At 41.1% G+C, this 233,959-nt stretch overlaps 1 protein-coding gene across 3 annotated transcripts; it reads left to right on the forward strand.

Moving 5' to 3' along the window:
• Positions 1-25,835: 25,835 nt before the first annotated feature.
• LOC129178816 (carbohydrate sulfotransferase 8-like) lies at positions 25,836-219,227 on the forward strand. Of its 3 annotated transcripts, XM_054771404.1 has the most exons (4): positions 25,836-26,499; positions 62,886-63,070; positions 205,105-205,142; positions 210,642-219,226. In XM_054771404.1, exons 2-4 carry the CDS (start codon positions 62,905-62,907, stop codon positions 211,695-211,697), a joined length of 1,260 nt encoding a protein of 419 aa, XP_054627379.1. In that variant the 5' UTR covers positions 25,836-26,499; positions 62,886-62,904; the 3' UTR covers positions 211,698-219,226. The 3 variants fall into 3 exon arrangements, with proteins under 3 accessions (XP_054627379.1, XP_054627380.1, XP_054627381.1); XM_054771405.1 differs by lacking the exons at positions 25,836-26,499; positions 62,886-63,070 and adding an exon at positions 127,377-127,963 and having other exon boundaries at positions 210,642-219,227; XM_054771406.1 differs by lacking the exons at positions 25,836-26,499; positions 62,886-63,070 and adding an exon at positions 195,235-195,523.
• The last annotated feature ends 14,732 nt before the right edge of the window (positions 219,228-233,959 follow it).

Here is a 233,959-nt window from a genome sequence, read left to right on the forward strand (position 1 = left end):
TAACACCGCTAACGCACTAGGCCTCCTGCATGACATCATTGATAAACACGAGACCAAACACCCAGACGCTGTATTTATTATATCTGGCGATTTCAACCACTGTAACCTCAGGACTGTCCTCCCCAAATATTACCAGCATGTGAGCTTTCCCACAAGGGAAAATAACATCCTGGACCAAGTCTACAGCAACATGAAAGGTGCTTTGAAGGCTGTTCCAAGACCCCACTTTGGAAAGGCCGACCACATCTCCATATTCCTTTATCCAACATACAGACAACTTCTTAAACAAGCTCCCCCTGTAAGTACAGCAGTTAAAGTGTGGAATGAAGAAACTGATCAAGTACTTCAGGACTGCTTTGGCTGCACAAACTGGGATGTGTTTAAAACTGCAGCGGGGAGGGAAGATTGTACTGTTGATTTGGATGAATATGCATTTGCTGTTACTGGCTACATTAGCACATGTATAGAGACTGTTACCACCACCAAGTATTACAGAAAATACCCTAACCAAAAACAGTGGATGAACTGTGATGTAAGGGCTAAGCTATGTGCTCGTTCGACTGCATTTGTCATGGGCACCGCTGATGACTACAAAAAGGCCAGATATGACCTGAGGAGGTCCATACGGGAGGCCAAAAGACAGTACAGACAGAAGCTGGAGGGCTACTATTCCACCTCAGACCCTCGGCGCATGTGGGCGGGGCTCCAGCACATCACAGACTATCGACAGCGGAGTAGCGTAGCCACGTCCAGCCAAACCACACTTCCTGATGAGCTGAATGAGTTCTATGCCCGCTTTGACACCCAAACTCCTGATGAGCAGAGAGGGTGGCTGGACTTGGGGAGCACACAGGACGCACCTCTCATGGTGACATCAGCTGATGTGCGCAGGGTTCTAAACAAAACAAACCCACGAAAAGCAGCAGGCCCAGACAACATCTCAGGACGTGCACTTCGGGTTTGCTCATCAGAGCTAGCTGATGTGCTTGCTGACATATTTAACCTGTCGCTTGCACAAGCATCTGTACCGACCTGCTTTAAGTCCACCACCATAGTGCCCGTACCCAAGAAGAGCAACGTGACCTGCTTGAATGACTATCGCCCTATAGCACTCACTCCTATTGTTATGAAGTGCTTTGAAAGAATAGTCATGACCCACATTAAAAAGAGCATCCTGGCCACTGTGGACCCTCTACAGTTTGCATATCGCCAGAACCGGTCCACGGATGATGCAGTCAACACTGCCATCCACACAGCCCTTTCTCACCTACAGGGCCAGAACACAAATGTCAGAATGCTATTTATAGACTATAGCTCTGCTTTTAATACAGTCAGCCCCCACAAACTCACAAATAAGCTCCTCACACTTGGCCTGTCTCCCTCCCTCTGTAACTGGGTGTTTAACTTTCTAACAGGCAGGCCCCAGTCAGTCAGAGTCCACAATCGCACATCCAGCTCAAGAATTGTGAGCACTGGGACCCCACAGGGGTGTGTGCTGAGCCCGCTCCTCTACACGCTCTTCACCTACGATTGCGTGGCCTCCCAGAACAACACCAGCATCATTAAATTTGCGGATGACACTACAGTCATCGGCCTGATCACTGGTGGTGTTGAAACATCATACAGAAGAGAGGTGGCGGACCTCATAGCTTGGTGTCGTGATAACAATCTCCTTCTCAATACAGATAAGACTAAAGAGATGATCATTGACCCAAGAACAAGGGAAAAGGAGCCGCATAGACCCCTGTTTATTGATGAGACTGAGGTGGAGAGGGTGAAAACCTTCAAGTTCCTTGGCACACACATCAGCGAGGTCCTCACCTGGTCTCACAACACCCAACAAATTCTGAAGAAGTCCCAAAGGAGACTGTACTTCCTGAGAAGACTGAGGAAATCTGGCATGTCCACCACAATCCTGAGTTGCTTCTACAGATGCACTATGGAAAGTGTCCTTACCGCCTCCATCACTGTTTGGTACGGTAACTGTACAACACGTGATAGGAAGGCACTCCAGCGGGTGATCAAGACCTCACAGAACATTGTTGGGGCAGCCCTCCCCTCACTGCAAGACATTTATAAAACTAGAGTCCTACGAAGAACACACAACCTCATCAAGGACAGCACACATCCACAACACTCATTATTCACACTCCTACCGTCAGGCAGACGCTACAGGAGTTTGAAGTCCAGGACCACAAGGCTGGCAAACAGCTTTTACCCACAGGCCATCAGGCTTCTCAATGAAGCACTCACACACGCCGCACTTAACACATGCATACACTCATAGCACTTTATTTATTTACTTATTTATTTATTTATTTATTTATTTATTTATTTATTTATTTATTTGTATTTATGTGTCTTCTGTTGTTGTTGCTTAATTTATTGGTATATATGTTTATGTGTTTATGTTTCTTATGTTCTTATTTCTTGTGTTTTCTTTCTTTTCTTGGGAGAATGAACAGAATAAGATTTTCATTGCATGGTATAACTGCTGTTTTACCATCACATGACAATAAAACTCTCTTGAATCTCTTGAATCTTGAATCTTGAACTATGGCGTCTGCGCTGTACGAGTGCTTTTCTAGCTTTCGATGGGAACGTCACCAAACAAAATGCGTGATTATGGGGATTGTGGACATTTTTGGACAGCCATGGTGGTTTGACTTGGTTGAGAAATGTGGAAGTAGACAGGGTGGAGTAGAAAAAAAGTGGAGTATTGAGTACAACTGGACAAGGACAGACAGAAAGGCAGCTTTGACAGCTGAATGCTTGCTGTTGTCAATCATGCGCTACGGTGTATTTCGCTCTGTCACGCAATAATCAGTGAGATTTGTTGCCTCGCGGCGGCACAGACTGAAGGTCCTCCGCGGCACAGGGAGTCTTTGTTGGGCCATGTTTGGGTCACCGGTGGCGTCTTGATGAGCCGAAGGCAGCCGACACGAGAGAGCCTCCTCGCGTCAACAAGTCAACTTTCGTGCAAAGTTTGAAGGTCATCTTCTTTTTCTGCTTGGAGTGAGGAGACTGTGACACTTGTGGAGGATTTTTATAAAAAAGGTTTTTACTTGTGATGCTGCCAAGAACAGCCTCTCTAAAGCTCCAAGGTGTTTTCGTTGCAGCTGAGATGAGCCCTCGCAGCATTTTAAATTTGTGGACGATATCTTGTATTGTTCTGCGCCCGCTAGCTTCTGGAGCTCACAATGAATGTGCATCAGGGGAGCGTTGTTGTCTTGTTTTGCACATCATGTTAGCTTTTATTGCCTTCTCTTATTTTCCTTTTGGAATTGTTAGCATCGGGTTATTTGTTATTAGCACGATGAACGGCTGAATAATAAAGTGTAATTTGATTTTCAACATAAACGTTGACCTAGACCTTTATGGTGGGCTTTTCGTCTTCCAGTAATTTCCATGTAAGTTTTTACTTACAAAACAAATCAAATCAATGCACATTTCCATTTCATTTGGGGTGGGTTGCTTTAACATAAACACTTTTACATACATCTGTTCATGGTGGTTCTGTGTTCCTACATTGTTCAAGTTCCATTTTTTATGTAACATTTGAATTGAATTTAAGTTAGTTTAATGTAATTCAAATTGAAATTGTTGATAGGTTTAACGTAAGACATTTTTACATGAAGCCGTTTAGCGCGGTCTTGTCTTCTTACAATAATTTATATTACTTTTTTTTTTACTTACAATTTCAATTGAAGTGAATTGAATTTAAATAAAACAATTTAAATTCAAATGGAAATTGTTGATTGGTTTAAGGTAATACAAATTTTGCAAATATCTGAGTAGGGCAGTCTTGTCTTACAGTCATTTTAAATTGAAATTTTGACCTAAAATTTGAATTACATTGAATTTAATTGAGATTCATTTAAATAAAACAATGAAAATAAAAATGTAAATTGTTGAGTGGTTTAACGGAATAAAAAGTTTACATAAATCTGTTTAGTGCAGTCTTTTAATACTACATTACAGAAATATCTGATTATTTTAATACTTCGTTGTCACAGGCATTGCCTGAGACAGCTATGAAAGGGGGAACTTATGTGACCTTTGGCCTTAGGCAAAGGTAATATGTTGACTTTTTCTCTTGTAAATTTACGACTTAATTCTCGTAATATTGCAAGTTTTTTTTCTCGTGCATTTACGACTTTATTCTTGAAATCGCAGATCATTTTAATACTCTGTCGTAACAGGCACTGCCTGAGACAGCTATGAAAAGGGGGGAATTATATGACCTTTGGCCTTGTCAATTTTTGACTCTTTTTCGTTAATTTAGATTTTTTTTCTCTTAAATGTACAACTTTATTCTGGTAAATTTACGACTTTATTCTCCAAAATGTAAGATTTTATTCTCAAAATGTCAGATTTTGTGTTTATTTTCCAATGCAGCCCTGATACTCCGTGGTAGGCTTGAGAGGTCCCACTCTGTGGTAAAAGCTGAAGCTGCTTAAGCGCCGGGTTACTGTAGTGCAGAGCCGTATTGTACAAATCATCTATTTATCAACATACTCAAAGCTCACAGGGGGGTTAAGTGCATTTAAAAAGGGAAAGAAAAACTCCTCGTCGCCAATTAAGCTGATTTACGAGGTCGGTGATGGTGATTTAATTCCTCTTAAATGACCCGGAGGGATCCGAGTACAGGCCGTGATCTCGTTAGCACGGCTCTCATCGTGGAAGAAAGAAGCTCTCTCTGTATTATGACTTTTTTTTTTTTTTTTTTTGAAACTCCAGGTGCTGTTTTTACTTTTCTCCTTCTACGCTGCAATCAGCAGAGAGATCCACTCTGGACGTAAAGCAGCCAGAAGAGGGGATTGCTAGTTAATAGTGGTTAAGTGGAAAATGATGATCATTGCCAGTAATCAGGCGGCTCGTGTTTGCATATAGCAGGTTAAGTTAAAGTGAGCTGTAATTACAGCGCTGGGCAAAAAGGGGGGTTGGGGGTGTGTGTGTGTGTGTGTGTGTGGGTTGTCACTGCAGAGATGACGACGCCACACGTGCTTTTTACTGCTGCTGCTGTAACACTACGCTGTGTTGCTTATATTATTCATGCTGTTGCTCATCCAGTGACTATTGAATGAAGTGCTTTATGCTATCTTGTGTGCAGACAGGTGACAATAAATGAAATGTATTATTGTTTGTATACAATAATGTACTGGAAGTGCGTTGTCCAAAATCTAGCCTTGATGCTGAAACAGTGAAACAGTGTAAAAGTGCTTTTAGAGTGACTACTGGAGAAAGCCATTGATTACTGATTGGTTATTTGAGGCACAATCCTGTTGCTACTCAAGGCAAGGCTGTAAGTACGTTGGAGTTTATCCGCAGTGTGTGTGTGTGTGTGTGTGTGTGTGTGAGTGTGTGTGTGTGTGTGACCTACTTTTTCCCAAACAATACGTTTTATTTTGAATTGCACAGAGCTGCTTAACCTCCTTCGCACTCTTATTGTCCGACACACGCTTTTATTTGAATTTGAATGATCAACCTTAACGATCAACACAAGAACTTATGAAGCCACTCATGTGTATTTCACTCATGTGACCGTGCCTTTTCGTCCTGGTGCTGTTCCGCTGTTTTGTGGTCAGCATCCAGCTGCTTTATCTACCTCTGCGTATGCTTTAAAACATGGGTGGCCGCGCGTCGGTGTGATGTGAGGAGTGTTCACCCTGAGGGGGGGGGGGAAGGTGTCCAACGCCTCCTATTCCCACTGCTAGCACACGATGTCACACAATATTTATCACACGCAATAACGCACCAACGTGACCTCCTCTCATTTGAACCCAAAACTCTTCCCAACATGGAGGCAACGGCAGGCTGCTTTGAATTCTTTCCAGCCACCTCCTGCGGTGAGTCATAAAAGCACATGGCAATGCTGTTGAATTTTTGATGAAGCATCACTGAAGGCCAAAGCAGAGGGGCTGGACGGGGGCTGAAACCAACCTGGGAAAATCTTGATGCTGTTTTAAGATGTATCACGATCACTTTCCCCATCATAAATAATGGAAATACATAAAGTCCTGAACATTGGCCATGATAAAAGTTTAAACTACTGTACAGGCAGTGTAGTAAATGGGTCATATTTTATAGTTAAGTGATACAAGAAGTTCACCCACTCTGAATGGTAACGTTGCACTATAAAATCACACATAAGTAACCTTTTTTGGCCACGTTTTAGGTTTGCGTACAAGCTGTCATTTGTGCCTTTAAGGTCTTAATTTGCCTTCAGGATGCTGATCAATTGGAAATAGAAAATAATATGCATATCAATAAATATAATGTAAATAGAAAGTAATCCATTCCACTGTCAAACTGTAGCCTTCACAAAACCTTTAAGTGTTATTAAGTGTATGGTAGGCATGTGCCAGTATGACATTCTGATAACCTTGGGCAAAAAGATCACGGTTTGACGGTTCCACGGTATTATAATTACAACTCTAAAATGTGTTATTTTGTCAAGTCAAGTCAAGTCAAGTCATTTTTAAACCATATAACACGATGAAAGTGGAACGTGTGCGGTTGGCTGGCGACCAGTCCAGGGTGTACCCCACCTCTTACCTGAAGTCAGCTGGGATAGGCTCCAGCATACCCGCGACCCTAGTGAGGATAAGCGGCATAGAAAATGGATGGATGGATGGATGGAATAACAAATACGTATTTATACGTTTTCACAAACACCAACGCCTGATCCCAACATCGTATTTATACGTCTTTTACGATTTTTTTACACAAGAGGCAAAAAGAGTTGATAATGCAACTCTCCACTAATGCAGTAACACTTGGGAGAAATTTCAATCCATAACAGCCACGAGGTTTATCAAATTTGATAAGAACTCGGCAGGGATCATGTTAACGGACAAAACACACATGACAGGAAGGAGGAAGTGAGAGAGCAGTGTAGTGTGCAGAAGGTTACGCATTTAAGGGAAATTTTAACGCATTCACCAGCACATGCACGCACATGCACACAAGTGCACACACATAGTTGAGTTCCAAATGTGAAAACTGTAAATAGTTCATGGTGTTATATTTGTAAATATAAAATGTTGGTTTAGTTGTTTAGATATTTGAGCTGTCACAAAAGCAAAAAATATTTGTGTCAAAGTGAGAGTTACACTTAAAATGAATCTTCTCACAAAAGGCTGATTTTCTCTATTTTTTTATTTGGGAACTGATATTTTCCTGAAACGTACCTATCCTCACTAGGGTCGCAGGTGTGCTGGAGCCTATCCCAGTTGACATAATAGTACTTCCACTCGTTTATACACTGCTGTCCTGTTCTTTTTCAAAGTAAACAAGCAGTCCAGTCCAGGGGGTTGTCCTGGATAAAATGCCAAGAGAGGTGAAGTGGAATGATAACATTCCGACATGCAACATCCAAACGGATGTGAGTCACGCTCAAGATAACCTTTGCAAACATGAAGGGTCATTTCATCTTCAAATGTCCGACAGAAAATGACATCTTTTTGCTGCAGTGTTGACTTAGGGGGGAAAAAAAGAAGTCATGTGTGCTAGTGTGTTTTGGTAAGCTCGTTAGCTGTAGCCGCTATCTGCTGACATTTATTTAACTTTCCAGCAAATAGATGGTAATGTGTAGAGTTCCGCAGCAACAGTGAGTTAACAGTCTTTTACTGCTTTACACTCCTTAGCTCTAAACACTCCCCTTCCTGATTGTCTTTTGTATGCAGATTGACTTCAATAATAGACCTGTAAATAATGCACATCGCAGCAACAATGCCCACAAACGGCAAAATAAACACTCATGCTTGCTGTTGCTAAGCGATAGCGAGGAGACTCACAGCAGGTCTTAGATGAATATTTGGTAGGCCAACTCCAAGCACTGTTTCAATGGTTTTGCTATGTTGTGAAAGTACTCAAACAGGAAGACTCTTTTTAAAGACCTACTGCAAAAACACAAGCCAAACATCCTTTATATAACAGGAGCGCTCCGCCTTTTTTAAAGACTTACTGAAAAACACTAGTCAAAGATCCTTTACATGACAGGAGCACTGTGCTATTTTTAAGCACCTACTGCAAAAACGCTTGTCAAAGATCCTCTATATGACAGGAGCACTGTGCTATTTTTAAGCACCCACTGCAAAAATGCTTGTCCCTTGATACATCGCGGTTCGAACATCGCACCCTCACTCTATCGCGTTTAAAAATACAGTCAAACCTGTCTTAGCGGCCGCCGGTATATAACGGCCACCTGCCTATAGCGGTCACTGAAAAATCCCCCGCAGAAAATGTGTTATAGACGCTGTGTATAGCGGTCACCTGTCTAATGCGGCCAGCAGCCACCCATTTTGTCTCCCTTGGTCAATATCTGACCGCATATAGCGGCCAAATTACCAACTCAAGTAGAAGCTTCATGCACGAAAAAGTTTTGTTTTTTAAGCAATGAAGCCGTCGTGTGTAGACTTTAATTACTGAGTCCTAGCTCAGTCACAATCATTCACAAGATCCACACAAACTGTCAGTTGTTCCACATAAAAAAGCTGTCTTCTTTTGAGTTTGTTGCAGACAGTGACACCGTTTATTTCCTGGTGTGCACTGGTCAATACTGTAATGCCGCTTGTTGTGGGGAAGGAGAGACTCAAGTCACCGATGCACTTTAATCGCTTTATTAACAGCGGTTTATTAACCTACAGTACTAGTTCTTTACAACTTTTATCCACAGTCCCACAGTGCCCTCTACTGGTCAACATGTAACAGTATAATTATATGTATCTGCAAACACAACAAGCTTCTAATCACAGACATGTTAATATGTGCGTGCACAAATTCAAAATGGCCATCAACCTGTCTGTAAGGCCACCTGCCTATAGCGACCACTTTTGCCGTTTCCCTTTAGTGGCTGCTATAGACAGGTTTGACTGTATATACATATATATATATATATATATATATATATATATATATATTAATGTGACGTCTGTGTCTTTAAAAGTGAAGTGATACAGTATGTGGGTGTGTGTGTGGCTGGCTAGCTACTAGCTACTGTAGAGTTGCTGTTTGTTAGCATGGTTAGCAGTGCGGAGAGTGCCAGCGACTGGCAGGAGTTGTGGCTGACAGTAGCTCCTGTGTGAATGTTCACTACATATGTGTTCTCTGCGTCATTGCAGTAGTATTCTACACTGGCCACTAGGTGTCAGGAACATTGCATTGATGAGACAATAGCCCACAAGTATGCTATCAAAGTGCAGAGGTCCTCTATATGGGTGACTCGTTTTGGTAACATGTGGGGCTACACGGCTACAAATAACAAAAACAAACACAACTGCTAGCGTTCCTTGACGCTGCAGAATTATGCTCCATAGTTTCCACTTTGCTGCAGAGGCCGTTTTTTGCTGCCCTCAGTCTCCTTTTGGATAAAATGAGTCTATAAATCAATACAGGAGATCCTTGTTCTCTTCCACATTTGTCGTCAGTCCCAACGATGCGTTCAGTGGTCTGTTAGAGTGCAACATGTCAGCTTTCTAGTACTACCTCGTCAGTCGCGGTGGACGAATTCTACAAAGCAACATCCTGCATCTAAGCGTGGACCAAAGCATTACGTGCATATTTAATGGTAACGTGCCATATGCTCGGGAAGAGCGTTTAACGTCAAGCTAATTAGCATTCGCGTCTGCAGGGAGACGCACAGGACTCTTTGTCCTCGGGGCGTTGTTCTCCTAAAGAGGAAGAAGAGCTACAGAGTAGCGCTGTGGCTGCACAAAGAGGACAGTGCGTTTAAAAAACCCCCCAACATTTTCATCTTTTCCTCGCCGCTTGTTAAGCGAATGCAGAGTTTGAGAGCTTGCTCTTGTGTGAAAGCAGATATTAAACAGCAAAGGCAGCATCATGACAACAAAAAAAGGGGCCCACTCTTTTAGAACGTGTCAGCGGAGGCCCACGACGACTTTCCTCAGCCAAGGTCGAGCAAATGAGTCAGGTGGGATGTCTCCCAGCAGCGGGTGGGGGAGAGGGAACGCCGGCGTCCTCCATCCGTCACATCGAGATGCGCCTTGACGTGACGGGGCCGGCCGCCGTGTCACCGCCAGGAGGACGTTCAGGCGTCTGTCGGGACGCCACCAAGATACCGAGATACCGCACTATGACGACATCGATGACTTAAGCCGCACTTAAAACAAGCACTTCACTTTGTCACACTGAGAGAAAGGACCTAAAATAAGAAAAAAAGCAAAAGCATCAAGAATATGCGGTCATGCCTGCAATATAGGATGTCATCCTACGCTCATTTATTTGATCATACGATCAGTCGTAACACACTCGAATGCGTGCCAACACATTCATACTTTTCTCTGCCATTTTCTGGTCTTCTACCTCCTTCATTTTTCAGCCGATTTGAACCATTCAAGCATCAACTCAGATTTTCCAAGAATTCCACGAAATGTTTCCCGTTGAAAATGAATGGGCCGTTTTTTTTTCAAACTTCCACCATTCACACATTTCTCAACCGATTCAAGGCATTCCACCATGAAAATATTCCACACACGCTTCAAACTAACAATTTTACACATTCCAAAAATTCCAACTTTTCCTGACATTCCAACTTTTCCTTTGATCGTAGTTACTGTAATTTCCTACTTCCTTCCAATTCTAACAATTCCAATATCAAATCGTTCAGCACAATCCCGACATTAAGGCTACCTATTTTTCACATTTAAAATCTTTGACAAAATTTCCATTTTTCCAGAAAAGTAACTACCTCTTGAGGAATGCGACTACTTTCAGCAACTACTTCCACATTTCTCAACCGATTCACCTCATTCCAACATCAACTTATTCAACTAAGTCGGGACATTCGTGCTATTATCCATAGTACAAAAATTCTCACTTTTCCCGACATGCCCATTTTTCCAGATTACTGAATGCCTTTGATCTAATTAGATCAAAGGCACTCAGTATTATATTAGTTGACTAAAGTAGACCATATTACGCTTGTGAATATTTTGGCATTACCGTTAGCATATTAGCTCAGTTTCATCAGAACTGGATTCTGTATATAAATAAGAATATGAATAATAATAACCATTCAGTTAGAATGAATGCATAATACTGGTCCTTCCCATTAAATTAACTTTTAAATGAAGTCTCACTTAAATTTTTTGCCATTTAGGAAAAACAACTGCGAGGAGGAGAAATCAAATGTTTCATAGCCGTCATTTGAATCATTTCACAAACTAACCCTCTCATGAAATTTGGAGCAGGCACATGAAGAATGTTTCTCTCCCAGCATATTTAATGGAGAGCAGGCAGGTGATGCTCATGAAATATGCACGCTTTGGCTCTTATCTCCAAACTCTCGAGTCTGCACAAAGAGACGCCGTCCTCACGCGTGATACGAGCTGGACATGCATACTGCATCTTGGTGGAAAACATGTCCCGGCAGTTCTGTGCCGCTCTGGCTGACCCACTTGCAACATAACGTGACACCCGCCCCCAGAGAGGCGGAGCATGAGCGCTTTGCAGCCAATCATCCATCATGTGTCCGATGGTGGAGCCCAAGAGCCATGAGGGGCACTTTTAGCTTGTCAACAACAGGTTTCTGAAGGTGCTTTCATGCTTGCAAGCACGGTTCGTTTGGTCAAGTGTGAATGCAATCCACGACCTAACAGGGGGGCCGAGAACACCTGAGAGATGGGTCTCGTTCTGCCCGCAAGTGTGAACGCCAACTGCACCGGCGCACCCAAATACTGGATAAGATGCCTGCAAAACCAGACTAATATCAATAATTAATAATAATAGTTATTATTATTAATTGATCATAGTAATGAACATTACCAAACATTTCAATAACATGATCAAAAAGTATTATATTTATATCAATAAAATACATAATATTTATATTATAATGACCATCATAATAAACATCATTAAAAGACGTTTACAGAAAACAGGCCTCTTAGGTAATCAACATCTTACACCTAATAGATGCCAGGTGCTCTCTGCAATTAAGTAAATAAAGGCTCCCACCCATAATATGCGAAAAATGATGGTACAGTAATCCCTCGCCACTTTGCACTTCGAATTCCACGGCTTCACTCTGTCACGGGTTTTCGAAAATAGTTTCATGAATAAATCATGCACCATGTTTTGCGCTTGAATACATCTATTCGTCAAATATATGCATTTTCCCCTAATTTAAGCATTTTCACAGATAAAAAGTGGCTAAATGAACTAAAATACAAATGTAAGGCATTCAAAGATGCTGTGATGATATGTAGTGTTCTACACCGGTCACTAGGTGTCAGTAATGTGCCTGTAATGATCGGTGGGACACACAAGCACCAGCATTGATTGCAGGTTTGAATCATTGCACAACAGGCACAATAATCTCTAACATGGGCTACCGTTGCGACCGTAACCAAGCTAAAACTCAACCCTGAACCCCGATGTCACTTCCTGTCCGCCCCCCCACTCAGCTCCCCTAGCACCAGAACACATTTACACAACACACACGAGCACAAGTCTTATTTATGTCTTATTTTCTGTTATTATGTCTACTATATTGGGTAATATGAGTGTCACGTTGGCTAAAGGGGTGCTATTTCATGTTTAGAGGGCTCTAACAATGTTAAAAACAGTTTTTCTATGCTCTAACTATGAAAATATTCAGTTTATATGTCAGGAATCCTACTTTGCGGAAATTCACTTATGATGGCCAGGTCTGGAACCAATGAATCGCACTAAACGAGGGATTGCTGTATTTAGTTTTTCCATAATGCCAATACAATCGACTGTACTTTAAACGATATTAACCACAATGCTGTTGTCTTCATGGCGTCAAGCTTGTTGTTGTTGTTGTTGTTGTGAACGCCATAGAGCGTCGGCAAGATGCCTCGCCAGCGGTTTGCAGGCAATTACGGTAAGAGAATAACAGCTCGTGCTTTTCCAGCGGCTCCCATAACGGCCGTATCAGCAGCGACATCTTGGGAAAACAAGACGCTTACTGTGTGAGAAACGGCGCATCCCAGTAGGACAGCTTCCATAACTACCGCAGCGTTTGACGGGATAAGCTAGCGTGTGGCTAATTAGTCCTACGGAGGAACTTTTTTTTGCGTTTTCTTTAAAGGGGCTGCAATAAAAGTGCTATTCCTTTTTATTGTCATCAGTCTATTAGCTCAATGGGGAGGAACACAGCAATTAATACTTCCTTGCTAATCCCTTTCATGCAATCAAACTGCATTTTCACACCCAACATTTTCTGTCTGACACCCAACAAACATGATTAGAATAAAAACAGACATGTTAGCATTTGATCATATGAAGCAGGAGGGTCAACTTTTTCCGGCGGGGTCGTCTACAGAGACATTAAAGGATGCTACGGGACACTTTTTTGTACGTTACAGATCAATGTAGGTCAATACATACCAAGCTAATCTGAGCAAAACATCCGCATCTCAAGCTAATGACTGTAATGTCTAAAAATATATCTCAGTAACTCATTCAGTCGCTGCCATTTTCCAAAAGACAACCCCTTCAGTACCGGCCATTTTAGACGCGACGTGCCCAGGCATATTTGTCAAAACAAATATGTAGGAATGTTATAAAGACAATCCCGTATTTCAGCGATGCAAACATCTAACAGTGTGCATGCGCGCTCAATTAGGAGAGTCCGTGGGGACGTCCTTAAATATGCAATTACAACTTTGAGCCTTTCAAACTCACGGATCGGAGCTTCAAGACAAGGTAAGAGGTATGTAGGATATAAATTCACTTTTTAAAAGCTATCTGCAAATGAAATTTCATTGAAAGCTGTGCAAAATATGTTAATTTTGCCCTGCAATGTGTGGCGTGGAAATCACTGCTGCTGAGAGCCTGCATGAGAGCCCTCTAGACGTGACATAGCACCCCTATAGTCATTGTTACGCTCGTGTTCCCCAATATAGTACACTAAATAACAGAAAATAAACTATTTAAGACATAAGCAAGAGTCCTTCTTGTGGTGGATATTGTCCCCTAAAAGGTTTTACATGACTGACACCTAGTGACCAAAGTACAATACTACATATCAAGTGTTTGAATGGGTCTTCCGAATACCTAATTTTCATGCTTTAAAATGCTTCATTTTGGCCAAAAATACAGAAAATTTAAGGTGTCACAGATCAGGCGATATCCTCTGTCACCATCCGGAACAAAATCACCAAGTGTTTGTGGAAAGAAATGCTATCACAGTGATACAAACGTGCCCTGTAGGTTATCTCCTGTTATCACAGCAGCCTTTTTAGACTTTAGAACGTAAAGCTGCTCCACGCTGCAGCAAGCAAGCGCTTTATTTAATCCACTGAGCATCCACCTTCTCCTGAGACTCTCCCAGAAGTGTCTTGACTGGGCGTGTCTGGCTGCATCGCTATCGTCGATGTCTGTCTATTGAGGACACGCAGCTTTTGCGAGGTTTCTAGCTGAAGACCCCCTGCAAACTCATTTGACTAGAACCACTTTCTGCAATTTCCCCAGCTTTTCAAAAGCCTTGTAGGGCCGCCAGTTGAGGCTGCGAGTGTGTTGCGGCGGCGGCGGCTCCGTGGGGAGACGTTGAAAGGATGCAGTGGTTTCAATCGGATCAGGGCAGCGGTGCAGCTGCAGGCCCCAGAGGACGTTAGAAAGAGCTGAAATAACACACTGAGACAGCGTAAGGAGATGACTGGAGTGGTTTGCTCTGTTTTTAGCACGCCCTGTGGATCCTTTGGGATCGTAATGTACAGTAGTTTGGGGTTTGTGTCGGTCGCAAGCCATTTTCTCCCGATGCCTTCTGCAAAGGTTGCCATGGTTATCCAGGATGTCTTCGATACACACAGCAACCTTTTAAACATCCACTCTTCCAGACGAGGACCAACGACACGCTTGATCGTCACCGTGTAGGTTCTGTTGGTTTCATAGTAACTTGAAAACGTCGCTCCTTTTAGTTCATCGTCTCCAAACGTGGTGGCTACACAGTAGGTTGATAGACAGTCAGCTGATTTCGTTTTGGGGGACCGTTAAAGTAGGGGTGTCCAAAGTCAGGCCCTGGGACCCTTTTGCGGCACACCGCTGTTTTTTTTTTTTTTTTTTTATTGGCTCCTGGCATGTTTTAAAAATATAATTTAACAAGAAAACTAAAAAAAAAACAATACACATCAGCAAAAATGGAAAACTCAGCAGTAATTTGAAGACAAAAGAGGAGGAAAAACTAAACTTAAAACTCTTAGACACGAGAACAGCACATTCCACAACATTATTTATTTATTATTATATTATTGGATTATATACAATTATTATTTATTATGATTGTGGAAAAACCTTGACAGTTACAGTATATTACCATCCTGTTACATTACATTATCACTTTTCTATGCATTCAAAAGATCCCAGCAACTGATGTGAAATGGCTGGGGGGGGGGGGTTGGATTAAATAAGCTTTGCTTCTTCCTACTCCTTTTGGAAGTGGAACTGTCAATTGTATTATGTGATGTATTTCATTGTAACTTGTCGGCATGTTGAAATCTAATTAAACCATTACCAAAATATTACAAGAGAACAGAACAGTAATCTAACGAGAAAAATCCTCCAAAAAGTTATGTTATAATGTTACGAGAATATAGTCAAAATAATATGAATACTTTTTTTCACAGCCAAGGTCCCAACCTCTTTTTACCTTACATTGCATCAAACAGACTGGCTTTCCAGGTAAGACCCCAGGCCAGTGGCGGTATCATGTCCATGAGGAAGAAGGTTTTATCTTCATGAGCCATGAAAAGCTGCAACTTCAAACAACAACTGATTTTTTTTCTCCAGCTCTATGCACACATATTACTGTTAGAACTTCATTTAAAAAAAGTAAGTTATGCATAATGGGGGACTTTTAATTTACTGTTTAATGTGCTGTATCATCTTAAAACAAAACGGATCCCACAAACACCTCAGCTACCGGCAAAAATGGAGCGAGCCAAGTGTGCTCCACGCCTGGAACCACCATGCCCCTAAAATCAATATTTAATGTTTATTTTCAACTTGTCTCCCCCTGAAGTGGAGCAAATTGGTCGCCGGGCGCAGAGTGCAGGCTGGCAAAACGTAGTGGAGTCAGATATATGAGTGCCGGACACGCTAAGTCATCACTTTGCATGGGGAGGTGTGGCCCTGACGCCAACATGAATCTTCCAAAGCTAAATAAAGCTGTTCAGGAGCACTTTAGCAGACTGCTCTCTGTTACGTCCACATATACGCAAGCAATCATTTCAAATACATTTGAATGGATTTAAATGCAGGCAATATCAGTGAGATACTAATTATATTTCAGTATATAGGCAACATATTAAAATACAAAACATGATCAATTATTTTATTATATTATCATTATTTATATACAGCCATCAATCGTTGATAGCGGTTAATTGGTTCCAGACCTGATAAATGAATTCCCTCGATATAGGATTCATTGTTAATAAATGGAATATTTTCATTGTTAGAACATAGAAAACCTGTTTATGACCTTCTATGGTTTTTAACATTATTAGAGCCCTATAGACATGAGATAACACGCCAATAATTACCTTTAAACTCCTATTATTCTTTTTTTTTACAACACATTGAGCAACTGTTATGCTGCAGGGACTCGATAGCTATAGATAGCAAGATAGCAAGCTAGCCAGTTAACCTCAAATTAGTTTCTTCTAAACTTTAGAAGCCAAACCTTACCACTTCCACACGGAATAGGAGAACCTTTTTTCTCTGTCATGTTGGACATTATAGAATATTTTTTTTCACTCTGACTTCATGCAGTGTTAAGGTAATGTAATGTAAGGTAATGTCATTACTGCCGCCCAGTGACCAGAATACTATACATCACTTGTATTTCAATATGTTTGGACTATTAATAGACCATAGCCTACAACAAAACCACAATCATTTATCAGTTACAAATGTAACACCATGAACTATTTACAATTTTCACATTTGGAACTGAACTATGTGTGTGCACACGTGTGCGCGCGTGTGCATGCATTAAAATTTCCTTCTGCATCTCTGCCGAGCTCCTACCAAATGCACTTCTGCCACCTTGTGGCCGTTTTTATGGCGTAAAAGTGTAATGAAATGTTAATGCATTAGTGCAGAGTTCCGTCATCACCGCTTTTTGCCTCTCACGCAAAAAAACTTAAAAACATATAGAAGCGTTGTTGGGATCATGCATTCGGGATTCTAAAAACGTATAAATACGTCTTTGGGATTGAAGTTCATCTCCACCTTAAGCTTCAGCTTTACAGTTGCCATGTTTACTCTCAAGGTGCTCTGTCTTGTGGTAGTAGTAGTAGTAGTAGTAGTAGTAGTAGTAGTAGTAGTAGAGTTAGGATTTCAATTTTTTCCAATCCCTAATTCTCACCTCTCACAGATAGCATTGAAATGGATGTCGTTTAAACTCCACGGTAAAAAAACTTGAGCTTTACAGATGCCATGTCTCCTATGCAGGTGTGGTAATTATAGATGGATAGATGGATGGATGGATAGATAGATAGATAGATAGATAGATAGATAGATAGATAGATAGATAGATAGATAGATAGATAGATAGATAGATAGATAGATAGATAGATAGATAGATAGATAGATAGATAGATCAGTTGAGCAGGAAAGTGATAGTAATCTGCCACTGAAACTGCTCCTATGCAGGTGTGGTAATTATAGATGGATAGATGGATGGATGGATAGATAGATAGATAGATAGATAGATAGATAGATAGATAGATAGATAGATAGATAGATAGATAGATAGATAGGTAGATAGATAGATAGGTAGATAGATAGATAGATAGATAGATAGATAGATAGATAGATAGATAGATAGATAGATAGATAGATAGATAGATAGATAGATAGATAGATAGATAGATAGATAGATAGATAGATAGATAGATCAGTTGAGCAGGAAAGTGATAGTAATCTGCCACTGAAACTGCTCCTATGCAGGTGTGGTAATTATAGATGGATAGATGGATGGATGGATAGATAGATAGATAGATAGATAGATAGATAGATAGATAGATAGATAGATAGATAGATAGATAGATAGATAGATAGATAGATAGATAGATAGATAGATAGATAGATAGGTAGATAGATAGATAGGTAGATAGATAGATAGATAGATAGATAGATAGATAGATAGATAGATAGATAGATAGATAGATAGATAGATAGATAGATAGATAGATAGATAGATAGATAGATAGATAGATAGATAGATAGATCAGTTGAGCAGGAAAGTGATAGTAATCTGCCACTGAAACTGCTCTGCTGTTGGGAGATGATGCTGTGCGTTGGATGATGCTGGTTGTCCATGATGGAAAGGAGCCTCCTCGGTGTCCTTTGCTCTGCCACAGATGCCAGGCTGTCCAGCTCAGTGCCGATGACAGAGCCTGCCTCCCTCACCGGTTTGTCCAGGCGTGTGGCGTCCTTCTTCTTGAGGCTGCTCCCCCATCACACTGCTACATACAGGAAGGCGCTAGCTACCACAGTCTGGTAGAAGATCTGGAGCAGCTTCTTGCATATGTTGAAGGATGCCAGCCTTCTGAGTATTCTAAATGTTATTGTTAGCATTATTATTTGAAGTAGGAGTAGTTAGTTCTTCTCAAGTTTCTAATTTTACCTACATACCTACTTTCCAAACTGTACTGTAAAAATGTCAGCTTTACAGATGCCATGTCTCCCTGTAAGCGTTGTGTGTTGTGGTGATGACGTCTATTTTGGGTGCGGCATTTATTTTTTTAAAATGGATCACATGCCTCATGCTGATTATTTGAAGTGTGGCGTCTTTTACAGTCGAAGAAATCGTATAAATATATTGGCAGGCTGTCAAGTGCATGCCAAAGAAATAGGTGGCGCTATCACCCCCAACCAAAGGCCAATTTATAGGCATTTACACCGAAAAGCCCAAAAGCAGGTTTTGCTACATGAACTTAAAAGTTTTGAGTTTAAAAGGTCAAAATGTGTTTTTAAAAAATGGTGTTCTTGTGGACATAGCCTGGAACGCATGCAGCTTATCTAAGTCAAGAGGTTTGCCAGTATATTTCCCTCTGAGACACAACAAAATTTCACAAGTTCAAGCAAGAAACTACTGCAAAGGCAACAGATTTAAATACGACCCTGAGCTGACTGGGCGTGAATACTTCCACACGTTCCCACACAGCACTGAAAGTCAAGATACAGCCTGCGGTTTAGCTTGTTGTCTTTCACGTTCTGATGGCGCAACAGCCAGCCTGAGGATGGACGGGGCTGCCCACACGGTGCTAGCACGGTTGGTTGGATGGCGTTGCTAGCCCAAGAGGAGGAAAATAGGCCTGTCATGATGATCAATAAATCAATTAACCGCACGGTCAATAAAAACAAACTTGATACATTTTGCTGGTCTCGATATATTGACGTGTGCATGCGTGTTTGTTTTCCTCCTCTCTCTCTCTACCAAGCAGGCTGGATGACAAGCGGATTCACTCTGTGCATCTGTCTCAACACCTGGGCGTGTTGCTTCTTGTGGAAAGAACAGAGTGAGTGAACTCGCCTTTAAGCCATTCAGCCTCTTTGTCCCAGTGGGGAGAGGCAGGGTGGTCGTGAGTGTGCACTCGCTAGCTGTGTGTGTCTTGTGCTACATGATCAGATACTTTCTTCGTGCCTGTTGTGTATAAAACACCAACTGATGTCGATTTCAGCCAAAGACAATGAAATAAATAAAATGAAACGGAGTGGAACTTACGTTTTAGCTGCCGGGATTCCCGAAGTATAACACCTCATTGTGCACCAAACGCATTTTGCTGCATCCAAAGCATGACCTTTGACCGAACTCCAACAAAACGTTACACCTCATTAAAAGCAAACGACGTGTTCCACACGCAATTTTGCATGTGAATCAAGGGAGTGTGTATGCAAATAGCTGACATCTGCATTGACACACTGTGTGAACGTCAGCGTATTTCTGGCTTATTTCTCCGTTTTTTTGTCAATATTCCTTGTCCATTCATTTTCCATGGAACCTGCTCGACAGGCGATTATCACAAGTCACCGTCCAGCCAGGCGACCAGCGAAATTTGTGCGTGTTAAATTTTGTGCTCGGGAGCACGTTTTCTATGCTCTAACTATGGAAATATTCCATTTATTAACCTTGAATCCTACATGGAAGAAATGCATATAAAGCGGTCGGGTCTGCAACCAATTAACCGCTATAAACAAGGGACGACTGTATATTGTTTAAGTGAAGCTACTGTGAGCTGGACTTTGTTATTGTTTCTAAATGTAATCATTAATTGGTAATGGTTAACTTAACGCTTGTGTGGCATAGACAGAACGTTTCCAACGAAGCAGCACACTTAGCCTGACTCGTGTGTTTGGCAGTTTGCTTTTCATTAGGCAATGGGGCAGTTAGAATGTTGCCCTATGAATTCTGTCAGTTTTCTCTGTTGTTGTTGGAGCGCATCTCTCCCGCCTCTCAGCCTGCGGTGTTTTTGTGGCGGTGACCAGTAAATGGTGATAGATAAATTGGCCTCCTCCACAGAATCTTGGTTTTATTCTGGCCCGCGCCGTTCATTAAATTGCCGCCCATTTGTCACAATCAGTCGGAGAGCTGCCGGGCCAGCGGAGCAATTGAAAGCGGCGTGGAGTTATTCGGCTGCTGAGTCGGTAATCTGACTGAATTTATATGTATGGTCCATATCCAGGGGTTAATGTGTAGGTGAGAGGCAGGGGGAAATAGCTGAGCAAGGAAAGTTCAAGTAGCAGAGATCAAACAGGCCACATGTGGGCAACATGCGGAAGCTCACCGTGGATCGACTTTGGATGAAAGCATTCAGCAGGCAAGGACTGTTAATACATTAATAGTGCAGCGCCCAGAGAAAATCTATTTTACAAATGTGATCAAATGAATCATTTAAAAAAAGTACCAGTAAATAAACCGATAGATGAGGAGTTGAGGATTATCTTCCATGTATAAATGAATTCCTAGACAATTTAACCGTGGAATAAATCAAGAGACACACAAATCAGTCAAGATCAAATTGTATAATTAAATAAAAATATCAAACAATCCAATAATTTATGTATTATTTTTCACATGTAAGTCAACTGACAATTTGAAATACATTTATCAATGAAAACTAGATTTGTTTACTATATCCTAAAAATGTAATTAATTAATTACATACATTGATCTGATTATGTTTCATATTGAAATAAATTAGTAGACAATTTAATTATGAAATAAACAGAAAATATATATATATATATATATATATATTTATACTAAAATATAATAGTAAGGATGTCATAAAATAATTCAATGATTAAATACACAAATATCTGATTTATATTTTATATTTAATTAATTATTGGACAATTTAATCATATCAATACATTTTAAAATTTTACATTTTAAAATAAAAATATACTATAATAGTAAATAGATATTTAAAAAATGATTATATATTATATTTAAATTAGGACAATTTAACCATCAAACCAATTGAAAAATAAAAAAATATACTATAATAATAAAAATGTCACGTAATTACTTATATTTCATATTTACATGAATTATTAGACAATTTAATCATGAACTAATTTAACAATTAAAAATGTACCATAATATCATGTCATGAAATCATTACATAGATCCAGATTATATAGATCAGATTGTATTTCATCTTGAAATTCATTAATGGACAAATCACTCAAAATAAAGGAAGACACAAATAAGAAATAACGCATATTATATTAGTACACAGTTTCATCAGAAATTGAAAAAGAAAAGTAAATCAGTGCTGATAAAAAATAAAAATAAATGAGATATTCATCACATCAGTGAGGAAAATCCTATTTAACATATTCAAATGTCAGATTCCATCAAAAGCTGCAGTGTGTGAGCCTGAAGCTGCAAAACCAAATTGAACATGATGACCCTGCAGCTTCCATATTGTCATTGATACGGAAGAAATTCCCTTTTTAGCGGCTCACTCACTTTTTAATCCTCGGTGGAGGTCTGCGCTGCCGATTTGTTTTTTTTTCCTGCGGTAGACTCACAAGTGCTCGCTCTGGGCACACCGTGCACGCTGGACGGGGAACACTATTGATTGTGAGGTGCACCAGATGCCACCTGGATGAGTGATGAGCATTGAAAGGATGGGATTGATGAGCGTGCCACAGAGGGAGCAGTTTGTATTAAAGCCTGCAGGGAATGTTGTCAAGGACCACAAACCTTTCAAAGTCCATCCAAAGTTCTGGCTGTCACAAAGTCTTACATGTTCATTTAAAGCAACAGAGCCATTTCCTTTCAGCAGCCTTATTTTACACAATATAAGTACAGTGGGAGACCCCATAGAAGTCATTATTGGGCTCAGAGTGCATCATCACCGGTACCTTTCATTGGTGTGGTGGAATGAGGACGGCATCATGAGCCTGAATGATGGCGTCATCCCACGCTATATAGCGGCGCAAACATCGCTCCCTCACTACATCACGGTTTTTCAAAAAATTATTCATAAATGATCGCATTTTTGTGTTTTTTATGCCATATTATTAGTCAAACAATATTGAAAGACAAGTTATATGTAGTATTGTGGTCACTCGGCATCAGCAATGTTATGAGACATGACCTTGGATTACATGACCTTTCACACTGCATGGAGACTGGCTACTGAGCCAGCAGAACCGAACCGACATGCCATGGCTGAGACGTACATGCCATGGCTGAGATCGAGTGAAAAAAGGTTCTCCTTTCATTCTGTGTGGAAGTGGTAAGTTTTTGGCTTCTTTGTCCTTCTTCCCCACTCCGTTTGAAACCCTTTCTTAAGATTAGAATAAGTACATTTGAGAGGCTAACTAGTTAGCTCGGTAACTTGCTATGCTGTCTTTTGTCCCTGCAGTGATCCCGTAGCCTGCACAATGTGATGTAAACAAAGAATAATAGCGCGTAAAAGTGACTATAGGGTGTTATTTCATGTCTACAGTCTTATTTCATGACTTCTAATAATGTTAAAACTAGGGATGTCTGATAATATCGGCCTACCAATATTATTGGCCTGATATAGGCATAGAAATGTAACATTGGTAGATATCGGTAGCAGGTTTTTCCTTCTAATGAAAACCATTCCTACGAGCTCCCGTACTGGCCGTTGTCGAGCCATCCAGCACAGGCCACCATGCGGAAACACTTCGTCACGTGCTGCACAAGTCGTTGCAGCCGGAACCGGGCCTTAACGAGTCGAAACCACAGGCGTGGGTCACGCCGCCAGCCAACTCACCAGCCTGCAGCGGCGCCGGCACAGCCCCACCGTTGCTGCCGCTGTCAGCCGACAACCCCTACCCACGTTGAGGGCCAGCAAATGTGGAGATGGGATGTATACATATCGATATCGGTTAATATCAGAAATGGAAATTGAGAGTTGGACAATATCAGCATATCGGATATCGGCAAAAAAGCCCATATCGGACATCCCTAGCTAAAACCCGTATGTAGAAAGTCATAAACAGGTTTTCTATGCTCTAACTACAAAAATTCTCCGTTTATTAATATTGAATCCTACTTTGCGGAAATTCACTTATCATCGTCGGGTCTGGAACCAATTAACAGCAGTCAATGAGGGATTACGGTATGCGAATTTAGTTCATTGGCCTATGGGGGCTTTTGTTTTTCCAGCAACAAGTGGCTGTACAAGCATGATGTGACTCTAGAGACCTCATTTTCCCATCTTTATTTTTTGTCGAATTTTGCAAATGCAACTGCTCTTGAAGTCTGAAGGTTTCACCATTAATCAGTTATGACATACGCATCATTCTAAAAGTTCCATATTGCTAATTGCTCACCAAACGTATGCTACAAGCACCATAATAAACATGTTAAATGGATGAAGTGTACACTGAGCGTTATGATCTTCCTAAAGCCCTATTCTGTATTCATATTTAATAGCACAAGGGCGCATTGTGTGCTAATGGGATTTTAGAATAATAAAACTCCATTCAAGAGCACGCTGATGCAAGAATCGGCAAGGCTACTTCTTTCTAGCAATATTCCCACTTAAGACTGCTGATCCCCCCCCCACACACACACACACGCATACACACTTGCAGAGTCCCAGCCTATATTCTTGGATCTTCAATACTTTTTTTTGCCGTTGTGGCCCACTTACATGCAGCAGCTTTGCGAAGAAGTCCGCCATAAATCCTGCATGATGCTTGCAGTGCAAAACAAAGCAAAAGCCCCTCCTGTGGTTTTCTGACTTTCTTTGGATTTTTCAAGTGTGCTACCGGAGCCCCAGATCAGTGTAGTACTTCATGCTGCCTCTCCCCAGCAGAGGGCGCTGTGCTCAAGTCAGGGAGGATGCTCAGCCTCTCTGATGGCTGCCACACCCTGACAGGAGATGTTCATCTATTGTATGATCACCCACTGGACATTGCAGATCACGTGTGGCCTTTATCCTGTTGCCATCTTGGAGGCGATGTTCAATTGGCCATCATATTTTTCCTGTTACATTATCATTATTTTTTAATGTAATTAAAAAAAAAAGGATGTTAGGAAGTTCAGTAATTTTAAGGGTTGCAACCAACATGTCGTACATAATAGTGGTGTACATAATAAACTGTAATAAAATAAATATTGTAATTAATATTGAAAGTTTAGCCTTTAGGAATAGGAATCCATCTTTATAAATGGAATATTTTCTTAGAGCAATAAAAAAAAACCTGTTTACGACCTTCTAAATATGTTTTTTAACATCATTAGAGCCCTCTAGACATGAAATAACACCCCTATAGTCATCTTTACACTCTTATTGCCCAATATAGTAGACACAGTAAATAACCCATTGAAGGCATAAATAAGACTCGTGCTTGTGTGTTAGTTTACATGCATTCCGTTGCTAGAGGAGTTGAGTGGGGGGCGGACAGGAAGTGATGTTGGGGGTACAGAGTTGAGTTGAGCAACCGTAGTCCGTGTTTGGGATTATTGTGCCTGTTGTGAGATCATTAAGTCCTGCAATAAAGGCCTGTTGCTCCGTCGATCAAGTCCTGGTTCTTGTGCGTCTCATCGAACATTACGGTACCATTACTGGCGCCTAGTGGCCAGTGTTGAATACTACCTATTATCACAACGTCTTTGAATGCGTCTTCTGAATGCTCTATATTTGTATTTTAGTTAATTTAGCCATTTCTATGCAAAAATATGTAAAATGTGATTAAAATACGCATATTTTTGGACTAATAGGCCATATTCAACGATGAAACAGCATGATTTTTTAATATAAATGTTACTCTTAATGTATTATTGTATTATTATTAATAATATAGAGTTTAGATAAAAGTGTGAGAAACATGAAGCTGCAAAAAAAAGTGTGGAGCCACTACTATAATAGTAATAATAATAATAATGATGATAATATCCATTATAATAGCTTTAATAATAATAATAATGAATAATCATCAAAATTATGGACTGTTTCACAAAATATGCTAATAATTCCAACTGTTAAGTGTTATCAAGCAGCTATCCACGCTTGTGTTTTAAAAAAATACATTAATATACATGTATTTATTAAAGTGGGTGTGCAGTAATCATTTCCGCTGCCTTCGTGCTCTTTTCTCATCTCTGTGCCTAAGAAAGACTCCAATCAATAGCACATCACTGCCATTGATTTTGCACTATAAAGTGCCACGCAATTAGGCTTGGGTGAAGATAGGAAGAATATTTGTGGCACTTCTTTTTCGCAGAGTTGAAGTTTTTTGCACCAGAAGTTGTGGTGCGTGTCAACGCCTCCTCTGCTGTATGTCAGGACTGCAGCTTCTGTGCAGGCTGCCGTCATCATCACTACCACTCCTATCATCTCCATCATCATCATCATCGTCCTTTGCGAGAGGATACTGGCTATACAGTTCCGAACGCAGGATGCTCGTGGACATTATGACTCTTAAAATAACCAAAAAACACTCTCCACTTGGACTGCTCCACTCTTTCGGGCGCGAATCTATACGATATCAGCATTACTTGGAGACAAGGGGAAAGCAAATGATGTGTTCCGCTGGCAAACGGAGAAGTTAGACGTCATATTTTTTTAAAAGTGTCTTTTCTGCAGCACCCGGAGGCACACGCGCACACTAATGCACGTCAGACCGGTCCTTGGAGACTCTCTGGCGCTGCACATCCAGCGAGGAGAGAGGTGCATCGCGATTGGCTCCCTTCCCTTCTCTCCGTCTCTCTCCCTCTCTCTCCTCATCCTCTCGCTTCCTCTTCACCGCGCAACGGCGAGGGGTGGAGCAGGCATGCTCGCCCCGGCCAGAGCATCTCCTCCGAGGCGGCGTCAAACTTGACTCCACACACAGCGTGGGTGCAAGTGGACGGACAAGACAGTGCGGCGCGGACACGTCCCTTTCCCGGCGTCGTGGGCGCTCTCCGTGGTGCTGAAAGTGGAACTAGTGAGGGAAGAGGGAAGGCACGCTGAACACACTTGGCAGCTTCTTGTGGGCTGTATGGTCCTCTGGAGTGGAGCGCAGGTAAACGCCTCATGATAGGATAGGAGATCTGCGTGGGTCCTGTTACAGCTCATATTACAGCCTCAGATTGCTCTCATTGCTGTGCTGTGTTTATTTGTGGGGATGTTCAGCGTGCATGTGTGGAAGACGAGCTCACCTTTCAGTGTTGTTGCCCTTACACGACAAGTCCCAGGCAGCCTGTTGATGTCCTGGGAGTTTGTTCCCCGAAGAGCCTCCGAGGTGTCTTAAGATATGACGTCTTCTTTCTTGTAGAGTCCAAATATTTTCTCGTAATATTCATCTGGTAACATTGCAACTTTATTTTCATCCAATTATGACTTTTTTGTACTGTTATGAATATTCTCAACTTTTTTCTTGCGATAGAATGACTTTATTCTTGTAGTTCTACGATTATTGCTGTAATATTAATAACAACACTATCATTCGCTTAATAGCTCAGCTTTCTCTTGAGATTATTCTTGTGATGGCACAATTTTATTCTCATAAAATATCTCTCGTGTGTGGCTTCGAGAGACGTGGTTGTTTTAAGTGTGCTGTGTTTGATACCTGGTGAAGGATCTTTGAACTGCAGTCTCACTCTCATTGCTCTTTTTTCTTCGTGTTTTACATGTTTTCTTGTTGTTTGCTGCTTTTAATGACTGCTACTACTTTCTTGCTTGGCCGACCTGCGACGAAAGGCTCACTTGCAAAGATCTCTGTGCCTCTTTTGCTCTTGCTGTGTGTGTGTTTGTGTGTGTGTGTGTGTGTGGGTGGGTGTGTGTCCCCCACTGCTATTGTTTGAATGTCACAAAAGATGACTGTGCTCATTTAAAAAGAGACAAAAAAGTCCTCAGTTTGTGTTATGGCCGTTACATAACAGTCATCTTGAACACGTTGGTATTAATATGAACGTGCTTGATGTGTGTCCAAAGGCAAATCAAAGCAGTCTGGATTTTTAAAAAATCAAAAGAAACCAAAAAAAGAAATCAGAGAATGAGATGTAACCTAAAAATATATATCCTATAGAGACTACTGCTGGATGCAAGAAGACCTTTTGCCTTTTCTTCTGATGGTGTAGACATTTTGGAGTATAAAAGTTGTGTGAAGTTTTGTCTTTTGTCTTTAATCAGTGAATGAGAGCATCACAGCACAGCGGAGTTTCTCCGAGGTTGTACAACTTTTGAATAACATCAGATGTGAGTTGGGGCGAGAAAAACTATGAACGCTACTGCATTGATTTAGCTGTCCATTATGTTGGCTCCTCTTGGATTTTTGGAGGATTTGCAGAGACGTTTTGCAGTAATGCTGTGGGCTGAAATCCTGTCTTTGCTCTCCTAATTGGCATGTTCTCCAGGGTAAAAACCAGGACCAGTACTCTATTACTGACAGATGTGCTTCTTTTTTCTATGTCTTCTTTTAATCAAATTTGCTATAACAAAGGTCAAAATCAGGGGTGTCCAAAATGCGTCCCGCGACTGTTTTTGTACTGGCCTGTGGCACATTGTAAAATAATTAACATCGAGAGTCATTTTACAAGAATAAAGTCAAAATATTTGGAAAAAAAGTAGTAATCTAATGAGAAAAAGTCGATTTTATGAGGAACAAGTTGTAATATGAGCAAAAACAATGTCATTTTAGTAGCATAATGTTGAAATATTAAAGAAAAAAGGCGTTATTTTTGTCACAATATTATGAGAACCAAACAAAACACAGAATCAAGTTGTCATCTTTGGAAAATATAAATTTCGGAAGAAGTTATGTTGTTGCGAGAATAAAAAAAAAGGCATAATTATGAGAAGAAAATGTATAACAACAAACTGAAATAACAGCAGATAAGGAAGAAAAGAAATGTAATTTTCCAAGAAAGAGCATGGGAATAAAATGATGATATTACAAGAAAGTCTATGAAGATTGTTTAAGAAGAAAGTCGAAATATATGGGAAATAAAAAAGACAAAACAGCAAAAATGGAAAAATCAGCAATTATTTTACAAGAAAAAAGTCAAAACATTTCGAGAAAAAAGTTGTAACGTAATGATGAAAAGTCCATTTTACAAGGAAGAGGACAAATAACGTCATTTTAGTAGCATAAAGTTGAAAGTTGTTGTTGTTTTTTTTTTTTTTTTTCAAGTCATGAGAGTATGAGAAACTACGAAGAATAAAGCCGTCATTTTTGGAAAATGAAGTTGCAGAAGAAGTTATAATGTTATGAGAATTTTTAAAAAGTCATAATTGGGAGAAGAAAATTTAAAATAAGAAAGTTGAAATAGTTGGAAAATAAAAAAAAACAGCAAAAATGGAAAAAATACATAGTTTTTTAAAGAATAAAAACAAAATATTAAGACAAAAAAGTTACAATTTTACAAGAATAAACTTGTAATACTATGAAGAAAAATAATGTCATTTTAGCAGCATAGCGTTGAAATAAAAAAAAAATTATATATATTTTTTAAAGTCGTAAACACAAAATAAAGTTGGGGAAGTCAGGTTGGTGAAACGTTCTTGAAATATGTATAACTTCTTAGCTTGTCTACTGACAGAACATGAAAGTGTCTCTTGCATCCTTTCATTTTTCAGTATGAGGCATACATGAGTCATTAAAAAAAAAAAAACACAGGAAAACACCAAAAATAAGGCAGCTAGCATGTGTACATGCACAACAAAACTGGCCACTTGTTTGTCGCTAGGCAGACTTTGTGGGGCACAATTACATCTGTACTTAAAAGAAAGCAAAATGTCAACAAAACCCAAGTAAAAATATCCTTTCTGCCTCACAGGGCAGAGAAAGGGCAGGGAGAGTTGGCAGGAACAAAGTCAGGGATCAAAGTCAGTTCAAAGTTTTTGTAACAGAAAATTAGATCTGCAGCCAATGATTATTTTATTAGCCCATTAATCTGAAGCTTGTTGTTTCGAGTAATCAGTTAGGCCACGGGTGTCCAAAGTGCGGCTCGGGGGCCATTTGTGACCTGCGGCTGCTTTTTCTTTGGCCCGCGGCACATTAAGGGTGTGCTGACTTTTGTTTAACTTTTGTTATTTCAAACACAAACCCTCCACAAGCACATATTCACTTCTATCTTTGCCGCATGTGTGAGTAGAATCAATATCAGCATCATCCTGCATGCGGAGGAAGGCGGCGTGCAGGTGTCGTCAAGGCACAGTGAGTCCCCGCCATGACGCTCAATGGCTCCACTCACTGCCTGGCTTTGACGTGTCAGAATTGGCCTTGAGGAGGGTGCCTTCATCCTGGGACTGAAGGGGTGCGTTGGGTGTTGTTGAGCTCCAGATGGTCCGTAGAGGCCAGAGGAAACGAGCGGTCCAAGCCCAGCTGGGAGTGCCGATGGTGGGAGGGAGTGTGTGTCTGCAACCGAGTGAGCACGGAGGATGAAAGGCAGACTTGACCAAGGTCTTTGAAGCTGTGTTCGCACTTATGGTTCGGTACTCTTACCCGGACCCAAAAATATAGCATGTGATGGCTTTAGCGTTATTTTTGTCATGGTACCAAAGGCTGCGCAGTAAAGAACAGAGTATTTCTTTTTTAAATCTTAGAAATATGTCTTCTTGGTGGGGACCAGGTTCTGAGTTTAGCCCAAGTTACCATGGTGGCACGGCTGCTTTCAACGAGGGCTACCTTCCCTGAACAGGCAAGCCCGGCTTTCCACTGACTCACAACTTGCTAACCCACTAAACTCGCTTCGCAGGATACCCCCTTAGCCTAATGATATGAGTGAGAACAATGACTCTATTGTGTCTGTCTCCCAGTCATTTTCCATGAGCCATATCTAGCAATGGTACAAAACCTGAATTTTAGCGATGCAAAAATCCGAATCCGTTGGGACGTCCTTAAAAATTTTTTTTTTTTCATATATCGGGTGTATTTTCATTCGCATACATGTTTGTTTGGTAGATGACTTCTTCATCTTCAATTTCATATTGGATTAATATTGAGCACTGGACCACATCATTCAAAGGAGTGTTTGGAAAATTAAGTGCAACAAAGTTAAGCTTTTCAAACTCAAGGATCGGCGCTTCAGGACAACATACAAGGTACAGTATACAGGGGATGGGTTCACTACCTGCAGATGAAATTCCATTAAAATCTGTGCAAAAGATGTTTTATTTTGACCTGGAATGACTAAATATCACGTTTGCATTGTTGTCCTACAACAATAATATAACTCTTTTGTTTTTGCTCCCATTTTTTATGAGATGAAGCCAAAGATGTAAAACTTTTTCCACATCCACAATACCACCATTTCTGTCAAATATTGTTCACAAATCTGTTCAAATATGTGAAGTGAGCAATTTCCCTTTGCTAAATTAATCCATCCCACCTCACAGGTGTGCCATATCAAGATGCTGATTAGACCCTGTGATTAGTGCACAGGTGTGCCTTAGACTGCCCACAATAAAAGGCCACTGTTGTGTATTCATTGAAAACGAACTACATGAAAAATATGAAAACATTTTCTTCCGTGGAACTTTTGAAGATCAAAAAAATGTAAATGGCTACTCTGTTGACTTTTAAAACTGAATTTCACACCCTAAGTTAGAATATATTTTGCCAAGGTCTGTGGCTGGACCACAGCTTTTGCCTTGACTCATTGTTAAAGCACGGGCACCAAAGGCACTATTTTCCGGTATAAAATCTGGTCTAATGTCTTTAATATTTGGGGTAGAGAAGTGAATGAGGTATCAAAAGTTTTCCGACACACACACACACACACACACACACGCCCACACACACACACACCCACACACACTCTCAGTAGGTTTCCATGCAGTAAAAAACGAATTATTACAATTCAGTTGAACCTAGCTTTTTCACATTTTTGGACGGTCCTTGAAAGCACCACAAGCAATACAAAAATGAAACTTATACTGTACATAAGTTTTTGTGGCGCTGCCATAATGCAACGTGTATTTCCCTTTCATCTCACGCTTGTTCGCTGACGCCGAGGGAGTGTGAATGCGTAACTTTGTGAGCTTTGTGACGCCATGACGTCCGCGTTGAAAGCAAAACGCTCGCTGGCTGCACTTGTTCTTCTTCATCCTGCGCGGAGGAACGTTTTTGAAAGGTAGGTGTAGGGCAGCGCCGAGGGTCTTAATTTGATTAAAGCAACCTAATTATTGAACTTTCGCAGGGAAATTGGATTTACATCACAGTCTCGTACTTCACCGAAAGTATCAAGTAAGCACGCGATTGGGCAGTTTACAATACACACTATATTACACGACCTAACTCAGTATTCCACACCAAAATGCCCTTTACTCGGTGAAATACGTTTGTTATTTTTATATTCTGCTATTTTTACCAGCTTATAAAAGCACAAAAAGCTTCTAAAATATGCTTTTAAGGGGGGAATTTAAGGTGGAACAGACGTGATGGGCAGTGCGGTGTGTGTCTGGATGTGTTTTTTGTGACACTTCCTAATGTGGAAACATTTTAAGCCCCGGTCACACCGCCCGAACTTTGCTGTAGCGTCCCTGGAGCGGTGAAAAAAACCATCACCGCTAATAACCGCGCACAAAATGGGGAAAAAATAGAAAACACGGGCGTTGTCCTAGCGGTGCACCGCTGAAGCCGCCGTTGCTTTGGTGTTGGTTTAACCGTAGCGAACGTTGGTTTAGCGGTGACGCGAGCGTCGATAGAGCGGCGTTCTGCGCATGCGGGTTGGTGGCATCCGCATGACTTGCTGGAATCCTCGTTGGATCGTGGATCCTCATTCGCAGTCCCACAGTGCCCTCTAGTGTGTCTCTGCAAACACAACAACTGTCACAACAACTGTCTGACCCACACAACTCTTGTTGTGTGTTGTCAACAGCTTGTTGCAATCTGAGGAGTTCAGATTCTGCTGCCGGACTAGTGCACCAATCATAGCAAGTCTCTCAGCAGCCATGGTAGTACAGTTTTACTGTAACTTTGAGCAAATTCGATATAACTGAGGTCTGCACTCAACGGCTATTCCAAATGGGCTCCCTGTATTTATAGCGAAATGATGCTCCGCCTCCGACACCTCCATACCAACGGCAAACCAAAGTTCATCACCGCAATGGATCGCTGCTTCATCGCTGCTTCAACGCCTGACACCGTTCCAGCAATCCCGTGTCCGCTCGTAAAGCACTTACAGCCGCTCCAACTAAGTTTGTGCAACGTTTAATCACCGCCCGGGCAAAGCTTCAAGATTTCTGCGTTGGCGTAGCGGACCCAAGCGTCCACGAACTTCCGTCTAGCGGCGCCAAACTTTGACTGGGCGTTTTTGGAGCGGTGATGAACTTTGTCGCAGCGGAAAATTGCCCGCTCCTCACCGCTGGCAATATTTTGTGCAGTTCAAAACTTCAAACGGAGCGGTAGGAGGGACCATCAGCGGTGGCCGAGCGTATACGGCGTTGCCTTAACGGGGCCAACTTCTGTTAAACGGTGGTGCGCGGTTACGAGCGGCGATGAATTTTTTTCACCGCTCCAGGAACGCTACAGCAAAGTTCGGGCGGTGTGACCGGGCCTTTAGACATTTTAGGTAGGATATTGCTTTTACCTGACACTCACTGACCTAGACCAGACTAGACCTAGACGTTTGAAATCTGGACTGGATTAGTCCACAGACCCCAACGATCCATAAAATCAGTTTGTGATTTGTGAAACCTTTTTTCTATTTGTGAAAATGCAATAAAGGCACATTTTTCCATGTTGTCAGCCTTTAAGCCATATTAGACCTGGTCCACTTTGAAAACCACTAGTGTAGACTTCTCAAATCTGGACTGGATTCATCTACAGACCATGAAAACACAGTTGGTGATTTGTGAAACCTCTGTTCTATTTGTGAAAATCCAATAAAAGTACATTTCCCTGTTTGCCAACTCTAGTCCGAATTAGACCTGGTCCACTTCGAAAACAACTCTAGTCTTAGACTTCTGCATTCATATGCAGACCCCAAATATTCATAAAAACAGTGTGTGATTTGTGAAACCTTTTAATCTATTTGTGACCCCCCAGTAACAAACTTAGTGCCCTTTTTTACACAGCAGAGGCCATCATTGCCATCATTGCACATAGACGTATGAGCAGGCATTAAGCTCATAATAAAAGCGTCCAGTGTGTTTTTAGTGCATTTTCACAAATAGAATAAAGGTTTCACAAATCACAAGCGGTGTTGTTATGAATCTTTGGGTTCTGTAGATGAATCCAGTCCAGATTTGAAAAGTCTAAGTCTAGTGGTTTTTGAAGTGGACCAGCTCTGATATGGAGTAGGTGCTAAAAAAATGTCTAAACGTGCCTTAACTGCATTTTCATAATAAAAGTTTGACACACACAATAGTGAGTGTCAGGTAGAAGCAGTGTCTTACCGAAAATGCCTAAAATGTTTTCACATTGAGAAGTGTCACAAAAAAAAACATCGGGACACACGCTCACACCGCTCATCACATCCGTTCCACCTTAAATATCCCCTTAAGTGGCAAATCGGTCGACCAAGTACCAAGTCCTGGTCCACCAAGTGGAACATGTGAGAACAGGAACGGGACTATCACTTACCTTCAGAGCTTGGACATAGAGCAACATTCTGTTCTTCTCGGATGTTCTCCCAGCGGCCTTGCCTCAACAAACAAACTGCTGTGGGTTGAAAAAGGCGAAAGTCACATGCAAAGCGGCTATTTCCAGTTAACGTCGACAACCGTTTATGTCGACATGCGGCAGCCAATCCGGAGGGCGTCGACTTGACGGGTTCCGATGTGTTGTTCTATAGTCTTCATGATTTCTGACTGTCATTGTGGGCCCAAGTGAAGGGAACATTAGTTCAGGCGCGACTAGAGGAACCGCACGAGCAGAGCAAAAAGCAAGCAGACTTCCTTTGAACCAAAGCATACATGGCAAGTGTGAACGCAACCCGAGATCCATCCAGCATGGATGAAATGAAACAAGCCTACAAGACACAACCAAGATTTTTGGCAAAGATGCTTTGCTGTTATTTGGATGCGTGCAACATGTTGCCAACAGGAAATAAACCACTTCCTGTTGCTAAGTGCACGCTGCAAACCAATCCTGACTGATGGCTTTTAAACGGGGATCGAACGTACAATATTGTTGCCATTTAAGGTCATGTGATCTCCTACATTTGGGAAGCAAAATGTAATGGAAATTTACTGTATAAAATCTCTTCCTGGGTCGAACCATCAGAGAACCTACGGCCAATTTTGAGATGAATTTTACCATGAACTGCCACACAAGTGTAAAAAGAAGTTAACCACTGTTGATATTAAGACTGAAATACAACGCATGTGATAGTGCAATGATGGTGTAAAGCAGTGGTGTCTAAAGTGTGGTTGGAGGACCATTAAAAATATAATTTAACAAGAAAAACAAAACAAAGCAAAAATTTTAAAAAATCTGTCATTTCAGTAGAAGTCAAAATATTCTGAGAAAAAAGTTGTTATGTAAAGATTTAGGGGAATAAAGTTGTGATATTATCAGAAAAAGTAATGTTTCAGTAGCATGAAGTTGAAATATTAAATAAAAAATTTGTTATTTTTTTAAAGTCGGAGTATTATGAAAAACAAAACAATGAATAAAGTTGTAATTCTTGGAAAATTAGCTTACGGAAAAAGTAATTACAGGAGTAAAGTCAACATATGTATGGGAATAAATAGTTACAAGATGAACATTTACAAGAAGAAAGTTAAAATGTTAAGAGAAGACAAGATGAAAATCACCATTTTATTAGAATAATAAATATTATTAGGAAAAATGTCATTTTTTACAATGTTATGAGTACTTCGTGGAATATTAGGTTGGAGAAAGTTACATGGGAGTAAAGTCATAATATTGTGAAAGAAAATTTAGGACGACTAGAAAGATTTAGGAAGAAAATTAAAATACTTGTATGAAAAAAACTGCAAAAATGGACAAAAAAAAGCAAAGAGTGAAGTTCATACTAATAATACACCTTTTCACCCGTATATCAAAAAGATGTCATGCAGGTTTTGAAATTATGCATAACTTCTCTTTTCAAAATATCAAAGTGGCCTTTGCAACTGTTCATTTTTCACTGTGGCCCGCCGTGGAAAACATTTGGACACCTCTGGTGTAACGCAAAGGTGATTTATGTTCCAGATCCATCTTGTGCATCTCATTTTTAAACACTGGTGACTTTCATACAAGTGTAAAAAGAACTTAACCACAACAAAACAGTCTACTTTAACCTTGATATCAAGTGACAACACTTAACCTAAATTCCTGCGTAAAGTCGTCCCTCGTTTACCACAGTTAATTAGTTTCAGACCTGACCTCGTTAAATGAATTTCCGCGATGTAGAATTCAATGTTAATAAATGGAATATTTTTGTAGATAGAGCATAGAAAATCTAATTGACTTTCTAAATGTTTTTTTTAACATTATTAGAGCCCTGTAGACATGAAATAACACCCCTATAGTGACCTTTACATTCCTAGTGCTAATTGCTTACACCACATTGCAACTCTTATGCTTCAGGGACTCGAGACAGCTGCTAGCTAACATGCTAGGGAGCTAGCAAGCTAACCGGTGAGCCTAAAATGTATTTCTTCAAAACTTAAGAAGCCAAAATCTTACCACTTCCACACGGGATGGGAGGAGAACTTTTTTTCACTCTATCATGTGATATGTAGTAATATGTGATATGTGATATATCAGCCATGGCATGTTCACGCCATGGCTGTCTTCATGCAGTGTTAAGGTAATGTAGTGTTAGGTAATGTCTCAATGGTTAGTGTCATTACTGCCGCCTAGTGACCAGAATACTACATATCACTTGTATTTTAATATGTTTTGACTAATAATAGACTATAGTCTACCACGAAGCAGCGACCATTTATGCATTTCTGAAAACCCTGATATAGCGAGGGAGCAATAATCGAACCGCGATATTGCGAGGGGCGACTTTTTTTCTTGCAAAAAAGCCCCCCAAAAAGTGGAACCGATTCTTAAATGTATTGATATTCACTGAGCTGAGGTCTTGTGAAGTTTTAGAGGTGTAGTTTGCCCCAAAATTTTGCTCGAGTTCCCATTTTTATCACCTTAGGTTTGACAGTTGTGTTTGTTAGAATGACAGGAAAAGTAATTTTATGCAACATTTTGTGGAGGAAAAACATGGAATTTTGGACATTTGGATGTAGTAGTAATAATAATAATGCTAATAATAATACTTCTGCATAGGATGGGTACAACATCTGCCTTCGAATCTCCGTTGGGCATCTCTGTGTGGAGTTGGCATGGTATCCCCGTGCGTGCGTTTTCTCCGGGTATTCCAGCTTCCTCCCACATTCCAAAAACATGCATGTTAGGTTAACTGGCGACTCTAAATGGTCCATAGGTGTGAATGTGATGTGAATGGTTGGTTGTCTATATGTGCCCTGCCATTGGCTGGCCACCAGTCCAGGGTGTACCCCGCCTCTCGCACAAAGTCAGCTGGGATAGGCTCCAGCATACCCTAGTGAGGATAAGCGGCATAGAAGATGGATGGATTGATAGATTTTTCCCTATTTGTTTCATGGCCAATTTATAAATATTTTATGGCCATCTGAAAATATTTAATGACGTATATTTATATAACGGAATTTTATTAGTTTTTTTGTTATTTATTGGTCATTAAATACTCAAATCCAATGGCAGATAGATTCAATTTAATTATTGAATATTATATTTCACAATTGAATAAATTAATGGATAATTGTTGAAATTATTTCACCTTTTAATTAGTTATTTTACACTGCATTGTTTATTTAACATTTGTGTTTTATTTTAGATTTATTGGTCTTTGTTTAATATTTAGACAACAAGACCATCCATAAAGTGTAGTTTCATCACATTTGTTGATGTTTATGTAAAACCAAACTATATCAACTTAAAGGTGGGATGAAGCAGTGCTTGTAGATCTGTAGATCTAACATAAAATTGACATTTTTTTTAAACATTGCCCTTGGTGAAGGTCTGTGCTTCCTGAAACGGTGCCCCTCCCTTCTTCCATCCATCTTTCTCCTAATCTGAATTAATCCTATTTTTGTACACCACACGAATGCCACATCTACAGTACTTCCTAGCCGGCTTAATATAATGAAATAAATCCCCCACCAACGTAATTAAATATGTATTTTGAATAATTATCTTACAAACGCTGCCCACCTCGGTCACTAGTCGCAGCGCTTCCCTCCGTGTGTGTGCATGCATGAAAGTAGTGCGGGGGGGGGGGAGTGTGGGAGGGAGATGCAATGAAAGAGAAGATGAAGGAGCTGCTGTGTCTGAGCGCTCGTGCACGGCCAAGAAGGATGCAGAAAATGAAAGAGAAACAGACGTGTGTTTGTGCGTGCGTGCGTGGGAGGGAGTATGAAAACTGGAAGATGCAACCTTGTGTGTGTGTGTGTGTGTGTGTGTGTGTGTGTGTGTGTGTGTGTGTGTGTGAATGACTGCAGACAAAGCAAGGAGGGGCACGATAGACAAAACACGGGAAAAGTGTGTGTTCCCTGATAGGAAGGTGACTCCTGTCTTGTGTTTTTGGGGTTGGTTCACTGTTTCACAGCCGATGATTATTCATGACCGGTATTTCTACACAAAGAAATGTGTTTTGTGGAAAATGACGTTTAAATGATGCGGCTTAACGAGTTATATATTTTATGCTGCAACAGGACGCACGGTGTGTGCAGTGCGTTGCGGAATGTCCGCCATGTTTGTGGAGTGTGTTGCCGCAGCTTATCCGACATATTTGTGGAACGTGCAGCAGAATGCACGTTTGTTGAGTATGTTGCAGTGCCACACATCACGTCGGGAGTAGCGGGAGTTTTCCCAGTGGGCCGATCAATAATGGGCCAGACATTTATTTATTTTTTGTCGCGCCTTGCCTTGGTAAATACGGTAACTCTCTCAGGTCGGGCCGGGAACATTCCGCTGCAGGCACAGCACAGCACAGCGGGCGCGTTGGCACCGCCACGGCCACCCCCTTGCTTGGGACCCCATGATCCATGCGGGTGGGTGGGTGCAGTTCTCAGCAAATACTCAAAGGAAGCACGACGCTGCCGTGACGCGTGCATGGGGCATCAACTGAAGTCTGGGGAGGGGGTCTGAGCCAAATAGTCCAGGGCCAAATTTTTCCCATCCACTCCCGTTGGAGCGTATCGCAACATGACGGCCATTTTTGCAGCATGTGTGTCATGTTTGTGGAGTTTATTAGGGCTGCAGCTAACCATTATTTTCTGAGTCGATTAATCTGAAGCTTGTTGTTTCGATTAATTAATGGCTTCGGCCCCCCACGGGCCAAATGGAGAAGAACCAAACACAAACAGTGGATTTGTCCGCCACATATCAGAAAAGAGGCACAAATGCCCATCACAGTTTTCCAAAGTCGAAGCTGATGTGCGTGAATGTCTTATTTTGCCTGAAACACAAAGATAATAGGTCTGCTTTCTTGGACGACTAAGGAAATAAAAACAAATATGGATATTAGCATTTTTAAATCACAACAGAATTAATGGGATATCAAAATAATCGATTCATTGGATAGATTAATCATTAATTGTTGCAGCTGTAGCGTTTATTGTTGCAGCATGCCCGCCATGTCTGTGGAATGTGTGACAGCACAATCTGCCACATTTGTAGAGCGTCCATCTTTGTGGAAACTCTTGCAGCACGTCCGCCATATTTGCAAAATGTTAGCCGTTTTGTGATGTGGGATGCCTTTTCCAGCTGCAGCAACATCACTATCGTAACATTCTTATACAGTATTTTGCAGCGTGTCCGCCATCTTTGTGGAATGTGTTGTCGCAGCACCACCTGCCATATTTGTGGCATGTTCACCATTTTTGAGTTGTAATGTCTTATGGGGTGTATTTGTTTTTTTTTCCCGAGCATGTCAGCTGTGTGCTTGTGGGCGTTGTTGCAGCATCTCTGCAGCAGCATCTCCATCGCAACATGACTAGCGCATTTTGCAGCATACTCGCCATCTTGGATGAACGTGTTGTCGCAGCACAACCTGCTATATTTCAGGAGTGTATTTTAACACTAGAATGTTTGTGATGTGTGTGGAGTGCATCACAATTGTTACCATATTTTGCAGCATATCCGCCATGTTTGTGGAGTGTATTGTTGCGGCATGTTTACAAGAAGACTGATGGACTTGTGAAATGTCTTGCAGCCATGTTTGTTGAGTTTTGGAAATTGCTAAAATACTGTGTTTTTGTGGCAAAATGTACATTTTTTCCGCCATGTTTGTGGAAGGCATTGCAGCATGTTTGTGAGCGTTCCACTGTGGACACATACATGCACTTCAGTGTCGGTCATAAAGTAGCGGTTAACTTGCCTGCGAGCGCTCTCGCTGAGGCTGTTCCACGCGGGAGGCCTTTTAAGTATCTACTGTATATTTTTAACAGAAGATAACAAACTGGCGGCGGCTGTCTTTGCCTGTTGTTTCTATGTGGGGAGACGCTGGAGAGCAGGAGGAGAGCAGCGAGTGCTCTTTTCATCCCGTTGATGGAGCGGAGCATGATCTGCACTTTGATCACAATGAATTATTCCTGTGCTCGGCTATAAATACGGTCTGTTTCCAGCAGCCACACTCCGCTCTGGCTTTTGCTCTGACTGAATCTGTGCTCTGCGCGGCGACACTGCAGCTGTGTTGCAGCTCTGATTTGGTCCTGTGGACTTTGGTCTCACACTTTATTTAAAAACGTGTTTAGAAATGGAATATACTGTATTGTGTAGAATTTCATCCCATTTGGGAAACTCGGCTGTACTTGGGTGTATTCATGTACTTCGTTGTTTTGCATCTGCGACCTTTGCTCTTTTTTCCCCCCATTTTTGCTTTCGTATTTTTTTTTTCATAATTTTTTCTACAACCTAATTTTTCATAAATTACAAGTTTATTTGTTTGTTTTGTTTCTCATATTACAACTTTTAAAAAAGAACGTAATTTCTCCTCGATCCGACTAAAATGACATTACTTTTCCTCATAATGTGATTTTTCTCATTAGAATTCAACTTTTTCTCGTAATATTTTGACTTCATCCTCTTAAAATTACAGCAGTTTTTTTCTTCAAATTAGTCAACTATTTCAACCTTCTTTTTGTAGATTTTCTTCTCATAATTATGACTTTATTCCCATAATAATCTGACTTTATTCCTGTAATATTGTAACTTTTTGCCGCAACTAACTTTCCAAAAGTTACAAGTTTATTTTGCTTTGTTACTCAAAATAGTATGATTAAAAAAAAAATTACAAAAAAAGATTTAAATTGTAATTCTAATGAATAAAATGTTCTTGTAATATTTTTACTTTATTCCTTAAACTTTATTCCTATAACTTTTTTCCCTTAAAAAAATAACAGATTTTATTTAATATTTCAACTCTATGCTACTCAAAGGGCATCATTTTTCCTCATAACATTACGAGTTTATTCTTGTAAAATTGTGACTTTTCTTCTTATAAATAAATACAACTTTTTTCTTTAAATATTTCAACTTTTTTCTCACAGCTGTTTTTTCCATTTCTGGTGGTAAATTTTACAACTATTTCCACTTTATGCTATAATTAAATATATAGTATAATATAATATATGTATACTATAATTTTTTTTCTCACAATTATGACTTTATTCCCCTAATATTTTGACTTCAGTCTCATAACATTATGACTTTTTCCACAACCACATTTTCTTTTTCTTTTTCTTTTAATATTTCAACATTATGCTACTTAAATGAGGTTGTTTTTTGTCATAATATTAATATTAATAAACATTATTCTCGTACAATTAGGACTTTTTACGTTAGATTAAAATGTATTTTTTTTTAAACTTCACTCTTGTAAAAGTACTGCAGATTTTTCCATTTTTGCTGTTGTTGTGCCACAATGTCACAATAGCACCTGTGACATTTTGAATGCTAACGCAGCATTGTTATCTTTGTAACACGGTTGGTGATGCATGTACAGCAGAATGGTGGATGATCAGAAGGCGTGTGATGTGAAGGGAACAAGTCTGATGAGAACATGGAGGTGGTGCAAAAGAGGAGCCGGGGGCTGTGCTTTAGGAACAGTCAACAAGAGGATGCACGTGTGTGTGAGCCACAGCATCCCTCTGGGACGCCGGGTGTTGCTTTTCTTAGCTTCCCTGCTCACATGTCTCACGATTTTGCTGATTTTCGAATCCGGCAAATATCTGCATCCCGACCCCGCACTGGAAAAGTATGGCAACCTATCACCTCGGACGGCCACAAAAGGTCAGGCCTTAATTATTCATTCAGGATGTCAAACAAAGCTGTTATTTAGGGATGGGAGGGGGGGCCCAATGAATAATTCACAAGGAGGATTCAGTTTCCTGCCGCGGTTTGGGAGGGTCTCACCTCCACCTCTGACGTTCCGGTGCTGACCTTGAAGTAGCAACATGGCGGTTACCCCCCCCCCCCCCCCCCCCCCCCCCCCCCACACACACACACACACACACACACACACAACTATGTTGATTAGGGGTGTAACGCTTTGCCATAATCACGGTTTGGTGCCTGGTTTTAAGGTCACATTCAGTTCATTTTTTTAAAAGAAACAAATTCATTAAAAAATAAGTCTTTTTAAGAAAGTGCGACAATGTACAAGTGCAAAAGTAACAGTTTGAAAAGCGTGAATTCTGACTTGATCTTTAGGAAATGAAAGCTCCTTTTTGCCTGAAGTGAAGCTTCAGGCAGCTCGTCTTATCCACTTGTCCTTGATGGTTTACGCCTACGTTGTCCAAAGTATGACCCGGCAGATCATTGCCGCCCCGCAGCTAGTTTTGTATTGGCCCGCAGATGCTGCAAAAAAGAGCATATCCCAGATACTGTAATAATATACTTCGTCACCTGTAACACAAAGCTGACACTGAAGCTGTTTTTTTCTTTAAATATACAGTACAACAGTCCCTCATTTATCACAGTTGATTGGTTCCACCAAGTAGGATTCCTTATTTATAAAAAGAAGCTGTTCGTAGTCGGTGCATAGAAAACCTGTGTACACAGTGGCAGAGCTACGTGTCGCCCGATGGTGGCCGTGGCCACCCTTGGTTACTCTCCGGCCACCCCAGTGGCCATTTAGACATCTCAGGTATCAACTTATTGTCACCCTTATGTGAGTAATGGTCTCACCTTGGCCACCGCAATGAAAAATGTTGCTGCTCTAACCGCTGGTTGTTTATACTAGGGACCGTCAATAAATTACTATTGCGCTGAAATGTCATGTTTTGTAAAAATAACACCACAAATTGATCTATAACCATGTCAAATGATTAGTCCTACCCTAAAAGTATTTTACACACTCATTTCCAGTTGTGTTTTTCATTGGATGGACTTTTATTGGATATTTTATTGGACTAGGGACATGACTCACAGAGGTGTGGTACCAAAGCCAAACAATTGTTGGTCATGCTGCGCAGTAAAAAAGTAAATTCAGCAATACTTTGATTGCATTATTTTTAATGCTTTGGAGAGATATTTTCATAACCATATTCAATTCCACAAATTCATGTTTGGAACAAAACTTACTATGAAACATACTGTAACTGAAAGGATCGGTATCAGATCGGCACTAGTACGCTTTGTCACCAGTAACACGAAGCTGAGATGCACAAAGCTGAGATTGTCACTCCATTCAAATAATGGCCAAAGTCTTTTTTTACAGAAATGACTTTTTGGTCTAAATGATCTCTTGATGAATCAAGATCTCTTGCTGGCCATCTCTGGTACAATCTTGACACAGACCTTTTATTTTTTGCGGAAGTTAACATTTTTGATTGATTGATTGATTGATTGATTGGTCAAACATGACGAAACCGTGAAACTCAATGGATTTTAGTAGTATCAGACCAGGCAAAAAGCAGGTGACCTAACTGTACAAAGTTAAAAGTGGCCCCGCATGCTATCATTTTCAGTATGCCTACTGTATGCCACCAACGTTGTTTCACATGGACACAAACGGATGCAACTTTCATAGAAATGATTTTCCATCCATCCATCCATCCATTTTCTATACCGCTTCTTCCTCATTAGGGTCGCGGGGGCATGCTGGAGCCTATCCCAGCTGACTTCGGGCGACAGGCGGGGTACACCCTGGACTGGTGACCAGCCAATGGCAGGGCACATATAGACAAACACATTCACACTCACATTCATACCTATGGACCATTTAGAGTCTCCAGTTAACCTCACCTGCATGTTTTTGGAATGTGGGAGGAAGCCGGAGTACCCGGAGAAAACCCACACACGCACGGGGAGAACATGCAAACTCCACACAGAAATGCCCAAGGGAGAATCGAACCCAGGTCTTCCCGATCTCCAGGCTGTTACTGTGTTGGCCAACGTGCTAACCACTAGACCACCGTGCGGCCCTGTCTCTGATTTTATGTCAACAAAAGTGGTTGAACATGTAGGCTGACGTCGACTTAAGCGGGCACTTTTCAGTAAAAAGAAGAACTTGATGAGTTGGTCGACACAGACCGGTTGTCGACTTAAGCGGGTTCGACTGTATTTCACCGAGAAGGCCAAGGAGACTTAAACAAGAGACGAGGGTTTTCAACCTCCAGCTTCTCCTCGGGACTATTAGCCAGCCAAAGACTGCAGATACAACGGCTGCACGGTATTTCTTTTCTTTGAGTAGACGCATGGGAACTCGGTACGCCTCAGTATCGTACCAAATTAGAAATACATGCACTTTTACACCCCTAATGTTTACAATACAATGCATGAGTCAGGTGCCAAAGTCTGCAGATTAGTGGTCTTTTACAACAAGTTATTCCGCTTTTTCACCCGCGGCGTGTTTGTGTTTTTCCTACGCTAGGACCCGACAATTGCTCTTAAGCGGCTTTCCGACGATGTCAGCGCAGTTTTATTGCCGCCGAAGAGGCCAAATCAGACATTAATGCTATTAAAGTGCATTAAAGTGAGGAGCGCGAGTGTAACGTGAGTCACTTCCCCGCGAGGATTAGAGAGAGAAGGAGGGAGAGTGTTCATCTTGTTCCCCGGGAGGCAGCATGGAGGAGGAGAAAGACGGATGATGGAGGAAGACAAAGTGTGCGGCGCACACTGTGTGACAGACAGGCTTCATCACGCCTGAATAAAAAATACACATATACAGTACAATACAAGCATGTTTGTCATCACGACGACGGCGTCTCCCTGACGCCTGCACTGCAGCTGAGGGTAAAGGTCACCGTAAGGTTATTTCTCTGCAGTTATTGAGGGAATGATGCAGACAAATTTGGGAATTCTTGAGATGCTTTAAGGTGTTATTCAATGAGTGGTACATGGTACAGAAGCGTTCAGAGATCATTTAAGCCTCGGTCACAAACGCACGTGCGATTTTTTGGCCGTGTGATTTGTGGCGTTCCCCAAATCGTTGCGTTTTTTGTTTGCTTTTTTGCGCGTGGCGAACGTAGCTGTGGTGACCATGAAGGTGTAAGATGTGGAACGTGTGTACCACGGATAGGTCTGCAAAGATAACAAATTTTGCTGGTTGATAATTGCTACAAATTATCGTCGACAATCGCTTATTGTCAACATTTTTTCAGACAAATTGTCATGAGAGGTGTAATTCACATTTGAACCACTAGATGGTACTCATGTACAGTGTACCTGTGTGAGCCACAGAAGTGCCTGTTGCCTTATTTTAATGTTGTTTAAAATCTCCAAATCTGAAAAAGCTCACAAAATTTGTCGATACAGCAGAACCTGTAAGGTCAAACACAATTACAATAAGGCTGTGTTTTCCCATAGGAAACAATTGAAATAATCTGTTCCAAGTTCAAACTTGTAAAACTTAGAAAAGCTTAAACTGTACAGGCCATGTTTTCATTTGAACATGTTTTAATTGCCATACAAGTATAAATGAGTCCGCTTGTGTCACGTAACTTCCTGTGTTCTTAGCGCTCCTTGTTGAAGCTTTGTTTGGGGGATTAAAATAAAACAAAACAAAAAGACAAACAAGCCAAAGTAAATTCATCCTTGATGCTTGTTGTATTGCTAAATTGTTAAATTTGCTGAGGTCTTCAAGTTGTGTGCACAATTAGGATGTTTTTAAAAACGACTGAAATGTAGGTGGAATTGTGAACTACACAACATTACCTTTGTTTTGAAAGCATTGAAAGTTACTTGTCGTGTACAACGTATAAATGTACAGCAAAATATCATACAATTATCATCCAAGTATTCATCGCAGTATGAATAAATGAAGCTGTGTTCAATTATCAACACAATTTTCAACCCGCAGCCGTTAGAATTGGAGCCGTTATTTGAGATAAATGACACCAGTGTTAATTATTCAGGCATGGATCACTTTAACGATCATTTTAACATATTTGTAGCCGTCAGTCTCCGAACCCAGTCAATATCAACACGTCATCCTTGATTGTTATTTAATATTTGTTGTCAAGCGATCAATCGGCGTGCGGCGTCATAATTACACTCCCGGCGCCAAAGAAAAATGAATCTGCCTTTTTGTTATCGGCTTCAGTGCGTGATTAAACGGCAAGCAGAGGCAGCAGCACTGACGCTGATGGCGCTCATTCAATTAGTCTGTCACGGAGGACTTTGAATGACTTACAATGGCCGCCCTCTTTGACCCTGCAGGCTCTTGTCTCACTTCTTACCTGCATGGGATATGCTCTCAGTGTGGGATTCCCACCAGGAACATAAGCATATTAAAAATGTATAATCCTGTCTATATATACTATATGACGGACAAAGATGAAAGGATGAGTGCTTATTGAACGATGAGCACCTGTGCTCCCGGCTGGCCCCTTCACTTCAGCTTTGATGTGGTCAAGGTCCACAAGCTGTGCTGCGAGAGGTTCAAATCATTCTTACGCTTCATCTACACAACAACAACGTTGTCTGCAGAGGCCGGGAGACACCTTTTGTTCATTTTTGGACATGAGAAGGACTGTCCTTCCACTTTGATTGCAAACTAAATGGAAAAAGCTGAAAGTGTTGACGTTGGTCCAGATTTGTTCATGCAGACCAGCTTGTGTGGCTAGCTTTAGGCCAGAGGTATTTCTTAGTGGACTGCGGCACATTTAACACGATAAGATTACAGTGTTCCCTCCTTTATTGCGGGGGATAGGTTCCCAAAATGGCCTGCAATGAGTGAAATCCGCAAAGCAGCCAACTTTGTTTTGTTGATCTACAATTTGTGTATATTTTTGATAGCTGTAAAACCCCTCACCATACACTAACACTTTTCTCAGACAGGCGTTAACATTTTCTCACATTTGTCTCTTGTTTAAACACTCTCAAAATTCAAATTTTGATGGAATTTGAATGATCAACCTTCTAGGTTGGACACAAGACGTGACTCCCGTGCATTTCACTCCTGTGACCGTGCCTCTCCGTCCTTGCTTCTCATGACCTCCATAGCTCCATCGGGGCTGCTCAGACGGTGCGTCCGACATGAGTGCCGCTCCTAGGATATTGATTACAATGGTCTACAGCCAATCAGGACGCAGAAGACAACAGCTGGGTTCTCCCTTAGCCAATCAGGACACAGAACACAATGTGTGTTCATACACTGTAAAAAAAAAAGCACTAAAATTGCTAAAAAGTTGAAATTTTGATACTACTACTACTACTACTACAAACCGTGACAAAATTTCTCATTCAGAAAAAAAGTCGAAAATAATAAATTAATCACACGATAAATGAAAATGAACTCGACCATTTTGCCGGCCTCCATACATTGCCATGTGCACGCAATCAGGCAGGAGTAGGCTTCACTTGCATAGAACAGCAGCGTTCAACCAGAGTGAGGCATCTTTATAGAAATAGTCTTAATATATAATTTGAATATTATTTGAAATATTTAAACAATTAAAACTGGCTAAAATTTACCCTTTCATTTGTGGCCATAAAGAATCCATTATGTTGTGGCTTCTTCCTTTTGTTGATGTTTTTAGCTTTTCCTGCTATTTTCTTGTTCTGATGTGCTGGTTTAAATGAAGAGTAGAACATGGTCTTTTTCAAAAGATTTTCAAATCAGCAGCACATCAGCATATTTGCTTGAAATGTCTTCATCTCAGTATGTGAGAAGTAATTCGAGCAGATAGACGAGGTCAAGCTGCTATAGATCGGCAATCATTCCATCATTCCAAACAATAACGATGATTGATGCATGAAAAGACGATTATTTCATCAGCGCAATCAAAAGGCTGTAATGGAAAGAAAAACAGCAGAATTTGGGTCTTATTGAAGTTGATATAATCAGCCTGATTAGCTTCTTGCATGAGAACATGAACTTGCGTTTAAAACGCCCGCTCGTGTCGCCGCAAGTTCTTGTTCTTGTTTTTTTGAAGCGAGCGCATGCACAGACGCCCTTGAAGGCTGCCGGGACGACCTTGAGGATTTCAATTTGGCTGCGCTTCTTTGCGGCTCAAGTTTGACCTTCAGATTCTGCCAACTGAAGCACAAATTGATTTTTTTTTTCCTACTATGAAAAGTTTGATCCCCTTTCACGTCTCATTTTCAAGTTTTTAGTCATTTTTTTATCCCAGCGTGGGTGTCCGGGGAGCCTGTGCAGGAGCTTTTTTTTTTGTTGTTGTTGCTGAGTCAAGGTTGCAATGAAGGAAGGGTTTTAGTCAGCTGAGATCGCACAAGGCAGGTGTTCACTTCATGGGGGGTGCTCGGAGCTGACGTGGCACCCTTGTTGTGGCTGCTCAGCATCCTACCCTGGACTCCTCAGGGTTAAGGTTGGCCCTTGTAATGGGGAAAAAAAGCATCAATTAAATACTACAAAGATGCGAATTTCATAGAAAACCTGTTTACAACCTTCTAAATACAGTTTTTAACATTATTAAAGCCCTTCAGACATGAAATAACACCCCTATAGTCACGTTTACACTTGTATTACCCAATATAGTAGACATAATAAGAGAAAATAAGCCATTTAAGACATAAATAAGACTCCTCATGTGTGTTACTGTATATGTGTTCTGGTGCTAGGGGGTGCTGAGTGGGGGAGCGGACAGGAAGTGACTACGAGGGTTGAGAGGGCGGAAAAAACACATGACAGGAAGGAGGAAGTGAGAGATCGTGCAGAAGGTTACGCATTGTAGGGAAATTTTAAAGCACGCACACGCACGCGAGCACACACATAGTTCAGTTCCCAATGTGAAAATTGTAAATAGTTCATGGTGTTGTATTTGTAAATGATTTATATTTTTGTAAAACAACTCCTTTTTTGTGTTGTTTATGTGGGTCTAGTTGTTTAGATGTCTGAGCTGTCACAAAAGCAAAAAAAAATTGTGCGAAAGTTTTGCTTGAAATGTACTTTTTCAAAAAGGGAACTGATATTTTCCTGGAACGTACCTGTTCTGGTGCTGGTTGCTAAAGAACGGAAAAAGGTAGAAATCAACTTTTTTTTTCAGATGAAAAAAACATTAGAGCCCTTCAGACATGAAATAGCACCCCTAGTCACGTTTATGCTTGTATAATAATATAATATACTATAATATAGTAGACATAATAAGAGAAAATAAGCCATTTAAGACATAAATAAGACTCATGCTCATGTGTCTTTCTTTTGGGAGCTTCCATGTTTATAAAGCCATAGAACACAATATTCTGTGTGCCTGGAAGATAAGTCAAAATCGTCTAAAACGGACAATACTGAAGGGGTTGTCTTTTGAAAAATGTCTGGGATTGAATGAGTATTGAATTAATATTTTGGAAAGACCGGGATAGTGAAGCTGCACAATTCAAAACGCAAAGTGGCGAGGGATGATTCTAAATAACTAGAAAATAACGGTTAAGGAAGTTGCTACTGCACTTGTGCTATTAAGCATAGCACATCACAACACAGACAACAAATACATTCAATCCATGGGGATAAAGTGGGGGAAAAAACCCTAAAAAATTCCGCTTCAACCATGCTGTGCAGCAGAGCACAGAGGGTGGTATTGACAAAACACATTGCAAAGAATTCGCACAAAAAAAACAAGCACTATTGATTTGTACAGCCATTGTTTGCACGTGGCCCCCAAAAGACGCAACAGCACACAGTTTGGCCTCCGCCAAGTGGAAGGACACTTTAAAGACAAAGTCCCCAAAGTGCAACGTGTTGAATGGGTATCGAATCACGTCGGTGTGAGCGCCATCTGTCACACCGGCACGTCATCCTCGTCTACTTTCCGTGTAAACAACGCCAGCCGTGACCTTTCATGGCATCATGGGCGCAGACGGACTACGGAGCGTGGAGGAAGCGGCATTGATGCGGATTAGCATGAGAGCAGGGATCCAAAATCAATACTTCTCTAAAGTTTGGGCCGAAGGGAAAGCAAACAAACATGCAAATGCAATCCAAATACAAACAGTGGAAGATGATGAAATATAAAACTACTGCAATACATAACAATACTACTGATACTAGCACAACCAATAATAATAATAATAATAATAATAATAATGTATTACTGTGCCTGACTGGTGATATGGTGTCTGGTTTGCGACCACTCTTTCTTACTTTTTTTTGCCGCCGAGACTGCTGGAACAGGTGGGCAACTGTCCGTAGCCATGGCAACAAAGCCCCGAGCTTTAAACTAGCGTTGGCCGCTAATCCAGCAATAGCAAAGCGCTCTTATCAGTGCTTCCTGTGTACAGGGCTTGATGGAAGATAAAAGAATCATAAAATGAGAATATTAATAATGATATTATGATACTATGATAATAAAACACTTATTGACAGGGTTTTGACAGACTTGACTTCAATTTTACTGCAGTAATTTATTTACTTTTGGTGATGATTAGATATTAATGTGTTACATTATATTCAGTTTGTATTTTAAACACTTTTATTTTTAAGACTCTATTTTTAATTATTTTTTTCATTTTATCATTAATTATTTTAGTTCGTTATTTTTTCTTGGATTATTTAAGACTTTAAAAACTCTTTTTGTTATTCATTTATTTTCAAAAAATGTGTTCTATTAAAATTCACAATAAAACATATAAAAAAATGACGACTTTGTAATTTTACATTTTTAAGACTACTGGTAATTTTTTGTATTGATTAATTGGGGATAACAATCATTTCTTTACAAAAATATTTGACTCCCCAAAAAATGGAACTGATCAAAATTCATGTATAAAATGTTGTATAAAAATGATGCTTGGCTCTTGGTAATTTTTCAATCTGATAAATTAGTTAAAAGATGAAAAGACTAGTGATTATTACGATGTACTGTATTATATTGTATCTGCAGTGCAGTGAGCTCTTTCTTCCTGTCATGCAGTATTCCACTCACAACAACCCTATAGCTTGTTTATTTCTATGTACTTTATTTACGTACATACATATTGATATAATTAAAGGTTGGTGTATTTTCTTGCTATTTATTTCTGCTTTTGCCTTTTTCTCTTGTGTTGCTGCATCAAATATATCCCAAAAACGTATTTTCTCAAAGAAAACGATGTCAAATTCAAACGTGGCATGCATTATTTTGCTAGACGTGTCTGTGATGATTGGGTGTTTACAGCCAGTACTTATGTATGCTGAGGGGATGTGCAGGTGGAGGACAGAGGTGACCTTTTCCCACCTGGATGCCCTTTTCTTTGCTTCAAATACCAAGGTTAGATTTCAAATACCAAGGTTAGATTTCAGCTCACAGCGCTGATGGTTTGATGTGTGAAGGACATTTATACAGCTGTGTGTTTATTGTGTTCAAATGAAGAACTATTATCCTGACGCGTTTTCACAGATAATAGCTTCGGCATTTTTGCTTTGTTTTTCATCGTAGGTCACTTTGTGGTAATAGTGGCTTTTCCTCCCTCAGACAACTGCTATGTTTCCAAGTATAAAATCAATGAATACAAGCAATGAAGTAGTACCAATGTACCCAAATTAGATGAATGGAGTGGCGTTTAAAGGAGTGTGAAAAATAAAGTTAAATTAAATAGAACAAAACATCTAGTCAATATATTCAACAAAATACCATTAAAGTTCAAATATAGCAAACATTTAGGCCTGTCACGATAATCGATAAATTCATTAATCGAACGATTAAAAACAAAAAGCGGATTTGGTAATTATGCCGGCCTCGATAAATTGACGTGTGCATGCATGCGTGTCTCTGTAAACCACACAGGCGGGACGACAAGAGGGTTCACTCGGCATCTGTCTGTGCGCATTGGTTCTATAGTGGAATGAACAGAGAGTGAACCCTAATGCCCTCTCATTCAGCCTCTGTGTGGAGGCGGGGCTACTAGTGAGTATATACAGAGCGCTAGCAGCAAGTTAGCCTCGTGAGCCGGCATACGCCAACATGAATGAAGGCACAGAAGCGATGCTTTCTAAGGCGAATGCGTGGGAATATTTGGCTTTTAAACAGAATGAACAAGGTGAGCGCCTGAACACAGACGAACCGGTATGTCGCATTTGTTCGAAAGTAGTGACAAGGAAGAAGGTGACTACGACAAACTTGGATGCACACCTGACACACAACCGCCCAACTGGAGAAAAAAAAAGTGCAGCAGAGCCTTTGTCCTGACAGCCAACGTATCGGCAAAGTGAATGTAAACAAAATGGCGCAAAATGGTGCTTGCTCACAGTGTCACTTGCTACATTACCAAAGAAAATGCAACCTTTCAATACGGTTGAAAAGACAACATTTCAGGAAATGTTAGAAATGTTTGACAGACAGTACAAATTGCCTGGGAGAAGATAGATGCACATGTCACAAACAGCAATTCCTGAACTGTGTAACCGAGTGAAGGAAGATCTGTTGAAGGACATCAGAAACATTGGATTGTATTCCACCACCACAGATATGTGGGCCAGCTCAAATATAACCTCCTACATTAGTTGAACAATACACTACATAACTGCGTATGTGTTTTTGTCTTAACAGAAATTATTATTGTTTCTTTTTTCGTTTAATTTTATTATGTTTGTTTAGTTTATTTAAAAGCCCTCGACATTGCGAAATTGAATTTTATTACATTTGATAAGATGTACTCTCATTATTTTGCCATCTAATGAAAAAATTGTCTCAAAAATGTTGCCAATAATGTCGATTATCACCAATAATTTGTAGGACAATTACCGTCTAGCAAAATGTGTTGTCTTGACAGGCCTACAAACATTAAATAATAGTTGCATAAATGAATCATGAATGCACTTTGGTTAAAAATGTTGATCTATGTTTTTCTATGTGTTGAATTGTTACACGGTGAATGCATTGATTGTCACTTGTAATGTGGGGAACTAAAACTCTAAAATTGACTTTTGTCAATATAATAATCCCTCGCCACTTGGTGCTTCGAATTTGGCAGCTTCACTGGATCCCGGTTTTTCAATATATTTAATATATTATTGAATAAAATGTGCTGTTTTGCGGTTGCATACAGCCTATTATTAGTAAAAAAAAAAATTACATATATTGTGCTTAAAATTGAGCATTTTCAAGCATAAAACTGGTTAAATGAAGTAAAATACAATTATAAGGCATTCAGAACACGCATTCAAAGACGCGATAATATGTAGTATTCTTTACTGGTCACTAGGTGTCAGTAATCTTACTGTAATGTTTGGTGAGACACACAAGCACCAGACTTGATTGCCGGAACAACAGATTTTATTGCAGGTTTGAATGATCTCATTGGATAATAGGAGTGTAAAAGTGACTACAGGGGTGTTATTTCATGTCTAGAGGGCTCTAATAATGTTAAAAATCATTTAGACGGTCGTAAACAGGTTTTCTACAAGTATGCTCTATAACTATGAAAATATCTGGTTTATAAATAAGGACTCCTACTTGATGGAAATGAACTTACCACCTTTGGGTCCGGAAACAATAACCCTCGATGAACGAGGCGTTACCGTATTTGCGTACTGAGTTGTTCGAATTGTTTGGTGCCCGTTTAGTTTTTGAGTTCAGATTGTCAATTGTGGGGTGTTTGGTTTTTGGAGGTCACTCTCCGTGTTTTAGTCTCATTGGTTGAGCAATGAGCGCATTTGGTGTTTGAGGTGTTGTGGTGTGTTGTGTTTAAGTGTTGTAGCAAACTCCTTCACCTCCAGTATCAGTTACATTTATTCTAAAAATTAGAACGGGTCACTGTGTAACTCTTCTACTCCTGAACCGCTGCACACAAACGGGTGAAAATGAGTCAAAACGTGCACCCCTCCCGTGTCGCCTGTGCTGTTATTTTACCGGCAAATGCGCCACGTGCGGGTGCTGTCATTAAACCCTAAAGTTTCACCCCCATGAGTTGGTTTGACTTGAAATGTCTCACGCAGCTCAGTGTTCTCTCCAAAAACACCCGCTGTCACTTTAGTGTCACCGGGGAATTGGGCACACGCATAAAGGGGACTGACGAGCACACATCTGCCAAATTTGAGTGTGAAAAACATGTGCTACTCGATCATTGAGCATTTGTCTAATGGTTATAAAACTATGAGGGTATCTGTATTACTGTATTACTTGTATGCTAGCTGGCTGTAGTCGCGGTGTGCTTTTCATTGTTTCTTCAACAAAGTCAAAGTGTATTTATTTCTACCGCGTGTTGAACACAAATATGATATTAAGAAAGACAATGGCATGTTTACATATTGCTGTCAAAGCCGTGAAAGCAGCACTGAATGAAAGATTTCAAAATGAAGTGCTTTCCTCTTTGTAGTCCCGTAGTGATAGTAAAATAAATACAGTGGGAAGCTTCACCGAATTAACAAAGCCTGTTGTGAAGTGTTTCCTGTGACCTCCCGCTGACAGAATGTGTCAGTGAATAAAAAGGAAAAAAACCAAAACAATCAAGTGAGTGAAAGTGAGTTGCTCAGCAGCAGCAGCAGCCGCTTGGCTCTGTGGATTTTTCTTTTCAGAGGTGTTGCGACAGCGGCGAGGCAGTCATTTGGAATTTATTCATATCCAACATGTTTAGGTTACACTGTACAGTGTACAGTGTACACTGTTCCCTCGTTTATCTGGGATAGGTTCCCAAAATAGCCTGCGATAAGTGAAATCCACAAAGTAGATCTGCAATCATTATATACGTATGTCTCAAGGCTGTAAAAGCCCTCACCATACACTTTCCACACTTTCCTCAGACGAGCATGAACATTTTCTCACGTTTGTCTCTTTTTTAAACACACTCAAAGTTCGCATTTCGTAGGAATTTTAATGATCAATTTACGAGATTAGACACAAGAAATTAAGTGATTCACTCCTCTGATGGTGGCTTGTCCTGGCGCCGTTAGGCCGTCCTGTTGTTTGCCATAAATTGCTTAATCAAAAATATTTTTATCTCATTTCTTTTTTTTTTCTTTTTTCTTTGCATTAGCAAAATGTAAATTGTTGCAATTTTTCGACTGGTCTCAAGATTTAAATCAGCAGTGTTTATCTTCTCAAAGGAAAACTCTTATATAACAACTACTGACTATAATTGTAAAATGGGGGGTAATAATTAGGATTACTTCCTCTTCGGTGTTGATTCCAGCTCAATATGGCGTCACTGAAGCGAATTGCACCCCCAGCGACGGGCTTCATTATAAAGTAATTCAACTGAAGCCATGCAGATGTATTCGGTCATCATGCAATTAACACCAGCACGTCATACTGGACGGAGTCGCAGGTGTGCAGTGTGTTAAAAAACAAAAAAAACAAAAAGCTCAACCGTGCGCACACTTGATTGAGCAGCGGCACCAAAAAATAAATAAAAAAGTGCAGACAATTTAAGTGACAATGACTTCTCCATTGACCTGAACACAATGTTACGTGATTAACACTGAGTCCCACGGCACACATGCCGCTTCTAAGCACGATGATGTACGTCTCATTTGTTTCTCGCCTCCTACACTCTTTGGATTGTTGCTTCTAATAGAATCAGAACGGCAAATAACACCATTGTGTCACAAACGCTCACATGTTAAGACATGTTTGGTCCGTGGACGCTAATGATTGCAACCCAATTACGGCTGGAATATCTGATAGAGTACATCTGATAATTCAGATAAGATGCTTTCAAGTCAAGACGGTGCATGATATGCTGCGTGCTGAACTAGAAAGAAGAAAGTAAAGATACTGTATGAAATATGTATTAAACAAATCTGGGGACAAATAGAAGTGCTATGCTAGCATTACCTCCTATACATTGTTGTCTTGCAGTCAGCATTGCTATGCTGCAGGGGTCACATGACTCTTTTTGTGTGAATCTATTTATTCCTCTGCTTGTTATTCAGCCCCATTTTTTTGTCCGCTAATTTAAGGAATTATAGGATTCAATGTTAATAAATTGAATATTTTTGTAGTTACAGCATAGAAAACCTGCTTGTGACTTTGTAAATACGATTTTTGACATTGGACCCCTGTAGACACAACACATTGCAGCTCTTATGCTGCAGGGACTCGAGACGGCCGCTAGCTAGCAAGCTCAGCAAGCTAGCCTCGTATTTATTTCTTCTAAACTTAAGAAGCCAAAATATTACCACTTCCACACGAAGCGGGAGGAGAACATAGCAGCGTGTATAAAATTAACAAACTAGAGCATATTCTGAGTAACCAATATAAAAAAATCTGCCATTATTCACAAATAAATAATAGACTTCTGAATTCTAACTAAAATCCTGAGCATACAATCTTTGACAAAATAATATTTTTGCTGTGTAACAAAGTCAAAAACAGCTTTCATGCAAAATATAGATTTCGGTCTGCTAGCAGACGTCAGTATAGTATGAATAACCAAAACAACCAGGCTGCTCTTATTCACAATCTCAGTGTCAGTGAAATAACCTTGCGATGGGACGTTGTATCTGCGTTCCAAAGTGCGCAACAAAGCACGAAAGCCCTGCTTCTCAACAACCGAATACGGCCGCAAATCCTTCACAATAGAATGTTTCAAACAGAAATACTTTTCCGAGTTGGGTGGAACATTAGTTATCACCTGCTCGATGGTTCTCTGGTCGGCAGCTACTTAAATTGGCTGTTTTTCCTCCTGGTTCGGGTGGAAAGGTGCTATGTGGTTTCTCATACTGTCGTGTTGCCAAAATATTTGAAGCTTGTGTGCCAAAGCTTGCATATTGTTTGCTTCCTTGTGCAGCTCATTCTTACCGTGTAAATGAATGTAAACTTAGCTGGTATGTACTCTGTTGCCAACAAGTTCCCATGCTGCTGCCGTCTTATGAATATATATTTTTTTATTAATATATTGCACTCAACAAAAATATAAACACACATCTTGGTGAATTTATTACTTAGTTATGCTCGTATTGATATTGTTGAAGTCTTTAAATTGCTCTTCTGTTCACCTTGCATGTCACAAAACTGTGTAAATATAGTAAGGCATTGTTTCAAGTTGGTATGTTTGCCATTTTTTAAGAACCGGCTCGGGCACTGAATAAACACCCGCACCGTTTCAAAAGTGCCAAGTTTATGTGTTCAGAATTTATTGATAAAACAAGCAAATGGCCAAAAATGTTATTTTTTGGACGCATGACTCGCCCCTCCCTTTTCAGACCCTCCAGCAAGCCTGGCGTTGATGCCGTCCACTGATTTCTAATTTTGTACTTATTACATCCGTTTCAGCTCCCGAAAAAAATACTCCCCTTCTCTCATCAATTTCCGTTGTTCACTCGTGACAAAGGAAGCCAACAAGCTTAACTGCATAGAAGCACAATCCAGATTGAAGCCCCAAATATGCCCCACGCATGTACAGTTGGTGTCCAAAATGTGTGTTTAATGCTTTATTGGCACATTCTAAAAATACAATTCAAACAGGAATGAAGAACAGCAAAAATGGAGGAAAAGAACTAATTTTACCAACAGAGTCACTAAATTAGGAGAATAAAGTTATAATATTCTGAAGAAAGTCATAATCTTTCAAGAAAAAAAACATTTTTTATAATCATACTTTTTTCTCATAATTTTACAACTAATAAACAAATATATTTAAGAAGCTTAAAGTTGAAATAGCAAAGAGAAAAGAATGAGAAACAAAAAGAATGAAGATTAAACTTTTGGAAAATTAGGCTGGAAAAAAGTTATATTACGAGAATGAAATTGAAATATTTTGGGATGAAGTCATAATATTATGCGAAAAAAGATTGACAAGAATGAAGCTGAATGAAATGTAAAGCAAAAATAGAAAAATGGGCAGAAAAGTGCATTGTATGGAGGCAAAGGTCGTATTAAGAACACGTTTTGTCACCTATAACTTCAGCCGGAGGCTGATTTTTCTAGAAAAGTACATAACACGGGTTGGTTTACAAAATGGCAAATATCAAAGTGGCCCCCGCATCTTTTGATATTTCAGAATGCGACCCTAAGTGGAAAAAGTTTGGGCACCCCCGTGTTAAAGATGTGTAGGTACTCACCACTCATGAATGATAATGTAAGGTGATAATCGAACAGAGAGAATCGTAGAATCGTAGTCACGGTCGAGCCTTTAGCCTGCTCTTCAGGCTAGCACTACAACCTTGCTTCTGTCGTCGTGGGCCCCCCTCCCCCTCCCTCTAAAGCACACCGTGCTGGTACAGTACCTGCATGTGATGTGTTTTGGAACTTTAATGACAGCAAACTCAGGAAAAAAAAGACTACATTTGGAACCCCCCCCCCATCCTCAACCCGATCATCTGTAAGGTTCTCCAACAAGTTTGTGCCGATCACTGCTGGCAGGCGCCCCATAGATCCAAATCAACTAGAAAAAGAATGGGAAATTTACTTGCCGCGATACAGACGTCGGGTATCCCCGGAGACGGGAAAGTGCATTAAGAGCGGTTTGCCTCGCCAATAATTCATGAAGTCAGCGGCTATAAATCCTGCAGCATTTGTCTATAACGTAAATCACAAACACATCCAGCTGACCTCCGTTCATTTTTGAACATTTCAGTCAGCGGGACAGTCGAGTCCCACAGGACTGTTGGGAAAGACCATTCCAATGTGTGGTGCCTTCATACAGTATATGCACGATGTACTCTGTTGTACAGTAGGTTTCAATGGGTGGGTGAGCGCATGCAGCATCTTGTGCAAGAGCAGCAATAATCAGCTAAAAAGAGTATCTGCGGAACACTATGTGAACAACTGTGGATGTTTTTTATGCACCAGTCACAGGCTTCAATGAGCTTTGTCTGTGCTGCCTTCAGGCCTCCTGCTAAAACTCTGGGCATCACAGTTGGCCAACAGTGCAGCATTTTGAAAATATGATAAATCCAAAAGTATGGTAATAATTCTGGGTAATCTTCAGAGGAGTCCATGAAATGAAAGCTCAGAATGTTCCCATGGCACTTAAACACATCAGTGACAAGTGAATTCAAGTATAAAAGCAATAGGCGGGTATAAATAGATAGAGCCGATGTTTTTTGCCCGTGGTGCATTTGTGTGATCTTCTCAGACTGAGTATGAGTTGAGTTGAATGTGCTCAACAAATCCAAGCTTTGTGTCACCGTAGGTGACAAAACCTCACCTCAACTTTTTCTCCTTACATTGCACTTTTTTGCTCTTTTTTTTTTATTTTTGCTTTACATTTTTGAGAAATAAATATTTCAACTATAGTCTTGAGAATGTTTTTTCTCATTTACGACTTCAAAATTATTTATTTCATATTGATTTAATTTCTCGTAATGTAACTTTTTTCCAAGTCGCATCTTCAACTTAAATTTCTTTTTTCCTGATAGTATTATCACAAAAAATGGTGTACAATTCAGATTTTTTTTTAGAGTACCACTTTTTTCTTCCCTTTTTTACAGCTCTTTCATTTTGGCTGTTCTTTTTTCTGTTTAGTTGTACTTTTAGAACGTGCCGAGAGCTGCTGCTGGCCCTGAATGGCCCCCGGGCCACACTACGGACAAAATTAGGGACTGACAAGCAGATGTGTGTAACATTTCTGCCCACCATCAAGCACGTCTTTGCAGGGGCACCTGCGGGACAATCATTGTCCAAAGTCATTGAGCATTTGTCTAATGATGATAAAATGTTGAGGATATCTGTATTAGATGTATGCTAGCATGTCTTGTAAAGCACTTTGACCACAATCCATAGGTGGCGCCGTGTCAGTTGCAGTCAACATTGTTGTGTTTGTGAAGACAGGACGCCACATGTGTGAGTTGTTGGTGTGATTTAGTCCATCACAGCCACTCTGCAGTTTCATTTGAGGCCTCTGAGCACTCTCACATCAAGGACTACTCGATCTGACTCGCGCCCTCTTCTCTGAACTGCCAACTGAATGTAATTGTTTGGCGCACGCAGAAGAAAAGAATCTCCAGTGTTGACGAGCACGTGGTGACTGTTTGTATGATGAAACAAACCCACAAAACTTAGCTTATTTGTTCTCTAAATCAAACACGTCTTGCTCTTTGTTTGCTTCACTGCCTTCCTCCAGAGGTCTGAAGAAAGAAATCCGACTAAAACGTTTTTAGGAGTTGCAGCATGTCTCATTCGCTCGGTCCACCTTGACGCCGCTTCTACAAGTCGGGCCGCGTTGTATGACCTTGCACCCCTAATGCTCGGTGGAAACTTCCCTGACGTCTTGTTGCTTTGACAGCGGAACCTTTGCAAGCGCTTTTAGGTGTTAAAAAAGAGCTGTCAGGCCTGGCGTTTGATCACGTTAGCGCCACCAAAAGCAAGACAATCGAGCTGCGCTTTGAACGCGAGCCGGCGCTCCCGCTCGTCCTATTCTCCCGCACGCCGCCATTAATTAATAAAGCACGCCTGCCAGCGGCTTTCATGTCTTTTATTAGCCAGCGCGCCGGCGCTTCCACTGACGCTGACAATTGAGTGGGAATGAAAATGATCTTGAGCAAGAACCTCTGAAATGTGCAGCGTCATTTTGTCGAAGCGGGAGGTAATGTAATGGCTAATATCAGCTCATGCTAGTTAGCATGGAGTTTGCTGTGCATGTACGTTCATACATTTTATTTTTAGTGAATCTATTAAAATGTATGATATTTTATGTTAATTGTATTTAATATCATTTAATAAGTTTAAGGTATATATAATCTAGTCATATACACAAGTCTGTCCATTTGCATGCAGTCATAATGTGTGTCTATTCACATATCCACATAATACAAACAGTACGCCTGTCCATTCACATATGCGTATATTTATAGATATCCTAATCTGGACATATACACGCAAAACACACGCGTCTGTCCATTCACATACAGTCAAAAGGTGAACATGTCTGTCCATTCACATACACAGATGTATGGTCATATACTCGCATAGCAAACGTGTCTAGATATCCTGGTCTGGTCACGTACACACATAACAAACGTGTCTGTCCATTCGCATACACTCAAAGTAAACATGTTTGTCTATTTGCAGAAACACATAATGTCTGTCCATTCTCATACCCGCTTAAGGTAAACATGTCTGTCCATTCACATAAACACATAATGTAAACATGTCAGTCCATTCACATACACATACAGTACAGTTATAGCTACCCGTACCTGGTCATATATACACATAACAATCATGTCTGTTCATTCGCATACACTCATAAGGTAAATATGTTGGTCTATTCACATACACACATAATGCAAACATGTCTGTCCATTTGCATACACATACATTTATAGATATCCATATTTGGTCATATACACACGCACGCATACGCTCATTAGGTAAACAGGGTTGTCTATTCACATACACACATAATGCAAACATGTCTGTCCATTTGCACACAAAATGTTCGCATAAAATGTCTGTCCGTTCACATACACATGCATTTATACACATCCTTATCTAGTCATATAAACACATAACAAACGTGTCTGTCCATTCACGTACACATCCAAAGGAAATACCTGAGTACATTCACATACGCAGAGACTGCATAAACATGCCGGTCCATTCACATACTGTAAATTACAAACATATTAAGATGGATCAAGAAAACCTACTGGAGTTGAGTTAACAAAGCGTCCTCTACGATCTCCTCTGCCTTTTCAAGTTCAGGCAGGCTAAATTCCAAAAGAACTCGCCACCCGTGTGCCGTCATGTTCTTCGGATGTCACGGAAGCAGCGCATTTGATGTCGGCCGCTGATGGCACACGCTTGAGCATGGGGACTGCATTTGCATATTCATATCAGGAAGGCAGCGGGTTGTGCGCGCGGGCACGTGTGTGCACTCGCGTCCATCCAGCTGGAACAATGTTGGAATGCCTCGACTTTCTTTTGGGGGGGGGACAGAGTTATTTTTGCTGAATGTCTGCACGGCTCTCATTTGTTTCACTTCACGGATTATTGCTCACAAATTAAATCTTAAATCGACTAAAGCGTGTTTTATGCCAGTTTAGACAAATAGATGCCGGGTGGAGTGAGGCAGATCGCCGTGTTGACAGAGCAAATGTTGAAAATTGAGGCGAAAATGTTTTTCCTCGACTTGAAGTGGCACTTTTCAGTACTGAAATCAAAGTGCACCTGCGGGAGATTAACACAGATTGTGCAAATGTGCGTGTCAAACAGATTTTTATGTCACGGGATAAGCCGGTAGATAATGGATTGATGGATAATTAAAACAAGGATGTGGGGAAATTGTTTACTCCACGGCCCCCCCTGTTGTTGGAAAGTGAGATTTACTGTGTTTTGCAGTGACACTAATGCAACAAGATACCACCAAGACTACACCTAATATTATTCCAATATTTTCCTAAAAGCTACGGTAAAATGTACATTTTAATTAGCAAGTACATGTACTGTATATGTATTTCACTGCACTAATTCAACTATCTTTACTGTCCAATGAAAGGGAAATAGTAATCGAATTTTGTTAATAATGGATAAGTAATGCTTGTATTACATAATCATATAATCAAAAATACAACATGTCAATCAAATTTTAAACATTTAAAAATGTACTTTTTCTTGAAATCCAAATCAATTTAAGAAAAAATACAGCAATTTTTCCCCAGTAATCATTTGCATTTCACTTTAAAAAAATTGTATTAGTAATGTATTTTACTTTATAATAAAAAAGTAGATTGTAACATAAATTAAAACAATATATATGTATTTTTATATGATTGCAACTATTTGATGTCATTTTTAAAATCACATATTTACCATAGTTTATAATATATTTTATGAAGTTATTATGTACTTGTTATACTTTTTAAACCTCTTTGCAAATTTTGTTCTCTACACATAAAAAAGGTGTTTTAGAACGACTCTAATATGTGAGCTTTAGCTTGAACGGTATGGTAGTTGCAACGTTGGAGGAGTTAGTAGTAGCAGTTCCTGTTACACGTAAAGTGATGAGAGCCCTTTTTGTGATGAATCAAGTTCCCCCGGGTCACCTCCTGATCCAGCATTGCTAATAATACACTCGGCCTTTTCGCCAGTCGCCACAAACGCGGTCACATGTGCGTATGCCATTTTTCACCAACAAGAAGTAGGCCTCTCTTGACTGTTTTGCTAATTGTGCTGTTTTTCTCTGCCTCCACCCCCTCCCCAATTTAGTCCAGAACCTTCTCTCGCAATGGCGTGGGAGGGGATGAAGCGGAGGATGGCATTGGATTCCCTGGTTGGACGGAGGTGGAGGCTGTCCTGCTTCTTCTGGTTTCTCCTGCTGTTCGGTGCTGGAAGTCTGCTTTTCTTCATCCAGCAGCAGGACGCGCCAGGCACGGTGCCCCAGCAGGGATACGGTGTGTTTCCACTCAAACGCAATCCAGAAAGCTGGCAGGAATTCCATTTCCTCCGCCCAAAACGCCACTGATAGTTACACTTGTAAAACCTCCTCATGTCCACCACTGACTACACACAATGCAAACATCTGTATGCCCGATCCCGTACACACATGAAGAAAATATTTCAGCCCCTTTACATAAACGCAGATGATCAAGTCTGTCCAATTGTGAACATTTGCACAGACAAATTGTAAACATGCCATGTCCATGAATATATTTATATATACACAAATTGTGAACATTGTGTATCCCTTCACATGATGCAAACATCTGTATACCCATTCACATGCACAGATTATGACATCTCTATGTTCCTTTCCATGTACACACAATGCAAACGTGTGTCCGTTCACATACACATCTAACGTAAACGCCTATCCCTTCATTCAAATGTCTGTCCGTCACCCTTCAACTGTATATACTGTACTCAGATATAATGTCAAATCTGTCTGTCCATTCATCTACTCACAGAATGTGAGCATGTCTGTCCTTTCACATACAAACATAAGGTGACATATGTGTCCACTCACATCCTAGACCTCAAAGCTCGTAGGAACAGATTGCAAATTCTGTCTGTGTTGCACGCCCCGCCCGGTCGTTTTTATCCGCCCTCCTGTCTTGCATCGATCGCTTTGTTGCTGGCCAAAGCAAATTCTGATGAAGTAGTGCAGCGGGGCGCCTGGGACAAAATCGGCTCCGGCAGCGTGTTTGTGTGTGGACAGCGCGGTGAATCATTAGCAGTATCACAGCACCGTCACACAGTCTGCACTCTGGACGAGAGCCACTCAGTCTAATCGTGGAATGTCCCCACTTCTGATTGTCACATGATGCTCGCTGACGCCGTGTCAGCTGGGCGGAAAGCGTAATGTTTAAAAAGCCCACTTGATGGGAAACAAACATAGATGGCTGCGTGTTACGGAGAAAACATGACAGGCATGGAAAATATAAGCGCGTGTTGGAAGATGACGCCACAGAAGACGACGAGGCAGATGCTGTGAGAAATCACTTGTCACGCCAGCGCTCACGATCAGTTACTTTGTCAAGCTAAACCTGCCTTGTGACAAGGCCGGATGCAGGTGTGTGAAGCATACCGGCTGCCAAAAACACACAAATGTCATCGCTGCTGACTTTACGATTGACGATTGCTGCATTTTACTTAAAACATCTAGTAAGACTAACACAACAGCAACATTCGCACGTTCACAGGGTGTCGTTTATTTGAAGCACGCTTAAAAAAGTTACATTCGCAGTACATGACTTGGTTGAACTTGCCAGGTTAGTGAAAAAGGGTTAAATGTGTATTAGTGAAGTTAAGAGTCTACAGGTAGCTCATTTAATCATGAAGACAGAAAGAAAGCAGGAAGGAAAAGTTGACAGAAACATGGTGCAGTAATAAATAAGTGCAGGATTTATCATAATACCGTAATTGGTAACAATTGTATTATAATTACAGTATATAATTAATACATTAAAAAGAAAGAGACCAGGAGTAAAATTGTCTCAAATTGTCTCAACCTTGGACCCACCTTCTCCAATGGTCATTTTGTGACGTGCATCTACGCAAGCAAAAGCCAAACAATAACGACAGGCAACAATTAGGTTGACGCCAGCAACAAAGTAGTTAGTAATAACATTTTGTTTTTTGCTGATTGTGACACATGAATATGACTTGTCTACACTTTACTGTATGTTTAGCAACAAGGCTGAGTGTGTGTGACTTCCCACAAGCACACGCTGCTTTGGAACGGCTGCAGGATATAACCTGGACATAAAGCTATCAAAATCCCGACCACATACAGTTGACAGTGCCAAAGCTTTTCAAATACAATCCTTGTAACTATCTATATAAGAGGCTGGTATTCCACATATTTTTGGTTAAAAACCTTAATAATGATGTATTTGTGTTTTGTTTTTGTCCGTATTATGCTAGGATTACTGTAAATTACAGGACTCCACCGTTTTCACACTGGTGCAAACTACCATGGTAGTTTGCTTTCTTCTTGTGCTTGGGCTGCGTTGCTGAGACAGCGTTATGGGAAAACTAAGAGTTGTGTATTTCAACCTGTATTAGTACATGTTTGTATATTTCTCAGGTATGCCTTTGGAGTGTTAAGTTGTTGTGGGATGAGTTTAGTGTTATTTTTAAGACGACATTGTTGAATTTCCACCTGCGATTTCCAGTGGGTTGACAAGCTCGTCTCGTTGTGAGTTCACTGATGCTCTTGATGCCAAAGAAAGAGCAAGCGGCAAAGTATTTAAACAATTTGTAGTAGTTTTGAAGTAAAGGAGATTAGAGATTAGAATTTAGCCATAACTTAGCCACACCGCCGCGTAAGCTGCAGGGTTCAAAGTTTAAGAAAAAAGTAGCGGTTTGTACAACGGCGTTTACAGTACTGTAACGCCCCCAACGGGATTTCAAAAGCCCTGAAATGAGCAGGGGACACACATGCACATATTTTCCGCTTAAAAAAACATAGTCGCTGTTTGTTTGTCGACGTATTGAGACAAATAGTGTTTGTCTACATGTAAAAGCCAGTTAGCATCATCTCATTTTTTTCCCCTGTTAATTTCTCAGCACAGTCTCATTTTTGCAGAGTCGGCACATCCTTTCATGTGGTCGCTCGAATATTTTTGGAAAAAAAAGAAAAAGAAATGTAGCGTTGGCTAAATGATTCATGAGAGCCGTATAGAGAGCGAGTCATCTATCTACCGTGAGCGAGCGCTCGCCTGGAGCCATGATGCTCAACCCCGGCAGGAGCTCTTGTTGAATAGAGCTGAGTTACAGCCAATGTCAGCTTTTATCTGCTTCCTCCTCATCCTCCTCATCATCCACCACTTTTATTTGTTGGTGACTTTCATAACTGGTAACCCTGCCTGCTACAGTACAGTACAGCAATAGTTTAAAGGCTGCCTGACATGATTTATCAACTTTGCATCGATGTTATATATAGTTTGTAATTCAAAGGCGGGCCTACTTTTATAGTTGATGGCCGAGCTCTTGCTGTTCAGTCTCGTTTCAGGAAGTGATGTCATCGGGGTGACAGCTAATGCAGACTAAACAAACGCTTCTCGAGGTAGATGAGCCACTTGGTTCAGTATATTTTTCATCAAATAGTAGTCATGCCAAAAAGTTGTGTTGCTGCTGGATGTTTACAGTCCAGGTTCCCAAAATAGCCTGCAATAAGTGAAATCTGCAAAGTAGCCAACTATATTTTTTTTACAGTTATTCTATGTTTTAAGGCTGTAAAACCCCTCATTAACACCCCAAATTTTAAAAAATGCTATATAGATGGACATTTTAATGTTCACCTGGCCAGGATGACACTACATTTTTGTTCACATCCAGTGCAAGCCCACCTCCTTTGCGCTTTCCACGAGCTCTTTTCCTCCTGGCCGCTCTGGCTGCCCCGAAGTCGACTAGCTCCTCACGTTAGCCTCTGGGACCATAGACATGGATATAGGCCGCATCGAGTGGGTTTGTCCACTGCTGCGACACGTCAACGTCGCTGCCGTATTGGATGTGTCAAGGCTGCGATATAAATGAATACAAGTAAACGTACTTAGTAGTGCACTTGTAGCGCACTGACCATGTATCGCCTATCTGCTACCAGCTTCCTGGAACTGATCATATTTGACCTTAGATGTTCTTATGTACTTAATGTACATAAGTATGTATGTAATGTATGTATGTAATGTAATGACAATGTGCACTGAAATGAAGCAGTTGGTGCCCCCCCCCCACCCCCCCACACACACACATCCCTGTATATGTGTCTGCATGCACCCTGCCAGGAGCTACACGGGCATATTGTTTCACGCTCCGAGGTAAAATTTGATCCGTCCGCCAGAGGTCCACTAATCCCTTAAGCCTTGTCTGTTTGCATAGTCCAATTTAGCCGTCTCTTAATGTAATTAAATTGTGCTGATGACCCTCTGAGCAGTGTTTGAATAAAAAGCCTGAATGATATTTGCCATTCTTCCAAGTGCAAAAGCTCCTTTAGCAACAAAGCCTGCTCGTGTTGTGTCGTGTCGTGTCGTGTTGTGTTGTGTTGTGTTGCGTTGCTGGCACGATCCTCGCTATTCCCTCCTGAGCAAGAAGATCATTGCAAAGCAATACTGGGCCAGCCAAGTCCATCACAAACCCTTAAATGCAATTTTCCTCCCAAAACAAAGACAGAGGAGGGATTGGGTCTCCTAGGAGCTGAGTAAAATCCTCAAACAAAAGTGAAAGAAAATGGTGTGAAGAAAGTGGTGTTTGGCTGTATCATGTCAGGATTACACATGCAGGACTGTACCATTTTCATTCTGGGGCTGGGGAGAATGGCTCCATTATGATTGAAATTATAATATAAATCTATTATTTTATTCAATGGGTTCTTCCTTGACACGTGTGGTATCCCTCCGTAATGTTTCGGGAAAATTGGTTGTTATTTCACTGTAATTCTGCTAAATTATTTTTATTTATTTTAGTTTTAGACTACTTGCTTTCACACTTGGTCTAGTGGTTAGCATGTTGGCCACAAGGTCACAGTCTGGAGATCGGGAACACCTGGGTTCGAATCTCCCTTGGGGCATTTCTGTGTGGAGTTTGCATGTTCTCCCCGTGTGTGTGTGTGGGTTTTCTCCGGGTACTCTGGTTTCCTCCCACATTCCAAAAACATGCATGTTCGCTTCATTGGAGACTCTAAATGGTCCATAGGTATGAATGTGAGTGTGAGTGGTTGCTTGTCTATATGTGCCCTGCCATTGGCTGGCCACCAGTCCAGGGTGTACCCCGCCTGTTGCCCGAAGTCAGCTGGGATAGGCTCCAGCATACCCCCGCGACCCTAATGAGGAGAAGCAGGATAGAAAATTGATGGATGGATGGATGGATGCTTTCACGTAATTAATTCTATTTGTTTACTTTTACATTTATTTAATTTATTGACACAATTAAAATTGTAATTTACAAAATGTAATGCCAACTGGAAGTTTTTTTGTATTTATGTTTAAAAATAATATTTTAATACATGTTAACTATTTTGGGAACCTATCCCCCGCCATAAGCGAGGCAACACTGTATACAAAATCTGTTAAAATATTGCTAGAATTGCACATTAATATGTGATTTGTGTGCCATAAACTGTTAGTAGCTTGTTTTCTCCCCAGAGGAAAGGAAACCTGATGGCTTCTGGGATTGCCTGAAAAGTAAAAAAAAAAAAGGAAAAAAAACAGGAAAGCTAGCGGTTTTTCATATGTGGGTATCAGCTGCCCACATCTCTGTCTCCGTGGCGTCTCACAGACCTGGGTCATGTCAATCGGATTTAGAATGGAGGCGCTCCGAGGTCTCGTGCTTTTCCATTAACATTAATGCCCGCAGTTCTGCCATCGGAGCTTTGCAGCCTAATCTCATTTTCCCTGCCATCTGATCCTGCTCGCCAATGACGCCGATATGCCAGTCATACAATTACATTTGCCTTTTTCACACAAGTACGCACGCACTCTCTCATGCACTCCAAACCATTATTAAAAGATATACATTTGTTATGTTTTCCATTCCGAATCATCCGACCTTGGGGTCATTGGACTTTAGCCACTACTTGGCAAAAAAAAAACAAAATGACAATAAAATAATAAGAACACGTCAATTTTCATGTGAACCCTTTGAAAAGCTGTTAATGAGGGACATTGTTTCTTCTCCCGTCTTGTCAGAGATGTTCATTAGCGACTGTCACAGTGGGGTCTCGAGCGCGCTTATAATTGTTGTGCAGAGATGACGGACATGTCTTTGCGTTGCTATTAGCAACAAGAGGCAGATGACGGGAGTGCAGGCAAGGCTGCTTGTACTGTGTATGCATACTGACCGTTTGTTGGAGGCCGTGTCCGCCTGAATGCGGACATTTAAAAACACATCTTTTTCTATCTTTTTCTTTTTTGGCCTCTCGTTCACATGCAAACTTCGTTTGTTGTCCTTCGTGTGAAGATCGAAAACTCCGGCTTCAGCGTTTGAGTGCGGGATGGGTAAAACAGAGATTTAAAGGGATGGTTCGGATTTTTTGACATGAAATTGTATAACATCCCCATCAGCGGTGTAGTGCATCAACGCTGACTTACTCCCGTGAGTCGGTGGTCGGTGAGCCGTGACGAGGAACGCAGTTCCGCTTGGTTGCAGAAACAACAACAGAACAGTTACTGATTTATTGGCAGAGTTGGGAGAAAGTCTCAAGTCTTTCATCTCAAGTCTTGAGTTAAATCTCAAGACCTCCAAGGCCAAGTCAGGTCTCAAGTCATGACAAGACAGGTCCAGTCAAGTCTGAAGTCATAGGCTTGACATTTTCGAGTACTGTTCACTCAGTTTTTAAGCCTGCGAGCTACTTTTAAAATGATCAAGTCCCAAAGTTCTAGAAAATATATTTACTATATATACATATATATATATTTAAATACGAATACGTATTTATGTACTTTATACATGTATATCAGGGGTGCACTCACTTTTTCAGCATACAAGTTACAAGTCAAAATGATCTACCTCGTTGTATAAAACATACAGCATACATAAAATCTAACCGGTAAACTAGTATATACTACTAGTGTAAATATTAATGATTAGTATTTGACATTCATATTTTCAAAGTTTACAGGTAATCAAAGTAGTTGATATCATAATTATATTCAATAGGTCCTCATAGTTGTGTACGTAACCTGGTACTGGTAATATGCCAGTCAAAATAAGTACTTAGCGTTCATGAGGACACACAGTTCATGTATGAAGTCCAGTTAGCATTTGCTATCAAACATTACCGATGATATAAAATGCCGCGACAAGTGAAAAGGATAACTTTTGTTATAGATATGAGTATCTTACCTGAGTTAGTTTAGCTGAGTTAGTTTATCCGTAATCAGGATAATAAAGATGAAAGTTGCATCTCCGTGTGTAAGAAACGCCGCGGGGGAGCAAGAACGAATCAGGAGGGGAGCTTAATGTCAGCTGACCGATGTCAGATGACATCTACAAAGTGACGTTTACGCGATCGATCCAAGCTGCCTTGGCGATCTACCGGGAGCTCACGATGGACGTAATGGGCACCCCTGGTTTAGTGTTTAGCAAATAGAATGTTGCAAATTTGACATACGGTACAATGAATGCATTTTGAATTGCTTTGTTTTTTAAATAGTAAGACGTAGTCACAGAGAAAGAGTGCTGACACATCGTTCAGGATTTAGCAGGAATATAAGCCACACCCTTGTTTGCTCTTAAACCTGATTGGACGTTAATAGATGCATTCATGAGGCAGATTCTGTGGGAAAATGTGTTGTCTGGCTGGAAATGACACAATAACGATCACATTCATCGAATACAGTGTTCCCTCGTTTATTGCGGGGGATAGGTTCCCAAAATAGCCCACAATAAGTGAAATCCGCGAAGTAGCCATCTTCATTTTTTTACAATTATTACATACGTTTTAAGGCTTAACAACCCCTCACCACACACTTTATACATTTTTCTATTTAATTTTAATGATCAACCTTAATGATCAACACAAGAAATGATTAAGTCACTCGCGCATATTTAAGTCCTGTGACAGTGCCTTTTCGTCCGGGAGCCGGTACGCCGTACCGTAGCGTTTTTGTACCTTTGTTAAAACATATTGATGCAGAGGAACCGAAGATTCATTTCCAAGCTAGCAAGCAAGCAAGCAAGCATGCTAGTAATGACACAGGAGACATGGCAGGACGCCGAAGGAGATTGATGCATTGATTGATTGACAATCGTCTACAACCAATCGGGACGCAGAAAACAATGGGCGGTGCAGACAGACGAGAGAGGGAAGAGATAGACACTCAACTTTCCACGATGTAATTCTTCTTAAAGGGCCAGACTCGGCCTGTAACAGCGTTCATACACTGTAGTAAAAAAAAAAAACACATCAGCGAAAGGTCAACTGCGATGGAGCGAATTGGGACACATTTTGCTCACCAAAAACCTCAAGTGTTTTGAAGTCATCAGACTAAAGTCAGTCAGGTCCCGCGTCATTGACGTCAAAGTCCAAGTCGAGGTGCAAGTCTTGAATGATATTGTTAAGTCGAGTCGAAATTCAAGTAGACTGACTCAAATCCACACCTGTGCTTATTATTATTATTCTTGACTTACGGGTGTTGTCTTTTGGGGGGGGCATTTGTGCACCTCATGACACACACGAACACTGACAAAAAAAGAGGCGTGGGCCGGAGTGGGGGAAATATTCGGTGGATGTGTTCAGTGTTCAATATGCACACTCATGAACCAGCCTCTAATGCCACTATGTACCAGGGGAGGGGGGGTCACCAAGTCAATGTCGGCCATGTCCCTGTGGTGGCATACAAAAGCCTCTGAGGTGGCATTGTTATTCATTTTGCAGCAGACTCTCGTCTTATATAGAATCATCGACTTCCGTTTTTTATCAACCCGCTTGTCGTTCTGGGGATCTTTGACTAGCATTTTTGCAGCAGGTCCTTAAAACAGCAAAGCACTTTTGTCATTTAGAGGATCTTCAATTAACATTTGCGGCCGGTCATTAACAGCAGGGGGCTCCTGTCATATAGAGGATCTTTGACTAGCATTTGGATACCATCCATCCATTCATCCATCTTCTATGCCTGTTACTAGAGTCACAGCTGTATGCTGGAGCCTATCACAGCTGACTTTGAGCTGCAAGAGGCGGGGCATTTGTATACCAGTTTATTGAAAACAGCAGAGGGCTTTCTGCTATATAGAGGATCTTCGACCATTTTTGCAGCAGGCTGTTAAAAACAGCAGATTGCTCCCTCACATAAAGGATCTTTGACTAGTGTTTTTGCAGGAAGACATTTAAAAGAGCACTGTGCTCGTGTCACATAGAGGATCTTTGACTAGTGTTTATGCTGTATGTCCTTAAAAACAGCAAAACGCTCCTGTCCTCCTGTTTGACTCGTGTTTTTGCAGTCGGTCCTTAAAACAGCAGAGACTCCTGTCGTATAGAAGAGCTTTGACCAACATTTAAAAGAGCAGCGTTGTCACATAAAGGATTTTTGATTAGCGTTTAAGCTGTAGGTCCTTACTTCTGTCAAATAGAGAATCTTTGACCAGCGGTTTTTCAGTAGGTCCTTTAAAAACAGGGCTCCTGTCGTTTGAAAGACTGACTACATTTTTGCAGCAGGTGGATAAAAACAGCAGAATGCTCCAGCCACATCGAGGCTCTTTGACTAGCGTTTTTGCTGGATGTCCTTAAAAATGGTTGCGGTTGTGCTATAGGACCTTAAAAACAGCAGAGAGGTCCTGTCACAAAGGAATCTTAGATAGCGGTTGTGCTATAGGACCTTAAAAACAGCAGAGGCCGCATGTTACGCGTTTCCCCGCATGCCTTGCTGTCGTTAAAATCATCACTTTTGACTGTCTTATGTCTCTTTAAGGTGTTATTTTGGACAGACAGGGTGTAATAGTTACAGTGCTGGCGTTTTTAGTTGTGTACAGTTGAATTATTTGGACTTCTGGCACCCTTATTAAGAATGGTTGTGAATTTCGTGCTATATACAATATTGTTTCCACTTTCAAAATGAAAATATTCCATTACGTATAGTCGTTTATACCGGAGGTCGATCTTTGTTTGAAAAGGCTATTTTGTACAGTTCCGCAGGAAAGGAAAGGAAAGGGAATTGCAGTGTTTGACACGTATGACATAGAGGATCTTTGACTAGCGTAAATGTTTTGTTCTCAATTGATGACAATATTTCTGATGATATTATTCATTTGCTGAGGTAAAAATGTGAAGGTAGGACAGAGCTTCCAGTGACATTCCAGTTCATGCAAAATAAGAATGAAAAGTCAACCCAGGAAGATGATAACTCCCAGATAAGCTCCAGGGTCTGCGAGAGATAATTACCGTCCACTTTCTCTGTTACCATCCGCCGTCAGATCAATCAACTGCTGCAATAATTGATCACCAGCCGCTTGTGTTGTATCGGGGTGTTTGTCCACCATCAATCTCTGAAGACCAGACACGATCAAACTCGTCTGTGCTCAGAGACTCCCGAGTTATCCAGAATAGCATCGGGTCAAAGTCATGTCTCTGAAAGCAACAACTAAATGTATCTTTTTCATATCATATGACTGGTGGGCTGGGATCAATAGTGCCCGAGCGCATGAGGGAAAGCCCAGAGCTGTGGTCTGAAATAAAAGTGTAAACAGCCTGAAATAACTCCTGTGTGACTAATTGAATCCCAGCAGGATATATTGGATTTATAGTCGCTTGGTCCCGGACTGCCGGAGCCCAGAACGCCGGTTCAAGTTTTATATGGAACATGTTCACTTCTTTTGTACTTGTTGTATTTCACTGGGCAGAAGTGGTATCTGTGTCTTCTATCTCCGTTAGCTCCACAAAGCAGTTCCAAACGTTGCTTTGTAGATTTGAACAGTGATAAATGTGGCGTCCTTGCCATAAAGCGGAGGCGTCCAAAGCCCGGCGGCCATTTGCGGCCCACAGCTGTTGTTCACATTCTAAAAATATAATTTAACAAGAAAACTAAGAAAAAAACGGCAAACATTGTCAAATCTGCAGTAATTCTACAAGAATAAAGCCAAAATATGAAGAGAAAAAAGTTATAATCTAACAAGATAAAGTCCTAATTTTAAGAGAAAAACGTAATATTAGGGGGAAAAATAACATCATTTGTAGCATAATGTTGACATTTGTTGTTTTTTTTTTAAGGCGGAACATAGTTAGGTTGTGGAAAAAGTTATGTTACCAGAATAAAGTCCAAATATTCTGGAATAATGTCAGAATTATATCTAACAATTATAGTAAGATAAAGAAAAATATTAAAATGTCATTTTGGGAAAATGAGGTTGGGGGAAAAGCTATAATATAAATAAGATAAATATATGGCAATAAAGTCATCATTCTGAGAAGAAAATTTACAAGAAGGAAGTTGAAAAAGTTGGTTAAGCAGAAGTAAATATTATATATTATATATATATTATATATTATATATTATATATATTAAGAGAACAAAGTTGCATTCTAACGAGAAAAAAGTCAGTTTTACGAGAATTATTATTGTAATATTGTATATTATTATAACTTTTAAAATGTTATTTCACTCGCATAGAGTTGAAATATTAATGAGAAAAACAAAATAAAGATGTCATTTTTGGCAAATTAGGTTGGGGAAAAAGTTCCCGTATTATGGGAATAAAGTCAAAATCTTAGGGCAATAAAGTAAAAAAAAAGTTTGGACACCCCGTCTTGAAGAATCCACGTTCATGATCCAGATCCTTTCAGCTACCAAGCGGAGGTGCAAAATAATCAACAGGTTTAATGACAACACTGCGCCATAACGAGTGGTCTTGATCCACACTCACTGATTTGATCCAGAGTTAAGATGACGCTACTACTTGTATTATCAGGATTTTGTCTTTCGTGTTTTTTATCAGCCGTCTGACAGCTGTGATGCGTGCTTTTGTTTGTGCCCAGAGAGAGTGGACAACTTTAAGAGATAAGTTGACAGAAAGATTCAAGATTCAAGATTCAAGATTCAAGAGAGTTTTATTGTCATGTGCATGGTAAAACAGCAGTTATACCATGCAATGAAAATCTTATTCTGTTCATTCTCCCAAGAAAAGAAAGAAAACAAATGAAAGAATAAGAACATAAGAAACATAAACACATAAACATATATACCAATAAATTAAGCAACAACAACAGACGAGACATTAATACAAGTAAATAATACAAATAAATAAATAAATAAAGTGCTATGAGTGTGTGCGTGTGTTGCGTGCGGCGTGTGCGAGTGCTTCGTTGAGGAGCCTGATGGCCTGTGGGTAAAAACTGTTTGCCAGCCTTGTGGTCCTGGACTTCAAACTCCTGTAGCGTCTGCCTGACGGTAGGAGTGTGAATAGTGAGTGTTGTGGATGTGTGCTGTCCTTGATGAGGTTGTGTGTTCTTCGTAGGACTCTAGATTTATAAATGTCTTGCAGTGTGGGGAGGGCTGCCCCAACAATGTTCTGTGAGGTCTTGATCACCCGCTGGAGTGCCTTCCTATCACGTGTTGTACAGTTACCGTACCAAACAGTGATGGAGGCGGTAAGGACACTTTCGATAGTGCATCTGTAGAAGCAACTCAGGATTGTGGTGGACATGCCAAATTTCCTCAGTCTTCTCAGGAAGTACAGTCTCCTTTGGGACTTCTTCAGAATTTGTTGGGTGTTGTGAGACCAGGTGAGGTCCTCGCTGATGTGTGTGCCAAGGAACTTGAAGGTTTTCACCCTCTCCACCTCAGTCTCATCAATAAACAGGGGTCTATGCGGCTCCTTTTCCCTTGTTCTTGGGTCGATGATCATCTCTTTAGTCTTATCTGTATTGAGAAGGAGATTGTTATCACGACACCAAGCTATGAGGTCCGCCACCTCTCTTCTGTACGATGTTTCAACACCACCAGTGATCAGTCCGATGACTGTAGTGTCATCTGCAAATTTAATGATGCTGGTGTTGTTCTGGGAGGCCACGCAATCGTAGGTGAAGAGCGTGTAGAGGAGTGGACTCAGCACACACCCCTGTGGGGTCCCAGTGCTCACAATTCTTGAGCTGGATGTGCGGTTGTGGACTCTGACTGACTGGGGCCTGCCTGTGAGAAAGTTAAACACCCAGTTACAGAGGGAGGGAGACAGGCCAAGTGTGAGGAGCTTATCTGTGAGTTTGTGGGGGCTGACTGTATTGAATGCAGAGCTATAGTCTATAAATAGCATTCTGACGTATGTGTCCTGGCCCTGTAGGTGAGAAAGGGCTGTGTGGATGGCAGTGTTGACTGCATCATCCGTGGACCGGTTCTGGCGATATGCAAACTGTAGAGGGTCCACGGTTGCCGCCGGGATGCTCTTTTTGATGTGGGTCATGACTAATCTTTCAAAGCACTTCATAACAATAGGAGTGAGTGCTATAGGGCGATAGTCATTCAAGCAGGTCACGTTGCTCTTCTTGGGTACGGGCACTATGGTGGTGGACTTAAAGCAGGTCGGTACAGATGCTTGTGCAAGCGACAGGTTAAATATGTCAGCAAGCACATCAGCTAGCTCTGATGAGCAAACCCGAAGTGCACGTCCTGAGATGTTGTCTGGCCCTGCTGCTTTTCGTGGGTTTGTTTTGTTTAGAACCCTGCGCACATCAGCTGATGTCACCATGAGAGGTGAGTCCTGTGTGCTCCCCAGGTTCAGCCACCCTCTCTGCTCATCAGGAGTTTGGGTATCAAAGCGGGCATAGAACTCATTCAACTCATCAGGAAGTGTGGTTTGGCTGGACGTGGCTACGCTACTCTGCTGTCGATAGTCTGTGATGTGCTGGAGCCCCGCCCACATGCGCCGAGGGTCTGAGGTGGAATAGTAGCCCTCCAGCTTCTGTCTGTACTGCCTCTTGGCCTCCCGTATGGACCTCCTCAGGTCATATCTGGCCTTTTTGTAGTCATCAGCGGTGCCCATGACAAATGCAGTCGAACGAGCACGTAGCTTAGCCCTTACATCACAGTTCATCCACTGTTTTTGGTTAGGGTATTTTCTGTAATACTTGGTGGTGGTAACAGTCTCTATGCATGTGCTAATGTAGCCAGTAACAGCAGAAGCATATTCATCCAAATCAACAGTACAATCTTCCCTCCCCGCTGCAGTTTTAAACACATCCCAGTTTGTGCAGCCAAAGCAGTCCTGAAGTACTTGATCAGTTTCTTCATTCCATACTTTAACTGCTGTACGTACAGGGGGAGCTTTTTTAAGAAGTTGTCTGTATGTTGGATAAAGGAATATAGAGATGTGGTCAGCCTTTCCAAAGTGGGGTCTTGGAACAGCCTTCAAAGCACCTTTCATGTTGCAGTAGACTTGGTCCAGGATGTTATTTTCCCTTGTGGGAAAGCTCACATGCTGGTAATATTTGGGGAGGACAGTCCTGAGGTTACAGTGGTTGAAATCGCCAGATATAATAAATACAGCGTCTGGGTGTTTGGTCTCGTGTTTATCAATGATGTCATGCAGGAGGCCTAGTGCATTAGCAGTGTTAGCTCGTGGTGGGATGTAAACAGCAGTTAAATACACAGCGCTAAACTCACGAGGCAAATAAAAAGGTCTGCATTTCACCATCAGCAGCTCAATGTCCTGCGAGCAGTGCTTTTCCATCGTCTGTACGTCTGTGCACCACCGTTTGTTTACGTAAACACAGACGCCGCCACCTCTGTGTTTACCAGACGCTAAAGTCCGATCTCCCCGGTAAGCAGCAAATGTTTCCAACTGGATCGCCGAGTCCGGTATATCCTCCGTCAGCCAGGTTTCTGTGAAGGTGAGGACACAGCATTCCCTGATCTCACGTTGAGCTGTAATCCTTGCTCGTAGTTCGTCCATCTTGTTTTCAAGAGAGCGGACGTTGGCTAGCAGCAGGCTTGGTAGCGGTGGCCTCGTCGCTCTAGCTTTTAGCCTAGCATGCAGGCCGGCTCGCTTGCCTCGTTTACGCCTCGGATGCTTTGCTCGCCGGGTATTCAGCTCACCAGGTCCGCAGGCTGCTGCGTTCTCCCGGCGCAGAAGAAAGGCAAAGTCTGAGAGGCTAAATGAAGGTTCATGGTGAACCCTGCCGATGTTCAAAAGTGTCTCTCTGTTGTAATGTACTGCGTGAGTGTGTTGAATGTCCAAAATGAACAATAAAATAGCAAAAAATAGAAAAACACGGGAGAGTGTCACAGAGACGTCTGCCACGGAGGGCGCCATCTTTGATCATCTGAAAGGAGCCTCCCATCCCGTGTCAGCGATATCAGAGGCTAATACCTTATTACTCGGCAGTCTATTGCCTTCTATTCATGTCATTTTTAATTCCCCACACCTTTTCTTCGTGGCTGTCGTCAGACAAGGAGATGAGATGAGCTCTCTGGGGATGTTAAACGTGTGCAAGATTGGCTCGGTTTGCATCGCGACCTCTTTGTTTGGTGGCTTTTTGTGTTTGCGCGTCCGCTTTCTCTCCGTCAGTGATGCACCGTTTTGGGGGGAGATAAGCATCAGCCAGCGGTCCACTCCACCGCCACCTCCGATTCCTCTCGCAGTCAGCAGATTACATTTGAGAAGTTGACAGCTTGTTATCATTTTGAATAGCAGCAGGGCTTAAGTCTTTTGTGCTGTTTTGACCGGGCCAAGGTGCACGATTCGGCAGCTCAGGTCACTTATTTCCCGACGACTTCCTTGGATGAGAATGGGCCACTCTGGCTTCCACTCTTCTCATCTTCCTCTAAAAGAGCGCCTGCACTTTGTAGAGGGATTACAGTGATGGAAGCTTCAGCCGTGAACAATGATATCCATTCAGCTTGTCTCCCCGGCAGACAGAGGAAGAAGGCTCTGATTTCATGATGGCTGCACCCACTTCAGTCTGCAGGAACGTATCGCAGCGACTGCTGCTGTGAGATCCCCCTGGGAACCATCAGTGTGGTTAAGAAAACTGGTTAGGACAAACAGTTTTCGACCTCTAAAACACATCTATCATCAGGCGTACTCATCGAGATACTGTGCACGAGATTGGGTCTGCGAGAACGAAACCAGACGCGGTTTTAACACTACCTGCAAGAAAAGTACAAAACAAAATATTACGAATGTAATTTGTACTACGTTTCACTCTCCTGCACTCTGCGTGTATGCTATTGGCCCCGCCTCCACCCACCGAGACAGAGACTGTATGACTGACAAACGGGCTCGCTCCGTTCATGCCATTGTTTGATGGAACAAACGCACCAATGTGCTGAAAGCAATGCACGCAGTGAATCCTCTTAAGGCTTCCCTCAATTAAGTTTTTTCAAAAATATATTGATAAATAACTGCGGTTTAGTGGCTGAGTACAGCCTATTAGTCGAAAACATGCACAATCAAGCGTTTTAGCCTAAATTAAGCATTTTCAAGCGTAAAAATGGCTAAATGACCTACAATACAGGCATTCAGGAGATTCATTCAGACACGATACGTAGTGTTCTACACTGGTCACTAGGTGTCAGTAATGTTACACTGATTAGACAACAGCTACCTCAGGAACTGAGAAGTTAAAAAGGAACAACAAGGAACTCTACCAACGCTAGTGGTAGCAGTTGCTTTGCAAACTTTGCATTCATTATGGTCTCTTGCTCCACATCTGCTCTATCGAAACCCAACCACTTCCACATTACAGAGGGACCTCCCCTTGTAGCAACAATTTCTTTGTACTCTATAGTCTCCGCTTCTCCTCCACCTTCAGCCATGCTCCTTTTCTCTTTTGTTGTCTGCTCTGCTTTTCTCGGGTGACATGGACCATGGACAATTCACACATTGCTCCATTTGCAATCGGCCACCATTTCAACCGACTGAGATTCACCAGTTTTGCCAGGTCCTCGTGAGAGAAACGAGGGACTACCTCAGTGAAAACGACAGGGAACGTGGGAATTTGCACGTGACTTTACAACAATACAGGCCCAAAGTCGCTTTTATGTTAAGCGGACCTGGCAACTTGGAGACAGGTGAAAGAAAAAGTACTTCCCACCTACCGTGTATCATTTAGTTACTTTCCACTGCGTTCCTGTTAATGGTATGCATTCCCTCAAAGTATTAAGTATTAAAATGTCAATATTGTGGTTTGTGAATGGACTTAAAAGATATTGGTATCGGAGGTATTGATATTTCAGTATGTTTTTAAGAAATGTAAGGTGGAGTTGCATACCGTCTCTTCATGCAGCACAAGCAATCATCAATGAAAACGTTTAATGTCTCTTCTCAATAGGAACAACCTTGGATTGCCTCACAATGTTTCTCAGAACACTAACGGGCTGTTTGATAGAATGATGACGCACACCATCTTGTATGAGCTCTCCTCGCTGAGCAGGCGAACGCTGGAGGAGTGACCTTGAACACTAGCTGGGTGTTTACTACCCCTGCTTAGCTCCTCAATTTAGCACGACATCTCCTCGACAAGCTAGTGCGCTTACGTAACTCAGCTCTCCTCCCACTTGTTTCTTGCACGCGTCTTCCTGCCTTGTCGACGCCGCCAACCTCAAGACTTCCAACCTTTCAGAGCGTTCTCCAGACTTTCTGAAGTCTTTGGTGAAGTTCGATTTGAGGAGACTCGTATGCAAATGAATTCCAGGAACAAAGTTTCTCTCGCTCTGAGTGCCGGCTTTCAAGAAACGACTTGGAGTATTGCTTATTATTTGACAGGTCAAAAGGGTTTTGTTTTCATTTTTTAATAACTCGAACAAAAGCTGGGATGAGTCATTCTTTATTTCTTCCTTTTGAGTGGAGGCTCCACGGTCAGGCATTAAAAACAAGCAGATAGGAAATACATGTAGATTTCAAGGCATTTCACAGTTGACTTTGCTTCTTTTAGCTATCCGACCTGTTATTCCGTGAGGACAGTCCTGCCATAGAGCACAGAAAAGACCGGCAGCGTCCGTGATTATAGTCTTCAAAGACATTTTTCCAAAAATCAGCCTCCCTGTCGGATCCGCCAGGTGCGTCTGGCCTCGCTGTGATTCATGTCCTTTTGGTTCAGAATGTTGCCCAGTGTGGCGTCATGGAAAAGGCCAATTGAAAGCCCCACCACCCCCACCCCAACAAAACCAGCACCAGCAGGACGGGAGGATGCTCGCTAGGCCTGTCGGCGCCGACAGAAAGCGCATCCTCAATCGATGGCCTCCTGTACGTGAGCTTTGTTTACATGGCTTAATATTTCAGTTTGTTGACGTCATATTGTTCCCCCCCCCCCGTTCCCAGTGGACCCTGTCTTATCCAAGACAACAAAGACACAAATGTAGAGAGCTCATTTGTACAAAGATATGAGAGTTATTCTTAAAATGGGGAGAAACGATGAATAAAAGATAGAACAGAAATACATAATGTATTCATTGTTTATCCTTTGTGCTTCCTTTCAACTGCTTCCCATCCCCTCGATGCCGTGAGCTCATCAGTTTCCTCGTGTCACAAAGTTTTCCACTTTGGAAGAGGTTTATATTTGTTTATAGCCCAATTCATTCATTAACCATAGAGACTCTCCTCGGTGTCAAAAAGAACAAGGCATCAAAGTGTCCCTGACGTGATTCATCAACTTTGCTTCAACAAAATGTACACAAAACAAGGAAGTACGACCACAGTGTCAAAGTTGCCACCGAACAGAGAAGGTCATGTCTTCTTTACATAATGTCTTGTAAACACTATTCCACAATAGCGACAAGGCTGCAAAGCATTAGACATTTTACATCTTTTGACAGCGATATGTTTGCTGTGCAGAGCGTGGGCGACGGCAGCAAACATTTATCCACATATACAATCAAACAGGCTCTAAAAACCCCTTTTCGCTCACTAAGAAGCAACTCCGGAGTGTTTTGAAGGCTACCAAACTTCATCTTCATATCTTAAGGCTGACGTTCATGTTCTGCAAGTTTTCTATTTCATCTCCAAATGTTTATTTTTTCTTCAAAGTAATTGACACGTCGCTCAAATTTTGGCTATAATCACTATAGACATCCTCTGTCTCGCACGCCGCTATGTTTGTTTACCTGGTAAACCTGGTATTTTCCGAGGAAAAAAAAAAATTATGTAATGACCCAATGGCTGTGAATGCACCTCATGTTCTTGTCTGCGCTATTCGCTTGCTACGCCGCCGCGAGGTGCATGCCATGTTTCTGGGCGACTTTCTTAAGCTTGAGTGAGAGAGAAAGGACATTGAGTGGAGTCCGTTCAACACACAGCTGCAGATAACTGCTGGAGAAGAGCGTACCATACACGTTGCGTTGAAAACAATCCATTAAATGTAAGATGCTGTATATGAAAAGTTTGACTTGAAAACTTCCCGTAATTTGGGTCACCACTTGTCGTTGAGAACCACTGCATTAATAGATGTGGCTGTAAGCAACCTCCTGGGGGAATTTTGGTTTAACTTATCCTCTGCATGCACTTTAGATTTCATGTACTGTTGTTTACATTGTTTGATTAAAAATGAAATATTTTTATATTAAAATGACATACATAATCTATAAATATTATATACATATTAATAAAACAATGTAAAAATGAAAACTGTAACAAATTGAATGAAATGTAAAATTCAACTATTAATGCTAACTGAGCTGTTTGCGCCATCATTCATGTTGTTATGATAGACTACACCGGTGTCCAGACTTTTTCCAACGAGGGCGGTTCTTCCCGCTGTACACTCTGGTTCTCCCGGTCACGATAGCCATAAGCGCCGTAGGAAGCCGGTACGCCCATCTTGCAATCAAAATGAGTGGGATCCACGAGCCTCGTACGATGCCCGCACACGGTACGTCCCCAGTGAGTGAAACGTACGACAGCCTTACATTAACGAACCTAGCGCGCACGAGTCGCACGCCGCACTCACGATGTAAAAGCTACCAACGGAAGGCAAGCGGCATACACGTGGGTGCCTCAAATCACTTGCCCCCTAAGTGCGACACACTTGCAACCCCACTGATACCCTCCTTCCTTTACGTGATGGCCACGGCCAACAAATTTCCCAAAAATTGCGGAGCCCGTGCAAGTGGTAACGCATCCGTTGGGATCTAAAGCCCACTTAAAGTAATCTTTGTAAATTATAAATATTTTTGTAATATGATTCTACTCCTTTACTTTGACTTGATAACCTAATTTTGCAAAGATTACAACTTTATTTGGTTTTGTTTGTGATGAACTCTATTATTACTAACTCTATGCTACTAAAATGAAAAATGGCATTATTATTCTGCATAATATTATGAGTAAAATTACAGCTGTTTTTGAATTTCTGTTGGGGTTTTTTTACTTTTCCAACTTTTCCAATTTTCTTCTTGTAAATGTTTTTCTCATAATTATGACTTTATTCCAATAATATTTTGACTTCCTTCTTGGAATATTTGAACTTTTTCCACAACCTCATTTTCATTTAATATTGCAACATTGTTCTTGTAAAACTTTTCCCTCTTAATATTTTGACTGTCTTCTTGTGCAATTATTGCCGATTTTTCCATTATTTGCTGCTGTTCTTTTCTGGCCTGCAGGACTGCAATTTGGACACCCCAGGGTTGTACATTTAATGATGGCTAACATTATTTGCTAAACTTAGCCAAATACCTATCATTACCTGACAACAAACATAACTAGCACACATGCGTGTGTAGCGTCACTGTAGCCTACGTACTCGGAGCAGGAAGTATATAATGCTTGGAGTACGTTTGAATGTTGGCGCCCTCTAGGCAGGTGGAGGAACCATCTGCATGCAGTTCCTTTAAAAGTAAGCCTGTTTGTCGTCAGACGTAGAGTCGATTGTGAAAAGCAATAGTGCAAAGCCGAAATAGCGTGTGCTCCTATTTGGGCTCTCACCAGACACCGTCCATTTATCCAAATCCAAGTATGCCAAGACTTGGTTGCCCGCTCGCTCTCTCTCTCTCTCGCGCGCGCTCTAATACTCGATGTCTAATCCCGAGACAGCAGGATACGCTTTCTCATGCATGCTGGATAAAACGATGCGTCCTGAAAACTTGGCAACGTTTCGACCAGACTGTGTGATATGAGACTGCAGACCTTCACATGTTCTTACACGACTTCCTGTATGACTAAAATCTAGCCCACGACTGTGAATGGAGTCGTTTTGCCACCCCCGTCCTGTTGTGTGAGGCCCATTCTCTACATCTCTCACTTCGTCCTTCACCTGAGTTCTGTGCTATTTCTTGTTTAGAATGGACATCATTGCAGAAGGGCACAAACATGTACTACTGGTAGTTTCCTACTTAACTAAGAACTTTATTTGTCCATTAGAACTTCATTTGTGCAGAGCATCAATGCGTGTACAGTTCACGTACCCAGCAACACAACGCAATATACCGCATGCAATCAACAAATACCAACAATCAACCATCAATTAACAGTCAAAATTGGAGAGAAGAGAAGAAAGTCTGCCGGCACAGTAAATACATGATGAATAGGTCATGATAAAAAGCAACAATTTGGTAAAAATAGAAATAATAAATCAAATACAAGCAAGCAAAGCAAAATGCAAGTCAGGCGTTCATGAGCCGGATGGATGTGGGTACAAAGCTTGAAACGGCTCTCTTAGTCCTGAATGCACGTGATCTGTATCTCTGGCCTGAAGGTAGCAGGCTGGTGGCTGTGTGATATCCGAGGCTATGAGTGTGCCTTTCACGTGAACCCTTCTGTTGTAAATGTTGATGAGTGATTCCCGCCCCAAGCTGATTATTTTACTGCTCACTGTTATGATTTTGTTGCGATTGATGCTAGATAGTGAATCGAACCAAGCTGATGTGTTAAAGGTGATTACAGATTCAATGAAGCGTCTGTTGAGAGGTGTCCGGACTGACTGACTGACTGGACCTGGTGTCTACGAAGTTTTCTCAAAAAGACATTTGGAAAAGTGAGTATTTGATCAATGATTGTCCCGAGGTTATATGGGGTGGCTCGTCTCCCAACCTGAAGGTTGCGGGTTCGAATCTCCGTCCTCCCGCGATCGTGTCGATGTGTCCTTGGACGAGATGCTGAATCCCCAGTTGCTCCTGATGCTGCCTCATCTGTAGGTCAGTGTGCTAGCAGTGTCAAAGCGCTCTGAGCTCCTTGCAGGTAGAAAAGCGCTATACAAGTGAAAGACCATTTACCATCTGGATGAATCATCCCTCCCTACCAGCTGGTTGTTGACTGACAGAGTGGGGATGATGGTGGGGATCTTGCCGAAGTCGACAGCCGCTTCCTTAGTTTTTGAAGGGTTGAGATCAAGGCAGTTCCGCCTTCACCGCTCTGCAAAAATGTCCATGTCAGACTGTAGTTGTCCTGGTGTGTTTGTGGTGTCCATGATCACAGCGTCATCAGAATGTTTAATGTACAGTATGTTATGCCTGGGTTAGTGCTTCTGCAGTCAGCAGTGTACAGCGTGTGCAAGACAGGTGAGATTACCATTAACTCTGACCCTTTGTTGTCAGTCAGGAAAGAGAGGATCCAGAGGATCAGGTGCGGGTTGACGTCCATCTGAAGTAGCTTATGCCCCATCAGATGAGGTCGCACGGTGTTGAAGGCGCTGGAGAAGTCCACAAACACCAGCCTAATGAATTACTTGAGCTTTCGAGATGAGTATCAGCACCATGTAGCAGGATGCCGTAGTACTGTGTGTTGCTAGAGTTGGTGTACGTACCAGCAATGTGGGTATCACAGCAAGAGGAACTGTGTGATAACTGAGACCGCGTACAAAAACCGGGGCAGAAATTTTCATTAAACTCCATTGAATCAGCTTAAAAAAACGAGGTTCCGCTCTAGTCGATAGTGTGTATGTGGTCTGTCAAGGGAAAATGTGCTGCTAGCTCCGAAATAGACAAGAGATGAGGCAAGAATAACGACAGGTGGAATTTAATAAACCTTCCACGCAAGCAGAAAAATCAATCCAACCTGAAAAGATGGCTTCCAGAAAAAATGTCTGACGAGTCATCCTGTAGTGTTATTAATATAGGAAACCACATTTGCAAGGGGAGGCGACATCACCTCCTCCTGTGAGGGACAGAGAGCATGAACGGCAAGACTCACATGCCCAGACACCGAGGCTATTTGAATCAGGTTCTAAGCATGTGAAGGACTTGTTTTGGGGACAAGAGGCCTCAGCAGAGAATCATACCAACCATCAATGTGTATCTTCCCAGAAATACATTTATATGTTAGTGCATAATATAAATAATAATATTAGTAAAAACATCCGACTGAATAACAAACCATATTTTCCTGAAATGGTGAAACAGACCTGCTTTCTCCTTTCGCAAACCAATTTGCCTCTGTTGGCCCTCCTTTTATAAAAAGCAAAAGTTAGCTTCTTTTTACGCCTGTATGCCAGTGTTAAAATGGGACTCCTGTACAGTTAATAAAGCTTGACCCTGGAACAGATCATTTTCATTATTTGCGGATCGTTCCGCTGTAGATCTCTCGGTCTTTTAACGCAGCCTTCCCTGAAAATTGAAAAGCTCTTAGGCTTTTTTTTCTTTGCAAAATGACTTTAACTCATTGCTTTTTATGATAGTAACAGGTACAGGCCATTAAATTACATCCTGACAAATTGAGACGTTCACCATCCACTTCCATTTTTCTTGGAATCTGGCACCAAAGAGAATTAGACACAGATCCCGTTATATTTATTTCCGGATATCACGGTGAGCCAGGAAGGCTTTTATTTATTTCTTTTTTCTCCTCTCACGCTGCCAGCTTTATGAGCACTACTGCTAAAGGACTTAACCTTAGTATATACAGCAGGGACGGCTTCCATCTTTTTAGCCTTTTTGGCTTCAGACAGTCTTAAATAGAACCCCACCTTCACGCCTCCATCTATTGATTATGAATCAGACTGAATTTCATAACAGAGCCTATTATTTGTTGTTGTTGTTGTTTTTTTTTTCCCACCCATTGTGGGTGTTTCTGTGCAAAGAGGATTCCGGAGGATCCACACAAAAATGGTAGGAGCTCTGCTAAGAAATAAGCCCACTTCAATGGAAGGATTTACAGATCCCACTCTGAGGTAGGAGGGAGCCTCTTTCAAAGCCGCCCTTTTTTAAAGGCTGTTTACCACACTGTACGACACAATGACTGGAGGCTCAAGCACGCCGCCTCTATTTAGGGACAACAACAACTCTCTATTACGCAAGGGTAACTTTTAATGATGTTCTAACAGTGATGTGTGTTCCAAGAGCACCAAATAAATCTATCATCTCCCTCCCTTGTTTGCTCCACTTTTAAGAGAAGCAAACACTTGCTCGCATCTTTTATGACAACATGACGTAAAAACCTCCTTCCTCATGGACATGATATCGCCGCTGACAAGCCCCTAGCTAGGGGAGCCCTCCCCCCATATATACGCCCACCACTTTGTAGAAATAAAAATAAAAAATAATAAAAAGGGTTTTGCTACACATCTTAAAATGCAGCTACAGACTTGGGAGCTGAAGTTTGACCGTGTTGTTTTTCTTCAGCGAATCGGGGCCCTATTATGTCCTCCTAAACAGAATCATTGGCCAATAAAAACTGTTAAACACTAGGGATGTCCTGATCCAGTATGGCAATATTGGATTGTATTGGTCTGCATCTCAAACCTCCGATATTGGCACTCTGATCCAAGCAGTCACTTCCAGACTCCGCCCCAGCACGTCTATCCAGTAGCGGCCAGATAGAGCCCATGTGATCACAAACAACAGTGTATGCTAGCTTGCTAACAAAGTAGCAAGGAGCGGGAGTGTGATGTGAGCCGTGTGGCAGTAAAAAGACGTTGCAGCTGAGTGCAAAACTTTCCAAGCACAAGTTTCCCGTGATGGCACAGAACTGGGAAGTTCAATACGACCTATGAACTTCCACAGGACGTCAAAAAGTCATTAGCGATACAGGCGTGCCTCGTTTGTTGCGGTTAATTGGTTCCGGACCCGACTGCAATAAGCATCATTGGCAAAGTAGTCCAACGATGTATTGCATCAATAAACGTGAGGGTTTTTTGCATTTAATTAACAAACATTATTCACTGACACAAAAAGCACACACTCTGAGGTGGTAAAATAAGTGTAAAAGGTCAAAAACAGAATTCTGAAAAAAATGAATTTAAAAGAAAATAAAAATGATTTTTGGGGGAAAAAACATTTTGTAGGGAATACACCATCGGAATACACTAACCTAGCATGATGTTGCTGTTAAAATGTGGCTGCAATGTTAGCACTTCAGCTCACGTAAGTATGCTAGTGTCGCTACGTCTGTGTCCTCCTGTCCCACTGCTTACTGTTGCACCGTTGTACGTGATAAATAGCATTTTATTATTATTATTTTATTATTATTATTAGGTAGGATAAGAGCAGTGCTAGTGTGTGTGTAAACTCGGTCTGAGACAGATGTGGACAAACGCAGCTCATTGGCGTAAAAGCTGCACACACTCCGGCTTGTGCTTGTCTAAATTCCAGCCTCAAAGATAAATTTTGGAACATCTGAGGTCATAGTTTTGAATTTGACTAAATTCCATCATGGACAACCAGCGTCATCTCCTGACAAAAGAGCAGTTTCAGTGGCAGATTACTATCACTGCCCTGCTCAACCGAAAGACTGAGCCCACGACATGCGGCTTTTCAACACAACAGAGGGGGGGTGATAAAAACACACACTACCTTATCAAGAATAATTACATGCATGTATTATTTATTATTGTTTTTCTGTTTTATTGCACTTCTAATTGGAAGTGGACTGTTTCGTATTATTGATCTGTGTACTTATTCTTGCCTGTCTTGCCTTGATTGTTTATTATGACTTTATTAGAATTTTTGGAGAGCTGCTCAAAACGGGAATTTCTCTTGGAGATGAATAAAGTATGTATCTATGTTAAAGTTGCAGAAACTTCAAAGGCATGACATTACGCAAGATTTAAATTTATTAAAAAAAGTTTCATGTCTGTGCGTGAGCCGCTAAGCTAGTGGCTAGCGAGGAATCTACAACCATCTCCATTCCCCTGCTCCTGTTTTTTCATCCAATCAAGAACGTGAACATGAAACATTCTCCGTAAAGATCAATGTGGGCTTAAATCTGTCAAGTACGTGCCTGCCTGGCCGCTGCCGCCCGTCCCGCCGCGGCGTGACCGAGACGTAAATGGCAAGTCCATCAATTCAGTGTCAATTCCCCCCACCGTCCCGTGGAGCTACAGAGAGGGAAGTGAGGCAGCATTAATTATGAACCTTCAAGCTCCAAGGGACGGTTAATCTTTGTCATTTTGCTCCTGGAGACATTTGGATCTGCCATCCAGATTGGAGGCGGGTCACAGCTCTTGACCCTTAACGAAGCAGAAGAATTCTGCTCACGCTGTTGGAAGAAATCTGATTTTTTTTTTCCCCCAACGTACTCCACCCCCAGGCTCTTTTAGTCTGCCCAGTAATAACTCGTCTGACTCTTTAACATCGTTTTCAGAGGGAAAAGTTCTGTGGATGACCTCTGGATCATATTAGCTTGAATTGAATAAAATTGCAACATAACACACATAAGTGGACATTTTATGGGGTGCCGCTTCGTAATCTTGTACAAACCGATGCACGGCATGTATCCAAAAGTCTGCAATACAAGCTCAGATTTGTTGTTTTTTTGTAAATTACACATTTGTATGCCATTATTTTTATGAGTAGTCATTTTATTATACAGTGTTCCCTCGTTTACGCGGGGGTTACACTTCATACGCTTGATACACTTTTCTCAGACAGGCATGAACATTTTCTCACATTTCTCGCTTGTTTAAACGCTCTCAAAGTTCAAACCTTTTGAGTTTTTATGATCAGCCTACGAGGTGTCGGACATGTAAGAAATTATTAATAGTGACTCGCGTGTATTTCACTCTTTGCCGTGGCGCCGCTCCGCTGTAGGGTTTTTGAATAATACTAAACAAGCGAAGTAATATTCATGAAACAATCTCAACACTAAATTACAATAACAAACATATTTACTGTGTTAGCTATCATATAATTTAATTGCTGTGAAATGTAAATTTTAACTTTTTTTTAACCATTTCCCCACTAGTATTATGATTATTATTATTATATAGGTGTATTGATATACAGTGGGCCAAAGGTTTGGACACACCTTCTCATTCAATGCTTATTATTTATTTTCATGACTATTTACGCCGCACGGTGGTCTAGTGGTTAGCACGTTGGCCAACACAGTAACAGCTTGGAGATCGGGTTCAATTCTCCCCAGGGCATTTCTGTGTGGAGTTTGCATGTTCTCCCCGTGGGTTTTCTCCGGAGACTCCAGCTTCCTCCCACATTCCAAAAACATGCAGGTGAGGTTAATTGGCGACTCTAAATTGTCCATAGGTATGAATGTGAGTGTGAATGATTGTTTGGCCTGCCATTGGCCACCAGTCCAGGGTGTACCCCGCCTGTCGCCCGAAGTCAGCTGGGATAGGCTCCAGCTTGCCCCCGCGACCCTAATGAGGAAGAAGCGGTATAGAAAATGGATGGATGGATGACTGTTTACCTTGTAGATTCTCAAAACTTTGAATGAACACATGTGGAATTATGTACTGAACAAAAAAGTGTGAAATAGCTTTAAATATGTCTTATATTTTAGACATATTTGATGTCTTATATATATTTTTGATAGCGCTGCAAACCCTTGGTGTTCTGTCAATGAGCTTCATGAGGTCACCTGAAATGGTTTTCACTTCACAGGTGTGCCTTGTCAGGGTTACTCGTGGAACGTCCTGCCTTGTTCATGGGGTTGGGACCATGGGGTTGTATTGTGTGTCCAAACGTTTGGCCCGTACTCTACAGTGTATCTCACCGACATCTGTGTTGATCTCATCTGTTATGTAGTGAAGTAAGACTCCTCATTTATGAATGGAATATGTTTGTCGTTAAGAGCATACAAAACCTGTTTACGACCTTCTAAATGCAGTTTTGAACATTCATCGAGCCCTCTGAACATGAAATAACACTCCTATAGTCACCTTTATAATTGTATTGCCCAATATAATAGACAAAATCAAATAAGACATAAATAAAACATGGTCTAGACTCACACAGTGGCACTGGGAGAGTTCCATGTTCTTTTGTCACTTCCTGTTCTGGAAAGTACCACCTGCAGTTACATGATTGTCTCGATGATGTGACATTGCTGACGAATGTGAAATGCATCGTATCATCACAATGTCTTTCAATGTGTTTTCTGAAACGTATGTTTGTGTTCTAGTTGGTTTAGCAATTATGTTGTTAATGTTGTTCGTTTAGGCAAAAAATACAGAAAATGTGCTTAAATAGCATATTTTTAGCACCGTATTCAACCGCGAAACAGCATGATTTGAATATATTTTTGAAAAACCGTGGTAGAGTGAAGGGATTACTGTATTGCTAAACTAACGTCTAAACCGAACGTGGTTATCTTTGTTATATCACTTTCATATGCGGATGTCATGTTTAAATAATACAGATCATGCACTGGATCTCACTAAATGATGCCGGTTGTTCTCTCATACTGGAAACAACTCACAGGCTAAATAACCTGAGCATAAAGAGATGATTGATTTTTTTAGTTTGATTTATTTTTTTGCAGGCAAGCAACAAAGCGCAATACTAAAAGAGAAAAAAAAACCCATCAGGAACATTTTGACACAATTGGGGCGTCGCTTTGATCACACCTTCCCGGTGCCCTTTTGTGTATATTTCAGATATCTGCAGAGGGACGCAGAAAGCTTTAGCTGCCGTTGCAATGACAACCGGACCATAAATGCATGAATGGCATGCATGTGTTAGCTGCACACTGGCACGCTAAGCCGCACGCACGCGCGTGGGGTCATGGTTATTACCTCCGTAAGAGGTGTCACACATCCCAATGAATGCCATGTGTTCCTTTCGTCATCCGCTTTGACAACACCTCTGAGATGCTCTCCAGGGAGTATGGAGGACGTGCAGAGTGAAGGCGGAAAGTCTGCCTCGCCCGGCGATAAAGATTAATGAGGCTCCCGTTGTCGGTTTTAGGGCATCTCTGCCGTTGGAGACGAGCGCGTGGGATGTGCGAGGAATCAGGCCTGCCGTGCAGCATTCTCCCGCTCGCTCCGTCTTATCTTAGCAACAGAGAGATGCAGGATGGATGGAGGGAGGGAAGGGGGGAGGGAGCGGAGGCTGGTCCAGATGTTGGCTTTGTGTGTGTTGAGGACCGTGGCTGGTGGGCGGGGCTAGTAGTAGCTCTTGATGGAGTGACATTGTGCTGACTGTGGGGCGTTCAACGGCATCAGAACTTCTGATTCCTTCCGTCCGACCTCGCTGCTGATCCTGCATGTGGACAGCACGCATCAGACGGCGTCATCCTCACCGTCACCCGACACTTGCACTCTGGGGGCTAAAGTACCGGGACAGGAAGTGAACATGGAAGAAAATATGGAGTTTGCTGCTGTAAAAGTGGTTGTGTGTCTGTGTGAAGTCAAAAGTGGCTGATGACTCGAAATAATCCACAAAGTCGACGCCAAAGGTAAGCTCTCTCACACATGGGCGAGCAACATAGATACAGTATCTTCATTTCATATACAATAACTCCTTCCACCAATTATTTTTGATATTCACCACAGCAGGAATGAAATAGGAACAATGGCATCGCTCCCCCCGCCAGTTATTAGCGACATGCGCCACTTTATGTCAGACATAAACTGAAAGCCTCGGCATAGTTGTGAAAGTCAGAGCCAAAGCCCGGTACGCTCACTCATGCACACGCAACATAGCTGTCATGGATGATCGGCTCGATTGATCCTCCCGCCAGTTATTAATGATATGCACCCTTTTGCATCATGGAAGTTCAGAAAAAGGTCAAAGTAAAGTATGCTGGCAAATGCACATGCGACAGACCTGCCACATATAATTAACGACATTGCTGCTCCTGCCAGTTATTAATTACATACGCCACTTTGTCTCATAGAAATAAGCAGACTCTGCAGTTTAGGAAGTGAAAAGCCAAAGCACAGTCCGCTCGCTCATGCACCTGCACATAAGCACGCAACAAAGCTGCCTCATATAATGATCAATCATCAATATGATTGCTCATTAATGATATGCGCCATTTTGCATGATAGAAGTAAACATGAAGAGAAGTCCACATAGTCAAAGGCCAAAGTATGACACGCTCGCAAATGCACATGCAACAGAGCTGGCATATATCGTAAAAAAAAAATATGAGAAAAAAAAATCACCTTTAAAATGTCAAAAGCCAACACAAGAAAGTGTGAAAAGTGAGAACGGGAAGACATAATGTCGTCACAACCAAAGGAAGCCGTTCCTTTTGCTGCCATTGCAGTCGGTGCACACGTACCTTGTTTCTTTGCTAAATGACTTCGCCATCTAGTGGTCCGGCGTGCAAATACAGAGTTGTTCACACGTATGTATAGAACTTTGTTTCTGTTAGCTCAGAATTGATTTCAAATGACGTCGAGGCAAGATTTCATTTAAATGATGTGAGTGCTGAATGTGTGCTTTGACATCCTGTCAAGCGTAGAGGTTTGAATACATTTATGATCAAATGATCATTCAGCTGGGAGAGGGGATTTACACCGCATAATTTGTTGATTTAATTCTATGCAAATGACTTGTTTTTTTTTTGCAAGCAGCTATGGAAATATATTTTATGATTATTCCCATCTTATGACTCGCTGCGTTCAAGTTTAATGACACAGCGGGAAATGTTGCGCTGCCAGATGGCATTAAAAAAAAAATCCCTGATTTGTATTCTGTGATACTTGACGACGATCTGTCAATGAAGTGAGAGGATTTTCATGAGCGGCCATAAATTAGCGGCTGTTTGTTTTATCTGGCTGGCCTTCAACACAGCAGCCGTCATCGCATCACAGAAGACCGGCTTTGGCCCAATTTGAACAGCAGATTAGGAAGGCCTCACTGTTTACTCGCTCCTCAATAACGCTGGCTAATGCACGTGATTATGAATAGCAAAACAGAGAGGAGGACAAAAAGGCCTGCAGTCATGGAGACGTTTTCACGGCGGCGGCGGCGCGGACATCATGTAGGGGGGAGCGTTTCCATTTACTAAACACGGACTGCAGGTTAGCAACTTCCATGTTTATGATTGACCACTTTAATTGCTCCGTTTGGATGAACATCTTTTTTAGTACTTCTTATTTACATTTACGCTCATCTAATTGTAACCATTTTAATCTGTTTTAGTAATGATATTAGCTGCTAAGTCAATTTAGCTAATTAATTTATTCATCAAACGATTTCTCAGCTTTCCTTGTCTTATTAGCACTTTGTGTTTGACTTGATGTCATTTTGCCAATTTGCACGTGTTACTTGATTTACTTGATTTTGCAGAATTTTTCCTCAGTGATTGATGGCACTTCCTGGTTTCAGATCAGATTCTTTTTCATACTCGCGCTTTATTCTGTTCTATTTATTTCTTCGTAAAGCTTTTAGCTAACTACTTACCGTATGCATCAAATCTTGTGGCGTCCCCCATGGATCTGTTGTAGGACCGCTTCTTAGCTTAAATTGCATCCTACGGGTCTGATTCGACAGTATTGTTTTCTGTTTTTAGTCAAGGGTTTAGCTAACTATTTGTTATTTTAACCATTTTTAAATAAAAATGTTTATAAATGTAATTAAATAAAAATAAATCTAATCATATTAATCATATTAATCTGTCTGTGTTTTTTTTACTATTTTAATATATCAGTCATGTATAGCTACTTATTTATAAATGTACTTATATTCATTATATTTTTTTGTACTTTTTAAAATATTTATGTTAAATTGTTTTAATTATATTATTAGTTGGTAAGCCAATTTGATGCATTTATTCAATTAAGTTTGTAACTATTTTATTTAATTTTGTTTTGCCTTTTTGATGTATTTATTTACTGTATTTTGCTTTTTTATGGTACTTTATTTTGCAGTGTTTTTTTCCAGTGGTGATAGCGCTTCCTGGTTTCGGTTGTGTTTGCTGCATCCGTGCCTTTTTCTCGCAATGTATTCATTTATGTATTTTAGTAAAGCTGCTTAAAATATGGATGAAGTCTTGTGGCGTATCCCAGGGATCCGCTGTCCAGTCGCTTCTTTTCAAACTTAATTTGCGTCCTTTGGGTCAGGTTCTCCAGGACGCCAACATTGATTATGCAGATGACGCATACAAAACAACAATTATCGCAAGATGAGGAATGAGTCTGGATAGCGGAGCTGATCAGAGATTCATTAAGTGCACTATTAGAGCGAGGGGGCGGTGTCCCTCGGGGTGTGCTACTGATGAGGCTCCGGGATCGACCGACCGATGGCTTCCCTGAAGTTGCCCAGATTGTGCAATTATATCTGTGAAAGAGGAGAGGGTGCAATGTTTTAAGAAGAGGAACCAGATCAGGCGGATTTCTGTGTTTGCATGAAAGTCTGGGGGGAAAATTACCCTTCTTCTTTGCTCCTGATTGATTACCTCAGTCTCCACTTTTTTAATTAATCCATGGTCTCAATCATGTGTTTAAAGTCTTCTTTTAATTGCTGCCGTTCTCTCGGTAATTATGGAGCCATTTTGGAGCAAGAGCTAGAAATGAGGGGGTTGTGATTAACACGGTGCAAGCTGCTGATACTGAGAAGGATAGACAGCAAGGTTGTATTGGCAATCGCATATTTTGGTACAGAACACACCGAGTGAGGCACAGGAAGTGTAACTGTCTCGCGATATAGTCACACGTCTACTCCGCAAACAAACCCATTGCAACCCGGCCTTTGGCTAACGCAGGGGTGTCCAAAGGGTGGCCCGGGGGGGACAACTGCAATAGACGGGGGGAGTTCGAACTGCGATGTAGCGAGAGACGACTGTTATCTGTTTCCTGGGTCGAAAAATCTTGATTCACTGTAGAATGTAATACTTGCTGCCATGCGAGTATAAAAGCGAGTTAATAAGTTAACCACAGCTAACTAATATCAAGACGTGAAAATAATAATAACGATGAAGGCAAAGCTTTGTGTGATTTAGAATTTTCATTATCGTCACAAAATACTGTATTTGTAATCTTGAGATTTACAGACTCACATAAGAGACAACATTTGACGCAGACGCATAACCATCAGGTGGCGCCAAACGGTTTCTCCCCAAAGTGAGTCAAAGCTTTTTTTTTCCCGATCGCTCACACTTGAGCAAACTAGCAAAGTTAGGACGCTAACTTTAGGATAATGGTGATCAATTATTACCGCTGATATTGACAAACGCATCTCATTCGCCCTGAGTCTGTCATCATTTACAATCGGCCAACCGCTGGCCGTGGAATGCAACCCCAATAATCGCGGGTCTTAGTAAAAGTGGGGCCCTTTCGTATTCCATACAGTAATTGGTGTAATTGTAGTTGGATGCTGGAAGGTCTCCGGCTCTGACATCAATACTGGTAGACTTGCTAATGCATAACAATGGCATCATTAGCACACTGAGGTAAATCGTATCAAAAGTAAACGCATGCGGTGAAGCCACGGCGGCCTTCCAAGCTACATACAAGCTATTCCTCAGTAACGTTATTCAAACCGCGTCTACTTGAAATGAAGCATTAGCGGCGTCTGGGTGCCTCACCAGCATAAATACCTTTGATGAGCGCCTGCATGTGTGGCGCATTTCTGAAAGTAACCTTCAATATTTCCAAAGTTGCTCAATGAACGCGCCGTTCAGAAGAATAACTTGGAAAATGCGTCTCTACACCGTGCAGACGCACAGACTTCTTATTCTTTCTTTTATTATCGAGCCTCAGCTCGTCCTATTTGTCACCGTCCACGGGGGGAGACGTTTATCTGCGAGGAGGATTTTATCAGCGGCATCTGTTCTTCTTTTTCTTTTCTTTTTTACCACCTACAGTACAGCAGTCCTACAACTTTGGCCACAGATGACTCTACTTACTTTCATTACTTTAAATATATAGAGAATATATAGAGAATATATATAATAATATATACTGTATAATATATATAGAGAATCTCAGATTAGTATTTTTGCAGTAGCTGCTAAAAACAGCAGGGCGCTCCTGTTATATCGTTTTTGGGCCGCATACTTCAAACCAGCAGAGCGCTGCTGTATGGAGGACTTTGGACTGGTGTAAAAATATTGCTTCTGTTTCAATGTATGACTTTTCCCACAGTCGTCACTGAAATGTTGGCACTGACAGCAGGAAGAAAAGACGTCGGGTCCATTGTAAAAAATGTGTCCCCCAGAACAATTGAGTTGAAAAGTGGGGATATAGACGTTGGTTTTGGCATCTTTTACGTGATTACAATGCTCGCATTCACAAAGTCATCTGTGGGGGATTCTCATTAGTGTCACACAGAGTGATCCATTACTAGCACCGTGATAGCGGATGAATCAGTCTGCCTCCATTCAATAGTCGCACGTTTGCGTCTCTTCCCTCCCTGCGCTATCTCCTTCTTCCCCTTGTCTCGCCCGTCCTCTTATCGCACCGTGCCGCGTCGCCTCGCCATTTATTTCCCTCTCAGCCCTCCGCGTGAGGAATCCCTGTTTTGACAGAAAGTCCTCCACTTTGTGTCATCAAATTCAACAAGCAATTTCCCACTTGTCTACCATTTTTTTCCTCTTTTCAGGAGTTGATTCACCTCCAGTGATAAATCAGCTGCAGTAATTTGAGGAGAGGTTATAAAGTCCTTCATGAAACACTTACCAGGCAAACTTCTTGGACTTGGGGTGCGTTAACACGTGTCATCTTCGGTCGGGTTAAAGGGAACTCTGTCACGTTGGCTCTGCTAGTAAATGAGTAATATCATTGGCCAGCATTTCTTTGTAGGAGATCCTTAAAACAGAAGAGCGCTCCTGTCACCTAGAAGATCTTTGACTAGCACTTCTGGAATACATCTTTAAAACCAGCTCTTCTGTCATATAGAGGATCTCTGACGAACACTTTTGGAATACATCTTTAAAAACAGCACCCGAGGATCTTTGAAAGAGGATCTTTGACTGGCATTTTTGCAGTAGATCCTTAAAAACAGCAGAGCACTCCCATCATGTAGACGATCTTTCAATAGTATTTCTTTGTGGTACGTCCTGAAAAACAGCAGAGCGCTCCTGTTATACAATATATAGAGGATCTTTGATTAGCAGTTTTGGAATACATCCTTAAAAACAGTACTTCTGTCATTTAGAGGATCTTTGACAAGCAACATTGGAATACCTCCTTAAAAACAAAACCCGTTATATAGAGGATCTTTGAGTAGCATTTGCAGAATACATCCTTAAAAACAGCACCCCGTCATATAAAGGATCTTTGACTAGCATAATTGGAATACATCCTTAAAAATAGCACCCCTGTCATATAGAGGGTCTTTGATTACCATTTTTTGCAGCAGATTCTTATAAAAACAGGATCTTTCAATAGTATTTATTTGTAGTACGTCCTTAAAAAAAAGCAGAGCACACCTGTTATCTGGAGGATCTTTGACTGGCATGTTTGGAAGACGTAATTATGTTGCATTTTTGGAATGCATCCTTAAAATCAGCACCCCTGTCATAGAGGATCTTTGACTAGCATTTTTGCAGTAGGTCCATAAAAACAGCTGCACACTCCTGCTGTATAGAGGATCTTTGATTGGTGTAACAGTATTGCATCGTAGCAGCTTGTTCACACGCGGATGGTGCAGCATCAGGACAAAGTAGGGCTTCTTGTTTTCCCTTGAAGACTTTCTCACCATGAAAAACAAGAAATGAAAGCAGGCCAGTACACAAAAACAAGTGTTCCAATCTCCGCGGGTCAGCGAGTGGTATCGGGCCGGGTCGTCCCCAAATAGCACAGCTCATCTAATGAGTGGCTTTGCTGTCTTTTCAGCCTCGACTTCATCCGACAAGGCCGCGGAGGGGTCAAGCAGGCTCGATATCGGCCTCTTTAATTACTCACCTCATTAACACGTGGCTCCTCTCACTCCATCGCTGCTCCGTGCATACTCATCATCGGCATCAGCAGATGCAACGGATGCCGAGAGCCGGATGGAGTGGACTCTTCTGTGCTTGCTGCAGCTCTTAGCATTCAAGCCTGCAATCACACGGTCATTAGAATGGAGCTGAGCACTTGTGTGCCGGTCACATACTGTACAATAACGCACACATCATTCACAGCATGACCAGCTTTGGGGTTGATTGACTTTTTAATGATGTTCTAACTGCTTATTGAGCACCAAACGTGAGAAAAATCTATCATTTTCCTTACTTGTTTGCTCCACGTTTGAGTAGGGTTGATATCATCCGATATCTGCGCCAAATGGGTACTTTTTTTTTGCTTGAACGGTGCCCGAAATGGTACTTAAAAAAAAAATAAAAAATACACACGTCGTCCAAAACCAATGCCTTTTTATATTTATGGAAATTTGTGACAGGCAAGTTGAACAGAATAGTAATACTTAATAACAAGTAATACAAGTAAAATGATAACTCGGTAATAAATTCACCAATATGAAATAAAATCCACAACAATTTGTCATAATTATTACAGCCGAGTGGTGATGCTCAGAATTCTGCTGTTTGTCAATGTGTGTGGTGTTGGAACGGAGCGCTGCCGTTGGCGTGTTAAGGTCGGCAATAAACTTTAAAAAGGGCGTAAAACCGTATGTCTCTTTCAGGACGTTACATCACTTACAAGACTTTTACTTGTACAATATCACCTTCAAATGGATGAGTGAATTTAGCAGCTGCTTTTTTTTCCCGGACCGAGTTGCGATACGCATCCCTACATTTGAGGGAAAAATCGCTCAGACCGTCGCTTTTGAAGTTTCCCATGGACATGATACCACCTCTGACCCAGCCCTAGCGGGATGAGTTCGCCCCCCCTATACGCCCACCATTTCATGGAGGACAGTTTGGGGAAGAAAACAAAACAACAACAACAACAAACAGGCTTTGCTACACATCTGAACTCATTCGATCCCAGCCATTTTTCAAAAGACAACCCCTTCAGGACTGGCCATTTTAGACGATTTTGAAAATGAGGTAAGTGTTAATGTCTAGAAATGTATTTGTTTCCACATCAACTCATTGTTTGTCACTGACATGCCAAAAACAACAGCAAAGTGGCGCTTGTATCCCTAGCTGTAAGGCCATTTTAGCCAATGGGAACCCTGAGGAATGTCACGAATGTCACGTTAACTGTGGCAATGAGCCAAAAAGAGGACTATACATCTTGAATATCACAATTTAAATCAGCAAAAGTCTACAAAACTGTACAAAAAATGGCTCACTTAAGAAAATAGGACTACAGTGGAACCTCGGTTAGCGTGCGGCCCGGTTAGCGTGTTTTGCCTCGGTTTACGTACATTTTCCGGTTAGCGTACCATATGGTGAGCTGTTGTTTTATTAATACACTACATGAGTCCGACTGTGTTCTTAATGTATTTTGATCAGAAAACGTCCTTAGCTTCTATCAAAGAAGCTAGCTTGCTAAGCTACAAAGTGGCAGATACCGGAAGTCAGCTATGGAGCCCGTCTATGATGTCATCAACGGTTGACTCTCAAAAATGATAACACAAAACACAATTTATAGTTCTACATGCATAAAACAATTCTAAACAATTCTAAAAACAATTCTAATTTATCCCTTTCAATCATCATTCATATGATGATACTGCATGCAATAGTATCATTGTAAAACTATAACGCTGTGTTTTGTGTTAACATTTTTGGCTTTCTGAAACTTATTCATTGGATTTACATGATTTCTTACGGGGAAAAATGTATTCAGTTAGCGTCTGTTTCAATGATGTATATTTCAGATAATGCCAAAGCCAAAAACTTTCTAAAAAAGTCGCTTTTCAGCGACCTAAAACTGCACACACAAAGTCAAAACATGTGGAAAACTCTTGGTTATTCCAGTAAACCCGTATTTGTGTGGACACAATAAATTTGAATAAGCAACACATCAAGATAAACCTCCTTAAAGGATGAGTAGCCTTTTGGCTGACTGGCCATAAATCCCAAACAGCTCAAGTGGAGACGATGATAAGTGCCACGCAGGCGATAAGAAAAGGAGACATATCTTGGGACAATTCTTATTGGCTCTTTTTTGTTCTTTTGTTTGCTTTGGCTCATCAGCCATTCCATTCATTCCCTGATTTTATACGTCTTATGGCTGCTTTCAATTACACTTGTGTCATTCTTTCAGTGAAAGAGACTTGATTGTGCTGTGAAATGCTGTTTCTTTGCCATAACACACACAAATTGTGGAGTGTATTTCACTTGTTTTCCTCCTAAAATAACACTTTCATCATCATAATACGTAATGTTATTTTTTTCAACTTTATTTTTACCAAAAATGAACACTTTGTGCTAAAAAAAAAATGATGATTTTACTCCAATTTTATTCAAATTTACATCTAAAAATGATAACTGCTTTTTTTGACTGCAGAGTGAGCTGGGTGGCAGCCGAAGGCGGGGGCCTTGGCCGTCTGATCCTCGGCAACAGAAGCACTCGGGAAGTGGAATGTCACCAGGAGCCTGAGCTGGTGCGCGAGGTTGAGAAGTTCTGCCTAGTCGGACTCACCTCAACAGGGCTCTGGAACCAGTCCTCTCGAGGGGGGCTGGACTTTATTCCACTCTGGCGCTGCCAGCAGTGAGAGGTGACAGGCAGGGGTGGCAATTCTTGCTGCTCCCCGGCTCGTGTTTAACCCAGTGAACGAGAGGGTAGTTTCCCTCCGCCTTCAGGTGGGGGGACAGGTCCTGACGCTTGTTTGCGCTTATGTGCAAAACAGCAGTTCAGAATACCCACCCTTTTTGGAGTCCCTAGAGGGAGTACTGGAGAGTGCTCCCTCGGGGGATTCCCTTGTTCTGCTGGGGGACTTCAATGCTCACGTTGACAGCGACAGTGAAACCTGGAGAGGTGTGATTGGGGGGAACGGCCCCCCCTGATCTGAACCCGAGCGGTGCTTTGTTGTTGGACTTCTGTGCTTGTCACAGATTGTCGATAACAAACGCCATGTTCAAGGATAAGGGTGTCCACATGTACACTTGGTACCAGGACACCCCGGGCTGCAGTTCGGTGATTGACTTTGTGGTCGTGTCATCGGACTTGCGGCCATCTGTTTTGGACACTCGGGTGAAGAGAGGGGCGGAGCTGTCAACCAATAACCACCTGGTGGTGAGTTGGGTACGATGGTGGGTGAGGATGCCGGTCAGACCTGGCAGGCCCAAACGTATTGTGGGAACGACTGGCAGAGTCCCCTTTCAGAAAGAGTTTCACCTCCCACCTTCGGGAGAGCTTGGACCATGTTCCGAGGAAGGCAGCGGACACTGAGTCCGAAAGGACGAATGGTTCCGTCCCTCCATTGTCGAGGCGGCTGATTGGAGCTGTGGTCGGTGCCTGTTGTGGCGGTAATCCCAGCCACCTGTTGGTGGACACCAGTGGTGAGGGATGGCGTCAAGCTGAAGAAGGAGTCCTATCGGGCCTTTTTGGCTCTTGCAGTCGCTGAGGCAAAACCTTGGACATGGGAGGAGTTGGGAGGAGCCATGGAAAAGGACTTCCGGACGACTTCGAAGAGATTCTGAACCACCATCCGACGTCTCAGGAGGGGGAAGCAGTGCACAACCAACACCACGTATGGTGGGGATGGTGTACTGCTGACCTCGACTCAAGATGTTGTGGATCGGTGGAGAGAATACTTGGAAGACCTCCTCAATCCCACCGACATGTCTTCCTATGAGGAAGCAGAACCTGGCGACTCCGCTGTGGGGTCTCCTATGTCTGGGGCTGAGGTTGTCAAAAGCCCCTCGGTGGCAGGGCCCCAGGGGTGGATGAGATCCGCCCAGAGTGCCTTAAGGCCCTGGATGCTGTGGGCGTGTCTTGGTTGACACGACTCTGCAGCATCGCGTGGACATCGGAGGCAGTAGCTCTGCATTATTTACTTATTTTTCTTGGAAAATACCACGTTTATACCCAAACATGTTGTCATTTTTCTTCATAGTTGTGACTTCTTTTCTCTTGATAGAAATGACTTTACAGTGTGGCCCTGCTTCTCATTCCGATGTACATTGAGCCGTCATTTGTACTCCGGAATGTACTATAGAAATCTGTACATTCAGAGTGTGTGCACAATAATAGATTTGGAGGTCTAGAATGAATATGTGAGTATTCCAACTTGGCCCAGTTGAACCCCAACAGTGTAAATGTGGCCTCAATGTTATTGGCGTACAGTGTCATGTTACTTCCATCCACTTTGCTCCATATATTCCAAGGAGCTATTGTCAGCAAGGCCCCTGCAGTTATTGCAGACATTTGTTTACCGGAGAGCCCCTAAACATGTTTAGCGAATCCGATGGGCCGCTTCAGTGCGGTCCAGGTCTGATGTGATTCACATCCTGGCGGGTAGTGGTAATGAAAGTCTATTTTTAACCCGAACCCAGAGTTCTGCTTGAGGTAAACTTCATTGAGGGCTTTGTGCAGCCAATAAGATGTGGAGGGTGTCTGCAGGATTACGGTGTCCTCGGATGCTCGTTCTTCATGTGGGAAGTCTGCACATTTTGTTTGTGTTCCTTCACATATGTTCTCAAAGTGCACATATGTGAATATCAGCTGCTCTGTACATCAGCTGGAGCACGATATTATGTTTTTATTTCATCACAAATGCCTTTTAAATATGTCTTCCCTAGCTGACTAAACACTTTGTTAGCCAGAGAATGGAGACTTTGGAAGTACAACAGGCTAGTGTCTCACAGACCGACCTCTGCAGGCTGACGGCAACAGAAAAAAGTGTTTTCACACCATCTTTGCAAGGTCAAAAAAACCACAACATTTTCTGTGAAGCTGAAAATATCCATAGTGGAAAACTGTGACTGGGACATAACAATGGCAGAACAGGAGCACACGCTTTGTAGCGTTAACAATGAATAACTAGAGGATGCAATGTCAGCAGACATTGCGTGTGAATGCTGAAAAGCTGAAGCAAAACTGAAATGCTCTGAAAAGGTATGAAAATCGAAGTTTAGAATAAATATAGGAGCTGTTTGGAAGCTGAAGCTCGACTGAAATACTGTGGAAATATGCTAAACCGCAGAATGAAAGTAAGTAGTTTGGAAGATGAGCTCAACACTGGAACATTAGCATGTTAATGGTATAAGCTTACATAGAAACTGTTTTCATGTTTGCATATTAGCATGATAGCTTTGCTAATATGCTAAAGCTGTCATCTTAGCATTTAAACCATTTTATAGCTATAAACTCACATAAAGACTAAGCGATCATGCTAGGTGTCGGCATGCTGACAAATGGCATGTTAGCATTACTCGCAATTTTTGCTATTTCCAAAGGTATAAACTTACGTAGGCACTTGCTGTTTTCGTGTTAGGTGTTAGCATGTTAAACATTAGCATGTCAGCATTGTTAGTATGCTGAAGTTGGCATCTTAACAGCTAGCATGTTAGCATTGCTAGTATGGTAACATTAGATTTTTTGATATTTTCAAAGGTATAAACTTGTTTTCATGTTAGGTGTTAGCATGCTAACCCTGTCAGCATTGTTAATATGCTAAGGTTAGCATATCAGCATTTGAGCCATTTATATAGGTATAAACTTATAGACACTTATTGCTATCATGCTAGCTGTTAGCAGTAGCATTTTAGATCATCAACTTTGTTCATGAACAACTGCAATTTTAGTACATGTAAAAATGTAATTACTGTAATAACTTATTAGAATTTTTACAACAATGACATTTTGCTTACTTTGGTCTGAGGTTAAGATGTCTAAACGTTTCAAATATATTGCTACTGCTAATTAGTGCTATGAAGCAAATTTGCTAGTTAATAATAAATGGGTTAACATACAAAGCTACTGTAAATTGCTGTCACATGCCTCTCCTACTGCACGCAGTGGACTGTGAACACGTGTTTTAGGTCCGTATAGTTTGTTAGATACACACCAGTCGGTGCGAGCCCTCCTCCGGCTTGTGATGCCGACATGCTTGGTTTGATGCGCGCTCGGCCGTTCATGTGTGTTCTTATGTGGCCCGTTTACTGGCAACGCTTGGTCACATCGCCATTATTGCAATGCATTTACTGTACGTGGACAGCAGGGAGAATGATGTTCCCAGCATTGGACACACTTAAGGGCATGCACGAGGACATGTTATATTCATGCATTGATTAGCTGGCGTTGCGTTCGATTGATCTAACGTTGGTTTATGTGGTGTCAAGCTGTTGGTGGTACCTTTAATGGGTTCGTCCTTGGCCCATGTGGAACCCCTCTAGAAAGTTTTGTTGAAGTCTGGTTTGTGGTTTTTGTGTTTAGCATGCCACCGAAATGCCACCTAAAGGGAAGGTAGGGCATCAGCTTCATCAAGTGGTCATTTCAATCATTTTATTCTTATAAATAATTGTAATAATTTAACTTCCTAAAGCTATGCCTTATCTTAGCGTCATTCATTGGATTTTTTTTTAAATAACAAAACTTATTAAGAAATAATAATGTAATATTAATTATAATATATTTAATAGACAATAATAGGCCCCTCACAATAACACATTTTCCTGGAAGGTAATTGTCCTACAAATTATTGTCGATAATCGATCTTATTGACACATTTTTTGAGACAATTTTTTTCATGAATTATATGGCAAAATAATGAGTACATCGTATCAAAAGCAATAAACTTAATTTCTCAAGATTATTTAACATTGTATTTGGAATGCCAAGAGCTTTTGAATACATTAAACAACCAAAAAAAAAAAAATTAAATAAAGCCAAAAAAACCTAAATGAAAATAACATGTACTCAGTCTCTGCCTGTAGACCCCCCGTCTCTGTTAAGAAAAAAAACAGTCCAATAAAAACCACACACACACACACACACACACACTCGGTTATGTAGTGTATTGTTAAACTAATGTAGGGGGTCATGTTTGAGCTGGACAGCATATCTATGTTGGAGGAATAAAATGCAATGGTTCTGATGTCCTTCATCAGCAATTGGTGTTTGTGACATGTACCTTCTCCCAGGCAATTCTTACTGTCTGCCAAACATTTCTAACATTCCCCCAAATCATGGCTTTTCAACCGTATTGAAAGGTTGCATTTCTTTTGCAATGCAGCGAGCGACTCTGTCAGTAAGCGTTGACTGTCGGCACGAAGGCTCTGCTGCACCTCTACACGGGCCTTCATTCATATTAGCGTTTGCTTGCTGACTTATCTCTTATTTATCGAGGCGGCAAAATTAGCAACTTTAGCCTTCCTGGTACGTGCGCTATCATGCTATGTTTTAGCATGCTAACATTAGCATCCTAGCATTTTTAGCTCTTTCCATGTGTAGACACATATATAAATATATATATTCGCATTATCATGCTAGGTGTTAGCATGCTAATGTTAGCATGTTAGCATTGCTCGCATATTAGCATTTTTAGCCTTTTCCATAGCCAGACACATACAGGTGTATGTGCACCTGTACATACACTTACACTGTACAACACTTATCACTATTATGCTAGGTGTTAGCATGGTAACATTAGCATGTTAGTACAGCTCGCATGCTAACATTAGCAATATAAACATGTAGATCAAATAAATGTAGGACTAGGTTCAAGAAGGTGTTTTTTCTTAGACAAAATTATGAAGTAGCATACAAGTAATTTATTCCTGAAAAAGTACAGCTTATCTCAACTTAATTATTCAGAAAATAATTAAAAAAAAATATTAGGAGCCTTTTGTCATCCCTTCACAGCTCCAGTCAGAATTTCAGTACAGGAGTTCTTCAAGCTTCTTTTAACAAGCTTTTGTTTATTTCTGAAAAATAGTCCATTAGTAACTATCCATCCATTTTCTATGCCGCCTATCCTCATTAGGGGAGCCTATCCCAGCTTCCTTCTGGCGAGAGGCGGGGTACACCCTGGACTGGTCGCCAGCCAATCGCAGGGCAACATTCACACTCACATTCATACCTATGGACAATTTAGAGTCACCAATGAAGCTAACGTGCATGTTTTTGGAATGTGGGAGGAAACCGGAGTACCCGGAGAAAACCCACGCACGCACGCACGCACGCACGCACGCACGCACGGGGAGAACATGCAAACTCCACACAGAGATGCCCAACAGAGATTTGAACTTTGATCTCCTGACTGTGGAGATCAAACATGCTAACATGCTAACCACTCGGCCACCGAAATGAATCCAGTCTTACAAATAATTCTAATAATTGTACTTCCTAAAAATACGATTAAGCTTAATTAATCGGGGAAACAGAGTAATATGGACAATTTTCTTTCTCATTAAAAGAGAAATGTCCCTTTTGTCATCAACTTCATTCATGAGCAACTGCAATTTTAATACGTGCAATGATGTAAAGAGCATAATTATTGTCTTGTTAAAAAAATGCAATCATCATCAAATGGCCGCCCCATATCCTGTCATCTCTGCAGCCCGTTAAGGCGGCGCCTAAAATAAAAGCACCCTGTGCTGTTGTACTGTAGCTTTAACAACATTAGATGACGATGGGTCCAAGGCAATGCTAGCGAAATGCTAGATTCATTGTATCCTGTGTCTTTCCAAACATTGACTGCTCTTGGGAATAGGTGTCCAAATTTGGAACAGGGGCCACTTGGGGCCCACATATTGCTTTTTATTGGCCTGCAGCATATTTTACAATGCGGGTTTTCAAAGCGCATGAGCTTGTCCGCAGAGAATAAAATATGGTTGGGGGCTCCGCTACTCCCTGCAAAACATGTATTTTATGTCATTTTCTGCTCATTCCAGATTCTTCTTTAGTCTCTCACCGTAGGAACTTTGTTCTGCCTTTTGAACCTAACTGAAGGTAGCTCAGCAGGTTGGGCGTGTTTTTCTTGCTTTTTTTTCACATAGTTTTTTATTGTACGCGGCCCTCAGTGGAACAAGCTCGGAATCTTTCAAGCAAAAGTCCTGTGCCACAAACTAGGCCCTAGAGCAACCTCTTAAGCCCCTCCCCCTTACCACCCAGTTAACGTTACGTGACGGACTGAAGTCTATTCAGATGAGCGCTTCATAATCTTTGGGGTCGCGCTGTTTCACGGAACAACATTCACCTGTGCTGCATAAACGAGGAGAAGCCGGAGAGGAAATGGCTATGCTAAAAAAAACACATTAAGCTAATGAGCCCTGCAGTGTGTACTCTGGAATACATGAATAGCTAACAAGTTTCTTCACGTCTGTGGGAAAGTTCCGTCTTGGACCCTACTGGAGGTCTTCGGGGGGGGGGCCACGGAGAAATGAGCTACAGGGTCTTCTTCAGTAGCAGGGGTGGGTTAGCGCGTTACATTAGCATTCTAATGAGGGAGCGCAGCAGGATGACCCAAGTGACACCGGAAGCATGTAAAAGATTCATTACTCTCGCTATCTGGAAGACTTGATGAATGCTGCTAACACAACCCTTCTATCAGAACAATGCCTCATTAATAGACTCTATGCAGCAAATAGCATCTGAGTCATTCAATCCTGACCCCTAAAGTCACCGTTACACTTGTATTAGCCAATATAGTTGACATAATAAGACCAAATAAGCTATTTAAGACAGAAATAGCACTCATGCTCGTGTGTGGGGGGAGAGCGGAGTGGGGGGGAAACAGGAAGTGACGTGAAGGGGTTCAGAGTTGAGTTTTAGCTTGACAGTAAGGCATCGTGTGTCTCACCGAACAGTCCCGTAACGTTGTTGACACCCGGGCCCTTAGAGTTTTCATTAGTTAGGAAATAACTTCATTTTTAACTTTCATAATGATCTGGGGTGCATGAGAAGGTGAAAAGGAAAACCACATGCTCATTTCTGAACAAGTATATTGCACAACACAGCAGCAACAGAACCAATGTTGTTATAGCGGAAAGGCGTTAACCCACTCAATACCAAAGACGTGGTTATACCTTTGTAGAAACCCGAACGCCCGACCCCAACCGTGTATTAATACGTCTTTTACGTTTTTTTTGCACGAGAGGCAAAAAGAGGAGATGACGCAACTCCCCACTAATGGATTTCACTTCAGAGCAATTTTGAGCCATGAAAACGGGCCGCACGGTGACAGAACTGCATTTGATTCGACCTAAAAACACACGTCAGTAAGGGGGAGACACACATGCGCACGCACGTGCACACACGAAGTTCAGTTCCAAATGTGAAAATTGGAAATAGTTATGTGGTGATATATTTGTAAATAAATTGCTTTTTGGATGTGAAACAACCTCTTTTTTGTTGTTAATGTTGGTTTAGATATTTGAGCTGTCACAAAAGCAAAAAATATTTGTGTCCAAGTGAAAGTTCTGCTTGCAAAAAGCTGGTTTTCTCCCTTTTCTAGTCAGGAGCTGATATTTCCCTGAAACTTACCTACTGTATGTTCTACTGCTGATTACCAATGAGCAGGAAAAGCTAGAAACAGACTTTTGTTTTCTGATGAAAGACGAGAGTCTAATGTTTCTTTTGGTAGCTTCCATGTTTATAAAGCCACTGACCACAACGTTCTGTGGGCCTTGAAAGATCAGTCAAAATCGTCTAAAATGGCCGCTACCGGAGGGGGTGTCTTTTGAAAAATGTCTTGAGATTGAATGAGTTAATTTGATTTTTGTGCAGATCAATGATGATTGAATTCATTGTGACACACGTGTTTTACAACCACAGCCGAGTAGCAACATTTTAAAGTGCATGCAGAGGCAGATAAACCCGCTGGATGCTGGATCGCTCATGCAACTTTATGGGACTTTGCTGTATTTTGTAACGGTTCCTCTGAGGTTTGTTTAGCGTTTAGAATTGCTCAAAGGTTCTCATGGGTCGTACACGGCCCACACTCCTTAGGTTGGCCACCGTGTTGCATTTGTGCAACACACAAAATATCATTTGTGAGAATGCGTACTGACAGGCACTTAATAAAACGGCGTTTCAAGTCAGTATTGGCTGCAGCTTTGATTCAGTGGAGTACAATTGACAGGATCATTAAATTAGAGGACTGGATCAGCTTATATGAAGCGTCGCCAAGCCCTCTTGCACTGAGTCCAATTCAGCAATGGCGGCTAGTCAGTGTTCTTTTTCGACGGCGATGTCCAGTAAAGCACATAAACAGTATGTCATTTTTGCTTTGGGGCCTTTTACACGCTTTTACGCTTTGTCCAATGTTCAAGAGGATTTTTATGGGGAAAGTATCTCCTGGTTTTTTTAGGGCTTGTTTTCATGCCAAACTAAATTGACAATTTCAGATATTTTTTTATAAAAATAAACACAGAAAATGGAAGGAAATCATCCAAATGGCATCTTAAAGTGCATTTCTTTGAAATCTGGTGGCCAACATAGGTAGAATGTGAAACTTTCCTAGTGTTTGAGATGAGAATATGTGTAATATGTGTTACTGTAGCATCAGGAGCGTGTGTACACATCATGATGCGCCCCTCCGTAGCTAATTCCTACCCTGTTGTGCTGTAGCGTTACCTGCACGAGCCTTAATATTGATATATTCCCTACATGCTTCACGCTGGCACATGAATAATGCATAAGGAAATTAATATTCCCACTGACTGTGTTGTGTGTTGTCTACAGCGTCAACACGGTGCCATGTTTCATTTACGTTGATGGTGCCTGATTTTATTTTCCGGCTGCAGACCAACAGACAGTATTGACTGCAAATGCATTTCAACAACAAATGAAAAGTAAAAGTACTTTTTTTATATACAATAAGTCAAGTGGAACACACTGCCACATGGAGTAGAATACAGTGAAAAGAATGACAACTCCATTGGACGTTGTCCTTGGGGTTGGTCTACACCCACAACACGTTCTCGACATAACGGAAACTTTCAGTGGCAAGTGTCCACGACGCATTCCAGTCACGACCTTCGGCGTCCCACGGTGCCGTGCGCATTACTTCCTCCTCTTTCAGCATTTTCTCCAGAAGATTCAGATTTGAAATTCATCATATCTTTGTTAATATCAATAAAGTCTATATTCAGTAAAATACATTTTAAATGATATCTACAATAAAGTATGTAAACAAAGTCAATCTAATGTATAATATGTACACAATACATAGTGAGCAGCATTAATTATTACTGTATTTCTTTTTACTCTTGTTTTCACTTTTGCAGTTTGGAGATTCACAAATGGAAAGTCTGTTGCATTATGATTTATCATTTATTCAAAGTTGGTTTATTTTGTGGTTTCATTATTTAGATTTGAATTAGTTTTAAATGATAACACATCCTAAGTAAAACGTACCTTTGATCTAAATATATTAAATACAATGTAAACAATATTTATATCTTTAATGCGTTTTTATTCCTAAATAGGCCTCACCGCAATATTACAAATAATTGTTGTTTTTATTATTTAATGTCAGATATAAATGTTGCATCTTATTTAATTTTATTCATATTTTAATGTAATTTATTTTACACGATAACGTGTCTAAGGTTTTACAACTATATGAAATACGTCAGCATAAAATGACACCTTATTGCATCTAAAATTGAATCTTGTATTTTTACTACTCTTTAAATTCACTTGTATTGTTCTTTATTAATTATGTAAATGTACATTTTTTAAATTGATTTGAAATGACAATAATAGCTAAAACTACAAGATATCCACTAAAAGACTACAATGATGTTGGATGTTTGTGATTTTTAAAAAGCATCGAAAATAATTTGTATTTTTTATTATCAAAAACACCTTGACATGATGCCTGGTCCTCTCTGCCGTTGAGTAACTATACTGTATGTCTCCAGGCACCATATGAGTAAATGCTAGGATGCATTTTTCCCCATTCTGCATTTTTGGCGAGCGTATGAATATTAGGAAAGTGGTTGGTTAGGAATGTGGTGATATTTAGCATTTCCACTCATATCTTGACAGGAAGTAAAAGGAAAGTGTAAAAAGTGTGCGATGCTTACTTGGTGAACAAAAATCATGGCTGCATGCCAGCATAATAAGCATTTCGTATTTTGAAAGGGTTTTTTTTCCCCAAGAGAAATCTTACATTTATTTCAAAGGTTCACAGTTTATATTTCACTTAACGCCATAAGTCCCTTTTTTCGTCCCTGGTAGATTTATTTACAAAGTAGTTTATTTGAATCCAGTTTGTTTGTCATAAAGCTGCCCATTTTTTATTTAGAGAGGATTTATCCTCTGCGAAATACTGCTATTTTCTCCTTGGGAGGGGAGGGGGAAAAAATCCCTGGCTGTGTAAAATGCAGGCTTTCAAGTGTTATCTCAGCGTAATGGCAATAGAAGCACTCCAGCAGCCAGTAGCCAATGAAACGGGGAACAATGTAACCCGATGCATGGTCACATGATTCAGACACTATTAAAGCTTTGTAATGATGAGCTCTGTTTGACAGTGGGTGAAATTGCCGCCATTCATTGACGAGGACAATCTACTTACTACATGATGAATATCCACGACTTGACAGGAGACAAGGACGCTCGTAGAAATCCCCTTTTGAATAAACCTTCACTCCATCCATACGCTACCTACTGACGTGCATTTGTTTTTGTTTCATGCCAGTGTCATCCTGGCAAGCTGTCACTGAATAGGAGTGGGGGAAATTGGTAGAAAATTGCAACGGGGGGGAAAAAACATGGATAAATATGAGCAATGTTAAGAACTACAGCTTGGATGGCATACAAACAACGAATCAGACTATCCGTCCCAAAGTTGGAAAATGAAGTACTAAATGTTTGCATGATAAAAGGTTACCAGTCAGAAATAATAATGTCCCTGACACGAGACATCAACTTTGCTAAAATATGTTCTATCTATTCATCAATTTTCTACGCCGCTCATCCTCATTCGGGTCGCGGGGGTACACCCTGGACTGGTCGCCAGTCGCCAATCATTCATTCACGCTCACATTCATACCCGTGGACAATTTAGAGTCGCCAATTAACATAACACGTTGTTGGAATGTGGACTGTGCCCCACCCTAACCCTGGGAGAACATGCAAACTTCCCAAGCGGAGATCCGAACCCAGGTCTTCCCGATCTCCTGACTGAGTGGCCAACATTCTAACCACTCGGCCACCGTGTGTAATTATGTTCTACATTGTTCAATTTTGAAAAGCCTACGGTAAATAGGCAAAAATGCCATTTATAGTTGATGGTGCCACCCATGACGAGCTAGCTGTCGCCATTCAGTCTCATGTCCGGAAGTGACACGATCAGAGTACTATCACGCAGGTAAACAACAAACACAGCGGTGTAAGAGACAGAGGACGTTTCCAGTGATTATAGCGGAGATTTGAGCGATGTGTCATTAGTTCTGGAGGAGAAAAGAAGGAAGAAACATTTGGAGATGAAGTAGAGAACCTGCAGAACACGGACTTAAGCCTTAAGACGTGGAGATGAATATGGGTCACCTTCAAAACACAGAATTGTAAGTGTAAATGATTCTGGATTTGCTCATCCTTCAATTAGTGTTTTAAATCTGCTTCTTAATGAGCGTAAAGGTGTTCTATGCTCTAACTTTCCAGCGATCAAGTCTGGTGCTTGCGTGTCTCGCTCAACATTACATATCATCTTATATTTGAATGCGTCTTCCGAATGCCTTAGATTTGTATTTTACTTTTTTTGGCCATTTGTATGCTTGAATATGTCAAATATGTGCATGTTTTTTACCAATAATAGGCCATATTCAATGACAAAACGACATGATTTATGAATCAATATGTTTTTGAAAACCAGTGAGAGAGTGAAGCAGAGAGGGATCACTAACTAATTTATCCCTTCAGAAAAAATACGCCTCTAAATTCATACAAAAAGCTGACCACAGCCTGCCATAGAAATCCCTAAGATTCCTCGTGTCATGACGCGTTACAAGGCGGTCTGTCAATTTGCATGTAGGACCTGACACAGCTTCACGTATGAAACACCATGGCTTGGCGTTCCAAGAGAGCAGATTGAAAAAGCTGGAGAAGAAGCCTGGTAAACAAGAATAACACTGCCAGCACTGAGGGGGCTGAAAACCTATCAAAGCATAACCTATCATGTTCTTCTAATTAGCCTGTGCCTTCCAGAAGCCTCAGCAGCGGCCACCATAAAACACGCCTCGTTTAATATTCCGCCATTGCGCCATTTTCATTACAACAATGACAGTTAACAAAAGATTTTCATTTGCGCGGCTTAAAAGGATAGCACGTTGCTTCTAATAAGGCACGCCAAGAAATAACTAACACAGACGTTGCTTTCTTGCTGCATGCGTGCGCTCGCTCACCAGGGGTCACCGAGCAGCTGACACTGCGATCGAAGCAAGATGGAAAATGCATGAGGTCATATCAATAACTAACTGAACTCTGAATCATCTAGTTAAGGACGTAACTCACCCACAGAGCTCTCAAATGAATTAACCAACAAGCTAACTGGCTCAAGCTGGCTACCTAACTCAGCAACCAGTTAACTAGCCAGTAACCAGACCACTTATTACCTAACTAGAACATGTTCTCGTCACGCTATCTCATAAACTAAGTTCAAATTAACCAGGATGCTAACTGGGTCACTCAGTACCCAACTAATAACTACTGTAAATCACAAGTTGAGTTACGACAGACTAGCTCACAAACAAATTATTAACAAGCTAACTAGCTCACTAAGAACCTAACTAGCTGAAATTATGAATAACTGGTTTGGTTGAATAACTGACCATTTAGCCCACTAACTGCCTGACATGTACTTGGCTAACTAACAAGCTACCTTACAAATGAATTAAACCAAGAAGATAAATGTCTCACCAAAAAAAGCCAACGATCTCATTAACTAACTAACTCGCTAACTAACTTGTCGATCATTTCACTCGCCATCTTACAAGCTAACTAGCTTTTTTATGGGTTATTGCTTACAAATGGTGAAAGTGGTTAGCTTCATGACAAGTAAAAGTTATCTTGTTGTTTCGCTGGTGTGTGTGAGTGACAGGAAGAAGAGCTCTGATTTGCTTGGGGTGGAGTCATTTGGCGCCACTTGCACGTGTACGTCTGGATAGTCTGGATAGAGACAAGGTCATAGGCTGCAGTCGAAAATGATGCATTGAATAAATTATTGCTGTCAGGGGTTTGTTTCATTTGTGCACCTGGTTATCTCATGTTCAAGCACACAGCAGCCAAGGCCTGGCTTTCAATGCTGCTGTCCAATAAATCACCACAGAGGGAAATCAACAGAGCATGAATGCGCATTTACAAACAAGGCGTGCAATCATTATGTGAAATTAAGAGGCGCTTTGACGAGATCTCGTCTTCAGCAGAGGTCAGATGTGTCGGGCGTGAGGCGGCAGCGGCTGATTGGATTATTCTGCCATCGGAGCAGAAGCGGCGCCTGGCACAAGAATGTAATGTAAGAAAATCCCATGCGTAAGGCTTGATGAGATGATGCTAACGGCAAAGACGGAACGCCCTGGGACGGTAGGGAGAAGGAAAGAAAGGCGACATGCGTGCGTGAGGTTTCGTGACGACGTCTCATGTCAGCTCGTTGGCGATAAGAAGAAAATCAGCATGATAGTCACACAGCACGGCTCGTGAGGAAATCATGGGTGAACTGTCCAAACAATTGTGAGCATGTTGATACTTAAAGTGATCCCACCTCAGAGTTGGGATCAACCTCACGTATACGTTTCCCCCGTCGGTACGTGCTGCTGTTTTGGTTAGCAACAGCCATAGCGGGATAGATGGATTAGGGAGGCGTTTATTGATCTTAAGTGGATGACTCACACAGCAATGAATGACAACGTAATAAGCATGCCAGCCCAGTAGACTAGTACCTCAGTAGGTGCTGCTGTTTTGGTTAGCAACAATAGGGTAGATGGAAGGCTGGATAGATAAAGGAGGCGGTTATTGGTCTTAAGTGGATGACACACACAGCAATTAATTGGCACTTTTTTGCAGGACAAACTACCAAAAACTAAAAAGTAGCTCAGTAGGTGCTGCTGTTTTGGTTAGCAACAGGGACAGATAGGTCGATAGATGCATTAGGGAGCCATTTATTGGTCTTAAGTGGATGACACACCAATTTTCTACAGGAAAAAATGTAGTAAGCATGCTAGCCCAGTAGACCAGTACCTCAGTAGGTGCCGCTGTTTTGGTTAGCAACAGTAATAGATCGATGGATGGATAGATTGGGGAGGCATTTATTGGTCTTAAGTGGGACAAATAGATGGATTGAAAGAAGTGGATGACTCACACAGCAACTAATGAGCACTTTGTTGCGGAAAAACTTCTAAAAACGTAATATGCATGCCAGGCCAGTACCTCAGTAGGTGTTGCTGTTTTGGTTAGCAACAAGTTTATTGTAGATAGACAAATGGATTAGGAAGGCGTTTACTGGTCATAAGTGGATGACCCACACAGCAATTAATGTGCACTTTTTCAGGAAAAGCCACAGAAAACACTGTAATATGCATGACAGCCCAGTAGCTCAGTGGGTGCTGCTGTTTTGTTAAGCAATAGAGACAGACAGGTAAATAAATAGGTCTATGATGGATAGATTAGGGAGGCATTTATTGGGCTTATGACACACCAAGCTTTGTTGTGGAAAACGACTAAAACGCTGTAATATGCAGGCCAGGCCAGTACCTCAGTAGGTGCTGCTGTTTTGGTTAGCAACAGAGATTTATAGATAGCTCGATGGACAGACAGATTTGGGCACTTTTTTGCGGCAAAAAAAACCAACAAAAATGCGTGCCCAGCCAGTAGCAGAGTACCTAGACAGATTATAGCACTTGCACGGTCAGTAGGTGGCGATGCCACTTGGTAAAGAAACACCTGATCAACTGGGTTTGCCCCATTTCCTCAGAGGGCGCTTCCATGTGAGATGAGCCGTTGATTTGGAATCTCCCATCTTTTGCCAAAATCTCCTGCACACTCGCCATCTTCAATTAGCCGACGGACACGGACGCATATTCGTAGCCAGGAGAAGCTGTTGCTCACAATAAATGAGCCTGTCAATCAAAGCGCATCCCTGGGAGTCTCCGGTTTCCCCGTGCTAGGTGATTAATGGCATCAAGTGAGTGCATCCATGCGCCATGTGCAATTGATTATCTTTGGAATAATGCACCTCATCGGCCGCACCGAGAGAAGGCGTGGAATACACGCGGTAATTATGATGCTTGTTAGTATGCTAATGCTAATATGTGTTTAGCACAAAGTGAGTATCCCCAGCAGATCCACATCCATCACGGGAGCCCTACAGCAGGGAGGGCGGCCATTAATTACATCAACTAACAAGACAATAGTATTTGGATAGCACATTGAAGCAAGGGGAATTTTCAATTATATCTCTTACACATTTTTACTTTACTAGTTCTAGAGTGTTGGAAATAATGTAGTTCTACTGGAGCCACATACCACCAGGAAACGTTTTTAATTGGATTAAAATGTTTATTTTCCCACAATTGAGTTTGCCATGGTTCTAGACAAGAACAGAAAACAGCATTCAGTAATAAAGTATCAAAGGTATTCAACTTCAAATCAGCTGAGGTCACACGACAGCAAATGAACAAAACAACAAACAAGGTATCACATCAGCACATTGTAGATGTCACCTACATTGATGTGGCCTCAAGAGACGCATGGCATCTGCCTGGAACCAAGGACAAAGGACGATTGGGAGCCTGGACGGCCCCTTTATAGGAGGCATCCCAGGAAGTGGGCGGGTCCCACTGAGACTGGTGCTGGGGATCTAAATGTTGAGTGCCTCCCTCTGGAGAGGAGGGGAAGTGCAGGGAATGAGTTTCTGACATAGAGAAACAGATATATACAGTAGATATATAGATGACAGTTGTTAGCACCTACAAGGAAATGGTTCTCATAAAGTTCCACTTTGAGACATGTTTGGGCCATGTGAAGCATCCCTAAAGCAAAGCAAGTTGAGGGACGGCGTCCTGTAAAAGGACACGCCACTGACCTCTGCAAAAACATGCCAACATCCCACTGGCATGTGTGGAAATTTATGATATTGCTTGTTTTTTTTCCACCTCTCGCACTGCTGCTCCTACTTGTTTTTTTTTCTTTTACTGAGAGCCTGGTCATAGACGGAATAAGTGCGGCCCCTGGCTGGGCCTCATAAACCTCCCCCGCGGTGACGACGCATCTTTTGACAGAAAGGCCCAATCAAAGCGGCAATGGGACAGCGAAGATGTTGCAGGCTTGTGAGTTACTGCCGGCTTCACAGTGTTGTTTTAATGGGGCTCCAAGCGACGCCTATAAAACACTGCGGGGCTCTGTTGGCTGCATTCACTGGCATGTGCGAGACCATGGCTGCCTCTCAAATTGTATAGCTGCGAGAGACTAGCATCTTCTCATAGCAAGCTTATTAACGCTCCAAAACTGCACTTTTTGGGGTATTTTTGCCCATCATCCACAATTCATGAACACACGTATTTTTCTTTTCTGTGCCTTAAGATATAAAAACAAAAAGAGGCAGCTAAAAATGTACATAATAAGTTGCAAATATTCCGCCTATAAAACCTTCTGAAAAAAAACTCAAAAAAGAGCCAACATTTACAGTACACAAAGTGACCTGCATATTAACCAAGCTATAATGACGTTGTTATTGGTATTAACATTGTTATGCCGAAGAACTACTTGACTGGCGTAGTGACGCCTTGCCACGCCACAGCGGCTAGCTGCTAGCTTCACCGCACACTCACTCACAATGCCTCAGGACACTATCGAAAGGTAACGCTACACATTGGTGCTGCCGCCACGGCTGCTGTGTTTTTGTTTGACTTTGGAAATGTTCAAGCCGTGGCATGGCTACTTCGCTGTTTTGGGAACCCATCCCCCGCGATAAACGAGCGAACACTGTAACCCTTTATTTGTGTTGTTTATGTTGTGGTATAGTTGTTGAGATATTTGAGCTGTCACAAAAGCAAAAAACAGTTGTGTCAAAATGAAAGTTATCCTTGAAATATATCTTTTCACAAAAAGCTGGTTGTCTCCCTTTTCTAGTTGGGAACCGATATTTGCCTGAAACTTACCTGTGTTCTATTGCTGATTACTAAAGAATGGAAAAAGGTGGAAACACACTTTTTTTTCTGATGAAAGATGAGTGTCTAACATTGCTTTTGGCAGCTTCCATGTTTATATAGCATTAGAACACTTGAAAGATCAGTCAAAATTGTCTAAAATGGCCAGTACTGGAGGGCTTGTCTTTTGAAAAATGGCTGGGATTGATTGAGTTAATATTCTCCTAAAATTGTGACTTTTTTCCTCGTTAGAATATTTTTTTTCTCTAAATATTTTGACTTTATTGTAAAATTAGTTGTTTGTTCCATTTTTCCAACTTTGTTGTTGTAAATGTTCTTCTCGCAGTAATGGCTTTATTCCCATCCATCCATTTTCTATGCCGCTTATCCTCCTTAGGGTTGCGGGCTATGCTGGAGCCTATCCCAGCTGACTTGGGGCGAAGGGCGGGGTACACCCTGGACATAGAGACCAACAACCATTCACATCACATTCATACCTATGGACAATTTAGAGTCGCCAATTAACCTAACATGCATGTTTTTGGAATGTGGGAGGAAACCGGAGTGCCCACACAGAGATGCCCAACGGAGATTCGAATCAGCAGATTCGATCTCCTGACTGTGTGGCCAATATGGTAACCACTAGACCACCGCGCGGCCGACTTTATTCCCATGAAATTGGATTATTATTATTATTATTATTATTATTATTATTATTATTGTTATTTTCCAAAATAACAAGTTTGTTTTGTTTGTTTTTCATATTCCGACTTTTGACCCTTTTTGTGCTCCTAAAATGAAATTTTTTCTCAATTATGTTATGCTCATAAAGTTACGACTTCTTTCTTTCTTATTAGATTTGAACTTTTTCCTCTTCTGCAGATTTTTCCATTTTAGCTGTTGTTTTTTATAGGTTTCCCGCAATGGGCCCCCGGTCGCACTTTGGACACCCCTGCCCTAATAGATGCCTGGTGCTCACTGCCGTTGAGTAAATGCTCTCAGGCACGACTGCATATAAGAAAATATGACACTGAAAGTATTGTTACTTTAATGAGGCCTTCATAATGACATCTGCATGATTTCGCATTCATTTGCTGCTGTTCATTTTCATCTCATTTTGTCTCATTTTTCCTGTGGTCCCTAAACGCAGCACCAATATACTGGGGAGGGTGAAGGTGTTAATGCAGCTGAAAAATGGCCTGGAATGAATGAGATCTATTTTGCTGCTAAGTAGACACATTGAATTAAGACTTCATTTCCAGCACTGCTCAAAGAACAACTGTCTTCCATTTTCTACGCCGCTTTATTACCAGATTCAATTAGCCGACACAAATTCAATTTGAAAATCAGCGGCTACGCTTAATCAACTTACCTGCACGCCGTTCGGAGGGATTCATGATTTCTCCCGCAGCCATATAATAATAAAAAAAGAACAAAACTTCCTTAGAGCACTTTCTTCATTCTGACCTTCAAGCTTGGCCGATTTAAGTCTTTTTTCTTCTCATTTAAGTTCTGCTTTTAGGTCTTCCCTGGCCATTTGCTCCACTCCAGTTGACTCTTGTGGCACGGCGTTGCGTGAAATGAGCATGTGACCTCACTCATCCTAATTTCCTGGTGCTTAGCTCCTCTGAAGTGAAAAGGGAAAAAAATTCCAAATAAAGCCACTATGATACACGTCACAATAGAAAGGTTTATCTCCATTGCTCGTAGCCACAGTGACTTGCTACTGAAAACATCTGTACCGATGTTTTAAGTAGCATTTTCACATTTGTAGCTGTCATGCAAGTGTAAAAATAAGAAAAAATAATTTGTCCACGCCCAAAAGGTAACAATAGCCCACACATTGCAAAAACTAAGATTAAACATCTGAAATGAATACAATAGACACAGTATACGCACTTATAAGTACAAGCATCTGTTTTTAAAAATGTAATTTCATTATTTATTTTTGGAGGTTTCAGTTATGTTACTGTATATTAGGTTTATAATTATATGCACTATTTTAGAAATATTTAGTTATTCTTTTTAAAATGTTAAATATATGTATATATATATATATGTTTTAGTTTTTTACACTAAACATACACTGCAAAAAACTGAAATATAAGCTAAGATTAAATAGCTGAAATGAAGATAATAATCAAATGCACTTCTGCCACCTTGTGGCCGTTTTTATGGCTTCAAATTGCTGTGAAGTGAAACGCATCAGTGGAGGGTTGCGTCATCACTTCTTTTTGCCTCTTGTGCAACGAAGCGTGAAAGACGTATGCATACATTGTGGGGATTGGGCACTGGTGGTTTCTTGGTGGTATATACTGTACGTGTACTGTATATACGTCTTTGGTATTGAATGAGTTCATTTCTGAAATAATGCGCTACAACGAGGGGGCGTCAATCGAATCGCGACAATGTGAGGGACGACTGTATGTATAGTTATAAGCAAAATAATCTTCCCACAGTAAAAAAATAATAATTAAAAAAAGACATGAATCAAGTAATATGGCATTTTGGGAGCAAGCACGGTACCCTTGGCCTAGCGTGGGTACGCTCTTATTCATTTGAAGAACTGGCCTTATACTGTATAGCCTGCCATAAAGTTATTGCTCTGGTATCCTTGCACTTTTATGATTTATGGTTCCCGATTAGAATCCTTATTTGATTCAAGTCTTCATTGCACATGGATTCAAATCGAGTGTGTCGGAGATGAAAGAGCATGCGATTCAGTCCAGCCAGCTAGTAGGCGAACTAATTGAAATTCTGCATTTTAATTCTGCATAAATGCCAACCTCACAGCCTGGCAGGATATTGAAATAAATCAGTCGTTAATATACAGAATCCAGCCATCTCCAGACTAGAAGATCACCTATCGTGGGCCCCCCCTCTGCTGACGACGGAGGAGCCTGTTTTGCATGTGTGTGTCACCGCAGTGTGATGAAAGCGTGGCATTGACAAATAGTCTCATAGCAGCGAATCATCGGATTGGTTGTGGCTACTTAACGCTGTTGTCACGATATTATGAATAATACTTAATACTTACTTGAGTGTTTGTCACCGCCGATGCAAAGTGACACGGTGGCAAACACCTCATTTACTTGCAAACCACTGCAAAAATGCGTCATATTACATTACTTCTCCCAATCTTTTTTTTTTTATATTTACTTTGTATTTTATTTATTATTAAGATTATTAACAACAGTGGACTCACAAGAATTTCATAGTCAATGTAAGTTGTTCAGTTAAATTATTATTAGAAACGTGAAAGTGAAAGTGAAAGTAATTGATTTTTTTAATAAAACAGTTAGCTCTAATGTTAACATGCTCTTTTACCCAACATCTTTTAAAAATATTTATTGTAATTTGTATTTTACTTTAATATTATGAATATTTTCACAACGAAATAAAAAGTAATTTACTAATCACTGTAACTTCTTCAGCTAAGTTATTATTAGAACAATAAACAATAATATATTAAATTGATACATTTAATGTTTCACAAATGTATGATTTTTTTGCATAAAAGTGTCTTTTTTAAAATTACATATTAAGTTAATACATTTGTGAAACATTACATGTTATTTTTCATAAAATTATTGTATTTTATAATATAACTAATATAATAAAGTACATAATAATTCATAACAATGTATAATGAAAATAAAAATAATTATTTAAGGTCCACACTGGAAAGAAAAAAAAATCTGAAATTTTGAGAATAGTCAGAAATTTACGAAGAAAAAAGTCCTAAATTCACGAGAATAAAGTTGGAAATTTACGAGAAAAAAAGTTATGTGTGCATCGCTCTTTCTTCAGGCAAGTTTTTATTTATTACGTGGCAGGTGAGCACTGATTTTCCGCCTTCCTTACCCCGCCCCGCCCACATTCCCAAGGCCAACGGCCACACAAGTCCCCCCTTTTCATAGCTGTGTCAGGCAAGGCCAGTAACATAAAGTTACCATTTTTTTCTCGTAAATTGACGACTTTGTTCTCGAAATCTCAGATTATTTAAATACACTTTCCTAACAGGCATTGCCTGAGACAGCTATGAAAAGGGGTTACTCGTGTGACCGTTGGCCTTGGGCAAAGTATTACGACATTTTGTCTTGTAAATTTACAACAAAAAGATTGTACATTTACGACTTTATTCTCGAAATCTCAAATTGTTCTTTTTTCACTGCGGCCCTAATAGTCCATTGTAAGGGTGAGACCTGCAGGTCTGCTTGAAAAAAATCCAAAATTGTGTGTAAAAAAAAAAGAAAAGTGTATGCATAATAAGTGTATTGCAGAGGAGTAATGTTATCAGAGGAGTGGCGCGTCATTGGGACCATCAGCCTTAATGCATTTATGGTGTTATACATCAGCACCAGTCACCTCCTTCTGTTATGAATACATCACAACAGGCTATTATGCTAATGTGCTCTCTGCAGGGGGGAGACTCGCCGCGCGGCATAACTTAATAATAATGTGACGCTTATTCCTTCCACTGTGATCACTGAACACACCGCTGCCCCACAGGTTTGCATTTTGATCAGGCCCAAGCGCAAACGCTAATAATAAGCATCAGCAAATAGTATTTATTCTGGGACCATCGGATTTGCTTGTGTCAACAGCATAAAAATATCCATTAGGGCGTTTGTCAAATTAAATATGTCATGTAAACGTCCTTTAATTGAAGTTAATCATAGATGGATGGATGGCTGCTGTGTTTGATTAGCGAGTCATTTAGCGTGATTTAAAAGCTCGGCTGATTGAGGTCAGTTTCTCATCAGGATTCGACTCATTTTTCAAGGGGTCCTATCCTGCTTGTTTCAGGAGATTTTAAAATGGGGGCGCTATATTGTAAATATTACTTTAATAAAACACTCTAACTGTCAAGTTGCCTACGGGGTAAATCTGCTTCCTCCCCAACCACGCCTACTCTGTTGTGATTGGTCAGAGGTCCGGGGTTGGTATTTATGAACTTTATTATTATACATTTTTCATCATTTGTTTCACCTATTAGAAAATATTAATATGCTAAACACAGAAAGTGAACAAACTACCAATAATTTCTGCGACATGGACAAGGGGTAGGATTGAATAAGTTCTGCTTCTTCCTTCTCCTTTTCGGACATGTACAATTGTGCAAGTATGTTGTTAAAGACAAACTGCAATAATCCCTCGTTTATTGCGATTAATTGGCTCTGGATCCGACTGTGACAAGTGAATTTTCACAAAATAAGATTCCTTATTTATGAATTGAATATTTTTGGAGTTAAGAGCATAGAAAACCTGTTTACGATGTTCTAAATGCAGTTTTTAACATTATTAGAGCCCTCTAGACATGAAATGACACCCCTGTGGTCGCCTTTACACTTGTATTACCCAATATAATAGACAATATTTTTGTAGTTAGAGCATAGAAATCCTGTTCAGGACCTTCTGAATGTGGTTTTTAACATTATTAGAGCCCTATAGACATGAAATAACACCCCTATAGTCACATTGACACTTGTATTATCCAATATAGTACACACAATTAGTGAAAATAAGACATAAATTAGGGCCGCACGGTGGTCTAGTGGTTAGCACGTTGGCCAACACAGTAACAGCCTGGAGATCGGGAAGACCTGGGTTTGATTCTCCCTTGGGCATTTCTGTGTGGAGTTTGCATGTTCTCCCCGTGTGCGCGTGGGTTTTCTCCGGGTACTCCGGCTTCCTCCCACATTCCAAAAACATGCACGTTAATTGGCGACTCTAAATTGCCCATAGGTATGAATGTGAGTGTGTCGCCCGAAGTCAGCTGGGATAGGCTCCAGCATGCCCCCGCGACCCTAATGAGGAAGAAGCGGTATAGAAAATGGATGGATGGATGGAAGACATAAATTAGACTGTAAATGTGTCCCGGTGCCAGGGGAGCTGAGTAGGGGGGCGTCGGGTGTTCAGAATTGAGTTTCAGCTTGGCCACAACAGTAGCCCGTGTTAGGGATTATTGCGCCTGTTGTGAGATCATTCTAACCTGAAATAAAAGCCTGTTGTTTCGGTGCTCGTTTGTCTCACTGGACATTTGCAGTAGCATTACGGGCATCACAGCATCTTTCAATGCATCTTCTGAATGCCTTATATTTGTATTTTAGTTCATTAGCCATTTTTATTCTTGAAAATGCTTAATTTAGGCAAAAAAAAAATTAAAATTGTCTTACATATGCCTTTTTTAAGCCACATTCAACCAGGGAACAGCATGATTTATTGATATATTTTTGGAAAACCGTGATAGAGTGAAGCCGTGGAATTCACAGCGCATAGAGGCGAGGGATTGCTGCAAATCATTCCCAATGTGCATGATTGAGTGACACATTTTGTTTTCTTTATCAAGCCAAGAAAAGTACCTAATAAAAGTTTGATCAACCATTTTCATGGCGGTGTTCGCCTCGGCCCTGGCCCAGCACGTTGTCTCCTGCGACATTTGTTTTTTGTGTGTTATTATTTGGAGCTTGATTGAACGGAATTGGTTTCTGTTAGGGGAACGGGATGGCGGAGTCCGGATGATGCGGGAAGGTCCGTGCGGTTGTGAGAGACCCTTTTATTAGGACGGGTTCACAGTTAAATATTTACAATGAGCAATTTATCATGTGTGTTTTACTTTATGCATGAATTGCATTGAATCCTCAGTTGGCTGTCTTGCAATGTTGGTTGTTAGCATTGTTGTATTGTTGATAACTTGTTCGGCTTATAGTGATGCTATCTTGGTCAGTTTGTTAGGTGCTGAGGTTTTTCATGGCCTCTCCTTTCAGACGGTCTTTCTTGGTTAAAGCAAGAACCCAACATGACACCAAAGGTACCATCCGCACGTGTCAGCAGCTGTGCCTGATGCACCCCACCTTGACTTTCCATCATTCGGACCATTGTTGATTCATTAGCAAGGTTAACGCTTCATTCGATCAAATAAAAATCCCCTGATGTTTTATTTAGCGCCGGTTGTATAATTCATGGAAAAAGTAGGACAATGAGATGAAAGGCAAAACAATGGCCTACATTCAGGTCTTTGTCTCTTGGTCGTCTTCTGTGAGCAAAGTGACAAAATGAAAGTTGATTTGTTTTCTTTTCTTCGTCTCACCTGACAGTCCCAACACGCCCTCACACTTCCCACATTGATTCTGGTGTGTCTTGCCCGAGGCCAGGTGAGGAGTGCAGGGGGATTCAAAGCGGCTCTGGGGGGGGGCAGGGGCCAAGGGCGTGTTGCCCACACAGCTCACCAGAGCACGGGGTTTGCAGGAGCTGCATTAATTAGCACGTCGGGGGGCCCCTTTTCGGAGGAGGAAGTGTCTGCCGGTCTTGAGATGGTCTTGTGGGAGGGAGAGAGTGGGAGACTCTTGAGGTTCTTGTCGTTCATGGAGTGCAAGGTTAAGTTGTCTTCTTCTTGCCACCCTGACACTGACACACACACACACATTCACATCACATACATGTTACATATACTGAAGCCTTTTTCACAGACCATGCAAATTAAAATGAAATGTCCAAAGAAATAACCTGGAAGTGAATATTGTGGTTTCATAGTCGTCCTTCTGCAAGTTTTATTTGGTAACTGTACTTAGAAGCTCATCACAGGCCAAACTTAGGACATTTCTTCTTTCTCGTAGTCAACGGTTTAGTTTGAGCTGGCTTTATTATTGGAACCTGATTGTTGAACCTGGCTGGGTACATTGTCGGCGTTGGCAGCCATGCCTGCAGTCTACGTATCGTATATACAAGTAAACCCAAAGTACAGCATCACACGTCCCATAAGAGTTTTTGAAAGACATATTTTCAACTTTTGTAAATAAACAGAGTACATCAACAAAAGTGGGAAAACTGCCCATTTCACATACATGGAGTGAAAATGAAAAAAAAAAGCATTATTAGACATCTTCCGATGCCCTGCACACGCACACGCACACACACGCACGCACACGCACGCACACACACACACACACAAACACACGCACACGCACTGCTTTGATTATTAATATTGTCACATTTGCTGCTGTGATTGTTTGTGATATTGTTAATACATTTTATTTACTGAGCGCTTTTTGTTGTTGTTTTAAATATATTTCAACACTTTCCATATATTTTTAAATAAGGTAATGTGAATCAACGTGCGTGGAATGTTGTTTAATCATTTAATTTAGGCTGTGTTTTCTAAAATATATACTAACATTTATATTATATTGTTAATTAATGTAATTTAAAGTGAGGTCATTTTAAATGTATGACCATTTTTAATAAATATTTTTTAATGCTTGAATTTTTTTTAAATATATATGAACCTTTTAATATATTTGTAAAATAATGTGTGTCAGGGTGGGGTTGTTTTAAATCCATCCATCCATCCATTTTTTATACCGCTTCTTCCTCATCAGGGTCGCGGGGCCATGCTGGAGCCTATCCCAGCTGACTTCGGGCGACAGGCGGGGTACACCCTGGACTGGTTGTTTTAAATATATACTGTCATTTGTAATGTTTTTAAAAAATAATAGAATTAAGGTTGTGGTTATTTCAAATTTCAATTTTTCTAAATGAATAATTTTAGGTTAATGCTTATTTAATTGTATATAAACATTTATAATATTATTTAAATACATAAAATTAGTTAGGGGCTATTGTAAATATGCAATTTAAACATATACTAATGCCATTTTTAATATATTTTAATATCTGTTTTAAGCTGGTGTTCATTAAAATATACAGTATGCTTTATTAATATTTTAGCATATTTCTGACATTTATTCTAGGATGGGGCAATTTTAAAAATATATTTTCACTTTTAATGTCTTGCATTTTTTTATGTATTACTGTATTGCAGTAATTTAAATTAGGATGGGGTCATTTTAAATCTATGCTGAATTATTTTTTAAAGAATACATATTAGGTCAGAGTTGTTTTAAACAAGCGCACAATAAACTTTTCTTCTCTCTCTCTTGCACGACAATTAATAACATGTTTAATACTTTTTAAAAATACGTAATTTAGGGTGGAGTTGTTTTTGACATGCACAGTCGTCCCTCGTTTATGGCGGTTAATTGGTTCCAGACCCGACCCGAAATGAATTTCCACGATATAGGATTTAATGTTAAGAAATGGAATATTTTCAGAGTTAGAGCATAGAAAACCATTTGGTGACAGACTAAATACGGTTTTAACATTATTAGAGCCCTGTGCACATGAAATAACACATTTATAGGCATCTTTATGCTCCTGTTTATTGTTTACACCCAATTGCATAACTATTATGCTACTGGGACTCTCGACGGGCGCAAGCTAGCGAGCTAACAATTTGTTTCTTCTAAACTTATGAAAGGGTTTCAGTCGGAGTGGGAAGAAAACAAAGTAAGAAGCCACAAACTTACCACTTCCACACAGAATGGGAGGAGAACCTTTTTCACTCTGCAGCCATGGCTGGCTACATCGAGTGCAAGGTAGGCTAATGTAATAAGGATGGATGTCTCGTCCGTGTAACATTACTGCTGCCTAGTGGCCAGAATACTACCTACTGTATCACTCCTATTTCAATATGTTTTGACTAATAATAGACTATAGTCTACCACGAACAGGATCAATAAATTAATTACGGAAAGCCGCCATATTGCGATGGACGACTGTACTGACATTTTTAATATATCTGTAAACATGATAGGTTTGAAGATTTACTAATAGTATACGTATGTAAGTTATTTGTGTAATATCAGCTGACTGTAAGGCCATATCACAGGAGTCATTGTTGCGTAGATGTTTTTAGACTCTACACTTGACCATGAAGCACTTTAGCATCAGCGAGGCGACACGTTTGAGTTTGATGAAAAATATTAGACGTGGCTTCCCATGGTCATACAAATAAACCGTCAAGGTCTGAGCTCTGGACTGTTCCTGTTTCCTCACGTTTCGCTTTCCTTTCTGTGTGCTTGCATGGCCGCTTCATCATGTCGTCGTGACTCACATGTTGGCCCTTTAGGGGGTCATGAACAACTTTATTCTGAAGGGTATGCTTGGCAGCAGGAGTTAACAGGTTGTTTATCTGGTCAAAGAAAGCACTTTTTTTTGGCCTTTTTCACTGTTAAATATTTGAAGCGTAAGCAACCACAAGCAACCACAGTGAGGGACGACTGTACTGACAATTTAGTATGCATTGGTGTGAAAAAGTGTTTGCCCCCTTCCTGATTTCTTATATTTTTGCATGTTTGTCACGCTTAAATGTTTCAGATCATCCAACAAATGTAAATATTAGTCAAGGACAACACAACTGAACACAAAATCCAGTTTTTTAAATGAAACTTTTTATTATTAAGGGAGGGAAAAAAAATCCAAAGCTACATGGTCCTGTGTGGGAAAGTGTTGGCCCCCTGAAGCTAACAACTGCAATCAAGCATTTGTGATAACTTGCAATGAGTCTTTTTCAGCGCTGCGGAGGAATTTTGGCCCATTCATCTTTGCAGAATTGTTGTCATTCAGCCACATTGGAGGGTTTTCCAGCATGAAGTGACTTTTTAAGGTCATGCCACAGCATCTCAATAGGATTCAGGTCAGGACTTGGACTAGGCCACTCCAAAGTCTTCATATTGTTTTTCTTCAGCCATTCAGAGGTGGACTTGCTGGTGTGTTTTGGATCATTGTCCTGCTGCAGAACCCAAGCTGGTTTCAGCTTGAGGTCACCAACAGATGGCCGGATATTCTTCTTCAGCATTTTTTGGTAGACAGCAGAATTCATGTTTCCATTTATCACAGCAGGTCTTCCAGGTCCTGAAGCAGCAAAACAGCCCCCGACCATCACACTACCACCACCATATTTTACTGTTGGTATGATGTTCTTTTTCTAGAATGCTGCATTACTTTTATGGCAGATGTAACACACACCTTCCAAAAAGTTCAGCTTTTGTCTCGTTAGACCACAGAGTATTTTCCCAAAGGTCTTGGGGATCATCAAGATGTTTTCTGTCAAAATCGAGACAAGCCTTAATGTTCTTTTTGTTCAGCAGTGGTTTTGGTCTTGGAACTCCTGGACTCCGTTTTTGCCCAGTGTCTTTCTTATTGTGGAGTCATGAACACTGACCTTAACTGAGGCAAGTGAGGCCTGCAGTTCTTTGGATGTTGGTGTGGGGTCTTTTGTGACCTCTTGGATGAGTCGTCCCTGCGCTGTTGGGGTCATTTTGGTTGGCCGGCCACTCCTGGGAAGCTTCACCGACATTCCATGTTTTTGCCATTTGTGGATAATGGCTCTCGCTGTGGTTCGCTGGAGTCCCAAAGCTTTAGAAATGGCTTTACTTTTCCACACTGATAGATCTCAATTCATCTCTTTTTTTTAACAGGGGGGCAATCACTTTTTCACACAGGGCCATGTAGGTTTGATTATTTGATTATTTTTCTCCCTTTAATAACAAAACGTTTTATTTAAAAACTGCATTTTGTGTTCAGTTGTCATTGACTAATATTTCAGTTTGTTTGATGATCTGAAACATAGAAGTGTAGCAAATACAAACAAAACAAGAAATCAGGAAGGGGGCACCAGGAAGGGGGCACCACTGTATCTGTAAACCTATCCTAGGTTTGGGTTCATGTGAATATGTACTAACAATATATCGTACATTATTTGTGTTATATCAGCCACATTTTCAGCTGACTCCATTTCACAGGAGTCAGTGCTGCGTAGATGTTTTTCGACTCTCCACTTGACCATGAAGCACTTTAGCATCAGCGAGGTGGCACATTTGAGTCTGATGAAAAATATTAGACGTGGCTTCCCATGGTCATACAAATAAACAGTGGAGACCTGAGCTCGGGTTGTAACTGTTTCTTCTCTTTTCTCTCTTTCTGTCTGTCTGCTTGCACGGCCGCTCCGTCATGTCGTCGTGACTCCCGGCAGGTAAGTGCATTCTTTTGCTTCTCCAGCGGTGAGATGCTAACAAAATCACACGTGCGTGTGTTCTGACACAAGCTGCAGCTATGTAGGCCACAGCATACTGCTGCTGCATGATTGTTTAATGTGTGCAGGCTTTGAAATGACAATGAGCTGTGTTGTGATTTGAGGGAAGGAGATAAAAAAAACAAAAAAAACAAGGGAAAATCATAAAACAGGTTGCGAATGAGTTCCACAAGGTTGTTTGTTCGCGGAGAAAATGCATAATAGATATGCAAAATACATCCCTGTGCACCGTGCAGCACAGTGGAGAACATTTGAGGGAAGGAAATGGGTAGCGTGCTTACTTTCATCTGTTGAAAAGATCAAGGCTATTGTCTGCTCCCCCAGGACGGAGTCGACTCTTTGGAGGACATTTTTTGTGAATTGTTGGTGGTTTGTGTGAGTTGCGCTGGTGGTGTAACGAATGTGTTGATGGGGAGATACTTTGGAGGAAGGCAGCTAGGAAACTCGTACATGTTGCTGTCAGCGTATTGTCATATGAATCCATTGTGTCTGCCAGCAGCCTACAAAGCAGTTTAGATTTCACCAAAAGCTTCAAAAATATACTGCTAAAGCGCATCGTTGTCACACAGACGCAGGGGGAGGGAGCGGAGCAGAGACACAGCACTCCCAGCGCATTTTCTCTTTCATATGTCATTTCTGCATTTTTCTGCAATGACCGATGGCCTGCACACTTGTTGTGGTTGGTTGTGGCATAAGGCAACACCTGACGGGATGACCACTTTGACACCAGTGGCGCCCCCTCTGGTTGGAAGTTTTTAACTGTCATAACTACCTTCAACACGGTCGGCTCCAGTTTTTTTTATGGCGGGTTCGGTTGCCATGTCTGTGACTGCGTATGCATCAACTCAGATGGCGCCCCCTACTGGATAAGTAGTATGAATGTCAAAATTGCGCTCGAAATGTCACAATTTCCTTTAAAAACAAAACACAGCAATCCCTCGTTTGTCATGGTTATTTGGTCCCAGACCCGGTCGTGATAAGTGAATTTGTGCCGAGTAGAATTCCTCATTGATAATGGAATATTTTCATACTTACTTACTTTCTTACTTACTTACATGACCTTCTAAATACGTTTTTTAACATTATTAGAGCCCTCTAGACATGAAGTACTGTAACACCTCTGTAGTCACCTTTACATGCGTACTACCCAATATAGTAGACATAATAAGAGAAAATAAGCCATTTAAGATAAAAATAAGACTTGTGCTCGTGTGTGTTGCTGTAAATGTGTTCCTGTGCTAGGAGGGGAGCTGAGGGGTGGGCGGACAGGACGTGACGTCTGGGATTCAGAGTTGAGTTTCAGTTTGGTGTGGGTTATGGCCGCAACAGTAGCTCGTGTTAAGGATTATTGTGCCTGTTGTGAGATCATTCAAACCTGCAATAAAAGCCTGTTGTTCCGGCGATCAAGTTTGGTGTTTGTGTGTCTCACCGAACATTAAAGTAACATTAGTGACACCTAGTGACCAGTATAGAATACTACATATCATCACAATGTGTTTGAATGCCGTATATTTGTATTTAAGTTTATTTAGCCTTTTTTATGCTTGGAAATGCTGGATTTAGGCAAAAAATATGTAAATTTTGCTTTTTTAAAACTTACAAGAGGCTGTATTCAAACACAAAGCAGCATCATTATTATATTTTTTCGAAAAAATGTGATAGTGAAGTAGCAGCAAAATTTGAAGCGCGAAGTGGCGAGGGAATACTGTACTCGCGTCGAGCTTTGCATCCCACGTGCCCATCTTTGCTGTCATTTTAACATTGTTTAACAACAGCGAAGCAAACGGCTTCATTATTGTACTGTTGTAACTTTTACCCACCCTAATTTATTTGTAATTTTGCTAAAATTGCATTTTTATTCTTGGTTTGGTTTGTTGGTCATCATTCTGACTTTTTTTGTATTACAGTTTAGTCTTTAATATTTCAACATTATGTTATTTCTGTTAATATTATGACTTATTCTCCTAATAGTTTTGTCTTTGGTCTCGTAAAATCACTGTTTCTTTTGTTGTTTTTTTTAGTTTTGAGGGCCAAGTCACAGGCTACTTTATGCATTTATACTTTATTCATTTGGGGCTTTACAGCAAACATACAGGGTTTGAGCCTTAGTAGCCACCCCTGACTTTGTAAAAATAAATAAATAAACAAGAACTTTGTCCAACATTGTCATTATTAGACTACCAGATGGAGAATCTTGATGCATATCATGAATGTATCGGACATGGGGGAATAAATTGTGGTCGTCAACCGGCAAACATTTCCTGTCTTTCCATTACGACTACTTTTTAGCAGCCTCCTGCAATGAATTGTCTTGAGTTCCAAAGGTCCAGCATGTCTTTTTTCTCCAGCCAACAACAAAAAAATGAGATTTGTCGGACACAAAGTGGCTTCAAAAGTAATTTGGTGCACCATTGTGGAGTGGTGAACGCAGGCCGATGCACCGCTCTGTTGCTGTGTGATGTCCTTCCAGCCCGTCATCCTTTTGAATCCCGCCCTTAACACCCGCATCCCCACATCTCACTTGTTTATTCCATCCTTGGCGCCATCTGTGATTTTGACAGGGCAGCCACATGACACACGAGCTGCCAGCGTGTTGTCACCACATCTCTGTCACACCGGAGACTTCCGGCTTGTTTGCCACCGCCGCCGCCCGCTCGGCTTCCCATCTGATACTCCCAACCGGAGCGTTCGTCCCACGTGTATTCATGCCTATGCCAAGGGAATTTATGAAAAAGGTCACAATCCTTCACTTTTTCGTTGGCACAATGCAATAATACATACTTGTGATGCTTCTAATCCTGAACCACTGCACACAAAAGGGCGAAAATTACTCAAAAGATACACCCTTACTGTGTTGCCTGTGCTGCGCTGTTGTTACGCCCCAAAGCTTGAGCCCCATAAGTTGGATGGACAAAATTTGGCACACACCTTTAGGGGACTGACTAGCACATTTGTGTAAAATTTTGGCAAAAACATGGTCGCCATCAAGCGAAACGTCTTCAGAGGGGCGGGACTTAGCAACAAATTGTTCATAAGTCATTGACCATTTGTCTAAAGATTATAAAACGTATCTGTAATATTTGTATTACATGTATGCTAGCATGTCCTAAAAGCATTTTGACCACAGCCACAAGGGGGCTCCACAAATTGTACAGTAGAACCTCGATTTTCGTTATTAATTTCTCCCAAAAGGTCAGACGAAAACCAAAACATGCGAACACTGAAGTCATTTTCCCCATAGGAAAGAACGTAAACCCTATTAATCCATTCCAGACACCCAAAATACTTTTTACAGAGAATAATTATACTTTTACATGCAGAAAACAATGCAAAATAATTATCAACACCAAATGGATGGAACTTATTGTTGATGCGGACTTCCTGTACATCAGCGACGCGTAGGGTGCTTTGTCTGGTTAAGATACTGGCCGACAGGATTCAGGGTGAGCAGGTGAGCTGCTTCCCCATTGGAATGCTTTCATGACACCTCCGCTCACATAGCACAACTAGACCGGCACAACAATAACAGATAACACATGGAAAACCACTGAGAGGAGACGATCGCAAACAGACATGCTATCACTGTCACACAAGCTTAACTTTCACTTCCTGCTCTTATTTTCATAAACCTTTCAAACTGTGTGATCATTGAGCTTCTGTGATAGCTATGCAGTCCCAAGAATCAGGACGTAAAGCTAAAGACAAGAAATAGCTTTTACAGTGCAATGCTGTATGAAAACCGAGGCAACATTTTTGTGAACATTTTTGACACATTTTTCAAGTTTGACTGTACGAGAAGTCTGCAGGTCGCCTCATTTTCTGGATGGCTCAAAAACATGAAAGAAACTCTAGTTTTTTAAATGGCTAAACCTGCAAACCGTTGCAGTATTTAATTGAGGCCTGCTGCTTTTTGATGACGCAACCTCGTGTCAGTCTGACAAAATTGTTTATTGACTTTGTTTTTGGTGGTCTGCTAGCGTATGGCTAACAAAATTCCCCATCACCCCAATTCAAGCGATGGTATCTGTGTGAGGAAATGCAGCAGTGCAGCACATGCACACCGTGAGCACCTCCTTATTGTATTCACACGGGAGACAGTGACATTTCCGCAGACAGACAGCCAGGCAAAAAGGGGGATTAGAAAGGAAGCAATTTATATGCAAAGGGAAGCTTTAAATGTTCTAAAAAGGCTGCACCTCTGCATAATAAAACATCGTCTCATGACACTTCTCTCAAGATTTTTGTAGGCAAAAGTGCCAGAGTTGCTGCAGTACGTGGCGTTACGGAATTTTGTGCTGCAGCCATGTCATCCGTTCTCCCAGACAAGAACAATGCGTGCATGTGAACGCAACAAATTCCCGAAGAGGATGAATTTCAGCACATTTTTCTCACCTGGCAACGCATCAGTCATCCTGCCCGCCCGCTTCGCCGCCACCGCCCTCGTCTCTGATTAAACAGGAGAATTAATAATGGGGGGGGGGTCTGAGGAGGGGAAAAAATGGAGGCCACGGCCTACACTTGAACATGAGCACAGCAAAGGATCATCGGGAGACGCTTGTGTCGGAGTGGATTTGCTGCATCACAACAATATCAGCAATAGACGAGTAGCTTGTGGCTAAAGTAAGCTACTTCTAAACTGCATTTTAAACATGCTGAAACCTCTGAGGTCCAACCATTATTCGATTTTGTGGGGTCTGGAAACTTCTGTCATTAACGAAGTCATATGAGACCTCAGTTCAGCGAGCATCAAAACATTAACTTTGCTTTTTCTTTGGCTTTTTGTGGCTTTTTTGCCATGAGTCATTTCTTGAATTCAATAGCGTTTCTCGCCTCAATAACCTGTAAAACTATTTAAAAAAAGTGTTTTGTGTTAACATTTTTTGAGTCGACAGCTGATGATATCATGGATGGGCTACGTAGCTGACTTCTGTAGCAAGCTAGCTTGTTTGTTAGAAGCTACGGATGTTTGGTGACAAAAAGTTGGACTCACGCAGTGTATTAATAATACGACAAGATGCGCGCTGTCTTGGACGCTAACTGGAAAATGTATGTAAACCGAGGCAACATTTAGCGTAAATTTCTGACGGATGCTAACCGAGGTTCCAGTGTATAATAATTGTGACTGGGTCAAGAGTTTATACAGAACATGGACTGATTTGTGCTCAAAACCAATAGGGATCTGACTCGATGAGGAGAGTGTTGAACAAGGACTAAAATTAACCTACACCCCCCACCCACCGTAAACTGTTGAAACCAGATTTTGCTACAAAATCAATCTGGCACAAAACAGTCGCTGAGGGTTGACATGGAACATATATTAATATGAACTTTGAACCCTGCGTCCTGAAAGACCTTTAATCAAATAACATACAAAATCAATAAAGAGAGAATGCAAACTGATTGGCCGAGAGATGATGAGGAAAATTTGAGGGTAGCACAGCACAATAAATCAATAGGGATCTTGCATGGCCACTGTAGCCTTAGCAGCACTGATGTTTTTACCCCCAACTACGGCCCCGCTCGACTCTTTCACTCGCCTGGAATATTCACCAGGAAGCAGATGGATGTCTTTAACTGGACATCTCCATCACATGAAAAGCTGTGATTTATGCCACTGAATGGCTGGCCTCTTAAACCCGTCTGAGATGACGAGGAGCTGGAACACTCGCTGAGCCAAGCTAACACATTCAGGAGAATCTTAGCTTACCTCTAATGTGGTTAGAGGTAATGGCGACCTGTCTCCGAGGAGACAAGCCGGGACCTAAATCATATTTCACATCCATTAAAAGCACACCTCGCATCCACGCAGCTTGCCTCAGCTGAGAGTAATTCCATTTCCAGCCTGAGGCCAGCAGCAACTTTGCACCCCATTGAACTTTGGACTGGTGTTTTCCCACTATGTCAATTATATACAATTAGTCATTTCTCAGAAAACAAACTTGTAATATATAAACATTTTTATTGTAAAATTTAGGACTTCTCATAAATGATGACCAAACTGTCATAAAATGACTGGTCTTTTGTAACATTGGAACTTCATTTGTTGTAATATTACACTTTTGTCACACGTTGTCATTTTTGGATATCAGTCTTGTAATTTGAACTCAAATTTGAACTTTTTTTGTTAAAATTGTTTACTTACAATATTGGGACATGTTCCTGTAATTTGTGACTTAATTTTTTCTCAGAATTTTTCTTGTCATTTTATGACTTTTCCAACTTGTTGTAATATTTTAACTTTTTTTCTTGTAAAATACGGCTTTTTTTTCTTGTAGTGTATAGATATTAAGTGATTTTATGTTACATTTATTGTTATGCAAATTTGGAGCAGCCGGACCGGAGCAGGAGCTGATGGAAAAGAAGAGAAAAGAAAACAGAAAGGGGAGTGCGAGAACAAGAGGGGGCAAGACAGAAAGAGATAAGAACAGCAGCAACAACAACAATTGCAGCAACAATAACAACAGCAACTAACAGGACGACATTAGCAAACGTCTATAACAGCCATAATGGAAATAACAAAATATCAACAGCAACTTTTACATTTTTTTAATGTAATGTTTAAACCTTTTTGTAAAAAATTTAATTGAAAATTAAAAACATTTTGTAATTGTAGAAATTCACTCTCTTAATTTACTGTAATTTACAGAATTAATTTATTTGAACTACAATTGTTTTCTTGTAATACTATGACTTTTCAAACTTGTTTTTCTTGGAAAACTTTTTTCTCACAAATTACAGCTTTTAAATGTAATATTTAAACTTTTTCATGAAAATTGCAATGTTTTTCATAGTAATTTAATATAATTTACAGAATTTAGTCTACAGCGTTTTCTTAGGGCTGTCAAATGATTAAAATGTTTAAGTTAATTAATCATGATTAATCACCATTTGCAACTGGAAATGAAATTTTCAGAGTAATTTTCAGAGTTCCATGTTTCTCGCATTTCTCAACCGATTTGGACCGATTTGGGCCGATTTGGAATGCTCAAATCATTGAGGATTTTTTTTGTAAACAGTTTTGGTCTGCGCCATACGGTGTGGGCATTTTCTTTGAAGATCCCCTCTGGTGCCCCTCCTAAGCTGTCCGTCACTCCTAAGCTGCACTTAGTGATGTGTCGATCGCGAGCGAAGCATCTCTAAGAGCCGGCGCTTAGAAATGAATAACAAGAGCCGGCTCGTGTCATTGGGAGCCGATTGGGAGCTGATTAGTTTTTCCTCACCTTATTTACTGTTTTAGGCAACACCTCCACCATTTTAGGTTTAGGGTTAGGGTTAGAGGGTAGGGCAAAGGCAAAATTAACAACAAGTAACGCGCTATCAGCTACTGCCGATAGCGCGTTACTTTTGACAGCCCTACTTTTTTATAGTAACATCATGACTTTTTTCGTCATTCAAGGCCCTGGATCTCTAATGGATTTTTGCTGAAAAACTACTTTTCAATTTCTTTTTCTGTATGAAAATAGGTCATTTTTTTCTGCAGTAAAATGCATCTCACTCACCCTAAGTTAATAAACTCCTGTCACATCAATAACAATCAGATAACACTGAGTGGCGTTTGTGCAGCTTTTTTGGCGTCAGATTAAAATAAAGTTAATTGAGCATAAACTCATGAAATAAATGGTCGACATTAATCAGAGTCATAAAAGACGCATTCCTTTTGGTTGTTAACGAGAGAACCTTTCACCATTCAAAGGTTCTGTTCACCCTTGATGCATCAATTTGCTGACAGTTGTCCATTAATGCGAGAAGCGTGCCCTGCGGGGAGAAAAAAAGCATCGACTTCTCCGCCGCTGTCACCTCTGCTGTTGCTCAACATCGCTCAGTGTGGCGTCTGGACGGATGGAGGTGGATTCGATGGCAAATCAATCATTAGAGCGATTTCCCAATTAGACTCATTGTGCTTTATAAATAAACACATCAGAGACACAACACCCCCACCTCCCCCCCTCTGCCCCCATGCCTGCATGCACTCTGGCAATCAGTGTGCTCGCTGTGCCGTCACATTAAATACATTCCCTCTCCTTAACCCTGAAAACACTTGAAATTGTTGGGCTTTTTTTTAACACCCTTCATAATCTGTGACTAATGACTGCTTTGCACCTGCCTATTAGCCAAGCCCACGACGACATTAATAATGCAGGGAACACCCTGAGGTCCTCCATCCTGTTCATCCATCCTACTTTCTACTCAAACAAGTGTGGCACTTACTCAGCTGACACCTAAAAAAAATAAAGTAAAATAAACAAACACAAAAAACCTTGCAGTTAAGATTTCAAGGCGTCTTTTATAATAGATGACGCAGGGCGAGAGAGGCCATGTGATGATACAACAACTCTTGGCACAATGGGCTCCCCCCGCCCCCACCAGCAGCGTCCGCGCTTGGCGGGTCTCTTGCACGCTCTGTCCACCTGTCGCATGGCATCTCACAAAGAACTACTAGCGTTTACCAAAAAAACATGTCAAGTATCCTTTATCTAGAGCAGGGGTCGCCAACCCGTCGATCGCGAGCTACTGGTCAATCTTTGGGGCTTTGCCAGTTGATCGCGAGAATATTAGAAAAAAAAAGTATTATTACATCAGTGCCCTCCCCTCCCAGGGAGCAACCAACAGGCATGCATTTTGGCCACTAAACATGCCGAACGCCTCGCCGCCATCCAGGCACACAACCCGAGGTATCAGCGCACGTACAGCGGATCGCCTCTGTGCGAGGTTGAGAGTGAGGAGAGAGAGTGACAGAGTGCGCATCGATATGCCTGAGTAGTTACTGCAAATATGGCTCAAAATCTGCCTTTGCTACCTCAAACTTTAAGGAAAACTGCACTTTTTTGGGGGAATTTTGCCCTTCATGTGAAACATGACCACATATTTCTTTCCCTTTTTTGTGCGTTCTAACAAGAGAAAACAAGTTGGTATAAGCTAATGTTAGCTGGTATACCTATTTCGACAATGAAGCCCTTTAAAAAAACCTCTAACAATGTTTTGTTTTGTTTTATATACATGCTGTGATCATGCATTAACAAGTACATTGATGATAACATGTAACACTTACAGTATTTTGCCATATTTTGATGATTTAAAACATTACCGAAACTTCTCTCCTCAGCGCTTTGGTTCGACGTAGCCCATAGGAGCTAACGCGACTTCCGTCAACAGCAGTATAGAAACAGCGCGACCCTTCCAATGTGCGCTCTTATTGGGGTGGCTGTGTCTTCCAGCCCAAGACTTGTGCTCCAGTCCTCAGCTAAAAAACGCTGACAGCAAACGAGCACCTTGTTGAGTCTTAGTAGCGAAATTGAGTAGTATCCACTCGTCCGTCTGTCCCGTTGCCGTGGCTTGAGGCCTTGTGAGTGACGCTGAGACGAGCCAGGCGTCGTGTTACTCGGCCAGATAAATATCGTTTTTCACGTTAGCTGCTACAACAACAACATCTTGTTCATGTTTCACACAGGGATTGTGAATGATGGCAACGTTCCAAAATAAGGGCAGTTTTCCTGTAAGGCACAAATCCAACTCCATAGACGTGCACCTCCAAAAAAACCTTCGAGCTGCCGTTCCTTAGGGCCGCATTGACCAGTCTCTCTCCTCACTCTCGCTCGCCCACGACACTGAGCCAACAAGCCGAGGTGTGGTTTGCTCATAGAGCCCACGCCACAAAGAGCCAAAAAAGTAGGGAGGGGCCACACGCACAGCAATTAATGGCAATGTTTTTTAATCCGGGTCTAATTTGAGACCCTGATTATTTTGTAGACTACAAACCTGGGGACTGGAGGACACTGGTGTTATTTGGAACCTTTATGGCCGACCAAAGCATTTTTGGATGTTGGAGGATTCCATTTTTGTGTGTGTGTGTCGAAAGGCTAAAAGTTCCTCTTGAATGAGGCATGAGAACATAACCATAGCCATTCTCATCAGTGGACTATGATGGCGACCAAGTACGCATAGGCCTACCAGTGTATGCATAAACTCATGAAATGTTGTTTATTCTTGCTGCTTTTTGCTGATTATGTTTGGCAAAATGTGTGTCGTTCAGACCCGTTGCTGATGTGTGTGCTCAATCAGTCCTTGCCGATTGCACCAAACTGTTTGAGGACACTCAGACAAAGCAAGAACATTTTAGCGAGTCTTTCCACACTTGGCTGGATGACCTCCTGCAGACCAACTTCATTCCCGGAATAGAAAAAGAGGCGCTTATTGACTCTGCAGTACGGCCAAGTGGGCTTTATGGGTTAGTGCAGCGAGCTGTCAACTCTCCCAGGCAAACAACAAAAAACATTTTATCAATATTGCATCAGACGGGAGCTCTTTTTCTTATTAATAGACAAAGAACTTGAGTTCAGGCTCTGCCTGCAGGCTGAAAGGCTCACAGGAGAGAGTGGACTTTAATGGATTGCCAGAGGCCATGTCACTATTTTGTACTTTTCTGTGTTGCGTGCATGCACAAAGACTGTCTGTTTTGATTGACAGTGGTGAGCCTAAACGCAGGATACACCTTCAGTGGTTTAGAATAATCTTCTTTGAATATACGACACAGAGTGGAAGCACGTGTTGAGCATTAAGGCCGCATCCAGTTTATTTGTGTTACTTTAGGCAGCTGAAGGGTGACTGTTTTAATATTTTCTCATAAATGCAAGTACAACTATTGTTTTCTCTTGCAGCTTATTTTCTCTTTTTGTTGTTGCAATTTGTCGGACATTGTTCTCGTCATTTGCACATTTGTTCTTCTCAGATGAAAGGCTTCCTGGTAAATGACTTTTTTTTCCCTTGTCGTAATAATAATATTTTCTGCAATTTGTTCTCATCAAGTGACAGGTAGTAATTACCTCCGCCAAGCACAAGCGCAGTGCGGAGGTTGTGTTTTTGCCAGCGTTTGTTTCTTTCTTTGTCTGTTTGTTTGTGTTCAAAATAACTTGAAAGGTTCTGAATGGATTTGGGTGAAATTGTCAGGAATTGTCGGCAATGGGATACAAAAGAAGTGGTTACATTTTGGGGGCGATCCAATGGCGCCTGGTGGAGGTCTGCGCTCTCAGAGGTTCTCATAAAATAAAACCTTGATTGTCTGTATAAAGGTTTTTATTGTAAAATCCAGGACTTTTGCTGTAAATGACGACTCAATTCTCAAACTTCCTGGTGTTTTTGTGATGTTGTAATGTCACACATTTGTTCTTGTCATTTTAGGACTTCATTCCTAGAAAATTCTAACCTTTTTTGCAATAATAAGACTGTTTACTTTTAATGTTAGGACTTTGTTCCTGTAATTTATGACTTTTTTTTCTCTGAATTAGCAAATCTATTTTTGGAAAATTAAAACTTTTTTAGGGTAATGTGACTTTTCCAGCTTTTTTCTTATAATACGTTGAACTTTTTTCTGGTATTTTTTTTTGTAATTTACTATAATTTCAAGAATGAATTGTATGAAAATTACAACCTTTCGGCATTCACAGCTTTTTCCTCCGAAAATAGGCCGTTTTTTTTTTTTTTTTGCAAAAGACAAATCTCAAATCTTTAAGTCAATAATGGTTTCTACATATCTGATAATGCTGGTAAAATGCAGACCATACATGTGCCACTCTTAAAAAGAAAACCCACAATTTAACATTTATGTCTTCATGTTTCGCTGATGGTGTTTTTTTATCAAGCGTTGAGATTTTGCGCTTTGTTCGGCCTTTAAAGCACCATAATGGCTGTCAGACGCGTGTGTGAGGCAAATTGAAGAGACAGGGAGGGTTCCGGAGCTGAGTCTAATCTAATATACACATCATTTTGTAGTTAGAGCATAGAAAACCTGTTTACCATCTTCTAAATATGTTTTTTAATATTACTAGAGCCCTCTAGACATGAAATAACACCCCTATAATCACCTTTACACTCCTGTTACCCAATATAGTAGACATAATAGAGAAAATAAGACATTTAACGCATAAATAAGACTCACACGTTCGTTAGCATTAGCAGAGCTCCTTGTTGCTTTTTTACTTCCAGTTTCAATGCAGTGGCGATTGTCTCATCAATGTAACATTACTGACACCTAGTGACCAGTATAGAATACTACATATCATCACAACGTCTTGGTGAATGCGTCACCCGAATGCCTAATATTTTGGTTTTAGTTCATTTCGACATTTTTATGAAAACGCTTCTTTTAGGCGCAAAATATGTAAAAGTTGCTTAAGTAAGCATGTTTTTTGACTAAAAAGCCGTATTCATCCTCCAAATAGCAATGATTCAGACTAGATTTTGGAAAAACTGTGTTAGCGTGTAGGCGTGAAATTTGAAGTGTGAAGTGGCGAGGGACAACTGTGATTAAAAAAAAAATGTTTTTTTATATATCATTTAGTGCTCTGTTTAGATTTGTTGTTTGTTTTACTGTTTTAAAAATAGCTTTTGTTTTTTTAAGCCAATGTAATAATTTCCCCCGTAATGAAATGAGATTAAATTATTATTATTTTTAAATACTGTATTGAAAAGAGTTTACATGGATTGCGTGTCAGCTTATTCTTTAACATTGCTTTAAAACAAATAAATACATGGAAAGAAGGATGTCCAGGGGACACTTTGATACATTTCTTATGTTAAAGATGCCAAAATCAACCAAGAAAAAGAAACCAAAACTAAATTAAATATATATCATAACCAATAAACTTCATTTATTGTTTCATTTGCTACTAATTTTTCTCCCAATATAAATGAAAAACAAGTGCTGCACCACCTAAGAGTCCTGTTGCTCAAAGCTACCTATTATTCCTGATCCACCCTGTAGACGATGCTGTATTATTTTGTTGCAGCTTTATTTTATTGCATTGATTGATATTGCTGGGGTTACTTTTTGCCCATCTTCCCTTGTGGTCTGGTGGGACTATTTTATTGCTCAAAGAGATGCCTTATACCTGAAATGAACTGGTGCAGTAAATGTGGAAAAAAATGTAATTTTGTCCACCGCCACATCCTCATTGAAGCCCAGTGCACATTTCCCCCACGGGAGTGAACACTCGTCACATTGCGCTGATCTTTGATGGCGGGATTTCTGAGCGATAAAGATGAAATCAGCAGTGGCCCATAGTATGCTTCCTACTTGCAGTCATTTATTTGGCAGATATTTTCATCAGAAAATGAGAAACAATCGAGAGCATCAACCTTAAAGGAGAACTGCACTTTTGAGTTTCTCTCCCTTTATGCCCATAACAGCCAATGACGGAGAGGTAAGTATTCTTTGCATCATGAGATGGTGCATTGCCATGCATGAAGGTCATTTTGCTACAGAAGGTAGGGTTCTTCATGTTGTACCATGGAAGAAAGTGGTCAGTCAGAAACTCTATGTACTTTGCTGAGGTCATTTTCACACCTTCAATGACCATAAAGGGCCTACCAGCTCTCTCCCAAGGATTCTGATCCAAATCATGACATGACCACCTCCTTGCTGATGTCACAGCCTTGTTGAGATATGCTGGCCGTACTCTACTTCATCCATCCGGACCACCCAAGGTTGCACGGCCTCATCAGTGAACAGGATTGTTTGAAAGATCGATCATTTATTCATCTCCAAGAGAAATTCACATTTCGAGCAGCTCTCCAAAAATCATAATAAAGTCCTAATAAACAATCAAGGCAAGACATGCAAGATAAAAGAAAAATAAGAAACTAGAATAAGAATAAATACATAAATAAATAATACGGAACGGTGCAATAATACATAATAATAATAAATAATGATAATAATCCAATTATCCATGATAAGGTAATAAGTCCAGTCCTGTGTGTGTTTTTATCGCTCCCACTCTGTTGTGTTGAAAAGCCGCATGGCGTGGGGCAGGAACGATATTTCGGTTGAGCAGGGCAGTGATAGTCGGAAAAGGGTGGAGTGCCACCTCCGGGTCGGGGATGAGATCCTGCCCTAACGGGAGGAGTTTAAGTACCTCGGGGTCTTGTTCACGAGTGAGGGAAGGATCGAACGCAAGATGGACAGGTGAATCGGTGCAACATCTGCAGTGATGCTGACTCTGCATCGGCCCGTTGTGGTGGAGAGGGAGCTGGGCCGAAAGGCAAAGCTCTCAACTTACTGGTGGATCTACGCTCCTACCCTCCTACCCTCGCCGATGGTCATGAACTTTGGGTAGTGACCGAAAGGACAAGATGGCGGGTACAGCGGGTAAGCAGAGAAGATGGATGGAGGGCAGTGATAGTCATCTGCCACTGAAACTGCTCTTCTGTTGGGAGAGGATGCTGTGCACTGAAGGTTAATCTTCATGTATTTGTTGGCCCACTGCAAGCATTTCTGCTGCAAGCCCCCTAGGATCCTACACCTTGAGGTTCATGGGACTTCAGAGGCACCAGCAGCTCCAAATACCCGTGGTGATCTCTTGATTCCATACATTTGTCGGGCAGAAACCTTTCTCATTTTGCCTTTATCAGCACAATTCCGGCTGTCATCTGAATCAGCCCCCAATTTCTTCACTGTACGAAAGTTTTTGTGAATTATTGAATGTTTTCATATTCATATTTCCATATTTGATGTTTTTTTGTCACCATAGAGATCCTTTTTCTTCCCCATGTTGCTTGAAGTCTCTGGCATGCACACTAATGTGGAACATCATTTTGAAGTAGTTTTCTTTTAATTGGGCTCACCTGGCAAACTAATTAAGACAGTTGCCTGAGATTGATATCAGTAATGCAAAGAGCCACAAGACTCAATGCCGTCCATGAATTTCACCGAAAAACCAAAAAAATGTTTAGATACTAAAATCCTATATGCATAATCATTTGGAACATCGTGTACTAATCATGGCAGACTTCATGAGAGCCGCCGCCGACTATTTTTGTACAAATGAGGATCCAGAACCTTATCTTTTTGAGCCTGAATATACGGAGGGTGAGCTACAGGTTTCAGAAGCTGAGCCCGCAAGGACAGAGAGTGCAACTTTTTAGCAGGCGGGGGGCAAGTCACTGCACCGGCATGACTTGGTGTAAAGGTGGAGCTTGCCAGGCCATAGCGACAGTAATGGAGGAGCATACAGTGTTACCATGGATGGAAAGGCTTCGTGTGTATGGCGAGGAGGACATTGCTCCAAGAGACTGCATCACAACGAACGAAGAATTGTTAGCGCTAACAATGCAGTGCTGCAGCGATAGAAACTGTCAGTACAGATTGGTGTCGTATTGCATTGTTTTGGAGTGGGCTCGCTACCTTGCGGTAGTGGCGTGAGGCGCCACGTCACTACCCCAGAAAAATTGTTATTCGTGTTAGCTGTTATATACAATAACAATGTAGCTTGGTTTATATACAGGTCAGTTATGTGAAAAGAACATGGTTGGCGTTTTTTGGAGGTTTTTTTATGGCTTTATAGTCGAAATACAGTAGGTGTGTCCCATTATGTGCATCGTTCGCACCGAGATGCTAGCTGTGAACGTGCAGAAAAGAGAAACACCTGTGTGGTCATGTTTCACATAAGGATTGAGGATAATGGGCAAAATATTTTTTAAAAGTACAGTTTTCCTTTAAAGAGGGTACATATAAAACAAATAGTAGCCTCACGCAGGAGTGTTGGAATTAGGACCAGCAGGGGTGAAATGAAATCACCAAGGCAACCCCCTGAGCAGCGTCACAATGCATGGTGCAGTTAGTAGTCATTTATGTGGCAGCTTGGCCCTGAACACATCGCAGTGGTGGATGGTGACTGCAGAGTTCCTGGGGTTGTGTGATACTCAACAAATACACAAAGTTTGCCTATTTGTGTTTACTTGATTATTCCAACATTAAAATGCAGTTAGTGTCATTTTGTGGAATGTGGAATGAGAACCAATGTTGGAATGGAGTGATAAGATTCCTTATTTATGAAATGGAATATATTCGTAGTTAGAGCATAGAAAACAACCTTACAAATATGTTTTTTAACATTATTAGAGCCCTCTAGACGTGAAATAACACCCCTATAGTCACCTTTACACTCCTATTAACCAATATAGTAGACGTAATAAGAAAAAATAAGACATGTAAGGCATAAATAAGACTCACATGTTAGCACTGGAAAGAGTTCCTTGTTACTTTTTTACTTTTCGATCCAGTACATTCATACATCCGTTAATTATACATGAATTGAATAGAGGCATTGATTGCAGCATTGACGTTATTTCACTTCTCTTGACAGCAAAACGCGTTAACATCAATGAATGCACTCTTACTTTTGTGTTTTACTTGTTTTGTTGATTGGTCTGTGCAGGAAAAGACAGTTGAAAATCAGGCATGTTGTGCATGTAAAAATGAAAGAAGTGAAGCATCGGCCGGCAAAGAGCTAAATCTGCGTCCAGATCCGCAGAGCAGTTCACCTGTTGAGAAACAAACTGCTGTTTGTAACAGACTGATTCCGTGTGGGAAAAACCAACACGTCAGCGTACAGACGAGTTTGTTGTGGACATTTTTGACGGTGAAGAGCAACGTTGTGATGTCCACAAAGCTGCAGACTAAAGATATTTGGAGTCCTGGCACGGTGGCAAATGAGAGGATTTATGGCGAGCGTTGACGCTGCGGCTATAAGGGCTCCAGAAGCCCACGTGTCGTCCTAATGAGGCAGCTTGATGTCGCCACGAGGTCCACCGGGCACGGGGAGCACCAGATGCCGCTCGCTCGCTGGCTCGCTCCTTCTAAACCCATCTGCCATCTTCCCAGCACAGTCAATATTTAGCCACTGGGAAACAAGCACTGACACACTCTGCACCTGCAGAAAGATGTTGTTGCTTTTACTCTACAGTACTTCTACCGTCACTATTTGTCTTACTTTGTATATAATGTCAATGCAAGGTCATACCTTTCCATTTTTACCTCAACCGAGCATTAAATCATTTCCTGCAAGGACTTTCCTGCAAAAACGCTAGTCTGAGATCATCTGCCTAATACGAGCGCACTCGAAGTATTTCAGTAGCACTAGTCAAAGATCCTGTCTTGACAGGAGCAGGCTGTTGTTTTTAAGGACCTATTTAAAGAAATAATAATAATAAACCCTACTCAAAGATCCTCTATATGTGACAGAAGCACAGTTGCACCTACATCAACAACACAAGGGTAGATCCTCTATCAGTGGTCCTCGACCTTTTTGCACTGACTCGTGCTCCCACAAATGGGAGGCGGGGGCGTGGGTCCAAATATTTGGGACCAAATGTGAGGTGAAAGAAAAAGGGGAAAAAATACAAGTGCGTTCAAGGATCGTCGAACAAAGTGGGAAAGGTTGGCGCTCGCAACAAACATAAACATGCACAAAGTGTGGGATTTTTTATTTTTGAAATAATATGATGGCCAACATTTCCAAAACTGATATCCAGTTACATAAAACTTATTTTCAAATGTTTACATTTGGGTGGGGGCCCCTGATCTACAGTATATGACAAGAACGGCATGCTGTTTTTAAGGATCTGTTCCCAAAATGCTAGTCCAGGATTGTCTAGATTTGGCAGGAGCAGTTTGCTGTTTTTAAGGATGTACTGCAAAAAAAAAAAAAAACAGAAAATCCTCTACATGACAGAATCACGCTGCTCTTTCATTTTTTTCAATGCGGCCCGAAAACTCCGTCATAATACTTCATGTCTGTTTGATGGACTTCAAATTGACATAGTCGCTGTCCTTGGTGCTGACGCGTGTAAGTTCAGCTGTTGCGGACATGTGTGTCTTGTAAAACGATGTTATCGTGAGCTTTGGGTTTAAAGGGCCCAGTCGTTCACCCCGCCCTCGGCCCGGCTCTGATTTGTCCCACTCGTGAGCAGGAGTATACAGGATCTACTTCAAAAACACTACTCAAAGATCCTCTCCATGACAGGAGCCCTTTGCTGTTTGTTTAAGACCTGCTGCAAAACAAATAGAATCGTCAAAGATGTTCTATACTATGACGGAGTATGAGGGCCTCATTGAAAAAAAAATATTTCAGAATAAACTTTTACGACAATAAAGTCGTAAATTTATGAGAATAAAGTCATAAACAAAAAGGTTGTAAATTTCCGACAAAAAAGTTGTAAATTTATGAGAACAACCCGTAATATTATGAGAATAAAGTCGTTAATTTACGAGAATCTAAGACAAAAAATTCTTTAAAAAAAAGGAAAAGAAAATTCCCCCCATTTTATAGCTGTCTCAGGCAATGCCTGTTATGACGGAGTATTGAAATAATACTCTTGAGATTTCGACAAAGAATAAAGTCGTAAATTTACGAGAAAAATCTCGTACTAGTATGAGAAAGTCATAAATTTATGAGAATTACATTGTAAACTTAGGAGAATTTAACAGAAAAAAGCCATTTAAAAGAAAGTTTTAACAAGTCCCCCCTTTTCACAGCTGTCTCAGGCAATGCCTGTTATGACGGAGTATTAAAATAATCTCAGATTCCGAGAATAAAGCCGCAAATTTACGAGAAAATTTACACGGAAAAAATACGTGTCACAGGGAAATCTCGTAAATTTACGGCTTTATTGTCGGAGTCTGACATTATTTTAATACTCTCTCGTGACAGGCATTGCCTGAGACAGCTATGAAAAGGGGGGACTTTTTTTAACTTTTTTTCATGATTTTTTTCTCTTAAATTTTGAAAAAATTACAACTTTATTCTCATAAATGTATGACTTTTTCTCGCAATAGTACGAGTTCGTTCTCGTAATGTAGGACTTTATTGTTGTAAATTTACGACTTTATTGTTGTAAATTTACGACTTTATTCTCAGAATCTCCATTTTTTTTTTGTCCATGTGGCCCTAATATGCCGTCGTACTACAGTATTTGACAGCCGCACTCCGCTGTTTGTCAACACCTACTTAAAAAATCCTGGTCGAAGCTCCTCTCTGTAAGAAGAGCATGATGGACCAACTGCAAAAATGCTAGTCAAAGATCCTCTCCATTAACACGATTACACACTCTTCATCTGCATCGCTGCAACGCCGGCAGTCAGGAAAAGTTTTTTTTTTTCCTTCTTTTTCTTTCGTAAGAAAAAAGTCGACACCTCCCACGCGCCGTGACTTCTTGGCCGTGACCTTCTTGTGTTAGCAAAAGCTTGTTTTCCATTCCCTGGGCAGCGTATACTAATGAGGAGAAAGAACAGTTAAATAAGCCTCACAGCTCATGTTGCGTGACTCAGCGGGGAGTCACTATTTGCCGGCCCTCCAATATGGGCGCTCACGCCTCCGAAGACGAAGACGACTAATTATTGAAGAGGAAGACGATGAGAATGTATGTCCTGCGGTCAAAAAATGTCTCTTAGATGCGCCACGTGGCCATTTCTTATTTCACGCAGCCCATAGTAACCTGACGTGTTGCCTTGGCAACCTTAAAGCACCAATTAAAAAAGATCTTCACCTCGAGACACACCGAGGGGGGGTTGGGGCCGATAATAAGTGATGATGAGAGCGGTGCATGAGGGACGCCACATCCAAACAAAGAACATCTGGACCAAGTAGTTAGCATCAGCACGTTTCGCATGAAAAAAAAGAAACATGAACATGTAAAATTAAAATAAATTTAAAAAAAAACTTTTAAAAAATTGCAATTAATTTAACGATAAAGAAAATTTAAGAAATTAAATGCATAATTACAATAAATGTATTTACTGAGCAACTATGAATCACCTTCATAAAATGAATTTAATAAAATAAAGTCTTAAGATTACATGAATGCATTCAATGTAATAAAAGTTTGATTGAAAGTTTTATACTTTAGTTTCTCAAAAATTAACAATATACACAAATATTATTATTGCTAAGTAGTTAACATTAGCACATTTTGCATGAAAAAGAAACACAAACATTTAAAATAAAAATAAAACATGACTAAAATGCAATGTAACTCATTTAACAATCAAGAAAATTTTAATGAAATTAAACAAATACATATTATGTCCAATTAATTGTGTTTAGAAGCTTCAAATTGCATAATTAAATTAAAAGTAATTTCAAAACTGAAAACTGCAACTATGAATTACACTCATAAGATGAACAAAAATTAAATTCAATCTTAAAATTGCATCAATACATAAAATTTTGATAGTTTTGCACTTTTCCTTTTTCTCAATAATGAACAATATACACAATGATATTGCTATGACTACGTAGTTTGCATTTACTACTACTATACAATATACTATACACTATTATATTGTACATTATACAAAATCAAATGCCATCAAGTAAAAAAATTATATTAAAAATACTTTTTATTTTATAGAAAGTGTCTCTGTTTCAAAATCGATTTATTTTTTGGGGGTTTTTTGTGATTTTTATGTGGCGGGTGTATATAGTGCAGGTAACATTGCAACATAGAGGGGGGCACACACTAGTGTACACAAGAATGGCTACAACAGCCCCACACAAATCCAGCTGCAGATGGGCGTGCAACATGACAGAAAAAAAAACAACCTTTAACTCATTCAATACCAAAGGCGTATTTTTACGTTTTTATAACCCCCAGGCGCCCAATCCCAACAATGTATTTATACATCTTTTAAGTTTTTTGCGCGAGAGGCAAAAAGAGGTGATGATGCACCTCTTTGCAAATGCATTAACACTTCAGAGCCATTTGAAGCCATAAAAACGGCCACAAGGTGGCAGGTGTGCATTTGATAAGAGCTCGACAGGGATCACGTTAACTGACAAATCACACATGACAGGAAGGAGGAAGTGAGAGAGTGTGGCGGAGTGTAGCGTGCAGAAGGTTATGCATAGTAGGGAAATTTTAACACACGCACATGCGCGCACACTCGTGCACACATATAGTTCAATTCCAAATGTGAAAATTGGAACTTGTTCACGGTGTTATATTTGTAAATACATTTTTATTTTGATGTAAAACAACCCCTTTTTGTGTTCTTTATGTTGGTATAGTTGATTATACCGAATATTTGTCACAAAAGCAAAAAATATTTGTGTCAAATTGAAAGTTATGCTTGCAAAAACCTGGTTTTCTCCCTTTTCTATAGTTGGGAACTTATATTTTCCTGAAACTTGCCTATGTTCTACTGCTGATTACTAACTTTATTCTGATGAAAGACAGGAGTCTAATGTTTCTTTTGGTACAGTCCATGTTTAGGAAGCCATAGAAGACAATATTCTGTGTGCCTTGAAAGATCTGTCAAAATCGTCTAAAATGTCAGGTGCTGAAGGGGTTGTCTTTTGAAAAATGGCTGAGATTGAATGAGTTAAGAAGCATTTCCCATAAAAACACTAAAAGAGGTGTGGCACGGGTCAAGGACGACAGCAGGATGTAAAAGAAATGACGCAGACTGTTACAATACGATATACAATACTATATACTGTAGATTCTGCTATAGCTTCTACTTTGTTTGTTAGCATTAAACACCAAAATCCGTGCCACCGATGTCCGCATGTACCAGGAAAAATGAATTTTCAATGTGGCCGAAGATATAGGTGCGAACACTTGTCACTGTTTTTAGTAACTGTTATTCGTCCTAATTGTGTTATCATGAACCAGGAAGTAACAAAGCTGAATAACAAACGTGATGAAAGACGGGAGTCTAACGTTTCTTTTGGTGGGTTGCATGTTCATATGGCCATAGAACACAATATTCTGTGTGCCTTGAAAGATCCGTCAAAATCGTCTAAAATGTCAGGTGCTGAAGGGGTTGTCTTTTGAAAAATGTCTGGGATGGAATGATTTAAACACTTAAAATATGTATATTTTTTTATAAAGGAGGAATCCGGACATGATTCCTTCCGCGTAGGAGGGGATGTTCCTGAGCGTCCTTTATTTGTGCCGTTTGCCATGCTAAGCCTCTCCTGTGGGGCGGATCTGGATTCATATTCAACGACGCGCTGTGTCGCCGCAACCTCAGCCTGCTTACAGCAGGAAGCTGGAAAAAAAGTGTGCTCCTGTCGTCTTTCTGCCTTAGATGTCGCTCTCTCTTCAGCTGTGAATGGGATCCTTGTGTTACCCGGTGTGACTCTCCCGCGGTTCATTTGCATTGCACAGCGCTGCCTCCACAGTGCGCTGCTACTTATTATGAAAACCAAGGGCAATCAGCAGTCAAATTTCAATCTGAGGCGGAAATGAGCTTAAATATTTAACATCCCTCTGTGCCTTTCTACTCACGTATGGGAATCATGGGAGGGGGGGTAGGATTAAATAAGATCTGCTTCTTCCGACTACTTTTTGGACATGTTGACTTGTGCAAGTGTGAACATGCTTCAGGGTTACCTGACTTTGCTATTGCTATTGCTTCGGGAACCTTACAGCCAGAGGATTCATGGTCGGCGTCCTTTGAGACAAGGCAGCTGAGAGGTGGACGATACTGCACAATTTGGTATTGATTCGATACCAGGGAATTACAGGGCGGTATCTCCAGTCTTTTACATTTTTCATGATTTTGTGACTTTTGCCGTTAATTTGTTGATCCGAACCCAAACGATTGGTCCCAACTAAAATGGCCAACTTCCTGTTCATTCTTTGGCATGGTTTCTGGAGACTTTTTTTGTGCGTCCTGTCATGGTAGACTTCTCCACCATATTTTATACCGATCCGTAAAACTGATTGATACTACATATATACTACAGATTTTCTATTTTTCATATTGTATGGTATGTTGTATATGTGCGGACGGGTGATTGCACGATTTGGCTTGTACGTCTGTATAAGTGACGAGTAGAGGCCATTCTTATCTGATCTGATCTGATTTTGGTATTGATCCAATACCAAGAAAATACAGCACATCACCAAACCCGATATATTTGTCAAGATCACTGAATGATTTGGTGACTTTAATTCCTTCATCATGATTAGAATCAGGACCAAAAACACCGGGTCAACCCAACGTGCTGTTTGTTTTCGAACCTGCGTTCTACAGGCTTTTTCGTGCGTAGTGTTACGGCAGACGTCACCACTAAGTTTCATGACGATTTGTGGAACTGTTTTTTGTTGTTGTTTTTTTTATCTACAGGGGGGACAACTGAGTGAGTTTTGAGGGTTTGTATTTAAAACATATAATTTTGCTTTTACATTGACTGGATGTGCTTGCAAACCTTTGAGGTTTCATGCACGTCTCCCAAAAATATGAGGAACGTCGGGTAGTACAGGAATCCTTGCCACTTGTAGTTTTAATTACTTTAATGAAATGTACTTTGCTACATTTTACATTTATTTTATTACTGAGTGCTGAGTGGTATTTTCCGGACTATATGTCACACTGGACTATAAATCACATTTATTTCTAAATTTACTGCACAAAATTCAAGACCAAGAACAGACATTTACCTGGAAAAGCAAGTTATTCAACTACACAATAGCACACAGAACAACAGGCTAAATAGGGGCCCGGTAACATACCGGGTAACACATCAAGTCATTCAGATACACATATACAACATACCTGAGAGGCAGAAAAGTTTGAATTAACATAACAAGCCAGCGAGTCCAACGAGCAAGTTACCGGGAAGCAAGTTCACCAAGCTCCCGATCTCGTTCTACATCACAGAAATGTCCAACCCACTGCCGCGGCTGTCTGCATTCATGTTCATTCCTTGGTTCATGTCAGTCAGTATGAATTAACATTTTTTTAAATAAATAAAACAATAAATAATGGCTATTGCATTCTGCACTGCTGTAAAGTGCAATTGTAGTTTGATGTATTTACTTATTTTGTCAGAATGGCTGCTGCGAAAAGTACTGTACATACAAATGCATTTTCTTCCACACATTACTTCATAATAAGAAGCCATTGAGGCGAGTTTTATTGTGGCAATTGCAGTGCCATACCGGTGCCTCCCGTAGAAAAAGGTTTCGGGGTAAATCAGAGTCCTCGTCTGTCACTTCTGGCGCCCTTCAGTCGTCAGCACAGAAAATGACTCCTTGTAAACATTAGATGATAAGCCAAGCAGCCCTCGTAATCTCCTGCGATTCCCATGTCGCTCTGCTACGCACTTCTTGGAAGGAAGGCTCATTTCCATACGGAGCCCAGGCCCAGTTCAGGGAGTTTAGATCCTGCTTCTTCAGCAGAATGCTTGCAGGAGGGCAGGTGCGGTGTCTATTTTCTCTCAAATAAACGACTTAACACTGTGTTCCTTTGCGTAGACGTGTTGGTATAATTAGTTTTGTGTACAATTGTGGCAATTAACTAAGAAGAACTGGAGTCTGAGTTAGCTGAATTAGACTTAAAGGTCCCTGATCACGCAAAAGTGACATTGAAATCATGTTCTAAAAGCAATGTGTGTCCCTGGAGCAGGCGTGTCCACATTTTTTCCACCGAGGGCCGCATATTGAAAAATCAAAGGATGAGCCGACCACTTACAGTCTCTATTGTACTTTAAAGTTATACTTGTACTACATAGCTACAGAGTTCAGCATATTTAAAGCTTTGGGTTACTGGTGACAAAGCGTATTTCTTTGTAATTTTTCCATTTTTTTATATTTACAACTTCAATTTTCAACTTTCTTCTCGAACATAAAAAAAAAAAGTATTCCCATAATAGTTTGACTTTATTCTCATAACCTTTTTCCAAACTAATCTGAAAACTGACTTCATTCTGTTTTGGGTTTTTTTGAGAACATTACGACTTTAACAAAAATTTACATTTATGCTTCTAAAATTATCTTTTTTCCTCATAACCATGACTTTTTCGCTTAATATTATTACTTTATGATCGTAAAATTCCTGCGCTTGTTTCCATTTTTGCTGTTGTTTTATTGAGTTTTCTTGATTTTACTTTTAAATGAATTCATTTTTCTTGTTTTTTTTTATGTGCTGAGGGCCAGTAAAAAAAAAAATGCCATGGGCCACGAAATTTTAGCTGAAATGCTTAATTTCGGCCATAAAACAGTAACAGCAACAGTAGCTTGCGTTTTTTAGGGATTTTTCATGAGATTATCGTGCCTGATTCAACCCTGCAATAAAAGCCTGCTGTCCGATCAAGTCTCCCCCAGTGACCATTGTACAATACTACATCATCACGTCTTTGAATGTGTCTTCCGAATAACGCTGTGCCAATTTGATCATTTTGTTTTCCTTTTATTTTGTTTTCCTTCAGCGTACAGGCTAACTTTTACTGTTACATTGACCTGCACTGGAAGGCGAGTCAATGTGGGACTTGAAGCTCTGCCCTTATTGTGCAGAGCGAACAAGTGGGCAGCATTCTTACTCTTTTATCAGTGGCTGCTCTGTTTGCTATCTCTACCTCAACACTTAACCCACACAGCCTGAGAGCCACCTTTTCACACAGCCACCTGCTTTCAGGGGTCCTGCCAGGAATTCAGGGCCCAATGACAAAAAACCACAATGGGCCCGCCCCGGGCAGCTGTTGCCACCACACCTCTTGGACCTAACTGACCCATTAAACGCATGACATAATTCCAACTCTGACGTCTGGCTTCCTTTATGGTTCAATACTGCTAGTGCAGTATTTACTGCTAGCGAGCTGTACACGCAATACCCTGCATACAGTATGCAATTCACTAGTTGATGCTAGAGAACAGAAAGAAATGTGATAAAAGCCATCTTTTACGGTGTGAATGTAATGTTTCTATAAAATTCCACAATGGAAAATTGTATTAAAGTGACTGTATGCAGCAGATTCCTCCAGCTGTCTAGAGGGCGCCAGCAGTCAAACGTACAAATAGCATTATTCCTCACCTTTTCCTGGTTTGAGTCCTTTAGACGTACCATGTTGTATGTTTGTGGGCAGCTAATAATAGCGAGGGCTCTTATAAAAATAAAAAACGTATTTAAAAGGCTGCTAATGTTTTTTTATGATCTAACTACTTAAATATTCAGTTTAAAAATACGGAATCCGACTTAGCGCCAATTCACTTGTCACGGCTGGGTTTGGAACCAATTCACCACGATAAATGAAGGATTATAGTATTTGAAAAAAGTATTCTCAACTCTGATAGCAAAATTATGTTTCACTTTTTACCTATTGTTTGGAATTGTCCTAACCACGCCCCCCCCTCCCCCCCAAAAAAACACCAGCACCAAACGCCGCCCTTACTTGCTTTTAAACCACCCGCGACCTTTTGGGCTGCGCTGATGCTGTGCCGCCATTACAACTAATAATATCTCATTAGGGAGCAATAGCCTGCTAGAACCATGTCAGAGATGGGGGGTTGGGGGAGGTGTGTTTGGCTAATAGTCACAGTGGCTGCCAATGCAGAAAAGCTGCTGGCTCTTTACCTGTATTTCATAATCAGCACATCCAACACTGCCGCATGCACTCAAATGTCTTATGCAAATATGTTATGTAATTGTTTTTATTGCGAAAGGAAGGAATAAATTATCTCATTTAATGTTGGACAGGAGCCCGGTGATGCTCCTGCAGGTTTCTCTCAGGATGCAAAGCGTCCTTAGCATCCCTAAGAGCTATTCTTCCAGATATCCCTTTTCAAACAATCGCCTTGCAGCTTTCAGGGGTTGTTATCCTGTTGGCAAAATACAAACAATATTGACGGCAAACAGAAGTGATGTCCCTTACCTCGGCGTGTGTGTCATGCCAATGTCATTTGTGGCGCCCCCTTTGGGTTGTGGTCAAAAAACTTTGGAACACAGGCTAGAATACATGTGTTACAGTTATCCTCAAAGTCTTATAATCATCAGACAAACGGTCAATGACTTATGGACAATTGGGTGCTCAGTACCAGAGGTATTTTGTGCTTGACGGCAGCCATGTTTTTCAACCTATCTTGCTCGTCAATCTCGCAAAGGTGTGTACCAAATTTTGTGGTGATTCGACTAAACACCCTAAAGATACAGTGGGTGTTTTTATGAAGTGCATTGACATATTTTAAGTCAGTCTGACGTATGGGGTAAAAATTTGACGATTAAGTGCAGAAAATGATAGCACAGGCAACACAGTTCGCTCGGCTGGAAACATACAAATAATGTGCATACATTGACTTGACTCCGGGTACCGGAGTTTTCGGTACCTCTACCCTGCGTGGTGTCCAGGCGTCTTCTCGCCAACAGATGGTGACTTTGCTGTTTGCACTTTGAGCAGTTGGGGAGCTGCATTAATTCAGTGAAGGAGACACCTTCAGAGAGAGGACGGTGGTGGAGGGGGGGACAGCAAAGTGTTTTTTGAAGCAGATGGTCGCCATGCAAGCATCTGCAGTTTGTGGTCAGGTGAAAAACAACACAGTGAGACGAGGGGGAGATACTGCAGGGGTGTTATTCAATTAAGCTCATGTGAAGACTAAAGCTATTGTTTATTGCGGTGACACTTTCAACCTAAACATTTTTACTTTCTACAGCGGAATCTTGGTTAGCTTCCAGGAGGTCCGACTCAAACCAAAACGTGCTCTAACCAAGTTAGTTTTTTCCAATAACAAATCCGTCTTTTATCACGGTTAATTTGTTCCGTTCCCTACCCGACCATGATAAGTGAATTTCTGTGAAGTAGGATTTCTTATTTATAATAATGGAATATTTTTAAAGCATAGAAAACATGTTTACAGCCTTCTAAATAACAGTTTTTGACATGATGCAAAATGGACAACCAGCGTCATCCAATCCACAGCGTCATCTCCCAACAGAGAGCAGTTTCGGTGGCAGATTACTATCACTGTCCTGCTCCACTGAAAGACTGAGCAGATCATTCCTCCCCCACGCCATGCAGCTTTTCAACACAACAGAGTGGGAGAGATAAAAACACACACAGAACTAGACTTATTATCTTATTATGTATTATTATTGTGATTTATTGCACTAAAAACTTGACGTGATCTGCTCCGTATCTATTTATTTATTTTATTGTAGTTCCTTATTTTTCTTGTCTTGCCTTGGTTGTTTTATTTTGTGATTAAGTTCATTATGATGTTTTTGTAGAGCTGCTGGAAATGTGAATTTCTGTAGGAGATTAATAAAATATCTGTTAGAACCCGCTAGACATGAACTAACACCCATATAGTCACTTTACACTCCTATTACCCAACATGGTAGACATAATAAGAGTAAATAAGACATGAATTATGACTTATGCTTGTGTGTGTTGCTATAAATGTGTTCCTTAGGGGGAGCTGAGTGGAGGGCGGACAGGAAGTGACATCATGCGTTCAGAGTTTAATTTCATCGTGCCGTGGGTTACGGCCCCATGTTTTTATCAGGGATTTTTATTTTTGGATTATGTGCCTGTTGTAAGATAAATCAAACCTGCCATAAAGCCCTGTTGTTCCGGCCATCAAGTCTGGTGTGTGTGTGTGTGTGTGTGTGTGTGTGTGTGTGTGTGTGTGCGCGCGTGTGCGTGTACGTGCGTGTGTCTGTGTGTGTCCCCAAACATTACAGTAACACTACTGACACCTAGTGACCAGTGTGGAATACTACATGTCACCTTTGAAAGCGTCTCCTGAAAGCCTTATATTTGTATTTTACCTCATTTAGCCATTTTAATGCTTGGAAATACTTTATTTAGGCAGTAAAGCACGAGGCAGCATGTGATTTATTAATTAACCCTTTAACGCAGGATTTTTGAAAACCCGTGACAGAGTAAAGCTGCAAAATTGGAAGTGGCGAGGGAAAACTGTAATGCAAATCCAATTAATCCTTTCTGGCCTCACCAAAACAGCCAATGCCTGCAGAAAACAATTAAAATGCATGTAAATGATGAATGAAAGGGATAAATGAATATTTGACATCACTTTGACCTTGATTGGAGGCTTGATTGTAGACAAAGACAACCATGAGGCAGCGAGATCCACACAGACACCAGCTTCCTGTTTCGCTATGAGTTATTTCGTGAATTCAGTAATGTTTCTCACCTTCTGTATCAAAATGCTGGCACTTTCGTTCGCTCCATTTGTGGTTATTTTGCAGCTGTCATCAATAAGAAAGGCAGAGACTTGTGGCGTGTCTTTGTTAAGTTAGAGTCAACCGCTGATGATGTCATAAACGGGCGACGGAGCTGGAGGACAACGACCTCCGGTTCCGGTTTCCAGTTCAGAGCATTCTAACAGGGATGTTCTGTGATAAAAATACGTTACGAACTCAGCTGGGCTCACGCAGCGTATAAATAACACGACAAGGCGTGCGCCATATTGGATATTACATGAATCTAGGCAAAATGTTGGCAGACATTTTTGACGCAAACCGGAAAATACGCTAACCGAGATTCCACTGTATTTATGTACCGCTCAACGTAGTATTGTACGCTGCTTTGCTGCAGTGGCCTTCAGGCTCCTCGAGGATAAAATATGTCCCCCATCAAAACAGGAGACCCTCGTTCTCCACTGTTTGTTGGCGTGCCTGCCTGGCCCGACTGACCGTTTCTCCTCAAAACTGAGCTAAGCTGGCCGTGTGCGGTGGAAAAGTGGTATTATTAAGCGACACACGGCTACTGTACTCCTATATCTGACAGTGTACTTGACAGCAAAAAAGGAGCTTTTCTCCCAGTGGCTTGATAGATTGCATCACTCGTATTTCTTTCCACACTCTGATTGCTTTGATAGATGCGGTGCAGCCAATCCTATTACTTGCAGACACATTCAATGTTCTGCGCTTCTTACCAGCTCAGCACTTTATATCACTTTGCGTGCCGTGATTGGCTGTGATACCGTCAAGGTCAACTTACCTTCTACCCCTTTATTTTGTCACGCCCGGTGTCGGCCCCGCTGTCATCCCGCTCCGGCATGATCCCCGTGGAGCCCCGCGGGGAAGTGCGTCTGGGGAAAATATGCTTTTAGTGCAGAATAAATCAATGGGAGAGCAGCTTTAAAATCAGGAAATATGACACTGTTGTTCCATTTCGCCCGGGTGCATCCACACACACGGCGTTAGTTTAAGGTCAGGAGCAGAGAGAGAGAGAGAGAGAGAGAGAGACAAGGCGTCTTGACGGAGGTGTTTTCATTCTCTCTAATTCCCAAAGATCGATGGCGGGCGGGCAGTGACCCGCAAAGCACCGGGAGTGACAGGAGGTCTATTTATAGCGGCCTGTGTGTTTGTTCATGACATGCAGCATCACTGAAGCCAGTTCCAGCTTGTTAGGAGGATGACGGGATGCGAGCTCGGGGTTTCGGCATTAGCGGAACTTCATTTGTGTGAAGGAAGGAAGGAAATGAGGCCGGCGAGGCGTTTGCTCCCACTTTCAACAAGTTTTTTTCACGGCTACTGTCACATTTAACTCACGTGGTGCGGAAGAGCAAGCAATCAATTACCAGGGAAATAAATTGGATGGCAGGCGAGGAGGGGATGGACGGCTGATGACATATTTATCAAGGTCTGCGGCTCTCTGGAGTGACAGATGGGCAGCACCGCCGCTTTAGCACCTTCCCTGAGAGACAGGAAATTGGACCACGCTGTGGGTTTTTTTTTTTGCTGTTTAAGGGCCTGGGATATTACCTGGAATGACATAACTGGGCAGTTTGACAAAACAAATCCCACAAAACCATTTTATTGCAGTATATCTCCTGAAGGAATAATGCTACAGAGAGTAAACACACAGCCATTAGTGACTAAATAGCTGGCCACACACGTGAGTGGCAAAAGAAGTGCTTACAGTCAAGCATGGTGTTGCATCGTCATGGTCTGGGGCTGCATGAGTGCTGCCGTCACTGAGGGGAGCTGCAGTTCATTGAGGGAAATATCATGCATTGTCTTCTTGATGGCAAACACACTTTGTTCAAAGATTTTAGCGACTAATTTTGGTCTCTTGCTTTTTTTTTTTTTTTTGGTAAGATAAGTGTTCTGCCGACAGTCAAGTAAGTGTGGTTGCCTCATGGTACACGAGTGCTGCCCGCACTGGTGGTGGGAGCTGCAGTTCATTGAGGGAAACATGAATTCCAACATGTACTGAGACGTTGTGAAGGAGAAACTGGGCCGCATGGCAGTTTTCCAACTGGTGAAGGTGATGGAGTGGCCAAGTGTGTCTCCTCCGCACCTGAACCCAACTGAGCACCTGTGCGGCATCCTAAAGCGGAAGGACGGTGGAAGAGTACAAGGTGTGTAACCTCCACCAGCTCCAGCATCACCAGCAGTGATGCCATCAGTGGTGGAAGAGGATTCCAGCTGTCCTGGTGAATTCCATGCCCAAGAGGATTAAGGCCATGCTGGATAACAATGGCGCTCATACTAAAAATTCACACCAAGGACACAATCTGGGCATGGCTGACATTCAGTATAGTAAATCTATACTGCTGTCCAAGCTGCATGCCGCCGACTCTAAAGTACATCCGCGTTGAATTTCTATAGTTTTGTTTCATGAAAAGTTATAATTAATTACTGATATGTGATGAGTGCACTTTGAAAATGTCAGGCCCGTGTGCAAACATGGCAGCTCCTCAGGCTTTCCCAGGAGAGTGCCACCACTCTGCACCTTCCGAATGACTCAACCAAATGTTTACTTCAAGAGATTAATTCCTCTTACGCTGTATAATTCATTGTGTTTCTCAGGGCATCCCAGCTTATCATATGGCTTGTCTTTTTTTATTATTTACTTTTTCCCCCCCGACTCACTGACTGACTGACTGGCTGAAGTGCGGCTAAATCGTTGTGAATAATTCAAGCTGGGAATGGGGGTAGAGGGGGAGTGAATAAAACAGCAGATGGGGTCTACTGCACGAGGACTCTTTGGTCTCCAGGTGAGGAGGCTGCGAGGATGCAAGACAGAAATGTGCATTATTCAAGCTTGGGAAGGCTGGGCCGGTGCCAACACAGGAAGTTACTTCTGGGGGCGGGGGGCAGTGATGGCGGGTGGCTGAGCAGTTGGCAGAACACAGCGGAGCCTGGAGTGGGAGGCTAACAGAAGCATTGAACAGAAGGCAGGACCTCAGAGAAGAAGAGGGCTCGAAGGGCTGGACAGCATCAGAGGGAGCAAATCAAATCTATGGCGATGGCGGTGGACATACAAAACCTGGGGCACAGACATCTGCTGATATACCGTGTTTCCAGTGGTGTCATTTTAGGAAATATATACAAACGGGTGGCTAATGAAAGAGACAAGAGAGCTTAGTGGACTGGACTTTGGCAAAGACCAAAACAAAGTCAGCATATCTTTACTTGTTGGTCTGCTTGGCCAGTCATTGCCTATGTGATGCATTATTTTACACTTTTTACACAGCTCTCACTGCGCTCTTCGAAAACACCCACTGTAATTTCAGGGTGTTTAGACCAATCACCACAAAATTTGGTACACACCTCGAGGGGACTGACAAGTACGTGTGGAAAATTTGAGCAACATCGGGTGAAAAACATGGCTGTGGCCAAGCAAAACATCTTTGTACGGCATATTAACCACCGCTCGTTGGCGTTTGCCTTGTTTTCAACTATTCAATGTCTTGATTCAACACACCATGCACACTCACACAATTTCCAAGTGCATGTTGTATATTTTTGTCTTATGTAATTTTCATTTTTTTATTTTAGTTTTTAATTTAGCTTTATAAATTGTGATTGTATGTGTTTTGCCCACATACTTAGCGGTTTCCTGCTCCATACATTATTATTTTTATATATTTTTATACATAAGCCAAATCAAACATGCAATGGACTCACTGTGGCGACCTTTGACGGGAAAAAGCCAAAAAAACCAAACCTTTTAATACACTTGTTACTGCTAGTACTCGCTAGCGAGGGAGAAATGTACCACTGATGAGGTTTGGGAGTGTTCTGAAGACTGTGGAACCTTGTTTTTTGTCATTAGTCTGTTTCGTTCTAAAACCATCATGTACAAAAACCAAGGCATTCTTTGCCATAGGAAATATTGTTAATCTAATTAATGCTATTTTCCATGACAATCTGTATTGTAACAGGTGCTACCTTTGCACTTTGCTACAATATGGAATTCACCTACTTTATCAAAGTCCTGGCACTTGTAGCTTTCTTTAGCGTCATGGTGGTTTATTTTGCGGCCGCAGTGAAGAAAAGCACACAGAACACGTTGTGCGCTTTAGCGCCTCAGTAGCGCTTGGCACACATTGCGTATTAGAAGGTAGAAAGAAGACACAAACTGAGTTATTCATTGAAGATGATTAAAGGATTCCAACTCTAAAAGAACCGCTATCCATTCTTCATAGAGACTGAGTCACCAACACACGGATACTTCGTTTGGCCGTACGGTAACCGAGGCAGCAAATTTTTGGTGAAAACGAAATCCTACGGAAACTAGTGTGTACAAAAACCGAGGTTCTACTGTGCTCTCTTGGTACCTGACAGCACTTTCTGTTGGCGCATTCTCAGCATCACTACACCACACGTTGAAAATTGTCTTGTGAAAAGCATGTATATTCACATTCTGTGGGCAGATATGACTTCTTGTCGTATGTCATGCACCAAAAACAAAAAAAGCTCACAGGAAGTAGCAGTCAAAGGTGTGGAGACACTTTTGAATTACGTTGAATGAGAACCTGTCTACAAACTTTCGACTGGTACCGAATATACTTTTTGTTGTTGTTGTTGGACATTCAACTTTATAAATTGAGGTCATTTTTGATATTTAATTGGATTGATAATTGATGGGTGTTGTCTATGAGACAAACCTAAGGAGGTGTGTCTGAACAAGGATCAGAAGCAGGTTTTGGAACCAATTTTTCGCCGACATTTACAGCAATACATGATTGCCGTTACAGTAACAAGCCGTTGCCATGGAAACGACTCTGAGATGCAAACAGTGACACAAGGATGCTGTGGTTCATTGCTACTTTACTGACGAATAATTGTCAAGAATGTGTGGAAAATAGACGTCGTAATAGCTCGTATGACGGCCGTAGACGTGGATGCAAACCACGGCATTCACCGTCGGAAACCATTTAAGATTCGACGTCTTACTCAAGGACGCCTTGACAACACTATATGGCGCAATAATAATTCTATTTATAGCCAGCCGTAGCGCACGGAGGTGAGGGGGTCAGGTGGCTAATGAGAAGAGCTGCAAAATTCACTGCAGAAATGTAGTCAGGAAAGAAGTTATATCTCCATAAAACCTGCAGTAACCCGAGGTTTGTTTTGGAGATTTGTTGGTCAGGTTGAGGATATTTGACACAGAGTATAATTTAATGGCTCACCTGCACAGAAGGAAATAAAGATAAGTAGCCCAAACACACAGCTGGAGAACTAGAGATGCATTGTTTTAACGCCTCAAGCAGGTTAATAAAGATGACATACGTGTATATGGGCATATGTGTACTTCAACTTTATGAATGCTATTATTTTGCATTTTAAATGAGATTATTACACTTTTTTAAGTACTGTACTGAAGTATGTAAGCCAACTCTTCTTCTCCTGAATCGCTGCACACAAACGGGCGAACATTTGTTTAAACGTGCACCCTTACTGTGTTGACTGTGCGATTATTTCAAATACAAATACATCACATGGCGGCGCTGTAACTTTAGGGTGTTTTTAGCGAATCAGCACAAAATTTAGTCAAACCTTTCGGTTTGGCAATGAGATACTCGAAGTTTACTCAACGGTCCCTTATCATTTCTACATAGTTAAAGTTACTGTATATTACAAAAATACAGCAATCGAATTTCACGGCTTTTCAGAAATATATGAATAAATCATGTTTCCTGGTTGAATACAGCCTGTTTAGAAAATGCTATTTAAGCAAGTTGTATGCATTTTTTGCATAAATTAAGCACTTTAAATGTCAAAATTGCTAAATGAACAAAAATACAAATATAAGGCATTCAGAAGACCAGTTCAAAGACATTGTGATGTATGTAGTATTCTACACTGGTCACTAGGTTTCAGTAATGCTACTGTGAAATTCGGTGAGACACACAAGCACCAGACTTGACTTGACCGGAACAACAGGCTGTTATTGCCGCCCCTCCAACCAACTCAGCTCCTGTAGCACCGGAACACATTTACAGCAATATACACGAGCATGAGTCTTATTTATGTCTTCATACATCTTATTTTCTGTTATTTTGTCTACTATATTTGGCAATATAAGTGACTACAGGTAGGATTCCTTATTTATAAATGGAATATTTTCATAGTTAAGCATAAAAAAACCTGTTTACAACCTTCTAAATAGTCAACTTTACACTTGTGTTACCCAATATAGCAGATATAATCAGAGAAAATGAGCCATTTAAGACATAAATAAAAGTTGTGCCATGTTCCGGATATGTGGAGGACAGGAAGTGACATTTGGGGTTCAGAGTTGAGTTTTAGCTTGGCATGTGTTAGGGCCGAAACAGTATTTTAACGGTTATTATTATGATTTTTATTATTAAGATTATTTTATTATTATTGTGCCTGCTGTGAGAGAATTCAAACCTGTAACAAAAGCCTATTGTTCCGGCGTTGAACTCTGGTACTTTAGTGTCTCACCGAACATTACAGTAACAAATACTGACACCTAGTGACCAGCGTAGAATACTACATCCACAATTTGAATGTGTCTTCTTAATTTGTATTTTAGCTCATTTAGCCATTTTTATGCTTGGAAATGCTTAATTAAGGCAACAAAAAAAATGTAGCATTTGTGTATTCAACCAAAAAAAAAACGTAATAGAGTGAAGCCGCAAAATTTGAACTGCAATGTGTTGAGGGACGACTGCTGTATTAGCAAGTCCAGCATCTGCATCCTCCCAGGTATGAGGTTATACATGCAGCAGACCAGGACATTTTCACAACTTTCTAAGAAAAAATAGGACGGGCCAGACAGGACATGCCCTCGGAAAACAGGAATTTTGGTCACGTTAACAAATTTTGCTGGTCAATAATTGTGCTACAAATTATTGTCGATAATCGATTTTTACAATTTTTTCATTAATTAGTTTCATGAGAGGTGTTTATATTTGCCGACCAAACGCTTTGACTGTCGGGATGAAGGCTCTGCTGCCCGAGGCACCTCCATTGGTAGTTTTTTTTTTCCCCACTTGAGAAAACATGTCGGTCATCTGTGTTCATGCGCTCACCTTGTTCATTCTGTTTAAAACCGAAATATTCTCGCACTGGAGCTGTCGGCTGTGACATTCGCCTCAGAAACCATCGCATCGCTGTTAGCGTATGCTGCTCACGGAGTATCCACTCACTAGTAGCCGCGCCTCCACAAAGAAGCTCAAAGAGATGAGGGCTCACTCTCTCCGTTCATTCCACTATAGAACCAACACGCACAGACAGATGCAGAGTGAACCCTCTTGTCATCCAGCCTGTGTGGCACAGAGAGACCAGCAGATGAAACACATTATCCACTTTTTTTATCGTTTGATTAATCAATTTATGGTCACCCTACCTTTAAGTGTCCCCCCCCCCCCCCCCCCCCGCCCCACACACACACACACACACATACCTTTCATTCCTCTTGTGTGTCAAGCTCATTGCAAGTTCCGTCCTGCCTCCCGCCAGCTGAAGCGCCTCTGAACGTCTCTTGCGTGTAACAGTGCTCATGAAAACTTCCCATCATTATCTTTGTCAGGGCAATTTTTTTATGGCATATAATGAGATGGCTCCCTGCTGTGTCGGCATGGCATTTAAAGTGAAGTAGTACATGTTTTTGTAGTGTTTTGTGTTAGATTTCAGAGTGCTGCTATGATGATAATAAGTCTCGAAACATCGACTACATTGAAGTGACAGGTGGGGGAGGTCTTGGTCGTGATGCTCGTCGGCAGGGGCAATAATTGGCTACAGAAAAAGGCCAGTAAGGGGGAAAGGAATTAAATGATAATTATTATCTTTCGATTTGGACTCACTGCCGACACGCTGTCATGTCGGTTTGCGCGCAAGCAAAGCGAGCATTTCAACGTAAGTCTCGAGAGAATCATGTCATCATCCGCAAGAACGTTTCATTTCAGACATCTTCACGTTCTCTCGTCCAACTCGTGTTTAATTCGTAATTCTCAGTTCAGTTCCTGACTTTTTGTGCCTTTTTCAGCGATAGTTTTGTTACACTTGCATGTCATTACGGAATGCTAAAAAGTGAGACGTTAGGCACATCTGTGGTCCAAATCACCTTTCTTAGTCATTATTCACTCATTCACTCCCTGCCATTTTTCAAAAGACATCCCCTGCAGTACCAACCATTTTAGACGATTTTGACTGATCTTTCAAGGCACACAGACCATTGTGTTGTATGGATTTATAAACACGGAACTTACTAAAAGAACGATTAGAATCCCGTCTTTCATCAGAAAAAAAAGCTTGTTTATACCTTTTTCCGTTCTTTAATAATCAGCAGTAGAACAGGTAAGATTCAGGAAAATATCAGTTCCCGACTAAAAAAACTTGGTCAAAGAGAGCTGTGTTTTCCTTTCCACTTTCTCATGCACTCAAAATGATTATTAAAGTTAAACAATGTGAGTTTTCACATTCATTCACAATTGTGCTTCTAGTTGCTTGTCAGTTGTCAAGCACTCTTTAACGTGCCCTACCGCCACCTACAGGAAAGGGGTGGAACATTGTCAACCACAACTGAACAGCCTTACAAGTTTACAAGCATGCGCATGCGGTGCATGGCTGTCTCTTGTGCTGCTTTCAGTGTCAGTTTGTTTCTTTCAGTATTACATGTCGTCCCTAATGAGCAACCAGTGCTGCAAAATGAAACCAGTTGCCATTTTTCGCCCTGTTTGTAGCGGCGTGTGCACACTCATGCTTCCACCACAGACGATGTCTCACCCCCCGTCCAAGCTGTCACTCACCATTACCCGTCCTAATCAGTCAATGTGCTGCTGTCTCCTCTTAATGGACTGACTTGAATGGCACATGCCTTGCTTGACTGAGCACCTTATTGGCTCTTTAGTGTCCCGGCGGATGACGTAATGAGACATCCCGCCTTGTAGTCACAGCGCGGGGAATAAAAGGACGGGCTGGGCCTCCTCCTCGGGTTTGGCAGCGCATGCTGAGATCTCGCTGTCCTCGGCGTCTGTCGTGGTTGTATAAGAATGAGAACGCACAGTCAGCCTCTCCTTGATGCGTTTCGGCATCACAGCCATCGTCAATAATTCACATGTACCCTCGAAACCTCGCCAACAGCTCTTAATAAGACACTCTGTTACACTTTTCCTCTTGTTTAACATGCTGAAAAGTCAGCTACTGTACAGGGTACACGAGCTACTGTACAGGTTACAGTAGCTTTGCGCAGCTTTTCAAATATTCTGTTGTAAAAACAAGTGTTTAGTGTTCTTTCGTTCTTTGGTCGTGTTGAATGAATATAGGCTGAGTTTGAAATGAACTGTTAGTACATTACAGAATTGTCGTCTCTGTGCCTTTAAATTTGCCTAAGATGTTACATACATGTATGTGTTCCTTGTGATCAAAAATGTCCCTATTTCATTTTATGCTTCACATAGGACGAGACCGTTTGGCAAACTACGCCAAAAACGGACACATTTCTTCCTTGTGGCCAACAATGTGCCTTTTCTTTGCTTTCATTTTTCATTTTTTTTTATGTCTCACAATCCAAATTTTGACAAACTTCACAAAAACAGACACATTTGTTTCCTCGTGACCAAATATGTCCCATTTAATTGATTTGATTTGAGGTCTGACATACAATGAAGCATTTTGGCAAAGTTTGCAAAGTCCATGTGACCTAAAAGGTCTCACCTTTTACTGTTTCCTGGAAGGCTACCTTGCTGTGTGTCTCCATTCATGTTGATTAATGGTGCATGTATACAGTAATCCCTCACATATCGCGGTTAATTGGTTCCAGACCCGACCGCGATAAGTGAATTTCCACGAGGTAGGATTCAAGATTAATAAACTGAATATTTTGGTACTTACAGCATAGAAAACCTGTTTATGACTTTCTAAAGATTTTTTTTACCATAATTAGAGCCCTCTAGACATTAAATAACACCCCTATAGTCACCTTTACTCTCATATTAACCAATGCAGCAGATATAATCAGGGAAAATAAGCCATTTAAGACGTAAATACGACATGTGCTTGCGTGTGTTTCAGTAAATCTCTTCCGGACGTGTGGACAGGAAGTGACGTCGGGATTCAGAGTTGAGTTTTAGCTGGAGTACAGCTACAACAGTAGCCCGTGTTGTTGTTGTTGTGATGATGATGACGACTATTTCTGTAATTATTGAGCCTGTTGTTAGATAAAAGTCCATCCATCCATTTTCTATGCTGCTTATCCTCACTAGGGTCACGAGGGTATGCTGGAGCCTATCCCAGCTGATTTTGGGCGAGAGGCAGGGTACACCCTCTTGTTCGCCAGCCAATTGCAGGGCACATATAGACAAACAACACATTCATACCTTTGGGCAATTTAGACTCGCCAGTTAACCTAACATGCATGTTTTCGGAACGGAGATTCGATCCCAGGTTGATCAAGTCTGGTGTGTTACTAGTGACACCCAGTGGCCAGTGTAGACTACAGTTTATGAACGCCTATTTGTATTTTAACATTTTTAATGCTTGAAAATGCGCAATTTAGGCCAAGAACAGGTGTCATTTGCTTAAATATACCTTTTTTTGTGAAACTGTGATCGTTTATTAATATTATTTGGATAAACCGCGATAGAGTGAAGCAGCGATGTTCGAACCGTGATGGAGCGAGGGACGACTGTAAAAACAAAACGTGTGGGTTTTTTTATTTTTCGTTTTGTGATATAAAAATGGTGGAACTATGTAAAAATGCTTGCTTTAATGGGTGAATATATGTATACAATATATATATTTGATGTATATATTTCAGGCTGAAAAAATCTGAATATCTAATATTTTTACAGCAGTTATTGAGATGTTGCCATTGTTGTTGGGAACGTGAGAGAGGATTTTTATGATATTTTGAAGTTTAATCAGCAAACTGAGTCATACCAGGGAGGTACAGACCAGATATTTGGTACCTTTTGACGATGGAGAGACAGAAGATAGACAGCTAGCTAGATAGAAATATTTTATTTTATTTTATTTTATTTTATTTTATTTTATTTTATGTCACTGTCACATATTGGATATTGTGTTTAATTTAATGCATTTTATTTTATTATTGTATTATTTTAATTCTTATTATTACTTATATTCAAAGAGACAGGAATGACAACTTTTGGTAACTTGGTACTCTGGATCTCGATCATATCTGGGTGAACTAAAAAGGAAGTCTGTGCACACACACACACACACACACACACACACACACACACACACACCCTGGGGGCATGAATCATTTCAGGCCATGAAGGTGAGATGAGCAAAAATGGTGAAAAAAATGATTAAAATTGGAGAAGGTTCATCCATCCATCCATGTTCTATGCCGCTTATCCTCATTAGGGTCGTGGGTGGAGAAGGTTCACTCAGGCGGTTTTATACTGATAGATGACATGAGCGCTGCCCCCTGCTGGAGGCTGTCTGCAACGCGTCTGAAATCCTTCCCTCTAATGAATACAATTAACTTCAAAGATATTTCAGTCAGTAAAAGACATCATTTGTTAAGGGTAAGGCCTGTAATTCAGGTCTTTGTGGATATGAGCTCAACTGACGTCGTGCTCGTCTTTCAACTAGTTGTGACTCACAGCACCTCTGCTGGTTGCATCCAAGTATTGCATTCTCAATTAAAATCAGGCACTTTTGACCTCTTAGTTGAACATTGAAACTTCTCAAACAAAGTGGTGGAGTATATTTATTTAATATCACATTTCGGTGAATTGAAATAGCTTGTTGACCTTGGCTCTGCTTCAGAATGATGCATGCAATAAACTCTTATGTTAAAATGGCTTTCAATACACTCGTGTGAAGAGGGGGGGGAAATAGAAAAAAAAAAAAGAATAGGCCGGAAGTTATTATTCAGGAGTCACACACGGCATTTACACGTACTGTCGGTGAGTGTTGTGAAAAGCCCTTTCAACAAAAAAAAGAAAGAAAGAAATCCCGATGAGAATATTAAAATGTAAGGATATTAAAACATCTCCTTTTGGGGGCAGGGGGGGTTTGATGTGCCACGGCTATGAAGGAAAGGATTTTAATAACAATACAGAAATATTGCTGCTGCTGTTCATAATACAAAAATGAGACGTTCTTTTCAGGCTGCTTTCTTTCATTTGGGGAATTATTTATTGGTTTTTAGGGAGCGCGGCGGCATCAATGAAGTGGCCCTTTCATACAATACATACAATAGATGACTGGCAAAGATCATCTATAGTCATTCATGTGTCTCTCTTTTTATGTATTTCTACTCAAAATGAGAACTGAGTAGCACTGTGCTTTTACAAATAATAATAATGATATATTAATAATAAGAAGAAACAATCTGTTCCAGGGTCAAACTGTCGCCATCACACATAGTTCGGTTCCAAATGTGAAAACTGTAAATAGTTCATGGTGTTATATTTGTAAATGAATTGTTATTTTGATGTAAATGTGTGTATATGCTGGTGTAACTGTTTAGATATTTCAGCTGTAACAAAAGCAAAAAATATTTCTCTCAAAGTGAAAGTTGTGCTTGAAATGTATCTTTTCACAAAAGGCTGGTTTTCTAACTTTTTTAGTCAGGAACTGATATTTTCCTGAAACTTACCTATGTTCTACCGCGGATTACTTCAGAACAGAAAAAGTTAGAAGCAAACTTTTTTTTTCTGATGAAAGACGGGAGTCTAATCTTTCTTTCAGTAGGTTCCGTGTTTACATACATAGCCATAGAACACACAAAAAAAATCAATTAGCTGAGAACCGATAACGTCGTAGAAATCGCCAACACAATCCATTCCGTTGATGGTTTGGACTTTCAAAGTTTTCCCTATCAACAAAACTTTTATTACAACTTTCGAACATTAACATTAACCAGTGTAAAAAGAAGTGAACAATTAAAAAAAAAACTTACGCCAAGATGCTTTATGTCAGACAAGCGCCTCACTTTTTCATACGTGTAGAAAGAAGTGAACCACTCGGCCATCAAACAGTTTAGCTTGACTTTGATAAACGTTTGCGTTCTCGACACATGACAGTGAATAACACTTGCGCCCTTCCTTATGCGCATTGGAAGACATGCCAGCAACATCCTGAATGTTTTAGAATCATTAGACAAATAGTCAATGACTTATTGTCAAGTCCCAAAAGTGCCCCTGCAAAGACATTTTGCTTGATGGCAGCCGTGTTTGTCAACCAATCTTACTCAAATTTTACACACATGTGCTTGTCAGTCCCCAAAAAGTGTGTTCCAGATTTCATGGAGATTCAACTAAACCCCTTAAAGTTACAGTGGGTGTTTTTGTAGCGCTGTGTGTGAAATTTTAAGCCAAATTCGACCTACGGGGTTAAACTGTGAGGGTCAATAACAGCTTCACTGTGTGGTGTATTTGTCGCGAAAATAATAGCACAGGCAACACAGTAGTGGTGCATGTTTTGGCAAATGTTTATCCTTTTGAGTGCAGCAGTTCAGGAGTAGAAGAGTTACTTTTTTCACAGCTATTTGAATGTAATAGACGGGTGTACCTAATGCTGTGGCCAGTTTGATCTTTTTTTTACTCTGCAGTATTTTGTCGACAGTGACATGCTATGAAATTTCACATTTTGTTTTTCTAATTTCCTCCCCCGTGTGTGTGTGTGTGTGTGTGTGTTGTGTTTTTGTGCGCATGTGTGCCTGGTATAGTGAGGGTGGAGGTATACCTGACCTTTATCTGATGGATTGTTTTCTCCCAAATGAAGACATGAGGGAGGTGGAGTGGGTGATAGGAGGAAGGTCTTTGGGTGTGCGTGTGTGTGTGTGTGTGTGCGTGCGTGCGTGCGTTCGTGTTGTTGGACTACCTGGAAATGAGCTTCTGGTCTGCCATGTAATTATGTACTCCTCTTTCACCTCCCCTCCAATATCTTGGCTCCTCTCCTCAATTTTTTTTCTCATTCTGCTGCAGCCCACAGCTGAGCCGCAGGTGGTGGCAATCTTGGCCTGTCCCACTACTCTGACGCCACACACACACACACACACACACACACACACACACGAGAAGGTGGAGGGCAGTCGGCCAATAACTGGGCTTTACCTCTCAGATGAGAACAAGCACACTAGCATACGCACACACACACACACACACACACACACACACACACACACACACACGTAAACAGAGACCATCACACACATGATAGTGTCCTGTTCAGTCAGCCATGATAGGAGCTAGCATCTTTTTCTTCGCCAGGCAACATGTGGGCATGCTACGTCATCTCAGGTCTCAAGTGTGCTCACGGTCCTGTCGGCCGCTGTGCACCATCTGCGGCACATATTGGACGTACTGTATGCTTTTCCCTCATAATGCGTTAGCATTGTTTGTTTGGTAGCTTCTTGTAGGCTCCAGGCCTTGACTATAAGCCTAAATAATGTGTGACTTGATTGTAGGACTCGGCTGTGGTCTGGACTGTAGGCCTAGGCCATGGGTTGAATAGCTGGCTGTGACAGTAAGCCTGTACTGTGGTCTCTGACTGTGGTCCTCGACGATGGGCCCTGATGGCTTGCCTTGACAGTAAGCCTAGCCTGGTCTTCGACTGGTCCTTGACTGGCTAGCCACTCGGCTGACTGTAGACCTATAATGCGGGTCTTGACTTGAGACGCAAGAACATGCCTGATTGTTATATGGCTTGAAACATGGACTTGTGCAGTTGGCCTTGACTGTGGCTGTAGCTGTTGACTCCAGGCCTATAAGTGGGCCTAGACTGTGGTCCTTGACAGTGTACCTGGGGAGTACACTTACATTGTAAGTTCAGACCATGGCCCTTGCAAGTGGACCTAGACTATGGGCTTTTACAGTAGGCCTTGATGACTGCGGTCCTAAGCTGTAACAGTTGACTTTAGGTCTTGACTATCGGCCTATAATGTGGCCTTTAATAGTAGACCTTGACTGGAGTGCCGAGACTATGGGCTTTGATAGTAATTTGAGGCTGTAGGCTCAGACTGTGGTCTTCACTATACAGTATGCCTAGACTCTAGATTTACACTGTGGGTCTTCACTATAGGCTTTGATTATGGACCTTAACAGTAGACTGTCCTTGTCAGAGTCCTTAGAATTTAGGTTTAGACATTGACTGATGCTCTTGGCAGTGGACCAAGACTGGTTGGCTTTGTCTGCCTGCTTTGGACAGTTTTCCATGAATGTAAGCTTAGTTTGTTGGTCTAGATTGCGGACCTTCACAGTGGGTCTCGACTGTGGCGCTTGACCATTATCCTTCGTTCTGGACCCTGACAGTAGGCTTTGTCTGTAGACTTTGACTCTGGACCCTGATTGTATGACAGTTTTCCTTAACTGTTGCCCTTGATTGCGTATCTTGAATGTGGCCCGAGACTGTCAGCCTTGGCTGCCTACATCATCCTCTGTGAACCAGGAAGTGGCCTGCTGACAATCAAACTTACAAACAAAAAAAGATGCTTCATGGCTCTGCAAGAATACAAACTGCTTGTGTTGGCATTATTTGGGTGTTCTGCTGCTCAGAACACGAAGAGTTTTGTGTGTCCTGGGAATTTCTTCTCCTGTGGGATCTCCCCTCAGACTTCACTTCCTATCTTTGTTGTTCCTCACACTATCTCTGTTCTCCAAAGCACACACACTTGCTCCCTGTAGAATTGATTGTTGGTGGTCTTTTTAAGCACTCGAATGCACCCTCAGATTTATGGAGCAAAGAGGGTGACGTATCTAAAGAACAAATGTGAACAGATAACGCGCTGCAGTGAGATGCTGCAATGAGATGGTGTCACTTGCTAGCATAGCTGCACTTCCCGAGCTGCAGCACAATCCTGCATATCAGATATGGTGTGGGCATGACGGGGAGGCCAAATGAAGCGTATCTTTGCACGGGCGGTTTAGAGCTGCCTGCTGCTCGACGGCGAGGCAAACATATGCAGAGCCAGATGCACAAACACACACATGTACGATGTGCACGCAAGCAAGGCCCTGTTTTACCTCTCAGCCCATCAGTCTCAGTGAAACATCAGCTTCTACCTTCTGATTGGTGCCTCTTACCAAAAAGCGAGCGAAAATGGCTGGTTGTCCAATGCAAAGAACGCCATGATTTTCCTAAAAGTAGCTTTTCTGTTTTCACTGCTCTTAAGTGCTAACAGCGGGCCGCTGCCTGGCTCTTAGCTTTAGTCTTAGCCCGATTGCTAGCTGTCAGTCTGGCAAACCAAAAGGGCACAGTGACTGACTTTCAGGTCTTTGCGGAGGTGGATAAGGTCGGTTTTATGTGTAACGATCGGCCAATCGCTCGGCATCGATCGATCGGTGCATGCTCACTAAAAAGGCCATTCAAAGCCCCTCCATCACAGGAACACTCTGCTGTTTTTAAGGACCTACTGCAAAACCACTTGTCAGATCCATCCCAGTGACAGGATCACGTTCTTACTGTGAAAACGCTAGTCAAAGATCCTTTATGTGACTGGATCACTCTGGTGCTTTTACGTACTTACTGTGAAAACGCTAGTCAAAGATCCTTTACTGTATGTGACTCGATCACTCTGGTGCTTTTACGTACTTACTGTGAAAACGCTAGTCAAAGATCCTTTATGTGACTGGATCACTCTGGTGCTTTTACGTACTTACTGTGAAAACGCTAGCCAAAGATCCTTTATGTGACTGGATCACTCTGGTGCTTTTACGTACTTACTGTGAAAACGCTAGCCAAAGATCCTTTATGTGACTGGATCACTCTGGTGCTTTTAAGGACCGACTGCAAAGACTCGAGTGAAAGATAGTTTATATTAATTGTAAGTACAAGTACAAGCCAATCAGAGGTCAACAGAGGTTTCTCTCTTCTAAAAAGATGCATCACTTCCCTCATTGGGAGCTACAAAAAGTTTGTGATGAGGAATCAGGAGCAGCAGCGTGGGAGGAAGAACTTGCATGAGATTGCAGATGTGGCTGACGGGAATGTGTAGGGGGTTGTTAGTGCTGCTGCAGCTTTTTTTCTGGCCCGTTTTGCATCTCGATTCAAGTGACAATGAAAGACGAAGCTCCCATGTAGACGTGACGTTTGATCACGCTGGTGAAGCAAAGCGCGCAACACCGCTTGTATCAGCGAGCAACTCTGAAAGACAAGCCAATAGAAAAGTTAGCGGGTAAAAATGTAACGTGTTGGCTCTCTTGTCTATGCAGTGTGTGGGCACCTCTTTGCAGCTCGTGTGCGTGGACGCAGTTTAACAAGAGCCATAAGTCGGGATTTATTCCTCGTAGGTCCCATATCATAGTATTTATCAACGTTAAATAAGTAGAGGAAGTGTGCTGTCCAAAATTTAGGCTTGATGCTGGAATTTAAACACTTTAGAAGTGCTTTTAGTAAGCACCAACTGAGAACACGCCATTTTGTGTGTCTGTAGCATTAATGCTAATGAGTTGTGTTTGCCCACACCTGTCTCTGACAGAGTGCACAAAGACTGGCTCCACTTTTTACATGTACACTGTAACTCTGCACTTGTCCGACGTAACAGATGGCATATACTGTATCATACAGTATATAACAATGTAACACTAGAATAATCTGGCCATGTCACATGTGTGGGGGTCCTTCTTACTGTTTGCTCCTCATTAATTGCAAAAAAAGTGTCCGAATAAGATATAATAACAACAATAAGTAAACATCAACATCAATACTAAGATGCGCTGCTCTGCATCGCAGGCACGCCCATAATTAAAGAGCGGGACAGTAGGACACACACATTAGCAACATGGTAAAGTGCTAACATCATGCTAGGTTAGCCTATTCGCTGAACAAAAGCAAACAAAATGATCAAACTTACAGCTTTCACACCTGTAGCTGACTAACTGATAGTTGACGGAGCTCTAGCCTTTATTTTAAGATGTGAAGCAAAGCCCGTTTTTTGTTGTTGTTTTGTTTACAAAACTGTCAAAAAGCGAGCGTTTGAGCGCCTCTTTGCCCATAAATAGGCACTCGGGACACACATTACTGGCAGAACATCATTAAAAAGTCACTTTTGCATAATAGGGGATGTTTAAGTCAAACAACTGTTACACAAATGCGGTCTTGCAGCATTTCTTCTACAAAAAATACCTGTAGCATAAATGCTGTATGCTGCCTGACTATAATAAATACATGTACTCATTTTTATCTTATTAGTATGAAAGCTAAACTCTGCTCCTTAGCATAAAAGTCCAAATTATTCACAAAGCGCACTGGTCTTTTCTTCCCTGTGACTCAATTAGTACACGGCTTTTGAAGCATTCCTGCTAAATGTTTCTTTTTTTATTATTCAAGGCATTTAATAAAGTCCACGTGAACACCAGAGAGCCACCTTTGAGTCACCGCACACAATTTAGACTTTTAAATAAAAACGTCCCGTGTTGCATCGTTTTGCCGCTGCTACTTTCCAAAATGATGGAAAAGCTCAGTGGGAGATGTTCCCTCCTCGGCACCGCATGGCGGGCGATGACAGAGTGTGACCTCGCACCCATGACACTTGAACACTCTTTGTCTCCTTGACGACTGGCGACGGGCTGGTGAGCTAACACGCTTGCAGGACTGCAGCTGGGAGCTAATTAAAGGCTGTGAATTGGTGGTACAGATGTGTGAATGTAAGCACAGTTGGAGCAAAGCTAACTACCTACTTACAGCACATACCTACTTACAGTACATACCTACTTACAGCACATACCTACTTAGAGTACATACCTACTTACAGTACATACCTACTTACAGCACATACCTACTTAGAGTACATACCTACTTACAGTACATACCTACTTACAGTACAGACCTACTTACAGCACGTACCTATTTACAGTACATACCTACTTAGAGTACATACCTACTTAGAGTACATACCTACTTACAGCACATACCTACTTAAAGTACATACCTACTTACAGTACAGACCTACTTACAGTACATACCTACTTACAGCACATACCTACTTAGAGTACATACCTACTTAGAGTACATACCTACTTACAGTACAGACCTACTTACAGTACAGACCTACTTACAGCACATACTTACTTACAGCACATACCTACTTAGAGTACATACCTACTTAGAGTACATACCTACTTACAGTACAGACCTACTTACAGTACATACCTACTTACAGCACATACCTACTTAGAGTACATACCTACTTAGAGTACATACCTACTTACAGTACAGACCTACTTACAGTACAGACCTACTTACAGCACATACCTACTTACAGCACATACCTACTTAGAGTACATACCTACTTAGAGTACATACCTACTTACAGTACAGACCTACTTACAGTACATACCTACTTACAGCACATACCTACTTAGAGTACATACCTACTTAGAGTACATACCTACTTACAGTACAGACCTACTTACAGTACAGACCTACTTACAGCACATACCTACTTACAGCACATACCTACTTAGAGTACATACCTACTTAGAGTACAGACCTACTTACAGCACATACCTACTTACAGTACATACCTACTTAGAGTACATACCTACTTACAGTACAGACCTACTTACAGTACATACCTACTTACAGCACATACCTACTTACAGCACATACCTACTTAGAGTACATACCTACTTAGAGTACAGACCTACTTACAGCACATACCTACTTACAGTACATACCTACTTAGAGTACATACCTACTTACAGTACATACCTACTTACAGCACATACCTACTTACAGTACATACCTACTTACAGTACAGACCTACTTACAGCACATACCTACTTACAGTACAGACCTACTTACAGTACAGACCTACTTACAGCACATATCTACTTACAGTACATACCTACTTAGAGTACATACCTACTTACAGTACATACCTACTTACAGTACAGACCTACTTACAGCACATACCTACTTACAGTACATACCTACTTACAGCACATACCTACTTAGAGTACATACCTACTTACAGTACATACCTACTTACAGTACAGACCTACTTACAGCACGTACCTACTTACAGTACATACCTACTTAGAGTACATACCTACTTACAGTACAGACCTACTTACAGTACATACCTACTTACAGCACATACCTACTTAGAGTACATACCTACTTAGAGTACAGACCTACTTACAGCACATACCTACTTACAGTACATACCTACTTAGAGTACATACCTACTTACAGTACAGACCTACTTACAGTACATACCTACTTACAGCACATACCTACTTACAGCACATACCTACTTAGAGTACATACCTACTTAGAGTACAGACCTACTTACAGCACATACCTACTTACAGTACATACCTACTTAGAGTACATACCTACTTACAGTACATACCTACTTACAGCACATACCTACTTACAGTACATACCTACTTACAGTACAGACCTACTTACAGCACATACCTACTTACAGTACAGACCTACTTACAGTACAGACCTACTTACAGCACATATCTACTTACAGTACATACCTACTTAGAGTACATACCTACTTACAGTACATACCTACTTACAGTACAGACCTACTTACAGCACATACCTACTTACAGTACATACCTACTTACAGCACATACCTACTTAGAGTACATACCTACTTACAGTACATACCTACTTACAGTACAGACCTACTTACAGCACGTACCTACTTACAGTACATACCTACTTAGAGTACATACCTACTTACAGTACAGACCTACTTACAGTACATACCTACTTACAGCACATACCTACTTAGAGTACATACCTACTTAGAGTACAGACCTACTTACAGTACAGACCTACTTACAGTACATACCTACTTACAGCACATACCTACTTAGAGTACATACCTACTTACAGTACAGACCTACTTACAGCACATACCTACTTACAGTACATACCTACTTACAGTACAGACCTACTTAGAGTACATACCTACTTACAGTACAGACCTACTTACAGTACAGACCTACTTACAGCACATACCTACTTACAGTACATACCTACTTAGAGTACATACCTACTTACAGTACATACCTACTTAGAGTACATACCTACTTACAGTACATACCTACTTACTTATCATGCATACCTACTTACTGCTACCTACTTACTAACTTATTCCTTTAAATCCTTACTTAGTTACTTATCGTGCATACTTATTGACTGACTTAATTTCCTACTGTATTTACCTACCTACTTACCTACTTACATTCTTACGTACTTACATACTTGCTTACTTACATACAGTACTTCATTACTTACTGGCTTACATACTAAACTATTTACACATCTGCCTACTTACTTAAATTCTTAATTCCATGCTGTATTTACTTACCTACTTACTTCCGTACAGTACTTATCTACTTATGTATTTACTGAATTACCTACTTACTTACCTACTTACCTATTATTGACTTACAGATGTACCTACCTACTTGCTCTCTTACTGACCTATTTATCAACCTATTTAGTTAGCGTCTTATGTCCTTATTTACTTACTTACTGACTTAATTCCTTACTGTATTTACTTACCTACTTACTCGTCTGTACTTAGTACTTACAGTACTTTGTACTTAACTACGTGCTTACCTACATACTTACTTACCTATTTATTTGCCTATTTACTTGACTAGTCTACCTACTTAAGTTCTTATTTATGTCCTTACTTAGGTAGTTAGTGGCCCACTTATTTCCTGATTTACTTACAAACTTAAAAATATTTATTTGCCACTCATCTACTTACGTATTTGCTTACGGACTTACTTACAGTACCTACTTACTTACTGACTAACTTATCTGTTAACTTACTTAGCTACTAGGTTACTGCCTGACAATCTACCTACTGACTCAAATACTTTATAACATACTTATCAACTAACTGACTGACTTACTTACATACTGACGACTCACAGTACCCACTTATTTACTTACTATTTAACATATCTACTAAATTACCTCCTCACCTACTGACTGGCTTGCTTACTTACCAACTTACAGTACTTACAGTACATACTGACCCACTTACAGTACCTACTTACTTACTTACTAACTTACTTACCTACCTACTTATTAACATACTAACATGACTGATTTAGTTACCAATTTACTTACATACTGACCGACCGGCTTAAGTTTTGTCTATCCAGCTCAACCACCTTTTACTTTTGTCCTCAAATAGTATTTTTGGTGCACCGTGTGTCGAGCGTGTCATTTATTTATTCCTTATTCCTGACCAAGCCCCAGCAGGCTGAAGCTCAGAGCTGTCAGCCGTGGGCACAGGCTGAAGCCTTAATAGGTTTTTAAGTGTTTGTCATTAATAATGCTGCATGCATGCACTAGCCGATCCATCAGCGTACGATATGTGGGTTTGTGGGCCGCCATCATTAGGCCGGGACATCCAGTCGCCCTCCTCCTCTGAAACACTTGTCAATCATCTGACTGCTATTGGACTGATGCTCAGGACATCATCTGGGTTGTACTGTTCATGCACTTGTTAGGACTGGAAGGTTTTCCACTCTGTTTTAGACAAAGTACGCCAACGAGCTTAAGAGGACCTTTCACTCAGAAAACATGCACCCTGTTGTTTTTATCTGCGCATACACACAAACTTTCTAGAGATGCCACTTTTATCTCGTTCTGAGGAGCGATTAGCCGATCAGCTGAGACGGGCTGGTCCTAAACAACGAAAAAGGGAAGTTTATGCCCAATGTACCACCTCTCTGACAGAAAACATAAATGAAAGAGGAACAGGGTAGATCGACTGGACTTTGCTAAACCTTTACGAGCCGCTAATCCGTCTCTCCAGCACTGGCATTGATTGCAATTGCTTCTATCTACTCCTGTTTGAATTCAATTGGAAACCGGCCTCGAGATTCCTAAGCTCATTTCACAGCTGTTAGAATTAAAAAGAATCTGGGCGGGACTTTGGTGTAAATCAGCAAACCAATCCGAAGCTTACTTTTGATGACTATAATGGTATTTTGCCTGCAATAACAGGAACTAACTTAAAGAGATTATTTAACGCTATCATAGCAGCCTATTGCTTTAAAATAATTGATGATACAAGATGGCCAAATTATCTGCCTTTAAAAAAAAGCCAAAGAAAAAGGAAAACGCATAGGCAGAGTTTATCCTTCCACACGTGACATTTCTATTTTGTGTTACTTCAAAGGCGTATTTTTTACAAACTGTGCGACTTCAGATGTTTGACTGATTTGACTGACAAAACCTCCAAAATAACAAGTAAACCCCAGCAGAGACATTGCGAGTGACAGCGGACGTCTGCGGGACATGAATGAGCGACCTCAGTGGAGGAATGAAGACTGCAGTGAGAAATAGAGAGAGAGAGAGAGAGAGAGAGCATGTCATCTTTACCCTCTTCTTTTTTCTTTGATTTCCTTGTGGTATTTGGGTCACGTATTGTTACACTCCACCGCTATTCCCCACTTTTTTTTTTTCCGGGTAACTTTCTTCTCTCCCCACGTCTTAAGATCCATCAAGCTCTGTCTCTTGGTGTCATTTCATCACTGTCTCTCTTGCAACCTTTGTTTTTGGTGCATTGCAACTTGGTGTCAAAGCAGCACCACCACTTGAAGAGACGGTGCATTGCTCGCAAGGAGCCTGTCACCCCCTGAGCAAGGCACACATGAAGCTCAGACAACCCTTCGACACTGACGCGCTCAAAGTACGCCGAAAAAATGCAACTTGTGCTCCAGAGAGTGCTAAAAACAAGGCCACCAGAGCCGTCCGTTAATGCGAGCAGTAGCAAAAACTGTCCAAACTGCGCTGACAGAATAAGCTTAAAGTTTTAGGTCAGCAGCATCAAACTGCAAGAGCGCAGGAGCGTAAAAATAAGAGAGAAAAAACATTGGTAGTTTTCCACCTGAAATGACTGCCTCTGCAGTTTGAACATACAGACTTGAGAATGAGCTTAGAATGTTCCAGTCTTCCACTGTTCACCTCCATACAAACTGCTTGGAGGGAATTAGAAGTCGTATTTAATATCAGCCTGCATCATAAGCACTTCTGCTGTGGAACAATGTTGAACACAATCCGTTCCATGACGTAGACTGATTTATTGGTGTCATTTTAATTTCCAGTTCAATTACTCCCAAAAGAAATCATGTAAAGTCTTATATCTGTTCTAGGGTCAAACTCTCACCATCATATTTTTTTTTATGAACTCATTCAATCACAGCCATTTTTCAAAAGACAACCCCTTCAGTAGCGGCCATTTTAGACGATCGTGACTGATCTTTCAAGGCACACAGAATATTGTGTTCTATGGCTATATAAACATGGAACCTACCAAAAGAAAGATTAGACTCCTGTCTTTTATCAGAAAAAAAAGTTTGTTTCTACCTTTTTCCGTTCTTTAGTAATCAGCAGTAAAATGTAGGTAAGTTTCAGGAAAATATCAGACTAAAAAAGGGAGAAAAACAGCTTTTTGTGAAAAGATTTCAAGCATAACTTTCACTTTGACACACTTATATTTTGATTTTGTGACAGCTCAAATATCTAAAAAACTATACCACAACGTAAACAATGCAAAAGAGTGTTTTTTTTCATCAAAATAACAATTTGTTTACAAATATAACACAACGAACTCTTTACAGTTTTCACATTTGGAACTGAACTATGTGTGTGCGTGTGTGCTTGCGTTAAAATTTCCCTACAATGCTTAACCTTCTGCACGCTACACTCCTCCACGCTCTCTCCCTTCCTCCTTCCTGTCACGTGTGATTATTCCATCTACGATCCCTGTTGAGCTCTTATCAAATGCACTTTTGCGTTTTTATGGCTTAAAATTGCTCTGAAGTGAAATGCATTAGTGGAGAGTTGTGTCGTAACCTCTTTTTGCCTCTCCCTCAAGAAAACGTAAGACATGTAAATACGATGTGGGGTTCGTGCGTTCGGGACTATAACAACATATAAATATGTCTTTGGTATGGAATGAGTTAATTGCACAGGCAATATGGAAAGTCACATTTTAACTGCCGTGGCAGTTTAAAGAGACATTAACAATCGGTATAATCGCATAAATCAATGGCATAAATGGCTTTGATTTAGTTTTTACACCGGATGCCCTGACCGATAACCCTTGCCCTCTGAAAGACCACCATGGACATGAGATTTAAGTGATATTTACTGTTTATTCATTTTGTATGTACAGTAGTTGATATTTAATGAATTGTATTTCTCATGAGCAGCCTATTACCTACTAATAAAAAAAGAAAAATAATTTATAAAAAATAGTAATTTATAAAAGTAAAAAAAATATTGCTAGCATTCTTTTATCTGAAATGACCTCAGAATTTGACAGGGTGCAGAAAGTCATCAGTCTGAATGAGGCTTGTTGTGTTCCAGATGGCAGGAGAAGCTTTGGCCTGCGGTGGCTGACAGAAGGCTTCAGAACTCTTTTTCACTGCTAGCATGAAACTCTTTTACCGCATTCCCTTTACACACATTTGTTTCCTGCCTTTAATCCAGTTTGCCTGCATTTTTGACTTCTCATTGCTCCCTCGTCGTTGTTGTCGTCGTGCACTTTTCTCACCTCCATCACACCGTCCTGCTCTCTATTCCCCCAGCGCTCCTGCATCTGATTTCTTTCTTCCCGGCTGACAGGATATGCATTCTTGCCCACCTTATCTGGATCTCCAGCAGCCTGTCACTTTCTAGCCCTATTGTCTGTCGTCCTCTCTGGGGGAGAAGAGGGCTGAGCTCTGGCAGGCAAGCTCCTTACGACTTCACTAAATAACAAAGCTCTGTGGACACATTACACTTAAGTGGAAACAACTTGCTCTGGGGTTCCGCTCAATTAAGCTTTGTCCTTATGAAATTACTATAGTTGAGCTCTTTTTATTTAGTGGATTGAACTGTACAAAATAATTTAAATAACGTTGTAAGTTGAGTTTTCGTGTCAGAACTTCTACCTAAGTTGCTCACGCTGTGCACCGAGCACATGGAGGACATAAAATACACTAATAAAAATATTCAATACAAGAACGAAATGAAAGAGTAATAAAAAACAAAAGAACAACTCCTTACTTTTATGCCTATGGTTGTCTAGCACACAGGAAGGGGCGTTGCAAAGGAAGGAGAGACAATAATGACACCACTACACTGACCGTTTCAGAGTAGAATATCCTTTCACTTGTGCAAAGATACCATCTTTTCCTTCATGATGGGCGTGACAGTCCAAGTTAGAGTGAGCACGTGGCCAGTGCATTTTACGTTGCCTGATTTCACTTGACATTTCACTTTCACTTTCCTTGTCTTTTGACACACTCCGACCAGAAGACTGTGCCTCACGCCTGGCCGACATAATAAAGGTTAAAGTTATTTACAATTACTTTTATCACCAAATGTATTATCAGGGCACTAAAAAAGTGCAAAACAGTTTTATAGCCAGGCCACACGGTGGCCTAGTGGTTGGCATGCTGGCCGCACAGTCAGGAGACCAGGTTCGAATGCCTTTGGGCATCTCTGTGTGGAGTTTGCTTGTTCTCCCGTATGTGGCTTTTCTCCAAAAACATGCATCTTATGTTAATTGGAGACCATGTCAGGTTAATGGGAGACCATGTCAGGTTAATTGGAGACTTGCGCGTGTGAATGGTTGTTTGTCTATATGTGCCCTGTGATTGGTTGGTGACCAGTCCAGGGCATACCCTGCCTCTCGCCCAACGTCAGCTCGGATAGGCTCCAGCATAGGAAATGGATGGATGTTTAATAGCCCGTGGTTATTTAACTAATGCTTGAGAGGGGGCTTTATTTGTGGGAATGGGTGGAACTAGACACGCTGCTTTGCGTCGATTGGTCCGTTGTCACATCTGTGTTACTATGGCAATGGAATGTGTAACTACCTCACATTACATTGGCGGCCATATTGTTTGTTTTGCGCTCATGTCACCCAAGTAGGATGCATTCTATGTTTTTTTAGAATTCCGCATGAGTCAATGTTAATTCCGAATGAACAGGAAATGGAATCAACCCATCTTGGCTGTAGCCTCGGAACATAAGGACGGGCGGCGTGTAATGAGCAGGATGACCAAGGGAGAGTGCTATCAAAGCGAAGGCAGACAGTGAGAGATATTCACATAGCTCTACTATATTCTTTTATTCATCGCCTGCACGCCCGGAGTGACTCAGCTCACTCTCCTGCTGTCAAAATGTGTCATTCTCCATTAGCGGCTCCATGCCCACGACTACTGCTTTGACTACTAGCGTGCACGAGTTGTCACTTTGTTGTTCGGGCGTGCACCCGAGCCTGTAAAGTGTATTGAGTAGGGCTGCACCATCCTGGAAACAACGACAATTACAATTATTATTGTTATTATTAGACTCCTCATTGTCTGTTCTGCTTCCAATGGTCTTTCTGATGTTTTTCACGGGAGGTCCCGAAAAGACAGGGGACAGGGTGCCTTTTGTGATGGAAATGAATAGAAAGAAAACCATCCATCAAATCAGAACCAATTGTGGGGTGACAAATGCAACTTTAGTCTTCGGACAAAACCGACCTAAGAGAACTGTTGAGAAGAGAAGAAACACTGAGTAAAACAAAGCGCACATCAGCATGGTCTTATGGCCTTGCAGCAAGTGCAAGGAAGGCTGCGAATAAGCACGTTTTAGAGCCGGTCCTAGCTAAAATGTGGCGCCCGGGGTGAGATTTTATATGATGATGACACAACTCTCCACTAATGCATTTCACTTCAGAGCAAGTTGAAGCTATAAAAACGGCCACAAGGTGGCAGAAGTGCATTTGATAAGCCTTCGGCCGGGATCACGCCGACGGAAGAATCACGCGTGACAGGAAGGAGGAAGTGAGTGAGTGAGGGGGAGTGTAGCGCGCAGAAGGTTACGCATTGAAGGGAAATTTGAACACGCACACACGCGCGCGCACGCATGCACACACATAGTTCAGTTCCGAATGTGAAAATTGTAAATAGGTCATGGTGTTATATTTGTAAATAAATTGTTATTTTGATGTAAAACAACCCCTTTTTGTGGTGTTTATGTTGGTATAGTTGATTACATATTTGAGCTGTCACAAAAGCAAAAAAAAATTGTGTCAAAGTGAAAGTTATGCTTGAAATGTATCTTTTCACCAAAAGCTGGTTTTCCCCCCTTTCTAGTCAGGAACTGATATTTCCCTGAAACTTACCAATGTTCTACTGCTGATTACTAAAGAACAGAAAAAGGTAGAAACAAACTTTTTTTTCTGACGAAGGACGGGAGTCCAATCTTTCTTTTGGTTGGGTCCATGTTTATATAGCCATAGAACACAATATTCTGTGTGCCTTGAAAGAGCAGTCAAATTTGTCTAAAATGGCCACTACTGAAGGGGTCGTCTTTTGAAAAACGGCTGGGACTGAATGAGTTAATAGCGGGTTTTAATATCATTTGATTTTTTCACAATATTTTGGCACCCCCTGGAGGCCGTGGCGCCCTTAGCATGTGCCTATATTGCCAAATGGGCCATCCGGCTCGGACTGCGCCTCAGCGAAGTATGCTAGTCAGAGAACTGAGATTTGAAATTTCCCACTTTTCTGGAATGCAGCAGAAATATGTCATCCATCTTTTAGCATTCATAGTGAGTGTCTGCGTGGGTGCTGCCATTGCTTTATGACATCAGAGATCTCCAAAGAGTCAGGGTTTGATCAATTTGGTCCAAGTTTGCAAGAACTTCTATTAGTATTCAATGGCACTTCTCCTAGCGGGAGCTTGAAGAAGAAGAATCTCAGCCTCAGTTGCTGAAATGGAAGTGATGTTTTTTGGTGGAAGGATGCTGTTAATTCCCTCCCGGAGCTACAGACAGACGCACGCTGTTTGCCTCGTGTGTCACGGGCTAATAGGAAGATTCTCCCGTCTTTGACTGGAAGCTGTAAATCTTTTTAGTTTCCAGTGAAAGGAGATGACTCAAAATCTCAGCAACAAGCATTGTTGGACCACACACTTAAATGTCTCACATCTCCGATACTGGTATTAATTTTCATGTTACAATGTTGATATTTTGACACATCACGTGACATGATCTAGTTTCAGCTATGATGCGTTGTTAAGAAATATTGTTTAAAGAGTCTTGACAGTGTCCTGTTTGGCAGGGACAACTTTTCCATCCTCCTCCAAATACAATACCGAGCATTTTTTTCGAATCTCTGTTTGGGCATCTCTGTGTGGAGTTTGCATGTTCTCTCCGTCCGAAAATATGCACGTTAGGGTGAGACTCTAAACCGTCCATAGGTATGAATATGAGTGTGAATGATTGTTTGTCTATACCCCGCCTCTCGCCCAAAGTAAGCTGGGATAGGCTCCAGCATACCCCCGCGATACTAATGAGGACAAGCGGCACAGAAAATGGATGCATTACCAAGCGTTGTTTTGTGTGGCATCATGGTGTCTAGTGTGACAACTGATATTGGTAGTTTATCATTTATTGCCCAAACCATTGCCTTGTCAGAGTATCGGTATCAATACAGAGCGTTTTTTTGTTTGTTTGTTTTTTTACTTTTTTACATGTTATCGCCGATACCAAGCTCTGTTTTGCTTGTTCTGGCAGGTTTTTTGTGATCAATAGTCTGTCAATTTTTTCATGCATCATTTTTTTCTAAATGTAATTTCTCTTTACTCACTGTCAACTACTAAAACAAAGCATATTTGCAATGATCCACAATGAAAATAAACGTGAAACAGATGAATTTACTTCTATTGTCTTTGAATAATTGCAATCTACCAACGTATTTCCCCTTGCACAGAACCAGCAGGAAAAGTCAAGTGCTCCAGCAGCACCGTGTAAAAAAACGAAATTCAGCATATTCGGAGTAGCCAACATAAAAAAAGCTGCCATTATTCACAAATAAGTATTAGACTTCTGAATTCAAACTAAAATCCTGAGCATAGAAGCTCTGAGAAAATAATATTTTTGCTGTATAGCAAAGTCAAAAACAGCTTTCATGCAAAATACAGTATAGATTTCGGTATCAGTGGCTCTCATACAAGAATAATGCTTGCAGACGTCAGTGTAGCATGAATAACCAAAACAACCAGGCTGCTCTTATTCATAATTGCAGTGTCAGTGAAATAACGTTGCGATGGGACGTTGTATCTGGGTTCCAAAGTGCGCAACAAAGCACGAAAGCCCTGCTTCTCAACAACCAAATACGGCTGCAAATCCTTCACAATAAAAAGTATTTCAAGCAGAAACACTTTTCCGAGTTTGGTGGAACATTAGTTGTCACCTGCTCGATGGTTCTCTTGTCGGCAGCAACTTCAGCTGGCAGTTTTTCCTCCTGGTTCGAGTGGAAACGTGCTACATGGTTTCTCATATTTGAAGCATGTGTGACAAAGCTTGCATATTGTCTGGCTCTCGTCCAGCTCATTTTTACCTTCAACTACGTCAAACCAAAGTGCTTCCAGACGCTCGCTTTAAATCTAGCGGGTGCGGGTGGGAATTTACACTCCACCATAAGCTGTACTTCCGCTGTCCGTCTTTTTGTTCCGTTGTTTTTGTTCCGACAGCATCGATTATTGACATTTATGAATGTATTCATCAGCGTCAGTGTCCTCATCGCGATGCGTCTAAGAATCTCTTATTTTCCCCCCACCCCTAGTATCACTGATACCAAGCTTTGTTTTACTTGGTATGGTTAATACCAACCTCTGTTTTGCTTGGTATGACAGATGCCAAGCGCTGTTTTGCTTAGCATCATGGTGTTCGGTGTGACAACTGGTTCTGGTAGCGTATCATTTAGTATACGTATCGATACCGAGTGTTGTTTTTACTTGATATTGCATTCAAGTGCTGATTTACTTGATATCATTTACTTTGTATCGCCGATACCAAGCTCTGTTTTGCATCGTATGGCTGACAGCAAGCACTGTTTTGCTTGGTATCGCCGATGCCAAACGCTGTTTTAGTTCGGATTGCTGTTCCAGTGCTGTTCTGCTTGGCATCGTATGGGTAAGAAAATCTGGGGTCTAGCCTATCACTAATTGTCATCATCCCCACTGAGTATGGTCCTATTAGGACCTTCCAGAAGCCGTGATCATTGTCCAGCATTGTCTTGTTTGTCTTGAAAGCATGATTTGTATGCTCCGGTGTGCTCCCTCCGGGCTTCAGACACAAACAGTGCTAACAAAAGGCCACATGTCTAGTTTGTCAAATTAATCTACTACCTCTTTACAGCTTGTGAAATCTATTCCAGGAGTCCAGTCTGTCATGGAAAGCGTGATGCACTGATTGCCTGCCTCGCATCTGTCGACACGTAAATGCTAGTCCCAATTATTTCCGCGGCCTCCCCGCTCGCTGTCAAATTAGCGGCGCCGCGAGGCAAGCGTGGATCCTAGCCGCACCTTTCTGACGCTCTTCCTGTCAGGAAGAAGAAAGAGAGTCTGACACCACAGAACCAGGGAGAGCTCGGCCTCAGTGAGCATTTTAAATGTGGGAGCCGGAGAATCACACAGACTCTGACATCAGCGTAGCACAACTTCGGCATGGGAAAGTACTTTGCCTCTGATTCTCTAAGCTGGAGAATAGATGAAATGTGGAAAGTGAGGCCTTGGTTCTAAAAATGAAGCTTTTCACTTTGTAGTTCCACTTTGCAAGACTTTTACTGTCTGTAGTATCCATTCCAGGCCACGAGCTGGCAATGTTACAGTATAGAAGCCGGTAGTCCATCATTTTTCCACCGAGGGCCGCCTACTGAAAAATCAAAGGATGCGGGGGCCACTTTTTGCATTTTTTAAACCAGTTCACGTACTGTAAATTCCGGTGTATAAGCCACTACATTTTTCTTAAGCTTTGAAGCCTGGCAGCTTATCCAGCGGTGCGGCTAATTTATGGCTAAATTCTTATCTCCCTTGCTTCAGAACTACTGCTAATTGTTTAAATACTGTGCCGCTCGCGAGTCAGCGAGGAAACGGTTGCTCTTTCTGTGGCAGGAGCCAATCACGAGCTATCAGTGCACTCACAGCGAGCTTGTCAACCTATTAGAAATCGCAGGAGGTCATTGTATATAACAGTATACAGCACTAAAGTCATCACTCAGCCACTTAACACTCAAAAGGTGTACCTGACAAATAAGAAAACATGTACCAATATGATTTTAAAATTAAAAATAAAACATGTTAAAGTTTTCCCATCTGACCAACACATTCATTGGGGCGCTGCAATGACGTCGGCCTCTCTCTGGGATTTGGGCTCAGGGTTCATCTGGCTCCCTCTGGTGGACAGATAATATTTTGACTTTATTATTGTTATATAACTTTCCCCCAAGCTAAATTTCCAGAATTTGTAACTGTGTTTTTTGTTTTGTTTGTTTCTCATAATATTTGTCATGTTCTGGGTTCTGCTCTGCTGCCCTCTGCCGTTCATGTGTTGCCGCACATCCCTGAAACCTGACCTGGACTTAACTGAACACACCTGTGGTTCATTACTGCTGCCGTTCTTAAGCAGCTGCCTGACAATCTACCATTGCCAGATTGTACTCCCTGATGACCTGCTTCTTGCCCCTTACCCTGCTCTCTGGCCTCCTGTTTACCTGTACCTGTACCTGTACCTGTACCTGTACCTGTACCTGTACCTGTACCTACCTGCCTCGCATTTCTGATCTGTTCCTGTAAGGTTTGCCTTCAGTGTTTTTGTTATCTCCTAGTACTTTTCCTAACAGCCTTTTGCTGTTAGTTTTTTTTTCTTTTGTATATTCAATTTTACCTTTTTTGTACTCGCTCAACTCATTTGTCTGCTTTGGGATCCTACACCTCGCCGTGTCCCTTGGCAACTCGTGACAATATTACCACTACATATTTTTAGTCTTTAATATTTCAACTTTATGTATTTTTTTCTTAATATTGTGAGTTTAGTTTTCTGATATTTTGTCTTTTTTCTTTGTAAAATTACAGATTTTTTTTTTATTTTTTTTTTTTACTTGTTTAATTGTATTTTTAGAATGTGCCGAGGGCCAATAAAAAGCAGCCACGGGCTGTAAAAGGCCCCAGAGCCGCACTTTGCACACCCCTGATACAGAAGCTTTGCAACACATCTTAAAATAAAGCCAACAGTTCGTCTCTGTCCGGGAGCTGACAGTTTTTTATCTGACAAGTGTTGGGAAAATTATTTTTCCAATAGTATCTGCTTTTGCCTTTGGAAACGCATCCATTGTGAGTAAAGCTGTGACAAATCCAAGTGCCAAAGTTTCCCAGCTTGTATTTTGTTTGTCTTGAGTATGAGTGCTTTCACTCAGCAGCAAGCTGACATTTTTGAGGTGTTTTGCCCTCCTGCAGCTCACAGTCGACTGACAGCGGCGTGTAAGAAGCAGCCTAAAACAAGCCTTGTTCTTAAACGATACCTTCCTCTCTGGGGACCCCGGGGCCACCGCCACCTGACGTGCCTGCTGGTTATTTTGGGCAGAGGGGACTGTCAGTCAGTGCGACGACCTTTTGTCACACAAACACAACACACACACAGTCATTAGCGCGCAGGTGTGGGCTAACACACTTGAGTACCTGTCAAAGTACTCTCACTCCTACTCTGGAATGGGGGGGGGTTTACAGGGAATGCAGTCATCTTTCCCTTAGGAATGAATGTGTATATATAATAATACAATAGAGTGGATTTTGGATTTGATTGGTCCGACTTCCTGTTTTTCTCTTCATTGGGCAGTTAGGCTTGACCGCTCTGAACTCTGCCTAGCAGCAAGCAAAGATTGTAACGTGACCACGTACAAAAAGGAATTGGAGCCTATTCTGTTCCTCTGGCGTCTTCTAAATGAATTAGATAATTTAACTTCAGTCAAAGGGTAGATAAAAAATAGCACCAATGTCAAGACAATTAAATATAATAATTATTGTGTTATGTTTTCTTAAAAAAGACACGTGTTTTGTTAAATGGTCTTTCACTTGTATCCACGCAGCATCATGAGCAACCGGGGTTTCTATCTTCCCCAAGGACACTTTTACACAATCACGGGAGGACGGAGGATCGAACACGCAACCTTCAGGTTGGGAAACGACCCCTCTGCCACCTGAGCCATGCTGCCGTTTTAAAATGCTTCTCCAAAAAGACCATGTGACAAATATAATTTTTTACGGTTTAATACAAAGAAATCTGAAAGGTGGTATAAAGTGTGTAATAATGCTAATTGCTCTAAACAATAATATAAATATGTCATAACAGCGTTAAAAAAAAACTTTTTTAGTTATTACTATCAACATTTTAACATTTTCGCCTTTTTGCTCTATTTTTTCCCATTTGTTTCAGTTTTTTTGTTTTAATTTTATTTCTACAATGTGCCATGGGCCAATGAAAAACAAGCTGCGGGCCGCAAATGGCCCTCGGGCCGCACTTTGGACTCTGGACCAGCGACTAGTGTAGTTTAGTTTTGTGTTAAAACAAAAAAAATACAAAATGTACACAATTACAACCATTGTAAAACAAAACAAATGAAGCTCATAGTAAATAATTTCAAAACTATGGTCTAAAAAAGTTATGTAACAATTTTAGAGCTGCTATGAAGCTACGGAGGTGTGCAGTGCTTTTCTTTGAGGTTCCTCGCAGCGTCCTGATGAGCTTGGAGGCATCTTGAGAATGAAGGCGAGAGATGGAAAAGTGAAGGTTGCCTGGAGAGAACGTTCATGTCTTCTGCGGTGCTCGCAACGTCAGACAGAGCTGCCTGCACTGCGCAGTAATTGGTTCACACAAGCCTGAAGATTCTTGACATTTCGCTGCAGTGTTGCAATGTGCAGACAGACACACAGCGTTAGTTGCGAAACCACACGAGAGAAAAAATACAGATTCCATACGACTCATGCATTAACTTCCATCCATCTGTTTTCTATGCTGCTTATCCTCACTCGGGTCACGGGTATGCCGGAGCCTATCCCAGCTGACTTTGGGGGTACACCCTGGACTGGTGTCCAGCCAATGGCAGGGCACATAAAGACAAACAACCATTCACACTCACATTCACACCTATGGACAATTTAGAGTTGCCAATTAACCTCACATGCATGTTTTTGGAATAAAGTTACTGGCTGGCATCTCTGGGTTAAGATATTTTATTTCTGCCTTGAACACCTTATAATAAAAAAATATAAATATTTTCTGCAAAAAATATTTGGCTTGTAATTGTGTTTTAATAACTTTATACAAATAATAATAATTAATGTTAACATCTCTGTTTTTATTTTAAAATAAAACTTTCTTTAAAAAATTCTGCAAAACATTTTGACCTGTAATTATATTTTAATAACTTTACACTACTACTAATAATATTATTTTAATAAATTTTTACATGCATGTCTTTATTTTAAAATAAAATTTAAAAAAAAGTTGTAATTTTCTGCAGGAAAATTTTTGACCAATAATTATATTTTGGTGTGTAAATACCTGCTTTTATTTTAAAAACTTTTTTTTTTATTTTCTGCAAAACATTTTGACCTATAATTATATTTTAATAACTTAATACAAATACTACTACTACTAATAATAATAATAATATTTAAATGCATGTTTTTATTTTAAAATATAACTTTTTTTCAAATGTTCAGCAAAAAATGTTTGACCTATAATTATATTTTAATAACACAAATAATAATAATAATAATAATAATAATAATAATAATAATGATAATGAAATATAAAATAAAAAAATAATAATCACATATGTAAGTGTAATTATTGTTTTTTTTATTAAAAAACATGAATTTATTTAAATATTATTGTTGAACAAATAAGACATTTATGGTAATGCATTCATGTTGCCGTTATTTGATTAATTTTTTAAATAAAATTACATTTTTCAAGAAATGAACACATCATCTACTTCTTTAGGTTGACATGCAAACTCTTGATGTGTTCCAAAGTTTCTAGAACATTGACTTTGACAAAAATAATAATGCTCATGTAGCCAGAATATTCGACACATCTGTCAGTTGTACACCAAAGCAAACGACACCCAAATGACCACATCGTAATTTGACAATCATCTTTGTAAAGACACCCCTTTTTTTGGTTAGATCTCATTAGATTCATGAGATTCCTACCAAAGTGGCGAGTGAGCGTGTTATTGTAAGATGCTTAAAAGTTGCGTAGGATCAACTTCTGCTGCGACTGTAATGAAGCCAGCAGACAAACTCTTGATAAGCTGACATTTTCAGACGCTCCCTCCCACGGCCAGTTGTGTTCCTGCCGTGTCGGCGGCACTCTTCGGCGCACGAGAGCGTGAAGCAAACTTGGAGCAGAGGCCAGACTAACAGTGACAGCGGCAATTCTCAGCACAAATAGAGGTGGCCAGGGAGGGCAAGGACGCTTAACGAAGACGTTTCAGCATCCCATCATGGCGCCTCAGTGGGCTCTAAGCGGTACGTCAGGTTGTCTGTCACTTTATCTTGGACTCAGTGTGTGGGAATCAGGCCAGAATCGTGCAGAAAATTTGGGACTGGGGGATGCATGGGAGTCATCTGCTTTAAAGGTTGACTGTGATTAACTTCTTTTTACACTTGTGAATGTTTGGACATGTCTCACCTTCCCGTTAATCCTCATTAATGTTAGGAATGACTGCTTTTCTTTTCATCTGTCATTTCCATGATTCCAACCAGCAAACTTTGGATTAAGAAACGATAGACAAGTAGATGGGATCTACCTTATGTGTGTTTGTGTGTGTGAATGGACAGGCAATTGTGGAATATGACAAACAGATGTGGCGGAGTTTACCATATGTGTATGAAAATAAACAGTTGGGCAATACGACAATGACATGATGTGATTTCCCTAACGCGTGTGGCGCGGTAGTGCAAACGGACGCAGTGTGGTTTACGTTGTGTGTGTGTACGTAAATGAACAGACAGTTCGGCAATCCGACAAACAGATGTGATGCATGTGAATCGACAGTTTATCCATACAGATGTGATGTGCTTTAGCGTACTGTATGTGTGCGTGGATGACAAACCGATGTGATGGGCTTCAATGTGCTATAAATTCCTTCAATGTGCTGTAAATTCCGGTGTATAAGCCGCACCCACTGGATTTAGGGAAAAAAACAGATTTCTACTTTCATAAGCCGCACCGGTGTATAAGCCGCACATGTCCACATCATAAAGTTGCATATTGTGGCACTCAGGAGTGCTTGGGGACCAGTCAGCTCTTTATTTGACAGGAGCCAATCATGAGCTATGAACAAACTCAGGACGGGCTTGTCAAGCCATTGGAAATTGGAGGAGGTCATTACAGTTTGACTCACGGTTTCATCTTACAAACAGCATTAAACTCATCACACAGCATCTAACACTCAAATGTTATACCTCAGAAATATACAAACATGTATCAATACAACAACAACATTCCCACAATGTATTTCAGTTGAGAAAGCAATTTCATGGGAGGAGAATAGAAAATGGTGCTGCAGTGCTGCTTCTGTTCACCAGATGGAGCCAGAGGACCCGGAGCTAAAGCAAAAAGAAGGAAGGTCGTGATGGCAGCCCCCCAATTAATGTGTTGCTCAGCCTTAGGGGAAAACCTTAACATATTGGGTGTTTTTTTTCTAACTGATATTGGCACATTTTTGTATATTTGCATATACACCTTTTGAGTATTAAGTTACGGTGTGATGAATTTAGTGCTGTGAGTAAAGTGTTCTCTGAAAGATGACACAGTGAGTCAGACTGCTATGTTGTTATACTGGGTATGTGTACTGGTCTCCACGGACTTCCAACTGGTCGACAAGCTTGTTGGGAAATGCACTGATGGCTCCTGATTGGCTCCTGCCAAAGAAAGACGTATCGTTTCTTCACTGACTCGTGAGTGGCAAACTACAAACTACTACTACTACTACTACCGGAAATTAGCCGCACCGCTGTATAAGCCACAGGGTTCAAAGTTTAAGAAAAAAGTAGCGGCTTATACACCGGAAATTTGCGGTATGTGTGATTAGACAGTTTCTGATGTGTGTTAGCGTATGTGCATGGGAATGAACACACAGTTGAGCATCGTGACAAACAGATGTGTTTTCATATGATATGACAAACATGCTGTGGTTTATGTTGTGTGTGTGTGTGTGTGTGTGTGTGTGTGTGTGTGTGTGGTACCCGGTCAGGACCTGTGCAGTGTCCAAATAGGATCCACACCAATTAGAGTCCACTGTGTCTCGTCGCGCCTCAGCTAATTCACTTAACCCCGAGCTCACAGCAGACAGGCGGCGTTTGTTTACACGCCCCTCCCTACCCATCCTCCACAAAAAGAAAAAGCCGCCTCCCATCACGCGGTGCTCCCTGACTCCCTGTTGCCATGGAAATGTGCCCCCGACTGTTTGCGTCGTCTAACCTTGAATGCACCCAGAGAAGGATCTTCTGTGAGTGTCAAAATGAATTGTGGCGTCGGTGATCGCTGCGTTTCAAAGCAACCTTCTCAGTTGCTTAGCATCCATGAAGTTCATTATTTCTTCACCTGCTGTGTTCACTGCCCAAGTTTACATTGATAATAACTCATTTGGGAATGGGGAAGACAAGGGTAACACATTTCTGACTGTTTTGTTGTAGCGTCTCATATTATTTCCTCTTGCGACGCTATTTTAAACACCTTTTTACTATCAGTCCTCTGGGGGGAATACTACATTTATGGGCAAATAATGTGTTTTTAGGGCAGCGTACAGGATGTCTTTGGGTTACGAAGCAGTTATTATTCCTAAATTAACATCTAAGTCACTCACAGTGTACACAGAGCACATGACGGACATATATAATACAGTCATAAAAATATCGAGGAAAAGGCTTCTTGAGACGTCATCTGTACTTCTGTGAAGAAAGTGTCGGACGTTTCGCTCCTCATCCTAAGAGCTTCGTCAGCGAACTAATAAGTGCTGGTAACCTAGGCCTTAAATACAGTAAGAGTGGGCGAGTAAGAGTGGACCTCATTTGCAAGACTAAGAGCTGTGGGTTTTGGTCTCAGTAACCTGCTGAACACAGGGTCCAAATTAAACCTCAAACCACCATTCCGATTCAATGATGGGTTCTGTTGTTTCTGTTCTGTTGGAATGGTGGTTTGAGGTTTAATTTGGACCCTGTGTTCAGCATGTTACTGAGACCAAAACCCACAGCTCTTAGTCTTGCAAATGAGGTGAAGCCAGGGCCGAGCCAGAACAATAGATGCTAACGAGCCAGTATCAGAGTCGTTCATACCCAACTCAGGGAGCGACACTTCCCTTTTATCAGAGGTGTTAATAGCAGGAAAGGATTATACCACTACTCCGCCCAGGCTTAGTGTAAGGAACCAATAGGAGGAGGGTGTTGGCACACCAATTCCGCCCACTCTTACTGTATTTAAGGCCTAGGCTACCAGCACTTATTAGTTCGCTGACGAAGCTCTTCGGATGAGGAGCGAAACGTCCGACACCTTCTTCACAGAAGTACAGATGACGTCTCAAGAAGCTTTTTCCTCGATGGACAACTCCTGTACGACTGAGAGCCTACACAGACGAGTCATAAAAATATTAAATACTAGAATTAACTCATGTAGGTATGTAGGTGTTTATAAAACCACGCCTGTTCCCAACAACGTATTCATACGTCTTTTTGCGAGCGAGGCAAAAAGCAGGTACCGTATGGTACCTCCTCTTAATGAAATTACAATGCGGCCTCTTTAAATGACGTGACACAGAGAACCAGGCTGTGACTGGTTTGGATATCAACAATAGAACGTGTGCGTCGCTTACTTGTGATTTGTGCATGTGGCTTTGCAAGGGGGGGTTAAATCAAAGTGCTGCCCATGGATGATGCTCTGAACAGCAAGCGTTTTATAGATTCCTCTCTATTTACCCCATCCTCTGAGGAGTTGTGAAAAAAATCCAAAAGAGATTGCACAGTTGAGGTCAGTGGGATGTCATAACGGACGGAGAGGCGAGGTGATGCACACTTGCATTACATCATTGACACCACGAACGGCTGCTGAAAGGTCATCTTGCTGGTACTACACTATCTATATGGCATCTTACATTCCCAACCCCCCTTTTTTAAGTCTGGACAAGTTCCCACTTCATGAAGAGTCAAAATATTGTCAAAAAAAGAGCATAATTATCTTTCTTAAGGCACCATTTTGGATCTTTGGTATCCCTAATGTAGACAGCAATGAGTCTTGGTGTTGTTTTGATTCAAGGACTTGATGCAGCAACACATTTTTTTCTTCCTGAGTTTGGCAGAAGAAGCTTCCTGCGAGGTGTCATGTGATACCACAGCTCCCTCAGAACACGAGGAGGTGCTGAGAATATTCCGGCCTTGAAAAAGAATGCAGAACGTTGCAGAGTTGCTTTTTGTAGCAGTGTGAAGGAGTCAGGTTGGTCTGACACAGAAGGATAGGAAGTACTACTTCTTTAATCAAGCGGTTTTCATGGGTGCTTGAAATTTCTCTCTTGAATTTTCCAGGATGGGTAAGTTTTTTTTATATTAACCCCATGATGGCAGGCAAGATGGCAGTAGCTGCATTTGAAGTATCAGTAATGGTCAGTATCCATGCTTTAGCTATCTCTGTATGCGCTTTAAAATGTTTCTACTCAGGTGTATTACACTTGCCGTACTGTTGTTTACGATGAACTCACATCACATCTGTATGTTGTATTGTTTGAATATTCACACACACACACGCGCGCACACACACACGCGCACACACACACACACACACAAGGTAAACCACATCAGATCTGCATGTCGCATAGCATAACTGTAACGTAAACCACAACACACCTGTTTGTCGCATTATGCAACAGCCTGTCCGTTAGGGATGTGAACGATAAACCGATGCAACTGGATGTCCGGTTTGAGCAGGCAACAATTTAAATTGTCCGGAAGAAGCCTCCTGTATCGATAACAATCAGCCATAAATCTTCAGATGAATCATTTGTGGAGACGTGCACCGGGTATCGCGAGAGAAGCAGTGGGTTTTCAGTGACTTATAAACAACGCGAGAGAATCCTCGGGCATGCTACTAAAAAATATTGTTAAATGTATATATATAATTGTATCGTTACCTTATCTAGTATCGTATGTATATACTAGTATCTATATTTGAATTGAATCGTCTATCACAAAGAGATTTACATCCCTACTGTCCATTCACATGCATACGGTAAACCACATCACTTCTGCGTGGGTTAGGGTTAGGGGTTAGGGGTTAGGGGTTAGGTAAACCACATCACATCTGTATACTGTATTGCATAACTGTATGTCCATTCACACACACAGACACAAGGTAAACCACATCACATCAGTTTGTCATATTGCACGACCGTCCGTGACCGTTCAGTAATGTGCCTCAGTCATGATGCCGCTGTGGAATTAATCCCGTTTGAAGAACATTGCTGCAGTTTTAAGTGCAGTAAAAATAGATCATTTCAGAGAATGTGCTGTCGTAACGGAGCGTCTCTAATCGCATGAAATGCTACTGTGTCACACTTCTTACATCTCCACATCAAAGAAGGAGCATGTTTTGCGTTGTGATGAATGACTGGATTAGAGCATTTAGAAATCCTCCATGCTTAAAAACCATCACCTTTTCCTCATCAGCAGCTACAGCTTGTTTTTTTTCTCCTTTGTATGTTCAAAGCAAGGCAGTACAGTTCTTTTGGAAGGCCCTTTCCTGATCGACCGCAGCAGGAGAGTAGTAGGTGTTTTTTGGGGGTGAGGTCATGTGGTCACTTAGAGTTTTATAGATGCTACTTGATGTTTGAAGGAAGACACGCCCAGTCTGCCCTGTTGCTAGTTAAAGCGTCCATTAAGGAGTCAGCCTGCAGTGGGACTGGGACTCGTTTTTGTCTTAACAAGCTCATTATTTCACATTGTTTTTGTCCTTTTCTAGATGTTTGATGTGTGTCTCTGTCAAAGGGTTTCAAGAAGGGGAGGATGTTAATGGAAGACGCTAACAATGCGGCCCTTGCTCGTGTGGAGTCGGGTCATTGGCATGAATATTCAAAGTATTTTGGCCCTGCAGAGAGGTGACATGTTCAGGGTTATTTCTGTGGAGGGCAACAAAGGACAAAGCACATCAGGCGATAACGTCATTTTAAAATCATCTTCTGTCAGCAGAATGATCAAATACGCTGAGATGCAGAAGTAGGGGTTTTGCTGGAGTTATTTACCTGACAACTTTTCAATGGTTTCAGTTTGTCCGCTCATGCACACACACACACACACACACACACAAGGTAAACAAATCTGTTTGTACACTAAAACAAAATTAGCTCTTGTTCATTCGATCAAGGTGATTTTTGAAAGTATCTGTCCAGTCACGCACCCAAAAAGGTGCAACACATCAAATGTGTTTGTCAAATCGCGCAGCTCTCTCACCATTCACATACGGTGGTGTGAAAAACTGTTTGCCCCCTTCCAGATTTCTGACTTTTTTGCATATTTGTCACACTTAAATGTTTCAAATGATCAAACTAATTTAAATAATACTCAGTGACAACATAACTGAACACAAAATTCAATTTTTAAATTAAACCTTTTATAAGTAAGGGAGAAAAAAATCCAAACCTACATGGCGCAATGTGAAGTGACTGCCCCCATTAAAACATAACGTAACTGAGATTAATTGAAATCTATCAGTGTGGAAAAGGTTATAAAGCCATTTCTAAAGCTTTGGGACTCCAGGGAACCACAGTGAGAGCCATTATGCACAAATGGTGAAAACAGTGGTGAACAGTGGTGAAGCTTCCCAGGAGTGGGCGGCCAACCAAAATGACCCCAAGAGCGCAGCGACGAGTCATCCAAGAGGTCACAAAAGACCCCACATCCAAAGAACTGCAGGCCTCGCTTGCCTCAGTTAAGGTCAGTGTTCATGACGCCACCATAAGAAAGACACTGGGCAAAAACAAGTTCCAAGACAAAAAGCACTGCTGAACAAAATGAACATTAAGGCTCATCTCAATTTTGCCAGAAAACATCTTGATGATCCTCAAAACCTTTGGGAAAATATTCAATAGACAAAAGTTTAACTTTTTGGAAGGTGTGTCCCATTACATCTGGCATGAAAGTAACGCCGGATTTCAGAAAAAGAATATCATAGCAACAGTAAAATGTGGTGGTGGTAGTGTGATGGTCTGGGGCTGTTTTGCCGCTTCAGGACCTGGAAGGCTTGCTGTGATAAATGGAACCATGAATTCTGCTGTCTACCAAAAAATCCTGAAGGAGAATGTCCAATCACCTGTTTGTGACCTCAAGCTGAAAGCAACTTGGGTTCTGCAGCAGGACAATGATCCAAAACACACCAGCAAGTCCACCTCTGAATGGCTGAAGAAAAACAAAATGAAGACTGTGGAGTGGCCTAGTCAAAGTCCTGACCTGAATCCTATTGAGATGCTGTGGCATGACCTTAAAAAGGCGCTTCATGCTGGAAAACCCTCCAATGTGACTGAACTACAACAATTCTGCAAAATTCCTCCCCAGCGCTGTAAGAGACTCATTGGAAGTTATCACAAACGCTTGATTGCAGTTGTTGCTGCTAAGGGGGGCCCAACCACTTGTTAGCTTTAGGGGGCCATCACTTTTTCACACAGGACCATGTAGCTTTGGATTTTTGTACATACCATAAGGGAAACCACATTACATCTGTTTGTCCTGTTGCACAACTGTGTGTCCAGTCACACACACACACACACACACACACACACACACACTCATTCACACACAGGAGGTAAAATTGCATCTGTGTTAGGGCGCAACTGTACGTCCGTTCACACACGCGCACAGTTAGCCATGTCACATATGTTTGTCACATTGCGCAACCATCTGTCCATTCACACACACACACACACACACACACACGCACACACACAAATACACTACACATACGGTCAAACGCGTCACACCTGCTTGTCCCAATTGTGTAACTCTTGTCTGTTCACGCACACACACACAAGTCGAACCACATCACATTGATTGTTGTGTAGTTTGTCGAGTGCCACACACGCACATACTGGAAGGTAAACGGCAGTCTTGAGAGGGTGAAGTATTTACAAGATTCAGACAACGGGGAGCTGACAGCTGGCAATAAACCTCGGGCACGCATGTCCATGTGCAGCTGCTGCATGCTTTAATGTTTGAAATGAAAGTACCAGAGTGAAGTTTCAGCTTCTCACTGGACACCGCCTCAGTTCTTACAATTTATTGCTGTTTTGCGGCGGAGCGGTGAAAATCAATAGCATAGTTAAACAGAGTGGAACTGACTGAGTGTGAAATTGCAATCAAACCTGTGCTATTACCCGCAACCAAACAGATACTACAAAGATGAATGATGTTTAGAAATCCCACCCCTCTGAACCCCGATTCAGTTGACATTAAACTGCACATTTTTGTTATATTACATCAAATGGGGAAACGCTCCTCTCGTCAAAAGGGACCCGGGCTCTTGACGTGATAGAATATTAGATTTGCAAAGAATTTAAAGCCGTTTTACAAGGCATTTGGAAGCCATTTATCCAATAACATCAACTCTCATCCTTACCAAAGCATCTTCAACAGGGCTCGCTCGTCTGTGACTGCTAAACAGATTTTTTTGCTGTGTGTTTTAATTACCTGGCAACATAACTGATGCTATCGCATCTTTGCAGCTGAAAGTGGCGCATCGAAAGCAGCAGCCGAGACAAAACGCGTAACAACAGCCAGACCCAAACACCTCCTCCAGACGGAACCAATTAGACCTTTGGAGATTTCAATTACCACCTCAGTGGGCTTTTCAAGATCAATAAGCGGCCTTGTATCTCCACATGATGGTCGTCTGAGGGGATCAGCGAGTTAGCAGACACTGATGGGTTGCTTTTGTGAAAGCATCCCGCCCTCCCCCGTGTGTGCGCGCGTGTGTGCGGTGCTAAATATTCATGTATTTCATAAACGGCAGCATAGCGCCACATGGATCCACACCCAACATGAGCGATCATTAAGGGCGAGCAGATCAAATGTTACAGCTGCACCCAAACAAGATTAGAAAATATCACGTGACTTCCAGCTTCCCCCTCCTTCTCCTCATCTTCCTCGTCTTCTGACGTCCTATTCGGAAGACGTTCAGCACACTGCACGACATGCCAATCTGCACACGCTAATTAAAGTATTAATCTACACAGACAGCATGAATAATTCGCGTTTGGTCGAAACTCTTCATAATTTAGCCCAACAAAATTGTTCAAGTGTACATTCATCCTTGTTGCAAATGTGCGGGGCTGTGAATGTTGAATTGCGAGTGTGCGGGGAGCCACTGTTTATTTTTATTGTGTACGCCTTGCCTCAGGTTGACGCCTGGTCATCTATTCACGTGACGAAATGCGTACACAGTGGCTCCAAAGAGAAACAACACCGTCTCGTGGGGCACTGTCACTGATGCCCCGAACGCAAAGTCACCACTGGCGAGCTCATCACTCAAGAATGGTTGCGGCCCGTATCCCCCCACCTCCCACCGTCGCCACACAGGCCACCACTTCTACCCTTAAAATTGGAAGTGACAGGCCACTTAGGCAAAGGTGTCTACATCGTCCAACCCCCCCTTCACCATAAGAGCCCCTCCTCATACATGCACCACCCATCAGACAGCCATGTAACTCCACTTAGACCTGTCAGTCTGATTTCATGACAGCTGGATTTGGGTTAAGTTGTAAAAGGAAGAAAAAAAAAGTCCAATAAAAATCTCACATCTGCCAGGGTTGCATCCCGCCGCCTGTCGTCATGGCGACCATAAAACCCAGGGTGGATGTTTCCATCACTCCCCTGATACATTGGCCCTCTGTGTCTCCCTACAATCAGTCTTTGCCGGTTTAACTTCTCATTTGTTTCCAATCGAGGAAAAAAATAACATTATCTGGCCCGCAGTCATCTCCGCTCATCACTAGGGCGGCGCTGGTTCACCGGCTCCATAGTCTAAAGCGTGAAACTAAACATCCTTTTTTCTCTCTCTCTCTCTCTCTCCGCAGGCATACAGCTTCAAGGAACTCTGCAACAGTCGAGGGAGGTATGTGTTTACCCCACACACACACACACGCACCACACATATCCATTATCTATTGCAAAGGAGCAATTGTCGGCCATGTTCCTCTCAGCGTGTCTGATAGCATCAGTGTAGAGGTGCTGACCTCGCGCAGCATCCAGCATGTCTAGTCAGACCGGGATACTTCCTGAATTGGTTGGTTTTAATTGTGCCGTTGCTGACAGAAAAACACTTTTGCTAGCAAAAATATTTCATACTAAATGTAAAAATAAAAAATGCGTTTAAACTCAAACCAAAATAAATGAACCCAAAAAACATTTTCCCCCATATATTTTATCAGGTGTTAAATTATACTTAGAGCAAAATCCTATTTCATTTCAAACATATATATATATGTATATATGTATATATGTATATGTATATGTATATGTAGATAGATAGATAGATACATTTTAAAATACGCAAATTTTTGTTGGTTTCAAATGGTGCTTAAATTCAGCAAATGTGTATTTTAAACTCAAAGCAAAAAAAGGAACACACATTTTCTTCCATATATTTTAATTGGTGTTAAATTATACTTCAATGCATCAAAATCATATTTAAAATTTACAGCAAAAAAACAAATTTTTTAAAAATGTACTTTAGCCGGTTTTAAATCCTTCTAGACATTTAAACTCAAACCCAAAAAAGGAGGAAAGCACATTTTCTTGATAAATTTTAGTTGGTTTTACATGACGCTTAAATTCAGCAAATATGTATTTAAATTCAACCCAAACAATGACTAAAAAAAAAAAACACATTTTCTTTTTCATTTACTTTTTACAGCGTATGAACGCGCATTGTGTTCTGCATTCCTATTGGCTAAGGGAGAATCCGCCCATTGTCTTCTGCATCCTGATTGGCTGTAGAACATTGTCAGTCAATCTCCTTCGTGCAAACTGCCGTGCTTCCTGTTGTCTGGTCGCTAGCAAGCATTAAAATTCAAACAAAGGTTTGAACTTAAACCAGAGAGTTGGCAAGTTCGCGGATTTCACTTATTGCAGGGTATTTTGGGATAAACGAGGTCCCGCAGGGAAAAGCATTTCATCTCAAACCAAAGAAATGAACATAAAACATATTTTCTTCATATATTTTAGCTAATTTGAAATTGGTGACAAAGTCGCTCAGAAAATTGCTTTAACTTTTTCATTTACAATTCATTTGTACATTATAATAATGTTCTGATACCTTTTACCAACAAGTCACAAAAAAAACATGTATCAACATTTCGGCAATTCATTTGAGAATATTTGCAAGCAACGTATGTGGCGTGTTTGTCAAACTATTCCACATGGGGAGTTTGTTTGCACACACACACGCACACACGCACACGCACACACACACACACACACACACACACACACACACACACACACACACTGACACAAACCGTTAGCATCACCGTCTCGCCTCTAAAACCTCACATAAATAGTTTAGATGTGTGAAAGAATAAGAACGTTTGCAGGCACCTCTTGTCAACTTCGGAGGTGAAAGTTTCACAGGCTGTTCGCACGAGACCATTTTAACCGATGCTGACAGACGATCGTTTTGTTGACGTGTGTTATGTTCGTTACGAAGCGCCATCACCAATTTCCAGGCTGGCATACATAATACAGTAGTATCAAAGGTGTGATATTTATTTATAGGATTATCACTCTAGAGTAGATTTGTAGATTTTTCTCATGTTTGTTGCTCATAAACAGGTTGTAGGGCAGGGGTGGGCAAACCTGTGGCAAGCCCGGCAAGAGTCTTAATCCGGCCCACCGGGCATTTCCAAATTACTTTTTAAACCTTTAACATGGAAACTGTAGCAGCAAAACAGCCCCAGACCGTCACACTACCACCACCATATTTTACTGTTGCTATGATATTCTTTTTCTGAAATCAGGCGTTACTTTTATGCTAGATGTAATGGGACACACATCTGCCAAAAAGTTCAACTTTTGTCTCGTTAGAGACAATTTTCTGTCAAAATTGAGACGAGCCTTAATGATCTTTTTGTTCAGCAGTGGTTTTGGTCTTGGAACTCCTGGACTCCGTTTTTGCCCAGTGTCTTTCTTATGGTGGAGTCATGAACACTGACCTTAACTGAGGCAAGTGAGGCCTGCAGGTCTTTGGATGTTGTTGTGGGGTCTTTTGTGACCTCTTGGATGAGTTGGCACTGCACTCTTGGGGTCATTTTGGTTGCCCGGCCACTCCTGGGAAGGTTCACTACTGTTCCATGTTTTGGCTATTTGTGGATAATGGCTCTCACTGCAGTTTGCTGTAGTCCCAAAGCTTTTGAAATGGCTTTATAAGCTTTTGCAGACTGATAGATCTCAATTAATCCCAGTTAAGTTATGGTTTAACAGGGGTGAGTGCTTGATGATATGAAACATTTAAGTGTGACAAACATGCAAAAAAATAAGAAATCAGGAAGGGGGCAAACACATTTTCACACCACTGTATGTTGAGGAGGTCGTCAGAGAAGTAAACAAGGAGGAGTTAACTTACTCTCGATATCCAATGTTTTATTGTTCATAGTTCATACTGATGTTACAGCTGGACTACCCATTTATATATTATATTTATATATATGTGATGCGTTAACTTGCTGTGGATGTTTTGTGTTTTTGTTTTGTTGCACCGTGAGCTGCCATTTATGTATAGACGTCCTCTCTGCCAAATTTTTTAGCCCAACGTGTGAGTCAAAAGGTTTGCCCACCCCTTTTCAAGTGATACACATTACTTGTAAAACATGATTAAATCGTCACTTTTGCATAATAGGCAACTTGTAAGTGTCAAAAAATCAGTGTCCCTCCAGAAAAAATGATGCAGTTGATACCAGAGTCCAGCTACTGAGGCCTCCTTCAAGTCAAGGGTACACGAAGTAGATCCTAAAGGTCCAATCATCTACCTTTTTTGTTATCTTAGCTGATTTCCAATAATCATAATCCCGATTTTTCACCATGAAGACGTGATGTCTCGTGGACAAGCCGCTGTCTCATATTAAACAGAAGGAAGACGTGCAAGCAATCCCTCCTTTCTCCCCCTCCCGGATGAGAATGTTGCCCTTTTAGTTGGGTGGGGGTTGAGCCGAGATCCACGGCACCCTCATCTGTTGTAAAATTAGAATGATTCATCCAGTCCATTGACTTTATGACAGCGTCAGAGCGTTTAATTGAAATCAAATGTCACTGTGCACACTGGCCTCAGGCATCATGGCGTGATCAGGTAGTAGGAGACGTTCATTTACATTTCCCATGAAGCGCTTACAGGACACGATATGATACCACCCAGGTTTATATTCATAGGAGGTCATGCATTGGCTTTGGCCAGTGTGTGTGACTTTTGTGTTAACACAGAATTAGACCTTTATCAATGTTGTAGTGAAACAGCACCATCAAGTGGTGTGCTTGGGGATTGCAGGGATACGTTTTGTACTGGATGGTTTCGCACAGGTCCCCAATTAGATTTGTTCAAGGGCCAGAAATTTCTCTGGAGACGACCAGATGGTATAGATTTTTAAAAAAATAATCTAAATAAATTAATTTATATATTTTTATATTGCATTTTTTAGCCACAGACCCCTATCACCTGTATTTCAGTTAGACAATAAAGTCCAGAGTCTTGTACAGGTCCAAATTTAGAAATCCAGAACCGCGCCTGCCATTAATATTCAGGTGGGATGGACTGTGTGTGAAAGTGACCCAGCAGGTTATATCTCTTCTAGACAGCGTGTATTTTGTAAAGTGCCTGCATTTTTGGTAAATGCGTATTGTTGCTGTTAAAAGTCACATTTTCAGTGTCTACCTTACCTGCTGTACAGTTGATAACGCCAAATGTGTTTAAATGTGCTTCATTGTAACGTGTATGCCTCTTGTCGCCTCCTGTAGAGCGGAGGAGGTACTGCATTAACGAGCACTTCTATAGTTGGACCAAATGATTTCATTATTTGGGTGGTGGTTTGGTTTGTTTTGGTTTGTCTGTTGAGAACCACTGGTTTAGCAAATGCACCTCACAGAAATATGAATAAATATCTTTCTGTAATACGTTTTTCATTAAATTAAACAAAATATCTAAAATGTCCTATCTTACTGCCCCGACATCAGGAAGATCAGCATTGAGCATCAGAAACTAACTGATGAGAACACTTTATAGCACTGAAAAGGCTGTTATTTTTAGGGAAAAAAAACATTTATTTCAGACCCGTTAAACGTTCCTCAGTTTCTTTGCTTTTTTTTAAACTGCCAAGCTGCAAAATATTCTTAATTACAGTGTTCCCTAGTTTATCCATTGATCTATTTTACAGCAGCAAGCAATATAAGTCCCCCCCCCCCACCCCCAAAAATACATGTGACGAGCTCCACTGTAATTTGTGTGCATATTCAAGATGAATTACACCATCACCATTACCATTTTTGTCGTATATCATATCCATGGTGCAAGTGGACAATTTATAAGCCCTCCTTTCTTTAGGTTTTTTCGCCACTGAAAAAATACACACAAAAGCATTTGCGAGGAAGATATATCTGGATGGATGTTATTTCTCCGTTTAGGAAAAAAAACTCTAGCTTAATCCTCTAGATGAATCCATCATTGCACTCTGCTTATGGTTGTTTACATTAAAATATCACTGCATTTCATGTGTTTTATTCTATTTATTTACACGTAACCGCATACGACCTTTACATCTGCGCTACGTGCATTGCGTACATTTTTACAGAGCTCAGTCTTGGTGGATGTCATAAGACGATAGAAACGTCTGCATGCTAAGAAAGTATTTTAACAAGAGTCACTCATAAAATAACCTCCCAATATATTACATATATGAAGTATGGTTATTGGCCATTTATGTTCATACATTTAAAAAATAAAGCGGCACCGACTGCGTTCCGGGTACGCATTGCGTAGTGGCAGCCGCCACTGACCACAACAGGAAAGGGCACGATGGGGATTGGTTGACAATGGTCTACAGCCAGTCAGGACGCAGAGCACAATGGGCGGGTTCTTTCTTCGCCAATAAGGACTGTTGTGGCTTTACATTTAGCCGGTTATTGTCTACTGTGGGTTCCTGATACGCTCGTACAGGCACGTAAACACATACTGAGACGAGGTGGAGCTGCACACGTCTTCGACTCTCACATGAGTATACAGCACCCTCCACTGTAAATACAACAACAGACACATACAACAGAGCACCCGTAGTTTGCTCTAATTCACCACAACGACGCACAACACAATGCGTGTTCATGCGCTTTAAAAAAAAAAAGTAAAATTGCACTTTAAAAAATCCGCGTAACAGCGAATCTGTAGCGAGGGAACACTGTATATAAAAATGTCTGTTTTATTTTAATTTTACACAAATTAATACGCAAATGATGGCAAAATGACTCTTTTGATAGTAAAGGTTGCCGATCCCTGGTATAGACTATTTTTTTTGGTCAAATTTATGTCTTCTGCTGTGGAATATAACTTGTATTTGTTCCTTTTTTCCCTCCCCAGACTTTTTCGACTCAGGACAAAGAGAGAGTAAAATCAGACATTTACCAGGAGCACCAGACTGCCGATGACGTCCTGCCGTGGGAGCGGGACATGGGCTCCCAGAGTGTCTCCAAGCTGCTGAAAACAAGCCCCCCCATCCAACGCTTCAACAACAAAACACCCACATCTTCCTCCTCCACTTGGTCTTCATGGTCTTGCTCAGGTTTGTCCTCCCTTCAGCACTGGAGGGAGCTCTGCAGCATCCAGGAGCAGCGTCAACAGCTGATGAAGAAGATGTGCGCCAAGTACAAGAGCAGCATCTCCAAGACCGTCATGTCGCAACTCTTGAATAACATCTACGTAGAGGACAAGTCCAAGCTCCTGTACTGCCAGGTGCCCAAAGTGGGTTGCTCCAACTGGAAGCGCACCCTGATGGTGCTGGGGGGCCAGGCCTCCGACCCTCAGGGCATCCTGCACGAAGTGGCTCACAGCGGACGTCTGAAGACACTAAAAAGCTTTGGCCAGCAGGGGATCGAGTGGCGCTTAAAAACGTACACCAAGGTCATGTTTGTGCGAGAACCCTTAGAGAGGATGGTGTCGGCCTACAGGGACAAGTTTGAGAACCCCAACGAATACTACCACACTTTATTTGGGAAACCCATCATCTCCAAGTACAGGGTCAACGCATCTAGGTCGGCTTTGGATTCGGGCGATGGGGTCACCTTCCAGGAGTTTGTCCAGTACCTGCTGGACGTCCACCGGCCCGTGGGCATGGACATCCACTGGGAGACGGCCAACCAGCTGTGCAACCCTTGCCACATAGACTACGACTTCATCGGCAAGTTTGAGAACATGGATGATGAGTCCAACCTTGTCCTGCGCTTGGTGGGGGCGCCGCCCAACGTAACTCTGCCCACTTTCAAGGACAGGAACCCGGCCGACAAGAGGACCTCCTCGGAGATCACGCAGAAATACTTTGCGCAGGTCAGCACGGCGCAGAGGCAGCGGGTTTACGATTTCTACTACAAGGACTATCTCATGTTTAACTACTCCAAACCTTTTCAAGATTTAGACTGATTGACTCCTATCAAGATGTCTGCAGCTCTTTTACATTGGGTCATCTAATTAAAGCATTTTTTTCCAAGTTAATAAAACACTTTCTACCAGATCACAAGATGCAAAAACATGCAAAATGCTGCAGTAGGGTGATGTAATGTTAAATGTTCCAAAAAATACCATCCTTTTAAATTTACATGATATATTATCCAGGGCTCCAGATGAACCTTTTTTACCAGGAGCACAGTGGCCCCTAATTTACAATATTAGGAGCGCAAGCAGAAAATTTAGGGGCGCACACCAAAATTTTCACTGTATTACGGAGAGATACTATTAACTCCCAATACCGCCCAGTGGCGGTTCTGGCTTGAATGATGCTCTGGGCGGACCAACGCTTTTGTTTTTACACATTTACACGACTAGTTTTTCTTAACAAAAACGTTTTTTTGTAACTATATTAAGTTATAGCTTTATCTTTGGCCCCCGTTTCTCCTCTTCTTTCTAAATTGTGCACCTGATGGCCTAGACTTCCATGTTTTGTTGGCAAAAATAAAGGCACCTAATTGTCATCTCTCGCCGTCACTCAACTAGCAGTCAAGGCTAAACCAACTCATATTGTTCCACAACTCCCTCTTTTTTATTTCACATTGTAGTAGTGAAATAACATGTTTGAGACTCTTGGTTCTGCGATATAATGAATATGATACTAAGAATGAAATATGTTTTGTTACTGTTGTAATTTACTTTTTTGAACCGTATAATTAACCTGAGGGCTGAGGCACAGCGGTGAAGTGAGCCCCTCATACTCTGGTTTGGTCACGTGGTGGACATTTGATGACGTCTGAGCAGCACAGGGGTGCCAGTATCCCACCTGTAGAGGGCGTCCATCTGCCACCCATTCTGACTTGACAGCATTAAACACTAATAAATACCCCCACCTCCCCCGATCCCCCCTTCGCAGCAACCCCCAATTGCCCATATGGCCCATAGCTAGAACCGCCACTGATAGCGCGCTATTTTCACACACATCGTCCCGCCTTCCTCTTTTTTGGTGTTTGTCTCCTTTCTTCCTCTTTTGGAGTTAGTGTGGGTTGGCAAACTAGCTCATTTGTGCATTACTGTCAACTACTGGGCTGAAGTGTGTCAGCAGATTTTTGTCAACAACAAAAAATACCCAATACAAAAAATAAAATTGGAAAATTAACTAGTAGGGTTGCCAACTTCTGTAAAAAAAATAAGGGACACCTCGTTGGGAGGGCCAACCAACCTGTTTTGGGTTGGTTTTTTTGTTCTGTACTGTACAGACTGAACTCCAAACTGAAACCAGTGAAATTCAACAACAAAATGATGAGCAGTGAAGCATACAAGCGTAGTCCAATTGCAAGCAGAGAGCAAAGAGCAAGGTTGGTTCCAGTGGGCTGTCCACACGGAAACATTTTCGGGTCAAAACGGCAAAGCATTTTAACGTTTCAGCCTCTCATCCACACGGGAACAGCGTTCTGGGTGACCCGAAACGGTATTTTTTGAAAACGGCTTCTGAAAACGCCAACTTTTCTTTGCCGTGTAGACAGACAGAACGAGAACAATGATGTCACCGACCCGCCGCCACCTTGTCGCCTTCACGTCTGGATGCAACTATTTAGTAATCCGGCACAATCCCAAGAACGTTTCCGCGTGGACAGGGCCTTAAAGTAAGTTAGCACGTTCCCCATGAACGTGACAGCCGTCGTAGCGTCCCTCTGGACAAACCGCATTGCTTGTTTGTTCTAAAGACAAAATGTCATCGTGGTTTAAAAAGTCGCATTTGGAGTCCGCGGACCAGAGTCTAGGCAGATAACTCTTGCTAGCTAGATGCCGCCAGAGAGACAGAAGAAAGTGAGAGCCAGGCAAAATGTGTAAAAGTCGATCGAATGCGATTGAAACGTGAGCAATCACATCGATAGGCCAAGACTGTGACAAGCTGTCATCAGCTGACTCCATATTTTACGATAACAAGGGACCAAGTGCGTCAACGGGCGCATCTACTCGTGATGTCTCATATTTTGTCGCAAAAATGCGGCCATTTAGTCGCAGTCTGGAGCCCTGTTATCTTGAGGCGCACGCTGAGGTAGGATTTTGAAAATAAACGTTAGTCTTCATTTAAAAAAACTCAACAGGCTTTAAATGATGTCTTACTGTAAGTCAAACAGTAAATGCAAATGCTTGTTTGAGTATTAGGGCCACACATGTCAAAGAAAAATGAACAGCAAACACATCATAATAGTCACAATATGTCATCGTACTTTTGAGAAAAATGAAATAATCACATTTTTTTCATTTTTAAAAATTTGATTTTTTTTTTGGAAAGGTAAGATTTGTTTTTCTCTGAATATTTTGTCTTTTTTCTAAAAGTATGTTTTTGTTATAAATTGTTTTTTTCTTAAAAAGATAACCTTTTTTAAAAAGTGGAAAAGACTTTTTTCATCGAAAATAAGAATTTTTCCTGTAAATTATGACATTAAAAAAAATACATTTTTCCTGTAAGTTATTACATTATGAATTTATTCTCGTAACTTTACAGCTTTTTCTTACAATTTTAAAATGTTTTCCTTTCTAGTGTGGCCCTAATACTCCCGATTAATTTGATACCCCTCGGGCAGTTGATTGAAATCTTTACAAAACAGACGTCAAACTTTCTTGTAAACCATGTGAAAGAGTTATTTTCTGCCACGTTGGCATTGACCACTTGACTTACAGCAGCTTGGACATCAGCATACCTCTACCTACGTACCAGTGCATACTAATACAGACATTTGGTGTAAATGTTTGTTTTTTGGGGTTTTTTTACTAAGCATAAACTGAGTATAACTCCCATAAAATGTTTCCACTCTGGAGCTGTGTGCACTTATTGTAGCATTTTTTGTACTTTGTACGCTCCTTGTGCTTTGAACACTCGTCACTGAAGGTAGTATTTACCTGGGAGATCCAGGTACTTACAGGGTACAAGGTGTTGCTGCCTGTTTGCGGTACACGCTATATCGAGAGTGCTGGCAACAGAAACGTAATCTAAATTGCGTTCAAACCAACACAGATTTGGCTCCATGACAATCTAACAAATGAGTGAACGCCTCTTCTTACGAGAGTTTAGTCGAGTTTTGTGCGAAAAGTTGTACGCCTCACGTTTAGGTGCACATTTATACAACACAGCAGCAGAACCGATGTTGTAATAGCGGTCTCCTCATCCAGCATAAATAGCACTGATGAGTTAATTGTAAAAGACAAACGGCATGAGTTTCATACCAGCGGCTGAATAGCTAGACCGACATTTTAAAGTGCATGCAGAGGTAGATAAAGCTGCAAAACGTGACCCACTCATGCTAGTTCAAATGCAGCTACTACTACTATCTTGTGGAGCTAATTAAAAAAAAAAAACATCAAGAGGTTGCCCACAGCCACAGCTTTTGATGCCAATGCTTTTTGACCCTGCGCTAATGATCACACCTGGCAATTATAAGGGATTTGGCAGGTAACTGAATAGAGGCATTGGTGGAATACCTTCGGTAGACTGACTATTCCTCTACAGAATATTAATATTTCTAAGTACAGTGGAACCTTGGTTAATAGATCTTGTGTGACAAGATCTTGCGAGATTAAAACGTGACGAGATTTCTCGTTCAGAAAACAAACTCATGGGCACAAGGCCTGGGACCATAATAAATTAATCACAATAAATGAAAATGAACTCGACAATTTTGCCGGCCTCAATATATTGCCATGTGCATGCGTGTCTGTTTTCCTCGTCTCCCGCTCCAAACAGGCAGGAAGGTTCCCTCTGTGGATTGGCACGTTGGTTCCGTAGAATAGCGGCATGAACGGAGTGAGACCTTGTTTCAGTCATACAGTCTTTTTGTCTCGGTGGGTGGAGGCGGGGCCGCTAGCAGAATGTAGAAGAATGTAACGTATCAATGATATTAGTAGATTGCAATATATCGTCTGATCTTAACATTGTACTTTTCTTACATGTGACGTTAAAATCTTGTCTCGTCTCGTTCTCGTAGACCCAATCTAGTGACACCCCTATTGGTTAGCGTCATTAAGCCGTTCCAGAAGGTCTGACTTTAACCAAAACAGACACTAAATGAACACATTTTTTCCCATAAGAAATAATGTAAGTCCAATTAATTATTATTTGTAATTATATTATTGGTGTATTAGTTCGAGAAAACACCAGCACGTTTTTATAGTTTTAACCATTATAGTTTTAATGCAGAAATGCATATAAATACATATAAATGATGAATGAAAGGGATAAATGACCATTTAAGGTTACTTTTACCTTCATTGAAGATGTGATTCCTGCCAAAGATAACACGGACACCACCTTCCTGTTTTGCCGTGAGTTATTTCTTGAATGCAGTTGTGTTTCTCACCTCAAGTCTCGGCTTTTCCTTTGATCACGGCTGCAAAATAAGTCAAAACGGAGCTGAAGAAAGTTTCAAGGGTCAGAATTTTGAGGCACATAAAACAGGAAGGAAGATGGCGTTCGCCTTGATCTCGCTGCCACATCGTGTCTTGAGCGAGAATCATGTCTTCAATGAAGGTAAAGGTAATCTTAAATGTTCATTTATCTCTCTTATTCTTTTATGAATGTAAAACTATAAAAACATGTATTCTCAGACTTGTGGCATAACTGTTGATGACATCATAGACGGGGGACGGAGCTGACTTCCACTTCCTGTTTCCATGTAATAGCAAGCTAACAGGCTGCTAACAAGGACGTTTTGCGATAAAAGCACATTAAGAACACAGTTGGACTCAGGCGGTGTATTAATAAACACGACAAGACGCACGCCATATTGTACGCTAACCGGGAAACGTACGCCATTTTTTTATGTTAACCGAAAGACACTAATCGTGGTTCCACTGTAGTTTTTTATAAAAGCTACAGGAAGTTTAACTCGCTGGCAGAATCAACGTCAGAATAGCTTGGTTGGTTTAGTTTGGGTTTTTTTCGCCCAGCCGCTTGTTGCTAGGCAAAATCATGTCAAGCACAATCATTTGCTCCCCATAGGCCACTAAAAATAAATTGTCATATGCCAGCCACACCCACGAGAACAGAGGTGTCCAAAGTGCAGCCCGGGGGTCATTTGCGGCCCACAACTTTTTTTTATCAGCCCTCGACACGTTTCAAAAATACAATTAAACAAGAAAACTAACAAAAACGGCAAGAAAAATGGGGGGGGAAGCAATTTTATGAGGAAAAAGTAGTAATATTAGAATAAAGTCATATTTATATTAAAAATTGTAACATTAACATTAACACAAAAAATGTTACGAGCACAATGTTGGACTACTATAATGAAAAATAATTGTCACAATCTTATCAACAACACAAGATAAAATTACATTTTTTGGGAAAATTAGGTTGGGAAAAATGGTGATATTACAAAAATAAAGTCTCAGTGTTATGGAAAAAAAATGAGAAAGGATTTGTAAAATTTAAATCAATAAAGTAAATGATACATAAAGTAATAATACACTTTTGTCACCTACAACACAAAGATGAGATGCAGGCTGTTTTTCTTGAAATGCTGTATGTGCAACTTGTTAGCATAGCTACTGTACATGGGCTGGTTTCCAAAATATCAAAATGGCCCCCGCATCCTTTGATTTTACCGTATGTGGCCCTCGCCTGGAAAACTGTTGGCAGCCGTGCGCTAGACTGTTGAATGAAACGACTCCACATAAGTGTTTTACATCCACTCATTTTGCAGTCACCGCTCTGTATTAAATGCAAAGCACACATGAGAGGCTCTGCCAAACCCACCCAACTTTTTGTTTGCATTCCTACTAAATTCTCGTGAGGCGTTCTTCCCCAGTGGCGTGAACTGCTCAGTCAGTAACACTGTACCCGACACGCTAACACTGTACCCATCACACCCAGTCTGCAGCCTTGTATAAGCTTTTTTCTACACTCTTTATTGTGTATAATTGTATAATGGGCATTCAGATGATTATATATTTTTCTATGTATTTCTAATATATACACATACATACAGTATATAATCAGTGCTTCTTGGTGAAGGTTTTTGTTTTCATGTTATTGTGTCGCCACCAGCGCTTTAAAAGAGACTGAAAAGCATCAAAACAAAGTTGGGCTAACGAGCGTTTGGCGCGGTTGGCTGCACGGCGTCACTTTCTAACACACATTTCAATCACCACGCAATTAACGGTTTAATGAATCACCATCGGCATCACCACCTCGTTACCTAATATGTCTGTTGCACAGCCCGTCTTTTGTACTGTGGACATTTGTGTGTGTTTCCTCCATTTTGAGCCCGTCTGGCGTACGCACACACTGCTGCACAACATACTATATGGTGCATATAATGGGGGACGCCTGTGTGTGTGATGTTACTGCTTTGAAGTCCAGCACAAATGGCACTAAAGTTCTTTTATTATTTGCCTTATTATATGAACTATCAGAAATGAAAGGAAGGTCAACCAACAAGCCAAGGCAAGTACAACCATTTGTAAACATACCGCAAATGCTCTAATTATAGCCAAGGTGTTTCGTGACATGAATAGCAAAATTGCAAATTGGCATTTTACAACTCATTATATTTAACGAGATGTTGTGTTAGCTTTAGTAATGGTTTGGTGCATGAGAAAGTGGAAATGAAAAAGTATATTGCACAACACAGCAGCAACTGACCTGATGGTGAAGCAGATGAAGTAACGGGCAGCTGCAAGTTAAACAAATAATAATAAAAAAACGTACATCAGTATATCGCCCACAGCCACAGCTGCTAATGACAGCTTTTTTTCGATTGTTCTGCTTTGGTAGACCACGCACCCGGAAACTAGGGGCACTAATTGGAGCATTTACAGCGGCCTGCTTTTCATTATTGCAATATGGACTTCCTACAGTGACTTCCTACTACCTTTGTGTTTTTATGTGACAAAATGCTTTATGATGGTGTGCGCTGGCTTGTGAGTGAGCGGAAATCCACGTTATTTAAACCTATACTCCCTATAATCAAATTTGGTGGTACGAGCGTTAACAGTGATGGTGACTCTATGAACTAATTGTCAGTTTAGTGTGATGGCTTTCGCAAAAATTCCAAAATCTAGCCTGGTCTTGGTTTGATTCAATGTAGCCGATCCCTTGCCAAAAAAAAGGAAAAGATCATTGTTGCTTTTAATACGTGTGTGTGTGTGTGTGTATATGTGGATCACAAGCATACGGCAGTAACAAGTGAATGTATAAGTGTTAAATGTTGGCGCAAATGTGTAAAAAAAAAATAATAATATATATATATATATATATATATATATATACAGTATATATATTTATATGAAACGCCCTTTGCCTTATTTTACACTGCCAATCAAATGGTGACTTTTCAGGAAGACATTTTTCAGGTGGTTCTTTTTTCTGGCTGATGAGTGTCTACTAATAAATTTGTCTTTAGCATTTTAACGCTGCCTCTTTTTATTCTTTTTGCCTCATCCCTTATTCACACATTCAGGCTGTTGCATTGTTTTGCCCAAGATATATTAGTAGCATTATTAATAGTAGTAGTATCAGTAGTAATAGTAGTACTCATGGTATTATGAATTATGAGAATTGTGTGAAAAAAATGGTTTAAAAAACATTACTTCTTCATGCATACAGTCGCGCCTCGTTTATCGCAGTTATTTGCTTCCAGAACCGCGATAAGTGATTCAATATTAATAAACAGAATATTTTCGTAGTTACAGCATATTAAACATGTTCACGACTTTCTTTTAACGTTAGACATGAAGCCTTGTAGACATGAAATAACACCCTATAGTCACTTTTACACTCTATGGTTACATCACATTGCGCAGGCTACTGCAGGATCACTGCAGGGACAAGCTACCGAGCTAACTAGTTAGCCTCTCCAATTTACGTATTCTAAACTTAAGAAAGTGTCTCAAACAGAGTGGGGAAGAAGGACAAAGAAGCCAAAAACTTACCACTTCCACACGGAATGAGAGGAGAAAATTGTTTTCACCCGATCTCGTCCATGGCGTGTCCGTCTCAGCCATGGCACGTCAGCTCGGCTCTGCTGGCTCAATAGCCAGTCTCCATGCAGTATGAAAGGTAGTGTAATCTAATGTCAAGTCTCACAACATTACCGATGCCTAGTGACCACAATACTACATCTAACTTGTCTTTCAATATTTTTGGACTAATAATAGGCCATAGTCAACCATAAAACATTGATCATTTAATTATTTTTTATTTTTTAAACGCAATATACTGAGGGAGTGATATTCAAACCATGATATAGCGAGGGACAACTCTCTATTGGATTACGCATGTTCATGGTAAGTATTCTTTTTATGTCAAGACCCCAGCTACCTTCAAGCATCTGTGGGGGCGGCATGGCTCAGGTTGTAGAGTGGTCGTCTCCCAACCTGAAGGTTGCAGGTTCGATCCTCTGTCCTCAAGTTGCTCCTAATGCTGCGTAAGTCTGCACAAGTGAAAAGACCATTTACCATCTGAGATGCCATCACATGTTGTGGAAAATTGAGGGTATAACATTGGTTGATTGATAAAGAATTAACCTCAACTACTAAGGATGTTAACGATAAACCGATGTGACCGGATATCTGGTTTGACGGTGGAATCTTCCTGTATCGATAATAATCAGCCATAAATCTTTAGATGAATCGATTGTGGAGACATGCACCGGGTATCGCGAGAGAAGCAATCGGTTGAGTGTCTGATAAACAACGCGAGAGCCTGTGCTGCCGGCGAAGGGATTGTTGCTCCATAGCTTGCCATGGCTGAAGATGAGAATAGGTGTAAATAGTAGCAGGCGCGCCAGCTAGCTAGCCGGCCATTAGCTAGCCGCTAGCTAGAAAACACTGTAAGAATGCCCCATTCATATAAATGGCATATTTATTTTCCAATGTAGCGTTCATGTGTACATCAACAAACACTAACCGTACAATCGAATCGTATCGAATCGAATTGAGTCGTTTGTACACTGCATCGAATCGTATCGTAACGTGTGTATCTAGAGTCAAATCGAATCGTCTATCACAAAGAGATTTACATCCCTATCAGCTACTGTCAAATATCCTCATCAAAGTCATTGTTATTGCTTTGAGGCCTGATAGTAAGTAAGAAAGATAGCATGTACCTACAAACCTGACTGTTGACCCTAGATATGGCTGCCATCTTGTGTCAGATTCTCTTGGAAATGGGCAGCGTTCCTGCTTAATGCCTGCATGTTTGTTTAGGTTTTTTAACTTAAAGTTTTTTTTGTTGTTGTTGGTGTGGCAGATGAATATCGATCGCCGGCATCAGTGTGAAATTAGATTAAAATGCTCAAGGCCGATTTCCATCTTTCTTGTATAAGTCATGAGAGCACTTTGCAGGCGGGGGGAGTCAAACGCATAAAAAAAGGAAAAAAAAAATCATGCATTTCCCTCATTACGTCGCTTGAGAAATCTTGATATGCTTGGAAGGGAAGTTGTTAAATCAGCCTTGGGGTCCCAAAGCCGCCGTACGTCTTCGTAAAGTGATAAACAAGCTTTTGTTTAAGCGGGCTACACAATGTGGAGACCTTGCTCCATGTTTTTTCCTGCGTTATGCTGACAAATTCCTCAGTTAATCTTGGCGTTTGTCTTCCGGACAGATTTAACGCAGTTGATGACAACAAATCTCCATCACACAAACATTTTGCAACACAATTGTACAACACTACAAGAGCATTGATGCGTTTTCCGTAGCTCCCATTTGTTAGCAACAAAGCATGTATATTTCTCTTTGTTAGTAGAGGTAATTAGTATAGATCTGATGATTAAAATACAGTGTTCCCTCATTTATCGCAGGGGATAGGTTCCCAAAATAGCCCGTGAAGTGAAATCCACGAAGTAGCCAACTTGTTTACAATTCATACACTTTTCTCAGGCAGGCATTAACATTTTCTCACATTTCTCGCTTGTTTAAACACTCTCAAAGTTCAAATTTTGTTTGAATTTTAATGATCAAGCTACTATGTTGGACACAAGAAACTATTAAGTGACTCCCATTCAGTGTGGAAGTAGGAATTTTTTGGCTTCTTACTTTGTCCTTCTTCCACACTCCGTTTTAAACACTTTCTTAAGTTTAGAATAAGTAAATTGGAGATGCTAACTGGTTTGCTAGCAGTGGACCTCTTCTGTGGACATGTCCCTGCAGTGATCCTGTAGCCTGTGGTGTAAACAAACAGTGATAGGAGTGTAAAGGTGATTATAGGGGTGTTATTTCATGTCTACAGGGCTCTAATAATGTTAAAACCCGTATTTAGAAAGTCTTAAACAGGTGTGCGCTCTAACTATGAAAATATTCCATTTATTAATATTGAATCCTGGCCGCACGGCAGCCTAGTTGTCAGCATGTTGGCCACACAGTGGAAGACCTGGGTTCAAATCTCCGTTGGGTATCCCTGTGTGGAGTTTGCATATTCTCCCTATGTGTTTGTGGGTTTTCAAAAACATTCAGGTTAGGTTAATTGGAGACTCTAAATTGCCCATAGGTATGGAAGTGAGTGTCTATATGTGCCCTACGATTGGCGGCCAGTCCAGGGTGTACCCCGCCTCTCGCCCAAAGTCACCATAGGCTCCAGCATACCCCCACAACCCTAGTGAGGATAAGCGGCATAGAAGATGGATGGATGGAATATAGAATCCTACTTCATGGAAATTCACTTATCGCAGGATAAGCACCGCAATAAACTGTGTAGTTGAAAATGGTCAACGTTGGTCATTTTCAGTCAGGAACATTTAAACTATAGTCCAGACTCCCTGTTTTATTATGAGTCTTTGAAGATGGGTTACTTCCTCTATTTCTGCTCAAATCACACTCTCCGTAATTGGTGATTTCTGGAGAAGGCTTCTCTGTAAGATGAGTATAGGTATTTTAGTTTTTTTTTTATTTATAACTTTCTAGACCTTTACAGGAAACAACCAGTGCTCCTGTGATGCTAGCAAACGCGGCTAGCTGACGTTAGCTATAGGTGGCTAACTTGAACCTGTTGTAACAGTTGGTAATTACCATAATTTTACATTTTTACTAATTTTATATGGAAAACTGCTTAACCCAGATCCATCCTTCCATTGTTTATAACTGTCACTAGACTATGTAAAAGAAAAAAAGTAGGGAGCCTAAGTAAATTTAGTAAGTACTGTATTCTCACTACCAACCACGAGATGGCAGTAATGCACTCTCCACTGTACCCCCAAACGCTCATTTTTTAACATTTTAACCGTTTTAAGAAAATAAATGGATATCACAGATGTAACAACAATAACAATAAATTAAACCTATTATTAATTATCCTTCTAATCAGCATCAGGCAGTGCAATAATTAAGACCAATTCTAATACACAGTATATTCATTACTAACAAACATGCAGTTTAAAAATATTTTACAGTCCAAATGTAATGTGTATTATGTGTACAGTTTATTTGACCGTTATTATTATTATTATGGTTTCTTTTTTGCCAAGAATAAAACAAAAACAAACGGTTTTGACTTCCTTTTTAATACCTTGTGAAAAGCACCTAATTATAATTTTTTTATGTTTGGTCATACTCCACATTATATTATAATTAAAATGCAAGCTACCATTGCAATAATTTATGCAGCAGCTATAATGAAGCTGAATCTATAAACAAAAGGGACATATAATGAAGTCTCACAAGCTGCTGCCGGCAAAGCACTTCTTTAACCTTGAGCTAATGTCTCGACATTTGCCAAGCATTTAGCTTTATGGAATGATGCTCCGCTATGCTGAAGCTCAGATATCCCTGCCAGCACTGTTAACAAGAAGAAGACAAACAAGATGGCACAAATGTATTTTAAATGGTAGTGCATATTAAGACCTGAAGCGAACATTTGTTAATTGACTCCTGCATGTTTACATGTGGTAACTGCTTCTCCTTTTTTTTTCATCTTGACACAAGCAGTCGCATCAAGCAGTGAGGGATGAGAAGGTAACAAACCTACCCGGATGGATGGAGGGAGGAACTGCATGATGGTAGGAGCTCACAGGCCTCCAAACTTGCAGCTTGAGAGTATCATCACTTATGAAATGACAGTGGAGCTGATACCGTGCTGTTAGCGGGCCGCAGGGTGGACCGTGAGAAAGGCCCGTCTTGAGCGAGGATGGATGGGCTTCTCTCTGCGGACTAAATTAATACTGGGATTGCTTTTAGAGCTCCTAAGGAGCTAATCAGACAGGAGTTATCTGGAGGGGCCTGAAGGCGAGGCTGGCAGGAAGCAGGTGCTCCGAGACAACTCTCAGCATTTCATACCAGAGTTGGACACAGAGATGCAGGGTTTCAAAAAGTCTAGCTAGCTTTCAAAAAGTCCAGTTTTTCAAAGCTGACTAGAGTGTAGATACCCCACAGCTATAACCTATGTGTGCCGTTCGGATTCATGCATTACTCACTGGAAAGTTAAGGAGAATTGTATTAAATAGCAGTTCATGCCAAACAAAACCTCCCACATCCATCAACAATCCATTCAACTCCATATTCACGGAAACGTTTCATTTGAAATACGAATGAATAACTACACGTCTTAGGCAAACAAAATTGAATAGGCTTGATAATGACAATTGCAGCAACGTATTCAAACTGATATAGATTGGATAATCATTCTCATAAAACTTGACAAATGTTCGATATGCGCCTTCCTCTTGGACGTTTTTTCTTCTATGTCCAAATCGGCTTTCCAGATTGTGTATTTCTTATTGAATTTTCTTGAAAATGAGCATATTCAAACACAAAATACCCTTTCATTGTGATCTATAGGTTGTTGCTCTACGCTGGGGGGAAAAATAAAAAGTAAATAATTGATTTTGTGCTGACATATCTTGTTAAAATTTGACATTTGGGAGAGAATACTGTTAAGAGAAATATTTTGGGACACCCTGTATAACACCCGGAGGAAAAAAAACTCTACGCCCTCTGAATTCTTCTTGCAGTAATGTAATGATACCACTAGATGGCACCAAGAGACATGACATAAACCCGCATTTAAACTGACTTCACTGAATAGCGCCTGAGAAAACGCCCTTATCTAAATAAATACTGTATGTACCTTCATTCAAAATGTTCCTAAAAATAAAAAATATTCAATTTTTTATTTACTTATTCATGCACGCATTGAATCAATGAATTTGTTCATCATTCAATGATTGAATGATTTATTTAACAAAAGAAAGAAAACAACCCCAACTCGCACCCAATCCCAGCTTTGCAACACTTAGAAAGATAGAAATTTACACTAAACAATTGAGACGACACACAAATACAATACTAAAAAAACCCTGCTAATTATATTATCAGAAACAGTAATAATAACATTGCTATTTTAAAACACAAACAATAACGAGCAAAAAAAAAGTAAAGTACATTAAAAATAAAACACTTATCATTACCGTCGTTACAACTAAAAATACCAACTGCCGTCACAATGGCTTGCATTGAATCTCACTATTTTTACATTTTCGCACGTATTGTTCTTGATAAATACACCGAATAGTTGTAATGCACCACTTCCTTTACATCTAAATCAAAGCTAAAGTGAAAACTTCTCAGCGCAGATGTGATGAGTATTTTATATCCTATACAGCAGGGGTCACCAACGTGGTGCCCGCGGGCACCATGTAGCGCCCCACGACCACGAGGTGCCCGCAAGCCTGCTTTTCATTCAGGTTTTCAGTTAATAATGAAAGAACAGTAGAAAGAAATGCATTCTGAAATACAAAATGTGAGCATTTTGTTCATGTTCTGGTAAAACAAGCATATTCGCTTTGTTTGGGTTTAAAATAAGCTCTGAAAAGAAATGTTACAAAGATGAGTAGCTCTTGGCCATTTTCATTTTGTAAAAGTAGCTCTCACAAGGAAAAACATTGGTGACCCCTGGTGTACAGTATATATACGAGTAAGCAAATAACAGGAATACATTCTGGAATATTGTATATTATTAGTAAATATTTGCAATAATTCAAGTAAATATCTCAGTGGTGCGACCAAATACAGTCTCAGAACTGGGACTCAAAAATATAATAAACTTTGCAACAGGGTTGGGGAAGCACAGGGTCCAATACCTCAAAATCAAAGTCTGCAATGTCCAAAACACTTAAGGGTATGTAAGGAGATAGGAAACAGACTCAGCACACAAGACCAGACTTAAGAAGAAACTGGAAACTCAGTAGACTAATTAGACAACTTAACCTGTACTAGACACTAGAGGGAGGAGAGAGCTGATTGGAGGAGACATGAGTGGCAAACCGAGACACAATGAGCACAATGAAGGCAAACAGCAAAAAAACAGAGCATAAACAACAGACCCTGGTAGTACCCTCCCCAAGGGATGGATTCCAGTCATTCCCAAGTCCGAAACCAAGTAATAGTCCAGGCTTTGTAAAATTAGACAGAGCGGTTGGAGGGAGGCCTGGAGGAGGGACTTGGTTCAAAGGACACAGGACCCTCGGTAGAAGTCAGGAGGCACGCCAGGACAGCAGCAGTGTCAAAACCCCCCAGGGGATCACGGTACTCCTGGCCTGTTTATGGGATGGCATGCCCAGAAGTGTGATCAGGACTCCTCCGAGGGACGTCCAGGACACCAGGCCCAGCAGAGACTTTGAGACCGCCCTGGGTGCTCGGCCAAGGAAGGCTAGGAGTTGGGTGGCCATAAGTCGTGTTTTGCTGAAGAGGAGCAGGAGGGTACCATACTACCAGCTGGGGGTGGCTGTCGTGGCCCCACCTGCTCAGCTGGGACAGGAATTAGAGGCATGGATCTGGAGGTCACGGGGTTCACAGGGAGGTGCGTGCCATCAGCCTGCTGCCATTGATGATCAGGTCAGATCTGATCAGAGCCTCATGGCTACTGAATAAACCGAAAAAAGACTAAGGATAGGAAATGTTCATATTGGTACATCCCCAGAATGTAAGGACACAAGGGACATGAAGATCACACCCAAAGGGCGTCAGGTCCACGTCGTCAACACACCGGGACAAGACACGAGAGGAGAGAGCTGAATGGACGGTCACGGCGAGACACAGATGCAAACCATGACACAATGAACACAAGCGAAAAACCAGAACATAACAGACTGTGACATTTTTCATTAGGACGTGTTGGTCTGACTTCACACCCCTGAAGACTTTCCATGTCCTTTTTTTGAAGTGTGGGGCATATAGCGACCATTGTGGCATTGTGACTGCTGTCATTGGCTCTGTTTACACAGTGAGGTTATAAGTGAGCAACAAGTTAGACGACAATTGCTTGTACAATTTCAGTTGGAGAAACTGAAAGGAAAATCACTAAGCGCAAGCGCCTTAGTTTCATAGTCGGCATGTGCCCTGCCATTTTTGTCGCATAAAAACACCACAGTGTTCAACTCGAAGCAAAAACATTGACATGCAAAACTGTTGTGCATGTGAAAAAGTGGATTTTCTCCCAGCAGAACTTGGTGGGGGATTACATGTTGTGACCATAAAATGTCATCAGCCAGCAGCCTGGGTCGCTATGTGCTGCACAGAGCACTCTCCTCCAGCCCGAGGCGCTGGCCACACTATAAGCTGGCACCCTCCACCACCCTCTCCTTTTCTCCACCCCCTGCCTGCCTACCCCCTTTTTTGCACCATCCTGCAGTGACCCTCCCTTCCCTTTTACACCCAAAACCAGCCCTCCACGTTAAGGCGGCCCGAGGCAGCCTGGGTGTCAGTGCGGTGGCCTCGGTGTTGACAAAGCAGAAGACACATCAGACCTCCTCCCCCTGTTAGCGAGTTCACAACAAAAGCAGGGGTGGGGGGGGGGTCCAGTTTCACTCTAGCGAAGGGCCCTGGGTGGGGGGGCTGTTCTCAACACAAGGAGACCCCACCCCTCCGCCCGCTCTCCAAAACCTTTGCAGACGACAAGTGTGTGTTTTTGTCATGACAGCGCCGTGATGGATAAGTGCAAATATAAAGCATAAGTCAAGGTTGCGGCTTGATGTCATCATGACACATGCACTCTAATGAGGACTGTGGGTGCTCCGCCCCAAGGCGTGCTCAGCGGAGGGGGGTGGAGGCGGATGAGAGAATGCTATGTGATGCATAGCCGATGTGATTGGAGAGATGACACTGTTCACGTCGTCGCTGCAAACCAAATATTAGACCTTTTTTCAGGCATGATGCTGCTTGAGTGCAAAGACAAAAACTCCTTTCAGTGCGTGGACAAAATGACTTCTTGAACAGGGTCATTGTGTTTCTCATCTTGATTAGACTGACCTTTTTGTCTTCACAGGTACAAACACTTAACTTATGTCTGCTGTAGTTTAGAATCATACCACAGGATGGCAGCAGATGAGGTCATTTAGATACAACATGTTCTTGTTTTTGTTTAATTTTGGTAGTAGTTGCGGTGTTTCTTCTCATTTCTGCATTCATGTGAGTTACAGTTCCGTTCATATTGTTCAATTCTTTTCCAGTGATAGGATTTGCTTGTAATTCACAGGGTGGGTTGCAACAACACTATTGATTTAAATTGTGAGTGCGCCTTACCGGACAGAAACTGAACTTCGAAACTGGACAGTGATACCTAACCCTGAACAAAATTGAAGGTCAAAAATCATGTCTTGGGTTTGCTATTCGTTCTTTCAGACACAATGTTTACCCAATATTCAGATTGGTTTATCATTGCCAGTCAGTGCAAGACTGAAACGATCCATGGTGTGTAAAGAGAGTTCAAGTCAAAGGTCATATTGTGTTTTATTTTTTTCATCTTTCATATTTTCCTCTGTGTTGACTTCACGAGATGGCAGTTAATTTTCCTTAGGGGTGTAAGACAGTACATGATTCATTATTAATGTTCTTTTTCAAAAAATACTATAAATCATTATTTTATTTCAAAATACCGAACTTACTACTTGTTTTTAATTCATTTTTTAATTATTGAAATCATTTTTTTAATGATTTAAATGATTTTTCTTTAATTCAGGTCCTATTTATGACACATATTGTCTTGAAACTGCAATGTATGTGAAACAATAATTATGATACATGATTAAAATGATGATGCTGCAGAAGAAAAAAGATAAACACCCTCAGTTCCCCTTCCAAAGTATCAAATAAAGGACATTCTATCATGGAAGCAAAGACAATAAGGTCCAAAAATAGAAGAATATGTTTAAGGCACTCAGCATTTTTCCAGCTGTCATTAAGTGTTTCAGTCAATCCCATAATATTCTCGGTAGACCTCAAGCAGATGCAGTTGACAGCACCAGGGTCATTGCACTTCTACCTGCCGCAAATCAGCAACATTCACAGAAAAATAGTCTCTCTGTGCTTTTTAAAATATATTTTTTATATATATAATTGGCAACTTGGAGCACTTGAGGGGAATCCTGCTTTTTGCTTGCTGGCTGTTTTTGTGCAAAATAAGCTCCCCTCCAGCTCTCCCGCAAACACACTCACACACGACACAGCTCTATTAATAAAAGTGACACCTTGTTACCCCCGCTGCCTGTCGGAGGTTACGAACAATAAGTCCCGCTGCACGCCGACATCAAGCAGAATGTCAAATGGCTGCAAGAGCAAAGCAGGCGATCTCCACCAGGCACGCGCATTGACTTAAACTGAAAAATAATAACTATAAACGCAGTTTCTTCATGTTCCTTTCCAACTTCCTCCACATGGCTACAGGGGAGCGCTCATCTGATGGCAAAATATTTTGCATAATGCTCCTGTTTAAAGGTCCCATGTTATTGTGTTTAACACAATAGTGCTTGATGCTGGAATTTAGACAGTTTAAAAGTGTTTTGCAAAGCGCTATTGGGAACACGACGTTCTGTGTGTCTGTAGCTTTAATGCTAATGAGCTGCGTTAGTCCACTTTTTTCATTCTTGCGCTTGTCCAATGCCATGTCATACAGGTCATATATCACGTACGATACCATTAAGGAGTGGGACAGGACGACACAAACGCTAGCAACACTAGCACAGCTATTTGAGGTACTGTGCTAACATTGCACTCACACTTGTAGCTTACTCACGGATAGTTGCCTTTCTCTCAAAAGTGCGTGAGATGATATATTTTTGTCACATTTTTGCATATTATTGTTATTTATTTACAAATATAAAACCATGAACAATTTACAATTTTCACATTTGGAACTGAACTTCATGTGTGTGTGCGTGTGCATGCGTTCAAATTTTCCTACAATGCGTAACCTGCACGCTTCACTCCTCCACGCTCTCTCACTTCCTCCTTCAGGAAGTGAGAGAGTGATGGAAAAATTACTCATGACAGGTCATGTGTGATTTTTCCGTTCACATGATCCCTGCTGAGCTCTTATCAAATGCACTTCTGCCTCCTTGTGGCCGTTTTTATGGCTTCAAATTGCTCTCAAGTGAAATGCATTAGTGGAGAGTTGCGTCCATCACCTCTTTTTGCCTCTAGCGCAAAAAACTTAAATACGTTGTTGGGATTGGGCGTTCGGGTTTATTAAAGGTATTCAATGAGTTCATTGGTGAATTAACATTTTTTTCGAATATGCCCACGGCCGAATAAAAAACAAGTTAAGGCCCTAAACTGGCCCCCAGGCTGCACTTTGGACATCTCTGTGTTAGAACATCATTAAAAAGCAACTTTGCATAATGGAGTAAACCGGTGGGATACACTGTGTTTGTAAGCTACAGAATTTCTACTTTCTTCCTGGTGCTTTTAAATATAAACACAGGAACTATAACACATAAAACAAGAAAAAATATTTAAAAATGTAAAATTTGCCTTTACTACACTGTTTTGTCACAAAGACAATTCTACTTGTACAGCAGGAAATAAAACACACAAAAGAAGAAAAAATATTGAACAGATGTAAAAAGTTAGCCTATACTAAAGTACTATTTGTCACACAGATAGTTGTACTTGTATAGCAGGAAATTTGCACCGTGCCATACGTGCAGCTCAATATCTGGTAGATTCTCAAATAGCTGTAAATGTTTCCAGTGATCTTCATTCAGAAACAAGGACAAAGCTCACAAGGACGGGAGACACATTGTCTTCCTTTTAGTGGTTCTGGAGGCCACATTAACAGCACCTGCTTTTGGGCCCTGAGGCAAAGATATTATTCTTATATAGGGGCCATGCATTAATTCACTGGCTTCATTAATGCTTGAAGGAGGCTTTGAAATGTGGTGCACCTAAAAAAAAAAAAAACACACAGCAAATGTGAAATGTTCCTTTTAAAGTCTTATCAATAATCTGATCGCTACTTCTATGTACCTTTGGGCAACTTCGGCCCTTCTGCACACAAGCCCTTCGCATGACCTACTTCTCCTTCTTCTCCTTCACATTGACACCGCACAGCTAAAATCCATAAATTAAGGAAATTAACTGATGGGGCCCCGAGCCACTTTGTAAGCTATTTAAATCTTTAAATTTACAACATCCCTGCATAGGCCTGCGACATGTAATTGAACTAACTCCGGGCTTGTTTCCTTTTAATGAGAAAAAAAAATCCCCCTCCATCCCTTCAGTTTGTACCTCTGGAAACAACAAATCTGTGCCAGAGGGGAGGATGCGGGGGTTTGTGGGGCGCACTGGAGTCTAATTACCAAGACTTGGCCCTCTTCAAGGAGAGATGCATTCCCACACTTCCACCAGTCCTGCTGTCAAATAGCGCCCGCGTTATCACTTCATTACCTTTTAACAACTCAAGCGAAAGAATGAATGTCCATTGAATTGCACTGTATTGTTGTTGGGGGTACATTGTCTTCTCACTGGGGGGGATACCCTTAATAGTCAAGGCTTTGTTTGTTTGGAACATGCTAAACAGAAGTATCACATGTTTGCACTTATGCAATTCAACATCTTCGGAGCTTGTTTAATCCTACCCTTTCTCCGTGTCGCAACAATTACTCATAGTTTGTTCACTTCCTGTGTTTACATGTACACTGGTCAGTTGGTACCAGACCCGACCGTGATGAGTGAATCAATAATAAGAAAGTGACTATTTTTGTAATTACCTGTTTATGGCTTTCCAAATACGATTTGTACCAAATGTAGCCCTGTAGACATGAAATAACACCCCTATAGTCCTATTGTTCTTTGTCAACACCACATTGCTCAACTGTAGTGCGCAGGCTATGGGGTCACTGCAGGGACACGAGACGGCCGCCACTTTTAAACGTAGCATGCTACCGAGCTAAGTTAGCCTCCAATTTATTTATTCTAAACTTAAGAAAGGGTTTCAAATGGAGTGGCAAAGAAGGACAAAGTAAGAAGCCAAAAACGTACCACTTCCACACTATCATGTATGTCGGACATGCCATGGCTGACTCTATGCAGTGTGAAGGTCATGTAATCTAATGACATCAGTCATCATTGTCATCAGTGTAACATCACTGACGCCAACTGACCACAATACCACATATAAGTTGTCTTTCAATGTTGTTTGACTAATAGTAGGCCATAGTCAACCACGAAACAGCGGCCATTTATGAAGTAATTTTCGAAAACCCACGATAGAGTGCGGGAGCGATGTTCGAACTGCAATGTAGCGACGGACGACTGTAATTGTTTTGCTTTTGCGCCCTTGACTGTTGAGTTTCATTCCGTACCTGGACCCTTATTAGTCTTAAAAAAGGCATTGAAATTGATTCCTACCGCACAATATGCTACACAGTAAAAAAAAATGTTAACTCCCTTTTCCACTTGTACACCAATTTACAATGTTATATGGCATTGTACAGTTAATATAAGTGTTTATTTTCTCTTTATGTCCCAATAGTAACAGTGGTTAATGTATTTTTACACTTGAACTGTATGCCAATGAAGAATGTCCAATGGTCGTTAAACGATGGCCTGTACCGTTAACATGTAAAAAATGTGGCTTGTTTCACTGAGCTAATGCAGTGAATTGTCTTGTCTTTTTGTCTTCAGAGGCACCAAGATGCAGCCGAAGCAAGTAAGGTAAGGAACCATTTTTGTTTACACAAATTTGAGCCAATTAACCTGAACCATTACATTTCTCTCAGCCAATGGTAAATGGCATTTCACCTGTATAGCGCTTTACCTACTGATGACGCAACTGGGGGCTCCGTATCTTGCCCAAGGATACCTGGACACGATCACGGGAGGAAGGAGGATCAAACCCGTGACCTTCGGGTTGGGAGACGACCACTCTAACACCTGAGCCATGCTTCCCCTATCAGTGAAAGAAGGTAATTATGGGAAAAAAGAAATATAATGAAATACAGTACTCTTTTTTTTTGCAATGATTATATGTTTTAAGGCTGTAAAAGCCCTCACCATACACTTCATACACTTTCCTCAGACAGGCATTAACATTTTCTCACATTTCTCTCTTGTTTAAACACTCTCAAAAAACTTCAAACCTTTGTTTGAAGCCGTTCCGCTGTACTGTGTAGCGCTTGTGTATCCTTGTTAAAACATGTTGCTGCAGTACTCCTGTTGCAGTCCTCCTCCTTCGAACCGAAGATTCATTTACAAGCTAGCAATGACGCATGCGGGAGACATGGCAGCAGCACGAAGGAGATTGATTGACAATCGTCTCCAGCCAATCAGGACTCAGAAAATAATGGGTGGAGCAGACAGCCTAGAAGAAAGAGAGAGAGGGAGCGAGAGAGACACTCAAATTCCCACAATGCAATTCTTCTTAAAGGGCCAGGATGAGCCTTTAAAGAGATAAGAACCGCTAAAAAAATCTGCGAAACTGCGAATCCGCGAAAAATGAACCGCGATAGAGCAAGGTAACACTGTTGTCACTGTCAAACATTACTCACCTGTTTCCATATATGTTAGAAATATGTTATTTTGTCACATCTATTCAATAAAAAGTTGGTTTACACCAATAAATTCCATTTTTGCCAGGGTGCCTAAAATGTATCTTGCTTGTACAACTACTAAAAGCTTTATAACCTTGCAAGGGTGATAATCGCATGTTGTTTTTAGCATTTCTTGACCTTTTGGACTGCCATAACATATTTATAAACAATACTGTAAGTCTAAATTGAGATTCTTTTTCATTCGACAAAATGAAACCGCCAGTTTTTATCCAGTAGCAAAAGCCAAACATTTATGTCACATCCATTGATTCATCAAAGTCTTCTATATTGAATGTTTTTTAGAGAAACGTGGTGTAGGGGAGAAGAGGTTAAATGTATGTCACTCACTCTCTGTTGGTGAAACTTACGGATAGTTTGGACAGTTATAAAAGATGAAGTACCAAGTTCTGACACTGGTGGGCGCCAAACGTCAACAA

Source organism: Dunckerocampus dactyliophorus, chromosome 3 (genome assembly GCF_027744805.1).
Source record: "Dunckerocampus dactyliophorus isolate RoL2022-P2 chromosome 3, RoL_Ddac_1.1, whole genome shotgun sequence".
Taxonomy (NCBI): domain Eukaryota; kingdom Metazoa; phylum Chordata; class Actinopteri; order Syngnathiformes; family Syngnathidae; genus Dunckerocampus; species Dunckerocampus dactyliophorus.

Bases quoted from the DNA above. Each gene is read 5' to 3' on its own strand.
- LOC129178816 (XM_054771404.1), top strand. From the start codon at position 62,905: ATGGCGTGGGAGGGGATGAAGCGGAGGATGGCATTGGATTCCCTGGTT. The intron at 63,071-205,104 runs GTGTGTTTCCAC...CTCTCTCCGCAG, and splicing joins GGTGCCCCAGCAGGGATACG to GCATACAGCTTCAAGGAACT. The intron at 205,143-210,641 runs GTATGTGTTTAC...TTCCCTCCCCAG, and splicing joins CTCTGCAACAGTCGAGGGAG to ACTTTTTCGACTCAGGACAA.